General features: G+C 45.8%; 5 protein-coding genes across 10 annotated transcripts; all 5 read right to left on the bottom strand.

Annotated features, from left to right (window-relative positions):
- Window positions 1-46,280: 46,280 nt before the first annotated feature.
- Fgf8 (fibroblast growth factor 8) lies at window positions 46,281-51,740 on the bottom strand. The gene is made up of 6 exons (XM_051199835.1): window positions 51,709-51,740; window positions 51,380-51,608; window positions 50,953-51,039; window positions 50,545-50,692; window positions 47,400-47,506; window positions 46,281-46,571 (listed from the first exon to the last, which is right to left on the bottom strand). Exons 1-6 carry the CDS (start codon window positions 51,738-51,740, stop codon window positions 46,281-46,283), a joined length of 894 nt encoding a protein of 297 aa, XP_051055792.1.
- Window positions 51,741-56,644: 4,904 nt separating this feature from the next.
- Window positions 56,645-58,596, bottom strand: Npm3 (nucleophosmin/nucleoplasmin 3). Its single transcript, XM_051199660.1, has 6 exons — window positions 58,469-58,596; window positions 58,104-58,189; window positions 57,768-57,887; window positions 57,561-57,654; window positions 57,119-57,237; window positions 56,645-57,042 (listed from the first exon to the last, which is right to left on the bottom strand). Exons 1-5 carry the CDS (start codon window positions 58,587-58,589, stop codon window positions 57,128-57,130), a joined length of 531 nt encoding a protein of 176 aa, XP_051055617.1. The 5' UTR covers window positions 58,590-58,596; the 3' UTR covers window positions 56,645-57,042; window positions 57,119-57,127.
- Window positions 58,597-59,336: 740 nt separating this feature from the next.
- On the bottom strand, window positions 59,337-94,441 carry Oga (O-GlcNAcase). Of its 2 annotated transcripts, XM_051199942.1 has the most exons (17): window positions 94,339-94,441; window positions 93,577-93,849; window positions 89,013-89,064; window positions 88,460-88,557; window positions 86,691-86,821; window positions 85,077-85,248; window positions 83,218-83,316; window positions 81,513-81,797; window positions 79,646-79,804; window positions 76,929-77,542; window positions 75,507-75,681; window positions 72,200-72,285; window positions 71,129-71,233; window positions 68,592-68,677; window positions 67,970-68,162; window positions 64,784-64,943; window positions 59,337-61,281 (listed from the first exon to the last, which is right to left on the bottom strand). In XM_051199942.1, exons 1-17 carry the CDS (start codon window positions 94,412-94,414, stop codon window positions 61,145-61,147), a joined length of 2,901 nt encoding a protein of 966 aa, XP_051055899.1. In that variant the 5' UTR covers window positions 94,415-94,441; the 3' UTR covers window positions 59,337-61,144. The 2 variants fall into 2 exon arrangements, with proteins under 2 accessions (XP_051055899.1, XP_051055900.1); XM_051199943.1 differs by lacking the exon at window positions 94,339-94,441 and having other exon boundaries at window positions 93,577-94,081.
- A 10,321-nt stretch (window positions 94,442-104,762) lies between these two features.
- Window positions 104,763-125,783, bottom strand: Kcnip2 (potassium voltage-gated channel interacting protein 2). 5 transcript variants are annotated; one of them, XM_051199815.1, is made up of 10 exons: window positions 125,463-125,783; window positions 109,401-109,496; window positions 108,373-108,426; window positions 107,701-107,825; window positions 107,319-107,388; window positions 107,081-107,151; window positions 106,853-106,960; window positions 106,557-106,661; window positions 106,370-106,432; window positions 104,763-106,140 (listed from the first exon to the last, which is right to left on the bottom strand). In XM_051199815.1, the coding sequence occupies exons 1-10, from the start codon at window positions 125,533-125,535 to the stop codon at window positions 106,093-106,095; spliced, it is 813 nt and encodes a 270-aa protein (XP_051055772.1). In that variant the 5' UTR covers window positions 125,536-125,783; the 3' UTR covers window positions 104,763-106,092. The 5 variants fall into 5 exon arrangements, with proteins under 5 accessions (XP_051055772.1, XP_051055773.1, XP_051055777.1 ...); XM_051199816.1 differs by lacking the exon at window positions 108,373-108,426 and having other exon boundaries at window positions 107,701-107,821; window positions 109,397-109,496; XM_051199820.1 differs by lacking the exons at window positions 108,373-108,426; window positions 109,401-109,496 and having other exon boundaries at window positions 125,463-125,772.
- A 1,743-nt stretch (window positions 125,784-127,526) lies between these two features.
- Window positions 127,527-286,669, bottom strand: Armh3 (armadillo like helical domain containing 3). Its single transcript, XM_051199991.1, has 26 exons — window positions 286,520-286,669; window positions 269,265-269,377; window positions 265,332-265,388; window positions 265,080-265,226; window positions 262,439-262,546; window positions 257,623-257,715; window positions 256,864-256,938; window positions 256,656-256,742; window positions 251,418-251,474; window positions 248,950-248,993; window positions 247,652-247,712; window positions 245,461-245,507; window positions 244,645-244,720; window positions 240,968-241,061; window positions 236,334-236,435; window positions 231,264-231,322; window positions 228,264-228,329; window positions 225,332-225,401; window positions 224,231-224,291; window positions 215,884-215,972; window positions 195,366-195,448; window positions 194,476-194,602; window positions 190,559-190,634; window positions 151,190-151,268; window positions 130,197-130,313; window positions 127,527-128,998 (listed from the first exon to the last, which is right to left on the bottom strand). The coding sequence occupies exons 2-26, from the start codon at window positions 269,364-269,366 to the stop codon at window positions 128,906-128,908; spliced, it is 2,070 nt and encodes a 689-aa protein (XP_051055948.1). The 5' UTR covers window positions 269,367-269,377; window positions 286,520-286,669; the 3' UTR covers window positions 127,527-128,905.
- Window positions 286,670-288,358: the final 1,689 nt, after the last annotated feature.

Below are 288,358 nucleotides of genomic sequence, written 5' to 3'. Positions count from 1 at the left end.
ACAGCCAGCCCCCAAATATTGACACAGAGACTATTATTAATTATAAAGCTCAGGCTTAGGCTTGTTCCTAACCAAGTCTTATAACTTAAATTAACCCATTAATATTCATCTATGTTCTAGCTTGTGGCATTAACTCTCTGCCACCTTATGCTTCCTGTTTCCTGTCTGTGTCTCTGGCATCTCCCTTGAACCTAGCTAGATTCCTCCTCTTCCTTTGTCTTCCCGGAAAGCCTACCTATACCTCCTGCTTGGCTATTGGCCGTTCATCTTTTTATTAAGCCAATCACAACAAATACATCTTCACACAGTATACAAATATCCCACAGCTGAAAACACTGGATTCTTTAGGGTTAGGATTTCTCTAAGTGTCCCAGACTGGCTTCAAACTTAAAATTCTGCCTGAGTTACTGAAGTTCTGGGATCAAAGGCATGTGCCACCACACCTGCATGCTAATAACAACTTTTGGTGATATTTTTAAAAAAGCAAACAAATGGGTTAGGGGTGTCATTCAGGTGGTAGAATGCTTGCTTAGTATGCTCAAAGTTCTGGGTTCAGTCCCCAGTTGGTTTTAATCCTCAGCAACCCATGACAATGCATGCCTGTTATCCCAACACTGAAGAGGCAGAAGTAGATGTTCAAAGTCCTCCTTAGTTACATAAAGAGTTCGAGGCCAGCCTGAACTAACTACATGAGACAATGTCAAAAAAAAAAAAAAAAAAAAAAAAAAAAAATTTACACCTGTAATCCAGCACCCAGGAACTGAAACAGTTTGCCATGAGTTAAAGAGCTAGCCTGAGGTACAGAGAGTCTTTCAAAAAACAAAAGACACACATAAGATAATTAAAATGAAATTTAAAAAGCACCATGGCCTTTTTGAGTTGGGGCTCAATAGAGGAACAGAACTGATAGAATGAATCTATATGTAAGTAAATAGAAAGGGATTTATTAGACTGGTTTACAGGCTTCCTGGTCCAGCCAGTCCAGCAATGGCTGTCCACCAATGGAAAGTCTAAGAATCCAGTAGTTGTTCAGTCCCTGGGGCTGGCTGTCTCAGCTAATCTTCAGAATGCTCTGGAATCCCGAAGATGCAGGCTCCCCATCTCAGAAGATCTGGATTAAAGGTGGGTCTTCCCACTTCAAATGATGTAACTAAGAAAAATCCCTCAGAAGTGTGCCCAGCTGTTTGGGTTTTAGTTAATTCCCGCTGTAGTCACCTTGACAACCAAGAGCAGCCACCACAACCTTCAGTAAAGTCTTTGTCTATTTGCCTCTATGTATTTGTTTTAGTTGACAAGTATAATTTACGTATATTTATGGCATACACTAAAGTGTGTTAGCAAGCTTCTTAACATATGCATCACTTTACTGTTTTGTACTTTTTTGTGGTGAAAATTTTTGGAATTTACTCTCTTAGCAATTTTTCTGTATACAATAATAGTCACCACTGTGATTATACTCGCTCTATCTAACTGTAATTTCATGTCATTTGACCAGCATCACCTTAGTGCCCCGTCATAGCTGAGATTTCACATGTAACTGAGAGACCATGCAATATTTGGCTTTTTGCCACTGGTTTATTTCAGTCAGTATAATATCTTCTAGGTACATACACATCACAGACTATGGGGTTTCTAGTTTTTTCCCCTTTGGTGTTTTTTGAGACAGGGCTTCTCTGTTTAGCCCTGTCATGGAACTTGTTCTGTAGACCAGGCTGACCTTGAACTCAGAGATTTGCCTGCCTCTGCCTCCAGAGTGCTGGGATTAAAGGTGTGCACTACTACTGCCTGGCCCAATGTTTTCTTTTAATGGATGAATAATGTTTCAGTGTGTGTGTGTGTGTGTGTGTGTGTGTGTGTGTGTGTGTGTGTGTTAGTATATATGTACATATGCTTCATATTTTCTTTGTCTGGTTATCCTCTGATGGACATTTATGTTGACTCCACATCTGGGTTATTGGGAAGGAGAGATGAAATGGAGGCCAGATAGCTCCTAAACACACTGATTTCATATCTTTTGGAGACAGGCCCAGCAGTTGGCTTTCTAGATCATATGGCAGTTCTATTTTAAGTTTTTGCAAGTTTACAAGCCTACCAAGGGTACTTAAGGGTTCCCTTACCCAAATCTTGCTTGTTTTTTGATAATGGCCATTCTGATAGGTATGAGTTGGTGTCTCCTTGTAGTTTAGTTTCTATTGCTTTGGTCCTCAGTGTCTAGCATGCTGCTGGCTGATTTGACAAATGTGTACCCCATTTCTTCTGCCTCCATTTTAACCAAGCTATTTGTTTCCTCGCTGTTGGGAAATCTGAGTTCCTTACATATTTTGGAGATTAGCCCCTTGTTGAATGTATGGGTTTCAAATATTTTCTTCCACTTCGTAGGTCGCCTCACCTCTCTGTCAATAGTTTCTTTTGCTCTGTTAAGCATTTTACTTTTTTCGTTTGTTTAGTTTTTGCTTTGACTTTGTTTATTACCAAGTATTTTTACAGTTTTGTGTTGTTGGGTTTTTTGTTTGTTTTTGTCCTTGTTTTTTTACTCTTAGTTCTTTGGGGGCCCTACACTCAGCTCCCAAATAAATACACAGAGACGTATTCTTACTTATGAATGCCAAGCCTTATCTTGGCTTGTTTTTAGCCAGTTTTTCTTAAATTATGCTGCCAATCTTTTGCCTCTGGGCTTTTACCTTTCTTTATTCTATATTCTTTTTTCTCTCCTTCTTATTCTGTGCCTGGCTGGCTGGCTGGCTGGGTGGGTGGCTGGGTGGCTGGGTGGCTGGGTGAGTGGCTGGCTGGGTGGCGGGCTGAGTGGCTGGGTGGGTGGCTGGGTGGGTGGCTGGGTGGGTAGCTGGGTGGCTGGGTGACTGGGTGGGTGCCTGCCTGGCTGGGTGAGTGGCTGGATGGGTGGCTGTGTGGGTGGCTGTGTGGGTGGCTGGGTGGGTGGCTGGGTGGCTGTGTGAGTGGCTAGGTGGGTGGCTGGGTGGCTGGCTGGGTGGCTGGGTGTGTGGCTGGGTGGCTGGGTGAGTGGCTGGGTGGCTGGGTGGGTGGTTGGGTGGCTGGGTGAGTGGCTGGGTGGTTGGGTGGGTGGTTGGGTGGCTTGGTGGCTGGCTGGCTGGGTGGCAGGCTGGATGGCTGGCTGGCTGGCTGGGTGGCTGGGTGAGTGGCTGGCTGGCTGGGTGAGTGGCTGGGTGAGTGGTTGGGTGGTTGGGTGGGTGGTTGGGTGGCTGGGTGGGTGGTTGGGTGGCTGGGTGGCTGGCTGGCTGGCCCCTGGCGCCCTCCTAGCCTCCTCCTTTTCTCAATCCTCCCTTCTCTCTTCTATTTATTCTCCCTGCCTGCCAGCCCCACCCGTCCTCTCTCCTGCCTTGCTATTGGCCATTCAGCTCTTTATTAGACCAATCAGGTGTTTTAGACAAAGTAACTCAGCTTCACAGAGTTGAAACAATTGCAATCATCTTTATATCATTACACAAATATTCCACGGCATAAGTGGACACAACACATCTTCAACTATTATTCCACAACAGTTCTGTATTAGCTATAGTAATTACACATAAGAATGGATTTTAAAAATATTTTCAGGCATGTAGATAATGTACTCTGGTCATACTCACCCTGTTGACCTCTCTTTCCCTCCTCACACTCCCACGGTCTCCTTCCTGTTCTCAGCTACTTTCCCTTCCATTTTATGTCACGAGTGTGAGTGTGTGAGTGTGTGTGTCTTTGTGTGAGGGAATGTGTATATGAGTATGTGCGGGAGTATATATGTGTGTATGTGTGAATGTATGTATATGTGTGTGACATGATGAGTTTAATCATGGCCACTTTTTTGTTTATTTGATTGATTTTTTATTTGTTTGTTTGCTAATTGTAGTTACCTACAGGAACATTGTGAGGAACTATTTATAGGCTCAGGGACCACTTACAAGTGGCTACACCACTGAAGAAACCATCCTTTCCATGTTTTTCTTTTGTTTTTTAAGATGGTCCTAGTTAGGTACATACTCATTATATAGCTGAGGAGGTCCTCGAACTCCTGGTCCTCCTGCATCCATCTCCAAATTCTGCGATTACAGATTTACACCACCACTTTTTTTTTTTTTTTAAGTTTTTAGTTTTGTTTCTAGGGATTTTGGTTTCCGTTAGCTTACAAAGAAACGTGTTACTGTGAGGTTTTCATACACATGTACCATTTTACTTTGTTACTTTTCCACCTGCTCTCAGTTTTCCTCTTCCCCCCTGGCCGGTCCCTTTGCTTCCTGTAACCCCCCACCCCCATCCCCACCGCTTTCATGCTGTACCCTCCATACTCCGACAGAAAATTTAAAAATTTAAAAAGAAAATAAACCTGTTTCAGCTCCTCATGATCTTTATAGTCTGTGTAGTGTCATGTGATATTTAAGGCTTTGTAAAATACATCAGTACAAATTCTTCTAAACCAGGCCCCAAATCTCTTCTTTCTTTATGTCCTTCCTTCCTTCCTTCCTTTTTGCTTATGTATCTGTTTCTGAGTCAGGTGGCCGGACTGCAGCCCGGCATGGCTTTGAACTCGCTCTATATCACTGGCCTCAAGCTCCCAACTGTCTGTAACTCGAGCTCTAGGGAACCCAGCCCCTCTTCTGGCCTCCTTGGACACCTGCATACATGTGGTGCACATATTTTTTTTTTTTTTTTTCAGGACAGGTTTTTCTGTGTAGCCCTGGCTGTCCTGGAACTCTCTCTTCAGGCCAGGCTGGCCTCAAACTAACAGATCTGCCTGCCTCTGCCTCCCGAGCGCTGTGATTAAAGGTATGCACCACCACGTAGGCCAAAACACTTTTAAAATATTTTTAAAATTTTCTAAAATGGAACTCAGGAACCAGATCTGGAGCACACCTATCATCTCAGCGCTCGGAAAGGGAAGGCAGGAGGATTGTGAATTCAACACAAGCCTTGGATACGAGTGAGACTCTGTCTCAAAACACAAAGCAAATTAAAAATGGTCTGCTCTGGGGGCTGAGAATGTCACCGAGTAATAGAGCACTTGCCTAGCGTGCACAAGATCCTGGGTTCAGTCTCCAAAACAGCACAAACCAGGTGTGATGGAACAAAGGTGCACTCGGTAGGTAAGTGAAGGCAGGAGAATGGGAAGCTCAAAGTCATCCCCAGCTACAGGTTCAAGGCCAACCTGAGACACACAGGACCTTGTCTCATAGGTAAACAATATGGCTGAGAGGACGAAAGGGATGGTCCTGACATTACACTTAGGACCCGCCCCATCCCCCAAGAAGCTGCTGTCTAATCTGCCAAGAAACCCCAGCTCCTAATGTGGAGTAGTGTTTGTCTGTTAGTCCTCTAGCAATTTGTCTTTCACCATTGACAACCTGTGTCTTCCACAAAGCCTTAGACTTGAGAATTCAGGACAGACTGGAGTAGTTCTCCTTTCTCAGAGACTTTTAAGCTCCTGATCAGTCTAGACCCTTTGCCTCAAAATTTCAATGTCCCTTCACTCCATCCCTATTGCTCCACAGGAAAGCCACCATTCCATCCAAACTATATTCTCCTGTATCCTAAACAGGCAAGGCATTGTGGAAAGACCTCAGAACTTAGAGCTAGACAACGTACATTTGTGATCACTTTATTAGGTGTCCTTGGACAAGTGGTTAATCTTGCTGGGTGTGGGTTTTCTCTTCTGTAGAATAGGTCAAGCAAACCCTTTACAGAGAGAGAAAGGGAGGGAGAGGGAGGGAATGAGGGAGGGAGGGAGAAGGAAAGGGAGGAAATTTTTTTGAACTGCAGAGAAATATACACAGTATGTCATTTTTCCAGGTGAGAAATTTCTACAAAGTATTTGCTTGGGGCCCAGATAGAAATATTTGGTAGAATGTTATCACACACACACACACACACACACACACACACACACACACCAGACAGGGTTTCTCTGTGTAGTAGTCCTGATTGTCCTGGAACTCACTTTGTAGACCAGGCTGGCCTCGAATTCAGAGGTCTCCAGGGCTGGAAGTAAAGGTATGCGACACCAGCACACCACCTTCTTACCATTGGGTCCTTCTGTGTGTGTTACCTGTCGGGGAACCTCTGTCAAGGCTCAGAGACTCTCCCGGCAATGGCCCTCCAGTGCTTCTAACAAAGGACACAACTCTCATCATAGTTCAAAGGCATCTTGGAGTATATATAGAAAAGAACCAGGTCAAGGGTTGGGCACAGAATCTGCCCATGTTTCACAAACACGTTTTAACCCTGTTGTTCTTGTGTTAGAATGACAGTGGAACAGCAGGAATTTAACTCTGGGCCCAAAAGGAAGCTGATCTTAATTTGCATGATCTTCTGGTGGATGTGTAACCCACACAGAGTCGGCCTTGCTCGGCTCAGGGCTTCTAACTTAACCACCTGCTGGAACCCTTCCCTCCCTGATGCTAACTTCTGCACACACAGCATCTCAGAGTGTCTCTCCTCCAAAGACCTTAGCCTTGGGATTTCAGGGTTCCTCCATAGCTCCCTCTCTACCCCTCACTCTTCTTTAGCATAAAATCAACCCTGTCAAATGAAATAAACATTTACAGAGTGAGGCAGGAGACAGTGGGGGATGGGGTGGAGACAGTGGGGGATGGGGTGGAGACAGTGGGGGATGGGGTGGAGACAGACAGTGGGGATGGGGTGGAGACAGACAGTGGGGGATGGGGTGGAGACAGTGGGGGGATGGGGTGGAGACAGACAGTGGGGGATGGGGTGGAGACAGTGGGGGATGGGGTGGAGACAGTGGGGGATGGGGTGGAGACAGACAGTGGGGATGGGGTGGAGACAGACAGTGGGGGATGGGGTGGAGACAGTGGGGGATGGGGTGGAGACAGTGGGGGATGGGGTGGAGACAGACAGTGGGGATGGGGTGGAGACAGACAGTGGGGATGGGGTGGAGACAGACAGTGGGGGATGGGGTGGAGACAGACAGTGGGGGGATGGGGTGGAGACAGTGGGGGATGGGGTGGAGACAGACAGTGGGGGATGGGGTGGAGACAGTGGGGGATGGGGTGGAGACTGTGGGGGATGGGGTGGAGACAGACAGTGGGGGATGGGGTGGAGACAGTGGGGGATGGGGTGGAGACAGACAGTGGGGATGGGGTGGAGACAGTGGGGGATGGGGTGGAGACAGTGGGGGATGGGGTGGAGACTGTGGGGGATGGGGTGGAGACAGTGGGGGATGGGGTGGAGACAGACAGTGGGGATGGGGTGGAGACAGTGGGGATGGGGTGGAGACAGTGGGGGATGGGGTGAAGACAGACAGTGGGGGATGGGGTGGAGACAGTGGGGGATGGGGTGGAGACAGACAGTGGGGATGGGGTGGAGACAGACAGTGGGGATGGGGTGGAGACAGTGGGGATGGGGTGGAGACAGTGGGGGATGGGGTGGAGACAGACAGTGGGGGATGGGGTGGAGACTGTGGGGGATGGGGTGGAGACAGACAGTGGGGATGGGGTGGAGACAGTGGGGGATGGGGTGGAGACAGTTGTGACTACTGACCCATCCTGTCTTAGCTTTCAGTTTGACTAGAACAAGCTCATAATGGCAGCTAATAAAAGTTTTTTCTTTGTCTTATTCTTTCCTAAGACCAAAATGAGCACGTAAAATTTCTTTTTTTTTTTTTTTAAGTACCATTTGCAATAGCACCAAAAAAGAAAAGAAAAATACTTAGGTGTAAATCTAATAAAATACACATACAGCATTTTTTAAAACGCATAACAACTGTGAAAGAAAGAAAAAGAAATTGAAGCCCGGCGGTGGTGGCGCATGCCTTTAATCCCAGCACTCGGGAGGCAGAGGCAGGCGGATCTCCACTCTACAAGGTCAGTACTCCAGAGTCAGTGGCTTTCCTGTGCAGCAGTAATGAATAGGGACTTGAAATGAATGTGCCTGTAACCTCCACCCCGCACTCCGAGTCACACCCCAGCACTCTGCTTCAGCTTGCTGGTTAGCAATTTCAACTCAACGCTGTCCCTTAGCCAGAACCCCCACCCAAGCCATAGCTCAGATCTGAGCCACAACTTTGTGTCAAAGCCATGCTTAGTGTGACAGTCAAGATGGCTCAGCAGGTAACCCTGGCAACCTGAATTCATGCCTGGGCGCCAGGAGAGAACAGCTCCTACATGTAAGCCTCTGATCACCACATGTATGCCATGGTGTGTGCAGGCATGTGCACTGTGTGAGTGCGCCATGTATAAACAAATAATTGCAACAAAAATGAAGAGTGCTAGAAGCTCTTGTCCCTCACTTCTTCTTAGTCCTTTTTTCTCCTGGTGTCTTCCGTTTGCCAGGGGTGTCTCTCGCAGGGGTCTTTGGTGCCTTTTTTATTTTATTTTGGCTTGGTTTGGTTTTTCGAGACAGGGTAGCCCTGGCTGTCCTGAAATTCACAGAGATCATCCACCTGCCTCTGCCTCCTGAGCCTCTGTTGTCATTTTTAAATGAATCCCTTCTTTCACAAGGCTTTTGCTTCTCAATTCCAAAGCACCTCCATCTTCCAGCAACTTCTGAGGCCGCTGCTACCTGGCGGGGTCCGTTCGGCCTGTTGGCAGCTGGGGTCCGTTCGGCCTGTTGCCAGCTGCTCGGCTCTTTTGCCGTCTCCTTCACTCCTTGCTCCTCCCAGCTCACGGGCCGGCCTTCTAAGCTATACTTGCCACAGACCACTCGTGTTCAAAGCATTTTCCCGGAAGCAGATATTTGTGAGCTCCACATTTGCCATATGGCGTTCCCTCCATCCCAGCCAGAGGAACTCTCAAATTCATATGTATTCAGGGAAATGAAGTTTTCCCCAAAGGTCTCTCCAAAGCATGGGAGTGAGGTCAAGGTCACGCTTCCCTTCAGAGGCTCTGGTCAGAGGTTAGACCTCGTGTTTTCTTGTTCCCATCAGCAGTCATTTCACTGGTGCACCTGAGGAAGGGACCCAACCTGCCTCAGCTAAAAACACTCCGGAGGTGGAGGGAGATGTTGGGCCATAAACCAGCATCCCCGGAGAAGAGAGAGAAACCTGCCCCAGTGCTCAAATAATTCGAGCCAAAGCCCCTAAGAATGCTTCCAGAGGGAGAGAAAGAGGAGGGTTATTAGAGAAAAGGAGGAGGCAGGTGTGTCAAGACGTCTCCTTAGCCGCCCTGAGCTCTAGAAGGGGATGGGGCAGCCCCCCATCTCTACTGGGAACCATATTTCCCCTTTTAAATCAGGAAAGAAAAGGAAGAAGAAAAAAACCAAGAACACGGCCCCCAATAGAGAGTGTTTTCTTTTGTAACTGGAAGCAAACATCACTGATGACTTTAGCAGCTGCTTGCCAACATGGCCAGAGCAGGCAAGCACAACATTTTCTGAGATCAACACATGGACAGACACACAGCATATTAGGTCAGGTTATAAACCCAGGAATAAAAGAACAAATGAACAACTTTCAGTTTTTCTAGGCTTCTGCGTCCAACACCAGCTAAATTAGAGTCTGAAGCAAAGAAATGTGGATTCCAAGAAGGCAGGCCTCCTGGGAGTTCAAGTCAAAACCTCCCTCTGGTAGGAAAAGAAGGTGTCATTGTAGATTAACTGGCTGACGCTGACCAGGCCCAGGCTGCTGGGCCGTTTAGCTGAAGCTACCTGCATCTTGGCTGTGTAGACTCCGAGGATGGGTGGCAGGCTCAGGGAAGGTCTGCCATTGATCTTTGACCCCAGTAAATCATTTAATATGCCATGTGCTTTTGTCCATATGTTAAATTTGATGCCATGTGGATGAGGATTCCAGAAAGCCTAAATGTGCCACCCATTAGAGCTAAGCCCTTCGCTTTGGAGCCTCTAGGACGAGCTGGCGTGTGTGGGTGAACTGGAAGAAATTTCTGCAAACGGTAATAGCAGCCTTGCCCTGGACTGTGGCGCAGAAGGCTACAGATGCATTTATTTCCAGTTACCAAAATCCAGCAAGCTCTGGTGATAGTTTTGCCTTTGGGCTTCTTAAGAAGTTCTCTGTGGGAATAACCAACCTTTTGACATCATTGCCATTTATAAATTATGGGCTACACTCACGGCTATCCTGGGATGCATGTGGTCTGTAGCTCCTGTGGCAGACTGGGCACACTTGGTAGACAGAAGGCCAAGGCTTCCATAATTTGAATGGAATAGAAAATATCAGTGCTTACTCCAAAACTAGAGCAAGACCATACATGCATGCACATACATGTCTATGTATAGATTATGCTGACATAGCAGAGGCACAGAGTGATAGAGACAGAGAGCTGCAGGACTCCTTCCAGACCAAGGACAGCAAGTATGAGAAGATCCTGAGGAGAGAGGAGCCATGCCAGACCGCCCTCAAAGTTCACCCATGAGGACCAGTGACATGCCAGGGCAAACAGCTATCCGAATGTGATGTGTCTGCTTAAACATAAATATGCCTGAAAGACGATCCAGTGTCCGTCTAATGGTATGGTCACTAAATACCGACACTGTTCTAGGTTCTGGGGATACAAGCGTCAACAGGACAGGGCTGCTGTCTTCAAATCGTTCTCTTTCAGAGGAGAGGACAGAACGGCAATAACAACAAAACACCAATGCCAGGGTGCTAAGTGTTGTGGAAACCAAAAGGAAGCCTAGGAGAGGGAAAAGCAGGGGTACAGGTGCTGTAGACAGGACAGGAGTCGCCTGAAAGAGTGGCAGCCAGATCTAAATGAAATGCCTCCAGGCTCTGACAAGTGACGTCTGGTCCATCGCCTGCCTCGTAACACTCGGTTCTTGGGCTGGCAAGCTGACTCAGCCAGTGGAAGTCTGTTCATCCCAGAAGCAGACGCTGGGATGACAATGTGCAGCTTCAGGGACCGGGAGACCCACAGGGAAACATGCAGGAGAGAGGAAGCAGAGGTAGCCGTGGTGGCGTACACCTTTGATCCCAGTGCTCGGGAGGCAGAGGACCCATCCCCAAAACAAAGGCAAGCAGGGAGGGTGCGCAGATGTGGACAGGAAAAGCCTCAGACCATTTCACTGTGACTCCTGAGTCAGAATTTCTTTCTGTATTGGATACGGTGGATACAAGTCTGTAATTGCAGCACGTGGGAGGCAGCAGCTGGCCCAGGGCTGGCTTTGAGTTAGCAGGGGCATGAGTGGAGGTCAGAGGACAACAGCATACAAAAGTCAGTTCCCTCCCTCCACCACATGGACCCTGGGGGCTGAAGTCAGCTCATCCGCTTTGGTGGCCAGCACCTTTAACCACTGGACTATCTTGCCAGGCCCTTGTACATGACTTTGTTAAAGGTTAAGAAGCTCAGGCTATGGAGCTTGGCTTTAAACCCTAGCCCACTTGCTAACCTAGAGCAAAAGATGGCCAATCATACAAAATTTGGGATCTGCCATCCAGGAAGACTGGAGCCTCGGCCAATAGGCACCCAGCATGTCTTAAGCTGTGGCACTAAAGCAAGCACTCAACACTCCTAAACACAGTCCTAAATTTACATCAGGGCAGTGGGGGAGGGCATCAGTGAAGCTTCTGGCAGGGTTCCGGTCAAGTCCATCAATGTCACGTCATAGGAGAAACAGCATTTCATCGGGCACTGGCTATGCCAAGGCTACACAAAGCACTTTAGGTGTCTCATCCCATTCATTTAGTCCCAAGTATCTCCTAAAAACCCAAAATAGACCAGTCAGGACTAAGCTAAACACAACAGGAAGAAGGGGCTGATGAGACGGCTCCGTTGTTGAGTGCCTGTCATGCAAGCGTGAGGACCTGAGTTTGAATCCACAGCACCCAGGCAAAAAGCCAGGCAACACTTCAGATGGTGGAGGCAGTGGGGACTCTGGGGCCTAGTTCCAGGTTCGTAAGAGAGTCTCAAGGACTAAGATAGTCTGATGTCCTCCTACAGCCTCGCCTTGCACACCCTGTTCCATGCACATGCACATACCAACCACACACATACACAGTGAGAGGCAGAGAGTGTAAACAAAAGGACAGCCCGACATTGTCTGCACACTCAAGAAGTCTATAGTAGACTTTGGCCAAAGAATCAATACCTGATGGGACCTTAGGGAAACTGAGAGAGACTCCTGTGAGGAAATGGAGCTTCCCCTGAGACAGGAAAGGGTAGGAGTGAAAGATATAGAATGTCCCAGTCACCTCAGCCCCATGGGGTAGGAGCAGTGCCTAGGTGAGCAGAAAGACCCAGTCCTGAAACAACTCTGGGCGAGGGGCAGTTCTCTGTAAACAGTTTGATGGATAACACCTCACCTAGTAGACAAGGAGCTCAGGCCTCAGAAAGGCTAAGAAAGTTGACCTCCTTCCCAGGACCATCACTGTGCATCTCTCTATCCTCCAGACCTCTCAAATCAACCATCTCTTCTCCTGGCCTGACCAGTCTCAAGCATCTATTTCTATCTTTGGGTTCTTTACGTCATCATTTTTCTTTAGACAGAGACTTGGCAATAACCCCGCTGGCCTCCAGTGTACAATCCTCCTGCATCAGCCTCTTCAAACTGGGACCAAGGTGTCTACATCATACCCAATTACTTACCCTTCCTAAGCCTTAACCTTTCTTAACTTTAGTTTTTGTTTTTGAGACAGGGTTTCTCTGTGTCACAACAAGTCCTGTGTAGACCAGGCTAGCCTCTGTGTAGACCAGGCTGGCCTCAAACTCAGAAATCCACCTGCCTCTGCCTCCCAAATGCTGGGATTAAGGTGTGGGCCACCACTTTCTGGCTAACTTTTTCCCTCTTAGATTTGCTTTTATTTTTATTCATAAGTGTATGTGTGTGCATGAGAATGTGTGTCTTCAGAAACCAAGAGGATTTCAGATATCTTGGAGTGAATTACAGGCACTTGTAAGCCACGAGATGTGGGTGCTGGGAACTGAACTCCAGTCCTCCGGAAGAGCAGTAAGTGCTCTTAGCTACTAAGCCCTCTTTCCAGCCCCAAGCCTTGACTTGTTTATCTGTAAAATGGGAAAAATAATAGAACTGATACCTCACGGAGTCTTTGGGGTTAAACCAAGTGATAAAGCATGTCAACTTTGGACAGTATCTGATACCAAGACTTTTTTTTTTTTTCCTGAAAAACTGACTTTTCAGTGGGGAAAGTAAAGTCAATGTAAACCGTCACCCAGTCCAACAAGTAAAAAACTAGATAGTGCTTTTTCTCCTAGTGTAGAGATGGGCAGGCTCCAGTGACGGCTTTGTACCGTGGTAGCATCATCCCTTCTACTTTGAAGGCTGAGGTGGGAGGGTTAGCAACATCACCCTTGACCACAGCCAAGGTGGAAGGAAGGCATTGGCTAGTAAGAGGGCAACCCAAGGAAGCTCTCAGAACTGTCAGGCAACTTTCCCCTCTCTAAACCCACAGGCTCTGACCATGCGGTTTCTGCCCAGGCCATGGCAGCTGTCATCTTCCTGCTTCCTCCCCATCCCTCCCTCCCCATTTCAAACCCTGGGCGGGGGGGGGGGGGGGGGGGGAGATGAAGAGCAGCACACGGAGCAAGAAGGGTTTTCTCTTCATTGTGTTTCCCAGCTAGACCTGAACAGACGGCTGGCCCTCTCTCACCACCCCCCATCCCGAAGCCAACATGACTGTAGCAGGCCCTTGCAGGTCTGTCCTGGCCGCTGGCCCTGGGAAGGGCTGAGCAGCCTGGTTCCTTCTCTGCTTCTCTGAGAAACTCCTCAGCTTGACTGCCAGCATCCCAACACAGGCCGCTCTGGGACAAGTTGCACAGAAACATCATCCTCTGGCTTTTTCTGGCTAGGAAACGTCTGGAGTCCTCTTCATCCCCAGGCCAGGGGCTTTCTTTCCAAACCAGTCGGGCTGGAAGTCAGTGAGGGTAAAGGTATCTTCAAAGCAGCTGAGTGGGATTTTGGTTTTTTTCCACAAATTGGCAGAGCTTTGACAGCTACAAACTTCCATGTCCCTGGCGTTCACTGAAGAAAACTTTCCTGGTGAGGTCGGCGTGTGTGGGGATCTGAGGTTCACAAGTGAGATGTTTAACAAGCAGCTAAATTGAGCCATGAATCAGATATATCTAAACAAGTCCTCCCACATTGCATGCCTGGCAAGCTGGCCTCCTCCATTCCCACCCCAAACACAGATTCAAAAATAACTCGTATTTATCACGTGCCCAGTGAGTACCAGGAACTGGACTCCGCTTCCTGTTCATTCTCATAGGCTCATTTTTATCTTCTTAACTGTGCAAGGTAGAAATTGTTGGTTTTCTCTCTGAGGAAGGAAGGTGATCTTTCCAAAGTCACCCCGTTAAGACATGGCTGAACGCGACTTCTAGTGTTACCCTCAACACAGTAACACATATGAATATCAAAATTATTATGGAGAGCGAAAGGAACCAGACAGAGACAGAGAGAACCCACTGTACTCTATCCCGTGTATATAAAATTATAGGCAGTGCCAATTAGTCTCTTGGTGGTTGCTGAGGGAAGGAGTAGGGGGTAGGGAGGTTTACAAACAGATTTATAACTGATCAAAGTGAATACTTGAAATTGTGTACAAAGTAGTGCACTTCAAATACATATCAGTAAAGTTGAGAATAAAGAAAGTTAAAAGTCACCCCAGCATGGCTCATCAGGTCCAGGCATTTACCACTGAATCCTGAAGACCTGAGATGGTTCTAGAACCCATGCGGTAGAAACAGACCCAATCCCCTTTCAAGTTTTCCTCTGACCACATGAGCCGTGTAGCATAAGGGCACACACAGACACACATATGTGTAATTGAGAAACAAAACTCCAGCAGGTTGTGATGGAACACACCTTTAATCTCAGCAATTGGGTGGCAGAGGCAGGTGTCTCTCTGTGAGTTCAAGGGCAGCCTGGTCTGCAAAACAAGTTCTAGACCACCCATGGATGCATAAATAGACATTGCCTAAAATAGACAAACAAAAAGAAAACCCTTTGTTTAGGGCTGGCAAGATGGCTCATCACCTAAGGGCACTTGTTGCCAAATTTGATGACCTGGGTTTGATCCCCCAAACTCACACCGTAGAAGGAGGGACCCGATTCTCACAGTTGTCCTGGTGTACACTGTGATACCCATGTGTGCACAAACAAACACACAGCAAACAAATACATGTTTAAAGAAAGAAAGAGAGAGAGAAAGAAAGAGAGAGAGAGAGAGAGAGAGAGAACAAAACTTTTAAAGGAAGGCTGAAATTCCCACCCCTAATGATTTCCACGCAGGCAGTTCCTCTGCTCTGTTTGGTACCATGGGGCCATCAGGATTCAGCTTTTAGACTCTCGGACTGTTGCCTCTGGGTCCTGGGGAAGAGCTAGTGCTACTGGGTCTTCTCACTGGAAACTCCATTAGTCAGGCCTGGGGTTCTAGACATTCTTTTGTACCGCTCGGCTCGCAGGCTGCTGCAGTGTCAACGTGCTGTGAGTGATGACACAAAGCAGTAGTCCTCTGCAGGGCCTTGTGGGTGCTCGGGATTAAACCCAGGACCTCACAAATGCCAAACATGTGCTCTACCCCTGGGCTCTGTCCCGGCCCCAGGTCTCAGCTTTTAGGTCTCAAGGCCCCTTTCATACTTTGAAAGGTCTGTTTGGGTAATATCCATCGATATTCACAAAATTAGGAAGGAGAACTGAGACCTTTTACAGTTAATTTGTTTTCAAAACAGCAACCTGCTGTATGACATCAATAACCTGACTGATTTTTGTCGTTTGTTTTGAGCCAGGGTCCTACTGTGTCCCAGACTAACCTGGAATTTGCTGTGTAGCCCAGGCTGGCACTGGTTAAAATCTCCCTGCTTCAGCCTCCTGAATGTTGTGATTATAGGCATGGCTGGCATATCTGGCTACATAACATGAATTTTCCCCAAAAAAGTGAGAAGTGTACATTTTTTGCATCTGTGAAATTTATGACTTCTATACACGCTTCTCATATTCAATGCTTCGTTCCATCTGTTGCAAGATCACTTATTCCATAGTTTCTGGAAAATTGCACCATGTGCTTTTGAGAGGACAAGTGAGAGCAAACAAGGCAGGTGATGTCTTAGTTTTCTTTGGCAGGGGTTTGGCTTGGTTTGCTTTGAGACAGGGTCTTACCTCTTGCCTAGGCTGGTCTGAAATTCACTATATAGCCCAGGCTTGCTTGGTATTCTCAGCAACCCCTCTGCCTCTGCCTTCCAAGGTGTAGTACCATGTCACCTTATGTTAGTATCATGAAGATTTTTATTTTATGTATGTAGGTGTTTTGTCTGCATGTATGTCTAGGCGCCACATCGGTACCTGTAATCTGAAGAGGCCAGAGGAGGAGCAGGATCCCTTAGAACTGGAGTTACAGATATTTGTGTGCCACTGTATTGGTGGTGGGACTTGAACCTGGGTCCTTTGGAAGAGCAGCCGGTGCTCTAAACCCTAGAGCCATCTCTCCAGCTCACATTATGAAGATATTTTTGACTTTGCAGACTCTAGACTACAGGGATGCACAGGGGTCCATGGACCACACTTTAAAAGACCTGCTGATGCCGGAAAAACCAAACCAAAACAAACAAAAGAACAAAAAAAAAAAAAAAAAAAAACAAAACAAAACAAAAAAAAAAAAACAAAAACAAAAACCCCAAAGCCAAACTGTGTAGTGGTGGTGGTAGTGTTGGTGGTGCACAAAACTTTAGTCCCAGCACTCGGAAGGCAGAGGCAGGTGGATCTCTGTGAGTTTGAGGGCAGGCTGGTCTGCAGAGGGAGTTCCAGGACAGCCAGGACTGTTATACAGAGAAACCCTGCCTCAAAACAGCAACAACAACAGCAAAAACAGACAGAGTGCTGCTGTGGTCTCAGAACGGTAAACTGACTCCCGATCTTGTGCTGCCAACTCCGTCACTCCCGTCTACCCAAGACCTTGTGGGATCTTGAGATGAAAAGAAACTGATCAGAGAGAAACATCAGATGGAGTCTGTATAGTCATCTTGCCCTGTGCATGGGGTTATTTTTTATTTAAACAAAATCAAGATAGCCAGATGCTCAGCAGGACCTAGAAACAAGGACCCAGGGCAAAAGCACCTCAATCTAGATGGGAAACTATTAGCCGCCGACAGGGCATGAATTCATGAGTCAGTGCCAGTGTGAAAGAATGTGGCTTCGTGTGTGTGTGTGTGTGTGTGTGTGTATGAATGTGTGTGTGTGTATGAATATGTGTGTTTGTATGTGAGTGTATGTGTGAGTGTGTGTCTGGGTGTGTGTGTGTTTGTGTGTGTGAGTGTATGTGTGAGTGTGTGTCTGGGTGTGTGAGTGTGTGTGTGTTTGTGTGTGTGAGTGTATGTGTGAGTGTGTGTCTGGGTGTGTGTGTGAGTGTGTGAGTGTATGTGTGAGTGTGTCTGGGTGTGTGTGAGTGTGTGTGTGAGTGTATGTGTGAGTGTGTGTCTGGGTGTGTATGTGTGTGTGTGAGTGTATGTGTGAGTGTGTGTTTGTGTATGTGAGTGTATGTGTGTGTGAGTGTGTGTGTGTGAGTGTATGTGTGAGTGTGTGTCTGGGTGTGTGTGTGAGTGTATGTGTGAGTGTGTCTGGGTGTGTGTGTGTGAGTGTATGTGTGTGTAGTGTGTGTGTGAGTGTGTGTCTGGGTGTGAGTGTGTTGGGGAGGGGTGCTGGGGAATAAGGGCTGCACTTCACACCTATAGTCAAGCACTCAATCCCTGACCTACACCCAGCCCATCTACTTCTGTGATCTATGTCATCTTGTTTAACTACTGAACTTTTTTGAACTTCAGCTTCTTCATTCATAAAAGTGGACTCAAGATCCTGCAGAAAAGCTGGGCAGCATTGGCTCACACCTTTATCCCAGGGCTTGGGAAGCAGAGACAAGTGGATCTCTGTGAGTTTACAAACCAGGGCTGTTACAGAGAAACCCTGTCTTAAAACACTGAAATGGGGTGGGGGGTGGGGGATTAAATAAAAAACCAAACAAAACAAAACAAGAAAATAAAGGGAAAAAAAACAACAAAAGAAATAAAAAAAGAAAAGAGAAAGATGCAGCAAGGATTGGCGCACAAATCCAGCGAGATAAAGTGTGTCTGAGGAGCCCAGCAGCACACCTGACCCATAACAGTCTCGCTCTGGGCACATATTATATTTTTACAGAAAAGCTACAGGCAATGGAAACAGTAGCATCTTCGGCATCACACAGGAAGAACTTGAACTGAGCATCTCTGGCTTGGGCATATCCCATCGTCATCCTGTACAGTTATCGTGAGGACTGATTGAAATAATATCTCTCCACTGCCTGGCATCTAGCCTATGCCCTACTGATGGTCAGTCTCAGCACCAGTGGCTGTGGAGGCAGGCTTACTAATTCCCAGGGAAGCTCTTCTCTCCAGGGACACTCTCTTGATGGTCTGGCTCTTGGTATCCCTGGAGACAGGATTGTAATGGTCTTTTTCTGTCCCACCAGCCAGCTCCCAAATAATGTCATGGAGACTTATTCATTATGAAAGCTGGGCCTATAGCTTAGGCTTGTTTCTAACTAACTCTTAACCCATTTCTATCAGTCTACATTCTGTCATGTGGAGAAACTTCTACTTTGTACTTTCCTCTTCCTTGCTGTTGTCAACTCCATTCTTCTTCCCAGAGTCCTCTCCCCCAGAAGCCCCGCCTACACCTCCTGCCCAGCTATTAGCCATTCAGCTTTTTATTACACCAATCACCCAGCGTACAATTATCCCGTAACACAGGCTAGGGTAGCTAGCTCTGTTAGGCTCCTTCCTCTCTCCCACAGATCCACCAGGAGAGAAGGCGGCACAGAAGCTGGGAGGGACCGGAAAGTCGAAGATGGGGGGGGAATGGGGTGGGGTCTTCTGCCAAGGATATCTACATGTGAAAACCAGTCCTCGCAGTGAGGGGGCTGCACCCACCTCTGTAGTCACCAGAAGTCATATGTTCAAACCCTGACTCATAGCCAGACACACTAGCTCATGCCTATAAGTCCAGCAGCAGAAGGATCATCACAAGACAAGGCCAGCCTGGTCTGCATACCAGGTTCCAGGCCAGCCTGAGCTACCTGGTCTTTAAAAAAACCAAAATACCAAATCCTTGCACACCCAGCAACTGCAAGACTTGGGTCACACAGCTATTGCAGACTCACCAAGGACACTTGTCACAAGGAAAATGCCAACACTTTGACCTGTTCCTGCCTCTACTTCCTACCCCAGTGTACTGCCCGTATTTGGAGAGCTCACTGTCCTGCCTGAGCACAGAGGCACAGCGCGGCTTTTGAAGAGACAGGCTGTGCCTGCGTCTCTGTCTGTGTACTTGTTGGCTTCTTCAGGAAGGACACAGGGGAAACTTAGCAAGAAGCCCTGTGAGAGGGCTAAGAGCGTCAAAGTACTTGCTGTGCAAGCCTGACAACCTGAATCTAACCTCCAAATCCATGCTTGTTTATTTGTTTGTTTAAGATAGAACCAGGCTGGCAAGGTGGCTCAGTGGGTGAGGGCACTCGCTGCCAAACTTGAAGACTGAGCCCATACCGAGAACCTGGTAAACAAGGGACTGTGATAGAAGGCGGGAATTCTTCTAACCTCTCCACGCACACACCATGGCACTAGCACCGTGAGTGCGCACGTGTATGCGCGCGAGCGCGCGCACACACACACACACACACACACACACACACAAAGGAGGAAGGGGCAAGTACAGACAGATCTCTGTGAGTTCGAGGCCACACTAGTCACGAGGTTCCAGGTCAGCCAGGGCTTTTACACAGAGAAACCCCCGTCTTGGAAAACCACACCGGGAAGAAAAAAAAAAAAACTTTAAAAAAGAGACGGAGGTGAAGGGGCATAGTAGGAGGATAAGGAAGAAATAAAAAGCTGGGAGGAGAGTTTCTAACTGGAAATTTTTTAAAATTTACTTTTACATTCCAATGCAAGTTTCCCCTCCCTCCTCTCCTGCTGCCTCCCCAATTCTCCCCACCCCTTACCCCCGCCCCCCCACTCCCATCTGGTCCTTGGAAGTCTACTAAGTCTGTCCCATCATCTAGTCGAGGCAGGACCAAAGCACCTCCCCAACCCCACACCCCTGTGTCTAGGCTTGCCCAGGTATCTCTCCATATAGAAGGGGCTCCACTAAGTCAGTTTGAGCATTAGAGTTAGATCTTGGACCCACTGCCAGTGGCCTCATGTATTGTCCCAGTCACACCATTGTCACCTAGATTAAGGGAGTCTAGCTAGGTCTTAAGCAGGTTCCCCATTTGTCAGACCAGAATCAGTGATCTCTCACTAGCTTAGGTCAGCTGATTCTATGTGTGTTTGTGTGTTCAGGTACACCAGCACTTGTGTATACATGAATGTGGTAGTCTTGGTCAACATCAAGCATCTTTCAAAATTGGCCTTCATCTTATTTTCTGGGACAGGGTCTGTCAGGAATCTGGAGCTCACTGATTCAGCTTGGCTGGTCATTCAGGGAGCCCTAGAAAGCCTCCTGCCTCTACCTCCCCAGGGCTGGGATTACAAGCCAGTCACTCTAGAAGATCAAAGCCTGGTCTTCAAGAGTGCCTTTGCAAGCTCCTAACCAACGAGCCAGCTCCCCAGCCCTTGCAGCCCTGTCCCTGACAAGTGCCATCTTGAGAAAGACAGGGACAGTGTGGAATGTTCTCTGTGCCTCTGATGGAGGATCTGTTCTTAGGAAGCCTCCTCAGCCGTGGTTGTCTCCTGCGAGGTAGGGCTCCCTGGCTCCCTCATGCGCGTCCAGGGAAATATACCTCCCGACAGATGGGACAGGAGAGCAGTGGTGGTGGAAGGAGATGAGTGGAGGGAAGGGAACAAAGCCCAGGGACGGAAGAGTGACAACGGGGAGAAGGAAAAGGCAACACGGAGAAAGAGTGGGAGCGAGGAGGAAAAGGGTAAGCCAAACGGGGAGGGGCCTATTGGCAAGGCATGCCGGTGCGCCGACAAAGTCATGCCGGCATGAGCATAAATACAATGGAAATACACTGAAGTCATGTTGCAGCTGGGAATGTAGCTTAGCTGCAGAGCGCTTGCCTGCCTTCAATCCCCAGCATGACGAATAAAGAAGAAATTGTCCAATGGTAAATACTTGAGGGCCAAGCACCACATTATCTCTGTTGGGAGGGCTCTGTTGAGATATCAAATAAGCAGATATAGACAACACACAAACAGTGAGCACAACTTCATGGTGGGCACTGGAATTTGAAACACATGCGTGCACGCGTGCGCGCACACACACACACACACACTCACACTAAGGCCCTCTGTGGCAGGGCCTCATGCAGCCCAGACGACCCTCTAACTTATTATATATGTGAAGATGATCTTGGACATTCTGCTCGTCTGCCCGCCCGCCTCAGGCTTGTGCGTCCACACTTGTTTATGTAGTATTAGGGATCAAACCTAGGCCCTTGTGCATGTTATGTGAGCACTGTCCTGACGAGCTACATCCTCAGCCCGCATACATTCCTTTTTTACACCATGCAACATTCTTAATCATGTAAAATGGCCATGCCCTCCCTAGCTGTGGTCTGTACAAAAACCAAGTGGCAGGTAGAATTAGGCTGTCTGGCCACAGTTCGCCAAACTCCAAGGGAATTAAGTGGGGCTCTCTTAAGGCCCTTTCGAGGCCAGCACCATTGATGAGGAGGTCTCCCAACAGAAGCACAAAGTGCCTGGAAAATTCCTTCACCTTTGCAGACAGCGTGAGTTCATGTATCATTTGATCTAGAAGGGATCGGGTGCTCCTGCCTTCTCACATTACACTTGAGGAGACCGAGTCTCATCACAGAGCTTCCAAATAATGGAGTAATTACAAGACTATCAGGTAGCAGCTGGCGAAAAGGATGGCCATGAGGTTAGGCCGAGGAGGAGGCCCGCTCAGGGGCTCTGAATTCTAGCTCGCCCATCTATTATTTGCCCCTGACTCCTTTCTGAGGCAGGGTCTCATATGTACAGGATGGTCTCTTGCCTCCACCTCCCAATTGCCAGGCACACTTGGGAGGTGTGCTGCATAAGCCACAGCCAATTTGTTCAGTTCTGAAGATGGGGTCCAGCACTTCACCCATGCTGGACTCAGCAGGACCCAGAGCCTGAAGACCTTCTGTCTGAAGTTAAGAAACTCTGTCTTGCTCACATTAGATGGTGAGGAAACAGAGATGTAAACCGCAAAGCCACAGTCAGGTTGAGTTTGGGGAAATTACATTGGCAGCTTGCCAGGCAGAGGGAAGTGGGGAGGGAGCTCCCATAGGGAGAGAGTAGCTTACACAAGGCCCGAGGGTGTGAGGGCCAGTGACAGTGAGGGACTGGTGCGACTCAGACCTGGGGAGGAGCAGGAGGGAAGCCTGGGAGACCTCTGAGCTCTGCACTCTGTGCAGAAGGCACTGGGCCTTAGAGCCTAGGCTGAGGACTTTGGATCCAACACTTCGGACAGTGGTGGGAATAGAGGGGGCCTCTGATGAGTAAGAGCAGAGGGAGAGCACAGACCTCAGAGCTAGATCACCTGAGCTATTTAGTTCTTTCTTTCTTTCTTTCTTTCTTTCTTTATTGGTTGTTTTTTGTTTGTTTGTTTTAGTTTTTTGAGACAGGGTGTCTCTGTGTAGCCCCGGCTGTTCTGGAACTCTTGCTATACCAGGCTGGCCTTGAACTCACAGAGATCCACCTGCCTCTCTGCCTCCTGAGTGTTGGGATTAAGAGCATTTGTCACCACGGTCTGGTTTGCCTGGTTATAATTTAAGGCTCAGTGTCCTCAGAGACCCAGGGAGGGCACCAGCCATGAGGGCTGGAGGAAGTCAGATAGAAAAACAGCATAATTTGAGACACAGCACAACAAGCACTCAAAACGACAGCTTTGAAGCCCACACCGGGTGTCTGACAGATATCCAAAGGCTCTTAGGTCTCAGACCATCTTCAAAGGACAAGACTCTGGTCCGGGATATCCAGCCTCTAATTTGAACTCCGTGTTCTCTACACCCCCTTCAGCCTCAGTGTGTGTGTGTGCACACACGCGTGTGCACGTGCTCTGTGTGTGTGCAAGCACTCAGCTGTGTGTGTGTATGTGTGTAATCTGTAAGTGTGTGTGTGTGCAAGCACTCAGCTGTGTGTGTGTATGTGTGTGATCTGTAAGTGTGTGTGTGTGTGTCTGTATATTTGATTTTTATGAGACAAGGTCTGATATAGCATAGGCTGGCCTCAAACTCAATTTGATCAACAATGGCCTTGAATTCCTGATCCTCCTGTGTCTATCTCCTGAATGCTAGAATTACAGACATGTGCCATCACACTCAGTAATCTGTATTTTTTTTTCTTGTTAATGTTTTTTGTTTTGTTTTGCTTTGCTTTGTGTAACAGCCCTGGCTGGCCTGGACTCCCTTTGTAGACTAGGCTGTTCTTGAACTCACAGAGACCCTCTCCTGGAGTGCTGGGATTAAAGGTGTGGGCCATCATGCCCAGCAATTTCTTTGAATGTGGACAGAAGTTCTTGCTGTGTAGACCAGGTTAGCTTGAAACTTGCTGTATATTACAGGCTGGCCTCAAATGCCTCATCTTCCCACCAATGCCTCATAAGTTCTGGGCTCACATACCCACACCACCACATTGATCTCCTATATTTTAAGTTGAAAAGTGACTTTTAGGGGGCTGGAAAGTTGCCTCAGCACTCAAGAGTGAATACTGATTTTGTAGTTCAGTTCCAAACACCCACATTGGGTGTCATACAATTGCCCATAGCTCCCGCTCCTGGGTGTCTGATACCCATTTCTGGCTTCCACGGGTACCTGTTGTCTGTGCACATGCAGATGCATCCATGGAAACAGTTAAGTCTTTCTAGAAAGAAAAGTGGCTGTGAGGCCACAAACCCCTTCATTTGAAGGTGATCTCTGTGGAAGCTTCTACGGCATGCCCCAGGTGTCATGCACAATTTTCTCTACAGCTACATATAGAAGGCCAGCAGTTTAGGCTAGATGTTTTGGGACAGGACTATAATCTTAACACTTGGAAACTGAGTCACAAGCCAGAAGCTAGCCTGGGCTTCGAGGTGAAACACTTTCTCTAAACAAACACAGAAGCTAGAAGCTCAATTGGGTCAGGGGTGTTCCCCAGGACCTATGGCTCCGGAGGGCTCCCCCAATCCTGAGTTCTCATTTGCCACATATTCATCTTTTTAAAAATCCTCTGTATGTGCAGAAATTACAGAATGTGTGCCTGTATTTTATATGTAAGTTGCAGGAATATGACATGCTTGTGTTTGTAAGGCTAGCTTTTAAGATCTGATGACCAGCTTTCTCTGGGGTATGCAATGGTATGTGTAGGGACAGGTGTTGAGAGAAAACTTGTCCTGTGTCCTTCTGGTTTGTTTGTTTGTTTGACAAGGTCTCTCTGTGTAGTCCTGGATGTCTGAAACTGCTATGTAGACCAGACCAAGCTGGCCTGGAATTAGTAGAGATTCACCTACCTCTGCTTCCCAAGTGCTGAGACTAAAGGTATGTGCCACCACACCCGGATTTCTTTCTTTCTTTTGAAAAGCATTTTGAAGGTACTTTATTTTCAGTGTGCCATATTTTAATGAATGCATGATGCTTTTACTTGGCATGGCTTTGGAAGAATTCATTGACTATGATGCCAGTTGACATGACTGTCAGCGTCTGCTTTGCTCTGGGGTGGTTCTGCCATCAGGGCCCAGGTTCCATTCTACTGCAGTTTGTCTTGCTGTGTGTGTCCATACAGCGATACAGAAACTCTTCCACTTTCTAATACCTTATTTGTCCTGGAAATCGAGTGCTCATTTCTAGCGGCTCTGCCTTGTCATTGCTTACTGAATGTGTCTATCTTGGGGCTGGTTCCATGCATGTTGGCCAAGGGAAACATGGCGGAGCTGAGGATTGAGGGGCCACACGGCTTCTGCTGCTTTGTGCATATTTGCTCCAGCTGCTCTTGGGACGGACCTTGAAGAAAAGAGCCAACTGAGCTTTTCTCTTTGAGACAGGGATATGGAGCCCAGAATGGATTCAAATTCAAGATTCTACTGCCTCAGCCTTCTGGGTGCTGTATTTGCTGTCATTCGCCTCCATGTCATTTTAGGGTTTTTGTTTTGTTTTGTTTTTCTAGACAGTTTCTCTGTGGCTTTGGAAGCTGTCCTGGAGCCTCGAGACCAGGCTGGTCTCAAACTAACGGAGATCCACCTGTCTCTGCCTCCTGAGTGCTGGGATTAAAGGTGTGCGCCATCACTGCCCAGACACGCCTGACACTTTTGTGCTCTGTGTGAGTATGTGTGTTTCTACGTGTACTGGTGTGTGTATGTGTGTATCAAGGACAGAAGTCACTATCAAGTACCCCCCCCCAGTCACTCTTCACCTCTCGTTTTGAGACAGTCCCTTAGTGAACAGGAAGTGAGCAATCTGGCAGACCAGAAAGCCTGAGGGGTCCTCCTGGGCCTCCCTTCCCAGCACTGGGACTACAGAGCACACTATTGCTCTTAGTACTCACCTGGATACTTGAGGTCAATTTTGTTTTTTATATCTTTTCTTTTAACTATTTTTATTTCATGTGCATTGGTGTTTTATTTTTGCTTGCATGTATGTCTGAATGAGGATGTCCGATCCCCCGACACTACAGTTATAGACAGTTGTGGGCTGCCATGTAGGTACTGGGAATTCAATTTGGGTCCTCTGGAAGAGCAGCCAGTGCTCTTAACCACTGAGCCATCTCCCCAGCCCTCATATTTATTTTTTTATAGTGTGTGTGTGTGTGTGTGTGTGTGTGTGTGTGTGTGTGTGTGTGTTGCCCTTGGAGGCCAGAAGAGGGCATTAGAGACCCCTAGAACTGGAACTACAGACTGACATTAGCTGCCATGTTAGTGCTAGGAATCCATCTTGGGTCCTAGTCAGTGCTCTTAACTGCTGAGCCATCACTCCAGGCCCCTATGGGATAGGGTTTATTGCTCAGTGGCAGAGCACATACTTAGCATACATGGGGCCCTGTGGGTACCACTCCCAGAACAAAGGGAGTGTGTGTGTTGGGGGGACACCACATACTCTATCTATTAAGACAAGTGGATGGCACAGGCTTGATTGCTGTCAAGCCTGATGACCCAAGTTTGATCCCCGTGGCCCACATGGCAGAAGGGGAGAGATGGAGCTGGAGAGAAGGCTCAGCAATTAAGACCACTTATGCTTGCAGAGGATCCAGGTTCCATTCCTAGAACCCGCAAGGCAGCTCACAACTGTCCATAACTGCACCCTCCAGGGGGTCTGACGCCAGCCACACACATGGTGTATATACAGGCAAAACACTCATACATATAAAATAAATATGTAAAGAAAAAACTGGGCATGGTGGTGCATACCTTTAATCCCAGCACTCAGGAGGCAGAGGCAGGTGGATCTCTGTGAGTACCCAGCCAGTCTGGTCTACAGAGTGAGTCAGTTCCAGGACAGCCAGAGCTACATAAAGAGACCTTGTCCCAAAGAGTGACAGAGACAGGGAGAGGAGAGACTGCCCCACACTTGCATCACGACCCTCACAAGGTCATGCACGTTACACAAACAAAGAAGTGTAACAAAGTGAGTAAAATATGGGACGCTAAGAACTCTGAGAGCTTTCATATACTGCAGTAAGCCCGGGAGGTCATAGGAGTGGATTCTCCAACGCCGCTTTCCAGAATCTTGGTCTTTAGTTTCAAGGCCAGAGTAGTAAAGGACAAGGTGACAGTCTTGATTTCCACCCCCACTGCAGGGGTTAGGGCCCTTCTGTGGTCCAGGCCTCCCAGCTGGGGCAGGGGTGGGGGCAGTGGCCCTTGCCATGTCCCCCACAGGGGCAGCATTGAGAGCTGCCTGTCCATTGGTGAAGGATTTCAGAGTCTGAGGATGAAAGAGAATATATTAACACAAAATACCCCCACTTTCTAACCCTACATAGTTCTAGGGAAATGCAATACAAAGACAGCAGATCCACTTACAGTGGCAGCACTGAAGGTGAATGTCAATTAGTGACTAACGATTGTCATTTTCTTTGTAACCCTGCTTGATGGCTGAGGGCTGAAGGAATCTGGCTATATGAGCTTTCCTTCTTTGAACAGCAAAGTCTCCATCTGACTTGCCTGAAACAGAAAAAGAATCCACCCGTCTTGACGAAGGGACTCAGCTATGATCCGGGCCCGGAGTCACGTGGCCTAGCTGGACGACAGTGTTTGCCTTTCTGGGTCCAGTGACTGTGCCTGTTAGAGCAGCTAGGCTTCGCTCTGACCAGTCGTTCCCCTGGGGTGGGACCCACTGAAGGTGTTTTAAAACTCATGGCTGAGTGGCTGTCTGTCTGTCCTAAGGATGGTGCTTTCCAACCCACTTTAGGGGTAGGGAAAGAGAGGCACACAGGAGACCCCAAGTCAGGCAGGTGCCCCAGCTGAATCTTTGCTCTTGTGAACAGGATGCTGGAAGGAGGGGTGTACCTCAACTCCAGCTTTAAAGGGAGAGAAGCAGTTGTTAACACCACCCGAGTCAATAAAACCAGCAGACCATCAAACCACTGCCCTGTACCGGGCTTCAGCATCTCCATCCATTAAAAACAATGACTTGGGTGGGCATAGTGGCACCCACTTGCAAAATCTCAGCGCTTGGGAACCACAGACAGGAGGATTGCCACAAATTCCTTGACCACCAAGACCCTGTCTCAGAAGAAACAGGAGGGGAAGATGGGAGAAAACGAAGGAGGAGGAGGGTGAGCACTGCAGCTTGGGGAGCACAGTCTCCCAGATCCCTTCTTTCCCTCTCTGGTCTGCAGTTTGCCTTCTGTAAAGCCGGGCTTCCGAGGGGGCGCTGTGCAGCCGCGGGCTCTCCTGCCTGCACAGGCTGGAGGCTGGGTCTCTGCTGGTAACCAGGCCCCGCGCCTTTCCAGCATTGTTGCTATTTCCATTTGCTCCTTTTATTCTTCAGGTTTTCCTTGACTCTGATGTTTTTTCCCCCTGCTGCACAACAAGGCCTTCTGATCTCTGTGAAAGGCAAACCCGTGTCATTCTTCCAAATCATCATTGTATGACATGTTTTTATATGAGCCGGACAAAGGAGCTATTTGATCAGGGGGTATGGTGTGTGATTGTAAGAAATTCAGCTAGTCGGTGGTAACCATTGTTCCCCAAGCGGCTCCCTGACCCCATTCTGTTCCTGGAAAAACTCCCTGAGAGTGGCCTCTATTCATGGAGTAACCCCAGTCCCCAGCCGCTCCTGGAGCATGCTCAGTGTGGAGCGGTGTCACCGATAGCTGCCAGCGGCCACCCTTTAACTCCTTCATCAGCATTAGGTTTCCAACCCCACAGCTGTTATCACGGCCCGGAGCTCAGGGGGTTAGAGATAGAGGCCTGCTCTCTGCTCTCCCGCTTATCTTGGAGAAATTGAACCTTCCTTTGAAATGGTCATTTGGAAATTACCCCTCTGCGGCTTCCAGCCAGCCCATGCCCTGCCCTCCTGGCTTTTCCCTTGAGCACAGGCTCCCTGGTTCTGCCAACCCACCCGCACTGCTGCTGGCATGTGCTCTGGTGGCAGGCGATGCAAAACTGTTTCTGATTGCCTGGGTCGGAGTGATGACTCCAAAGCCCTGGGCAGATTGCTGTGCTGGTCCCTTGAAGAGGAAAGACTTCCATGCTAGGCTCCGTATTCCTTGCTCCCTTTGGGGGTGCACACTGTGTCCCACATATATAAGAATTGTGTTGGAATGTAGGAGAGACAGCACTTAACAAAAATGAAAAGAAAAAAAAAAAAAAAAAGAACATTTTCTTTAAAGGATCCTTGGGCCTGGGAACCCAGTCCCTTGGGAGAAATGAGGTAAGTGGTCATGGATCTCTAGAAACGGCCACACCATTCTTTCATCCTTGACCTCACGCCACTAACACATGTGACAGACGCCCAAACTGTTCTGGTCCAACTGCTTAGCACACTAACTACCCGGTTCACCAAGTGCTTAAACCACACACAGTTCTAAACCACTCTCTTTCACAAGGTCCAGCCTGCCCTAAATGGATCTTAGCATTAAGATTATTCAGTAGAACAATCTAAAGGATACTGGAAGACTCTTTGAAGTGCGTTAAAATCAAACAGCTTTGGGATTCCTCATTGTCCCCGTGCTTATTTTGTAGACACGGGAGAAACACTCAAGGCCACTCAAGGCCCTGCAGATCACAATTCCCCTGGCCCATTCCAGAATTAAGTACTCTGTTCCTAAGAAGCCAGCATTAGATTAGACTACTGACATTCGTCTGAAACTAGTAACCAGAAGCCAAGGCCTCAAAGCCAATAAAAGTGGCAACTAGAAAGCCCAGAATCACACACACAGAACCTTCTCTGCCTCAGTCCCCAGCCTACTTTTCCCCCCCTGAAGCGACAGTTAGAGCAGTCTGTTTGTGGTTCCTGCCTCTTACTGTGTCCTTGGCCCCATGAGAATGGCCCACAGCACAATAGATGAGATACAAAGTTAGATGGAGGGGACTGAAAACATTAGCATCCAAAGTACCGATTCCTGCTCAGCACAGGTGAACCTCAGAGACACCTACTAAAGACTAAGGAAGGAGAGCAAGGAAGTGACTGCTCATCGCTGGGGAGCTCTAAGGGGGATAACAAGCGTTAAAGGATTAGATAGCGGTGATGGTTTGGGGGGTCTGTCAGACTGTGGGGCTACTGCAGCCAGAGATGGTGAACTCTGTACTGTCTGCCTTTACATCTCAAGCAGCTTAAAATACCCCAGAAGCCCCCATAATAATGCCCAAGCCACTGATAGCCCTGGGGACCACATTTGGGAGTCCTGGTCCTTCAGCTCCTCTGCTCCTAAATACCCCCAAGCCATTTGGTTTTTTGTTTGTTTGTTTGTTTTGAGACAGGGTTTCTCCTTGTCTTTGGAGGATGTCCTGGAACTAGATCTTATACACCAGGCTGGTCTCGAACTCACAGAGATCCAAGTGTCTCTGCTGTGCTGGGAATTGCACCCAAGGCTTCATGCATGTTGGGCAAGAACTCTACCAACTACGCCACATCCCCAGACCTCACCATAGTTTTCCTTACCCATCCATTCTTTCGCTCATTTACCAGGAACTAGGTCTCTCCTGATGCTCAGCAGGCTAGGGAATAGCAGCTGGTGGCTGTACACAAACAGGTTAAGCTGGTGACATTTTCTTTCCTCCCATTTTCTCAAGGAGATAATTTTCAGCCAAGTCTGATGGTTCCCACCTATAATCCTAGACCCTGGAAGGCTATGAGTTCAAGGCCAACCTGAGCTACTTACTAAGTTCCAGAACTGCTCAAGATACAGTGTGAGACATCATCTCAAGTGAAGGAGAATAAGCTGATTTTTGACTAAGAAGTTTGCATTTAAGCATAAGGTAGTGAAACCATGCCTAATACAGAAGTATGCAGTGGGTCCAAGGAGGCCCAAGGAGGCCCAGGGGAAGGGGGCTCTTTTTTCTGAAGCTGAGAATTTCTGGATGCCCATGACTTCACACTCCAGGAGGAACTGGCACTAATCTACTTTTTTTCTCCCATACAGAAGAGAAGGATGATCTCTCTGCCTTTGGTGGCCTCTCCCAACCTCGTGCCCTGCAACTACACATGGCGATCCCAGAAAATGGTGGCTCAGGAGACTCATTGCTGTGGTGGCAGATTCTGAAGCTATGAATGCTACCTGAGGCTTCCCCTCTTCCTGACTCTGTGTTCTTGCCTATATCACTGGCCTCTTAGGGAAACCTGTAAGATTAACCCCTTGCAAGGTTACAGAGCTGATGGGTAACCAAAGATAGGCTGGGATCCTGGCTAGTTCCAGGATGGACAGGCTCCAAAGCAATACAGAGAATCCCTGTCTCAAAAAACAAAGACAAACAAGATTTACTTATTATATATAGTGTTCTGGTTACATGCATGTCTACATGCCAGAAGAGGGCACCAGATCCTATTATAGATGGTTGTGAGCCACTATGTGGTTGCTGGGAATTGAACTCAGGTCCTCGAGAAGAGCAACCAGCGCTCCTAACCTCTGAGCCATCTCTCCAGCCCCATGTCTTGTTTTTAAATTGCTCTTTAATTCTTAGCCTAGGCTATTCCAGGGCAGCAGAGGGAGCAATGAGATACATCTATCTCCTCCAGACAAGAGCTTGGTACACATGTCAGGTTGGAGCTCTGATCTCATTCAGCCTGTACACCACATAATTCCAAACCCTGAAGCCAGAGGTGTTGCTGAGCTGAGGCGATGTAGCTTGTTCTTTCATGGTGCAGATGGAAAAGGTCCTTACTTCGAGGAATCAGAGATCAGAGAGGTGGCTCAGCAGTTAGAGCACTCGACACTCCTTCAGAGGACCCAGGTTTAATTCCCAGCATCACATGGTGGCTCACAACTGCCTATGACTCCAGTTCCAGGAGATCTGACATCTTCATCTGGCGTCCTCTGGCACCAGGCGCCCACCTGGTGCACAGACATATGTAGGCAAAACACTTACACACACACACACACACACACACACACACAATTTTCCAGGTTTTTCCAGGGTTTCTCTATGTAACTACCCTGGCCAGCCTTGAACTCAACCTGCCCCTGGAGTGCTGGGACTAAAGGTGTGTGTGTGCACCACCACCACCACAGCCCAGCTCAAAAATAAATATTTTAGGAGCTTGGGTCTGACAAGCAAACAGATGTGGATTTAAATCCCGGCTAGTATGGCTTTGAAGAGAAGAAATCTGTTCGCTTTTCTGAACCTGCTTCCCAGCTGCAAACTGGAGTTAATGGCTTATTTGGGAGAGAATATCCATGCAGGGTAGTAACAGCTATAGTAGTATTGAAAGGCTGGATGTACAAGGGTTCAGCATAGTTCCCAGTAGTCAGTAAGCCCTTACAAATGGTGAACCGGGCCAGAGAGATGGCTCAGTGGGTGAAGGTGCTTGCTGCCAAACCCGACAATCTGAGTTCAATGCCTGACACCCTGTGATGCGAGGAGAGAATCGCCTCCTCCAAGCAGCCCTCTGTCTTTCTCTTGTGTGCTGTGACATGGGTGCATTCACACACACACATACATGTCTTACAATCTGTGTTTTGGGGGGGTCAAGACAGGGTTTCTCTGTGTAACAGTCTTAGGGGTCCTGGAACTCTCTCTGTAGACCAGGCTGGCCTCAAACTCATAGACATCCACCTACCTCTGTCTCCTGAGTGCTGGGATTAAAAGTGTGTGCTACCACAAAAAATTAAAGGACCCATGGACAGTTACTGGGGTTCAAGCTTCAGGCTGAAGATCAGAGAAGCAAGGCAGCCAAGCCAGGAGACCTTCCCTCTTCCCAGCTTAAATGGCAATCCTGTCCCCACAAATCCTCAGAGGCAAAAATCCTCTGAATTCCTGTCTCCTCCTCCTTATATTCCTTTCTCCAGCTAGCCATATCCTCCTGTCTCAGCTCCTTAGTGCTGGGATTGAAGGTGTGTGATTTCAAGACATGGGCTCTTTTACTCTTCATTCTTGTGTAGGCCAAGTTGGCCTTGAACTCAGAGAGATCCATCTTCCTGTCCAGCGAGTCTGGGGATTAAAGGTGAGTGCCACCACTGCCTGGCTAGCTAATGTGGCTGCTGGGATTAAAGGTGGGTGTCATCACTGCCTGACCTCTATAGCTTGTGGCTGTCTTGGCTTTCTGACTCCTCAGGCAAGCTTTAATAATCATAAATAATATATCACTGCCCAGTCTACAATTTGCATGTTAAAGAAGGAAATGGCAGCTCTTGTTGCCATCTTCTCTAAAACTACCTCTAAACACAAAACTGTAACGAAGTCTCTGCAGATCGAGTTTGCCGCCCTCTTCCAGGCCCCACCGCGCTGAGGCCAAGCACCGAGCCCCCCAGATGGGACTGAATTCATTCATGAAAATGTAGGAGCAGCTACCAAACTCCAAGGCTGTCTGAAGAATTGCGGTCTAGGTGAAGAATTACAAGTGGATGTTAAAAGGGAATGTTCCGGAGCACACAAGACTGCCTGGGAGACAACGAGGCCCTGGAAGACTGCACAGACAGGAATTCAAGGAGGCAGAGGCATGAGGAAAGGCAAACACATGGGAAAAGCATGGAGTGTTTGGAAGACGGGGAGAAATATTTGAAGTGCTAGAACCTTCCACAGAAATGAGAGGTCAGATCAGTGAAGTGGCTCAAAAGGTAAAGACCCCAACAAGCTGTGGTCAACCCTGGTAGGAAAGAAGCAACTCTGTAAGTTGGCCTGCATGTACACACACACACATAATAAAAGTTTCTAAAATATTCTTCTGATGTATCCGCATGTATGTGTGTGTCTGTGCGAGTGCCTGAGGTTAGGGCCATCCCCTGGAGCTGGAGTCACAGGCAGTTGTGAGCTGCCCGATGTGGGTGCTGGGAACTGAACCCGGGTCCTTTACATGAACAACACACATTCTTAACCAGTGGGCCATCTCTCCAGAACCCTTTCTTTTCTTCTTCAAGTAGAAGGGGGTCAGTCTGGAAGATTGTTAGAGTGCCCTGCCTGCTGAGGGATTTGACTTTTACCCTGGAGTCAGAGTGAGTCATGCAGAGCATTGAGCCACAGGAGGTTTCAAGGTGTTTGGTTTTGTTCCCAAGTTTTGGTTCCAGCTGTTTTGAGTAGGATGATTGCAGCATGAGCCTGACTTTTGGGACAGAGAACATTGTCCTGGCCACCGGAGACCACAGCCCAAGAAGAAATCAGTTTCCTTTCCTCTTTTTTCGAAAGCTTTAACTTTTTTGTTTACTTTTATTTCATATGCATGGGTACTTTGCCTGTATGTGTTGTCTAGTCTTCAAGCCTAGACTCTGAAGAGGCCAGGAGTGGGTGTCAGATCCAAGGAACTGGATCTATGTCCAATCTGTTGTTTGTGGGTGACATGCAGCCAGGAAGAGCTATGAATGACACCCAAAGCAAAATCCCAAATTTAACTTCAATATTATGAGTATGTGTGTATTATGTGTTTCTCAGACATAATCAGTGTAGATGACAATGTCATATTGGGACATTAAAAGTTGAATCCTGTAGAGCCAGTGTCCTCCATCCCCTGACAGCTGATACCTTCAACTGACCACAGAAGTCAAACATGGTCGGTAAACGTTTCTCCAGGTATGTCTTGAATATAGTATCGTGAGCTGTCTTTTCCTTTTTTGTTTTTTGTTTGTTTGTTTTTGTTTTTTTAGGTTTTTGTTGTTTTTTGTTTTGTTTTGTTTTTTGATATAGGGTTTCTCTGTGTAGCTCAGGCTTTCATAGAATAACTCTCTCTCTCTCTAGACCAGGCTGGCCTCAAACTCACAGAGATCCACTTGGCTCTGCCTCCTGAGTGCTGGGAATAATGACAGGTACCACCACCACCCCACATATCCTGAGCTCTTTAACCCAAGCCCCAAGTCACAGATGGCAGCAGCCACACTCCAGTCCTTAAGATATGGAGGAGATGGTACTGGGGGTGGTGGCACATGCCTTTAATTCCAGCACTCAGAACGCAAATGCAAATGCATCTCTGAGTGAAGGTCAGCCTGTGCCATAATGAGTTCGGGACCAGCTGTTAAGAAACTGTTCAAAGAAAAGGGGGAGGGGTTTGCTGGAGGAGATATTTGAGATATTGAGGAACCGAGCAAAGACCAACAATATTCTTTCTTCCCACTGAGTACAGGCAGGCTTCTGTCATCCCAGGCTTCCTGAGCTTGGATAGATGCTGGAGAGAGGCTAAAGAGCCCACAGCATCGGAAGTTCCTGGCCATGACTCCTTGTTAAGAGTCCATAGTTGCTGGGTGGTGGTGGCACATGCCTTTAGTCCTAGAACTAGAGCAGAGACCAACTCTTTGGGTTGGAGACCAGCCTGGTCTACAGAGTGAGTTCCAGGACAACCAGGGCTACAGAGAGAAACCCTATCTCAGAAAAATCAAACCAAACCAAGAAACAAAGAGTCCCAAGTTATCAGCCACTCTGCAGGAGCCTGAGTCTCTTTTATCCCATTCATACTTGGCTTAATTCTAAGGATCCTCCTAGAGGGACTGGGAAGCCCATTCAGCCTTCAGAGATACGCCAGCGCAACCTAATGCCCTGAGCACGTTATATGGCAAGAGTCAGTGGCTCAACCATGGGAAGTCTTGCTGCTGTCTGTGCAGGTGGCATGGAGGGGGCCGAGTCTCATCCACTCGGCCCACTGAAGGCCCCCCACGCCCCCCCACCCCCACCCCACCCCACCCCGGACCCTGGACTACTTAGGAAAAGGGCAAGAGGAATTCTTCACACCTCGCATAGGCATTTGCAGAGTATGGACTCTGTTGAGCCCTGTTCTACGCACCTCCTACCCGATATGTCCTTCTGGCACCCCACCTGCGGGTAGATACTATGGTGCACCCACTTTCCACATGGAAAGACTGAGTCCCATCAGGGGAAACAACTGGTTCAAGGCCATAGGGTCCCAGGAAGGGAGTGAGCACTTTGTCACCACAGTTGAAAAGGAAAGATGGCCCTTACTTTGCTGTTAATCAGCTCTAGGGCAGGAGGCAATACAACAGAGGAAATATTAGTCCTCTATGCTGAAAACCCCCGAACGAAGCTGCCAGCTCAGCCATTACCCAGCTAGCTCTATCACGTGAGGCCAACTGTCTCACTCCTCTGAGACTCAGTTTCCCCATCAGAAAACGAGGCGGGACTGTTGTAAGGACCACGGATGTGGGCCATGTGCCCGGTACTTGGTGGGCGCTTGGTAAACGAGGCTCTGGATACTTCCCTTTGCTCTCTTCCCTGCTATCCTACCTCAGGACCCTGAGTTCCCGGCAGGCTCTTCCCTGCTGACTACAGCAGCCCATTGTAGTAAGTGGAAGCAGCTGGGAAGGAGAGGGATGGGAGTCAGGGAGGGGAGGGACAGCTTGAGTGACTGCAGGCCAACCCTGAAGGCCTCCTGGGGGATATTGGCCATGGCCACAGGTGCACCAATTACTCTCCCCTAGAAGCCAGCTTTATTCCCCACCGTCTCAGGCCCAACCTTGCAGGAGGCAGGGCGCATGGCTGCCTGGTCGTTTTTCTTCGGGGTTTCATGGCCTCCCTGGGGCTTCGAGGGTTTTGCAAGATTTCTCTCCCTTTCCAGCCACTTCCCAGCTAAGGAGCCTCTTCTTGGCAGCTCGGGTTTCATTCCTGGGAGCTTTGTTCCAAGTGGAAGTTTCTGGTTGGGATAATACCTAGGTGTGAGTGGTCAGTGCATGGGGAGGCAGAGTCTGCTCTGGGACTGTGGGAGCATTTCCTCTACCCCAGGTGCTCTGAGGAAAGCTGGGGGCTTGGCTTCTCACCTTGGATTCACCTTCTCCTTTGGTGAATGCCCCTGGATGGCAAGCCCAGAGCCCACGCTCCTCCATGTTGCCGGTAGGGTCCGCACCAGCATTTTGAGAATGTTCAGGAGAACGCTGCAGGGGTCAGTCTTGTCTTCTTTTGCCACAGCTGTAACCAAGAATACACCATCAGGGTAGACATTCAAGACTAATTTACATGACCATTTAGGTTCACCTCAGGGAAAGAAGTTTCTATTGCTGGAAAACAAAAACAAAGGAAACCCACAACGGAACTCTAATATGTTCATGTGCACTTATTTATTTCATGTGTGCACAGGGACAAATGGCTCATGTGTAGAAGTCAGAGGACAACTTGCAGAAATTGGTTCTCCCTTCTGCCTCGTGGGGCCTGGAAGCGAACACTGGTCCCCAGGCTTGGTGACAAGCACCTTTACCTGCGGAGCCTTCTCACCGATCCCCTCTCTAATTCTGGCTTGTTGGCACAGGTGATCTCAGAGTCACTAGTTAGCCTAGGATAGCCTTGGAGTTAAATTCCTCCCGCCCTCTCCCAGTGCTAGGATTAATAGCTCTATGCCAGCCGGGTGGTGGCGGCACACGTTTTTGATGCCAGCATTTTGAGAGGCAGAGGCAGGTGGATCTCTGTGAACTTGAGGCCAACCTGGTCTACAGAACCAGTGCTAGGACAGGCTCCAAGAGAAACCCTGTCTCAAAAACAAACAAAAGCTGTGCGTCGCCATACTTTATTGTATGCAATGCTGGGAATCAGTCTCCTGGCTTCACATATGCTAGACCGCCAGCTCCTGACTGACGTGCAACCCTATCCAAACTGTTCTCTCTCTACACCCGAAAACTAAGGTGCAGAAAAGACGAAAGAGGTCAGGCCTGATGTACACCTGTCACTCCAGAGCCCAGGCTGCTGAGCCAGTAAGATCTCAAGCGGAATGAGTTCGAGGCCAGCCTGGTCTACAGACTGAGTTCCGAGACAGGCTCCAAAGCTTCAGAGAACCCCCCCCCCAAAAAAAAGATCTCAGATTGGCCATCTTGGGTTACACAGTGAGTTGCAGGCCACCCCAAGTGCCTACAAAATAAGACCCTGACTTGACAAAACAAAGGAAGAGGGAGTATGAAATGATGAGCGTCCCCGAGACTCTCACCGCTCTTCATTCCTAGCTCCCGCCTCCCCTGTGAGCCTTTGCTGATTCAGACAGGCAGGACACAGGTGGGGGGGGGGTGGAGGGAGGGAGGGGGGGTGGAGGGGGGTGGGGGGGTGGAGGGGGGGAAGAGCCTGGTGCTGATGCAGGGGCTGCCCACACCAAGCTACGTGACAGCCCAGTGTGGCAACAGGAAGGTAGAGACCTTGCCTCACCCCTCCCCTCCCTCACCCCTCCCCTCTTCCCTCCCTCACCCCCTTCCCCTCCCTCACCCCCTCCCCCCTTCCCTCCCTCACCCCCTTCCCCTCCCTCACCCCCCTCCCCCTCCCCCTTCCCCTCCCTCACCCCCTCCCCCCTTCCCTCCCTCCCCCCTTCCCTCCCTCACCCCTCCCCTCCCCCCTTCCCCCTCCCTCACCCCCTTCCCCTCCCTCACCCCCTTCCCCTCCCTCACCCCCTTCCCTCCCTTACCCCTTCCCTCCCTCACCCCCCCTTCCTCTTCCTCACCCCCTTCCCTCCCTCACCCCTCTTCCCCTCCCCCTCCCTCACCCCCTCCCCCTCCCTCACCCCTTCCCCTCCCTCACCCCCTTCCCCTCCCTCACCCCCTTCCCCTCCCTCGCCCCCCCTTCCCCTCCCTCGCCCCCCCTTCCCCTCCAGCAGTTTGATACCCAGTGAGATTTGAACTGAACCTGAGCTGAGCTGGGCACCTCCCTGGGCCCTGGGCCTCCCCCCCCCCACAGCATCATGATCGAAGCCATAAGATGGCCAACCGGCCTGGCCATGTACCGGATGGGTCTCTCCACCCTTTTCTCCAGGGCCTCCTGACCCTTCCCACTTCTGTGCCTTTGGTGTTCTCCTGTTTGTTCAAGGCACAGGGGAAAGGCGAAGGCGAGTGTTGGCCTTGAGGGAAGACCAGAATCTCTATCCTTGGTGTTTCCAGTCTTTCCAACCCATGCAACTCAGACTCGACCTCTCCCTCTGGCCTGGGCTTGAGAGTTTGGAGGGAGTGACTGCGAGGTTGGCTTAGACCGGGGTGTAAGGACTTCCACACTGGTCTCTAAGACAAACAGGTGGCGCTTCCCTCATGCAGATCACCACATCTGCCCCTCTCAGTCCCGCTGGGTCCTTAGGGTCCAGGCCTTAGGCGGCCACACACCTGCCTGAGTAAATGCGGTTGGGAGAGAGGCCAGGCATCGTGGGCCCATAGGAACTTGTCCTTGATCTTTGTCAACTTCTGGGTTCTGGATGATGTGATTGTGATGCATGCCTTTAAACCCAGCACTCAGGAAGTAAAGGCAGGTGGATCTCTCTGAGTTTGAAGCCAGTGTGGTATACATAGAGAATTCTAGGTCAGCTGCGGCTACAAATTGAGATTGAGACCCTTTCTTAAAAAAATAAATAAATAAATAAAAGGAATTGTAATAATTACACTAGAGACTGGGTCCATGACAGTGGAGGTATTTGGGGACCATGGGTACTCAGGGAGCTGCTCTGTCTTGGGTTCGGGTTCTAGCCACTTCCCTGAAGTGTACATGTGGGCAGAGGGACAGGTGTAATTTGGGGGTGACCCTGGCCACTCCTAACCTTGAAAGTCACTGGCCTGCTCTCTAAGCAGTGGCCCTGGGTCTCAGGACCAAGGTGTCAGGCTGCTGGCAGCCCGAGCCACCCAGGCTCCTTGTGGGCTGCCACTCTCGGGCTTCAGGCTGCATATTTCCCTCTGGGCTCCAGGGAGGGGCAGGCTGCCTCTCCAGGAGAGCTCCCTTCAGCTTCTTGTGCCCGCTATCAGAGCAGAACCCGGGCCTCTTCTTTTGAACATTCCTAGTCGGGTCCCTCACTTGACCTGTCTGATCTTTAAACACTGGGAGCCTGGCCATGATCCCCACAAGTTAGTGCAAAGGACATGTCCATCGGGAGAGGCCCTGACTGTCCTTCAACTGGGAGGGGAAACAAGTGTTTCCGGAATCGGCCCAGGCTCCCTCCTGCTTCTTGCCAGGGATGGACCCAGGCCCTGCTCAGTGTCTGCCACCCAGTGGGCAGGGACTCACAAGTGGTCGGCTCTGGGCCTGCCCAGATGGACAGCTACTTCTCAGGGTTCAGCAAGAGATCCAGATGGAAGGAAAATAACCAAAAGGACCTTCTTGGCACAACCTTCCAGAATAACATGGGACTCGGGGATCCCCCTGGAGTTCCCGCCAGCTCCCCATCTGTCTCAATCCCATCCACTCCTCCTCTCTTCTCTGCTCTCTCTGGCTTTTAATTCCCCATCCACCATCTTTATTGAAGCCCCTTGGTTGCTATGGAAACCCAAAGCAGCCAAGGAAGTAGAATTCGTAGAGGTTCTGAGATTTCCAGGCCAGCAGGTCTGGCTTTTGACCTCCATTTGTCCAGGTTTGGAGAACAATTATCATAACTTCAGAAAATGGGTTCGGGGTCTCCTTTAGTTAAACAGCATAGGTGTGAGATGGATGTGGTGGCTTGCACCTGTAAAACCAACACTGTAAATGGAGGTAGATAGTCAAGAGTTCGAGGCTAGCCTGGACTACATTGTGAATTACGGTTCAGCCCAAACTCTCTAACAGAAGTGACCTAGGCTTTAGGGCATCCTATGTCTGCTTGGATGCAAAGTCCTCTGTGCTCAGAAGTCTCAGAGGCTCTACCTGCCTTATCTAGGGATAGCAGAGCCAGCATTCACCATCAGCCGCGCTGTGCCTGCCATTGCCCTAGGCAATGAGCAGGTCATACCAAAGTTCTTTCTCTTTTGGAGGGTACAGCTAGACAGACCAGAATCTAATAAACAAATAGAAACCAGGAAAATACCAGACAGGGAGGTATAATATAGAAAGTGCCCAGACCTTGGTGGTGCCAGGCCTGTTCATCAACTTGACAGAAACTAGAGTCACCTGCGAAGAATGGCTGAGGGACTGCCCTTGCCTGCTTGTCTGGGGGACATTTCCTTGATTGATGTGGAGGGCCCAGCGCTCTGTGGACAGAGCTGCCCTCAGGCAGGTGGTCCTGGGTGGTATAAGAAGGCAGGTTGGGCAAGCCATTGTGAGCATGCCAGGAAGCAGCACTCTTCCACGGTCTCTGCTTCCCTTCCTGCCTCCAGGTTACTGGCTTGAGCCTTTGCCTTGACTTCCCCCATGATTGATTGTAACCTGGAAGCCGAGGAAACAGTCCCGCCTCACTGCTTGAGAGGTACAAGCAAAGAAGATTGCAAACTCAAGGCCTTTCTAGGCTACAGAGTGAGTTCAAGACCAGTGAGCCCTTTTGTCCCCAAATGAAAAATAAGGCTGGTGATATAACTTAGTTGTTAGAGTGTTTATTGAGCATGCTCAAAGCCCTGGGTTCAATCTCCAGTACCACATAAGCCAGGCATGGTGCCAAATGCATGCCATTGTAGCACTAGGGAGGTAGAAGCAGGAGGATCAGGAGTTCAAGACCAGCCTGGGTGATAGGAGACTGTCTCAAACGTAAAATAAAACAAGGGGCCAGTGAGATGGCTCAGTGGGTAAAGGCACTTGCCACCAAGCCTGATGGTCTGTGTTCAATCCCTAAAACCCACATAGTGGGAAGAGAAAATAGTTAGTTGTCCTCTGACCTCCACACTCCTGACATAGTATGTAAACTCCCCATCTCAAAAAAAAAAAAAAAAAAAAAAGGGTAAAAATAAAAGCAAAAGGAGGGGCTTTGCCAGCATATGTGTGACCCTATCTTCACCATCTTCACCACCGCACAAGAGAACAGACAGCAGAAAGCTCTCTACCACACAGCCATCCAGTCCATGGAGGAAAAGCACTCCTAAGCAGGGACGGCAGGGGCTAGAGGCCCTGAGGCACACTCAGCTTGTGTGAGAAGGCTGAAGATGCAGGGTGGGAACTCAGCAGGGGTAGAGAGGCCCGAGCGCCCGGGAGACCATGCAGGCGGGAGTCCCAGGGTAGGTAGGGTGGGAATAATACAATCAGATGTGGGTTTTGAAAATTCCAGTGCCTGAGTGCAGAGGAGATGGTAGGGAACTGGAGGGATGACGAGAGAGTCCAGAGAGCAGCTGTGTGCAAAGGCTGTCCCTAAGTAAGAACCGAGGATGGAGGCCAGGGGAGGGGGGCGTTCAGAGAGTAAAGTGATCGCTGTTCAGATCCCCAGCACCCAGGTAGAAGCCAGCTACAGCGATACACACCTACAACCCTGGCACCCAGCACTGGGGGGGGGGGTGGCAGGGACAAGTAGATCCAGGGAGCTCAGTGATCAGCTAGTCTATCTAAAACAGCAAGTTCCAGGTTCAGCCAGAGGCCCTGTCTCAAAATAAAACAATAAGGTGCCGGCCAGATATGGTGGCATTTGCCTTTAATCCCAGCACTTGGGAGGCAGAGACAGCGACAGGAGGGTCTCTGTGAGTTCAAGGCCAGCTTGGTCTATGTGGTAAGTCTCCTTACATGGTAAGACAAAAGAGGTAGAGGTGGCTTGGAACAGGGTAGCAGCCACTGATAAGTAGGGCATCGTTTGGACTGTCTGAGAAGATGTTCTGGAAGGACCCAAGTGAGGCAGAACTCTGTTGGACCAGACAAAGCAGTTCTGGTTTTGGGCCACTCTTGGCTCTGGGTTTGGTAGGGGTAGAGGAGACAGACAGACAATAGAACGCCTAACCTCACTAACAACTGCAGCCTCTAATGCTGCTCTTCTCCTGCTTCTCCTGGAGATGCAGTCTTCTGGGGTTCCTACCACCCTTGGGCCACACGCTTCCTCCATCTTTCTTTGTCCCTGTCCCCTCTCCCCTCCAAATGAGAAACCACTGAGGCCTGAGACTCCAGCATGGAGCGCCTCGCTGTCTCAGCCTCCACTCCCTCGGACTTTGCACATCCTATGCGTGTTCAGCACAAGGACGAGACCTCACCCAGGAATTCCAGACTCAAGCAGCTGCCCACTCACGCCTTCCTCTGGAACACTGAATCAGCTCAAACTTCCCGAGTCCAAACTCAGACTCCCAACCCTCCCTATAAACTCAAACTCCCAATCTTCCCTGTAAACCCAGACTCCCAATCTTCCCTGTAAACTGGCCCCAACTGGGATCTTTTCAGCAAATGGCACCTCCAACTCTTTCTGTTGCTCAAGCCTTCAGGCACGTTTAGCTACCTTGTCTTCCTACCCAAACCACATCCAAATCCACCTGCAGATCCTGCTGTCTCTACCTGCCCCTCCCCCCCCCGCAAAAATCCCACTAAATTCCAATGGCTTCTCGCCTCTCCCAATCCACTATTACCAATCACTTAGCTTCTCCCTGCCGCTTTGTAGCTCTGCCTCCCTTGCCCCCCACTGTCTATTCTTAGCACAGCAGCCAAAGCAATCTTGTTAAAACCCGCCTTCACATCGCGTCACTCTGCGGCTCTAACCTCACAACGGGGTACCACCTCACGGAGGCAGAGCTGAAACCCTTCCAATCAAGCCTTGCCTGATCCGCCTTCCGACGCGAGTTCTGGCCCCCTCCAGCAGCCCCTCACACACACGCCCCCTCCCTCCGTCTTCCCTAACCTGTGTTCTAGCCACCCTGCTCTCCTGGGGTCTCTTCCCTACTTTTTGAATTAGCTGCTCTTCTACCTGGGTGCCCCTCCCCCATCTGAGAGCCTCGCCCCAACAGGTATCTGTTCAAACCCGAGTCATCAGCGAGGTTCCCTTTGATCATGCTGTTTACGCCAGTCGCCACTCTTCACACTCTGAAATTGTGTCTGATACTCTGTCCTGTCCGTGGTGCTCCCTCCGGCCTCCCTCTAGACGGTGAGCACAATGCCATGGGAATTTTCCTTTTGGGTTTCCCCCCTGCTCTATCCCCTTTGCCCAGAAAAGAGTTGGGCATATAATAGGCACGCAGGATGAGATCTACCAGTCCTCAAGACCTGGAAATGTTCTAGCACCCTGTGTGGCCTGCTGAGCCATCTTGGAGACAGTGGAGAAGCCCTAAGGTGCTTTGCCTCAGCAGCGTTCTAGAATGTGTGGTGTTCATGTTGTTGTGGGAGCAGTGAGTGCTCCTTCCTTCCTTCCGGCCAAGACCTGGGATGGGTCTTCTTCGGTGACTTTGAATGAAAAGCAAGTTTCTGAGTGAGACTTGGCATGACTCTGGGTCCATCCCCACCTGCTGAGTAGAAGTCTGGCCACTAAGCTGCACTTCTCCATGTGGGGGCTGTCCCTGTGAGGGCGCCGTGGGAGCACACTAAAGATACAATGCTTGAGAGGCACATGGGTGAGCATCAGGAAGCTGCTCCATGAGGCTGATGCCAGCCCAGGTTACATGAAACCCCACTAAAAAAAAAAAAAAAAAAAAAAAAAAAGGACACGTGTAGAGAGAAGGGTCAAGGCAGCACCTGGAGCAGAGAGGCCACGCACAACCCTCAGGCTGGTTTAGGCTCCACACAGATCTCAGCCCTTCCTCAGACCCTTGTAGCTAACCCGGGGCAGAGTGATCTGCCTTTTGGCTGTGCGCAGCCCAGGATTTCTCCCTTTTCTAAGCCTTGCCACAGCGCCCTGCCTGTTTCCCCCCAAATAAATGGCTGAGCATATCGGGCCGGCAATAACCCCGAAATCAGTTGCTATCACAGTTAACAAGCAGTTTGGCTTCAGTTCAGGCCGTTAACTATCAAACCACTAAGTGTGGTAATGATTGATTCTTGGCCAGTTGCAGCTTGAGTGGGCTGTAAAACCCCATTAGTGAGGGCTCTGTGGAGGCAGCAACTCAAAGATAAACAAATCGGTGGGTGCCCCAGCCTGGCTTCGTCCTACTGCTCTGTGCTCAGCTCCCATGGGTCCGTGGCCTGGGGGAAAGCGGCAGGCAGCCTCAGCAGATTCCCACCCTGCTGCCCACCCCTGTGGCCTCTCCCCTGAGGACATCTCTTCCCTCTGTAGAAGGCAGGTCTGACCCTCTACGCGCTCGCCTCTTCCACCTAGAAGCAAACAGTTTCGGTTCCAGTGGTACCTCTCAAGACTCAGGTGCTCTGAGCCCAGAGGCTTAGCTTTGGCCTAACCACCGACCACCCTTGGCCCAGCCAGGCCTCACTTTGTAGCTGGGATCACAGGCGGAGAGCCTGACATTCCATCACCCTCTAGACTCCCTCCTACCCCGTGGTTTTCCCCAGGAATTGCTCTCAAACAAATGAAATGTGGGTAATTACTGGGCTGGGGGCTGGACAGGCGACCGTGCAGATGAAAGCGTTTCCTGGACGGTCTCTTCATTTGCATGGCATCAGAAGCTGCTCAGAAGGTGTGACTTTTCCCACAGTGAGACCCAGCTCCTCGCACAATAAAGCCAGGCTGCTCACCCAGAATTAATTAAAGGGGGAGGGGAGCAAAGGACAGGGCACCGGGAGCTGGGGGAGCTGGGAGAGAGCTAGCTGGAGCCCCTTCCCCACACCCCCAGTGTCTATGTGCACATTCTACCAGAGGCCCTCACTCCTTCCTGCAGGCCTTGGGGCGAGGCAGACAGGGACCGACCAGGATCCCAACCTGTTTCAGGCTTGCAATCCTGATCCACCTGGAATGGCTGAGCCTGGGACTTGGGCTACAACTCTGGAATGTCCCCATGGTTAGGAAGCCTTTGGTTGCCCCAACCCATACCAAGTGAGGTGCCAAAAAGAGACCCACAGGGAAGAAGTTTCCAGACTGTCCTAGTAGCTGGGCTATAGGAACAGCCAGGATGTAAGGCCTAAGTGTGAAGAGTGGGCCAGCTCTGGACACAGGAGTGGGCCAGCTCTGGGCACAGGCAGGGGTCCTGCTTCTGATGCGCCTTGGTGTGGCATGACGCACATCCCAGAGACTCCCTCCTACTCTTGCCCGTTCCAGGGTCTTCTTCCTGAAGACCCGAGTGCCCAGCTTGTCCTCTTCATGAACACCTGAGCCGGGCACTTTCTGTCCACAGCTCTGGCCAGGATCTCCCAAAGTTAACTTTGTTCCGTGCTACCATAGTCAACAGCAGCCCTAGCAGCCCCCAGCACACCTCAGACATAGGGTGTCCCCCAGCACACCTCAGACATAGGGTGTCCCCCAGCACACCTCAGACATTGGGTGTCCCCCAGCACACCTCAGACATAGGGTGTCCCCCAGCACACCTCAGACATAGGGTGTCCCCCAGCACACCTCGGACATTGGACAGCTGCTCTATTTCCGTTTTATAGTGTGATCTATAGACAGTCAAAGGGGCTTGCAACACCAACCACAGAGGGCTTCAGCCTGTTCTTTTGGACCCTAGGCTTGGAGAGTGTTAGCAGAGCAAGGTGGCTCCCATGTGAGAGTTCCAAGGCCCTCTGAGAATCTTTACATTTTCCTTCCCTGTTCTGTTCTCCTGAGAAAACCCCCTCCAGTGGAGTAAAGGGAAAAGCCGGTACACTGAAGGTCCTTAGGTGGAGGGTGGCCTTGGACCTGCCCTTGGGACAGCACTGTGAGAAGGGGCTATCCCTGGCAGAACTCGCTCTCCAACACACATTTCTAATATTCAAGTTAAAGAAACACTCAAGTCATTTAATAGTAACTAGTACACAACCACCCCCACGGGACTGACCTGGGCCCAATCTTTTGCTCCCTGACCCTGCCCAGGACACAGAGTGGCCCTGGCTGACCAGGTCAGGTATCCTGCTAGTGCTGAGATCTCAGGACATCATCTGCCAGACTGGAGAGCCCTCCACCCACCCTGGGGAGGTCCAAGGGAACCCTGCCTCCGGTCACCAAGGGGCTTTGCTGAGAGTTAAGAAGACAGACACCACAGAAAGTGGAATACAAAAATAGAACCTCTCTTTTGTTAAAAAACAAAAACAAAAACCCAACAGCAAACAATATCCACAACTAGAAGGCAGCTCCCCAGCTCCTCCCTTTCGCAGTGGCGCCCATTGATCTCTCCTCGCTGGAGTCCGCAGCCGGCGGGCGGCACAGGGAGGGGCCGGGAGGGCGCCTATCGGGGCTCCAGGGCCCAAGTCCTCTGGCTGCCCCGCAGGCTGCGCGTGAAGGGCGGGTAGTTGAGGAACTCGAAGCGCAGACTCTGCTCGGTGGTGTGGTGGCCCCGCGGCAGCCGCTTCATGAAGTGCACCTCGCGCTGGTGCTGGCGCGTCTTGGAGCCCTTGCGGGGCCGGCCCTTGCGGGTAAAGGCCATGTACCAGCCCTCGTACTTGGCGTTCTGCAGCGCCGTGTAGTTGTTCTCCAGCACGATCTCGGTGAACACGCAGTCCTTGCCTTTGCCGTTGCTCTGCAGGTAGTTTGGGGGGGGGGGGAGCACACGACACAGACGTGGTGTTATGGAGCCTCCCTCCATGTGAGACAGAGGGACAGCGGCCCCAGACAGCAGGTGGGCACCCCAGCAGATGGCGAGGGGAGCCCGAGCCCGGCCCCACCCCCTACCCGGGCACCCGCTCTCTAATCCCTCACAACCCGCAGCCCACCCGGCAACTTCCTGTCCTCCTGGGCAGCAGTGACACATGGCTGTCTACGGAGGGGTTGGGCCCGAGGCAGAGGGGCCCAAAGCCTGCCTGATCTGGCCTACTGCCCACCAGTCTGGCCTGGCCTGCCCGCAGTTTCTCCACCTGCCCCTCTCAGCATCTCGGGGCTGAGGATCAGCCCCCAGGACAGCCACCCTATGCGGGGGAGGGGAGGCCTGGGAGGGACTAGGAGGCCCAAGCCCTGATGCCTAGGAGCGCGGAGCTTGAGGCTGGAGAGGAGCCGTGACTAATGGGGCCATTTCAGAGCTAGGCCGAGGGGCTGGGCCTGCGGCTTACTGAACATTCCAAATGCTGGTACCATGTAATTGGACATAATAGCAAAGCAATTTGGCGATTTGTTAAAAAGATATATGGAATTTGCCATCACCACCCCCAACCCTTTTCCTGGCCTTCGTGTTCGTAGGTTTTCCTCTCTCTTGGCTTTTTACTTCTCTCTTACTCCTCCATCTAATCATTAGACAAACCCTAAGGTAACCAAGCTACCCTGCCTCTCACCCACCTTGTTGAGATTAAAGTGTACTACAGAGGTTCAGGCAGTTCATCCCTCCTCAAGCCTCACTTCCCTTCTGGAACCTCACCTTGGCAATTAGCTTCCCCTTCTTGTTCATACAGATGTAGAGACCTGTCTCTGCTCCACGGACTCGAACTCTGCTTCCAAAAGTATCCGTCTCCACAATGAGCTTTGCTGTCAGGGAGGTTATGGGATGGTGACTAAATCTGTAACCTGTATTCCACAGCTTTACCCCAGTTGGCTGGCCCAGAGCTGTGTCCCAACCCTAGAACAACTGCTCCAAGGGCTAGGAATAGAAAGCAGGCTCTGGCTCCAGCCCACTGATGCCCCCAGCAGCCCTAAGGAAGATCAACTCTCTTTTCAGGACCAGAGACTTCACCTCTGGACTTATGAAGGGGCTAGGACAGACCACAGTTTACAAGCCGAGTTTCATAGAACTGTTTGGATGTATCAAATTGAGAAGCCCGAATCTTCATACCTTTAGCTCTCTTTTCAAATTAGAAGCCATATTATTAGGTTGAGGTACCAAGTAAAATTTCACTTATGTAGATTCCATAGCTAACTCAAGAGCTCTCTGAATATCTTCCCAACTAAGACTATCATGAGCTCATGCCCCACAGATCATTAAGAACATCTGGGAACAGTGGTGACCTCCCACCATGAGGCTAAAGGTAAAAAAAAAACTATCCTTTCTGTTCCTGGCCCTTCAGTTCTAGCAACCCTGCTCTTCAAGATTTGGCAGACAAAGCGGCTGGAGAAATGGCTTCGCCTTTTGCTGTTGTTGAGGACAGGAGTTCACTTCTCAAGACCCACACAGCCTGCGACTCCAGGGGATCCACCATCCTCTTCTGACCTCTGCGTGTGCGCACGCGCGCACACACGCTCGCACGCACACATTCTTGAGAGTGTGCATGCCCGTGCGGTCTTAGAAGAGGTTCCTCCCAGCACCTCTGTTTTAGCAAACAGCTTTCTGGACCCAGACACCAGCCAGGAGGATCCTGCCCCTTTCCCTAAGCTTCCCAGCCATCAGAAGCCAGCCCCGCCCACACGTAGACACCAACAACTCTCATAGCCTCCACTACAGCCGGGCTTCTTAGGCAATGGCCAAACGCCTTCAGAGGTGATAGAATTCTGTGCCCTACTCTATTTCCCCTTCTTGGGCCGCCTGCTCTCCCTGCTAGACCCCAGCCCTTTTCCTCTTTGAGAAAGCAATTCTGTCTCCAACACCAGGGTGGGGACATAGGAGTCGTCAATGAAGTCCTCATACGGCCTAGCCTCTAATTCCCCCTCTCTTCACATTGGCACAAGATTGGGACCCAGGAGTCACCAATCTGGGAAATGCAACTGTTCACCTCTCCTCCTGCTCACCTCTCCTCAGACCCAGTCAATCTGTTCATTACTCACATGCCTGCTTGGTAGAGCAAGAAGCAGTTGCTTGGTGACCAGGGAAGGATGTGCTCGGGAAGGGGTGAGAGGACCCTGCTCTGAAGATTCCAGCCCAGCATCATATGACAGAGTGGGTACCTCTGTCCCTTTTTTTCTAGGGACCTCTCCATCGCTCCCCAGACTCTGTATACCTTATTCCTGTGTTTGGAGCCCTAGACTCAAACTTATACCCTGCAGGCAGAGACCAAGGAACCCTGGCATCCTCCTCTGGGTCTGAGGGAAGTGAGTGGGCATCAGCTCTCTTCTGATGCCTGAATACCAATTCCATCACTGCCAGCTAGGCCTCCCCTTCCCACCCCAAAACCCAAGGATGCTAGGCCATTTGCTCCAGTAGAGTGGACTCTGGAGGGGCCAGTCATTCTTTTTTTTCTTGTTGGGAAGCTGAGACAGGCAGCAAGCAGCCAATTTGGAGGGACAAAGGGCCTGAAGGCCGGCTCTGCCAGCCCAGCGGGAGAGCTCGGCCACCGGGCAGGCTGCCCCCCACCCCCACCCAAAGAGCCCCCACTCTCCTTGGACTGATCTGGGGAGTCTGGCCCTGCAATTTACAATGGCTTTCCCAACCAGGCTTTTGGAAAGCTGAACATTTTCAAACCTCTTCTTCCACCCCAGTGACAGATTTATCCCAGGAAAATTATGTCTCCTCCTCCAGCTTTGAAGGGAAGTCAGCTACGTCGATGCTGAAAAAATGCAGCGAGACATGCTCGATCCCCCAAACTGGCTGGAGAAGAGGAGAAAGTATTCAGGAAATGTTAAAAAAGGTGAAAGCAAGAAGAGTTTTAATCGCTCTGCCAGACGCAGGGGTCTCTCCTGAGATTCCCAGAGAACAATCTTTAGCCCCCCCCCTTTTTTTTTTAACATTTACAGACTTGCAAGTCCTTTTAAACTCTACATCTGAAGAAAAAAAATAAAAAAAAGCCTGGTTCTTTTTCTGCTTTATACCATTCTTCATTTTCTTCTTAAAATGCCTCACCTTTTTATTACACTTTAATAGAGTCTTCCTTTCTCCTTTCAAGCTTGTTTAAGTTGGTCATTATTTAAGGGGTTTTAAATTCACAATAATCACTCTCTAAAAACAACACCAGCTACCCAGAGGGTTTGCCTTCCTCGTGGTCCATCCGGGACTCTGGAAATTGGCCCCATCTCAAGACAGGAATATTGAATGTTCTGGAAGTCAGTCAGTCCTCAGCCCCCCCCCCCCTGCCCCAATAGCTCCCTGTACTCAGCAACCCTACGGGGAGCCGCCAGCCAACTCAGCCCCCTGGGGTATCCACAAGCGGAGCCGGGAGTCTGACTTCCAGGCCTAGCGTCGCCGTGCAATTGACCTCACTGATCAGTTTGCAGCATCCTGCTTTCCAAACGGGGCCAATGGGGCTTTCTGAGCCTTCTTTTTCCCACTCTCCTTTTGTGGGCTCTGGCGACATATCCTCTTTCAAGAACTTCCCTTAAATCTGGGCCCCCTCCCCTGACCCTCTGCCTCCACCTGCAGCTGGAAAGAGGTGTTTGAAGAGGGGAGGTTGTGAGGGAGACCCCTGGATTCGTTCATTTGCGGAGTAGGGAAGAGAGGGTACCTGTGGGCCACATCCTCCCCAGGGTCCCTTCCCTCCCATTCTCTCCAGCTGACCCTCAAGGGACCTTTTTGCCTTAAGTCCTTCCCTTCTCAGCTGGGGAGCTTGCAGGTCTCTCTCGCCACTGCAGCCGGGGCTGGAGGAGGAGCGACGAGGTCCACCACTACCTTCCCTCCCCAGGCTCCCGGGAACGCGCCTTACCGAAGGGGTCTCCGTCTTCTGCCATGGCGTTGATGCGCTTGTTGGCCAAGACCTGCACGTGCTTCCCGCTGGTGCGGCTGTAGAGCTGGTAGGTCCGGATGAGGCGGCGGCTGAGCTGATCCGTCACCAGGCTCTGCTCCCTCACATGCTGTGTAAAATTAGGTGAGGACTGAACAGTTACCTTTAGGAAATTGAAAAATACACAGCACGCCATTATAATGCTACTCCGCCCAGGGGTCCCGAGTGGTCCCCACTGCCCTCGCGCCCACCTCCCGCCGCGCCAGGCAGCCAGCAGGGACTGGGGGCATCCCCCCAACATGCTGGCTCAGGCCACCAACCCCCGCGGGGAAGTCGCACAGACCCAGCCCAGGATGGATGAACCCGGAATGAGGGAGAATCTGGACCCACCTGTTGGGAAACACCCTGGGGCTCCCGGCCAGCTCGGAGCAGGGAAGCGGGCTCCCTGCCCAGCGCAGGCCCCCCGCCCGGGCCTTCCTAGAGGAGCAGGGTGCTTTTAAGTAGCGAGGCAACGCTACCCGACCCGTGACATTTATAAAGACAAATTTACGGAGCAAATGTTGAGAGTGCAAAGGGCCTAGACTAACACGATCGTTGGCTGGAACCGGCCACAAGTCTCCCCTGGAAGCAGCGGAGAGGATCTTTGCTGCAACTGCTTCCCAGCTTCCCCTGACAAGGAACACCCGCTGGCTCCAGCTCCCGCCTTCCTAGGAGGCCAGGTGTGGCTACAGGTAAAGTTCCCATCCGCCCGACCTGGCTGGCACGCGCTTGAGACTCGCTGGGCTCAAGACCCTGGGGTTCTAGTCCCCCCACTCACTCGCTGTGTGACTTTAGGCAGGACACTGTCTCTCTGTTCCTTAGATCCCTCCTCGGGGTAGTTTGGGGCTGGATTTGTAAGGTTCTTTCCAGCCCTGCTGCGCTGGCCGAAGGGTCGGTCCTCGTGTCCCTGCCCGACAGTGTCAGCTGGGTCCCCCGCGCCCGGCCCCCGCCTCTGCGCAGCGCTCCTTACCTGGGCTTGGAGGCAGAGAACCAGCAAGTGCAACAGCCTGTGGGAGACAAAAGCGGGCAGGAGAGAGGCGCGGGGTGAGCGGAGAAGGCGCGGCGGGCGCCGGCCGACGGGGACGCGGGGTGGACCGCGGTACTCACAGGCAGCTCAGCGCGGAGCGGGGGCTGCCCATGGCGCGCGGCCCCGGGAGCACCAGAGCCCGGGCGGGGTCACGCCGTCCCACGGGAGGCCGCGGGGGGACGAGCCGAAGGGGCGGAGGCCGAGGAAGGTCGGGGCGCGGGAGCCCAGCGACGATGCCGACGCGGCCCGGCGGGTCCCGTGGAATGTCGTGCTCGCCGCGCGCGCTGGTCCGCTCTGCGCCGCTGGCGGAGCCGGTGGCCGCTGGCTGCTCAGGGGCCGGAGCAGGCGGGAGGGTAACGGGCCGGCGGGGGTGGGTGGGGAGGTGGGGAGGGAGGGGGGAGGGCAGGGGCGGGGGGCGCCGCACCGGCCGCGAGGGGGGAGTGCGGGGCGGGCGGCCGAAGCCCGCACCCCCGGCTGGGCGCTGGGGCCGGGTCGCCGCCCGGGGCGGGGGCGGGGCGGCCCGGGGCGGGGCGGCGGGCAGGGCTGGGATTGGGGGTCTGGCCCAGGGGAGGGGTCTGGGGACCCGCGGGAGGGGCGGGGGCGGCCGGTGTGGGCACCTCCCACTACCCTAGCCTGTCTCCTCCAGTGTTTCTGGGGCGGGGTGGCCCGGGGGTGGGGGGCACCTGGGACAGCGTGTTTGGTGGGGTCCGGTGCGCTGGAGTCCGGCAGGGCCGTCTCTCCACGTGGGGCCGGGTCTACTTCTGCATCTGGCCTCCTCGCCTACGCTTCGGCCGCACTTGTCCCCTTATGGAAGGCGCAGCTAACAGTGGAATAATAGCTGTGCTCTGGGCCCCAGTGCAAAGCGTCCCTTGTGCATCGCAAGAACCCGCTCCTCCACCTTTCTAAGAATCCAGCCTGCCGAGTTTGTGTCTCACAGTCTCCAAGGAGGCCCTGGGAGGGAGAAATGGCTCCCGACACCCTATTATCACCGTCAACCTTGCCCCCATCCATCCCCACCCCACCCCCCACTAGCATGAAGCGTGAAAAGAACCGTGAGGCATGTGGTAGGAGCTCAGAGGTCCCTGCAGGACCCACAGTCACTGCCCCCTTCTAAAACCGAGCAATTAGCGCGGGCAAAAATAACTACATTCAGCAACTCTACCTGAGGGCCAGGACTTGGACCCAAGCTCCCTAGCCTTTCCCCTCTGAGTTCCATGATGTTTTTCTTGAACAGGTATCTGGTGTCTTGTGTTGGATGGGGAGGGTGGTGCTGGTGAGGAGGTAAGCCGCTGGTAAGCCTTTCCCAGCCCCTCGCCTCATGCTTTCTTAGTGTTTCTGGAGACCCTGGGCCACTACTTTGTTTCTGTGGGCACAACCTGGGTAGGCAGAGAGGTCCTGGGCCAGGTGGAGTCATTGATGTCCACCCAGCTGCTGCCTTCATCACAGCCTACTCTCTACTGGGCCTCTGTGCTTCTGGGGTAGAGCTAGAGGTTCTGGTGGCCCTAGGAAGCCTTCAGCGGCCAGAGGGAGGCAAGCAGGTCCTTGTCAATCAACACACCCCAGTTCTGCCCGCCCCTCCCTTTTCTGACCCATCTTTGCCCACTCCCAGCTGCAAATGCAAGTGCTGAGCAATGTACAGAAGGGAGTCTGGCTCAGCCCTGCAAGCACTCGGTGATATGTAGGGCGGATGGCAGGGAGTCCCTCTTAGCCCTCCTCAGAGTAGACTTCCCGAGGTCATTTTTGTCATCGCCTTCAGGAATTCTGAGCCCCACAGACCTGAAGGCAAGGGACTTCCCAGCCCAGGACTTGTACCTCACGGTAGAGCCCGCAGAGTCGCTGTGCAGGCTGTGAGGGTTTGTTGGGTGGATGGACGGGGACCTTGTTGAGCATTTAGACTGCATTCCACCCATGGTGACTTTCCCAGGGGGACTTGGCTTCACTTGCCAACAGATGATAGCCAGGCGGACCAGTTATTGCACATTTGTGTCTGGCAATGATTTGGCAGGCAATAGCTGCTTTCAAATCACTGGGAAGTAAGTCCACGAAAGGGAAATCGGTCTGAGGGGCTCCAGTGTCCATAATGAAGGCCAGCCCCTTCCTTTAGCTGTGTGCTTTGCCAAGGGGCCTTCGGGATGACTTGTCTGCCCCCTTTTTGTGGTGCTCCAAACTGGCCCAGGTGATGCCTGTTTGCTCACTGACTTTACTTCATGTGCTTGGAATAAGTGGCCCTCGAGAGTGTTTATTTTTGAATGTGTTAATGAGTGAATGCCTAAACAAATGGAAGGCAAAGGATAGACTCCTCCTGAGAAGGAAGGCTCCTTTCCCCACTATGAATACAGCCCTCTGAAAATAAGCGTGACACCAGGCTGTCAGCAGAGCTTAGGTCCCAGGTCCCAGGGTGTGTGTACAGCATGGAGCATCTGACTGGCATTATGTTTGTGTGTCCTCCATCATCCACAATGTCACTTCCCTCTCCCTCAGCAGACACCAGCACCCGCCCCCACCCCCAGAGAAGGGTCCCAGGTCAGGGTTTTATTCCTACTTTCTATTTCTGCCTCCCACCTCTGAGAGACCAAATTCTTTTACATGTGAAAAGTCCTAGGAACTGGATGGAGCATCACCCAAATCTTCAGAATTCTCTTCTCCCCAAAATTCTGTCTTGGGGGGCAGGGACAGACGGGTCTCCCCGACAGTTGTCACCCAGAGCAGGCAGTGACTGACAGATGCAAATGTTTCACAGGGCTCCTGCAGACCACTCTCCCTCCCACCCTTGCTAGCCTGCCTCCCGGCCAGCTCCCTCCTTCCTTTATCTTATCAAAGCCCCGTAATTACAATTGCTATTTTGTTTCCTTGAATCTGCAATCAGAGCTCCCGCGCCTAGATGAGGGAGCTCCTGTCATCCTGATCTCTGAGTGACAGCCTGGCCACCTTTCCCGACCGCCCCCACACTCCGCAAACACAAACACACACATGCACACACTCCCTCCTGCAAACACAAACACACACTCTTTGCCAACACAAACGGCCCTCTATGCAAACATGCGCTCCCCAGGACCCAAACGCACCCCTGGCCTGGCCACAGGCCCCTCAAATCCACGCCCAGGCCACCACGCCTGAAGGTTAAAGCGACTCACGCCTCCAGTGCTCAGCGTTCAAAGTGCTGCAGAATCTGTGCGGCCGGTTCAAATGCAAATCCCGGCTAACTGCATTTGCACCAAGAGTCACCGTTCCTGGTGCCGCTCTCCCAATAAATACCGTGTGGCCCCTTTCAGCATTCTCCAGACACCATCCTATGCTTACATCCCACCAGCTGTCTGAGGCCAGAGAATTGGCAGCACTCCTGTTGTGTGCTCAGAGTGCAGAAAAGGGGTATCCTGAAAAGGTGTGATCTGGAAGGAGGGAAAAACAATTCCCAAGTCTGTCTGCACCGCGCCACAAGGGGCCCGGAGACTCCTGAACTAGAAGGCAAATGTGGATTGGGCTCCCACTGCGGGCAGGACCCTGCTCGTAGTTCACCCGCCGGGAGACCCACTGGGAAAACAGGCGAGAAATACAATGGGCGATCAGCGGAGTCACAGGGGGTAGACACTGATGGTGGGGGAGTATGAGCAAGAGGTAGCCGAGTGATGGCTTGTCTCTGCACTTAGGCACGTACCCAGGGGTTGGAGGAAGGAGCCGAAAGGAAGTAGAATGGGTTACCATCAACCAACTCTTCTAGCACTCTTCTAGAGTGTTTCGTGTGAATGAAAGAGTATACGCATTCGAAACTTTGTGACTTAGTCCCAACTTCAATTTAACGATAGTTAGCCCCTAGGGAGCGTTACCACAAGCAGTTTTAAGCACGGCCACCAGAGGGCGCTAGCTTCGCCATCCGCTCCAGTTTGAGACTCTCCATGAATGGCTCATAGCGGGGTCGTTGGTGGAACACCTGAAGCTGGAGACCCTGATCCCAAAAGGGCGTCTTTTGCCTTCCATTTACATCTAACTCATAACATAGACAAGGGGAACTTGTAGGACCAAGAGGTACCACTTCCCTCTCCTCCTAACTCCTACCCCTGGCCTCCAACTCCCAGTTTTCCTGTTTCAGTTTCCCAAGTTTTACATGCGCTACCTTTCTGTACCCTGGTGGACACTCGAAGTCGACCATCTGCCCCCAACCCAGCCTCTTTGTATTACTGAGAGGCCCCTACTTGTTGTGAACTGGCCTGATCCTCTCAGGCCCTGTTCTCTGTCCGTCTTCAGCCTGTCTTGGGGAAGTAATCTTTTTGTTTGTTTGTAGGACATTGATTCCCCCTCCCCCCCCCCAACACAGCTGAACCGCTGACCCCAGAGCTGGGTGCACATGGTCCACAAACAAGTGATCCCCCTTTCTCTGCCTGGCATAGCAGTAGCCAGTCCTCAAACACCCGGAGCAGACAGTGGAGTGGAGTGCTGGGAGGTAATAACCCCTCAGCCAGGCATCTGATTCCCATGAACTCCCTTCTGCCCCCATATGCCAGGCCACCCGGATTCTGGTTTCCCTGTCACCCAATCTGGCCAGTTCCCTCCATCTGGCCCTGGGAATCAGGTTTCTAAGGACCCTGCTCTACTCAACCTGCCTCAGAGACCAGAAGAGCCAAGACAGGTCCCCACCCCACCCCTCACAGGCCCTCTCTCTGGGCTGAGCCCCTCATGGGGCTAGGGATGCACATTCCTCAGGTTTCTTAAGCCCACTTATCTGTCCCTCTCTGCCCATCAGCCTGAGTGCTGACAGAGGCCCAGACCCCTTGTTTGGAAGCTGATAACCTCCTGCGATGGCCCTCCCCCACCTGCAGAACACCGAAGAGGCTGGAATGGGAGGTCCCTCTGGGGCAAGGCAGAAGGGACTTGGTCCGGCTTTTGGCCCCAAGGCCCTGGGGAATGGCAGGCCATTTTTTCACCAGCCCTAGAGCTAGGACCACTTTGTGCTGCCACAGTGCCACCTGGTGGTCCCTAGGGAAATCTCACGGTTGGAAAAAGACACAGAACTGCAAAAAAAAAAAACCACACACCTCTTTATTTAGATCTTTATCTAAAAATGTAAAAAGCGTTAAAAACATGTTGTTCTGAACTTTTTTTTTTTTTTTTTTTTTTTTTTTTGCAGTGTTGAGAACTGAACCTTTGGGTTCACAACTTTCTATCTGGGCAGGTTTGGAGGAGAGGTCAGGAGAGATGTTCAAAGGTCATCCCACCCCAATAGAAAAAGGAAGCTTCAGGCAACCTGTAGGAACAAACACAGGGCCCTATGGAGAATGCCAGCTCTGTGAGCACCAGTCCGAGCTAGTCCCACTTGCCCCCTCCCAACTCTCCTCTTCAACAGGAGAAAACATTCACAATTCTAGAAACGTGTCCAGGAGCATCCGGTGCACGACACCTGTAGCAAGCAGCAACCTAACCTGAGAAAAGCAAGTAAGAAGTCAGTGTCTGAGCCCTCACCTCCTCCCTTAACTTCCCATTTCCCCTCCTACTCACCACAGAGGGCTAGGGCCTGGCCCTGTGCTTTTTGGCCGGAAGGATGCCACACAGCTTAACTTCCCCGTCTTCACTCTCCTCATCCTCACTTTCTTCAGAGAGATCATTGTTTATACAAACTGGTGGAGACACAGTACAGACGTAAGGTTAGAGCCAACCATCCCTACACCACATGCCTTATTCAATTCCCTGTAGTGCCAGGCTCACAGGAACCCCTTCTTCCAGAGTTCATCAGTCTAGATCTGAAGGAGGTTAGATACTAAACCAAAGAAGAAAAAAAGAACCTGCCCACGTCATGGGGCTGTGGCACCTAGGACCGGTTACCAGGAGTTCACAGGCTTGAGAGGGGCAGTGAAAGGCACATAATACAGAAGCCACAATCTGGGATACAGGATGCACTAGTGGAGAAAAAGGGCGGGGCCCATGGGGGCAATCTTCTCACCAATCCGATGCCGACCAGTGATGCGCACAGGACCAGAACCGGACTTCAGGCGGAAGGTTACGGGTGGCTGGAGCTGGAAGTCATCCAGACTGAGCTGGAAGACAAGAATGAAGGCCTGGATCACTCTGGCCCACCCATCTTGAGATTGATACTGAAGTTCTCAATTATGTCCCACCGTACTTCAATGAATGGATGGCCACAACTCACCATGGGCTGGCAAGATAACCTGAGATTGGCCACAGGAACTGCAATCTCCTGGTTGTCGCGATCGCGGGCCACAACTTCCACCACATTGCACTCGTCCTTGGCCCCCTCGGTAAGGCAGAGCTGGGAGGGCACACAGAACCTCAGGGCGTCAAAAGGGGGCCGACAGCGCAGCGAAGACATCTTACCCTAACATCTCTCCGGACTCAGGGGGACGCGGCGAGGGGATCAGAGAAGCAGCCCGTTGAGGGTAGCCATAAGTGACTCCCAACCCAGGGGAGTGGGGGAGAGGGAGGACACGCTGATGTCCCCTAGCTTCCTGCATCTCCAGCCCCTTACCATGTTCAATGCCAGCATGTGTTCCGTATCCTCCTCTTCCTCAACCTTGAAAGTGAAGGAGCGGGTGTGGCCGGAAAGCTCACAACCTGCCAGAGTCAATGCGTTCGCGTGAGAGGTGCACGCGTGGAGGGGACAGCGTGTGTCCCCGCTGAACCCTCCCGCCCGGTCATGCGCCGCCGCGGGCTGACCCGCCATTTGTTCGCCAAACGTCCTTCCCTGAAACACCTGGGCGGGCGGAGGCCGCGGAGGGGCCGGCGGGGTGAAGGAAAGCGAGGGGCCTCGGCCCACACCCACGTCCCAGCCGCGATGCTCAGCCCAACGTCTCCCTCGCCCGGGCCACCCTCAGCCACCCGAGTCTTCAGTACCGAAGAAGAAACTGTCCATCGTGACGGGAGCCGGGACGCGCAGGCCTCCCACGCCGCCAGCCCGGGCTCGGCTCTCCTGATTCAAGAACGCTAAAGCAGCAGCAGCAGCGCCGGCGGCCATGCTGAAACGGCCGTGGGAAGCCCCGCCCCCCCACGCACCGAACGCGCACCTCGGCCAGTTCCGGCCCCGCCCATTAAAGGAGCCGCGCGCAGCGAGGCGAGAGCAGCCGTCGCCGCTTCGGCAAGGACAGTTAGGAGGAAATCTCCAGGGAGGCACAGGACGCGTCCTCTCGTCCCCACGGTCCCGAGGACTGGCTTTCCCTAGCTCATCCCATTCAGAGCCCCTTTCTTCCACCCGGAGGTGTTACGTAGCGACGTAAGTGTGATACACCTTTCGTACACGCTCTTTCAGAAAAGTTGTGGTTCAGAGCAGCCATCTTCACCTCCCTCAGGGATTCCCACCCACACCTTTGCCGTGATAGCCACCCCTCAGGTAAGCTTCCTGTTCGCGGTGGAGGCCGTTCCGATCAGAGCCGCCCTCAAGCCCCCATTTCCCATCAGCTGAGGCTCATCCTTCTCCTTAGCATTCTCACATAACTTAGGCTACCCCCACTCCCCCCCCACCCCCCGTTAAGGAGAACAACTCGGCACTCCCTCAGAGAAACTCATTAGTCCATCGACTTCACAGATTTTAACTGTAGTAAGAGGGCAACTTAAAGACAAAAGGACTTTTCTGAGAAAAACCTGAAGTTAGTTCTTTGCTGAAGAAGGCAGGAGGGAAGCGCTGTCTTCAGAATCCAGGCTACACTGCGTTAGTGAGGCATCAGGAGACAGAACGGAACAGAGCAAAGGCACACTACCACACCGATTCACTTCAAGTTTTATTTTGCCTCTTGCATGGTCTTCAGATAGTATTACAGTTCGTTTTCTACAGAAACTGAGCTGTGATTCAATCAATGCAATGTTATTCCAACCTTAATATTCATAACCATGGAAGTTGGCACAGCAGTTTATCCTAGAGCGATGATGGTATAAACCTGGACATGTTCCAGGTGTGTTCAGATCATTCAAAGTGATTATTGGAAGCCAACACGAAAACAAAAAGCAACTTGTTTAATATTCCTGATTCCATATGAAACTGGCTCTGAAACCCTCCAAATAAAAGGCTGTAATTCCCACTAAGGTATGGGCTGTGCTCAGAGAAAGGTGAAGAACATTAAATGGTCTTAGTATCTTGTTTTTGACCTTCACCTCAGCCTTCAAAACTAGACTTGATTTCAGTTTTCCAACACAGCCTATCACAGTTAGGTTTTTACCCTAAGAGGCTTCTAAGTAAGCACTCTCTCCTCCTGGGCCTCAGTTGGAAGTCACTAGGTACACTAGATATAGTGCTAAATTTAAGACTATTTCAAAAGCTCACACTGGAGTTCTATAAAAGTAAATGTTCAAGTTTCCTTTTCTTTCTTTCTCCCCTCAGCTCAGAGTTGAAAAGTTGATGAAAAACTAGAGGGAAGATAACAAAATACTGTTGAAATCTACAGAAGACACTAGCTAGCCATGATTTAAAAAAACAACCTGCAGAGACCATCTGCCAGCTTCATGCTCAAACCCTTAAATTCACCAAGTCTAAATTAAAATACATGAAGTTTTCAGAACCTCCGAGTAAAAGAAAAAGTATACTTATGGTTAACATATACTTATCCTTTCTTTTAAAAATAGATACAAACATGCAAGAATTAAAGACCAATTCAATTAAACCAGTAGTTAACAGGTCTTGAGATAAAATGACAAGTGTCTTCTAAGGGCAGAAGAGACCATGAGTTGGTCCCTTTACTTACCCTTGACAACAATGTCAGAACATTTCACATGCGGATCTGTTTTGAAGGTTAATCTCCAGAAGTAATGCACTTCCCAATAGATTTTAGTCCTATAAAGCTAGACACTCATGGCCTATCCCTATGTGGGAGGCACTTTAAAGACAAATGTAAAGGAGATCTACCATCCACTGGTTTACATTATTCAAAGTGCCATCCTACACCAACACCTTTCATTTTCAAAGGAAAAAAAATATAAAAACAGTAAACAAAAAGAACAGTCAGGTTACAGCTATAATCTATATACAAAGAAATTTACAAGTTTGTCAATTTAGGCCTTTGCCACAAACAAATGCACATTTGTCCCTACAAAGCACGCCTGCTTGAACCAACATTACAGGACATAGTAACTGCCAGAGCTTTACAAAAAGCAGAAAAATTGCCAAATTGGAACCCCAGTAATTCTTTGTCATTCCTGCCATGTCTCCAAAGAACAGAGACAGTTCATTCAGCACCAAGGAGAACAAAGAGTGATCTTCATTGCTCTTAGGTGAGAAATGCAACCACACTGGATGCAGAAAATAGTGCTGACTACATTTATTAAGACCCTCTTCCCTACAGAGCCCCATAAGAGTCCTGACACCTAACCCAAGACCCAAAGGAGGGGCCCACCATGTTTCCCACAGGATACGCAGCAGTACTATCTTCCAACCAGTGAGTGTGAACATGGATGGTGAGTTGTACAGTCGTCTTTGTTTCCAATTCAACTGGCCAATCTGTTGCCGCTCCAGAGACTGAACTGTGTGGAGACCCCAACCACCAACCACAAGGTGGGGTTAAGAGACTCTGGACACAACCAAGGTCACAGGCTCCGACCAAGTATAACCACATCCTTTGGAAATCCTTCCATCTTTGCAATTTCAAAACAGCCCAACTTGCTGTAAAATTCCAGAATCCTTTTATCATCTGGTCTTACTTCACAGAAAGCCCCCCGGGATCCTAGAAATAAAACAAAATGCTTTAAATGTAAGTAAATATATAACCATGAATCATATGTTTAATATAGATGAAAGTTTTATCTATTCCTAAATTTCTTACCACTACATTCATTCATTTATCTGCATAGCTATACTTATAGCTTGGACAGAGTTTTTCTCTGTATAGCTCTGGAGCTTGCTCTGTAGCAAGAGTTTACAGAGATCTAACGGCCTCTGCCTGAGTATTGGGGCTTAAGGTGTGTGCCACCACTTCATTGCTGAAATTCTTCTGTTTGTGTTTTTTTGAGATGGGGGGGGGGGTCTCTCTCTCTGTGGTCCTGGCTGGCCTAGAACATACCACGGCAGACTCACTCAGAACTCAGAGAGTTCCACCTGCCTCTGGGCTGGTATTAAATGAATGTCCCACCACACCTGCCTTTAATCATGCCAATGAATAAAACTCTTTCCAAAAAAAAAATTCTTTGAGAAATAGGCACTGAAAGTAAAGCGAAGTTCTGTTCCAAGCACCCAACACACTTTCAGGAATCCCCGAGGTAGAATGTACTCTAACCTGTCACAAGCCTGTATATCACAATACTGAACATTGTTTTTTGGGGTTTTTTAAACACTTTTTTTGTAGGTTCTGTTTAGGTTCTTCATTAATTTAAAATTTTGTTTCTTACACTGGAATATTATCAATTGGCTTTCATTTACTGAACATTGTTTTTAAAAATTACTTATCCTGTGTGTGTGTGTAGGGGCAGAAGTTACATGTGGGAGTCAGAGGACAATGGCTGCAGTGTCCCTTTTCTATACTATAAGTATTACTCTCATTGGCTAATAAAAAGCTGGACTGGCCAGTAGCTAGACAGGAAGTTAGGCAGGAAAGTCAACTGAGAATCATGTTAAGGAGGGTGGAGTGAGTAAATGCCAGCCAGTCGCCCAGGAAGCAAGATGTGCTAGAAGACAGGTAAAGCCATGAACCAAGTGGCAAAGCATAGATTAATAAAGATGGATTGATTTAAATGTAAGAGCTAGTTAGTAATAAGCTTGAGTTATCAGCAGAGCATTTATAATTCATATTCAGCCTCTGAGTCAATTATTTGGGAACTGGGAGGCAGGAGGGAAATGTCCATTTACATACAACTTGCATGAGTGGTCTCTCTCCATCATATGGGTCTCCGAGACTGAACTCAGGTCATTAGGTCTATCAACAATTGTCTTTACTCAGTAGCAAGCCCATGCATATTTTTCAAACATATTTAATATCTGTAACACTAAGTCCTAAGTACACACTGAGAATTATCCTCTTTTCAAGTTGAATTATTCTGCAAAGTGGAAGCAACTAATTCAAATAATATAAAATGTAGTAATAAACAAGCTGTGTTCTTGTTTATTTTTTCCCTTTCTACAGGGTCTCACAATGTAGGCTAGACTAGAACTCACCTATGTAAACTAGGATAGCCCCAAACTCAGAGACTCACCCGCTTCTGCCTCCTAAGTGTTGGGACTAACAGTATCTGCCTCCATGAGTGGTTTAAAGTTGGAAGGTTTTATTATCAGCAGCTATCTGGGAGGCTAAGGTGGGAAGATCACTGGTTCAAGGACTACCTAGGCTACCATATGAGTTTAGGCAGAGCTCAAGAACTAAGAGACACTGTCTCAAAATGAAAGGGGGGGGGTGGATTGAGGGAATCTAGAAAAGCTGGCTCAGTGGTTAAGAACACTTGCTCTTATAGAGAACCTGGGTTCAATTCCCATGACCTACATGGCGACTCACAACTGTCTATCATTCCAGTACAAGAGGACACTAGGCATTTACATGCATAGAAATAAACACATGTATAATAAACACATGTATAATAAACACTAACACACATAAAGCTTAAAAAAACCAAAAAGCTGGGGGTACAGCTCAGTGGCATCTACCTATTGATGGCATACAGCCAATCTCCTATGGTGCAAAATGCAAACATAACAATTTGGGGGTTGGGTGGGCAGTGCTAGGGGTAGAAGCAAGGGCCTCGTGCATACTATGTGTTTTACCACTGAGCCACATCACCAGACCTCTACAACTCTGAAAATGGCTTGATTAACTAGTCACCTTTCTACCAGCCAAGGGCTAACCTTTGTTGAGACAGGTTCTTACCATGTAGCCTGGGATAGCCCTGAACTTGTAATCCCCTTACCTCAGCTTCTCAAATTCTGGGATTGTGTACCCAACAACTGTTTAGCCTTAAAACTTCTTGCATTTTAAAAGGCTGCTTAAAAAAACACTCAAGACCTAGTATCTATGCTCCTAAGAGTCTAAAACATCATCTTGTTCTATACCAATGTTTTTTTCACAGCACTAATGGTGAAGCAAGGGATTTTTGAAGGCTCCATTTAGGTAATATATTCTAACAAAAATTGCACCAAGTTTTTTTTCAACCATTTATGGGCCTCTGAGCAAAATGAATGTAGTATCTCCTGTGTTCCTTTCTCATTGAGGGTCAAAATTAGTATTCATGCTATAAAAGAACAAAAGCATTTTTCAATAATCAATGCATACTCCTGAGCTCTTACACCAGTAATACTCAAAATAAGCAAGCCGGGCATTGATGGTACACTCCTTTAGTCCCAGCACTCGGAAGGCAGAGGTAGGTGGATCTGAGTTCAAGTCCAGCCTGGTCTACAGAGCTAGTTCCAGGACAGCCTCCAAAGCAATACAGAGAAACCCTGTCTCGAAAAACAAAAACAAACTAACAAACAAAACAAAATAAGCAGCAAGCCAGACACAGTACAGACCCAGCTACTTAAGAGGCAAGAGGCAGGAAGACACTTGAGTCCAAGGATTTGGGGGCAAGCTGGACAATATACTAGTAACCCCCAAAAAGCACACATGGGGGGATGGATATAACTGAAAAGAAATTACTGTGTGCACATGTGGCACGTGGATCCAGGGAGCAGCTTTGTGGAGCTGGTTCCTTCTACTTTTACAAGGATTCTGGAGACAGCTTAGGTCGCCATGGCGTGTGTGTGGAAGTCAGGGTGTCAGGCTGCTAACTTTGTCCGATGGGCCCTCCTCCTCTTTCCATCCTGTGTCACTGCCATCCTCTCTGGAGAGGGCTTCACTATGAAGCCCAGGCTGGCCTGGACCTTACAGCAATCCTTAGCTTCTTGAGTGCTAGGATTTAAGAGTGACCTTTATTATGAGCTTTCCTTTACTATGAGCAATCTCATCACTCAGGAAACTGAAATAGAAGACTGTGCACAGGGCTCTAGGACAGCTATGACAAAAAGGGTAAAACAAAATACTTTTTAAAAATACAGGACTTGGTGGGATGGCTCAGTGAGTAAAGGGACCAGCTACCAAGCCTGCCAACCTGAGTTTGATCCCTAGGACCCACATGTAAAAGGAGAGAATCAATTTCTACAAGTTTTCCTCTGGCTTCTGCTCATACACCCATACACATACATACCCACAAAATAAGTATTTTTAAAAACCCTCTGGGTCAAATAATCAACCCCACACCTGTACTCACCGTTAGCCTTCAGTGAAGACAGGAGACAAGCCATCATGCTTTTAGCAACACTTGGGTCTGTAACTTTTTTGTGAATATCCATTTTTATCAGAGAAGGGAAGTTGGCAAGGAAAGTTTCTGGCAAAACCTCCTGCTCTTCATGGAAACTCAACATTATTTTCTACAAAAATAAAATTAGAATCACTTTTATCTGTATCCCAGAACTCAGGGAAGGAAAGCAGTGTTGGCTTTACCAGCATAGAGAGACCCAATAGTTTACAATTATCAAATGTGTATCTATAGCCAAGGATGGTGATGCTCACCTTTACCTCACTACGTAGGTGACAGAGACAAGTAGATCTCTGTGAATTCAAAGCCAGCCTGGCCTACAGAGTGAGTTCCAAACTGCTTAGGTAAAACAGCAAGATCCCATTTCCAAAAATAAAACACACACCCACGACCAAGTGACCAACAGTCTGGAGGGCTGGACAGACTGGGAGTTAAGGCCACCCGCTGCAGGGATAGGGTCTGGAGGTCAGGATCCCAGCACCCATGTAAGATGCCAGGCATCAAGCACATGCCTATAACCCTGCTTTCAAGAAGCTAGAGATAAAGCTGTTGAATCTTGTTGGCTGCTCGACTATCTGAGAAAATGTGAACCTTAGGTTCAACTTGCCTCAAAGATACAAGCAACGAAAAGAGGACAAACACATTCAATGTTGAGTTCACACATACATATACTTCATACAAACACAAAAGTAAATCTTTAAAAACTAAACTAGTTTGTTCAGACCAGTTATAGTTGTTTGTTCCTATATCCCAGTCAGCCTGGTCTACAAGAGTAAGTGCCAGGAGGGCTGGCACTTGAGAGGGAGATTCTGTCTCAAGAGATGGAAAGAGTTACTCTAAGGCAACCTGGATATAAGACAGTGGACAAACACTTGCTTAGCATGTGTGAAGCTGGAGAGTCAATCCTCAACAACACAGACTTTAAAAATCTGCCAAGTGGTGGTGGCGCACGCCTTTAATCCCAGCACTTGGAAGGTAGAACCAGGAGTATCTCTGTGATTTCGAGGCCAGCTCAGCCTACAGAGCGAGTTCCAGGACAGCCAGGGCTACAGAGAAACCCTGTCTCAAAAAACCCAAAATAAACAAAAATTTAGGGCCTGACATGATAATACACACTTTTAATCCTAGCACTTGGGAGTTGGAGGCAGGTAGATCAAGGCCAGCCTAGTCTACATAAGACCCTATCTTTAAAACAAAACAACCCCCCAAAAACAAACAAACAAAAACAAAAACAGAATAAAAAACAAAAATCAAAAGAAATATAAGTCAGTTATCCATGACAGGAATTATCATGAGATCAAAAGGTCAAGGTTAGCCAGAGCAATATAGCATAATAAAATTCCATGTGGTAATCTGAATGAGACACTGGAACAAAGGAAAGATATTAGTAGGAAAATTGGTGAATAGGCTGGAATTTGGTTAATAATGATATGCCAGCAGAGATTTCTTAGGGTTGAGGAATGTCTAAAATGAACAAGAAACAGACTGGAACTCCTTATTAATGTAAAAAAAATTCTGGAAATCTACAATTACTTAAAATAATTTTAAAGTCTGTATACTATATACACAAAATTGGGAATATACTTACAAAAAACAAAAGACCCAAGATGAGCTAGGCTAAGAAAGAGGCGCTGCAGAGATCACTGAAGCTGCAGGACTGCCTGACCAAGGACATGCAGATCATACCTGCAGGAAATCAACCTCTTCTCCTAGCCCATCAAGGAAGCTGAGATTACTGCATTTTTCCTGGAAGCATCTCTTTAAGGATGAGGGTTTTCTGCTTGTTTCTGCCAGTGCAAACACAGATCCAAGCCAACCAGACCAGGTTTAGGGCTTTGTCACTAATGGGAACTCATTCCAGTCCTGTTAGTCCTAGATGTTGAGTAATCCAAGGAGGTAGCTATTGCTCTCCAAGGGGCCATTATCTTGGTCAAGCTTTCCACTGTCTGTGTGTGGAGAAGCTATAGGGGCTTTAAGACTAACAAGCCCCACACTGTCCCAGGCAAGATGACAAGGTTTTGTGGCCCCACAGGCATTGGCATCTGTCTCTGTTGCTAACAGCCAGTTCTGATTACTACTGCCCATCAACCATGGGCTGTGATGCTGCCCAGGGCCACTCTGCCAAGGCTTATTTACTGCTGTTTGATGTCCCCAACCAAGTCTCCCTATATCAAGAGTTCTCCTACCATCTTGTGAAACTCATACTAGAATATCCTCAAAAGACCCAGGCCTCAGTTGTGGCCACCATACAGGATTACTATGTAGAAAAAATGAGCTGAATTAAGACTGTTAAAAAAAAGACAACCAGCTGCCAAATGGTGGGTCTTACCTGTAACCTTAACATTTGGGAGATGGAGGAAGATCAGGAGTTCAAGGCCAGCCTTGAATTAGACTCAGTCTTGACTACATGTGACCCTGTCTCAAAAAAAAAAAAACCAAAAACCAAAACAAACACAAAAACAGAAATATGCCTGGGAAAGATACCTAAGCAGCTAAAGGCTCTTGCTGTGTTCCAGAGGATCCCAAGCATGTATATCATAGCACAAAGCCATGTCTAACTCCAGGTGTACAAACAAGCATGCAGACAGAACACCCCCACACAAACTTTAAAAAGTAAAGATACCGGACAGCTAGGGCTGTTATACAGAGAAACCCTATTCTCAAAAAACAAAACAAAAAACCAAAACCAAAAATAAAAATTAAAACAACCCAGGCAGTAGTGCCAAACAGCTTTAATCCCAGTACTTGGGAGGCAGAGGCAGGTGGATCTCTGTGTGTTTGAGGCCAGCCTGGTCTACACAGTGAGTTCCAGGACAGTAACTGAGTATATCACACTAAATAAAACATGATTAGTCTCAGTACACAGAAGGCATAGGCTGCCTGGTCTACATGAGTTTACCACCACCCCTCCCAAAAAAAGCAAAGAACATTTTTAACTGGTTTTTGTTGTTGTTTTTAAGAAATAATTTCTCTTGTCATTCTGGCTAGTCTGGAACTAGTTATGTAGACCAGGCTGGCCTCAAACTATCTGCCTCTTCATCCTGAATGCTGAGGGGAAAAAAAAGTGCACAACACATACTTGATGATTTTTAAATTTTAATTTCTTTAAATTATTGTACTATAAAATCACTGTATTACCTCAGCCTCTGAGAGCTCTTTGTCACCATTTGGCTTGGTGTACTTCTCCTGCATGAAGGGAATCCAGGAAATTTTACATTTTTTAATGAAGGGCGTCACATCTACAGTGCCTAAGGCATAACCACAAATGCCATCTTCATCTTCCAGGACAAAACAGTAATCCAGGCTGAGGGAAAGCAGCCCTCCTACTAACCTGCTCAGAAGGAAGGAAGCCAGAGTGAGCATGTAGGTTAACACAAAATTCACACTTTAGTGATACAAGGTTCAACATTATTATTGTTACTATTATTATTACTGAGACAGGGTTTCTCTGTGTAACCTTGGCTGTCCTGGAACTCACTATGTAAACCAGGCTGTCCTCAGGAACAATTGCCTCAATCTCCTGAGCGCTGGGATTAAAGGCGCTTATCACTACTGCCCAGCAGGCCCAGCACACTTAAGTCTATGAAAACTACCTTTTGGAGAAAAGCAGCTGAAAACAGACATACACATTCATTAAAATTCATTTCCAGATTTAACTAAGACTAAACTGGAACTTAAACAACCTCTCAGTCAACACCTCCCCTTAACCTGCTACATAAAATCAGTCATCCATTCCCCAAACCCAATAGGCATCACATACTTGTCTCCAATAAGGTCCGGCTGACTCTGAAAAGGCAAGCCCACTCCATCATCATACATTTCTCTGCAAATCTTGTACACAGAAGCCTGAAAATATAAACTAGTTAAGGAGCACACCAAAACAAATGTCAAAAATGAGTATCAATAACCATGTGTGGTGGTGAACGTAGGAAGCTGAGGCAGGAGGATTGCAGGTTAAAAGCCAGGTTGATTAATGGGCTACAAGTATGGATTACAAGCCAACTGTCTAAGAAAAAGAATTTACAAATCTGGGGGTAGGGAAATGTGTGGCCTATCAGAAACATCACCTGGGTGGTGGGAGGGAAATCACCTTTTTATTAATTTTGGGTTTTTTTTGAGGCAGGGTTTCTGGCCCTGGCTGTACTAGAACTCATTCCATACACCAGTCCAGACTCAAATTCAGAGATCCTCCTGCTTCTGCCCCCCAAGTGATGGGATTAAAGGCACAAACCACTCCCACCCAGCTAGAAAAAAAATCACCTTTGTTTTATCAGATGAGATGGGCATGTAGCTCAGTGGTATAACATTCATCCAGCTTATGCAAGGTACTACATTTGCTACCTAGCACTGAAATTTTATTTCTTAGGTCATACCTGTAAAACTACTCAGAGCAGCAGGGCATTAATAAAGACTGAAAACTTGTTAGAAACCTTTACTTTTTATTATTTTCAAAACTGTGTCCATGTGTGAGGTATGTGCACTTGAGGGCAGGTGCTCTGACATAGCTGTGGACTTTAGGAAGCAGATGACTATGCTCTTTGTTGTGTCCAAGTCTCAAAGACCCCCAGAGACTACCAAGGAGACAGACACCCCAGGTCTAGCAAGCTGACACAGCAGCCTCCAGAGGGAGCGAAGTCCCTTGACTATTGCCAAAATTTAAAGGGAAAAAAAAACCCCACAGAATTACATCAGTAGGTATGGGTCAGATTCTGACTGGTAGACACTTGGGGAACAATTAAGGGAATTTCCCAGAGTAAGGGCAATTGGTTTGTTAATATGTTTGATTGGGTTAACATTGGTGGTTTCTATGGCTCTGTCTGTTACCTGTAGGTAACCTGTTCTCATTGGTTGGTGCTAGGAGGGAGACTTCTGTGGTTTCTGTGGCTTTGTCTCTTGGAGGTGGTCGTTGTACATGGATACCAGGGACCAAGATCCTGGATTTTCTTTGTGATTAAACACAGTAAGTCTAAGAGGAAGGTTGTCCTGGAGTTTTTGTTCACAACGTAAATACTAAAGGCTGGGGGACTGGATTTGTTCTGAATGCTTTCTCTAACCTTTAGTAAGAGTTGAATGGAAAGTTAAGGCTTTGCTGCATTCATACAGTCTCCCCAGTGTGATGTATTAGAAGTGAAGCCTTAGAGTTTAGTTTACGCCTTTCACTCTTAACCACTGAGCCATCTCTCCAGCATAGAGATGGGCTTTCAAAATAAGCTGAGGATTCAAAAGCCAGTCAACTCTTTCTTTGTTTTCCAAGAGAGGGTTTCTTTGTACTGTTTGGAGGTTGTTCCAGAACTCCATCTCCTACTCTACCTCCAAAATCCTTAGATGAAAGGTACATGCCAACACACCCAGCCTTCTAAAAGGAAGAATTAAAGGACTTAGCTTGAGTTATTAAAGTTCTTAAAGGAGGGGCTGGAAAGATGGCTCAGAGGTTAAGAGCATTGGCTGCTCTTCCAAAGGTCTTGAGTTCAATTCCCAGCAACACATGGTGGCTCACAACCATCTGTAATGAGGTCTGGTGCCCTCTTCTGGCCTGCAGGCAGCAGGACATATGCTGCATACATAAAAATGAATAAATAAATCTTTAAAAAAAAAAAATGAAAAAAAATGAAGGAGATAAATGCCTTAAGCTCTTCCCTCACATTTTTACTGAATTTACCCCTCCAGGGTTCAATGTTTTAATTAACTTCCTCAATCTCAGGCTGATATTTAAGAGCTGGGGAGTTTAGTCACAATGCTGATCTGGATTTCCCCCTCCCAAGGGATGTATGTCTAAAGCTTATACTCAGCTGATAGGCCTCTGCAGGACAGTGGGAAGCCAGCAAGGTGAGGCCTGTTGGACAAAGCAGGGACTCTGAAAAGTACAATTTAAAAGACGACTCTACCTTTGGAATCATGGGGTAAGCAGCTTTATTTGCTCTCTTCTGCCACTGCACCATGACACAATGACATAAACTGAAACCATGAACCAAAACAAAATCATCCTTTTGTTTTTTGAGACAGGGTCTCACCATGTAGCATTGGATGGCCTTAAACACACTATGTGTAGATCAAGCGGGTCTCAAAATCAGAGATCTGCCTGCCTTTGCCTCCCAGGCCTGGCTTTCTTGGGTATTTTGAAGGCTAATTAACACAGGGCTGTGTCAGTGATGGCGGAGTCGGATCCCTAACCCCATAAGTACACTGATAAATAAGCAGTAGTTTAAGACACAGAAGCAATTCTTGTAACCATCTACTTCAAAGGAAGGCTGTAAATGAGCACTTATCCATACACCAAGTTGATAGGCAGAAAATTACCTCGTCTTTAGGAAAATAAGGTCTGATAGTATAAACTTTGGAGGTAGGAGTCAGTGGAGGTGGTTGAAAAAAGAGATCATTTGCCCCATCAATTGGCAACAAACGCTGTAGGAAGGGGAAAAAAGGGAGACATATTAGTGTTGAGAATACACCATTTCTTTCAATGAGTGTGCACTGCAGATTACCAACTTAACATTAACTGGCTACTGCAGGCAGACCTAAAGAAGAGGGTGCACTACACTTTACTAATATAATGCCTCTTTCCTGGGGGAAGGGGTGTATCAGAATAGAAATTACCCAAACTGACTTTCACAGCTTTAATGGCATAATAGAAATTTAATTTTATAATCAAAACAAAGAAAACAAAAAAAAAAAACCCTATTCCAATTATGACAAATATTTGTTTTAAAAACCAATCTTAATGAACCATCTTTCTACTACAAGATGGCAGAACAGACTGTGAGGAGGAGAGGTTTGGTCTGAAGAGGGTTATCTGTCCAGGAGACGCTTTATCCCCAAAGCAATGCGCTTCAGTTTGCTGTGCGCAGCAGAGCACCTGTTGGGGGGAGAAAAGTAGAGCACCTGAAAGTCCATGAACAAATCCCGACAGCAAGAACACTTCTATTTTGTTCAGACTGTCACTCGCAGGGTTTTATTTTTAAAGTATATTATATTTATTACATAACCAAGGAATATCCTTTAAGCCCTTTATTGTCCACTTGCATAATAAGCCATCTTTTTTGCTCATGGAGTTTCCACTGGCAGACAAGCATGCGCGCATTGTGCATTGCGGGCGCAGATTTAAATGCTGTGCGACCTGCAAAGAAACAATGTGAAGTGTATACCTAGAGCCGCTGCGCTTCGCAGGCGCGGGGGGATTGACAGCATCTCCTTCAGAAATTACTGTGAAAGAGGAGGAAAATTTGATTTAAAATCCAGCTATGTAACTAAATCGAATTTGGGACTAGAAAGCCTTCGGCAGACCAATCCTTCCAGCCATCTGATGCGCAACATAAGGTTTCTCATAAAACAAAGAAAAATGTCAATTCAGTTGTGAATTCATATTGATACCTGGAACTCTCCTGCTAGACCACCTCTAAAGGCCCAGGGTTCTTGGTCTCCAATTAAGAACTGTGCTGAAGAATGACTACGACACCCTGTTGAGATCAGATCCAAGCGGAGAACGTTACGAGAAAAGGGATTTCCTGGGGTCTCAAATGTCCAACAAACTAACACACACTGGAAATAGCTTCTCTAAAAGTACTAATCCAGGGTTTCAAGGCAAGGCTGTGATAATAATTATCTTTAAATTTATAATAGTATTTCAATACTTTTATTCCTCCCTTTGATTAATGAAAACCATTATTATCAGTTCTACACTTTAATTATTGGAAGGAATAATTAGGTTATCTAAGTAAAGTTTCTGTATTCCTCACACACAGGAATAAATCAAACAGCTGCTTATCTAGCATGAAATTCTATGACTATAAACTGAAAATGAATGAAATAGACATTTTATTATCACAGCCCATGAAGGAACTGAATTAAACCTGTCTGAAGTCACATTTTTTACATTTTGGGAAGGATACAGGAAAAGAAAAGGGAAGTTAATCTTGTCAGAAAACTTAAGGTCAGCAGAATACTGTAGACAAAAATGAAACATTTGGTCTTTATGGACAGGGACAATCTAGATTCAGACCTGGCCAGTTAGAATACCAGTCTGCCAAGATCTGAGAACAAGGATGAGCCAATTATTTTTCCTAATTTGTCCAAAGTAAAAACACACTTTAAGTGTGACAGTACATGGTTCTTCTAGTCATCTGCTGTGAGTTTTGCAGTGTGATGGACACATGCATCAAGTAGCAACAGGCTTTGAGGCCCAATTATCAATTTTAAGGTCATCACTAATCAACCTCACAAGTAATAAAGTCAACAACCAAGGGATAATTAACAGCAAAGGCTTGGAAACCAATTAGAAATGGCCTGCCTGGTTTTCTGACAAGACACAGCAGCGCAATATAGTTCTTTTCCATTGGAAGACAGCATCTACCTCCTGTTCAAGTTAACAGTCTCATCAGTATAAGATACAGTGTGCTAGTCAGACAGTCCCAAAGCAAACCAAATTTTTGTTGACAATTCAGTCCATTAAAAGATCATGTCTAGGTTTGTTAGGTTTTAAGGGTAGGGTTATGTATTTAAAAAAAAAAAAAAAAACAAAAACAAAACAAAACAAAAAACCACAACAAAAAACAAGGCAGAAAAAACAAGCAAAAATAAACACAAACCTATAAAATGTAGTATTTGTAAAATAAGCATGAAATGGGTCAAAATTTAGACTACAGGAGCTTGTCCCATTCCATAATTCAGTGATTAACACTGTAGAAGACCAAAAAACAAAACAAAACAAAAAACCAAAATACTACACTTCTCAAACTTTTAAGTTCAGCCAATTTCCCCTACCCTCCACTTTGAGACTCCAACATAACTAGCACTTCCAACTAGTACAGTAAAAAGCTGCATGTACGAAGAGCTGTGTAAATGAAAACATGGTTAATGCCTCAGACGCTGCGCAAACGTGACTTCAGTTCATGTCTACTGCCCTAGTTTATTCTACCTGAGCTACCTCAAAGACACAGCCTTTCAACTTAAACTAATTAATCATGACGCGCTGTGAACATCTGCCGCTGTCCATCCAATAGTAGTAGACACTTGTGCTGAGGGTTCTCCCATCTGTACACAATGGGGAAGAAGACAATAGAAGTCGTTAGTAATCAAAAGTACTGCAGAGCCACATTCTTTAAAGGACTGAATGCCAGCTGGACTGGAGAAAGGAAGAAAACAAGGGATTCTAATCAGAAGCCCCTGGAATTGGCCATGCAGATACTCTCCCTGTCATGGGCATTTGTACAAATTCACGAATGTGATGGTGGTTATTTAAAACTGTAGTGTTCTGGCCTCGAGACTGGACCAACTGGTGAAAATCACTCAGGCAAAGAAAGCTTGAGAAGAGAAAGAAACAAAACTGGATATAATAAAATTTAACTTTCAGTAATTCTTGGATGGGGGGAATGATACTGAGGATTAAACTCTCAAATGCATTATTTTAAGTGATAAATTCTCAAACTCAATAATCTTGATTTTAGGTTAAAAATTCCTAGGGACCTTGGAGACTTTAAATGCAAATACCTGTAAGGACTAAACAACTCCCTGGCTAAAACCCTGGAAGGCAAGTGCTTGTCTGTCATCCAAAGGTCAATACAATACAGAGGGGTTTTTGCCCAATGAGCCTAGAGATGTCTCCCACCTAGATAGTCTTCTATTAAGGCTGCTGTGATAATACATAGGAACACAAAGGGAGTTCTGAAATGTTCTAAATCGATAATCAAATTCTTCCTCTTTAATATTTAATAACATTAATATTTAATATTAGGTATATGGGTGGAGAATTAGAAATGACTTCTCAGGAGCTGACCATGTTTCAGGCCACCTATCACAACTATCATGAAATCCCCACCGAGTATTTGCAACTACTATGAAAACTGACATGTCAGTTAGCTTTGCTGCCTGCTGTGTGCTGTAAGTCCATTGCACCCTGGAAATGAAGTCAGGTCCCTGGAGAAACTTGGCCATGCTGGTGCTTTTTTTTTAATTAAAAAAAAAAAAAAAAAAAGTTTGGGAATTTCCAAAACAAAAAAGAAAAAAAACAAAACAAAACAAAACAAAAACAAAAACAAAAAAAAAAAAAAAAAAAAAAAAAAAACAGGCAAAAAAAGGAAGCATACAAAAGTCCACTGAACAAAGCAGAGTTGATAGGGGACTGTAATTTCCATTCCATACTAAAATCTATTACTTGGTAGGGGGATAAAGAAACAGCCACATGAATTAATACCAAGTAGCACCAGAATAGCCTTCCACTAAAGCTCGCATGCGCACAGGGCTGGGAGGGCAGGTTCCTCTTGCCAGGCCCCTAGGTAACTGCAGCAGTTATTGAACACAGCACTAACGTTATCAAGACACAGCAAGCAGCAGAAAGCTCACAGAGTCACCTCTCATAGAGTCTCATCTCCAAATCAGGTCAGTGTAGGACTCAGGGTTCCATCCAGGAAGCATTCAGTCAGAGTATGTTAAAGTCAGTACTTTCTAACATATTTTCAAGGTATTTATAGAATTAACCCAAGGGAGAAAAATTAACATGCTCAACAAAATTACTAAAACTTGCAAAATTTTTCAACTATATTCACCTTTAAGAAAAATGTAGGCAAAGAACTGAAAAAATGTGGACATTTGCCAATTCCCTAAATGGTTTTCTCCCTGTGGGATAATTTTTTAAGTACAATATATATGAATGAGGAGGTAAGATTATTGCTGCTGCACCTACCTAACCACTGTACAAAAGACTTCACCATAGACATTATACTCTTGATGTCCCAAACATAGGAGTACATATCATAAAGGATCGTCCTGTTGGCACAATTGGAGAGCCGAGTGAACATCCCCATCACTAGTGCACACATCTCTTCAAACTTGGCTGCTCGTGACCGCCATTCTTCAATCTACACAGCATTAAGGAAGAAACAATTTAAATTAAGTGTTCCTAACTGAGCTTTTTATCAGGCACATGCAATTTATCTTAAACATAAGTGAATCATTGGCTTAAAACTCTAGGTGAGCAATTAGTTTATCTCCCCAAACTGACAGAAAGTATACTCTCCTCAATTTCTAACTGGCAAGTCAAACTGGAAAAGTGAAGGCATCAGATGTAGAAAACTCCCCATTTACTTTAAAGAATACATTCTAAAACATGGCCAACTTTACACCAGGTGCCAGTATATCCAATTAAGAATCTCAAGGGTGGAGAGATGTCTCAACATTTTAGTGCACTTGTCACTCTTTCAGGAGACTGAAATTTGCTTCCCAGCACCGACATGGTGGCCTCACAAAAACCCATTACTCCAGTCCCAGATGATGTGATGCCCTTTTCTGGCCTCAAGCACAAATGTGGTGCACAGACATGTATTCAAGCAAAACATTCATACATAAGGAACAAAAATAACTTCCTCACAGTAATGTGGCTAAGGGGAGAAAAGGAAGAAATCACACTTGGTCATTTGGGGGAGGGGCACAGGTTATTGAGTTTTGAGGCAGGGTCTCCTATAACCCAAGTCAATCAAATTCATGATGCAGTGGAAACCACACAGAACTCCGGGATCCTCCAGCTTCCATCACTTAAGTGCTAGAACTACAGTGTCCAGGACCACCCTCACAAGACACACAGTGAGGACCACCCTCACCAGACACATGTGGAGGCTTCTGTTACAGGTGAGGGGCCTCTACAATCCTAACACTTGGGGAGCTAGTCAGGAGGACTACTGTGAGCTGGAAGGCAGCTGGCACTACATTGACAATCTGTTTCAAACCAAGCAACCTACATCAGGTGGCTCACAAATGCATCGAACTCTAGCTCCAAGGGATCAAATGCCTCCGGCCTCTGTGGAACCTGAATTTATGTTCCTACATGCAGACACACACACAGATACAAACTCAATTACAAATACAAATCAACCTTAAAGCCTGGCAGTGCTGGCACACCTTTAATCCCAGCACATGGGAGGCAGAGGCAGGTGGATCTCTGTGTTCCAGGCCTACAAGGAGAGAGTTCCAAGACAGCCAAGGCTACACAGAGAAACCGTCTTCAAAAACCAAAACCAAACACTTAAAATTTTTTAAGGATTATAAACAAATCTCTGCACATTACCAGTATTAACGTGAAGAGGCAGTAAGAAACAATGACCATACTCACTTTTTCAGAGTCTTTCCCTTTGCAATTGACACTGACAACACTACTGTTTGCTCGAAGCCACTGAAATTCCCGTAACATCTGTGCTCCTTTGGGTCCATGCTCATAAGGAAGATAGAAGAGATCAGCAAGTAACTGTAAGTCCTCCAGAGTCACTGGCTCTGCAGTGTACAAAGGCTTTTCGTTTGGGCCTGGCACAAACTGCTCCTTGTTTGTTTGTTCATCAGTCTGCATGGGAGCAATATCATTAATGCAATCTTCTTGCATAGACATCTCTGGCGATTTCGATTCAGCTATGCTCTCCTTATCTGTATCCATTGGTTTCAATTCCTCTGCCATTTTAGCTTCAACAAGCTCAGTTAGTATTTGACTGTCACTCTTGTGCTCTGACTCTTCTTGCTTTTCTACCACCATATCCATGGGTTCTTCATCTGGCTGTTTCTTTTCTTCCTCCTTGGTCAGAGCTGAAGGTTCACCACTCAAAGCTGCTCCCTGGCTCATAATGGGCTCCTGGTAAACTGTTGTAACTACAGTCGTGGCATTTAAAGAGGGTGCTGCAACTAAAGGAGTCCCGTCAACGACACTTGCCTTAGTGCCACTGTGTGCGACTTGCCTACCTACCAAGGAAGAGGGAGAAACAGAGGTAATCAAAAATCAGAACCAGAACAATTTAGATTAATAGACTTTAAGGAATGTTTTTTCTCCCCTGAGGCCTGGGAGGTAGCTCAGTAGTTAAGAAACTTGATAAAGCCCAATGATATGAGTTTGGTCCCTGGGACTGACATGGAAAGAACTGACTTCAAAGTTGTGGCATGGTATGTACATGCCTATATGTGCATACAATATATCAATGAATTTAATTAAAGATTACTTGAAAACTGGGCATAATGGCACACCCTTTTGAATCTGGCACTATATTGCCAGAATGAGATCTCATTCTGTAAATATGTTTCTCTTATTGGTTAATCAAAAGGCCCTGTTGGCCAATGGGAAAGCAAGATAGGCGGGACTGAGAGACAAGGAGGATTTGGGGAGAGGTAGGAACAGATTAGGGAAGAAGGTCCGGACCATCTCTCCAGTTAACATAAGACCACATGGAAATACTTAGATTGAGAGAAATGGGTTAATATTTAAGACAGAGCTAGCCAATAACACTAGTAACCTGGCCAACAGCTTTGTATCTAATATGGTGTCTTTGTGTGACATTTGGGGCTGACGCAGGTGTGGGACCAGGTTGGCGGGAAAACTGCTCATGACAGTAGACTGAAGTAGTGGGACACACCTTTAATCCTAGCACTCAGGAGGCAGAGGCAGGAGCTCCTTGAGTTCATGGCCAGCCTGGGCTATACAGTGAGTTACCAAGAAAACCAAGGATACCAAGTGAGACCCTGTCACAAAACAAAAACCAAAAGTGTATACTGCCCTTGCAGACAACCTGAGTTCAATTTCCAGCACTCACATCAGGCAGCCGACACTATATGTAACTGTAGCTCCAAGGGAATCCAATGCCTGTAGGGAACATGTATGTGTGCATGCCACATATATGCACCATGCCCTCAGAGGCCAGAGAGGACATCTAATCTCTTCAAACTGGAATTACAGATGACTGAGAGTTGACCTGTAGGGGCCTGAACTCGGGACCTCTGCAAGAGCAGGAAGAACTCTTAACTACTATGCCATCAAAATCAAAACCCTGTCTCAAAATAAGCAGGGGGACTGGACAGGCAGTTTAGCAGTTAAGAACACTGGTTCTCTTTTAGAAAACCCAGGTTTAATCCCCAACAAACACATGAAGGCTTACAACCATCTGCACCTCCAATTCCAGAACCTCTAACACTGCTTTCTGACGCCCTCTGGCACTGCATATACATGGTGCACAGACTTACATGCAAGCATAACACCTATACACAAAAACTTTTTAGGAAGCTGCGCATGGGCTGGGTGGTGGTGGCACACACCTTTAGTCTCAGCACTCGGGAGGCATAGGCAAGTGGATCTCTGTGAGTTCAAGGACAGCTCAGTCTACAGAGCAAGTTTCTGGACAGATTCCAAAGCAATACAGAAACCCTGACTCAAAAAAGGCAAAAAATAAAATAAAACAAAAGGTGGGCATAGCAGCATATGCCTAAAATCCCAACATCTGGGAGGAAAAATGGGAAAACAGGAGGGCCAGAAGAGTTCAATGACATCCCTGGCTAAACAGCAAATTCTAAGTCACCCTGGGTTACATGCCAGCTTCAAAACTCAATTACACTTTACTTAGTGGATCTAAGTTAAGGGGCATAACAATGCATTTTGTGACTCCACTATAATCCAATCTCCTTATGGAAGCTGGTTATGCCTGTGTGGCGGTGGCGGCACAAATCTATATTTCAAGAATTCAGGAAGTGGAGGCAGAAGGATCAGAAGTTCATCTTTGGATACATTGTCAAATTAGAGGCCCATATGGGCTACATGGAACCATATAAAAAAGAAAAGTCGCAAAGTAGATGGTCTGCATCTGTATGCACAGGGAAAGTGAACCCACACAATCATTCTTACACACCAACAAACATAAAACCCCCAAATAAAACATAAAATAAAAATTCAAATAAAACATGAAATAAAAACTGATGGGCTGCACAACATGGTTAAATGATAGACTGTTTGCCTAGCATGCAGGGGATTCGAACTTTAATTCCCAGCAGCACCATCACCCCACCCATCCCAACCCAACTCACTGCTGTACTGATGCGGTACGCCGAATTCCTGCAACCATTCCGTTAAAGCTAGCTTTAAAGCCATCTGTGGACTATAGAGTATATCAGTTTCAATGTCTTCATCACTGCCTTCATTTTCTAACTTTATCTGTATTGATACAGTACTGTCCTCACTGTCAGCTGAGGGGAAAAAAAACACAAAAATAGTTTTTGATTACAAAAGCCTCCTCCCAAGTGGAAAGGTATAAATTTTACTTGCAGTAGTATAAGCAAAGCAGTGAAAAACTAAAACAAACCAATTTAAAACACAATTAGAAGATCCTCTCTAATAACCATCTAGAAAGTTACCTACTTGTTCAAGGTTCTAACTGAAGTAAGCATGTTAGAATCATTGGAAAAGTTGGTCACAAATGTCCACCAAATACCAATAATGAGACGGCAATGTTAATTAAAAGCATTACACTATCCTTCCCAAAAAGAAAAACACACCTAAGTGAGTATTCAGGCACTCACAACTTCAATGAATTAAAGTATAAGAAGAGAAATGCAAGTCTTGCTTTTGAGCATATAGCCTTGCTTTCCTTATTTCTCTATACAGCTGAGTAGAGATCTACCCCTTAGTTAGAAAAGATGTAGAAGTTAAATGCCATTCGCATATGCAGAAGGGCTAGATATAATACTCCTAATTGGCTACTCCACTGGGGAGAAAGAGACAGCAATGACAAAGCCATAAAATGACTCATTAATTCAATAAAAAGTTGGAAGAGGGTTACAAAATAAGTAACAGACTACAACTACACACCAATTACCATGGCATAATGCACCACTAATCCAAATCTCATCTGTCATCCTATTTCAGACTAACTTCAAATTTCTTAATTTTTTTGCTGGTGGTGTACACCTTTTATCCCAGTACTTGGTAGGCAGAGGCAGCTGGATCTCTTGAGTTCGAGGCCAGTCTGGTCTACAGAGTCAGTTCTCGGACAAGCTCCAAAACTACACAAAGAAACCATGTCTCAAAAATTCAAAGCAAAAACAAAACCACAAAAAACAATCTTTTGTTTGTTTGGTTTTTAGAGACAGGGTTTCTCTGTGTAGCTTTGGAGCCTGTCTTGTAGACCAGGCCTGGCTCTGCCTTGGGTCCCAAGTGTTGGGATTAAACACATGTGCCACCACCACCCAGCAATAATATCATTATTATGAGTGCCCATGACATGCCTGTGAGCATACATCCTTGGCATAATATGGAGACCAGAGACAACTTGTAGCGTTAATTCTTTCCTTCCGTTATGTAGATAACAGATACCGAACTTCAGGTTGCTAGGCTTGCACAGCTAGCACCTTTAACCCACTAAGCCATCTTACATGTTCAACTTCAAAATTTTTATGACCAATATTTTCTCGAGCCCATGACCCTTTATGTGCAGCCAACTCTACTTCATCCAGCTCAAATACCGGTCAAACTGTTTATCAACACTTCAGGTTATCACTTTCCTCTGGTACCACACTCTGTAGATAAACATCACAATATTAGAAACACTAAATGCCTGCATATCTTCTCCAACCTAGACTGATTTTCAAAGGTAGGTACACTTTATTATTTCCACTCTTAATACTCAGGAAGATACACTTGCCATACAATATAATTAAATGCAAATCAATAAACAGGCAACATTTTCACCTGAAATTCTATTAGGCACTTTGCAAAAAAGTAACTTGTCCAAGGCCATTCATGCTTTTATTACATATCTATGATTCACTAAGAGAAATGACAACACATTTTAATAAAAGCTTTTGACTGTGGTAAGAAAGGAAGACATACTTACCAATGGCTCCAGTTGAATGTACCTCTCCCCCAAAAGTCCATCATCAAATACAGAATACTTACTCATCACAACATCCTTTCTAACTCCATTCATGTTTGATTTGTACCAAGTGGCAAGGGTGTGGATAGCAACATAGTTAGCTTCAAATTCACAATTTGGATTAGTCAGCACTCCCTTTAACCGTGGGATGAGCTCTGTGGATCTTCCTTTGTAGGGACCCAGAAACAGCCTTTTCTGATCATAATCATTAGCATGAATATTATCCCAGATCACTGGTGCTCTCTTGATGATTTTAGAAACCTCTTCAATAGACTCTACTGGAATTTCTTTTGAAACAACTTTTGGACCTAGAAATAATTTGTTAAAAAAAAAACTTCCTTATTTGTAGAACTTTCTATATGCATCTTTAAAACATACTTTAGCAAGGCTGGAGAGATGGCTCAGTGGTTAAGAGCATTTGTTGCTCTTGCCAAGGACCTGGGTTGGGTTTCCAGAACCCACATGGTGATTCACAACCATCCTTTACTCCAGTTCCAGAATGAGATGACCCCTTCATGGGCACCAGGCACTCACTAGGTGCACATACATATGCAGGCAAAATATACATAAAAAATAAGATAAATCTAAAAGGCAAGATCAACAACCAGAGTTCAATCCATAAGCTACCCTTAGAAGGAGAAAACCAAATCCTACAAGCTGTGTGTGCTCTGAGCTCTACATGCACATGCACATACACAATAAATCAATGTAATTTTAAAAGGCAAACTAAGGGCTGCAAAGGCCAGTGACATGGCTCAGTATATAAAAATGCATGCCGGCCAAGTCTGGTGACCTGAATTCAATGGGCATATACACATTCAGTGTCTCTCATAAATAAGTGTTATTGTAAATTAAAAAGGGGGTAGAGAGATGGCTCAGCAGTTAAGAGCACTGGCTGCTCTTCCAGAGGACATGAGTTCAATTCCCAGCACCCACATGAAAGCTCACAACTGTCTGTAATCCCAATTCCAGGGGATCTGACACCTCCACACCAATGCACATAAAATAAAGTATTAAATAAAACAAGGGTGGGGGGACCTCAGCTGATAAAAAGCACTTGCCACCAAGCTTGATGACCCTTGACCCACCTGGTGGAGGAGAGAAATGCTATCAGAAGCTGTTCTCTGATTTCATACATGTGCAATCACGCACATATAGCACATACACAAAACAATAAAAATGTGCAAAATTTCTCAAATACATAAACAGCTTTTCATGTCTGCCTTGTATATACACTATACTGTAAACTCCAGCTGCACAATCATTTTTAAATTTTGCTTTCTTGTCTTTATTTTTTGGAGACAAGAGTCTCTCTATGTAGTTCTGGAACTCACTATGTAGACCAGAATGGCCTGGAACTCAGAGATATACCTGCTTATGCCTCCCAAGTACTAAGATTAAAGGTGTATGCCACTACGCCCAGCTTCAATTTTCCTTTCTAAACTAGCACAGCAACATATCAGTGTACTCATTTATAAAACAGGCATCTCCTACAAGTCTAGTTTATAGTAACACTGGCAGAATCCTTAGCAGGGTGATCCTCAGCACCACATAAACTGGGTATTGGATATAGCTGTATTCCCAGCAAAACCTTTCAAGGTCATCCTTGCCTACACAGCATATCTCAGGCCTGGAATACAGGAGATCCTGTCTCAAACGACAAAAGTATTCACCTAACATAAGAAGCCCCAGTAACGCAAGTTTACTATACAATTCTTGAGGACTTACCTGTCCAAAGCACCTCAATTCCAGGCAAAAGCTTTTCACCCACGGTCCGTAAGTAAGGAGACTGAGCCACATTTGGGTAACAGAAAGTGCCACAATATTCTGCATGCAGAGGGGGAGAAGTCAAGATTGAAATGGTCGTGGAAAGGAACTGGGAAGATGCTTTAAAACGCTTATTTCTATTTAAACAGTAAAGGGCTCTTTATTATACATAAAAGGAATAAACTTAGGCAGATGTTAATTTAATATTAACAATACAATCAGATATTCACACTAGGTGGTGAGCCTGATCATTAACTCAATTCCAAAGCCCACAACAGAAGTTCCCAGAAGGCCACTATAGACTGGACATACAGATGTCACAGGCCAGCCTTCCTTTATTTTCTTGGAGCAGGATATTTCAATAGGCTAGCTAGCCTCAACCTGGCAGTGATTCTCCTTGCCTCTGTCTCCCTAGTACACAGATTACTGACATGCTTCTCCATGTTTATGTTTAAAAACACAACAAACAAAAACCCAGGTTCTCCGTATGTACCAGGCTGACTTGGCCCAAGAGTCTCTAGACCTCAAAAACAAAATCCTGAAATTTTCAGTAGTACTACCAAGCAATCTTTATAATCCCAGTCATTAGAAATGTGCTCATTTTATTGAAGATTGTACATAAATTGAAGTTTCTTAAACAGATAAACCTGCCATGCTGATGCATGCACATCTATAATCCCTGACTTGCTACAGGAGGCAAAACCAACACCCCATCAGAAAAGAAATCTGAGAAAGTTATTTTTACAGCTATCATACTATCATCTCTTCCTGAACAAGAAACAAAAGTGAACCAGGCAGTAGTGGTGTACCCATTTAATCCAGGCAGAGGCAGTGTGTCTCTGAGTTCAAGGCCAGCCTGGTCTACAGAGTGAGTTCTAGCACAACCAGGGCTACACAGAGAAACTTTGTCTCACACCTCCCCACCCTAAAAAAGAAACAAAAATACCAGTAAAGTTTATGGAGGTGAACCATGTGGTGAGTACGAAGACAACATTTTCAATGGGAGAACAGGGAGTTCCACTTTTTATGCTGACTATTAGAAGGATGGAAACGGGGTACACAGAGCCCACGGCAGAAAAAGGAAACGAGGAGGGAATGAGACATGATAAGTCAAAATCAAGTAAATTTGATTTATTTCTAGATGACACATTTATTTATTTATTTTTGGTTTTGTCGAGACAGGGTTTCTAAGTTAAAATCAAGTAAATTTGATTTTTTTTCCCTAGTTTTCATTTCTGTAATATTATTCTCCTCCTTTAACCTTGACAATGTAATGATCACACACATTTATTTATTTATTATTTGTTTGTTTTCTGAGACAGGGTTTCTCTGTAGCTTTGGAGCCTGTCCTGTAACTAGCTCTGTAGACCAGGCTGGCCTCAAACTCAGAGATCTGCCTGCCTCACGAGTGATGGGTTTAAAGGTATGCCCTACCAACACCTGGCTATATTTATACACTTCTAATACTAAAAACTAAGTAACATCTCCAGCCTACTTCTTTTGGTATTATAGGGTCTTCTAAGGTCTTCTAAAAGTGTATTCCTTTTATACATGATGGGAGGTATATAATAGGTACAGTACATGGATCCTTTTGTTTTGTTTTTGCTTTTCTTGTTTTTAAAACAGGGTTTCTCTGTATAACAGTGATGGCTGTCTTGGAATTCACTTTGTAGACCAGGCTGGCCTTGAACTCACAGAGATCCACTTGCTTCTGCTGCCCTAGTGCTGAGATTAAAGGTGTGCACTACCATGCCTGGCTTACACAAATCCTTTTCAAGTATTCCAAGAATAGTTAAATACTAAGTTTTTATATACGATACCAGTAGGACAGAAGAGGAACGTCTCTGGTTCTCCTAGGTACTGATAAATTTCATTTGTGATAGAAACTTGCGCATGTGCAAAAGAACTGAACACCTCTTTGTCTGCTGCACACATATTATGGTCAATATCATCAAAGAGCAAAGCAAATGACCTGCATCCAAACTGAGAGACCTTAGAAAAGAAATAGAACACACAATTATTTTCATCTCAGAGAAAAGAATATTTTAAATACATACAAATAATTATCTCATAAGGCAAACATTTTTCTTGCAGTATCAAAGCATACCTGATCTTTTTAATATAGCTAGTGTTTTGGGACCCAATTTCCACTTTAGACTGGAGTATATGCTCAAACAATGTTAATATAAGACAACCTCTCCCAGAAGATCCAAGAAATTCATAAAAACTACAAAAATATGAACAAGTATACTCAATGTATGAACTAGGCCTTGCTTTAGTACTAAAAAGCATGGCAACCCTAACTAACTCCTTTTAGAAATGCCTAAGTAGGCATCAAAATGAACACAATTTAATTAAGAGGGTATTAACCTCCTCTTACGAGTTCATTGATGAGTTATCTTTAAATTTTGGGGCAATGTGGTTATTGAAGCTAGAGCCTGATGTATGGTAAATACCCACTACAAAGAGCCACACTAAACCAAATCTTAAATTTTTTTTAATTACTGTGTGTGCGCATCATTGCACATGTGGCAGCCACACAAAAACCTTTCAAGAGCTGAATTCTCTTCTATCTCACTGAGGCAGGGTCTCTACTGTTGTCATCATGACGTGTACTACAAACTAGTTGTTCACTGAGCTTCTGAGTAATTCTACATCCACCTCCAATTTCTGGGTAAGGATGCTGAGATTATAGACTCAAGCCACTGGATCCAGGTTTATAAATATGGGCTTCAAGAAGAAGCAATCTCAAACTTCCAGGCTCCTGCAGCAGAGCTTTTACTTACTGAGCCATCTTGCACTGGTTCCTAATCTGCTTTTTGTCTTTTTAAAATCTATTTTATGTGTATGATTTTGCCTATATTGATGCCTGTGCACTAGATGCATACTGCGCCTATAGATACCAGCAGAGAGCATGAGATTCCCTGGAACTGGAGTTATGGATAATCATGACCTGCCATGTGGGTGCTGAGAACTGAACCAGGGTCCTCTGGAAGAGCAGCCAGTGCTCTTAACTTCTGAGCCATCTCTACAACCTCCTCTTTTTAAGAGAGAGTCTTACACTGTACGCCAGGTTGATCTCAAATTCTTAGCAATTCTCTTACTTCAGCCTCTCAAATGCTAGAATATTATGTGTCACCACACCAAGCTCCTACCTTAAAAGTTCCACTACCCATGCGATGCCACCAGTATTAATGTTTACTTAAATAAAACATGTGGCCTGAGGTGGTGGCCCACACCTTTAATCCCAGCACTCAGGAGACAGAGACAAGTGGATCTAATTGGTATTTTAGTTAAGTTTTTTGACTAACAAATAAATATTTCTCTACCCAGAATTATGAAGTAATAGCTATAGAAATAAAGTATTAATTTGACTTCCTTTTAACATCATATTTTTTAAAAATGCCATTAAATAGTGAGTCAGGAAAAATTACCTGGTCTAGTTTTCGTTTCAATGTTGATACTTCCTTAGGGTTAGAAAAGGTGATATCCAATCCTGGTGAAATAGCATAGATGAATTCTATCTCATATTCTCGTGCAGCAGAGATGAGAGTCATAAGTTGCTCTAAAGAACAGAGTCTTAGACTTAGAAAGCAACATGGAATGCTAAAATAAACGATATTTTCTAACTGAAGACATCATTTCTTTCAATTTACAGTAAAGGAAAGGATCTTTAATGTTAAGAATTAAAATTTAGAAAGTAGCATATTCATGTTGGGTATTTTGGTGCACCCATCATTCACAAATTGGGCAGTTGAAGCAGGAGACTCAGGAGTTCAAGACCAGACTCAGCTACATAGGCCAGTTTGGGCTATATAATAAAGCTATCCCAAAACAACAAAGAGAAAAACATCCTCATATTCAGTGTGATAGCAGGCCATGTAAATGGCACAAGCCTGAAATAACCTTCCTCACAAAGAGAAAAGAACAAGTTTCATATGCCCCTGTGGCGGTTCACACCTATAACCCCAGCACTCATGAGGCCGAGGAAAGAGGACAGGTGTGCATTTAAGTCCAGCCTGGGGTACATGCTGAAGTGAATTCTGGGCCAGTTTGGGTTATAAAGAAAGACCTGCATCAAACAAACAAAACATTCACTTTTATTTACACCAATATTTTTAAAAGACTTTTTTTTTCTCGTTTTCAAATAGTTTCCTAACCTTTTTTTGTTGTTTTTACGTTATTTGTGTGTGCACTAATTTCAGTGTGTACAGAGGACAGAGGATAACTGAAGGAGCCAATTCTCTCCTTCCACCATACATCCTGAGAATCAAACTCAAGTTGCCAGGTACCCTTACGCCTGTTGCCCCACAATAATGGTCATGTACTCTAACTCTCTAGAACTGTGAGCCTCTAATTAAACACTTCCTTTTGTGCCAGGAAATGGTGGTGCACGCCTTTAGTCCCAGCACTCAGGAGGCAGAGGCAGAAGATTTCTGTGAGTTCAAGACCAGCCTAGTCTACAAGAGCTAGTCCCAGGACAGCTTCAAAAGCTACACAGCAAAACCATCTCCAAAATCCAAAACAAAAAGAAATAAAACAAAAACACTTTTTTTGTAAGTTGTCTGAGTCATGTTTTGCTATAGTAATTGAAATTTAAACCCCCCAATTAATTACATAAAATATGATTTATCTTGGATAAATCTTAAGAGTCCCTCAAATTTGTACTTAAGGCAGGTGGCTTCATTTCTTTCTCCAAATCCTGTCTATTGGTTTGGTACTTTGCCTAGTGGTTTGTGTCTAAGGATCACCAGCAGAAATAAAGAATATCATCTCTGACTACACAGTGGAGTCAGACTAGCATATCTATGAACCACACTCACAGCCATGGCCTTGTTATGTCACTTTAGATCCTTTCCAGACCACACAGACTAACTACTAGACAAAAAGGGAACTACTCATTACAAAAACTACAATTGTTAGTAAAAGTATAACTACCTAAGAAGTGTCCTAAACTCAACTGATCAAAATAAAAACATTACCACAAGGCCTGCGAAATTGCTAAGGATAAAAGTACTTGCCACATAAATCTGTCAGACAGAAGAATTCAATCCCTGCAACCTTCAGCTCGAGAGAGAAAATAAACTCCATACTCAAGCACCTGTCTGTACATGTGTGCAAGTTAGGGGCATACACATGTATGTATATAGACACACACACACACACACACACACACACACACACACACACACACAAAGATTACCAGCTTCTTCCACTGAGTACATCTCTCGCCAAAACATCCTATGTTTGTAGTCATCTTTTGGAGCATACAAGTATGTATTTAATTCCCATTTCTGAAGCCTTAAGAGAAAGAAAATTACATAAACATAAGTAGGCAACATTAATTTGGCTATAAATATTCTACTGTTAAGCTTACAGTTACCAATGGAATTTTATTTATTTTATTTTATTTGCATTGGTGTAAGGGTGTCAGATCCCCTGGAACTGGAGTAAGGACAGGAGTGAGCTGTCACATGGGTGCTGGGAATATGGGAAATGAATGAAGGTGCTCTGGAAGAACAGCCAGTGCTCTCTCTTAAATTGTTGAGCCATTTCTCTAGTTCTTAACAAATGAAATATCACAAAGTACACCACAACTCTGAATAAAGTAGACAAAGCCCCAAACCCTGTTCAGCTTCCCCAGGAGTTTGAAAACCACCAGCCTAGGCAAAGACATAAAGGGTTAAAGGAGAACCCCAGCTATGATACCGGGCTTGTCCTGTGTTAGGCTCTCCTCTGTGTCACACAATACTTACCTTCTAAAGAGTTCTTTTCTCTGTTCCATTACCCAAGGTCTTCCATAAAATCCTGGAGTTAAAAGAAATTAAGATTAGGTTTGAAAATGAGGTACAGATTAATGAAAAGAAGGTTGCAAACCACAAAATCCTGTTTTCTAAGAAATGTAGAGGTGCTGACAGCTTAGCTTACTGGATAAACAACCTCACCTACCAAAGGTCCAAGAGTGCGGAGAGAGGAAGGAAAGGATGGGAAGGGAAAGAGAGAGAGGAGGGAGGGAGAGGAAGGGAAGGGAAGGGAAAGAGAGGAGAGGGAGGGAAGGAGAGAGGGAAGGAAGGAAGGAAAGGGGAAGAGAGGAGAGGGAGGCACACACAGAGACTGGGAGGGAATAGGACACACAGAATCTGAAAGCTATTCAATGACACGTTTGTGGTCACTTATTCTCACTGTTCATAAATTTTCATATTTCCTACTATGACATTTATTATGTAAGACAGGGTTTTGTTTTTAGTGAGATCTGTCTCACTATGTAGCCCTGATTGGTCCAGAACTTGTACAGGCTGTTCTCAAACTTGTAGCAATACCCTTGCTTCCACTTTTCCAGCACATGGATAACAGTGAGTACTGGTTTATTTAGTTTGCATGAGACTACACATTCCTAGTACCCACATAACAAAACACACTTTTTCTTTTCCAAATCCTGGAAATGACCACAGAATCTTGACTATGCCAGGCAAGCACTCTCCCATTGAGTGGAAGTTAAAGAGTAAATCTGTCTTACAACTGGGGACAGTAAAGAGTAAATCTGTCTTACAACCGGGGACAGACTAGAGCAAACCACAAGTTTTAACACTAGCAGGGGCGTGAACACTAGCAGGGAGACTGAGGTGGGTGTGGGGACTCTGCCAGTGGTCCCAGCACATAAGAGGCCAAGGAAGAATTAGCTAAATTTGAAGCCAGTCTAAGAGGGAAATTCAATTACTTCTAGAGGGATGATTTTAGAGCCACACAAGTTAGTAGATCAGAGAATTGGGAAAAGGTTGTGTGTGGGGACCCCACCGACACACACACACCACATTCTTTTTGCATTAGAGTTGCTCTTAAGCCTAGGCTGGTCTAGACTTGGAGCCATCTCCCTGTCTCAGACTTTTAAATGCTGCAATTCCAGGTGTGAATCGTCACTCTTGGCTATGATCACCATTTTTAAAAGTTCCTACAACAAAAAAGGGACTAAATAAATAAATGAATAGGCATATAATTATAAACCCAACAGAGGTACTGATGTGAATAATAAACTTTCAAGCACTCTTAATTCCAGAACCAAATTGTGAAATGAAAAATTAGGATGGGGTGTGGTGGTGACAGCACACTCCTTCAATCCCGGCACTCAGGAGGCAGAGGCAGGTGGAGGATATCTGTGAGTTCAAGTACAGCCTTGTCTACAAAGCGAGTTCAAGGACAGAGAGGGCTAAACAGAGAAACCCTGGCTCAAAAAACAAACAGCAACAATAATTAATTAATTAAAGGGGTGTAACTGACATCCTAGTTCCAGTCTCAAAACAAAGAAAACAACAACAAAACAAAACAAAAAACTGAAACACAACAAAAACTTAGGGGTGTAACTGACACCCTAGTGTCTACTGGAGGAAAACGTCAACGCTGTTTTTCTAGTTAAAGCTATTTTGCACGTAAGGAAGTAAGTATATGAAACCATGTCTAAATGACCGACAGCAAAGCTGGCATCTGAAGCTCTTCAGCACACTAGGAACCACTATAGACCTCACAGCCAATCTAACCTTTCCCTCAACCTAATCATCATCACGGCCTGGCTAGACCATTCTGCAGACACCTGCGGTGCCAACCCTGACATGACAGCCTCTGGGACCCACAAGGACTGCTGCAAACCCTGACCTCCACAGGCATGCTGTATTTCCTATGCTGCGCCTTGTTCATGGCCACCTCCCCTGCAAACTCTGCTGCAAACCCTGACCTCCACAGGCATGCTGTATTTCCTATGCTGCGCCTTGTTCATGGCCACCTCCCCTGCAAAACACGTTTTATAAGCACTTTGAACATGTGTCTATGCACATGTGGTGCCCTCAGAGGAAGAGGGGAGTGGGATTCCTGTAGTTACAGAATGTAACTGGCATTAGAGATGGTTGTGAGGAACCATGTGGATACTAGGAATCCAACCCAGGTCCTCTGGAAGAGTAACAAGTACTCTTGACCACTGACCCATCTCTCAAACCTCTAATTCTAACAATTTAATCTTCAGAAACTCTTTCAGAGCCAGGTTTATGGTTTAGATTAATTGGACCACAAAGAGGAAGTGTACTATTCTATTAACACAAGAATTAAAACCAACCAAGGTTTATAAGGCAAAAAAGAAAACCATCCTAAAAATAACTACAGTATTTCCTATCCTAGTAGGATGCCGCCGACAAGGAAATACAAATACACGGGCTGATTCAGTGCTGGTTTAAGATAAATATACACATGAGAACGAGAGCATGGGAAACACAACTGAAGACAGAGCTACATTTTAACACACTTTGAGAAAGACTCACCCCACCCCCACCCCTGTACACAGGGTTTCTCTGTAGCCCTGGCTGCCCTGGAATTCACAGACATCAATCAGCTCACCTCTGCCTCCTGAGTGCTGGGATTAAAGATGTGCCACCAGCTGGCCACATTTCTTAACATTCACTCCAAGATAACTCCAAGACTTCTTGTTGCTGAAACAAGGTCTTACTTCGTAACCCTGGCTGGCCTCAAAACCTCAAGCCCTTTCTCAGCCCACCAATGCTCGATTACCAACAGCACCAACTCGCCCCGCACGGCTAGCTCATGTTCTGCACCCCCAACCCTCACCATCCTCGGACCTTTGACAACACAGTAACACACAGGACAAAGTGGCTCAAGACTTCAACAGCCTGGGACACAAAGTGAATTCCAGATAGTGCTGGAATGGGGGGAGAGGGGAACCAAACAACAAAAAACCATAAAAACAAACAGCAAAACAATTACACCTAAACTGGGGTGGTGGCCTGTGATCCCCACCACTCCAGAAGTTCAAGGTCATTCTGTGCTTTAGCCAGCTTCTGGCCCTCCTAGGCTAAAGAACCTGTCTGCAAACACTTTACAGACAACCGCAGAGACTAACTCATCAGGAATTCACAAAGATATTACCACTTGTATAACTTGCTTCAGACCCACAGTTTTTGTCAGAAATAAAACTGCCATGCCTTCCTGTCATAAAAAAAAAATCCACCATAGTTTCTCTAAAATCTCTCTGCACTCTAGCAAACCCACGTTGGACAATACAAAAAGCATCCATGTTTTTATAAATACTAACAGTCTGCCCCCAAATTTTGCAAAGTAATTTTGCTGAGCTGTTTCATATCTTAGTTTAGCTGCCAAGAATGCTCTCTCCCTGCAATTCATCTTCATCTAAAATACCATAACGACTATCTTTTATCTTTCAAAATAGACTTACACGGTGAAAAACTGGAAAAGCTGATGCTCTCAACCAACAGGAGATTCCTACTTTCAGCCTTTTTGATTTGAAAATTAGTTTTTCTATTGTTCAGTAATGAGAATTAAAAAAAAAAGCAAAAAAGTTGGGTTTGCCAAAAATGTAAGAAAATTCAACTACGATGTAGTTGGGGAAGAACTAAGGTAAAGTGCTTCCCTGAGCTCAGGGAAGTGCCCATTCCTATTGAGAAATTGCTGTAAGATCTCCCCTCACTACCAAAAAAAAAGTCCCTCATTCCTTTCAACTTTAAATGAGAAGGAAAGCAATAATTATAAAAAGTAAACCTTTCAACCGGGCATAAGTGGCACACGCCTTTAGTTCCAGCACTGGGGAGGCAGAGGCAGGTGGATCTCTGTGAGTTCGAGGCCAACCTGGTCTACAGAGTGAGTTCCAGGACAGGCTCCAAAGCCACACAAAGAGAAACCCTCTCCAAAAAAAAAAAACTTTCACTCAGTGAATTTAAACTCATCACAAATGCTCTCAAAAGGTTATACAGAAATTTATCACACACACGCATGACACTTTCCTCGACTGCAAATGAGTCTTCAGGGGGAAAGGGAGCTTGCACCCCAGCAACAAAATATCCTAAGCCCTGAGTAATTTGTAGTATTATGGACCGACTGCGCTCCCCTTCACTCCTAAGCAAACCTGTGTGGGCTGAATTTTACACCCTACAAGAGTGGGGGCCGGAGCGCTGCACAAATTCCCTCATTTGAAAGCTGACGACCCTAGGGACTGAGATCCCAAGGTATAAAGACGTGGAACACAAGAGCCTGACAACTGGCTCCCAGCCACCGCCGCCTCCTCCACGGTCCGCCTGGCTCCAAGCCCAAGGAGGGTGGGGTCAGGATCCTGAACAGCCAGGGGAATCGGACGTTAAAAACCAGAGGGAAAGCAGTATGTCGGCCGTGTCCTCTCGCCTTCCTCACAGCCGTGCTAGCACGGACAAGCATAGGCCTGGATGGAGGGAGCCCCAGCAGATGCAGCAGCACACCCCTCCCGGGGGGGGGGGGCAGGTGCTGAGCGGCGGGGCGGGGCGGCAAACTCACCTTCCACCACGCCGCACAGGAACCTGCGGGTCCCTCCGGCCGCCCCGGCCCCGGCCGCCACCCCGGCTCCGGATGGGCTGTCTTCTCCCGGGGCCGGAGCTGCTGGCGGCTCCAGCGAAGCCCCCGAGGCGGCGGCAGGGTTGGCGTTGCGCTCGCTCTCCCGCTCCTCCAGCGCCGCCTGGCTCTCCTTCTGCACCATCTTCCTGCCGCCGGCCGCCGCCACCGCCGCCGCGCCTCTTCGGCCTCGGTCCGTTGGGCCACTGGCCCGGAGCCCTGCGAAGGGCCGCGGCTCCGAACGCGCGCCTCCCGGGCTCCTTCCCCTCCCCCTCCGCCCTTCCCCCTTCCTCTCGGCGGGGGCCCGAGTGCCCGGATGAGAAGGGCGGCGGCACCGGCTCCAGCCCTTTGTCAGCCGCTGCCTCCGCCTGGGCTGGGACAGGGAGCCTAAGCGGAGGGCGAGGCCGCACCGCGTCTTCACAGGAGGAGGACCGGGCGCCTCCTTTCGTCCTCCGCGCCCGTCGCCCTCCAAACGGCCTTAATCCTCCGACTATTTGCCCCCGCGGTCCCTAAGCTGCCCCGGCCGCTGCCTCTGCCGCCCGCTTCCTGTTTATCCGCACTGCGCCTGCGCCACAGACCGGCTCAGACCGGTCCCTAGCCCGGCTCCCCCTCCCTCTTTGGGACCAGCCCATTGCGCTTTATTTGCTAGGGGGAAACCGAAGAAAGGGCGCCGTGAAACCCGGGGAGGTACGCGGCAGTGGAACGTACCATTTGGCTTGCCCCCCTCCAGGATGAGTGCCACACTCTGGGACGGACCATTACTCCCCCCGGAGGAGGGGAGCATGGGAGAATGCGCCCGCTGGGGAGTTTGGGAGGAAGAGGGGGAGGGGAAAAGAGGCGTTTGCTCTCTCAGTACGCAGGCGCCCAGACGATGCCTCTGGTCTTAAAGTGGTAGGAAACACTGACCTACTTAGCAGATTCTTGTAATAGTTTGGCTCATCGCCTCTGCCTAACCCACGCTCGGTTCTGCGAAGACACCATGCCAAGGAGCTCAGCTCACCCCTCTGTTTTGAGTCATTTTCTTCTACTCCACCCTCGGAGCTAACCCGTTTTAAATTGTGCAGGCAACTATTTATTGACTTTGCCTCATCCTGGGCTGTGGGACCATTATGACCTCATAATATTGTTAAAGCAAACTAGTACACACAGTTTCTGCTTGATACACCACTTCATCTGTTTCGGGAAGTCAGAGGACATAACTCCTTGTTCCGGGAGGGGCCGTGGCGTGAAATTCGCCGGACTACGAATGGAGAAAGGAAAGGCTATATATCCCAAGCACATGGGTGGGGTGGGGAGAGGGATGGAAAGCGGGTTTGTTACCCGATTGGGGGGGGGGGGGTTCCAGAGTATGTAAGGGGCATGATCCTTTTAGCCTCAGCATCAACTTCCTGGGAAAGGCTGCCGCAATGGGCTTGGCTCCAGCTTTGTTCGTGTAGTCCTCTCAGAGTGTTCTTGCAGAGTGCATTTGGCATTTATATTCCTTAAGAGGTCTACCTCGCTGGTTGATGGTGGCCCAGGCCTTAAATCCCAGCACTGGGGAGGCACAGGCAGGCGAATGTCTGTAAGTTCGAGACCAGCCTGGTCTACAAGAGCTAGTTCCAAGACAGCCTCCAAAGCCACAGAGAAACCGTCTCAAAAAACCAAAAAAAAAAAAAAAAAAAAAAAAAAGGTCTGCCTCAGTTTGTAAACAAACCTCTCATTTTCAGTATTGAGATAGTAGTTTATTTTATACTTCAACGTGGTAGTTCAGCTTGTAGCTCGGACGTTGTTGGGGTGACACTGCAGGTGTAAACTATCCTGCCAGCTTTATGCAGTGCTGGGTATCCAACCCAGGGCTCTGTACATGGTAAACAAGCACTCCTGGGATGTTGTGTTTTTATTTATTTTGAGGACAACTTGTGAAAATGGGTTCTGTCCTTCCCTCTGCAGATCCGAGGGATCAAACTCCTTTACCCTGAGCCGTTGCCAGCCCCATCCAGGACTTTTCACTTACCATTTATTTCTAGTGTGTGTGTGGCGCATTTGTATAGGTGGGTGGGGGTGGGGCAGCAGAAGCAGCAACTGTGAACCACTGGACATGGGGGTTAGGAACTGAACTCGTGCTCCGGAACAGCAGTACCTTAATGGCTAAGCCTTCTCTCCAGCCCCCCATATGGGGGCTTTCAACAGTTCTCAGTCGTAGATTGTTGAGATGGGAGTCAACAGCCAAACATAAGTCATTTCTCCCGCCTTCCTCCTCCGCTCCCTGCCTCTCCCTTCATGGTGTCTGGGTGATAGGCATGTCCCACCTATGCCCAGCTTGCTGTCTCTTCGGTTTTCCATTGCCAGCTGAGGAGAATTTGTTTTTCCTTATGGGTGCTGATCAAGCCCAAGGGCTCAAACATGCTATGCAAGTGCTCCGCCCCCTAGCGACATCCGCAGGCCTGACTCTTAACCAACCACTCAGCTAGGACACAGTCTCCACTCAGCCAATGCTTACCCCTGCCCCTGCCCCATCGCCTACAAAAGGTACCAGCTGAGGCTGCAGAAGTGGCCCTGCAGCCCAGAGCATTGCTGCTCTTCCAAGGACCCGGGTTTGATTCCCAGCACCCACAAACTGGCTCACTATCTGTAACTCCGGTTTTGGGTGGAAACTTGATATGATGTGTGATACTGAAATAGGAAGGGAATACTTCTTACAGTGAATATTAAGTATCTGTCTAGTTAAATGCTAGTGGCGGGACTAGAGAAGATCAGTACTGGGGAAAGGTGGCACATGTGTGTAATCCCAACACCCAGGCTGGGGGAGAAAGACTGGGAATTCCCCTCCTCTATTTGAGTTCTTGCTCCCTGGCACCAAAGCTTATGCTGGAGCCTCTTCTGTGGCTCTGAGCGCCACCTCAAGCAGAGGCTCCTGAGTTGTGTTAGCAGAACTTCGCTCTTGAGCACCAGCATCTTTCTGGCAAGTAGCCTATTCCACACTTTATGAAGACCCAGGATGATCAAACTTAACATGTTGAAAGTGGAGTTTATGGGGCTAGAGAGGTGGCTCAGCAGTTAGAGCACCTGTCGCTCTTCAGAAGACCTGGGTTCAATTTCCAGCACCCACATGGCTAATAGCCTTCGTTAACTCTGATTCCAGGGACCCAATGCCATCTTCTGACTTCCACAGGCACCAGACATGCACATGGTGCAGTCATATATGTAGATCAAACACCCACACATATGTAAGAATAAATCATAGCTCAACCTTTTTTATATAAACATTGGAATCATGCATGCATGGCAAGCACTATCAAATAAGTGATCTCCCCAGTCCTATTTGTTTTTGTGAGACAAGGTCTCACTGTACCCCTGGCTGTCCTAGAATCACAGCTTGCGATTCCTCAGCCTGTGCCTCTGGAGCACCAGGGTTCTAAGCATGTGTCACTATACCTATACTGAGCCACACAAATCTTAACTTCAAGGCCACCCTAGACAGAGGCTTGGAACTGAGTCCAGTCTAGCATTGTCCCACAAACTTCCTAGAGAGAGCCTTGAGCTAGCCCACTTCCTCTGCTGAAAAGGAGAAAACTTCAGCCTGGCTATGATGGCTTACACCCCTAACCCCAGCAACTGGGGACCCTGAGCTCTAGGTTAGCCTGGGCTACATAACGAGACTGCTTCTGTTAGCCACTGAAGATGGACCTTCCCTCATATCAGCTTTGGGTCCCATCTCCTGTTTCCCTGGCAGCACTACACCTAGACGTGTTCCAGCTGCCTCTCCTAAAGAGTCAGAGCACCAGGGCAGGGGAGATGGCTCAGGGTGTAATGTGCTGTGTGTGGGCTCACGTGGTGAGTGAATGACTCCCTGCAAACTGTCCTCAGACCTTCACACGTGGTGTGTGTGTGCGTGTGTGTGCATGTGTGAGATGCATGTGCCATGTACTGAGACCCTTTTTAAGATATAAAATACCATATGAGAAAGTAGAGGCATCAGGACTCTGGTGATGCCCTTTTAGGGAAAGCTACTTTCTCCAGGTCAAAAGAAACGATTTCCTCTGGCCTTGGGTAGAACATTGCATTCCGCTCTGCCCCGAGGACTAGAACATTATATACTAATGTCTCCTCCCTTAGAATTAATCCAACTGGAAGCTGATCATAACTTCAAATACCAGCCCAGTCCCAAGCTTGCCCTGGCACCCTAGGCTTTGTCTTTCTCTGAAGCCTTCCTCCTTCCCTTTCATGCAGCTCCTTGCCAGCCTCCACCATGGAACCTGCCAGCTTTCTTGGCCTGCAACTCAAAAAGAGAAGACTCGATTTTCTTCATCTTTTATTTTCCTCCCAGTAGCTGCACAGATTTACACCTTGCCCACCCTGATTTCTAGTGGTGGTTGTTGTTTCAAACTAATAAAATAGTCCTTGAGCTTAAAATTAAGAGGGGGAGAAGGGGGAATCTAATTGGGCCTGGCAATCATCGGGCCAGGCCCACCTGTGAGGAAAACAGATTCACCTGTAGATATAATAAAATGGGAGGAATAATTATCCCCTTAAGTCAGTTCCTCGTGTTGTGGTGACCCCCAACCATAACTGTAATTTTGCTACTGCTATGAATCATAATGTAAATATCTGTGTTTTCTGATGGTCTTAGGTGACCCCTGTGAAAGGAACCCCCAAAGGGATGGAGACCCATAGGTTGAGAACCATTGTCTTATAGAGACAATGTGGCCGCAGGAGCCCCTTCCTTGGGGCAGCTGTGTACAGATCTTCAATACTAAGTCTGCAAGATTTTCTGAGTTTTAACTCAGAAATGGCATAGCTCAGCCACTTCTTCCTTACACCTCTCATCTGGATGCCCAAACTCTTAAGCATGGTTGCCTCCCTCGATGCCCGGGGGTTTCTGTTTTCTTGGAAGATTCCCTCCCCTTTTTTCTACAGTTGCAGACCACACCATTGCTGACTGTCTTAGGTTTGTTTGCTGTGAGGAGACACCATGACCATAGCAACTCTTACAAAGAAAACCTTTAATTGGAGAGGCTCGCTTACAGTTTCAGAGGTTTGGTCCATTATGATCATGAAGGGGAGCATGGTGGCCTGCAGGCACACATGGTGTTGGAGCAGAGAGGGCTACATCTTGCAGGCAACAAGAAGTTGACTGTCACATTGAGGGAAGCTTCAGAAAAGAAACCTCAAAGCCACCCCCACTTCCTCCAGCAAGGCCACCCCTCCTGACAGTGCACTCTCTTTGGGGGCCATTTTTTTTTTTCAGAGCGTGGCACTGACCCTAACTCAAAAGTTCTTCCTCTTCCCTTCCTCCAGGCAGCTGCCAAGATTTCAGCTTGTTTGTGAAGGGACCAGGGCCAGTTGCTTTTTTGTCCCCGGGAGCCAGTCTGCTCAGACCTCTGCCACGCATCACCTCACCATCCTATGCTGGCTCAACCAGATCCTCAGGAAATATGTCCAGTCTGGTAACCAATCAGGGTCCTACCCTGCCACAAGCAGGAACTCTTCTTTCTTTCAGTTAGACAGACTCCTGACACTACAACCATAACTACTGGCCAGATGTCATGAGCCAATCATAAAACGAGTCCTGTATCAGTAAGGGCCCATACCCAACCACTTGAAAGAACACTTAACCACAGCTGGAATTCCCTAACAGGCTTAAAAGGGGCGGCCTTACCCTCCCCCGAGGGTTGCAGCTGCCTTCTGCGATTGCATGTTGAGTGTTTTCTGGTCATTTGGAGGGATCTAAGGACCCTGCAGTTTGCCCTGTTATTTTTCTCCCAAATGCTAATAAAATGATCCTTCTGGGTCTAAGTTAATTTAAGAATGAGACTTGAAACACCAGGAAGGGGGGTTGGAGAGATAGCTCAGTATTTAACTCCAGTTCTGGGGGATCTGATACCCTCACACAGACATACATACATGCAGGCAAACACCAACACACATAAAATAAGAATAAATTATTTAAAAAAAATAGCCCTTGGTAACAGTACAATTCTAGAAATCACCAACAACAGCAATAACATTAGAAAAAAAAATCTAGGAATATACTCTATACTAGGTAATAGGTTCTTAGGATCTACATGAACTTCAGGGATCCAAAGTTTCTAAGAGTGGGCTGTGGGATGCAGCTCAATAGTACAATACTTGTACCATTCCTACCAGACTCTGGGGTTCATGCTCAGCAACCTCTCACAAACAAAACAGCAGGGGGAATGGAAGTTTAGCTCCCCACCACCCCCTGTTTGGAGCAGATCTTGAACTCAACCCCAAGCATCCTGCATGAGGAGCAGGCAGTCTCTCAGACGAGATACACAAGGATCACAGACAACGAACCAACTCTGCAGATGGAACCCAGGCCTGAAGCATGCTGAGCGCATGCTCGCTCGCTCTAGCCCTACAAGGAAGCTGTTGCTCTTTGAAACCAGCTCTTCCTGTCACCTTGTCAGTGTGCAGGAACAGGGAAGGCCTGGCTTCCTCCTTTGGATGAGTCAGCAGCACACAATGGGTTTCCAGAAAAAAGAAGAGAGGAACCTACCATTAGCCACACCCAGCCGGGCTACAGTGCAGACTACCAGCACTAAGGAACCCTGCTGTCCTTGCCTCAGGTGGCCTGAGGTCACACCATTTCATCCCATGATGACTTCCATGGTGGCAGCACCTTGGGTGGAAGGAAAAAATGCTTTTTCCTGAGACAGGGTTTCTCTCTGTGTGCATTCCCGGCTGTCTTGGAACTTAATCAGTAGTCCAGGCTAGCCTCCAACTCAGAGATCCCCCTGCCTCTACCTTCCAAGTGCTGGCTTTAACAGTGTGCACCATTACTGCCCAGCTCATTTCTTCTTTAATTTTATGCATGTATGTCTGTGTGAGGGTGTCAGATCCCTTGAAACTGGAATTACAGTTGTGAGCTGTCATGTGGGTGCTGGGAATTGAACCCTGGACCTCTGAAAGAGCAGCCAGTGCTCTTAACTGCTGAACCATCTCTCCAGTCCTGGAGAGAAGAATTTGTGACATGGTATGCATGTGGAGATTAGATTAGGGGGCAACTTGTGGGGCCCATAGGATCGAACTTGGTTCTTCTGGCTTAGAGGCATTTTACCTGCTGAGTCATCTCAAGCCCCAGGGAAGAAAATCTTGTGGACTATCCTTCCGGTGTACATATGCATCTTTTCCAAGCTGCATCATGCCGTTATATTTTTTCACGAAGACATTGTTGTGGAGTATTTGTTTACACTCTAAAGATGTGTCTTTGCCAAGACACCTGATTGGTTTAATAAAAAGCTGAATAGCTGGGCACAAAGGACTCTGAGAAAAAGAAAGGTAGAGATGCCAAGAGATGCAAAGCAAGCTGATGTTCAGAGAGGAGGTAACAGCAGGTCATAGATGAATATAAATGGGTTGTTATAAGAGGCATTAGAAACAAGCCTAAGCAATAGGCCAAGCTTTCATAATTAGTGAAAGTCTCTGTGGGAGCTGGTGGGATAGAGGAAGGCCGGATAGGACGCATAAACACCTTTGCACTGATACAGATGCAGAGCTTGGTTCACACAAAGGAACTTTCATTAGAAACTGAGGGAGCCGGGCGGTGGTGGTGCACACCTTTAAAACAGCACCTGGGAGGCAGAGGCATAGGGATCTCTGTGAGTTCGAGGCCAGCCTGGTCTACAGAGCGAGTTCCAGGACAGGCTCCAAAGCAATACAGAAACAAACAAAAAAGCAAACCAAAACCAAAAGAAAAAGAAGAGAAACTGGAGGGAACTCCAAGGTTCAAAGGTTCCTTGAGACCCACACTCAGGCTCTTGTGTTTATACTCCCCTCCTCTTTCTCTTAACGCCATGCTTAAGCCTGTGTCAAACTCTTCCCTAAGGAAAAATTGTTACTTGGGATGGTTGGGTATGTATGTGCCATGTGTATGGGCAGAGGGCAGAGGACAACTTGTGGGAGTTAGGTCTCCTCCCACCGTGTGGATCCCACGGAGGGAACTCAGGTCATCAGGCAGTTAGTACTTTGACCTGCTGGGCCAGCTCAGGGGCCTGAACCCTCTTTAATAATCCCAATTCATTTAAAGGGAGGGAGGGAGAGAGAGAGGGAGGAAAGGAGGGGGGAGGAAAGGAGAAAGGGGAGGAGGGAGGGAGGAATTTTCAAAAGAGCATTCTCAGAGTAACTAGATCTATGATCTGCTGGAGCAGACCCAAAGCACAAAGAGAAGTCCCAGTGAGGGCCCAGCATCGGTAGTGAAGCAGAAGCCAGACCAATGACTCCTTGCAGTGAACACTGGCAAGTAAAGAAGTACAAAAGGGTTTCCTGCGTGACTCACTGTGTCACACTACAGCTTCCATGATGAAATTTTTTCTTTTTTTTTCCTCTTAACTTTTATTTAAGTTTGGGGGGAGGTTGCAAGGGCAGATATGAAGGGACAGGGATGGAAATGCACGCTGTGAAAGACACAAAGAATAAATAAAAATAAAGTTTAAAAGTGGAGGGAAGGAAATACAAAAATAGTGTACAATTCCTCTCATATGCGGTGTCTAGAGTTTTACACACACACACACACACACACCAAAAGGAGACTATGGGGGGGAGGGGAGGCCAGCAAGGTGGGAGAGGGAAGGTAGTTGAGGTGGCGTGTATGAGCAAGGTACAATGATATGAACTCAGGAAAAGTAAGGCTGGGCGATGACTCAGTCGGTAAAGTGTGTGCCATGGACCTCCTGAGTTTGACCCCCAGCACCCACAAGAAAAGCACCCATACAGGAAGCAAGTGCTGTGATCCCAGCATTGGCAGGGAAGACAGGTGGGTACACGAGCTGCATTTTCAGTGAGACACCCTGCCTCAAAAAATAGGTTGGAAGAAGACAGACATTGACCTCTGTCCTGTGGAGGCACATGCAGACGCGCCCACACCCCCTCCTCCCAAACACACAAACAGACACACATGAAAAAGGAAGAAAATACCATAAAATCCTACTTTATATGCCAACTACAAATTATATAAGTATATATAAAGATTATGTATATATACATACATACATACATACATACATACATACACCCACTTTTTCAGATGAGAGAGAGGAGTTGCGGGATCCTCAGGTTTGGTTCTAAGAACACTATCTGTCCAGCTGTCAAGAGTCACTGCAAAAGCATAGGAAAGAGGCCTACCCTGTAAGCACTCTGTGCAGCCATTATCATTGTGAACAAAAAGCAACAAAAGAGAATGGCTCCCTGAGCTTGTGGGGAGTTGGGCGGAACCATTGAAATGCAAACAACACCCATCCTGAAACATCCAACATGTCAGTCTGTCAACAGAACCCAGCTCAGAAACAAAGACCAACCCAGAATCTACCCCAGGCTCACATCCTGTTTAGAATTAAAAGTCTTGGGCTGGAGAGGTGGCTCAACAGCTAAGAGCACTGGCTGCTCTTCCAGGAGACTCAGGTTTCATTCCCAGCACCACATGGTGGCTCACAATTCTAACTCCAGTTGCTGGGGATCCGATGTTTTCTTCTGGCCGCCTCAGGCACCAGGAAGTGGACGGTATGTACACATACGTGGAGACAAAACACCCGTACATGTTGTGCTGGCTAGTTTTATATGAACTTGACACAAGCCAGAGTTACCTGAAAGAAGGGAACCACAATTGAGAAGATGCCTCCATTAGACTGGGCTGTAAGGGAAGCCTGCTGAGAATTAGAGCAGTTTCCCCTTAATTTCTGGTTTTCCAAGACAGGGTTTCTCTGTGTGGCCCTGGCTGTCCTGAAACCTGCTCTGCAGACCAGGCTGGCCTCCAACTCAGAGATCTGCCTGCCTCTACCTCCCAAGTGCTGGCTAGAGCATTTTCTTAATTAGGGATTGATGGGGGAGGGAGCAACACACACACACACACACACACACACACACACACACACCAGAGCTAGAGCATTTTCTTAATTAGGGATTGATGGGGGAGGGAGCAACACACACACACCAGAGCTGGACAACACACACACACACACACACACACACACCAGAGCTGGAAAGTTTCCCCTGACAGTTTGGCCAAGTGCACCAGCGATCAAAACACACAATTAAGGAAGCAATCCAAACAATATTAACCAGCTAGTGAGCAACGCAAGCGGGAGCATGAAAATGTATCTGACGACCTGTACAGATCCGGCAAGGGAAGGGCAGGGCTGGGAGCAGGGGTGCTGACAGGAGGGACCTTGTGCTATGTGGCGGCACATGCCTGGAGTCTCAGCATTTGGGAGGTAGAAACAAGATAGGGGCTGAAGGTCATTCCTGGTTAGGGAACATTTTCTCAAAAGAAGAGTGACAAGAAAGTTCAAATGTCGATGAGACCGAAGTCTGGGAATATGGAAATGTATGCATGCATTATACACATACATTATATAAATAACACACAAAATATAGAACTCACTATTGTTTATATATAAACATACAACACACACATATTTATATGTATTTCCTTCTGTTTTCCAAATTCACATTCATGTTGGATTAGAATGGTAAATGGACGGATTCTCTTTCCATTTTCCAGAACTAGAATAAAGTACATTTTATGGCAAAAAAAGAAAAAAAAATGACTTGCTTGGCACAGAGAGTCTTCAGACAGCATCCAGTCTGTGTGTCCTCAAGAAGTCAGGAGGTTCATGCAGGAGCTAAGGTCGATGGATTTCCTACCTGAGTTTTGGATCTGTGCCAAGGCATGGCCACACTTGAAAAGACAAGCATTTTCTTGGTAGTTTAAAGGGCTGTGGGCATTGATGGGAGATGTCATTCTGTAAATATGTTTCTCATACTGGTTAATGAATAAAGCACTGTTGGCCAATAGGAAAGCAAGATAGGCAGGACTAGGAGACAAGGAGGATTCAAGGAAGGAGTGAGGAGTCAGCATGGAGAGACTGGAGAGAGCAGAACTGCCAGGCCCCGCTCTCTGGTAAGATAAGACCACGTGGAAACACTTAGATTAATAGAAATGGGTTAATACTTAAGACAGAGCTAGCCCATAAGAAACTAGTAACTGGCCAACAGCGTCATATCAAATACAGAGTCTCTGTGTGTTATTTGGGGCACGCATGGTGGTGGGAGCAGCGGCTGGGAAAAACTCCTAGCAACAGGGCGTGTCATCTGAATTGTGTGGCGGACGGGATAAAGAAGCAAAGACAGCAGGCTGTGCATAGCCGTTGTGTTTTATTGGATCTGGTGTCTTATTTTACAAAATATGTAGAAGAGCCCAAGATGCAAAGCAGTCAGCCATGTCTGAAGGGTTGGGAGCCCTCCCCTCTGACCCTAGCTGACTGGGAGGAGAGCTGAATGAGACAAGCGGGTATATTAAGAGGGGACAGCAGCGAGGCAGGGTGCTGACAAGGTTGGGCCTGGATCCTATGGTTCCTGCCCTCTGGGTGAGCTCAAGGGCATCTCTGGGTAGACTGAATGTAGGGAGAGGGGACCCTAGGACATCCTAGGGCACTGTGAGGGTCGGGCAAGGATTCCAAAGAATGCCCCCATTGGGTTCGATGTAGTGCCTGCCTTTGTCCTCCCATTCCCCTAAGGCAGCCACTAGGAGGAGTGGTAAGACCCAAGTTCAGGAAAATCCCTGACTCACCCCAGCCTCCAAATCTAGAGGCCATGGAGAATTGAAACTAAAGCCGTGGAAACAGGCGACAGGCAGGAGGGCAGGACGGGACTTTGACAGGCGTCATCCAGGACACCTCCCACTCATCTTCCCCTGGCTACCATTCCATTCCCACCATACAAGAAGGATGGAGAGAATCCCGGGATGAACCAGCGATCTGGAACTCAGGCTCTCCTAAGACACTGAGACGTGTATGGTGAATTTCTGGGACATTGCTAAGGATGTAAGGCCTTCTGGGAAGTCAGGGAACCCATACTCTGCTGGCCCCAGGCAGCAGACCCATAGAACCTGGCAGTGACAGCCTTGCCTGGGCTCTCTGAGTCTCTGCCCAGGCTTTCTGCTTTCCACTCCAACCAATTTCTGGGACCTATCTACTGGCTCAAGGCCAACACTTCTCTACTTTCTCGTCCCCTCCTACAGGGCCCTCAAAGGATAGGCTGAAAAGCCAGCCAGGGACATGGTCAGAGCATGTTCTCCGAGGAGGGGTCTCAGAGGGAAGTCTACGAGATCAGGGATGGGAAAGCACCATAGCAGGACACATTCTGCCTAATGTGATTTCTAGCGTAGGGTTGGGAGGTGAGGAACCACTCATTCCCTACACCAGGGGTGTCCTCAGCACTGGATGTCAGGCGAGAAGGAGATGAGAGCTGTTGGGAGTTGGGGACCCTCCCTCCCAGATAGACTTTGCCCACTCTTGACACTTAGCTCAGGGATCTGGACTACTGAAGCCCAAGGACCTGGATTCCTACAGCCCCCAGGGTACATGTAGGGTGAGGACAGACCCAGGGAGAGAAGGGTAAGGTTCACCTGAACTAGGACTAGAGCACGGTCACCCCCAGGATGCACTAACTCCTGTCCCTGGGGGGCTAGATGACATTATCAAAGAGTTGCATGGATCTCATGATGTTCTCGTCCTGTGATCATGGCACATGGCGTGAGGGAGGCAGATTAGAGGGAGAGAAAGAGAGAAAAAAGCTTGTCAGAGACACAGAGAAACACATTTAACTAGAGATGGGGACATTCAGAGGTAGAGAAGGATGCATAGGAGGGCCCGACGTGGGGAAGGGGTAAATTTCCCTTAGTCATAAAAGAACAGGATTGGGGTGGGGGATTGCTTCCAGGGAAATGTAGAGGGGGCCATACCTTTTGACAAGATTCAATGAATTCCTCAATGGTCACTACGCCATCCTTATTTCTGTCCATCTTCTGCAAGAAGGTGGTCAAGCAGAGAGAACAAGGGGGCAGTGGGAGAGACACTTGGGTAAGAACCTCACCGAGTCCTGGTCTCCTTCCCTCCACTCCAGGGCCCCAGCACCCCAGACCCCGGCACCTGGAAGAAACTCTCCACATGCTCTCTCGGGGCCTCCTCCCGGAGGGCTGGGTATGTGTACTTGCCCATCATGTCATAGATAGACTTCATGATGTCAAGCATTTCCTGTTGAGCCAAATGAGAAGATTTCTCCTAAGAGCCTCTGGCCTTCAGACTTAGAGGCCTAGGGAGGCAAGGACAGACCTGTCCCCATTACTGGTGACACAGATACACATTTTTTTAAAATCATGTACCTTTCCACCAACACCACCCAGGACCCCACACACCGCCCGTCCTGCCCTCCAGTGGCCCTGCACCTCCTTGGTGATACAGCCATCCTTGTTGAGGTCATATAAGTTGAAGGCCCAGCTCAGCCTATCATCTATGGTTCCCCGAAGAATCACCGACAAACCAGCCACAAAGTCCTGGGAAGGAGTGGGGGGTGGGGGTGGACTTCACTCTTTGGGTTTGGTGTGGAAATCTTTGACCCCCACCCAAGCCCAAGGAAACAGGTTTGTTCAACCCATCCACCTCTCCTAGCTCACCTCAAAACTGACAGAGCCATCGTGGTTGGTGTCAAAGGCGTTGAAGAGAAACGTAGCGTAGGTGCTCGAGTCTGTGGGTGAGTGTGGGATGTGAACTAGGCCATCAGGCAGGGGTACTTGCTTCCTTTCTGCAGCTTGCCCACCCCCATTACCTTAGCATCCCCAGCCCGCCACAACCCTTCTTCCCACCTCAGCCTAAGGATGGACAACCGCCACCCCCAGGCATCCGTGCCCTCACCTCCTTGGGGAAAGAACTGAGAGTATATCTGCTTGAAGTTCTCCTCATTGACAATTCCACTGGGGCATTCCTGGGTAGGGACAACCACACTGAGCAGAGACAAACCCCACTTCCTTTCCAGTCACCGCCCCAGGCCAGAGACTCCCAGACAGAGGAAATACCACTATGCCTCTGTGGAAAGACTTCCCCAGTAAACAAATAAACTAAATCACAAGCCCAGCCTGCCGCCACCAAGGGCCCTGAACCTCTGGCTAGAAGTTGGGCCTGTGGGCCCCACCCCCCTTTTCAAAGCACCCGGGCCTGGCCGTACTTTCTGGGGAACTGCTAGTCAGCGAGGCCTCTCCAATTCTGCCCTTGCCCAGTTGCCTAGGCCTCTACTCACGTTCTTGAAGCCTCGGTACAGGATCTGCAACTCTTTGCGTGTGAACTTGGTTTGTTCCTGCAGCTGCTCCAGACCCTCAGGCCGGTGACACACGGTGGACAGTTCAAACTCATCCTCCACGCTGTCTGTGGGGAGTGGTAGGAGCTTTGCCTCAGGTCAGGTCCCTGAGATGCCTGAGTAATCTTCAAAGTAATTAACACAACCCCCTCCTCCCTGTCCTCTCTTCCACACCCGAGGCCTGCCAGTCAGACTCAGCGGAGACAGTCAGAGGTGGCCTGGAGATCTGTTGGGGCTAAGGCCACGCCTGGCTCCCTGCCTGGCTCCTGAGTCAGAGGTCTAGACTCAGCACTGGCCCTGAGCCATGGTGGGGGACAGCCAGCCCCTTGCTGTGACTTCTCTGACAGTGGATAGAACGGGGCCCAGGGGGTCCTGAGGGTCAGAGCGAAGGGGCCTTTCTTGACCAACTTAAATTGGCCCAGCCCCAGCCTGGGAGAGCCCACATCCACCCCAACCCCAATCAAGCCTCGCCCATCCCAGCCATGCCCGAGCCATGCCCCACCCAGCTCCAGCCAGCCAATCTTTGTTCAGACCCCAATTTTGACTCCACCCTGAGTCCCACCCTCCGGTCCCCAGGCAAACCCCCATCCCTCCCCAACCAGGAGAGGAAGTCACCTGGGTCCAGCGGGCGGGGTCTGTGGGGGCGGAGGGAGGCTGGGGCAGCTAATGCTGAAGGGAGCGAATAGTCACGGAGAAGACCCAAACCCTGTAGACACTCCCCTGACCCCACTCTCGCAGGAAATCTCACAGACTTGAGTGTTTCAACACACGAATCCCAGGCCCACGACATAGGCACACACACAGTGAACAGACATCCATGATGACATGGACTTGTCACCAGCCTCCTTCTTGGAGTAACTCTGGGTCACATTATTGGAGTGAAGCAACATTAGATGCTCAAATAGCTACAGACTGGGCCTTTATATAGCCTGCAAACTTCAGTATGCTTTTTATAAAGTGGGCAAGGCTCAGCCCAGGAAACGGAACCTATAGACAAGAGGTTACTCAGTTGGTGGCCACTCAGTTGACCAGGCTGGGACAGAGAACCTCAGCACCCTGGCATCTGGGAAGGTGACTCCATCCTCTGTACCTGGCACCCTGTAAGAGCATATGTGACAGACACTCCAAGCTAAACAGTGGGAAAGCTACAGAGTTGCAGACTAACCTTGCTAGGTAAGCCACCCTGCCATACTTACATGGACTCGGGCTTCAGGCCTAACAAAAAGACCCTGATCCGTCATTCTGCAGACCCACAGCACTTATGATCTGACCATACATTCGTTTGTAGCCACAGCCCTCACATTCAGACCCAGCCACCAGTTCCTAACCCACGTCCTATCACACTTGTCTCTCTCTCTCTCTCACACCCTGACACACACACACCCCGAAACACACACACACACCCCGACACACACACACACACCCCGACACACACACCCCGACACACACACACACCCCGACACACACAACACCCCGACACACACACACACTGACATACACAACACCCCGACACACACACTGACACACACACACACTGACACACACACACACTGACACACACACACACCCCGACACACACACACCCCGACACACCCTGACACACACACACACACCGCCCCCAGAAGCACAGGAGAGGCACTTGCTTTCACTGACTGAGGGCAGGGCTTGGGGCCCGCAGCACGGCAGCAGCTTGAGGAAACGCTGCTTCAAGGCTTTTTTAGTGGGCCCTGGAGGGTGGCCTGGGAAGAGAGAAGACCCCAGGAAGACATGTTAACTCCCACTGTCCCCCGCTCCCATTTTCCTGTCCGCTCCCCCACCGGTCACAAATCAAGGCTGGCTGGGGTGGGGATAGGAAATGAGGGGGCAGTGGAGAAGGGCAGGGAAGCTGGGACCAGGTTGCCAACTGGGTCTCAGGCGTGGAAGGAATGTCAACCGGGGCCAGGCTTGGTCGCTTTGTATCATGAGAAAAGGCTGGCAAGAGTAAGGCAGCCTCAGTGTCTGTAACTGCTAACCCAACTCCTCACGGTAATGTCTACTCTACAGAATCTGAGTAAGAATCAGTTCCCCCTCCTCTCCCTCCCTCTCTCTCTCTCTTTCTCTCTCTCTCTCTCTCTCTCTCTCACACACACACACACACACACACAGAGGAATGTTGTAATTTAGAATGGGAACTGACTTTGATGACAGCAACACTTAGTGGCCTAAGCATGTTCCAAGCACATACACAAACATATACACAAATAGTCCAAACTGAAACACGATTACACATATGGAGACCCAGATAGACCATCTCATGCACAGCAAGATCTAATCACATAAAATGTATGAGGACTCTAAGACATCGTAACACTATGTATTAAGGCTTTCAAGACATATACCAATGTTATTATGGTATATCCATGACATTGTGGCCCAAATCTCTCTGAAGGTTAATAACCATTGTTAACTTGACTAGATTTACAATCACCTAGGGAGCCAGGCAGTGGTGGTGCATGCCTTTAATCCCAGCACTTAGGGGCAGAGGCAGGAGGATCTCTGAGTTTGAGGCCAGCCTGGTCTATAGAGTGAGTTTCAGGACAGCCAGGGCTACACAGAGAAACCTGTCTCTAAAACAAAACAAAACAAAAAACCAAAACCAAAACAACAACAACAAAACCCAGAAGAATCACCTAGGAGACATACCTCTGGACATTTAATTGAAGAAGGAAGACCCACCTTGAATGTGGTGGGTTCTACTACCCCGTGGGCTGGGGTTCTAGACTGAATAAAAAGGGGGGGGTGGCCTGAGTGCCAGTAATACTTTCTCTAGGCTTCCTGACTATGAGGCCTTATTATCACTCTCACTGACATGGTGGACAATTGCTACAAACTCTCTGCCAAATTAAACCCTTAAATTGCTTTTGCCAGTTATTTCATCATAGCAAGAAGTAAGTAACATCGCAAAATTAGTATCAGGAGTGGGGTTGTTACTGTCATCAATCTGACTGGGTAGCGCGTAGGACGTTAGAACTGGTTTACAAGAGGAGCAGAAGTTTGAAGCCATGCGATAGAGAAGGCCTAAGACACTATAAGGAGAACTTAGTGGGCCATTTTGATGAGAATAGAAATGCAGGCAGTAGGACTCAAGATATAGGTCAGTGCAAGAGCACCTGCCCTTGAGAGGATGTTACACACCTGTAAAAGTGAAGCCTCAGTTGTATTTGGACCCCTGGATGCTGAAGATGCCAGGCCTATGGGAAAGCTATCAAGGGAAGTGGCAGGCATTAAGTAGAGTAGGTTCATGAGGGATGCTATGTCTGCTACAAGTAACAATGAGAAAGGACTACAAAAGGCTTACTTGTCTTGATGATGCCACCAAGACCACCAATCCAAGCTCGGCACTGCAGAACTTAGAGTTCATTTTGTTGGGTTTGGGTCCAAGCTTTGCTTGCCCTCCCTCATTCTTCATTTAAAATGAGAATAATTGCCTGTACCATTGTATGTTGGAATCACCTAACTTCTTTTACTTTACTGGGGCCCTGAGTCTCAGACTTAGGGATTCTGAACAACTTTAGAACTATTAATATTCTGGGAAGTCATGGGTAAAGGCACTAGCCATTCAGGCCTGATGACCTGAGTCCAATCTCTGGGACCCAGGTAGAAAGTGACATACATTTGTAAGCCCAGTGCTCCTATGGTGAGATGGGAGGCAGAGACAGGATAATTACCCAGAGGCTGACGGGCCTCATAGTCTGGAACACAGACTAGCAGCAGCAATAGCAACCAGAGAAACCCTCACTCAGCGGAAAGTGAGAATGGACTCCTGAAGCGTGACCTCTGACCTCCACATCAAGGCAAGCGCACGCGTGTACACACACACACAAAACAATTGGGGGGGGATCGTACAGATAAAGTAAACATACTTGTTATGAAGTAACCATGAGCCTTTGAAAAGCAGAGATGGAATGTCATGGTTCAATGTGATATATCTGAGTGTTCCGTTGACAAAGTGTAGACTTGTGATGCCTGGGTTTAGAATCACCCAGGAGACATACCTCTGTGTCTCTCTGTGATGGTTTGAATGAGGATGGCCTCCAGAGGGACCTATGTTTGCATACCTGGATGTCAGTTAGTAGAATTGTTTGGAAAGGATTAGGAGGTGTGTGTGGTTTTTGTTGGAGATGTGTCACTGGGTGTGGGCTTGGAGGTTTCAAGAGCCCACAGTAGGTCTTTTGTTCCCCCCCATCTGCACCTGTGGGTCAGGATGTAAAGCCCCCCCATCTGCACCTGTGGGTCAGGATGTAAAGCCCCCCCATCTGCACCTGTGGGTCAGGATGTAAAGCCCCCCCATCTGCACCTGTGGGTCAGGATGTAAAGCCCCCCCATCTGCACCTGTGGGTCAGGATGTAAAGCCCCCCCATCTGCACCTGTGGGTCAGGATGTAAAGCCCCCCCCATCTGCACCTGTGGGTCAGGATGTAAAGCCCCCCCCCATCTGCACCTGTGGGTCAGGATGTAAAGCTCTCAGCTACTGCTCCAGGGCAGTGCCTGTCTGCTTCCTGTCATGAAGATCATGGACTAACCCTCTAAAACTGTAAGCAAGCCCCCAATTAAATGCTGTCTTGTATTGCATGGTGTCTCTTCACAGCAAAAGAACAGTAACTGTCTCTGAGGATGTTTCTAGATTTGTTTAACTCAGGAGGGAATTCCCACAATGAACGTGGGCAGTAACATCAGATGGGTTAGGAGTATATACTGAATAGAAGGGAAAAAAGGAGAAATTGAGTTGAGCATCAATCTCTCTCTCTTTCTCCTCCTTTCTTCCTTTATGTTTTGTTTATTGAGACAGGTTTCTCTGTGTAGTGTTCTTGCCTGTCCTGGAACTCACTTTGTAGATAGACTAGGCTGGCCTTGAACTCAAAGAGATCCTCCAGCCTCTGCCTAAAGGCGTGCACCACCACTGGCTTATTTCTGTTTTCTGACTGTGGACACAATGTGACCAGCAGATGCTGAACTTAGTGCAGACATCCGATTGGCATTCTGCACTACAGCCCAGAACTCCTGTCTCAGCCTCTCAAGTAGCTGGGACTACAGGCGTGCGCCACTGCACCCAGCTAGCAAAGTCAGTAGAGCATGAGACTTTAATCTCAGGTTCCTGGGTTTGTCACAGGAATGAGAAGGTACCCACTTTTCTCTCTTGAAGTCCCTCACTCCACAGCGCCCTCAATCTTCCTTTAGCAGAACACGGTTCCTTGTTCCCATCAGCTAGCTCACCTATGCTGGAAGCTGGCTCTTTGGAGCCCTTTGCTGCATGAGCAGCTCTCTGAAGGTGAAGGCCAGCAGGCTGATGCAGTAACATCACAGAAAACGGTGTGATGGTTCATGCCTATAATTCTAAGGTTTGGGAAGTGGACGAGGGAAGATTGGGGGCCCGAGGCTTTGATTGTGCTCCCTCATTTCTACTTAGGTCCTTATGCAACCGAACTCCAGGGGACACTCGGCACTATTACCCTTGTCTCTCAGCGACATCCACCTACAGATGACGGGGCTAGACCCCTGGATCTGGTACACGGATTAGGGAAGACTTCATTCCTAGTGGGGTCCAGCTTCCTTCTCTTGTGTTACTCTATCTTAATCCTCCCAAGCCAGGCTCCACCCACAGGGCCATTCTGCCCCCCCCAGGGGTGACTGTGTAAGGTTACAGCCATCTCCCCTCCAACCCATCCCATCTCCCCCTCCCCCCCCACCCAGAGCTACTGAAAGGTCAGTCAGGGATCGATGGTGGCCTGGCCCCTGGCCCAGGCCTCCATTAGCCTGGACTCTGGTTTCCCGAAGCCGGATCACACCCAGGACCTCTGAGTGCTGTCAGTCACCCAGGCAGTGGGTGGCTTTTCTGTCCCTCCCACCTTCCTGCTCTCCTGCCTGCATGGACCAAGGCAGAAGAGAGGCTGCTGCCATCTTCTGTAACGCTGGTTTTTCCAGATGGTCCCCTGCTCACCTCCACCGTCCAAAGGGGATGGAGAGTGAGAGGCAAGTGACCTCATCTGTGAAAGCAGCCCAGCCTCCTCCTAAGTTAACTCCTTGCTCCTACCTCAGGACCTGAAGAAGCTCTGCCTACAGCAGGCAGCTCTTAGACCTTCCCCTTGATCCCAGCTTCCCTGACAAGTTCCCAGTCCTCCCAGCCTCCTTACCCCCTTCCCCTGCCTGTCACGGTTCCTGCCTGTCTCTAATAGTGAGTGGTGGTGTCCTGCAGAGTCACAGGTTCTTGCTGGGAGGGAGGAGCAGAAGTACTTCCCCGTGTATCACTGACGCTATTCTCCTAATACGGGCCAGGACACACGGAGGTTGGAGATCCACTCCTGAGCCCCGGCCTGGACAGAGCCACAGCTGTCTTGGTTACAATGTCCCCCACTCCTATGCCCAAGAATACACTCCTACTTTAAGCCTCAGTCTGGTGCTGTATGTCTGCAGGGACACTGAGGACAGTCTGGCCACACGCTCTGCCAGCAGTTTGGTCTGGGAAGTCACATCCACTTACTCACAAATCCACAAGTCTTGTCACTGTGACTGACACATATGCACGCTTACACACTTGGCCTTTCTTACACATGAATGTGCCATACACTGAATTCACACACACCACAGAGAAACTCTACCTGTGAATACCCAGGTGTGGAGCCACACATTTTGAGTCATCGTGGGACCCTGGCTCCAAAAAGGACTTTTTCGGGCACTATCTCAGGCGACTTTCTTCATTCTAGACAGCACATGCCTATGTCCAGACTACTGCATGCCCCAGGTCTCTCCATACCCCTCCCCCATACTTTACCGCCCCCCCAGAGACTCATCTCCTCCCTCAGACCAACTCCTTGGAGACACCCTTATTTTCTCCCATAAATCCTCTTCCCAGGGTATACATGTCACTTCTCCTACAAGTCCCCCACTCACCTGCTCACCCTGCCCCAGGCTTGAAGATAGTGCAACCCGGTCCCCAAATAGCAGCTCAGACATGCCCAGGTACCTGGGTTACCTTCCAAGGAGACAGGCTCAAAGAGGCCAAACTGCTCCAGGACCTTGACAAAAAGAACCAGGACCACGAGTACAGCCACCATCTCCAGCCCTTCCAGGGTCATGGCTGTCCTGGGGCATGGCCCCCACCTACTGATGCTCAGACACAAGGCTGCCCCATACCACTCATACCAGTTCTCCCTCAGACCCCCCTGCCTGTGTGAGGCCGAGTAAGACCAGCCGCAGTCTCCAGCCCTGGGTCTCCTCCCTCCCCTCTTTCCCCGCCTCTGCCCCCACACCTCCCAGCCACAGCCTCCGCCTTCCAGCCTTCCTCTTCGGGCACTCAGCCTTCAGACCGGACGGGCACTTCCTCCTCAGGATCTTTTGGTGTGAGGGAGATGGGCTTACAGGAGGGAGGCAGAGACCTGCCCAGTTTCTGAGGAGAGCTTCCCCTGGACATTCTGTGGTCACTCTGACTCGGGGAGGGGCAGTGAGAGCAGCTTTAGTTAGAAGGCAGGTAACGGTAGGATGTATGTGAGAAGCCACCTGCTGAGTAATAGATGGGTGAGAATGCATCATGAGTTCTGTGTGATTTAGTGTGTGTATATTCCTGGGTTTGTGGGTATGGGGATATGGACGTCCTTTTTCATGTGTCTGTGTTTATGCGCACCTGTCGCAAAGGTGTGTTTGGGAGTTTGATTGGCTTCGGTGTCTATGGAATATATGTGGGGATTTCTGAGTGTATGGGACAAGTTGTGTTTTTAGAGGGTAAGCATGGATATGGGGATTGTATTAATGATTGCACTAATACATTGATAGAGGATTGTGCGAGAACATAAGGGGAGACAAATGACCTCTCCTGTCACCTATCAGCATCGAATCGATCGAGGTTGTCATGGAGACCATGAGGCAGGAAGCACTCTCTTCCCACAGGCCACAGGCAGTGAAACTCAGGCCCAAGTGAGGGAGGGTTAGGTAGGAAAAAGGCCACTGGCCCCTCCCTGACCCTCCAGGAAGGGGACTTACTGAGGCTGCCTTTGGGACTCAGAGGACTAAAGCTCCTAAGGGCAGGGGGGGGGGGCTGCATTTTCCTCTTCAGGCTGAAGCCTCATCTTGGATATGCCAAGGTCTGATCCCTTTTGGGGGAGAAGCCCAGGGTAGGAGGCAATTGTGAACTCCCCAAGGCACGCCCGCAAGCATTTCTGAACTTTCTCTCCTTTAGAGGGGCAGTGAGTGGGGGTGGGGAGGCCCTTCGGAGTCAAAGGCCCTCGGAGTCAACACTGTTACCACGGCACAGCACTCAGTGTTTACCTGATGAAGTATTACAGCTTACAGATGCTGTCAAACCCAGCTTTCCCTTAAATCTATGAAGGCATCTCCCTAAGACAGGTGGGGGAGCCAGAGCCAGAGGGTGCATACCTCCAACACCAGCGCCTCGGTTTCAACCCACTCCGGTCTCCTTCTTGGAAAGCAAAGGCTTTTGTCGGGAGGTGTAGCTCCAGGTGTCTCATTTGGGCGGGAACCCTTCAGTCTAGCTAAGGGTTTAACTGCAGTTCTACACAGCTACCACTAGGGGTCAGAGTCTACTTCATACCCTAAAATCAAATTTCCTGCCGCTCCGGAAGATGGGGAAAGGAGATAGTAATGCCTGCTGTGTCTCAGTTCTCCGTTGCCCACCTCCCCTGTGTTGGTGCCAAGAAGGGAGTCAATTCACAAGTTGGCAGCAGCCTCTCATACCTTAGAAATTATTGCTTCACAGATGAAAACAAACACCCCAGCACTACACTCCACCCCTGGCACCAAGTACCTCTTCACCATCCAATGCTCATTGTTCCAGCCAATTTGGCTGCCTCGCCGATACCTTCTTGTTCTATTTCCTTTTTCAATCGAGACAGAGTTTCTCTGTGTAGCCTTGGCTGTCCTGAAACTCACTCTCTAGACCAGGTTGGCCTAGAACTCACAAAGGTCTGCCTGCCTCTGCCTCCTGAGTGCTGGGATTAAAGGCGTGCCCCAGTTCTTAATATGTGTGTGTATTTTGGGTTTTCACCTTACAAAGTTTTTGGTGGGAATGAATGAAGTAAAGCATGAGATGCCGCTGGGCAGGTGCTTTGGTCACGGCTAAGTAGGCACCATGGTGAACGGCACAGCATTCTTCCACAGTCCCATAGCACTCTGCAGTTCGTTCATAAAGACTTTTCCCATTTGCTGCTATGATTATTTTTACTGTTTGTTTTCTGAGGGTCTTTCCCTCCCCCTCCTTTAGATTTACTTTCTCTGTATAGTGTTCTGCCTGCATCTATATATGTCAGCATGCATGTATATATGTGCGCTACATACATGCCTGGTGCCTGTACATATCTAAAGGAGTCAGATCCCTTGCAACTGGAGTCACAGATGGTTGTGAGCCATCATGGTGCTGGCAACCGAATCCAGGTCCTCTGCAAGAATAACAACTGCACTTGGCTGCGGAGCCATCTCTCCAGCCCCTAGCCAGGGTCTTAATGTATCCTATAGTCTGGACCCCAGCTCAAGTGGCTGAAAATGGCCTTGAATTCCAGATCTCCCTCTTTTTCTCCCCCCTCCATCCTTCTCTCTCTCTCTCTGGGATTACAGGTGTGCTCCACCAAACTGAACAACATCACTATTCTGATGGGTTCCCATGGCAACCCATGAAGCCTCCAGCAAACGGTGTTGTTCACCTTTCACTGAGGTAAACAAGGTCTGGAGAGAGAAAGGGACGTGCTCAAGGCGCTCAAATAAGGAGAGATCACTTGGAGAGTGGACTTGACCTCCCTGTGTCCTCAGCTCTATTCCTGGATGGTCAAGACATTGAAAAACAACAGCAACGGACGCTGGACTAAACAGGCATGGTGGCACACATCTGTGACCTAAGCTCTTGAGATAGCAAAAGGCAGGAGACCTCTCAAGTTCCAGGCAGCTGGGCCACTGAAGGAAATCCAGTAAAATTAAAAACAGAACTTACACAAACTAGCACAAGGCGGACACTGTGGAACAAGGTGAAGGAGAAAAACTCATTTAAAATTGTTCTCTTGTACAGCCACTATGTGACAAACTGTTCTAGGCACGCCTTTAAATAAGTTATATATAGCAAAAGCTTTCTAAGTGTCAGTCAGGGGAAATCTAATCTAAGCTGGTTTTGTGATACTGAGGATCAATCCTGGGGCCTTGTACATGCTAGATAATAGTTCTGGAGAGAAGACCCAGCGGTTAAGAGCACATACTGCTCTTCCAGAGGACGCAGGTTCAGTTCCCACCCCAGACAGCTCACCACCTCCTCTAACTCTAGCTCCAGGAATCTTTGGCGCCCTCTTCTGGTCTCTGGCAGCACTTGCACCAACACTACACATAAGCATAGACGTTTTAAAAATAGTTCTAGCATTGAGCAACATCCCTAACCTTTGGGGTGTGCGTTTGTTTTTAAAGCTGTTACCTGAGTCTAGGGGCTTACTATGTAGCCCAGGCTAGCTCAGGTTCTCCTGCTCTACCTTTTTCTTGCTGGAATTACATGTTCTATTGTGTCCGATTTTAAGCTGAGCGTAGAGGCAGTTGAGGCCAGCCTATACTGCATAGCAGATCCAGGCCATCCAGCCATGTCTATAGCAGATCCAGGCCATCCAGCCATGTCTATATAGTGAGAAACTTCTAAAAAAAAAAGAACGCTGGGCCAAACATCAACAGTCCACCTAACAAAAGGATGAGCGTTTGGTAAGCCCACTAGTTATGAATATGTATTACTTCATGCCACCTCCATGATAAACTGAGTTTCACCAAGTGGTTTTTCCCAAGAAGTAATTAATATTCTGGCAAAGAATGACTTAGGCTAAAGCCTGTCATGTGCCAGCTCTATCCGTCATCTCATCATTGGGCTTGGGGGTGTTAAGAAGACAATTTATGTTGGGAGAGCTAAGGGTGACAGAATTTGGAAGGGCTGGGTTCTATGAAAGATAAACAGACTTTCTGCATTGAAAGAGGCACCATCTTTTGTTTTGGTCTTTGTTTTTTGAGACAGGGTTTCTCTGTAACTTTGGAGGCTGTCCTGGAACTCACTCTGTACACCAGGCTGGCCTTGAATTTACAGAGATCCAACTATCTCTGCCTCCTGAGTGCTGGGATTAAAGGCATGCACCATGCACCACCATTGCCTGGCTAGGCACCATCTTTAATTAAAAGGAAAAAAATAAAAAGGCATCATAGCAGAGGCCCCTGCTTCCTACTTTTGGAGGCATGAGAGATGGACAGACCTACAATCTTGCATCCAACTGTGCTGTCCATGTGTCTCCCTTTTTCCTTCTAGCTCTCAGAGACCTTGACACAGTCTCCCAGTGACTCCTGGTTTTAAATTGACTAGGCTTCTGGAGGAAGGGTCTGTAGGAAGCAAGAGAACTTGCTCTTCCCCAGGGTCTCCCACCCCCCTATAAGAGCTTCTCAAGTCTTATTGCTGAAGGAGGCTGAGCTAGACCTGACTTTGCTATTCCATTGGTTTTCACTCATCATCCACTTTTGTGATGCAAGGGATCAGACTCCAGGTCTATCACCGCCAGGATGCATCCCTGTTCGTTGTCACAATGAAAGCTTTTCTTTTTTCTTTCTTCCTTTTTTCCCCCTTTTTTGAGACAGTCTTACTATGTAGCCTTGGCTGTCCTGGAACTGGCTTTGTAGACCAGGACTTAGAACTCACAGAGATCCTCCTGCCTCTGCCTCCTGAGTGCTGAGATTTTTTTAGAGGTGTGCACCACCATCTCCTGGCTCATCACTTTGTACTTCTTTTTTCTTCTTGGTTTTTTGAGACAGGGTTTCTCTTTGTAGCCCTAACTGTCCTGGAATTAGCTTTGTAGATCAGGCTGGCCTTGAACTCATAGAGATCCACCCTCCTCTGCCTCTGCCTCTCAGAGTGCTGGTACTAAAGGCCTGTGCCACCACCCCCCTTCCAGAGTGAAATCTTAATGGAATCACTTTAGGCAAAGTGAGAACTCAAGACTAAAGTGTTAGGGCACTGGGCTGGTCCTTCCCAGATGTCTCAAATCTCACCACAGAGGTACTGCTATCATTCAGTCATTTATTTTCCATAGCTCAAGTCTGGAAAAATACTGCCTTGTGGAGGAACCCACACCCTATGCCATCTGCTCTTCACTATCACTCGGTCATCGAAGACCCCCAAAGCCCTTCTCTCAGCCCTCCAGTCCACCCCATCCCCAGCTAATCAAAAAGATACTGCAGCCCCCAGTCCACCCCATCCCCAGCTAATCAAAAAGATACTGCAGCCCCCAGTCCACCCCATCCCCAGCTAATCAAAAAGATACTGCAGCCCCCAGTCCACCCCATCCCCAGCTAATCAAAAAGATACTGCAGCCCCCAGTCCACCCCATCCCCAGCTAATCAAAAAGATACTGCAGCCCCCAGTCCACCCCATCCCCAGCTAATCAAAAAGATACTGCAGCCCCCAGTCCACCCCATCCCCAGCTAATCAAAAAGATACTGCAGCCCCCAGTCCACCCCATCCCCAGCTAATCAAAAAGATACTGCAGCCCCCAGTCCACCCCATCCCCAGCTAATAAAAAAGATACTGCAGCCCCCAGTCCACCCCATCCCCAGCTAATCAAAAAGATACTGCAGCCCCCAGTCCACCCCATCCCCAGCTAATCAAAAAGATACTGGCCCCCAGTCCACCCCATCCCCAGATAATCAAAAAGATACTGCAGCCCCCAGCTCCATCCCATCCCCAGATAATCAAAAAGATACTGCAGCCCCCAGCTCCATCCCATCCCCAGATAATCAAAAAGATACTGCAGCCCCCAGCTCCATCCCATCCCCAGATAATCAAAAAGATACTGCAGCCCCCAGCTCCATCAGGTGATTAATGACCTCCCTAGGCAGTGGGGCTATTTTGGGTCCTGGAAGTCATGTCTGCAGTGATTGAGAGCTGGCCCTGCATGACTCTAGCCATCTGTCACTGGAGACAAGCCCAAGTAGGGGGCTTGAGGGGACACATGCACCCCAAGAGACTTGAAAGCATGGCTCTCACTCAGCCCCGATTCTCTTCCTGAAGATACTTGGCAAAAAAATGGCCTCAGGCTCTTACTATACTCCAGGGGCTCTAGGGGAACCTCATGTAAGGAGGCAGAACTACAGATCCCGAATGCCATGGGGCCAGGTTGTTTGTTTCCTTCAGGCCAGAGAAGGAGAGAATTCCAGGTTCTGTGGGCCCAGGCAGCCCTAAGGAAACCCAAGTGGAGGAGTGCATGAATCTTAACAGCACCAAAGGAAACCCACAATTCTCACATCATAAGCTCTGCAAACTTCATGAAAACCCTCATCACACATCATAAACCCCACAAACTTCATGAAAGCCTCTATCAGTTTACTGACTCAGGGTTCTCAAACCAAACTCCAGAGCATATAACCCTGGCAATCCCAGGGATGTTCAGTCCCAGGGTGCAGCCTTGGAGACATGCAATTTAGTATGTAATGCGCAGTCCTATTAGCACAGACTCCCAGAGACAAAGCAGTGACAATCTGCCACAGTTCCGTCCGTCTGGTCAGCCATGGACTCACTAGTGAGCTCAGCCTGTTCTAGTTTCATTTTTCCCCTTTATTTTTTGACACTGGTAAGACACCCCACAAAACCCAAGTAATGCAATCACAAGGCTGTGCCTTTCCCCAGCTCAGCGGCAAGCCTCCTCCCATCCCTGAGCCCTGCCCCTTCGAGCCTCTTCACCTTTCAGTGAGCAGCCCTATCCTCTCCAATGTTGTGAGCCATGGTGCTACTTCCTTTTATCTTATCTTACTGCTTCGTGGGTGATCCCTGATCTACTGTCAGATACCTTGCCCTTACCCCGGTTATGTGCGAGCCCGTTCCTTCGGTCCCTGTGAGGAGCCCTTCTCTCCACCTCTTTAAGGTTCCAATCCCGAGCCACTCATTTTTAGAGGGGGTCCTGCCCTTCCCTTCCCTTCCTCGTACCTGGCGACAGCGACCCAGTCACCAGCTGGTAGAGGGATCGAGCTGCCTGCCCCAAAGGGCTCCGGCACCTGCGGGGGCAGCGGTTCATGGCTGGGCTCAGATGCTTTGTCCAAGCTCCGCCCCCAAGGTCCCTGGCCGAGAGGCGGTTCCGCCCCCATTGGAGTGGGCGGTGCAAGAGGGCAAGGCTGGCAGACGGGGGCAGCAGGTTGCTGGCCTCACAAGAACACCTTGACCTGGTCATCAGAAGCACTCTGCACCCACCCCCAAAGCTCTCAGAGGCGGGGGGGGGGGGGGGGGCGTGGCGGAGCTTTCTCTCCAAACGTCTTCTGGATTTCTGGTAAGGAAAACAGGCACACACAAATTTTGAAAGAACTGCTGGATGACTTATTTTTTATTTTAGATCGGGTCTTGTTTGGCACTTGCTACGTGGTTCAGGCTGGCCTCAAACTCATGGCAATGCTCCTTCCTGTCTCATCTTCCCAAGTGCTGGGATTATAGACGTGAAGCACCAGACCAGGGAGAGCTTATTTATTTGTTACTGCTCCATTTTAACCCCTCTCTGGCTGCTTCTCCACCCCCACCTCCCATATTAGCACAGGGACGTTACAGGGGTGACAGGACATAGTTGTCATGGCAACTCTCCACACTTCCTGGGCCAATGGGAGAGAAGGCGGGGTGGGGGTGGGGGGGAGGAGGACAGTGTGTTAGTGTGGTGATGAGGCGGCGGGGCTGAGTGCCTAGTGACGCCTGCTGGCTCCACATTCCCTTCAGAACTATACCTGGTGTTCTTTCGAGTCTTCTGTCTAAAAACTCGACATCATATGCTGGCTCCCAGCCCTATGCAACAAGTAGAAGCCCCCTCCCTCATCCATGGGTCTCTGTCTAAACCTCTTTCTAGGACTTATAGCTTTCGTTAAAACCCCATGTAAATCCTTCCAGCATTAACACTTCAAACTCCTAAGGCCATAGAAGATGTGTGATCCAATTGTGCCCACTGTGTGTGGGAGCGGTAGGGGAGTGAGTTTACATTTAAGAGGAGACAATTATCCCCAAACCTCACACTTCGTCAACTTGATCCCGTTGGCAACAGTGCCCCTGAGCGTCATATGGAGGACTCTGTAGCCACAAGGGGGCGCTCCACACCCAGGAACGATACTTTATTGCCAACGGAGCAAGACTCCGGAGATCCTGGACCCAGGCCCCACTCAGGACCCAAGTCTCTGCTCAGTTTGTTCTGCCTTTCCTCTCTTCTTCAGGTGGTTTTGCTGCTGAGGGCTGATAGCAGCCTCCCCCGCCCCAGCACTATGAAACAGCCCCAATGGACAAGTAAGACACAAAGAACGGGAAAGGGGGGGGGCTCTCGGATCACACTCTACCCTACCCCGACTAAGAAACTGTCTTTCCCAATTGTTTTGAGCTTAGGGCAAAATTGGAACAGTCGGGGTGTAAAGATGCTCTGAGGCATAACTTTCAGGCTCCTTTGCTGCCAGCTAATCAACCAAGACGACAGAGACGCTCCCTCTTCTTCCAACCCAAATCCAATGGAGGAATCCTGGCTGCATTGGGAAGGGGAGGGCTGGAGCACGCTTCAGCACCGTGGACAACGGCTCCCCTTTGGGATCCAACCAGCAGGCTCCGGTCACAAGCTAAGACCCTCTTCCGCAATGAGGCCTTTTTTCTAGTCACGTGTGGCGATACCTACAGCGAGGGCGCTGATGACCAATCATGATTATAGGTGCTGGACCCTCTTATTTCCTATGGAAGCCTGTCAGCAGCCAGGAGGATGCACACAGCAGATGCCCTATTTTACAGGTAGGGGACATGAAGCCAAGACAATAGAAGTCATCTAATTGATATACTTCCTTTCCTGACTGATCTAATTGATATACTTCCATTCCTGACTGTGATGAAGCAGCGTACTTTCAAACAGGAGTGCCTCTCCAACCTCACCAAATCCTGCCCCACTTTGAATCGATAGGATAGCAGGGCATGATGGTACACACTGTGAGTCTGACTCCCTGGGAAACTGAGGCAGGAGAGCTTGAAGTTTGGGTCCAGCCTGAGCTACATAGTGAGTGAATTCAAAGCCAGGACTATGTAGCAAAACACCATTTAATTAACAATAAGTTAATTAAAAATAAGTCAATCACGTAGCCCAGCAAGATCGTGTCACTAAGGGGGAGTCGTCAGGGCGGGAAGGAAGCTGACTCGTAGCATGTGAACTAGAGCCCCTGGACCCTTACTGCTTTCAAGATCTTAAGTTGCCAGTGGGTAGAGAGTAGAACTGGATAGCAGGGCCCCCTGATTTCACATGGTGAACATTCTTCCTTCTGGGTGTCTTGACATTGCAGTGTGGTGCCTAAGTCAGTAGCAGAGATTCACCCTCAAAGCCCGGCATCCTGGCCCCTTCCCTGCTTCCCAGGTCTGATAATCCTGACTCCACTAAGGAAGGGCAAGGACTATGGTCATCCCCACTTGCTAGCTGTTTCGCTCTTAGAGAGACAGCCTCCCTCCTACTCTGGGTTGCAGTTCTTAGGGAGACTGTACAATGGAACACGCACAGCACATGCGTACACAAAGGTGACAAAGTCATTTCCATAAACACATGTCTACCAACAAATTCAGGGCTCTACAGGAACACAGATGTGCCCGGTCTCACAGACAGACCCTCCCACAGTGGTTTGTTCTGGAGGGCATGAGGGCAGCCATACTGAACTTCACAGACCCACGACTTCTACCTCTGGCTCTGAAGGAGAGCGAGAAGGTGACATCTGGACGAAGTTCTAAAGGAGTTGTTGGTGACTAAAGGAGCTTCACGTGTCGATGATGATCTCAGTAGTTATTCTCCTGGGTGAGAATTAACCCAGCACTAACCAAAGGCTCTCTGCAGGGCCCAGGTGCTGGAACCACAGGATGCTTCTGCAAGCCAGGCTGTTTGGGTGTTTGGTCCCTAAGATCCCTTGTGTGTCCTTGAGCTATTTGCAGAAAAATGGAGGGAGCTAGTGTGGGACACTAAAGATCCTCACCAACACCAGAAAGACAGAGAAGCAATGAAGGCAGAAATGGTGCACACTCACAGAGCCCCCACCACAGGAGCCATGCATGGGAGTACACAGCACCAAACGCTAAACAACCTAAAGCCCCACAGCCACAAACACGTTTAATGAGTGTTCATCCCAGAAGTCTTGTAAGTGACACCTTGGTGCACTCTGGTAATTACATGCCACTTCATACAGAATCATTCAAAGCTCACAGTTGAACAGACACACGGTCAGAACAACTTGACTAGTGCAGCCGGGGTCCTGCGCAACCACACTCAAACACCTGGAAGACCATGAAATCGCTGTGCCTCATGCAACCACACTCACCCTAGCTGTCACCAAAGCTCGGGCACATGGCAACTAGCTGTGGGAGGCGCACACATACATACACAGACACACAAAATGACAGGTGCTCACACACGTAACACCTCCCACTCCAGACACACTCCTAGCCCGGTGTCACACACGCCTACACCTGCTGCCTCTCCACACCTGCTTCACCTGCTCTTCCTCACCGCCCCCCACCCAAACCCGGAGCCTAAGCTTTGAATGCCAGGGTCTTGCTGCCCAGACCAGCCTGGAAGGTGCATGTGAACGGGGCAGAGTGTGGGTAGGGGCCGAGCCAGGGTCAGCGGGGCGGAAGGGTCTAGGGGGATGGAGTCCACCCACCCGCCCAGGACCCCTGAGCCACCGACTCACCCGTAAGCTGGTCGTAGGAGCCGTCCAGATCTCGGGATTCGGACAAACTCTCCTTCCGGCCTTGGCCCCGCATGGCCCCCGGCGCCCCGCTCCCGCCCGGGCCGTGGGAGGGGGCGCCGGGTGGCCGGGACAGGAGCTCACACGGCGCCCCCTGGCGGCGCAGCGACCTGCCGGGGCCGGGGGCCGGGACTAGGGGCCGACAGAGCTTTTGTCTGGGAACTCGCTGGGTTTTTAGGACCCACCGCGGGGTCCCGGGGCAGGAGCGGGAGGCTTGGACAGCAAGGTGGCGCGGAGCGGGAGGCAGAGTGGAGCAGAGAGCCGAGCTGGAGCCCAGCCGCCTCTCCTCCGCCCCCTCCCCGCGGCTGTCACCGCCGCCTCCCCCCTTAGGAGCTGCCGGGATTGGCTCCCCCTACCCCCGCCCCCCACCCTCTGCTTCTCGGAGGAGGCACCCGGTGAAAGGGTGAACTGGAAAGTGCCGGGAGACTAGCTCTCCAGCTCACCACCCACTAAACTGCGGGCGCCCAATCCAGGCACCCCTTCCCCCCAGTCAGTCAGTGCTGCCCAGTAGGGCCAGAGCCTAGGGTGCGTCTGAGAGAGACCCTGTTCCCTCCTGTCTTCATGCCAGCCTTATTTCCTCGTTGTTCCTCCTGTGTTCCCAACCAGCTGCCACCCTCCTCTTGCGCTGTGGGGATGCGAAGCCAACTCGGCCTCTGGACACAGCTCAGCCTCTGGACACAGGCTCACTGGTGGCATTAGGCATCTCTCTCAAGTTCCAGCAGGGGCCTCACTTTCATAATGCCCTCTGCCCTGCTCTGATGACCCCCACCTCCCACCCACCCCCAGTCAACCGGAAAGGTAAGGAAGGAAAAGGGAAGTAGTAAACCAGGTCAGTCTCAAGTCTTCATGGCTCCCGCCTTCCTTTGTCCTCTCAACTTTTCTGTCTCTTCCTCTCTGCCACCTGTGAATCTTTGTTTTCCAGCAGATTTAGAGAGCTTCTGAAAGGTCTGGGCATCCGGGTGAGGATCCAGAGGGGAAGAGATGTTCCCCTCATGATACTTCCTTTTCTAAAGGCTGGGCTATACTGCACAGGGCTCCCTCCAACTCCCGCGCCTCCCCCAGGCCTGTGAGACCGAAAGCCTCAGCTAAAGTTCCTCAATGCAGGTAGTCTACTTTCCAAACACCTGAGTCACTGAAATGTTCTTGTATGAAATTGAGACAGGCAGCTGCTGTAAAGGGACTTGCCCTTCGCAGGAACACTCTCAGAAACCTCTAGAACCCACAGAAGGATCAGCCATGCTGAGTTCTAGGAGAGGATGTGGCCTCCAGGTTGAAGGTCTTAGGTGTACACGAAGGAAGCAGCCAAGAAGCAGGGTTGTAAGATGGGGAGAGACAGCGCAGGCACAGACTACGTTCATAGGATTCCTAGTCCTTGTAAGGATTCAGGTATTATGCTGGCCTGCCTGTCACCTGGCAGAATGCACTCAGGCAGTACCCTGGTCAGCTCAGGTGCAAAAGACCCCTTGAAAAGAAAGACCTTCCACCCACTTAAGTCCTCTTTTCTCGCTCTCTGCCTGTTCCTCTCTTTCCTGCTCTCACACCCCCCCCCTTCCCCTGGGGCAGACAGGACTTTTCCTGTCTCTCTTCTGTCCTCTCTGTCTCTGTCTCTTTACTCCTTTTCTTTTTCCTCCCCCCCTCCCCTTTCTAATAAAACTTCTTAATCTCTCTGCCTGGCACGGTTGTCCCTCCACCTCAGTCACTGTAGCCTGCCATGGAATCCACCAATGTTCCTCTTGCGCTTTATCCTAACAGCCCTAGACTGGCCCTTGTACCTCTATAGGAAAGGCTGGAAGAAACTCAGAAGGCATCCAAAGGACCTGCCCATTACACTACCCTCTTCAACACCCAGAGGTGAAGGCAGCCACAGTTTCCTGAACTCAGCCGGCCTCCATCTGGTCTGGGAGACTCAGAGGAGGCAAGTCTTAAGGAAAGGTCCCCTTAGCACGCAGGACCAACCCCTGGATGACTTTCAAGAGATGAAGGGGGAAAAAGACGCTAAAGAGACTGTCCCACACAAGTCAATTTTTAATAGCTTTGATTTGCCACCAGCTCTAGATCCAGCTGCTCTGGGGTTTATCACCATGGGAAACACTAAAACCCTCGGGTCAAATTATCCATCTAGTGACCAGTGATCAGACAGCCCAGCCCACAATGGCTTAAGATTCTACATCTATGCACATCGATTTGTTGAGGAATTCTCTAGAACTAGTACACTTCTGCTCAATCAGAACTCTGGCTTCCAGGAAGGGCAAGTTTCCCAAAGAGATGGATACTACGTGGACGGGGCTCCGAAAGCCCCAGACCTCCTCAGCCCCCTCTGGTCCCCCTGTACCACCTGCTCCTGCCATCTGGCCACCTACATAGCTTTAGGTTGGGGACCTTAGAGGAACAGCTATTTCAGGGGCAGCTGTGGGGAAGGGGAAGCCATACAGGTTTCCATGGAGACTATAAAAAAGACGGACTGCACGGACCAACTCCATGAAGGTCAGATGTGCCCAAGCCCAGCGGGAATATGGCCAGACAAGATGGAGGCCCTAGGATGCCGCTCACCTAGCCCACTCCACAAACAGCACCCTAACCCCAGCAGGCCCCCCTCTCAGCAGCAGCCCACAGCAGGAACAGATTCCTCCCTGGGGAAATTCTTAGGCAGGCTGAATGTAAACAACAGCAGGGTGAGGGTGTTCAACAGCTCATCCAGGCTCCCATTGGAGGGGGGGGGGAGGGCTGCTGGAAAGGGAACCAGCAAAGTAGGCACCTTGAGGGCTCCAGAAAACCTGTCAATGTTTATTTCACACACACTCTCTTAAGACAGTTTAAAACAGACTGAAAATGAAAGGCTAAAGTTGTGGGCCTATTGTGCTGATGAGTCAATGGCTGGAAGGCCGGGGAGAGTGGACAGGTGCTCCTGGTGCCAGAACCAAACTCCAGAGAGTAGAGGCCAGCCAGCAGGGCACCAGGTGATTCCAATCTCCATTTCTCTGACCTACTCTAGTCTGGGCAGAAGTACCAAGGACTGCAGCAGGGGCAGGGGCCTCGCTCAGCTCCCGGATGTGGCATCGCAGCCAACAGCAGCCACTGACTGGCCTTCGGAGTGTTGGCTCAGCTGAGGCCTGCCCCACCAGCACCTCAAGAATCAGAAGCCAGAAGGATCATGAGGCAGTACCCAGCAAATGCAGCCCAGAGCCCCACATGCCTTTCCTGCTGCCCGCCCATTTCTCCCTAAATAACCCTGGGCTTGCCCCAGCTCGCTGAAGCATGGCCTTCACCAAGACTCTCGGTGTCTGTGCGTCTCTCCAACCTTGAAGGCAGTCCCCTGTCCCTGTGCTTGCCCTCCAGCCCAGGAGCCTCATGGTAAGGGCAGTCAGTGGCTCTCAGGAGGTGCAGCCTCAGGAGATGGTGGAGAATTCCTTCAGGAGGGCTTCCTGGCTGAGTGTGTGGAAGGCCAGGTTCCTCCGGACGTTGGTACTAATGGATCGAACCTGGGAAGGGTCAGGGAAGGCGGGAGGGCAGAGGCAAGAAAACAGACCATCACAAACGGCAGAGAGCAGCGTCTGAAGCGCGCACTGGGCTAAGTTCACTGTGCTGGCAGGAGAAAGACCTGTGGAGAGGGCTGGGAGATCAACTCCCAACTCTAGACAGCTTTATGAGGAATTTAGCAGCCTCTGCGAGGAGGCTTGTCCACGGAAACGTCTGTATTTTTGTGAGGAACAACCCAGCCAGGAGGGAGAGAATGTGCTGTCTGTCTCAGTCCTCAGAGGCCAGGGAGCTTTTCTTTCCTCTCTTCTTAGCTCTTAGAAACTAAGTGGAGTCATCAGGCAGGAAGTAGTCATCAGGGGAAGGGGCAGCAGGGCCAATGTCAGGCTCCTAAGTGGACCAGACTTTCCCTCCCCTGTGACAGGCTGTGCCAAAGAGCCTCGTGACAGCTCCTGCCTGTATGCCTAGCACTGGCAGACACCCATTCACCTTGTTAAACATACTGTACCCAGTGTCTCTCTTTACACAGCTAACTTGCCACAGAAGAGTCCAGAGGTCACGTCAGGGTCAGAGTTGGGCTATGATGACCTGACTCTAGCACCTTCACCACAGACTTGGTACGTTAAATAAAAGCTTTGCTGATGAAAGCCTGCTGCGAGGGTTTAGAGCCTTTGTGTCAACCGAGCACGCAGCACAGCTACAGGGAGGCAGAGCCTTTCCTGGACAGCTCTGAGTACAGAACAGGCAGGGGAAAACCAAAGGGAGAGGCCAGCTGGGAGCCATGCCTGGGAGGGGCTGGGGACATTGGGTGGTTGAGAAACAGGAGTGGAGACTGGGGAACTAGAGTAGGGGCTCTCGGGCCAAGAGCCGGTTGGAGAGTGAGGAAGGTGTGTCTGCAGAAGGGTCAGTTACTCTCGTGAGTTGTTCTGAGAAGAGGCACCGCATCACTGGCCGACATGCCAGACCTCAGGCCCGGCTGCAGCTGTGCAAGGCTGTCTCTGGCTGCAGACGAGGTGGGTAATGCTGGCTGGCTGGGGAGTATGTGCCTCTTGCTGCCTCATTTCAAAACACTTTAGTAGAGAAGTTGCATACCAAACCCCTGTTTTCTTTAGTTTCTGCACTTGTATCCTAGATAGACAGCAGACCCCAGGATCTGGAAATGAGCCCTCTAGACACACGCGGTGCTGGGGCTGGGACACTCACCAGCTCTTTGAAGAAGGCAGCTTCCTTGTGTTGCTCGGAGTAGCGCTCATACTGGTCCAGGCCATCTTGCAGTTTCAATGTGAGTGTGTCATAGTTGGCTCGCACCACCTCTAGTACCTGAGGAAAGTCAAGAGCCCAGCTGGGTCTCAGTCCCTGGCAAGAATGTTCATATAAAGCAAGGAGGCAGGATGGCGGGAGCAATTCTTCTGTTTATGAGGCCCCTCCCCACCAAACCCTTCTTCCTTTTTGATAGGGTCTCATGTAGCCGAGGCTGAGATTATAGGCATGCACCACCATGCCCACCTTCTGGGATCACTTCTGAATCTCCTGTATTCCCTGCCTTTTCTGATCAGCCCAGCCTGGACACCCAGGCTGTATACCGTGGCTATAATCACCGGGTCGCTGACAGGGCCAGTATCCTTAGCCCCCGAATGAGGCCTCCTCTAGCCAGGTTGTCCCAGGTGCTGGGCAGAGCTTTCTGCCAAAGTCTCCCTTTCTGGAAACCATATTTCTTCAGTCCTGGGATGTTCCCAGTACCATCTGCCGTTGTTTTCATCTCAGTGCCAACCCAGCCTTCATCTCCATCTCTTGGAGCAAACTTGTGGGCATTCAAGCAAGCATTGAAGTACAGTGAACACTTTCAAGAATGAGCCACCACTATTCTGATGGGGCATCTCAACAATGCTTCTATGATTTTTTAAAAAATGTATTTAACTTTATTTTATGTGCATAAACTGGAACTGGTGTTATAGTTATGAGCTGCCATGTGGGTGCTGGGAATTGAACCCGGGTCCTCTAGAAGAGCAGTCAGTGTTCTTAAAAGCTGAGCTGTCTCTCTAGCCCCCAACTTTTTTTTTTTTTTTTTTTTTTTTTTTTTTTTTGAGACAGGATCTTGTTATATAGTTTAGGCCAGCTATATAGCTCAGTTTGGTCTAACTCTTCATCTCCTTATGCTACTTTCTGAAGTGTCAGCCACCACACCTGACCTGACTCCTTATAGTTGAGGATTCAAAATTCAACTGACCTTGGGAATCTTGGATATTTGCAGTTAATAGTAAAAGCACTGCCAGTCAAGCTTGGTGTGACTTCAATGTCTAAGACCCTGACTCAAACAAAGGCAAGGTAGGGCAGTGGGGGGGGGGGGAGGCACTATACCAAGCTAGCTGAAGTGGACAGGGCAGGAAAGAAGGGTCAGGGGAGGGCAGTGGCTGCTCACTCTGCTAACCTCTGTGTGCAGGCATCTGATTCGCAGGAAGGCCGTGACAGCAAGGAAACCCTTGTTCATCAGTGAACCTGGAGGTAAGTGTGAGGGACTTGGTCCTGACAGAAGGCAGGAGGCAAAGGGAGCCAATCACACACACACACCGTGGGGCCGAGGCTGGGCTCCTGAGGGGCAGAAGGCTGCCTGTGGACTGTTTTCCTTTCCAGACCAAATGCATGTGGGGCAGACTTTACTAGGGAGCAAGTGCCCCTGCCTGCCCACGTCCCCGAGGTGACGGAAGAGCTGAGCGAGCTGAGCGGGGCTGCGCTCTGATGGGAAGGCTCTCCCAGCGTGGGTTTCAAGGGGACTGCTACCCAGCAAGGGCAGGCCACCCAGTCCTCTTGTGCTTGTGGGCAGCATTCATAGCCGGGACAGCTACAGCCAAGGTCTTGGTTCAAGACCAAAAAAAAAAAAAAAAAAAAAAAAGGGGGGGGCAAAATTCCTTCAAGATGGTGCCAGTCCCTAGGAGACAGGCAAAACAGTAATATATGTTTTTTGTTTTTTCTTTTCTCTCTATTTTTTTTTCTTTTTCTTCTTTTGGTTTTTTTGAGACAGGGTTTCTCTGTATTGCTTTGGAGGCTGTCCTAGAACTAGCTCTGTAGAGCAGGCTGGCCTCAAACTCACAGAGCTCCTCCTGCCTCTGCCTCCCGAGTGAAGGGTTTAAAGGCGTGTGCCCCCAACGCTCAATGTATGCTTTCTTAAGTCCTAACCCTGGGCAGTCCCAGCAGTGCCTAGAATGTAACATCTTGGGTTGAGTCTTCCCTGAGGGGAGTCAGGTACCAAATGACAAAATCACACTCAAGCCAGTTGCTAAAGAAAGCTGAGCACAGGAAGAGAAGGCTGTATCTCCAACTGCACCCGGAGCCTCAGTCTAGGAGCTTTCTGGGTCACTGTCTATTGTTGCCAGGTCAGAGCAGGGCACGAAGCCTGTCACTTCATGTAGGTTCTGCTGTCTCCTGCTCACTTCTAACGGAAGAAGACATTCTCAGGTCTGGGCCGAGCACACTCCCTTGCTGTATGCGAACACTTCTAGTGTACCTCTTATTTGAGCCTCACTCCTGGCCTGGGTCACAGCTAAGGTAGCACTTGGACAGACAGCAATCTCCCAATGCACATGCAACCTATGCATCTGGCTTCCTGCCAACCCCAGTGGCCTCTCCTAGGCCGAGACCCTTCTCTGTAGCTCATGTCTTGGCTTGCAATACCCTGCCTCAGACACCTGAGTAGCTGGGATTACAAGCCTGTGTCACCAGGCTGAGCTCAGACTCCCTTTCAAACTATTCCAGGTGAGTGTAAAGGCACACACTTTCAATTCTAGCACTGGGGAGGCAGAGACAGACACAGCTCTGTGAATTTGAGGTCACTGTGTTTGGGCAGTGAGTTCTGTGCCAGTTAGGGCTACAGAGTGAGACTCTGGCTCAAAACCACCACCACCACCACCACCACCACCACCACCAGCAGCAGCAGCATAGAAACAGCCTCTTCTCTAAACACAGACCCGCCCTGTTTTCATCTGCTGCCGAGGCTGTAGCTTCCTAGATCCATACCTACAAGTTAGTCCATGGTAGCCTCAGAGTAGGGAAACTACTGTTTTCTAAGGAACCCTCACAAACCACTATGACCCCACGTAGCCAGGACACTGGATCCTGGAAATGCTCTGAGTAAACCCCCCCTTCCCCCAGACAGGGTTTCTTGTAGATTTAGAGCCTGTCCTGGAACTCACTCTGTAGACCAGGCTGGCCTTGAACTCACAGAGATCCACCTGCCTCTGCCTCCTGAGTGCTGGGATTAAAGGTGTGCCTCACCAACACCTGGCTGAAAGGGTTAATAATAATTGTAGCACTCTTGTTACAGAAATACAGATAAACTTGACAACTATTGTGCATGTGTGAGTGTATGTGGTATGTACACAGGTGTGTGTAGGGGAGAATGCATGCTCGTGTGTGTGTGTGTGTGTGTGTGTGTGTGTGTGTGTAGAGGATGATGTCAGGCACTCCACTCTGTCACATTACCCTTTATTTCCTTGACTGGGATCTCTGAAACTGGAGCTGGGCTGGTGGCTAGTGTCACAGTGAGCCTCCTGTGTCTGCCCCTCACAGCACTGAGGTTACACGAGTACATATAGCCTTGCCCGGTTTTGTAAGTGTTTGTATAGAATTTAAACTCTTCCTTGTGCTTGCAGGGCAAGCCCGCTTTACCAACCCCTGACATCTGACATCTTTGAGCCTCAACCCCGTGTCTATGGAATGTAGCTTGCATCTTCCATCCTAAAATGACCCAGCAATGAAGGTTCTGAGCACCTTAAAGTTACTGCAGGTCATGGAAACTGTCATCTCAGATGGCAGCACAGCTACGGTGAGAGCCCTGGGTCTCAAGAGCAACTGCTTTCACAGGCCAGGAAGCACCTATTTTAAAGTTTCCCAAAGGCACTATAGGCCTAAGTGATTCTCTACCACAAAGGAAGGTTTAGATTCCAGGGGAAGCTGAGACAGACAAGTGGCCTCAGTTTCGGAGCCCTCATGGCTGACTTGCTTTAAAACAATGCCCCAAAAAGCCAAGAGAAAGCCAACTGGACAGGGAGGATCAAGGGGACCTAAACACCTGCTACTCAGGTGTCTGGAGACAATGGCATGAGGAAACAGCAAAGTTATTAATGACATGGACTTCAAGGTCACCGGTCTGAATTTTGGTTCCACATTAAGTACTGATTAACTATATAAAGTTATTATGGGTTTCTGGTCTCTTAGCCTTGGTTTTCATATCTGTGAAGGGGCATAACGCTATCTGCCTCATCAGGCTGATGTGGAGATGGCACACAGTAAAAGGCTACCTGAAGAAGAAGTTTTGGGACGTTTTTTGCTGTCCCTAGGTAACTAAGCTAGGAATAAGGCCTCCCTCATCCTCACTCAGCTGAAGGCGGTTCTGCTGCTGAGGACATGGTAAACGCAGCCTCCTTGAGTAGAGCTGACAGGACACCAGCCAGACGTCAGAATGCCTAGAACCCTCTGCCAACATTGTTATGTGAAAGAAAAATTGAGCAGATAGGCCCACAAAAGCCTGGCTTTGCACAGGGTAGGTTGTGTTTTTTGTGTTTTCACTTTGTTTTTTAAGACAGGTTTTGATTTGTAGCCCTGGCTGTCCTGTGTTTTCACTTTTTAAAGCAGGCCCTTTGAAACAGGAAATTATTCTAGCCTGAAGATCACAAAAGACATGAATCACTGAGTTAACGGAAGTTTCTTTGATGCATGATGCCCTTTCAGTCTATTTTTAAAAATTTTTTTTTTTCCAAGACAGCTTTGGCTGTCCTAGAACAAGCTCTATAGACCAGGCTGGCCTCGAATTTAGAGATCCACCTGCCTCTGCCTCCCGAGTGCTGGGATTACAGGTGTGCACCACCACTGCCTGGCAAGTCTTTTTTTTTTTTTTTTTTTTTTTTTTTTTTTTGTATTTGATTATATTGGCTTTTTGCCCGTATGCTTGTCTGTGTGAGGGTGTCAGATCTGGAACTGCAGTTACAGATAGTTGTGAGCTGCCATGTGGGTGCTGGGAATTGAAACCAGGACTTCTAGAAGAGCGGCCAGTGCTCTTAACTGCTGAGCCATCTCTCCAGCCCCTGCCTTTGAGTCTTAATGTTATCAGGCTCCTCTGATCTTTGGGGCTTGTTGGTTTCTACCTGTAGCAAGTACAGATCCTCAAGCCTAGCCAGATGGTGGTGGTGCACACCTTTCATTCCAGCACTTGGGAGGCAGAGCAGGTGGAACTCATTGAATTCAAGGCGCAGGGTGCTCAGAAACAGAGAAGTTGATAGGGAACTAGAGAGCGTGTGTGTGTGTGTGTGTGTGTGTCTTTTAGAGGATAACCTGTCTCTTTCCCACCAGTGTCAGATGTAGTCCATGCCGGGGCTGGAGTACAAATGTATATTCCTCCAGTCGTTCACTCACTAGTTAAGACTTTCCCACATTTTTATCACAAAGGAGGCTGAAAAATCAGGCTCTGAAAACTGCCGCAGAAGCATCGCCAGGCATCTGCATGAGCAGGTGCTGTGTGTTATTTATGCTGATGATGGGGAAATATAAAGTCTGATTGGAAAATCATGTTCCCTCACAATGGCTCAAGATCTGGGACACAGCTACCTAGTGCCACAGACTTGCTTGGCCATTCAGGTTATTGCATGTTGCCCTGGAAAGGCCAGCTGCTCTGGTTTCTTGGTCCTAGCATACAGTAGGCCTTCAGTGACGATCAGTGGCAAATGGACTACTGGAGAGGAGGAAAGCCCAAGTGGGTCCAGGCAGATTTTATGGTCAGTGCAGCCTGAGCTCTTCCCTTCCTCTGGTGAAAGTAGCACCAGCTAAACTCACACAGCAAGGAGGAAGCCTTTTTCCTTCTGGCATAATCTCTCCTAGAACCAGGAGAACTACCTGCCTAATGGTTTCTTAGCTCCTTCCTCTGAATCTGTTACAGGATTGAAATGCTTGCCAACTCTGTCTAAAGAGAAACACAGTCTCATCTCCATCCCTGCCCCTTAGAAGCGCCTCATGGTTATGTCTCCCAGTGAGGAAGATTCCTTTCTCCAGATGCTGCACACGCTCACACTTGCCATTTCATAAACTTAAGAATGGACCCTCAGCGTCGTTCTCACAGTTAAGTGGTAGCCAGGGGTTGGGCAGTTTGTCAGGCAGATTGTGATAAGAGAAAGCAAATGTCAATTCTTTCCCCAGAATTCACATTTACAGTTCCAAATTCAGGGCAGGTTGAGGTTGTGAACCCTGAAAAGATGTGTGTGAGTGAGACTCTGCTGCTGGCTCTTGCTGCTCATGAGTAGCACTGAAAACAAGTTTCAATCAACAGCGAGTGTCTGAGAAGGTTGAGCTGCCTTTGAGAACATGACGTAAAGGGCCACAGAGGCGGCTCAGTGGGTAAAGGTGTCTGCCACCAAGCCTGAAGAGAGGAGCTCAAGCCCACCACTCCTGAACGCTGTCCTCTGACCACCACACGTGCACTGTGGCACACCCATGCCAGCTTGCTTGTTCCCTTTGTTGTTTTCGAGACATTCCTGGCTTGGAGCTTACTATGTAGACCATGAGGGCCTGAGACTCACAGAATCTGCTTGGCTGCTGGAGTCAAAGGCATACACGACCATACTGGTCCAGGTTTCTTATCAAGTGGGGTAACAATGCTTTTATCAGCACTGTATTGACACACCAGTGCTCAATGACCAGAGATGTTCCTACTAGCACTTCCTTTTACCCGCTTGACCCTATGGCTGTTTTTCAGGACCTGAAGTTCCTTTCCACCCACTTCATACAGACACCCCCACCCCCCCACCCCACCCCCCTCACCCCCCCACCCCACCCCCCTCACCCCCCACCCCACCCCAGCCTCTGGAAGACACCTGGTATTTCACAGGTTTCCCAAGGAGAGATTTTCTGGCAGGCTCTCTCTTGGGACAACAAACACATGACCGCTACCATTAATTTCCTCACTGGAAATTGCCATTAGTGGATGGGATGCTTCACACTCACACAGTGTGGATTCCTTACACTGCCTAATAGAGTCCAAGGAACAGTAAACACTCAACAAGCTTGCAGAATTAATTTAGTAACACAGACTTAACTAAAAAGGAAAGGAATCTCTCATTAGGGTCACATGATAAGATTAGAACTGGCTCTGACAACCTAACACTCAGCACTGTTCTAGTACTGATAGGTGTCTAAAGCCCTCAGAGCCAAGTCCGATCACACGAAGACACAAGGAAAGTGGGAAATCAAACACTTGTGCAGCTAAGCAGGGTCAGCTGTGGGACAACTCATGGCCGTGGGGGTGGGATGCTGCTGCACCATTACTTGAGATGGTTTTGAGTAGCTTCGAACTCCCTATGAGGCTGTCTTTAACCAAGGGCTGAAATTACAGGCATGTAAGGCTATGCCTGGCCGCACACCTTTGAAGGCAGGAGAAATGGCGTGTAGAGGTCAGAAGGTAACTTGTATGAGTCCCTTCTCCTCCACCATGTGAACCCTAGGGACCAAACTCGGGTCGTTAGCCTCGGCGGCAACTGTCTTTACCTGCTGACACAGAGAGTCAAGTTCTCTTTTTGGTCACCATCTCTTCTACTTTATAGTGGTTGATAGTTAATTCAGGGTGCAACACCCTAGCATGGTGGGGAGGCCATTCACCTGGACAAGTGTGACCTGAAGTGACAGCTGAAGCTCCCTCCCATCAGGGACAATCTGAAGGGCAGATTTTCATATGCAGAGAATGAGAAAAAGATGGAAAGAATAGGCGAGACTGTCCCTTTATCCCACATAGACACAAACTATATATTACATTTCTCATAAGTCAGGCTGAGCCCATTCTGCAGTGTCCTACTGAGGTGTATGCTAGTTAGTGACAGTTTTCACAGCATAAATTCCACTCTTGTGTGGTGTACTCATTAGATATAACTTTGCCAACAAGCCAAGCAGACATGGTGATCTTTGAGCAGCCAGGTTCAAATACTTGCGGAGCTATTTTTAGCATTTGTTTACATAGAACTACTAAAGATTTGCACCTCAAGAACAAGAACAAACAAGGAGATTCATGGATTCCAGGTCTAACTAGAACGCAGAGGAGACTCTTAACCAGGTCTCTCTAGCCCCATCTTCTGAAGTGTGTATGTTTTAAGAGACACTTTCAGTGCTACGATTAAAGGCATGTGCAACCACACTTGGCTCCCAGCTCTAAACTTTGTGCTTTTCTTTAATTACTTTATTATTTTGTGTGTATGAGTGTTTGGCCTAAATGTATGTAGTGTGTGTGTTTAGTATTTCTGGAGACCAGAAGAAGGCACTGAATCTCTTAGGATTAGAATTACTGACAGCTGAGAGCCACCAAGTAGGTAATGGGAACAGAACTTGGTTCTCTGCAAGAGCAGCCAGTGCTCTTAACCACTGAGCCACCTCTCCAGCCCCTATGTTTTTATTTTAACTTATTTACTTTTACCTTATGTGCACTGGTGTCTTGCCATGGGTGTTAGGTCCCCTGGAACTGGAGTTACAGACAGTAATGAGCTGCCATGTGGGTGCTGGAATTGAACTTGGTCCTCTGGGAAAGAAGTCAGTGCTCTTAACAACTGAGCCACTGCTCCAGCCCTGCCTCTTTTAATTACATTGTGTGTGTGTGTGTGTGTGTGTGTGTGTGTGTGTGTCCCCGTCCGTCCGTCTCTGTCTGGACATGAATGTGGAAAGACAGAACTGGCTCCTGCAAGTTTTCTCTGACCTCCATACACAACATCCCTCCCCACTTACCATAAAAGAACATATGTAATTTTTAAAAAAGCATAGAAGAAAATGAAAATTGAAAACTTTTACAACTAGGAATAGGTAAACATTTATACAGGATGCCCTTCTGCTTGTTACATAGATCTGCCTGACTCTGCCCCCCAAATGTTGGGTTTAAAGGCATGCGCCACCAACACCTGGTTGTTTTTGTTTAACTTTTGGAGATCCTTTTGCCACAGCCTCCTAAGAGCTGCAATTACAGATAGAGTCACTATGCTTAGAAGAAATGTTCTGTACCTTGATTGCCATGGCTGGTTACCCATTTCCTTGTATGCTAATTATATTTCAATAAAGTTGAATAAAAATAAAGCTCAGCAAACCACCATGACTAGTATTAAAAAGTATGGTGGAAGCTTGTCTTCTGTGGTGTCATCATTCCACTGCAGGTTGGGACAAGAATGCTTGGGATTGGCACATTGTACAAGTTCTCGAAGTTTCAGCAGTGAGAGGACCCCTCTCCTTATGCTCATCCTCTATCCCTGCACCACCCACCATCTTCCCTGATGAATCGGGACTCTAGTCAGATAAAGGATCACTTTATCTGGATAAAGGAGCACTTGCCTGGACCTGACACACACAATCACTGCTCAAGTTCAGTAACAAATGCTCCTGCCTTTTAATATTGTCAGTGTCTTTTCCATAAAACTGAAGCGCTGGTGGAAGGTACCGGATGACCATGGCTCTTCAAGAGAAAACCTACTCTGAGTAGTTTTCAGTCAATCATAAGAAAAGGGAGGTTTATTCACCCTTCTTAGGCTTATACAGGGTCAGGAGGAGCTGAAGTCATGATCCCAAACACAGCTACTAAAAGGTCTATAGCACTACATACCCTGAGGCAAAGGTCTAACACCAATGTAGTGGTCTGAAGCCAGGCACACCAACCTCCGGGCAGGAAGGTCAGGAGTTCAAAGCCAGCTTTGACTATATAGCAAACTCCAGGGCCATGAGACACTGCCTCAAAGGAAGGGAGGGAGGGTGCAGAAGGACCACAAGCCAGTGCTGCCTACCTATTGAAGTCTCCTCTCAAGAGAACCCCACAGCGGGACTGCATACACACGGACGCAGCTGTGGAGTCTTTGTAGCGCCTAGATTGGTACAGCAAGTACTCCTGTATTGTTTGCACAGAAGCAACCGGGAAGAGTCAGCCTAGGCAGGCATACACTTCCTGTCTTGTGCCAAAGAGGCTCTTAAGCAGGGCATTCTCAGGTCCTGGCAGTTTTTCAGAGTACCTTAGCTTAAAATGTCTGAATAAAAAGAAAGGAATAGGGGGGCATAACCCCTTCCACACAAAAAACCAAACTCATAGCCAAGAGCCAAACAAATGGCAACCACAGGTACTTGCTGAGTATCTGTCCCTCCCCTGGATACTGAAAGGGACTCTATCTAAGATAACTTGATTTTCTCCTAGGGAACTATCACTTAACGTGACTTGTTTGGAAAAAGTGATCCAAAGGGTGGTTTGGCCGTGTGGTTTTCAGAGAAATGGTCTGTTTAAAAGGTAGCCACTTTCTGCCTGCGGCCCCCGCCCCATGCAATACGCACAAGCTGGCGTTGTGCTTCCCTCTTACCCGCTATTCTCATCTCCTACACCAGCAGCAGAGCCAATTTTAAAACCAATTTACGCTGCCCAGCTCTCACAGTTGGTCCTGCCTCTCAAGGCTTCTTCCGAAGGGCTTTCTACCGCCTAGAGACTTATTGATTTGGCGGCTGCGCTGCCCTTCAGCAGGTAGACCAGATAATGACCTCCCAGTGGGTGATCAGCAAGAGGCCATCACTTGGTGAGAGCACTGGCGGCAGTGGCCTTCCTTGATTTCCCCGGGCAGCCACCCCGCTGCCCTGAGTCACAGACAGCACTGTGATGCACAGGTCCCACACACAGCCCTCACCCTGTACACGCAAGGCCTCCATCTAATCACGGTCAGAGGTGCTGAGGTAATGGGAAACAGGTCACACAGTATTTCATCAGGCCTGCTTACACTCTGTCCTGATACAGCCGAAAGGAAGGCGAGTCTGCCCTCCCCACCTGAAGGCTCTTTCCCTGGCATCTCAGAGAGTTAAACCCTGAGCTGAAGAAATCACCGTCTCCTGACAGATACAGCGGTGCACACCCATAATCCCAGCTCTTGGGAGGCAGAAGCAAGAGGACTAAGAAGGAGTTCAAAGCCAGTTTTCTCGGGTCCTAACTCACTAGCCTCTGCCTCCTTCCAGGGCCTGGAGACTTCCTACCCTACACTCAAGAATCCCATCTGTGAGCTATAACCAGTTTCCCCTTTAGCTGAGTGGGGTATTTTCCAGATTGCAATTATCAAGTGATTATGTCTGTTATAAAAAAAAAATCAAAATACTATTATGGGTCCTAAAACTATTTCAAGGTGGAGAGACAGCTCAGCATTTAGAGAACTTGGTTATTCTTGCAGAGGACCTAGGTTTAGTTCCCAGCACCCGAATGGTGGCTCAAATCACCATAACTCCAGCTCCAAGGGATCTGTCATTCCCTTCGGGCCTCCTTGGGCACTATGTGTAAACGTGGTGCACAGACACACTCACACACATAAAATAATGACAAAAATATTTCAAGTCAAACTTATCAATGACACAACTTTGCATAAGGATGTGTCCAGCCTCTGCTACTACCACAGCAGCAAACCAAGCTCTTCACACACCTTGGGAAAGTTCTAAAGAACTTCCTAGAAGAGGCGCTAGTGGACAGAAAAGAGGGAAGTGCCCCTGCACACCCCTGCCTGGTAACTGGGGCAACTGAAGGGGAGGACCTTTCTCAGTCCAAAGGAGGGACGCAGGGTTGCTCCGCCCTGTCTGCCTGTCACCCTTCAAGCACTGCCCCTTCCTCGCACTGACTGACATGTGGCTTCACAGTGCCAAGCCTGAAAAGACCAGACATTCATGTGGCGGCCATTTCAAAAGTCTACCTCAATGAAGAAACCTCTGACAGTGGCAGACAACAATAATCTGTGCTCTTCTCCACAGTGAGTGACCTCTGCTTTTCGCCCAGTTTGGCTATATGACACAACTAAAGACTTTTGAATAAAAAAGCTGTTAAGCTGGGTGGTGGTGGTATTTGCCTTTAATCCCAGCACTCGGGAGGCAAAGGCAGGTGAATCTCTGAGTTCAAGGACAGCCTGCTCTATAGGCAGGGATACACAGAGAAACCCTATCTCAAAAAAAGAAAAAAAAGAAAAAGAAAAAAGAAAAAAAAAGCAGTTAAGAGGCTGGATGGAGATACAGTTTAGCTGGTAGAATGCTTGCCTGGATTAGGTCCCTGGTACCACACACATGGGTATGGTAGGTAGCACATGCTTTGTAATCAGAGCACTCAACAAGGTAGAAACAGAAAGATCAGGTCAAGGTCATCCTTAGGCACAAAGTGAATTCAAGGGAGGATTACACACACACACACACACACACACACACACACACATGCACATGTTTTGATATATTATCTACTATTTAAATAAAAACTTTCACATCCCTTTGGTATGTAGAAAAAGCCTTCCTGAGATACCTGGTTGGAATAAAGGGGCTTATTTCACGTATGAAGTCTACACATTTATTTCTGGCAAGCAAACCCTCCTTGCATTCTCGACTAAATACCTTCCCTCTCTAAGACTTTTGGCTACCTCCCATGAACAGGCTGTTACCGTTACTCTCCCTGCTTCTTGCTCATTCTCCATAGCCCAGGCTCACCAGTCCCTCAACTCTAACAGACTCAAGTTGTCATACGTCCCCTAGCCTGACAAAATAGAGAGGCTTAGACTGTGGAGTCAGGCTGACCTGGGTGCAATTATAGCTCTGAACAAATCAGTTTCTCTAGTGTTCTCACCTATAAAATAATAACTATGCCTATCCCAAATATATGAAGAAGGATTTAAGTAAATAACCCATACAAAAGTGCCCCCCTCAATAATTATAGTGTCTTCCTGTCCTTTTGTACATTTGTATCTGTTTTAAATCCAAGATACTTTCTCCCCTAAGCAGGGTCTCTCCCTGGTCCAACTAAGAGCCTCGCACCGGCAGCTCACGGCCGGGCAGCTGACTCTCCTGTACGGAGCATGCGGGAGCTGCCCTTCCTCTGACTTGGTGTCTTTCCTGCTTTAGGGAACAAATCCAGTGAGCAAACAGCCCCGCTGAAGTGTTTTTGTGCTCAAGAGGTCACTGAAATGCCAGCACACAGATACAGGAACCGGAAGGTAGGGCCAAACAGCTAAGGCTTTGTCACATGTCCCCTCAATCAGAGTTCCCACAGCAACCATCACTTGGCTACAGAGAGGATGGCAGCGCAGGGCTACAGGCTACCAGCTGTGGTAGAAAGGCGCAAAGTCAAGTACAGGACGCTGAGTTACGGCCATTGCGGGAGTCTAAATCTCAACTCTTGAACTTGTGTCCTTCTGCCGAGGCTGCCTTGTATAATGGTTAGGCCCCAGTCCTAGGAAGAGAAAACAGTACAGGGGCCTCAATCACCCTGCTTAAAATTCAGAAGTGTCCCAAGACATTCCTTTGTTTGTTTGTTTGTTTTCTTTTCATTTTTGAGGGGAGGAGGGTGGGCTGATGACGTCTCTCTGTGTGTAGCCCTGGCTGCCCTGGGTCTCCCTGCGTAGACCAGGTTGGTCCTGAACGCATCCTTCTACCTTTACCTCCCAGCACTGAGATCAAAGGCATGCTCAACCATGCCCGGCTAGGGAGAGTTTTTACAGGGGTGGTTCCTGTGAGGAAAGAAAACCATATGAACTTCCGGCTCAGAAACTCCTGAAAGCATCACAGCCCTTTCCCTCAACAGTGTGCTGAGGCTGGTGTCACAGGCCTGGTCTGAGGAAGCTGGACTATAGCAACAGCTGGCTCCATACTGTACTGCAAACACCACACATCAGGCTTCTCCACTACTCACACCCTCAAGGCTCTCACACTCACATGCTGGGGGCAGCAACTCTGAAGACGAGTCTCAGGCTTCGCTTTCCTCAGAGGTCTTAGAGTTTTCTGAGAAAGTTTTCTCAAGCAAATGATTCTACCAGAGATGCTAAAGACACCGAGCCCTCAAAGTGGGGCTCCCTCTTATTAGTGTCTCATTTTCACTAGAAATAAACTAAGCTGGGCCTGGTGAATCAAACCTCCAATTCTAACATCTGGAGGCTGAGGCAGAAGTATGGTCTGGGGGCCAGAATGGGCTACTTTGTGAGTTCCAGGTTTACCTGAGCAAGATATCTCAAAAAATAAAAACAAAAACAAAAGGAAGGAAGGAAGGAAGGAAGGAAGGAAGGAAGGAAGGAAGGAATAAAAGGCTAGGTATCATTTGGATTTCTAAATACCTACTAGTCCTTTCTACTTTTTAAGATTTATTTTTATTTATATGTGTGTCTGTATCTACAGGTATGTAATATGTGTATATCATGTGCTTGCTGGTGTCTGTGGAGGCAAGAAAGGGTGTGGCTACCTGAAGCCTGAGTTACAGGTGGCTGTGAGCTGCCCAATATGAGCTCTGAGAACCAAACCCTGGTCTTGCACAAGAGAAGCAAGTGCCCCTCACTGCTGAGCCGGCCCTCACCCTGCCACGCTCACTATGATGGCTCTTAGGCACAGGAGAAAGCAAATGGGTTTAGAAAGTTTTCTGAAGTAATACTTAGCAGCTTTCAACAATATCCTTTCTGTAATAATAACTACTTCAAAAAAGAAAAATGTCTATGGGCTGTCAAGTTGGTTCAGCATCTGCCACCAAGCCTGAATCTCATCCCCAAGGCCCACATAGTGCAAGAAAAAACTAATACATAACACACACAGAGTACATGTAAAAAGTGTTCTATACAACTTTATACAGGCTTTCTCTGGATCCAAAATCCAAAGCTCTAGAGAGAGCAGAAACTAAAAAAGAAATGATAGGAATTAAAACCACTATGGTGGTAGTGGCATACACATTTAACACCAGCACTCGGGAAGCAGAGGCAGGTGGATCTCTGTGAGTTTGAGGCCAGCCTGGTCTACAGAGTGACTTACAGGACAGGCTCCAAAGCTACAGAGAAACCGTATCTTGAAAAAAAAAAAAAGTGGTTAAGAGTGTTAGCAGCTCTTCCAGAGGAGCTGGGGTCAATTCCCAGCACCCACAGGGCAGCTCACCCCTGTCTGTAACTCCAGTTCCAGGGCATGTGACACCCTCACACAGACACACATGCAAGGAAAACATCAATGCACATAAAAATAAATCGTAAAGAAAACCTCAGCAAAGACTGCTAACACAGCTGGCTCATGCCTCTAATCCCAGAATCTGGGAAGCAGAGACAGGAATATCACAAACTCTAGGTTATTTTAAGTTACGAGATAGTTAGTTCGGGGCTAACCTGGACTGTATAAAACCTTGACTCAAAAAAGCATGGCAGGAATGTTGTGCACAGGCATATATGCAGGCAAAACACTAAGACTAAAAGAAATCTAAAAAGACAAACTGATTGTGATTATACCATAATAACAAAAACAGTAACGATTACTAATGTGGAAAAGTAAACGATCTGACTGCATCATCTATGTTCCTGTGACACTGCGGGTCCCAGCAGAATGCCTTTCTCCATAAACATTCTTTCTGGAGGTGTACTCGGAAATTAAACCAGGAGACTCTGGTATGCTAGGTAAAGAGCTAGAATACTGGATTCAGAGCTAGATACCAACCCTTAAGGTTGTCTCAGAAAAATCCATGACTTCATACCAGAGAAATTTTTAGCAAGCTCCTAGGCCACTGGGGTGAAAGTAAGGCTTGAAGATAGGTTTGTCTGCCCTTAGAAACGGAAGGCAGAATGCTGGTTGCCAAGGCAGCAGGAAAGGGACAGGGAGCTGTTGAGAGGACAGGGCTTCAGCTCTGCAGGATGGAAACGCCTTAGAGATCTGTGGCACAGCAATGTGCATACTGCTAAGCAAACTGTTTCATACAGCAAGGAATGGTTAGGGTGGCAAATCAGTTAAACTACAATTTCAAAAAGTGAAGGTTGCCTGTTAGGCCTTACGACAGGCTTGGCAATGAGTGAGAAGTACGGAGGTGCACAGCTGTAATCCAGCATTCGGGAGGCAGAGGCAGTGGATTCCTGAAAAGTAAGCTAGCCAGGTTACATGGAGAAACTGCTTTTTAAAAAAAGCGAGGAGGGGCAGAGAGGAGGCAAGTAACTAAAGGCTGATTTACATTCTAAGTCATGTAACTTCAGATGGATTTTTTTTTTGTTTGTTTGTTTTTGTTTTTTTGGGATAGGGTCTCACTACATAGCTCTGACTGTCCTAGAACTCTATGTAGACCAGGCTGGCCTCAAACTCACAGAGATCTGCCTGCCTCTGCCTTCTGAGTACTGAGATTAGAGGTGTGTGCCACTGCATTTCCTCAACCTTCAGACATGGCTTTAAGAACTCTGGAATTCTCCATTCCTCCTGACTTGTACAGGTTCTAGTTGTGAGTATATTTTACAATTTATGCCTCTGATTTTATCTAACTCCTATCTTTCCTCCCTATCTATTCTGACCACTATGACTGCAGAGACCCTGGCTTTAATAGGACTTCTCATGTTTAAACCATCAATTGCAGTCTCTTTAAAATTATCTTGTTGTGTGTATGGATATTTGTCTGTATATGTGCCTGTGTACCACATGCATGCCTGGTACCCACACAGGTCACAAAGGGGCACTAGGTCCCCTAGAACTGGAATTATAGGTGGTTGTGAGCTACCATGTGGGTACTGAACCTGGATCCCCGGGGAAGAGCAGCCAGTACTGGTTAACTGCTGAGCCATCTCTCCAGCCCTTAAGGATTTCTCTTAAACATCAAGTAATATCTGTTGACACGGGCCTGTATTCCCAGGCATGCAGGAGGCTGCAGCTTGCCTGGGTAAGAGGGTAAGTTAAAGAACAGTATAAGCAGCTGGGGCAGTGATGGCATACACCTTTAATCCCAGCACTTGGGAGGCAGAGGCAGGCAGATTTCTGTGAGTTCTTCAGGCCAGCTTAGTCTACAGAGTGAGTTCTAGGACAGCCAGGGCAGTTAAACAGAGAAACCCTGCCTCAAAAAACTACACCAAAACAAAACCAAGTCCCCCCCAAAACAGTAAAACAAAAACAAAAACAAACAAAACCTCCCAAACCTAACCAACCAAAGTAGCAAGGGGTCTGGGGAATGTAGCTCAGTAGCAGGGTACTTGCTTGATCAAGTGTGTGAAGCCTGGGTACAGGAGGAGGAGCTTCTATTGTATGTCTTCAGCCCACATTAATTTAGTACAGATAAAATGTTCACTAAGATTTTTTCAATAAATCATAGGTTATATGACAACTGTCCTATGGAAATGAAGAACAGGGTCAGGGCACTGGTGAAGGAGGGGCTGGAGACTAAAACTCAGGATGACTTAGAAGGATGACTTTTCTGTGGTCCTTTTATAAGGACAGAGTTCTAGCAATGAACACCAAGGAAAGGAGCTGTGAGTCAGGAGCCCTCATGCTGACATGCACGCTGCCAGACTCTGTAGTCTAGGCCGGCCTCAAACAACCATCCATCCTCCTGCAGGCCAGCTGTAGACATGAGCAACAGTGACAGCGGCTTAGATTTATCTTCCTTGATGCTGAAGTGTCCTGGATTATCATATGGCTCTCCTAGCAGGAATGGATGCTTACTTCCAGGCTATACTGAAGAGACACCTGAGCTCAATCTTAGCTGAGGGTGGTTGATGGGCTTGAAGGGTAATTTTTTCAAGATGTTCTAGAAATTAGCCATATCTCATAATTTCATTATTGATAGTACCCCCTCCTTTGTTGTTTTGTTTGAGATACGGTCTTATTGTGTAGCTCTGGCTGTCCTAGAACTCACTATGTAGATCAAGCTGGCTTTGAACTCATAGAAACCAGCCTACCTGTGGGATTAAAGGAGTAACTACGCCATTTCATCTAGTTTAAAAAGTATTTTTTTTAATGTGGAAAGTTTATGGGGGGGAAATTTATGGAGTAAGGGAAGAGAGAAAGAGACAGAAAGAGACAGAGAGGGCTGCCTCCTCAGAAATGGCAGAAATAATTTAATTATTGTGAGATAAAATCCAGTAGCTAAGGCTGGTCTTGAACTCTTGACTCTCTAACCTCCACCTTCTGAGTGGAGGGGCTACAACAATGGCCCATAATGCCACATATATACAAAACATTTAAATTTAATAAAATAAATAAATCCTCAAAAAACTTCACAAAGCTCGGTGGTCATAGTGGCTCCTGTCTCTAACACACGGCACCAGAGGCTGAAGCAAGATGACTCTATAAGCTGAAGGCCAGCCTGGGCTACATAGTGAGTCCCAGGTTAGCCTAAGCTGTACAGAGTATAACCCTGTCTTTAAACAAAACAAAACAAGGATTCACAAATCTTTGTAGGAATAAAATGAGAAGCTGGGCAGGCAGAGTAGCAAAGAGCCTGCTCTATCTGCCTAACTTACTAAATGCTGTAAATCCTAGCTAACATCCACTAACAGACTTGAGGTTATATTTTAGAATCTACCAGGGATTTTAATCCGTGTGTGTGTGTGTGTGTGTGTGTGTGTGTGTGTGTGTGTGTGTGTGCGCGCGCGCGCGGTGTGTTCCCTTTTCCGTCCCTACTAAGACAGCTGCTAACAGCTGTGGGGCCTTATTGCCCCTAAAGCCAGCTCTTTGGGAAGCTGCAAATACTCTTGACATTGTGACATTAGTATTAATGTTCCTAAGTGAAGGGAGAGAAGTACTCCACACTTGGGAGATAGACAGGCAGTCAGATGCCTCTAATCTGATAAAAACAAGTGCACTATAATGCTATCAGTTAGCAGCCTTCAGAGGCAGTTGGGGGAGAGAAATGACTATTTTGAGAGCGGAGTCCTAGGATAACAGTACCCTGTTAGCAGTGACGAGCATATGAGCACACAACGACTCTATGACTGCACCAGTGACCCTGCCTGCCCTTTTGTAATCACAGGCTACACGTAACTACAGCGTGAACAGATCACCGAGGGCCCCTCCCACTTGGGTGGTGCTGGGAATGAAATCAGGACCCAATACATACTAGACAAACACTCTACCCCAGCACTGAGTTCCCTTCCGAGCAACTGCCTCACTTCTGGCTTGTGGACTCAGAAAACCCTGACTTCACTTTTAACCTTGAAAGAAGACGAAAGAGGGTGAGGATATAGCTTGTTAATCTTTCCTTTTCCGACTTCCTCGTGCACAGCAATGGTGGCTGCTACTTGGAGAGAAATGGCTTTCAGGCTATGCAGAGCTTACAGTGGTCAGAGCATCCCCTTCCCTTAACACACAGAGCACAATACACAGAATGTTCCACATAAAAATACAGCAGTAGAATTGAGATGAACTGGTCCAACAGGAAAAGGGAGTGTCAATAAATACCTGACACACAGCTCCAGTATCAAAAGAACAGGAATCTGCTCTGCTCCATAGGCAGAGGAAAAAGAAATGAAAGCCATTTGTAAAGGCAGCTCTAAGTATTAGGGTGGGGTCACACAGCTGGCTTCACAAAAGAGAACAAGTATTCAAAGGAACAAAGGAACAACTGTCAGACGCATAGAAAGTGCCACTGGGGGGAGTACTGAGAAGGTTCTGTTAGGAAACGCTTGCCTGCTGCCTCACTGGGTGAACTGAACAGCTCTCAAGAACACAGGAACACACGGTCACCATACAATTGCTGGCTGGTCCTGCCAGCAAAACTCAGAAGGAGAGCAGAACATACATGGTTTCACTAGTTTGGAATGTATTCCTTGGCTTTTCCAACAGAACAATGAGAAGCAGCAAAGGCGAATTGGGCATCCATGTGTTTACTTACTGTGGGTGTGTGCAAGTGAGTGCATGTGAAACACAGAGGTTCACAGACAACTGCTTCTACTGTGGTGTGTGTGTGTGTGTGTGTGTGTGTGTGTGTGTGTGTGTGTGTGTGTGTGGTGTTGGGAGGGGCTGTCACTGAACTTAGAGCTCACCTATTCAACTAGACTTGTTGGCCAGCAAGCTCCAGGGATCCCCCTAACTCTGCCTTCCTAGCGATGTGCTTGCAGGTGTGTCTAGAGCTCTTTGTGTGTATCCTGGGGGCTTGAGCTCAGGTTCCCATGCTTGAGCAGTGAGCACATCACCCAGTTGAGCCATCTCCTCATCAGTTTTTTGATACAAGACTCAGAATCCTCAGAATGGGACAGCAAGGCGGGGCGAAGCTGCATTGGGAGGAGAAGGCAGGGCCGAAGGCTACACAGTGAATTTAGCTATACGAGCTGCAGTCACATGGCCAACACAGGCTACAAGACCCTGGCTTCACACCTTTTTTCCTTTGTAAACAGTAGTTTTATATACAGTTATACACTTATCAATTACTACTCTAATAAAGACCCTTATTTAAGTCAGGCAGTGGTGGCACAGGATATTTCTGTGAATTTGAGGCCAGCCTGATTTACAGAGCTAGTTCTGTAAATCAGACTATGCAAAGAAACCCTGTCGTGGGAAAAAAAACAAATAAACAAAACTGCCCCCACAAAACAACAACAAAACCCACCTTTATTTAAAAAGAAAAAGAGCCTCAGAAGGAAACATGAGGCTCAATTCCATGCCATAGGAAACATCAGGTTCAATTCCATGCCATAGGAAACATCAGGCTCAATTCCATGCCATAGGAAACATCAGGCTCAATTCCATGCCATAGGAAACATCAGGCTCAATTCCATGCCATACTGAAGCCCCATCTGTATTTTACATAATGCAGAGCTGAGTACAGGCAATGAGGGAGAATGGGGATCAGGCCAGATTCAAGGGCAACAAAGGTACAAGGCTATCTGCATGTTTGATTCAGACACTACCATAGAAAAACCTGCCCAGACATAACTGTTCAAGGGAGAGAGAACTCCATCACTAACGAAAATCTATCTCAATGTGGCTGTAATGAGCCACATACCTTCAGATTAAGCTGAACTCAAAGTTTTCCTGTGGCTGGAATTTATGTTCATTTCTAAGTTCCCATGCCTTACTTTTTTTTGGTTTTAGTGGCATGAAGCCCCAGGCTGCCCCTGAAATCACTATGTAGCCTAGGATGACTTTGAACTCCTGTTTCCCCTTTCCAAGTGCTAGGATTACAGGTGTTCATCATCATGTTGACATTTCTGACTTTCAGAAATCAAAATTACTGTGACTGAGAGCTTAAAAAGTAGTATTTTTATCACCTGCTGTAAGACAGTAACTCATCAAGTTTCCCCTCATACTCTCTATATAATTACACAAATCCTTCAGATGGCACAAACGAAGAAGGTATTACTCTATTTAAAGAACTGGCAAACGATCTTGAACTAACTCTTTCAGCAGTCTGGCTCCACTACAGAGTCCCATTACCAGAAGGAGACAGTTACTTGATCTTTACCACCATCGAGATCATCCCTGGGAGAGGAGTGACTTACCTGCTCTTCTGAGAGTTGAGATATGTGATTCACAGCAGCGTACGACTCAATTTTGGGATTAAAGTGATTGATGATGGCTCTGAAATAAAGAATTAACATTAACATGGTCCCAGATGAAAGATAATGATAATCTAGCTAATAAGGAGTGAGTTGCCTTGGGTTAGTTTTTGTCAACTCGACACAAATTACAGTTATCTGAGAAGAAGAAACTCAACTGAGAAAATGCCTCCATCCGATTGGCCTGTAGGTAAGTCTGCAGGGTATTCTCTTGACTAAAATTGATGTGGGAGGGCCCATGACACTGACAGGCAGTGCCACCATGGAGAGGTGACCTTCAATAGTGCAAGAAAACATGATGGGGACTGGAGAGATAGCTCAATGGTCAAGAGTGCTTGCAGTTCTTACAGAGGACCTAGGTTCCGATCCTAGCAACCACACTGGGTAGCACACACCTGATTCTAACTCCAATTCCAGAGGATCTGATTCCCTCAGGCCTCTGAGGACACTGAATGCACCTGGCATGCACACATAGAATAGGCAAACATACACATACAGAAATAAAAATTAAAGTTGGAAGGAAAGAAAAGCATGCCCGATAGTAAGAGATGAGCAAGCCAGTAAGCGGAACACCACGGCCTGTTTCAGTTCCTGCCTCAAAATTCCTGCCTTGAGTTCCTGCCCTGACTTTGCTTTGATGAAATAAACCCTTTCCTCCTCAAATTGCCTTTGGTCTTGGTGTTTATCACAGCATTACAACAAGGGTAACCATCCTCTTCCTAAACATGCGCTTACAAGTGGGAATGAACTGGAAACTGAAATGGGAAGGATTTAATAAGTTATTGAAGGCGGGTGCTGTGGCTCATGCCTTTAATACCAGCACTTGGAAGGCAGAGGCAGGTGAATCTCTGTGAGTTCGAGGGTCCGCCTGGTCTACAGAGTGAGTTCCAGGACAGCCAGGCTACACAGAGAAACCCTGTCTTAAGCCCCCCCCACCCAATTATTGGTGAATACACTCAAATGCCTCTGATGTGGAAACAAGCTACAGAGAAAAGCACCTAGGTGAAAAACCAAGTCATGCTGAGATTCCTTGATGAAAAAGTACCCAGGGCTGCCCGATTGGGGCCTGGGGCTCCAGTTAGAATGAGGAGTACAGCGTGGGTGCTCAGTGAAGCTGGACCAGCATGTAGACTGCATATGGCCACTGAAGAAGTTCAGTTTTACAGACCTGCTTGCTAGTGTGCAGTTTCAAAACAAAATTTAAATTCCAGGACTGAGACCAAAATCAGAGTATCACTTTCAAACGTTTCCTGTCTATCGATTGTTCACATCCAAACTCACCACAGCTTGTTAAATTTACATCTCACAAAGTCTCTGAGGAGCTGGGGGGAAAGGGCTTGTTAAACAGGTGTGAGAACCTGAGTTCAGAGCTCCAGCACCAGAATAAAAGCTGAGCACACTTATGTGACCCTGAAACCCCAATACTAGGGGGAGGAGATGCAGAGATGGGGTTGGCCACCAGCCAGCAAAGTGAAAAATAATAAGCTGCAGGTTCAGGGAGAGAGCCTACTTTAAAATTAGGTTCCACAGGTACAACAGTGGCATGAATGTTATAGGGATAACCAACTACTTTCTGTTTGGATATAAAGACCTGCTCACAAAAGGAAACACATGCCCAGTACTATAAACCTGATCAAGAACCCAAGGTTGGAGAGCTCTCAAGTCCCAGGATGAACCCACCACTATAGGACTTAATGCCAAAGTACCCTACAAATTTGTATCTCTACCCCCAGATTAGTATAGTTCTCAGACCTCCTCAGAGAAGTTTCTCTGGTGGAGGGTATACCATCTATGCGGAAACTCACAATCGGTCAAGCCCAGACAATCAGCGCCAACCGTGTGCTCAGCCGCAAGTGGACATCTACAGCGCCCCTCTGTGAAGATCAAGGGCCTCAGAAGAGAGGTGGGAAGACCAGGGAGAATGAGAGCCAACAGCTTCTTCTCAGCCACACCTTCTGACCTCACAGCAGCCACTCAATACTCCAGCACGGAATGGAAGGGGCTCTTGAGTCCCAACTCCTAACTGAGGAGCTGTGGACACATGATGGTTTCTGGGGGAAGGAGAGTGAATTTTCTTTAAGGGTGTGGCTCTAAGTCCCCACTGGGCACTGTGGTACAACATGATTCCAGCATTCAGGAGGCTGAGGAGTAGGCTAGAGGATGTAAGCCCAGTCTGAGTTAATGAGACTGTCTCAAAAATACAGGGCATGTGTAAGACCCTGTTAGATCACCTAGTTCTGGAAAGAAACAAAAAACCAAAACCAACCAACCAATCAACCAACAAAACCTCAATTCTTCCATTTACTTCTGTAAGAAAACAATCCCTTTTAAGTACCAGCTTTTTCATTTGGTTGGATTTCCTCTCTAAAATTTCTTTCAAGTTTTCTTGTATACCACCTAACTATTTTGCCTTGTAGGTGGGTGGGTGGGTAGGTAGTGGTGTGTGTGTGTGTGTGTGTGTGTGTGTGTGTGTGTGTGTGTGTGTTTTGCTAGGAATTACCATTAAGCTAAATCTTTATCTGGTTTTCTTTGTTTAAGCAATTTCTGCTTTCCTAGACCACCCTGTGACACACTATACGACACACTACAGAGCATACTCCTAGGTATCTGGTGATTATAAATGGGAACCATTCTGTGCTTTTAAACATTCTTAATAGAAACCTTAAACACAATGGCCCCTGAGAAGGGAGAAGGCATCACTGAGTAGTACGTGTCAGTGGACACATAGTCTGTCTGAGGTTTAGTTATTTAACTTCACACTAACTTCTCTCCTTACCTTCACAACTGTCACGCACACTCCCGTTTCATGCAGTAATAAGCTTACCTCCTGGAGCCAATGAATCTTCAGCCCATACAATTCAACCACAAAAGCAACAACAACAAGAAGCAATTTCCCCTGGTGCCTGTTAACAGCATGCATTACAAGCCTCAGAGATTCTGCTGATTAACACCTAACAAAATAAAACCACAAATAAGAATTCCTCCCAACCTTTTCACTTTGGAACTATCTAATGAAAAACTTCATCAACTGACCGGTTGGGGCATTCCTCTAAGTTATTCCTAGGTCTCACCATCCACATCTCTTCTTTATACTACTGTCCCTGTGGCTGTTCTTTTCAAGACCAAACAACTGCATGCATTTTAAAAAACAAAATGAAAAAAGGGAACTTCAGTGTGGAAGGCATTTTGATAAATAAGAGAATGAAGACAAAGAACATGAAAACAAAAAATGAACTACCAAGGATGTGGGAACGGGATGTAGGATAAGAACATAGTAAAAGGGGGAGGGGATGTAGCTCCATTGGTACAGGGCTTGGCTAGCATGAAAGAAGGCCCAGAACCACATAAACTAGGTGTTTGTGATCCCAGCACTTGGGAGGTAGAGGCAAGAGGGTTAAGAGTTCTGGGATAAATATAAAAATTATCAAAGTAACATCATATTGCATGCACATATGAAAAGGTCATAATGAGGTTCCTAATTATGTGTGATTAACATGTGCAAAAGGAGGTGAGTAGGCATTTGGACAGCTGACAGGAAGAATAAGGCACTAGCTGGACATCAAATTGCTTGCTTGCTTTACTTATTGATCCAAGTCTGTCAAGTGGTCTAACTATTAAAGAATCTGACTAGTTTATGTGATAAACTTGCTGGCTCAAAGGAGTGAACTGGAAATGTGCCACTGACTGCATCCTAGCAATGTGGGGAATGACTTGAGCCAGAGTTTTTTCTTGAAAAACACGTGTCACACCGGGGAAGTTATTTACCTACCGCCTCCATTTTCATGCAGCTATGTATCAAATGAAGGTTCACAACTCCTTAAACTGGAAACAGCAGAGGATTAACAAGTATGAAATGTGCAGGCACATGGCCTCCGGGTAGCTGCCTCTCCGGGTAGCTTTGGGGAGTTCAGGCTTTCTACCTTGATGCATGGCTACATCTGATCTAGGTTTCCACCTCATCACCTGATGGAAATTAGGCAATAGGTTATAGCTACTTTCCTTGAAAAATGAGTTCATTTATTCTCATTCATTCCCTGTGTCTGCTAGAAAACAAGCTGAGGTCTAGTTCTTGTGTCCCCAAATCACAGATTTCAGTCAAGTAAGACAGTGCAGGCTTTCTGTGCAGCTAAAGCATCTCTTGCACCTCCATGTGAGGAGGAATGACATTTCTTTCTGCTTTAGCAACTAGCCTAACATTTTTTCCCAGTTTCCACAATCACAATGAATTTAAAGAATAATTAACCAAAGGAGCTGAAAGAACCACATCTTTCTATAAAGGACGTCAGGGATGCATCCCTCTTAGACACACCTAGAGATAAAATGCTCACACGATGAACCCACCTGCCCAGGTCCCATAACTCTCTACTTCAGGTTCCCTTTCTTTTTCTTTTTGTTGTTTTCTTCGAAACAGGGTTTTACTGGGTAGCTCTGGCTGTCCTGGAACTCAGGCTGTCTCTACAGACCAGGCTGGCCTGGAACTCAGAGATCCTCCTGCCTCTGTTTCCTGAGTGCTGGGATTAAAGCTATCGCTGCCTGGCTTCTTTGCTTTTTTTAAATTACTACTTTTTAATTTTTATTTTAATTTTATGTGCATTGGTGTTTACCTGCATGTCTGTGTGAGGGTGTGAATCCCTTGGAACTGGAGTTATAGACATGTGGGTGCTGGGAATTGAACCCCATCCTTGAGAAAAGCATCAGATGCTCTTAACTGCTGAGTCATCTCTCCAGACCCCAGGTTCCCTTTCTCTGTCTCTATTGGCAAGTCAGGAATTGTGGAGTAGAAATGCTCCTGGGGCTAGAAAAGGAACCCTTTGGAGCCTGGTTCTAGGTTTCCCATCTCTGGAAGCAAGATCTTGTTTTACTCTCAGAAACAGCTCCTAACCGTAAAGGAACAAAATAGGCCATTTGAAGTTATATATTAAATTCTTCTACTTTTCTTGAGAAAACAAAAATCTTCAGGGATGCCTAGGAGAAATTCTAAAGAGTGGCAATCACCTTAAAATCCCAAGAAGTAACCTAATTTTAATTAATGGCAAACATTCTAATCTTTTGAGTATGACTTGAACATGTTCCAAAACTGGCATGAGACAAAAGCCTAAAATACTTTAATTGCATCTTATTCTCATTAGTCCAACTAATCAATTATCATAAGACAAATTTTAAGCATGAAAAGGGAAGGAGGCAGAAAAGTAAGCAACTCATTTAGGCTTACTTAGACAGGGTTTCTCTGTGTACCAGCTCTGGCTTCCCTGGAACTTGCTCTGCAGACCAGGCTGGCCTTGAACTCACAGAGATCTGCCTGCTTCTGCCTCCCCAGTGCTGTTGGGATTAAAGGCATGCTTGACCACTGTCCAGCTTCATTTAGGCATCTTATCACTTCAAAAATGGAGGCAACATTTTTAGCAGTTTACAAGCTGAGGATGGAGAGAATACTCTGTGGGTCCTATTTACCCATTTGAAAAAAAGAGGCATTTGGAACCCACAGTAATCAGAAGAGCCAAACATATCCTCAGTGGTAGAAGACGCGGAGTAAGCATCTCATGTGAACCTAGGAAGAAGGCTGCCAAGAGTTCTGAGTGTTTGATGCCTGTCATCCAGTTCATGTCCTATAGGGAGGGCCCGATGTTCGCATGTAGGAGAATCAGGATGGTGGATCTTATGCATGGATCACATACTGGTTTTCAAGGACTCCAAGAAAAGAATGAAATTAAAAGACATGGAAAGAGGTTTATTTTCTATCCCAGGGGAACCTTTTAGAACTCCTCAGGAAAGGCAATCAGTGAGACTGCCAAAGTAATTAAGCAAGTGAACACTTACCATAAAGCCCACATGAGTCAAGTGAGCAGAGATGAGTCTTAGCGCAGTGCAGTGCCAGCTCTGAGGCTGCAGGTGCTAACCACCGAGACGCGGCTCTGCTCTGCCCTGGATGCTCCCCACTCGGTGACAACACTTCACCCTTCCTGTCAGCTCTGAAGACGGCTGTTCACCTGCTTTGGCAGTGACTTGTGCTCCCTTTAGAACCCGGACACAGGTTTCCAGTAAGAAGTCCGATGTCATGTCTATGAGTAGGTGGGGGTTGGCTACGGAAAAGCCTTCAAGGTGAAGAAGACGGTGAAAGAGAAAGCTAGTAAGGAATGGGAGGTCCACTAAACTAAGAGTTACCAGAGAGCAAACACTGCCTTTCAGTACAACTGCCTCAAAAGAGAAGAAAGTTAAAGTTCAAGCTACCCTTTGCCAGCTACCTTCTTGGACAAACAGATGATACCAACGGCACCTTTTCCAACACTAAGGGGGTGTCAGCATCAGCTTTACTAATGGATGGAATCAAAGACTCAGATTTTCAACAGCCTATTCAGTATCATTATTTAATAAAACGACTGCCAGAGGGACTAAACGACAGCTTATTGTTAGAGTCTCTGCACCAGGGAACAGTAGAAAAGGAGCTGTGGAGACAAATTCAAACATCAAACTCATAAAAAGAAATGATCAAAGACCATATATCTATTACTCCAAGGAGAAAGTAAGAATAGACAGGTAGGTAAGACTGCAGTCTAGAAACCAATAAACCTCTACCTGACTATAGAGGACCTCTACAGACTGCTGGGTAACAGACATGACTAGCCCACTGAAGAAATGTCACAGACTGGGCATCAGCCTGAAACTGATGCTGGAGAGCTAACTGCATAAGCGTGCATACCAACTTCTCTCTTACCAAGTGCACACAAAGAGCTGGGGAGTGATCTCTCTCCACAGCGCTTTGTCTGCTGCAGGACCTGCATCAGCACAGGGCGATAGGAAAGCAGGGAAGCTGGATAAGCAGTGCTCGCTGCCCAGGAGAGGTCTCTGAAGGAGGATAAATTTGGGGCCTTGTTCTTTGACAGCACCGTCAGTAATGGCGAGTAAACCAGGGGTGAGAGCCAGCTCTAAACATTCATCATCATAGTGCAAGCTGAAGGCCATAGGGGAGCATCTTTGGAATTCCAGAGTAAGAAACTGAAGCTTGGTGGAGGGGGGAGGCGCTGGCTCTGGCACTGTCTCCACAGGAGGCTGATGTAATTGCTTTATGCTCACAAATAGGCTATTAACTGTTTTCTTTCCAATATTCCAGGGAGCGTGGGCTTCCCACCTCTCACAAAGGTGAAAGAAGTAAGCAGTGATTTGAGAACTTGGAAGAAGTAACTTTTGCATTTTCTTTTTCACTGCAGGGATGGCTTTCTCCTACAGTCAAGGAACACTGTCCCCAGGAGAAAGTCCTATGCTGTCTGAAAGGAGGGCTGGTGGCAGCATCAGAGCCTCTCGTGCATTCAGACTGTTTTGACAGGTACATGAATACCTGCCATGTGCAGGTACCATGCCAGGAAGCAGGAAAGGAAGGGAGGACGAGTCCAGATAATCAGGAACATGCAGATTCCCAAGAGACAGAGCACAGACACTATTTCTGTGGTAGAGATGTGGTAAACACAGAGACAGAGAATATACACGGTCCCACAGAGGCAGAGAGGAAGGCACTTGGTTCCTCTTCAGGGAGGGCAAATGGAAGGATGGAGTCTAGTAGTCTAAAACACAACTGTTTTAATCAGGCATGGAAGGACCCTTTCTTACAGGGATGGAGACCAATATCCACCTTTACTAGTTACACAAGAGCAGTTAGATGCATAATCCAATAAGCACTCAAAATTGTTCACTAAACTAAACAAAAAATGTGTACTTCTTACCTAAGGTCTCACTTTACACTGTCCAGCCATGAGATCTTTGTCGGGGTTCTGTTTGATCAGTGCTAACATCATTGGAGACATGCCTATAACTGCAGCTCCAGAAGATCCAACACATCTGGTCTCCACAGGCGCCTGTACTCATGTGTATATATCACAATATGATCAAAGCAACACTTGTAGGGCTAGAGAGACGGCTCAGTGATTAAAACTGCATACTGCTCTTGCAGAAGCCCGAGTTCAAATCCCAGACCCCCACATTGGACAGCTCTTGAGTCTCTGTGAATTCAGCACCTTCTGCACATCTTATGCACATCCTCCATTCATACACACATAATTTAAAATAAAAATAAATAGAGCCTTTTCTTTCTGTTTTTGCTTTGTTTTTGGTTTTCTGAGACAGAGTTTCTTTGTGTAGCCCTGGCTGTCCTGGAACTTACTCTGTAGAGCAGGCTGGCCTCGAACTCAGACCCACAATTGCCAGGTTTAAAGGCCTGAGCACCATACCCAGCCATATGTTTTAAGTTTCTTTGATTCCCTGTGAGCTTATAAGAGTGTATGTTTGGGAGGCAGCAGGATGACTCAGCAGGGGTGATAGTTAATAGTTTTGAGTTTGTTTTTTTTTACCTTTATTTGTTTATTGTGTATGTATCAGGGTGTGTATGTGAGAGTCAAAGGGTAACTTGAGAGAATCCATTCTTTCCTACCAGCATGTAGGTCCCGGGGATCAAACTCAAGACCTTTTACCCACTGAGTCACAGTCCAGAATCATCTGGAAAAATTCTCAGGGACAGACTATCTAAATTGAGTTGGCATGCCTGTTAGGAATATTCTTATTTAAGGTGGAAAGACCCAACCTAAAGGTGAACAGCACCATTCCCTGGGGTAGGTTGGAGACCATGCAGAGAGAAGGCTGAACACAAGCATGCATGCAGTCACTTTCCAGTTGGTGCTCTCTTGGGGGAGGGCAGGACTTGTAGCCCTGGCTGGCTGAAAACTCACTACGTAGACCAAGCTGGCCTCCAACTTACAGGGATCCACCTATCTCTGTCTCCAAGATTAAAGCCATGTACACTCCAGAATATTAAAGCCATGTACACTCCAGAAGATTAAAGCCATGTACACTCCAGGTCTCTCTTTGCTCTGGACTGTGGACATGACTAGCTGCTTTGACTTCCTTCCTTGGCTTCCATGGAATGGTGGACTAGAATCTGGAATCAGAGCAAATAAATCTTTACTTCCTTAAAGTTGATTTTGCTGCATTTTCACAGTAGCTAAAAGAAAACTAACACAGCAGATAAGGTTGCTCAGCCTCAAGCCTTATGACCTGAGTTGATCCCTAGGATCCACATGATAGAAGTTTCCCCTCAATAAATTTAATTTTAAAAACTTAAAGCAATGTATGCCTGGGAAAGTCCTCAATGAATGACAAAAGAAAACCACGAACTCTGAGAAGAGCCTCGTACTGTTCTTGACTGTAAGACATCTTGACGCCTAAGCCAAAGGTCCCTGAAAACAGCACAGAGCACAGACTCCTTCTGCAGGGCCTCTAGTATTTACATACAGAAACTTAGCATTTAGGCAATGAAGGTTTTTTAAAGGCACCCTTTTGTTTATAATTCAGTAAATTTGCAAAGATTAAAAACAGCATTAATTGCCTTGAGTTGTTACTTAAAAAAGGATGGAAAACAATAAACAATGCTATCGATAATTCACTTCAAAGTGGCTTTAGCTGTCTCAAAGCCCCCATTTGGATAATTAAAACCTTCTGGCTATCCTCTTGTTATTCTGGAGGGAATTAGAAGGCAGTAATTTCTACTGTACTGGGATAAACATTTCAATTTATCACCAAGAAAGGAAACTCTGGTGACAATTCCAAATCACGCATTCACACATTACATTTTGGCTATACTGGGTTAATTTAATACAGGGATTTTCCACACTACACTTCTTACTGTCTACTAGAACCTAAGCAGACTTTCTCTTTTTCTTTTTCTTTTTCTTTTTTTTTTTTGCAATAATATTTCTCTGTGTAGCTTTGGCTCATAGACCAGGCTGGCCTCCAGCTCAGCGGTCCGGCTGTCTCTGCCTCGCAAGGCCCACCTACTAAGCAGACTTTTATGATAAAGCCCACATACATTTGTGGACAATCACAGGGAAGTGTTACTTAAACTTTTGCCTTCTTGGTGCCAGAGGAGGCCATAAGAGGGTGTCAGCCCCCTTGGAACTGGAATTATAGGAGCTGCTATGACCAAGGCAATTTATGGGTGGGGGAAGAGTTTATTTGGGATTTAAAGTTTGAGAGAGTTAGAATCATGATCGTGGCCAGAGAGATCGTGGCGGCAGGTAAGTGGGCACAGTACTGGGACAGTAGCTGAGCATTCACATCTTGAGACACAGCACAAGACAGAGATCACTAACTAGTAGTAGCACGAGTCTTCTGAAACCTCAAAGCCCAGCCCAGTGATACACCTCCTCTAACCAGGCCACACCTAATTCCTTCAGCCAGTTCCACCAGCTGGAGAGCAAGTATTCAGATATATGAGCCTATGGGCCATTCTCATTGAAACAAGAGTCTTGGGAATTTAAAGTCCCAGGAAAATGAAACTATTCTTTCCAGCTGTTCTATTCAAGGGACAGAGGCTACTGAAGTAAACAAACAATAATAACAAAAATCAGGGACCCTATCCTTAGGAGCTGGCCACCTATAACCTACGGACATGTGAACAGCCACAACAATGTGACAAATGTTACTGAAAAATGTAAAAAGTCCTACAGCAATTCAGGAGTGAACCATTTGCCACATCCAGGATGTTCTTAAGAGAAAGTGCCAGCAGTAGTGGTGCACGCTTTTAATCCCAGCACCAGGAGACAGAGGCCAGGTGAATCTCTGTGAGTTCAAAGCCAGCCTGGTCTACAGAGCGAGTTTCAGGACAGGTAGGGCTACACAGAAAAACTCTGTCTCAACCCCCGCCCCCTGAAAAAAAAAGACTAGTGACAGCTAAGAGTGGTGATACTTTGTTTTTGTGTGTTGTAACAAATAAAGCTTGCCTGAAGATCAGAGTGTGGAGCTAGCCACTAGTTAACCATAGAGGTCAGGCAGTGGCAGGCACACACCATTAGTGCCAGCACTCGGGAGGCAGAGGCAGGCGGATCTCTGTGAGTTCAGGTGAGTTCAGATGGATCCCGTTTAAAGAGATTCGGAGCCAGGCGGTAGTGACACACACTTTTTTAATCCCAGCACTAGGGAGGTGGAGACAGGGGTGACATGGCTGGGTGGAGAGAGGAATTAAGGCAGGAGGAGACGAGCTCATGGCATTCAGTCTGAGGATTCATGGAGACAGGACCTCGCCCAATTCTGTCTGAGGGTTTGGTAGAAAAGGTCTCTCTAGTGCTGGCTTCTCTTATCTTTCAGCATTTAGAATTTGCACTACAGCTAAGCTAAACTTTGAAACAAATAGAATTTTGTTTAGTAAAAAATGGGACCAACATTTATGTTCACCAGAAGTGGCAAGAACCTAAATTTCTCCAGCCTTTGTAACTGAATAGACTGAATGTGGCTATTACAAAGGGACATAGTCTGAAGACAAGAATACCCTGAAAACTTTTGCTCTATGTGGAAGGTTACAAGGCCTTACACACACACACACACACAGAGAGAGAGAGACGGAGAGAGAGAGACAGAGAGAGAGAGAGAGAGAGAGAGAGAGAGAGAGAAATAGTGGCTGTAGGAATGGAGAGTAAACTCAAAGAATCTACTGATTGGAGAGGGCAGAGAAAGAAAACCCTCAAGTCACTTTTGAGAATTCTACAACACTGTTAACGGAGACAACAAGGAACAAGAAAAGACCCTTACACTGTGAGGTCATGCCTATTCTTTGTAAGGTCAATCTGAAGCACTGTGAGTCAAGATAGCTAGCATATGAAGTCCAAGAGGCAAGAATATGTCAGTAGTAAAATCTGTGAAGCTTGTTCACCTGGGAAGCTACAAAAAAAAAAAAAAAAAAAAAAAAAAAAATCAAATGTAGACTCAGAACTGCTAAGGACAAAATAAAAAGGGCAGCACTCTACTATCTACTAGTTAATATTAGTCTAATATTAGTCTCTCCATTCCAGGGAGGAGGGAGCCAGCTGCACACTCCATGATACCAGGTACTCTCTCTCTCTTTGAACTATTTCTATACGTCACTTTCTGCCTGTCTAGACTTCAGATAGAACAGGAAGGGATGAAAGGAGACAGGTTTATGTCCTAGCCCTTTGAGCTACCAAGTTGTGCTTCAAATATCTACCAAAGAGGGAGAAGATGTGTCATCCTACTTGACAAAGGAGACAAGGCTGCTTCCTCTGAGTGTAGACTGCTTACAGATACATTCAACTATTCCTGTCCTTTTTAATGAGTTTGAACCCTTGCTTTTCTATAGAAAGTTACCCCCCCCCACCAAAGTAAGTGTCTTCTGAACTGTGGTCCTGATTGGTTTTTGTTTGCAGTAGGCTCTGTATTAGTTACTGCTTGCATTCACTGTCATGAAATACCTGACAAAAAAGCAAAGAATGTGGGGTTTGTCGGGTGTTGGTTGGCGCACCCCTTTAATCCCAGAACTTGGGAGGCAGAGGCAGGAGGATCTCTGTGAGTCCAAGACCAACCTGGTCTACAGGGCAAGTGCCAGCACAGGCTCTAAAGCCTGTGAGGGGTTTTTATTTGGCTCAAGGTGCATGAGGCGATGCATCACAGAGCAGAGTCATGGGAGTAAGAGCTTCAGGCAGCCAGTCACACTGCTTGACAGTCGAGAAGCAGAGTGGGCGACACTCATTTTCTCCTCTTTATTCAGTCTAGGACACCATCTTTGGAATAGCGTCCCTGACATTCAGCAAAGGTCTTCTTCAGTTAATACTCTCTGGAAAAGCTCTCACATGTCTCCTAGGTGATACTAAATCTTGAGAAGTTGGCGTTTGAGATAATATGAATGACAAATGTCTCCCACGGTCTTTGAATATTTGGTCTCTGGAGCATGTTCTTGCTTGGCAGGGCACAGAGGAAACCGACTATCCTAACCAAAGTCAAAGGCCGCAGGACTCGGGGCATGTTTGGGGTACAGGCAGTGAGCCTTGCTGGGGGAAGCCTGACGTGGGAGCAGGCTTGAGAGTACTAGCCTCACCATGACAAAGTCACTACTTACAAAGAAAAGCGTTTAATTGGGGCTGGCTTACAGTTCAGAGATTTAGACCACTGTCGTCACGGCAGGAAGTATGGCAGTGTGCAGGCAGAAATGGTGTTGGAGAGTAGCTGAGAGTCCTACATTTGGATCCACAGATAGCAGGAAGAGACTGTGAGCCACACTAGACCTGGCTTGAGCTTATGAGACCTCAGAGGCACACTACTTCCCACAAAGCCACACCTACTCCAGTAAGACCACTCCCTGTGAGCTTATGGAAGCCCTTTTCTTATAACCCAGCACACCTCCTCTACTGGAAGCTCACTATCTGCTTTGCGATTGCGGTTCCCATGTGAGCATGAGCATGTTATTTCCTGCTCCCACTACTCAACCTGCAACCTGTTGATGCCACCCTGCAATACACACTCGAACTCTTAAGCCAAAATACAATTTCTTCTACAAAAACTGATGAATCACCTTGGTCATGATGTTTTATTACAACAGAAAAGTAACTAACACAGCATTCAAGATAAACTCTTACATTACAGGTCTCACTATGTTGCAAAGACAGGACCTGATTCCTAGGCTCAGGAAATCCTTCTGCCTCAGCCTCCTGAGTAGGTAGCTGGGTCTTCAGATGTGAGTTAGTATACCCAGCTATACTAACTACTTCGTTCTCTTCCAACTTTTATTATCAAAGTGTGAACAGAAACCCAAGAACTGGGATACTAGTTCATACAGTGTCCTATAGTGTCATGTCTGTGTTGTGATGGTTTGAATAAGAACAGCCCCTATAGGCTCACAGACTTGAATGCTTGGTTACTAGGGATGGCACTATTCAGAGGTATAGCTGTGTTGGAGGAAGTGTATCACTGGGGATGGGCTTTTAAGCTCAAAAGCACAAGCTAAGCCCAGTGTTTCTCTTCCCACTATGTGCTGATATGAATACAGACCTCCCAGCTACCTCTCCAGCACCATGTCTGCTTGTGTGCTGCCATGTTTCCTGCCATGATAACAATGGACTAAAACTCTAAACCTGTAAGCCAGCCCCAATTAAATGTTTCTTTATAAGGGTTACCATGGTTAGCCATGAGGTGGTGGCACAGACCTTTAATCCCAGCACCCGGAAGACAGAGACAGGCAGATCTCTGAGTTTGAGGCTAGCCTGGTCTACAGAGTGAGTTCTAGGACAGCCAAGGACTATACAGAGAAACTCAGCTAGAAAACAAAACCCAAAGTGAATGTGTGTGTGTGTGTGTGTGTGTGTGTGTGTGTGTGTGTGTATGGGGGGCGTTTGCTATGGTCACAGTATCTCTTCACAGCAATACTGATAAACACACCTGTATATAGAATAGGTAAAAACCTATTATGCCACCAATGGCAAGCCTGTTCTTTAGCCATAACTGACCTTGGAAAATGCTTGATAAAAACCAGGGATATAGATAGGGCTAGAGAGCTAGTTCAGTGGGTAAAGGCAATTGCCATCAACTTGGTATCTTGGGTTCAATTCCCAGAACCTACATTATAGAAGGAAAGAACCTGCATTTGTGTGCTCTGGCATGTGCACCTCCATCACGTGCACTAAACAAGTATAATCTTAACAATGAGAAATACAAGATATTTCCATAATACCCACATGATCTCTGGAAGGAGACCCACGACAGAAGAGGGGAAAGTTATTATTGCACTAGGAGTTTGTTGTTGTTTGACAGGACAGACAGAGGAAAACAGACTATTTGAACCAAAGACAACAATCCCAGTGGGCAAATGTCTTCAGCAGTCAGTCCTATTTGGTTTGGTGCTGCTCAAAGTGGTCTTCTTTCTAAAGCGGCTGTGACAGCACAGAAGGAAGCGGTCACTGCAGAAACTTTAGAAGCAAATGACATGTGGTATGTAGTAGAGTGCCATCTCCTAGAGCTTTTCCTCGTTAGTTACCATAGGACTGTAGCCTGGCCTTCATCTCTCCCCTCAGTCTTAACTGCAATGGCATGCCTATACAATCTTGTCATGAGTATACTTTCCATGCAGATCAGAAGATAGATGCAAATACTATATACATATACATGTACATACATACACACATATATCATAAATAATGGCATAAATACTTACCCAAGATGAATCTTCATTTCCCAGATACATGGAATACTATGATATTTTCTATGAATAGCCAGGAAACTACACTTTTAATTCCTCACTGGGAACCAAAGGGACATATATTGGGTTTAGATGTGATACATTGTTGACATAAGCCTTCATCTCTTGGTGTTTTACTATCACCTATAATCTAGTTAAAATAACCAAACATGTGGCTGATACTTAATATTGGTTGTCAACTTGAGAGGATATAAAATCTGCAGAAGATAACCCTCTGGGCATGGCTGTGAGGGAGCCTGGGTCCAACAATTAAGTTGGAAGAACTATCCTGACCATGGGCAACACCATTCCATGGGCTGCTGTGGTGTTTGAATGAGAATGAATGCCCCCATAGTTTCATATGTTTGAATGCTTGTTCTCAGTTGGTGGGACTGTTTGGGAGGGGTTAGGTGTGGCCTTTTGAAGGCGACCGTGTCATTGGAGGTAGGCTTTGAGATTTCAGAAGCCCATGCTTTCCCAGTTAGCTTGCTCTCTCTGCCTGTGGATCAGGATGTAAGTTCCCAGCTACTGCTCTAGTATCACCCTTGCCTGTCTACACATGACAATAATGAACTCTCAGGGACTGTAGGCAAGACCCCAGTGAAATGTTTCCTTTCATAAGTTGCCTTGGTCATGGCGTTTCCTCACAGCAATAGGACAGTAAATGAACAGCTGTAGTCCCACTGAGTAACGGGAGAAAAAGCAGGCCGGGCACTGTCGAGCATCACTCTGTGCTTCCTGTTGTAGATGAAATGTCGCCAGCCTCTTCCCACTCTACCTCCACTTCTCTCCTGCCATCACCCAAACAACTCTTTCTCCCTTAAGTTGCATTTTTTTCTTTAACACTTACGTGCCTGACATAGTGTAAATCTGCCTTCAAATCCATAATGTAACAAAGCTTTCTGTTCTAGACCAAGTATATATAGAGAGAGTTCTCAGTAAGGTTAGTTCTGAGACAGAAACATCTATTTGATAGGGGAGGTCCTTCTGTATGCTGTGAATATATGCTTGTCTTATTGGCTTATGAGTAGATACTGATTAGCCAGTAGCCAGGACGGAAGTACAGGCAGGGCTACCAGATGAGGACAATTCTTCAGGGAGGACACAGAGAGTGAGTCATGAGGGAGATGCCATGTAGCCACTGAAGGAGTAATATGAGCATTATGGGTAAGCCACAGCCTCATGGCAATACATGATTTAATAGAAATGGAGTAAAAATTAGGAGAGAGCTAGCTAATAAGAAGCCTGAGTCATTGGCCAAACAGTTTATAATCAATATAAGCCTCTATATATTTATTTGGGACTAAATGGCTGTGGGAACAGGAGCAACAGGAATCTCCATCTTCATCTGTTGGCATTATTACAGGTCATATAATAAACAAGAACAGGGGGAGGTCCTAGATACTAATCAACAAAGCTTTTTCATATGCTTTGAGACAGGCCTCATATAGCTTAGGGTGGACTCCAACTTGCTTCATAGCTAAGGCTAGCCATGCGATGGAGGATATTCTTCTGTATATATGTTTCTCTTATAGGTTAACGAATAAAACACTGTCTGGCCAATGAGGCAGGAAGATAGGTGGGACTAGGAGACAAGGAGAATTCTGGGAAAGGCAGGCAGAGAGAGCCCACCACAGAGTCGCTATACTGCAGAAGGAGTAACAACTTGCTGGGGCATTACTTGGTAAGCCACAGCCTCATGGCAATACATAGATTGATAGAAATTGTTTAATAATTACGACACAGCTAGCCAATAAGAAGCCCAAGCCATTGACCAACAGCTTAATAATTAATATAAGTGTCTGTGTGTTTATTTGGGGCTGAAGCAGGGCAGTGGGACCTATGGGGTCAGAAACCTTCCAGCAACAGCCATGAACTCCTGCTCTGCCTAATTCTACCTTTCACATGCCGGGATTTCAAGTATGTATATGCCATGGTGTTTGGTCTTAATAAATGAAGCTTTGAAACAGAAAGTAAACTTGGCATGGGGACACATACCAGCATTCAGGAGGTAGAGGCAAGAGTATATCACTAGCTTGAGGCCAGTCTGATATGTATAACCAGTTCTAGGCCAGCCAGGGCTACACACCAACAGCCTGTCTCAGAAACAAACAAAGCCTAAATGTATAGACCCTGAATAATTGGATCTAAACCATGAACTAGGAAAGTGGTCCTCTCATCTATATCTGGCAGCTATCAGCAAGATACAACAGCTCTTTAAGTGAGCACCCCTCTGAAAACAACCCTCGTACTGATGTACAGAATGACATCCAAAGGAACCCTGTCCTCCCATTTCTGCTCCCACTCAAAAATATACAAGACCTTAATCTCTGAAAAAAATGTGAAGAAAACTTAAGTACTCCTATCACTTAAACTATTTTCAAAAGATTCCCCCATGTAAAATGTGGATGTGACTGTCAAAATTTCAACCTCCCAGGCTTGACATGGTATGTCACACCTGAAACCTACGCACTTGGGAAGTAGGTAGTTCTAGTCTTTCAAAGTTATTATTACAGCCTATTTAGGATAATAAAAAATGCAGGTTAGTAATTAGTAGCCTACAACAATCAAACTTGTAGTCATGTTATGTATATTTTCAAGTTCAATCAGAGATATATTTTTAAATAGATGGTCTCCAAATGCTCAGAGACCTATAGAATACGGCAGTCTAATGTTTTAAAAACATAGGGCTTTTCACAACAGTGAGACATATCTGCTCCTGGCAGCACCAATCTATGTCATAAAAGGATGATGGGCCAAATGGAGGTTTGGTTTCTTGGTGGCAAAAGCTAGCTGTTTGGGCAAGAAGCTCCCTTGTCTTGCCTGCTGACAATATGCTGTCCAAATTGGACAACCAGGACACAAAAAATCAGCTGCTGAACTTTGCTATGACAAGGTAGGACAGTTCTTCAAAAAATTCCTGCTTCACAGAAAAATCTGCCAGATAGTTAGGCCTGTAGGTTGAGGATAGATGCCGGTGTTACGGAGGAACCACGGTGACTGTCCACGCAGCCAGCTCTTTGCGTCATTTCTGTAGTTTTGGAAGCTGCTTACCCTACACTGCCTGTTTACTCAGGTAATATTATATCCTTCTGGGATCTCTGATGGAACCGAAGACTAGATAGCTATAGTTACAGTTTTCCTTAATATTGATAGAAAGTAAATTAGGTAGACTCATCAAGATAAGATAGGTTATTGTGAATGTAATTTTTACCTGATAATTGTTCTTATTATATACAGTTTGACTGTGTTAGAGCTAAAACCTTTCCTTTTATTTAGACAAAAAGGGGGAGATGTTGCGGAATAATCTTTTTGTACACTGTGAAGATGTGTCACTCTGATTGGTTTAATAAAAAGTGGAATGGCCAATAGCTAGGCAGGATTTCCAGGCACAGAGGATGCTGGGAAGAAGAGATGCCAGGGACCCAGAACAAGCCGCATGGGTATTACAAAGTAAAAGTAGCTGAGCCACAGAAAAGAATTTAATATTAGCCAGGTAGTAGTGGTGCATGCCTTTAATTACAGCACAGGCAGGTGGCTCTCAATGGGTTGGAGGCCAGCCTGGTCTACAAAATGAATTTCAAGACAGCTAGGACTATTAGACAGAGAAACCCTGTCCCCCCAAAACAAAAAACAAACAAACAAAAAAATTAAAAATATGGATTAATTGTTAATTTAAGTTGTAAGAATTAGTTATAAACAAGCCTAAGCTATCACTGAGCTTCCATAATTAATAGTAAGTCTTTGTGTCACTATCCAGAAGCTGGTGGTCCCGATGAAAAAGTCCAACTACATAGCAGAGCTTTTTTGTTTGTTTGTTTTGGGTTTTTTAGGAAATAGTGAGGCCATTTTCTGTGAAGCTTCTCTTCTTCATCTATTCATATCAATGCTCTGCCATTCTGGGTGTAGGAAACATCTCTGAGTCTGTATCACTTTCAGATTCCATTAACACTTTGCTTACTTCAGTCCCAGATCATTATTAGAAATGCTGAACACGCCTGGCTGTCTCATCAGTACCCTGCAGCACTCCAGGAAACAACATTCCTCCTAACGACACACTCTCAGCTTTACACACATTTCACAGCTCATTTTTCTATAGCTTCTCCTGTTTTGTCTCACACAGCCTATACTGGCCTTATCCTATTACATATCCAAGGGTGATTTTGAACTTTTGATCTTACTGAACCTCAGATCACAGGTGTGAGCTACCATGTCCACTTAGTTTGATAACCACAGAAAAAGCAAGGCAAGTTTTTTCCAACTCACTGGCAGTTAGTATAATTTTCATAATCATGAATATACACTAAGGCTAACCTGGAGAATATTCAGAAAATTCAAAGTGCTATTCCCTAACACCAGCTTAAAAGCAATTGTGGGCTTTGCTGCCCCTAAAACAGACAGTACCCAGTTCTTTAAAAAGTATCCTAAAGAAATGCTATATTAATTAAACTAGAAGAAAGGGAAAAAGTCAGCATAATTAACATACAAAGCCACACTACGGCCCAATTAATCACTATGAAGAGCAATCGAATAAAACACTATGCATTTTTATGGTGCAATTTAATCTGGCAAGTAATTAATCACAGAAACACTGAGCAAAACAAATGGATTTCCCTTTAAGGAAGTCACATTTATCATCTCTAATGTATCCCAAACCCTAATTTGTTATCCTAACTCCAAAGTGTCTGGGAGACAATGAATTGTCAGGGTTAGCAGAAAACGGGTTTCTAATTAAAACAAAACAAAACAAAACCTTAGCTTTTCAAATGAAGTCACAGTTCTTGGGTGCCCAAAATACCAAACCATCATGGACAGAGGTCTATGACAATGGGCATGGAGGTCTCAATTTCATGAGTTCTAAGTTTAGATCAGGTCAATGAAATCCACAGTTGCTAAATGAATCAAAGAGAAAACACTTAGCATTAACAGTAAACATTATGAGACACAAATATTACCAAAACTCCAAAGGGAGGCCCTGATGGGAGATGTCATTCTGTAAATATGTTTCTCATACTAGTTAATGAATAAAGCAGTTGGCCAATAAGAAAGCTAGATAGGCGGGACTAGGAGACAAGGAGGAGAGAGGAAATAGTAGGGAGGAGTCAGGATGGAGAGTCTGGAGAGAACAGAACTGCCAGCTGCTTCTCCCCGGTAAGATAAGACCACATGGAAATACATAGAAATGGGTTAATAATTAAGACAGAGCTAGCTGATAAGAAACTAGTACCTGGCCAACAGCATTATATCAAATACAGAGTCTCGGTGTGTTATTTGGGGCTGGCGCGGCGGTGGGACAAGACCAGCGATGAGAGGAAAAACCTTACTCCTTACAAGGCCCTTCAGTAGAAGACAAGTAAACTTCCTTCTTCATAGTAAAGCAAAAGGGCTTTGGGGTGGGGACAGGTGAATGTGGAGAAATTTAACTCAAAGAAATCCCTCTTTCTTCCAATCCTGTTTTAAACAACAACCCATTTTTAAAAAATATTTATTTATTATGTATACAGTGTTCTGTCTACATGCTTTCCCTGCAGGCCAGAAGAGGGCACTAGATCTCATTACAGATGGCTGTGAGCCACCATGTGGTTGCTGGGAATTGAACTCAGGACCTTTGGAAGAGCAGGCAGTGCTCTTAACCACTGAGCCATCTCTCTAGCCCCTACAACCCATTTCTTTAAGTTCAAATAGCCTTACCAGTTTTCTCAACAGGCTGACCTCCTTTTTTTTTTTTTTTTTTTTTTTTTTTTTTTAAGATATGGTCTCACTATGTATAGCCTTGCTTCACCTGGAATTTACTATATAAATCAGGTTGATCTTGAATTTAGAGATCCTACTGGCTCTGCCTCCAGAGTGCTGGGATCAAAGGTGTGTACCACCACACCCCTGTAATGAATTTAACACTCTAAGACACAGCAATAAACATAAGCTAAGAATATATAAGAGATATCGTCACAGCTCCTCCTAGCTCCTTCTGTAGAATATATGAGACTATACAATCTGCCCTTTGTTTGCCAAGAAAGCTTATGGCATTTCTAAGCTTTTCATTTAACATTCTCACCTCCATGTCTTTCCTATTTCTATGAACTCAAAGGGCCTGGCTTCTCTTTTTAGTACACTCTTACAGACTGAGGGCACTGTGAACTCAGTCTTGGTGGGCTGTAACTACAGGGTTGTCTTTATTGGCAGGTCCCACCTCCAATGCTGGATCCTGTGGTTTCTTAAACTGTTGTGCTTTTCACAATCCTACTTGAGAAAGTCTTTCGTCAGTGTCCTATCTGTCCTAGGTCACTGTGCTCTGATTTAACTCTTACACCTTCCTCTTTGTGCTTGCTTGATTTCTGTTCAGACTTTCTCTGAGCTGTTGTCTCTGAACTGCTTGCTGCTTCCCTTAATCTCGGGTAACTCCCTGCCCATCCCACATCAAGCACAGGTAGGATCTGGGATCTCTAGTTGTAAGAAACAGAAATTCTGTTTGCTGATCTATACTCAACAAACAATTACCAAACACAGGCATAGATGCCACCTGCCTGCAACAGACTTCTAAAAAGTCAACAGAAAAATAGCTACTCTGTAATATGGACAGCTTGTTTTAAAAGACAAGCTGAGGCTGAATATGTACTCTCAAGAGATGAGATGACAAGTTGGCTAAGGACATTCCAGAAAAGGATGAGACCTAAAAATAGTTTTCCCTAGAACTACATCTCTCTCTGGCTTACCCGCAAAAGCTAACATATCTATATCTACCTGTCCCAGACTATTAAAATTGGAAGCTGGCCATGGCAGTGAATGCCTCTAATCTTTCCAGCCCCTCTTTATAACTAAACAAATAGATATTTTATTTTTAAGAAATTAGTTCAGCCACTCATAGTGATTCATGTCTGCACTCTTAGCTTTTGGAAAGTTAAGCAGGAGGACTGCGGGAGTTTCAGCCCAGCCTGGGCTACACAGTGAGGCGAAAGGAAAGAAAGAAAAGAAAGAGAAAGAAAGGGGGAGGAGTGGGCCAAGAGAAGGACAGGGAAGGGGAGGGGAGGGCAGGGAAGAGAGAGAGAGAGAGAGCCAGGGGCTATAGAGATGACTCAGTCATTAAGAGCACTGGCTGCTCTTCCAGAGGAGCCTGGTTCAAGTCCCAGAACTCACATGCATAGGCTCACAACCATCTGTAACTACAGTCCTAGATGATCTGACACCCTCTTCTGGTCTCCTAGGGTACCAGACACGCACATGGTGCATAGACATACATGCAGGCAAATACACATACACATAAAATAAACAAATCTAAAGCACCAAAACCTATCAAGATACCAAGTGCAGCGGCATAGACCTGCAACTCCAGCACTTAGAAGGCAGGGCAATGGTCAGGTGTTCAAGGCCACCCCTGTATGGAAAAGAAAGAAGTGCAAACTTTAATCTATCCCATGTGTGAGTCCCACTATGATGACTAATACTGGCGCTGCCAACCTAACAGGATCTAGTATCACCAAACAGACAAGCTCCTAGGCATATATGTGATCAAGATTACATTAATCGAGGTGGGTGTTGGTGGTGGCACCTGCCTTTAGTCCCAGCACTTAGGAGGCAAAGGCAGGAGGATCTCTGTGAGTTTGAGGCCAGTCTGGTCTACAGAGTGAGTTCCAGGTCAGCCTCCAAAGCCACAGAAAAACCCTGTCTTTAAAAACCAAAAAAAAAAAAATTACATTATCAATGGGTGGGGGGGGGTCGGTGGGGATGGCACAAGCCTTTATTCCCAACACTCAGGGGAAGCAGAGGCAGGCAGATCTCTGTGAGTTTGAGGACAGCCTGGTCTACAGAGAGCTCTCCAGGGAAAGGCTCCAAAGCTATACAGAGAACCCTTCTCTCAAACAAAATCAGAAATCTTGGATGCTCCAAAAGCACAACTAAGTACGGTCAACACAGCTGTTCGTACTGTGTTCTCAGGTGCACCAGGGTAGGAGCCAAGCATGAGGACCAATTATCTGGTGAGCTTTGCTTAAGACCAAGCCTTCCCATTACACCTAAGTGAGAGCAGAATGTTCCTTGGTGTGAGGGTCGTGGAAACAAATCAACACATCTCTTGTTTGACATCCTGTTCACATAACTGTTTTTAAAAGAAACGATAAAGAAACTAATTACAACAACAACAACAAAATCTCATTAAACCTGTTAATACAGGAGCTCACTTTTCTAGAGCATGCAAAATATCTAAGCTCCAGGGAGAAGTGTACAATTGAGGTAAGATTAATCAAAACCTACATAAAAAGAACAGCAAGAGACAGTGTAAGAAGAAAATCTTTTCCTCAGAAATTCCTGATGTCTCATCACTGAGTGCATACTCTGTTTATTATTATCCTTTACAGTGTAGCACTATGCTTATAATTAGGCTGATAGTAAAATGACAGTAACACGTAGACACAATTCATTTAACAATTAATCTACCAGAGCTAAAAATTCTTACCATGTCATTAATTGCCTGCTTATTAAACCACTCTATCAGATTCAGTTGCAGGCTATCACACCCTTGTTACAATCCCAGGGAAAATGCAAGCACACCTCATGGGATGACTAACAAGTAATAGGACCCCAACTGCAGTGGGAACAGTGAAGCCATCCTCTTCCATAGAGCTCCCCACCGCCTCCACCCTGAGTGGTCTTCCCACTGCCTTCTACCTGTACCTGTATCCTCCCTTGTCAAAGTAAGAACTAATGCCTGCTACAACCTTGGGCACTTTAGTTCTTAACTGGTGAACCCTGCTGGGGTTTTGAGAATGCAGGAGACAAGAATGAGGTCTGAAGGACTCCATGAAGTCATCAGCCTGATGTTTTTTTTACACAAGGACACTGTTTCTATAGTCTGGCCCTGGTTGATGACTCTCCATCTACAATTTTTCTTCCCAAGTTCACTCTTCACAAAGAGCTTTGCAGTTGACTCTTCGGGGATGTTTTCAGGCTTCAAGGCCATTTTCTATAACAGTAGCAAACCAGAACCCAGAATGGAGAGAGATTAGCCCCAAACCACCCACCAAAGCAGAAGCAGAGTCAGGAATAGATCAAAGCATCTGGACAGAGATTTTTGAAGACACATTTACCAAATGTGCTGACGATACAAAGCTGCAGAAGATCCCAATGCACAGCATGACACAAACAGGGTCTGAAACATACCCTGATAAGCAAAAATGATGGGTTGAAAACAATAAGAGATTAAGCAGGGAGATGTGCTGAAACCAGGCTAGATACAAAAGGAAAAAGTGAGCTGCAGACAGTGAGGAGGAGAGGCATAGCAGCAGCTGCCCTGAAGGGCAACGCTTTTATGGTTTGTGTCACTTTCACTCTTTTCTTTGAACTTTTTCCTAAGCGTTTATAATAAGCAGCAGTAGTAGTAGAATAAAATTAAGTACTACTTCACTAACAAAATGCTACTACCAATTTAACAAGTATTGGATGAAAGAGCTGATGAAGAAGGAAAGTCACGAGAAGCAGATTTGAAGATCTTCCTGGCTCCACATTTGCTATGAACCAGCAACACAATTAGCTTCCAAGCAATGCACTGCAGGTCAGGATGTACTGCATTGGTAGAGAGCTAGCCTAGCATGCACAAAGCTCTGTAGAAACTGAGTGTGGCGGTATACACTTCCCAATGCTTTGGAGGTAAATGGATTTAAGTTTAAGGTTGAGGCAAGGATGGCTTAGTGGGTAAAGATACTTGCCAAGCAAGCCTGATGAACTGAGTTCAATTCCTTAAGCTAAATGTGGGAAGAAAGACCAGCTCCTGAAAGTTGTTCTCTGACCACCACATATGCGCTAAGCTAAACACATAAACAGAAAGACAAATATAACAAACTAAGTTAAAAAAAGAAAGTTGTTCAAGCTGGGAAGTGGTGGTGCTCAGGAGGCAGAGGCAGGCAGATCTCCGTGAGTTCAAGGCCAGCCTGGTCTACAGGGCAACACAAAGAAACCCTGTCTCGAAAACAAACAAAAAAAAGAAGTTCAAGGTAATCCTCAGATATATTGAAAACTGGAGGCCAAGATAGACTATGTGAAACCTTGTCTTAAATACACAGGGCATACACAGGGCTGGAGAGATGGCTCAGCAGTTAAGAGCACTGGCTGCTCTTCCCAAGGACCTGGGTTCAATTCCTTTACCCATGTGACAGCTCACAATGACTTGCAACTCCATTTCCAAAGGATCTGACACTTTCTAACTTCTATGGACACAAGGTACCCACATGGTACACAGACATACATGCAGGCAAATACTCATATACATAAACTAAAAAAGACAAATCTCTAAAAAAAAAAAAAAAAAAAAAAAAAAAAATAGAACAATCCAATTAAAGAAACCCAGTAAAATGTCTTTGGTTCCAAGTCTCCATTATAATCTGTGCCACATATCTGGACCCTGTCTAAGGATCTGTGCTGGATAGTTTTATGTCAATGTGACACAATCTAAAAGTCATCTGAGAGGAGGGAACCTCAATTAAGAAAATGCCTCCATAACCTCAAGCTGTTGGGCATTTTCTTAATTCGAGATGACTGTTGCAGAACCCAGGACCACCAGCCCATTGTGGTGGGCTGGGTTTTGTAAGCAAGCAGCCTGAGCAAGGAATGGGAAGCAAGAGTAATCAGCTCCCATCCATGGCCTCTGCATCAGCTCCTGCCTCCAGGATCCTGCAGGCTTTGAGTTCCTGTCCTGATTTCCTGCAATGATGAACTATGATGTGGCAGCATAAGCTAAATAAACCCTTTCCTCCCCAACTTGCTTTTTGGTCATAGAGCTTCATCACAGTAATAGAAACCTAAATTAAGACAAGATCTTTCACTGTATTAACATTTCCTTAAATACTTCTCCAGTGAAAGTCATACCTTCATACCATATAGTAGGGATTAAATTAAGAAATGAAAATATGGGACCCCAGCATGGTGGTATATACCTTTAATCCTAGAATTCAGAAAGCAGAGGTGAATCTCTGTACAACTAGGGCTAGCCTGGTCTATACTGAGTTCCAGGCCAGCCAGGACTACATAGTGAGACTGTATCTTGGAAGAACTGAAAGAAGGAAGGAAGGAAGGAAGGAAAGAAGGAAGGAAAGAAGGCAGGCAGGCAGGCAGGCACCTTCTAAAATAACTCATCTATAAGAAAGAAAAGGGAGGAATTAGGGTCTTAAACTATACCTATTGATAATTAGAAGCCAGTATTTTCATCAGCTAAACCATTTTTAAATGTCAACATTCCCTAGAAAAATTCCTCTGAGGAAAAAAATTGACTGTTTTTTTTTCAGTAAAAAACAATAATTATCTTAATTATGAAGCATCACATTACTGAAGGACCAGCATAGTTGTGCTGGCAAAAGTAGCCCACATCTGGAGAGCCAGAGGCTAGAGAGACTGGCTGCGAAGGAGCAAAGGCCCAGGAAAGATTAGATGAAGTCCAATATCTAGTCTAGCCTATGCCTACTTGTGATGGCTTGAAATAGAATGTCCCCCAAAGCCTCTGGCATTCAGATACTTGGTCCCCAGTTGGTGGTCCTTTTTTGGGAGGCTTAAGAGGCATGGCCTTGTTAAAGAGCATGGCTCTAGGGGGTGGGCTGAGTTAAATGACCGGCACCATTGAGCTTGCGCTGCTTCCTGCCAGGCTGCTGCTTGCTGTCACACTTCCCTGCCATGAAGGACTCTTATCTTCTCGAACTGTACAGCAAGCAAACCCTTTCTTCTATGAGATGCCTTGATTATGGTGTTTTATTGCAGCAATAGAAAGGTTAACTAACACACTACCCCTGTAGCCTTATCATATAATGAACCAAATGGAAACACTTTTTTCCCTTACAAAACAGAAGTTCTAGGACACCATGAATGACCCTTTGAAATAGTTTCAAAGATAAGGAGACAACAGCAGAAGCAGGAAAATAAAGAAAGGCATCTCAAACTACAGACTTCTGGAAAGGCATCCCAAATCTACCAAACAAAAGCTCATTACACTGTGTTTTGTTCATTCTCTCTTTCCACTTCTGATGCTTACCTCAAGAAATTAGCATATGATGGCAATTCACCTGAGTAAAAGTTAGAATAAAGAATACACATGGCATGGTTCTTCTCAGCCACAGAGTTTAAAGACCACAGTTGAAATTATGAATAAGAGAACTCACTAAGTGCACACAGGTTGCCTGTGTTGTCCTAAAAAGACAGAAGAGCACCTGGATTGTAGGCCATAGCAGCATATGCATTAAATACACATAAGACCCTGGGTTTGACCCCCACACTAAAAAGGGCTGGGGTCGAAAGGGCTGGGGCTGAGGTCAGGACTTTGCTTTCTGTCACATGGAATTAATTTACACTTCTCTCAGGATGGAGAACATTCTGCATCATCCTGAGAATCATCCACTTCTCCAGTGATCTCTGCAATTTCAGCTGCAACAACACTCAGAGCAGCATACTTCTAATTGACCACAAGGCCCAGGATGCTCAGTTAGTTACCTTAAGTGACCAGGAAGTAACTACCCTATTATCACCAGCTCAGTCACAAAGGTATTTCCTATCAATTTTTGACAAAAAAATAGCAAATATTTGTGATAAGTCATGAAGCAAGAGAAAATGTCAGTGAAATTAAAAAGCATACAGATTGTTTGCCAAAACAACAAAGTAAGCTTTCCATGTTTAAATACATATACAAGATTTCTTTGAACTAAATCATAATGACAATAAAACGCTTTTATAAGGTTCCTTAGGTTGGAGCTAGCAAAATGGTTCCATGTCTAAAAGTGCTTTGTTGTGCAAACCTGATCACCTAGACTCAGCTCCCAGAACTAATAGTGGAGAGAGAGAAGTGACTCCCAAAAGCAGCCCTCTGATGGCCAAATGTGCTCTCAGAAACACACACATGCCCATGCTCACATACTCATTTCTCTGCATCTCCCTGCATCTCCCTCTCTCCCTCCGCCCCCCTCTCCCACACACACACACACACACACACACACACACACACACACACACAGGAAAGGGTCCCTCAGGTTGGCTAATTATACTTTTTTTTTGAGGCAAGGTTTCTCTGAGGTTTTGGAGCCTGTCCTGGAACTAACTAGCTTTTGTAGACCAGGATGATCTTGACCTCACAGAGATCTGCCTGCCTCTGCCTCCCAAGTGCTGGGATTAAAGGTGTGTGCCACCACCATCTGGCCTAATTATACTTATTTAAAACCCTGGGGAGATGGCACATGATGAGAGATCCCTAGAACCCATATGAAAGCCTGACATGGCAGTGTGCACCCATAACCCAGTGCTCAGGGGCAAAAGACCTCTGGACTTGCTGACAAGCCCCAGGTTCAGATGAGAGGTCCTGTCTCAGACATCTAATATTCAGGTGCACACAGGCAAACATGCACAGGAATGCCACCCCTGAACCAAATAAACCTGTACGAGGGAGGACCTGGAGGGGGGCTCAGAGCATGCATGTGGACCCTGCGAGGAGGAGAGCCTTCTATTTCAGTCTAGTAGCTTGATTCAGGCTCAGCTCAAGATTGACTCCTTTTCTCCTAGGAGCAATATTCCAGAAATAGCCCCTTACCCGAACCAATAAAAACAGGCTGCAATCAGTAGCCTTAGTGGAAGATAATGAGAGGCAGAAGGCAGTGCACACAGAAATATCTTCTATAAACCAATGCTGACTGCAGACATTCAAAAAGCACTTAATAACTCCTTCTAGTCATTCTACACCCAAGCACTATGTCTTTTCAAACTCATACAGTCCCCAAACAAGTGTTCCATTAGTCCTGTTACTTTAGTACCATTCTTTTCTTTGTTATAAGCGCAACATGCAGGCATCAAAAGCCAATGAACTCTGACTGCTCACATCCTGAATACAGGGAAGAAATAGCGATGGGCCATTAGCTCACCAGGGAATACTGGGTTTAACACCTACACATGATAACATCTCCCACAAAGGAAATGCATGGAGGGAAAACCCAAATACAGACTTTGCCCACTGTCATACAGTTCCAAATACAGTAAAGGGAACAAGACTTCCTGTTTTGTGCTTTCTTTCTTTAAAGCCAATTAAGATTACTGAAATGGATGTAGTATGTATATGTTACTTAGAGCTGCACAGAAGTTTCGGTATTTCACTGTAATTAAATTAGTATAACTCTTGGTTGGGAAAACAAAAAGCGTTTTAAGGCCTGCTGGTGGTGGTGCACACCTTTAATTCCGGCACCCAGGAGGCAGAGGCAGGTGGATCTCTATGAGTTTGTGGCCAGCCTTGTCTACAGAATGAGTTTCAGGACAGCCAGGACTGTTATACAGAGTTTTCCTTGTCTCATGGGGAAAAAAAAATCTTGGCTGGCATAGAGGCATTTATCTGTAAGATACTGGGAAAGCTGAGACAGGAAGATAATTTTTGCCCAAAAGTTCCACGTCAGCTTGGGCTACACTGGGGAAATACATATCCTGTGCACTCATACACAAACATAAACAGAAAAGGTTAAAAAAAAGAATTGGTAAAGAAATGAAAATATCTACTGGATAAATATCTATTGGTAAAGAAAGAAAAGATAAGCAGCAACCAGAGGCACCCAAGGGACACACACAAAATGCAGTGTAACAGCAGCCTAGGCCAGGCAGTGCAATGCTCAGGAGCTGAGTCAGGAGGACTGAAGTTCAAGGCCTGCCTGGACCAGAATAAGTTCCAAGCAGCCTGAGTACTTGGTGAGCCCTGGTCTCAAAACACAAAGTAAACAAGTCCAAGGTTAAGAGCACGCAATGCTCTCCCAGAGGATCCGGGCAGTTCCCAGCACTCATATCTAGTTCACAGGAGCTGATGCTGCCTGGCCTCTTTGGGCATCTTCATTAACATGGAACATGTAAATCATGCAGGTATATAAACACATATACATAAATGAATAAAAATAAATGAATCTTAAAAAAAAAAAAAGGTTCACCTATTTATTACATATACAGTGTTCTGCCTGCACTCCAGAAGAGGGCACCAGATCTCACTATAGATGGTTGTGAGCCACCAGATGGTTGCTGGGAATTGAACTCAGGACCTCTGGAAGAGTAGCCAGTTCTCTTAACTTCTGAGTCATCTCTCCAGGCCAAAATAAGTCTTTCTTAAAGAGTAAAAAGGAGGCTGGAGGTAGAAATTAGCACATGTGAGGCTCTTGTTTCAATCACTAACACAGCAAATCATCTACAACAAAGAAAAAAGAATTAGAGGAGGCACAGCAGGCGATAGTAAGCATCCACACCAGAAGGCAGACACTGTCGAACTACTCAAAGAATGCGACAATGCACACGCCTCTAACCCCAGTCCTCAGGAGGCAGATTCTGTATGAGTTCAAGACCAACCTGATCTACACAGAGAATTCTGGGACAAGCAAGGCTAACCAATGAGACTCTGCAAGAAAAGAAAGGAAGAATCCAGATCCAGCTATCACAAATATTTTAGAAAGGTAAAAATAAACAAAACATAAAAGAATAGAAATAAAAATGCCACGCAACAGTGGCACAACCTTTAATCCAGCACTGGGGAGGCAGAGGCAGGAGCATCTCTGTGAGTCTGAGGCCAGCCTGGTCTACAGCGTGAGTTCCAGGACAGCCAGGGAGGTTACACAGAGAAACTCTGTCTTGAAAAAAAATTACAAAACAAAAACAAAAAATAGAATGGAAAAAGATACACACGACTGGCAAAGAAACAAGATTTAACATTGTAAAACATCTACAGATGCTTAACACCTCACTGAACAACCATGGGGTGTAGCACAAAGTGCATTGTTCGTGAGACGAGCAACCCAAGTTCCGTTTTAAAACACTTTAATTTATTTAATTTTTGAGATAGCGCTTCTTGTATCTTAGGCTGTCCTTGAACTCAGTATGTAACTGAAAATAACCTTGAACTCCCACTGCCCTGCCTCCATTTCCAAGTACTAGGATTACTAGCAAGTGTCACCATGCCAGGTTTATTTAGAGCAGGGGCTGAATCCTGCCGGAGCTTTATGCTAAGCAAGTACTCTACCAACTGAGCTGCATGCCCAGTTCCCTCAAACTTCAATAAAAGTTTTAAATAATATTTGTTTACTTTTAATTGTACATGTATATGCATGTGTGTGCAGAGGCCTTGGATTCTCCAGAGCTGGAGATACTCATGTTCACACATCCATACACAGAAACACACACACAGAGAGATAAAAATAGTAACACTAATGCAAGAAGAAAACCAATCTGAAGAGATCTATAACAAATAAAGGGATTAAAACACTTATCAAAAATACTACTTATGGGGGTTGGAAAGATGGTGCAATGGTGAAGAGAGCCAACTTAACTGGATGGGAGGCTCCTCTTTTGTTTTTTGGAGACAGGGTTTCTCTGTGTAACAGTTCTGGCTGTCAGGGAACTTGCTTTATAGACCAGGCTGGCCTGGAACTCACCTAGACCCACCTGCCTCTGCCTCCCAAGTGCTAGAATTAAAAGCCTGTGCCACCACCGCCTGGCCCGGATGGCTCTTCTGAAGGGCCTAGGTTTCATTCCTAGCGTTTACATGGCAGCTCATGATTATCTGTAACTCCCGTTCCAGGGGAGCTGATGAGTCCTTCTGGCCCACATGAACACCAATCACATATATGGTGCACATATATTTCAGGCAAAACACGCTTATATGTAATAATATGTAAAATAATATAAGTAACATAAAATAGCAAAAAGAACTGCCTGGGGAAAGAGCATTAGGTTCTAATAAATTTTACCAAACATTTAAAAAATTAGTATTAATCCTTTACAAACTCTTCCAAAAACAAAAGGTGAAGAACACATAAATTCCACAGTCTCACTATAACCCTGATGTTAAAACAAAAACATCAAATGAAAACTATAGACCAATACCTTTTTAAAAATTAATCTATTTTATACACATTGGCGTTTCCCATACATGTGTGGTCTGTGTGAGGGTGTTAGATCTGGGAGTTACAGACAGCTGTGAGCTGCCATATGGATCCTGGGAACTGAGCCTGGGTCCTCTGGATGCGCAACCAGTGCTCTTAATCACTGAACCATCTCTCCAGCCCCAGACCAATAGTTATAAGAAGAAAATTCAAGGTCACTTAGAGTCACTCTGAGCAGAGAGGAGGACACAATGGTAAATATCTTCTCTGTTGTATGTATAATCATTTGGGGACATTCTCTTTATACTAATAGAGACCTCTCAACCCAAACTAGGTCGAAAACCTCTTCAGAGGTGTAGTGATGGAAAACACAAATGCTGCCCCAAATTATTTTCCCATCACTGATGCACAGGCTGACAACCTAAGTTCCTGCATGCCTATACTGTCACTTGCAAATAACATTATTTTATATCTTTGGTCCCACCAGATCCACACAAATGGGGACAGAGACTGAATACAATTGGCTATGAAAGGGACTTAATTTTGTAACTGACTTCTCTCTGAGACCCATCACACACAACTGAGACTGTAATATCTGTACACTTGTTTTGTTTTTGAGACAAGGTTTTTGTCTAACTCTTGACTATCCTGCAACTAGCTGTGTAGAACACTCTGGCCTTGAACTCACAGAGATCCACCTACCTTTGGGTCCCGAGTGCTGGAATTAAAGGTGTGCGCTAACAACATCCAGCTCAGAACAAAATTTTATAATAAATTAGTGAATGTTTGTGGGTATGTCATTTAATAATCTCATTAATGACTCAGGCTCATTATCATCCTCACTTTATGGCTAAGAAAACTCAAGCAGGTGGTGGCTGAAACACTTTCTGAAAGGAAAAATAGAGCTAGGAGTCAAAATTCAGACAATCTCCACTCTTAACCATTTATTATAGTCTCATAGACCACACTGGGATGATCACGCCTGAAAAGCAAAACCCAGGAGACATGTAGGAAAAACTATAGAGAAAATACATTTGTTTCCCTGATTCAGCCTGACTAAAGATGAGAAATTAGAGCTGCTTGGGAATGTGTGGGTCAACTGTAGAGGACTTAGCTAGCATGCCTGAGGCTTTGAATGCCATTCCTAGAAACCCCTCCAAAAATGTCCAGGACCAAAGCTGATATTAGCTCAGAAAAAAAAAAGAAAAAAGAAAAAGGCAAAGAAGGTGCTGGTGAAACTGTCCCTGCACAACTGCCCCTGCACAGCTGCCCCTACGCAGCTGTCCCTGCGCAGCTGTCCCTACGCAGCTGTCCCTGCGCAGCTGTCCCTGCACAGCTGCCCCTACGCAGCTGTCCCTGCGCAGCTGTCCCTGCGCAACTGTCCCTGCGCATCTGTCCCTGCGCAGCTGTCCCTGCACAGCTGTCCCTGCACAGCTGTCCCTGCACAACTGTCCCTGCACATCTGTCCCTGCGCATCTGTCCCTGCGCAACTGTCCCTGCGCAACTGTCCCTGCACAACTGTCCCTGCACACCTGTCCCTGCACATCTGTCCCTGCACAACTGTCCCTGCACATCTGTCCCTGCGCAACTGTCCCTGCGCAACTGTCCCTTCGCAACTGTCCCTGCGCAACTGTCCCTGCACAACTGTCCTTGCACATACAAGAAAGGAAAGCCGGGCCTGCATTTGATTGGCACATATGAACCAGGCTCAGCACACACTAAGTCCTGGGTTTGCTTCCCAGCACCACATGACCCTACTGTGATGGTGTTCAAGTACAGGTGGGGGGCGGGGTAGGGGTGGGGAGGCTGGGAGGACAGAGTGAGGCAGGGGGATTAGATGCTCAAGGACAGCCTCTAATACACAGTGAGTCTAAAACTAGTCTCAGCTGCATAAGAATTCTCCCCAAAGGGGCTGAGTAGACACAGTGGTACAGGCCTGCCATACTCCAGAGGCTGAGACACAATGACCACCAGAGCTTGGGAATTCAACCAGTCTTGAGCAATATAGCTTAGGACAGAGCACATACACAGACCAAACAAACACTACGGAGCGTCAAAGGACACTATAAAAAATCAAAGGCAACCGACTTTAATCCCAGCACTTGGGAGGTAGAAGCAGGAGGATCTCTATGAGTTTGATGTCAGCTTGTTCTATATAGTAAGTTCTAGGATAGGTAAAGTTACATACTGAGACCCTATCTTGAAAAAAACAAAAAACCCACTCAATTAATACACTGGGAAGGGAGAACGCAGGCTGCAGCCTAGCGGTAGAGCATGTCCGTTAGCACACAGGTAGAGCATGTCCACGAGCACACAGATGCCATGAGTGTGACCCTTAGTACTACAGAGGGCACAGGTGTGGGGCACGTGGCTGGACACGGTGGCACATGCCTGTAGTCCAGGAACCCTCTGGCCTGCCTGGGTTACATATACACAGCTCGTCACTGTCAACCCTCTCCAAAGAAGGAAGGAAGGAAGAAGGGGAAAGGGAAGAGGAAGGGGAAGGAGAGGGAGGGAAGGATGGAAGGGGGAGGAGGGGAGGAAGGGGTGGGTGCAGAAATTGAATAGATATTTTTCCAAGGAAGAGATATAAATGTCTAGGAAAAAAATTGAAAAAATGTTCAACATTATTATTAGTCATTAGAGAAATGTAAATTAAAACTATAATGAGATACATCTTCACACCCATTAAGATGGCTAGTACAAAAAAAGAGAAAAGTATTAGCAAGAATGTGTAAAAATTATAATGCAAAATAGCACAGCCACTTTGAGAAGTGGCTGGCAAGTTCTCCAAATGTTACACATAAATTATCATATGTTGTAGTAATTCCACTTCTGAATCAAGATATTGAAGAGTTTATGTACAGTCCTATTCATATAAGCATCATTCACAGCATCCAAAGGTAAAAAAGCATCCAACATGATAGCAGAGCAAAGACCATGATGATACAAGGGAACAGCGTTCAGCTCAGAGGAAATGCTGACACACACTACACATGCTGAAGCCTGAAGATGGCACATCACCTGAACTAAGCCAGTCACAAAGGGCAAATATGATTCTGATATGAAGCTCAGGGTAGTCAAACTATAAAATCAGAAAACAGAATGCTGGTTGCCAGGTGCTAGAGGTTAGGGTTGGGGGGAAGGTGGAATTTACTGAGTACCTAGTTTCGGTTAGGAGTCCAGCAAACTGGAAAGGTCCATGTCTAATGTGTGTGTGTACAAGGCTCTACCTTGAATCCTCAGCATCACTCATGAACACAAAGTTCTGGATATAGATGGTGGTAATGGCTGCACAACAATGTAAATAAACTTAATGTCAAGGAATTATATGGTTAAAAGTAATTAAAATCTCAGTTGAAGACATGTCTCACCAGTTAGGACCACTGGCTGCTCTCCCAGAGGATTTGGGTTTAATTCCCAGCACCTACACGGTAGCTCACAACTATCAATCTGATGCCCTCTTCTGACCTCCTAGGGCATGGGACACACATGATGCACAGACATACATGCAGACAAAACACCCATACACATGAGGATGGTGATGGTAAGGGTGACAATGATTGATGACGACGCAAAGGAAACAAAGTAAGTTGGATTTAAGAGGGGTATGCTAAAATCACCCTCACCTACAAATCTTTAAAGACCCAGATAAAAAACTTAATATTTTGTTACAAATACCCAAATTTCCTAAACCAAGATTCTTAACTGCACTACAGTTCACCAACCATTGCTATGACCTTATGCAAACCTCACTTTGCAGTGTAAACCAAATTGACCATATGGGATTCAGTGCTTGGTTTGTTTCTAGCTATAGTCTTAGGAGACTGGGAGATATCAAATAAATAACATGAAATAAATAACGCTTCCAGTCACCAAGTGAACAATATTACTGTGGCTTCACTTTAGGCTTTATTGTAATACGTATAACGCTTCTCATTCTAATGGTAGACCATGCTCTGACTAACAAAAGTAGGGCTATTATTTTTGGTTGTGAGCCTAGACTTTAATGGCTGAGCTATCTCTCTTGCCCAAGTAGAATTATTATTGATCAATTTTAACTCATGTGATAATAATCTAAGCCCAAGGCAGACAACCAGAAGTTAGGGTCTCCTATTTATGTCATCAGTTCAGTGCCCTGCTTATATCTTTTTCTTTAGTCTGTATTTTAGTTTATACTTTAGTCTAAATTCATTTCGCAGTCAACTACGTTGCATCCTTTTGCTGAAGTACCTGAACATCAAACTGCAACTCCTCCCATTCATCAGTGTCCACTTACTAAAAGAATCTCCAAACAGGTTCATGAACAAAGAGCTGGGAGACTTGGGAAGACCATGACCTCACATTTCCTTCCCAGTTCTCACTCTGCCTCCATTAACAGAGGGATTCCTAGGCCAGGGGTGGTGATGTGCACCTGCAAATTCAGTACCAGAGAGAAATGGAAGCAGGAAAAATCATATGTTTCAGACCAGCCTGGACTACTCAGTAAGTTCAAAATCAGCCTCAGCTACTAGCACTTGGCAGGTAGCAGCATGAAGATCAGCAATTCAAAACCAGTCTTGAGTACAAAACAAGTTCAAGGCCAGCCTGGGATACTGAGATCTGTCTCATATGAACAAACCAGTACCACAGAATGTATAGGGAAATGGAGGCAAGCCCTCTAAATCAACCTCATAGGCACCACAATGTATCTTACTTTTCTTACAAAAGGACACAACAGTTCCCAGGGGAGGAATGAACATGGGCTCTGTTCATTGGTGACATCAGGTGTTCCAATTAAAATAGCTGCAGCTGTGTTTTCAAAACGTGCTAGGGATCAAACAGGAAGAAAGGGTTGTTTAAACACAAATAACTTTGATCACGGAAGCAGCAGCCTGACTAAGCCACAAAAGCCAGTGGAAAGCAGAGACTGACAGGACACTTGAAGCTCCAAAGAACGAAAGGTCGGCTGCTCTCCATCTGCTGCAGAGGCTCTGAGGGTGGTCATTAGATTTACCACAGGCCCGGAGATCCAAAGACACAGCTTTACCCTCTCATCTGCTGGTTAGACACCTTCCAACTGGAACACTGGAAAGCTTACCTCCAACTTATCTCATCCCAGGATATCACAGAGCACAGGACAGGTGACAAGGGACTGTTCATGATGCCTTAGAAACCCTTCTTATATGCACATCAGCACAAACAACCTTTAGAAATAGCTGAAATTGTGCACACCACCACAATTGTCCTGCTAAGCCTTTGCCCCACAGCATCCCTCAGAATTCTCTGACACACACTTCTGTTTTCTCACCCACCCAAGGCCACAGATACACAACACAAGCTTAAGAGAAAGCCAAAGAGGCAGAAGGAAGCCTGGCTCAGCCATGCTGCTTTCTCTGTCAGGTAAGAGAATCCTGAATGAATCAACTGCCTTGATCATGCTCATCCAAAGCCATCAAGGTCCATCCTCAAGGAAAACCAAAACATTCTAACATTCAAGGACAGAGAAATAGCTAGGCGGTGGTGATACACACCTTTAATCACAGTATTCTGGAAGCAGAGACGGGCTGATCTCTGTGAGTTCAAGTCTAGCCTGGTCTACAGAGCGAGTTCCAGGACAGGCTCCAAAGCCACAGAGAAATCCTGTCTCGAAAAACAAACAAACATAAAAAAGAACAAAAGCAAAAAAAGAAGCAGATAGCATATGCCAGCGTTTAAAGGTTAAAAGATGAGAGACGATGGCACACAGAAGAGCACCCCAAGCCTGGCATTTAGTAAGTGAAAAGAGATGTCCGAAAGGAGCAATGGTAAACTGCTCTTAGTCTCATCAGTATGTGTCCCTGGTCTGGATTTAGTGTGACAAGATTCAAACACCTCTTCCCAGTAACCTCTTGAGGAAGTTGAATGGGTCCTTGCTCCTTCAGTCAAATACTCAATTAGCACAGTGAAAGTGATGTGCTTACTCTCTGCAGGAAGCCCAGTTTGAGAACTGAAAAGGAAAAAAGCTCTGGCAGTCACGCAGAGACAAGGAAGTGGCCATGGTGACTGGCATCTTTTCAAGGCTCAGCCCAGCTCTTTCAGTTGTTCGGGGAAGGCAGAAAAATTTAAATCATCTGCCTGGTGGCCCTTGGGAAGAGTAAGGGTAGCTGCCAAGGCAGAAACCATTGATAGCAAAACCAACAAAACAGAGGACAAAGTAAATAGACCCCAGATGAAAAGGAGAGCCTGGAGAGCCTGTGTAAATGTGCGATCCATAAACATATCACACATTTTCTTATCTACTTCAGGCTCTAGCCCCAAACCTGATGGTTCGTTCAGACATCCATGTCTGTCATACTGCCCTTGGGCCACAAGGGCATCTTGGGAAAAGAGTCTATAACGCCAACACCAAATTCCTTTAGAAACTTACACTTATCGGAAGGACCCACGAGTGTCTTGATTGCTTGCTAGGTGCAGATATGCATTTATAAAGTGTGTTTGCTGCAAAATGTCTCTGGAGGCAGTACGCGGTCCGAGCTTCACTGCAGTCTTGTAGCACATCTCACCCCATGCTCCCTCGTGCCAACCCACCTAACACACAGTTCACAGCTTCCCTTTTATTCCCAGATGTGACACACACTGTAGTAAATCATTTCAGAGACAACAGTTTAGTTTAAAAGAAAGAAAGCTTGGAATAAACATCACACCGCTGCTCTCTCACGCATCAGAATCTATACGAAGTTGTAAATATGCATCACTATTACTGGAGTATCTGGCAAGCCTTACATCTGGAGCTAAATCAAGTTCCCATCTGCTGGCTTTGCCTCTTTTATTCAATGTTAACTTCTTAATTGTTTGCAAAAACAATTTAATAACTGGTGAGAAAAAGGAAAATCATAGGCACAAAGGGAGAAAACAAGGGAGAAAGACAAACAGAGCTCTCACCCTGAAGCCCTTCCCTCCTGTGAGTACTGCTTCCTCCTGACCCCGCGACCCCCCACCCCACCCCCATCTGACACAGTTTACCCACTATACACAGCATCGTTTTTTGCTATTTCATAAGGAACTAGAAATGACTTGGTCCCAGGGCTTTTGTTTGCCTGTGTTTACCATAAATAGAAATATCTATTTACAATAAAATGCAAAGGTTCTAGATCCCCACGATAAACCATGGTAAAGAGCAGAGGAACCCTTCAGGGGAAGGAGGCTGAGAGAGCTCATGCATAAAGAACACTTTGGCAGCTAAGGTGCCTGCAAAGGGCATGCAACTATCTCTTGGGCAGAAAACTCACAGGAAAGCCAGCACTTTGAGCTATTTCAATATGACAAAATGAAAGCCTCATGTACTCCTGCTTTTCTTGATCAAGTATGACAATTTCTTCCACTCCTACAGACATCAGGGCTTAAAATAGTAGTGGTGTTCACAGCATTCTCCTTGGGAAGGTGCAATAAACCTCAGGAGGAGCAAGAACTCTGGAAGAAATCATCGTTCCTTACCTGATATTAACCAATGCATGTGTCACCTTGCTAGCTGCTTCCTTCCACTGGCCTGCGTTGGTAGAAAGCCTAAGGACTGTGGAGGGAAAGAATAGATCTGTCAAGCGCTTGACACAAAACACAGAGCCAGTGCCGCTCTTCTGTTTTAAAACAATCAACAAATAAGGGCTTATAGAAGAGTTCAACTACTTCCTCCAGGATTGTTTCTTTCTCTAACTGCTCACTTTCCATCAACTTTTTCTATGCCTTCACTTTTGCTAGGCCTCCCCTGATAATGGGCCTCAAAACTTAGTTTCTATATTCATTTAATACACGAAGGTGAAGCAACAGCTCATCTGGCCACAAACCCGAGTTAAGACCCCAAGCCCATGTGATGTGATGTGATCCCCAAGCCCATGTGATGTGATGTGATGTGGTGGCACACACTTGTAATCCCAGCACCCAGTAATCCCAGTGAGTAAAAGACAGGTGGACCCCTGGGGCTTGCTGCTGGCTAGCCAGCTTAGCCTTGTTGGCAAACCCCAGGTCAACGAGAGGACCTGTCTAAAACGATGAGGTGCACAGCTGCTGAGGAATGACCTGGCATTGACCTCTGGGTCACAGGGATTGAATTTAGTTATCAGGCTTAGAGACAGGCACCTTTACCTGCTGGGCCATCTAGCTGGACCCTCCACCTGTTTTTTTGACATAGGGTTTCTAACTAAGCCTGGAAGGCACTGATTGACTAGACTAGTGGCAAGACAAGCTTCTGGATCCTCCCATCTCCATCTCCCCCACATGAGATTACAGCACATGCAGTCACACCTGGCTTTTTAATGTGGGTACAGTTGACTCGGGTCTTCATGCTTATGTAATAAGCACTTTACCTATTGAACCAACTTCCCAGACCCTAAGTATGTTCTTAAATAATGTTCGGTCACAGACATCAAAATGTGGAGTGTTTACAAAATGTCAGGCACTGGACAAAGCTTATATGTAGTATAGCATACAGATAGGTGTTATGTAACAGTTTCCTCCAAGATTCAAGCATTCCATCATTCAGGAAGCTCCTCAAGCAGGAAGGGAGACAACTCAAAAGGGCTTCAGGAAGTCCCTGAAACGGACCAGACTCACTAGACCCCTCCCTGAAAGAGCAAACAAGCCAAGCTCCTGAGAGTCACTTAGACAAAAGGCAACTACAAAAAGGTCTCTTAGATGGGCCAAGCTATGGAAAACACCAGAGACCAGACCAGCTGCCAGAAACAAAACCAGCTGTACTGCCTGAAAGTAGTTTAGAGACCAGGCTAATCTTGAACTCACAGAAATCTGCCTGCCTCTGCCTTCTAAATGCTGGGATTAAAGGTGTGTGCCGCTGCTGGGCTAAAAAAAGTTTATTTTTTAAGGGTGTGTGTGTGTGTGTGTGTGTGTGTGTGTGTGTGTGTGAGAAGAGGACACTGGACCAATGCTGAGCAGCTGATGTGTCCTGACACATCTGGATCTTTGCAATGCTAGCAACTACTGACTGGTCCAATGCTTTAACTCCCTCCTGGTTTAGGTGTAAACATGATTTTACAGCACAGATGCTGGATTTTGTTGTGCTGTGTATTTATTAATATGACATTGAGCACTGTCCTGGAAAGTATGCTATATGAGATCAGTAGCCTCTTCCAAGGCTTGAGGGAAGAAAGGCCAGTAATTTCTCAGAGCAGCTGCTATGCAATCTTGAAGACCAGAGTTGACCTCCCAGCACACACATAACAAGCCAGGGATGTGATAATATATTATTTATGACTTATTAAAGCATACCTGAGGTTTCAGAAAGCAAAGTCAGCCACAAATTTTAGGGGTCAGGAGGTGATAGCATGCACCTTTAATCCCAGGATTTAGGAAATAAAGGCAGATGGATCTCTCTGAGTTCAAGGCCACCCAGGGAAACATTAGAGTGAATCAGTCTAAAGAGAATTAGAGCTCACTCACACCTTTAATCCCAGGACTCATAAGAGGTATAAAGACAGGAACAAAGTGAGTATCAGGCATTCATTCTCCAGCCACATTGAGGATAAGAAGACACTGAAGTCTCAGGATTCTCCAGCCATGCTGAGGAGAGGCAGCAGTCTGAGGCTTGGTGAAGAGCTCATAGATCAGCCCTTTCAGTCTGAGGTAGATGAGAGAGAGCTAGTGCCAGGCGGCTTTGCTTTTCTGGTATTCATTTGAACCCCAGTATCTGTCTCCGGGTCATTTTATTTTTCATGCTATATGTGGTATCCAACCTGGGACACAAACCCATGACTCTGAGATTAAGAGTTTCATGCTCTACCACTGTGGTGATATATTATTTGTAATTTATTAAAAGTTTGTCTGAGGATCCAGAAAGCACAGTCAGCCACAAGTCATAGAAGCCAGGTACATGCTTTCAATCCCAGCAGCCAGAAGCAAGGAGGTGGTGGTACACACCTTTAATCCTAGGACTCAGGATTAAGAGATAGACGGATCTCTGTGAATCCAAGGCCAAGGCCACCCAGATCTACACAAGAGTGACCCAGTCCTAAAGAGAAACAGCTCACACAAAGATGACCTCAGCAGCTGGGATCAGACGCCTTTAATCCCAGCACTAGGGAGGTATGTAAGACAGGAGCAGGGTCTCAGTATCAGGCATTCATTCTCCAGTCACAGGTTCATCATTATCCTAATCACTGGGACAGTTTCACACACTGTGTCAACATTACCCAAATCTACCATCTTAAACCTCAATCAACTTAGTAAGCTGAGATTTTAAAAAGTAAAATGCCTTTTCTGAGTGGCTTTTATTTCTGTGCAACATAGGAAGATCTTTCTGTGTCTTTCAAACTGTAGATAGGATTCACTAGGTTTTTTTTCTCCAAATTTTCAGGAATGCACCACCTCCTCTAGTAATAAGTTAAACTTATGTGGAATAAATTTTTAGTGAGTCAATCATCAAAGTAATTTTATCTAACCAAAGTGATTTTATCTAATCAAAGTGATTTTATCTAATTCCTACTTCTTTATGTAAGTTTACTGAAAATACCCAGGTACACTGGACTTCTGAAACTCCTGTACCTCTGGGACACATGCTCTTCTATTTGCTACTAATCCCTACTTGGCTCTTTCCTGTGTGTGCAATGTTCATGGGTGTGGAGGTCAATGTGGGTGTGTGTGGGAAAATGTTCATGTCAGAGAGCACAATCTAGCATGTCATTCCTTAAGGGTCCTCCCACCTTTGTTTTGGGGTTTTGTTTTTGGGTTGGTGTGTATGTGTCTGTGTTTTGGTTTTTCACGACAGGGTTTCTCTGTATAATTCTGGCTGTTTAGGAACTGGCCTTGAACTCAGAGATCCACCTACCTCTGCCTCCCGAGTGCTGAGATTAAAAGTGTGTGCACCACCACTGGGCTCCCACCTCTTTTCTTGAGAGAGGGTCTTTCACTGGCCTGAAACTCACCCATCAGGCTAGGCTAGATGGCCAGGAAAGCCCAGAGCTCTGCCAGCTTCTACTTCCCATAGCGTTTGTCACTAGGCCCAGCTAGTACATGTGTTCTGGGGATCAAACTCAGGTTCACATCAACAAAGGCAGCTAGCTATACAGCTTTCCAATGACATGAAATCCAAGTTCCTAAAGGCAGAAGGCTCACATACACATAGCTCTTCCTGTTGCCTGAGGAGAGGAGAGGAGTTTGTTTATTGTTTTTGGGACAAGGCATTTCTATGTAGCTTTGGCTGTCCAAAAGCTCACTTTTCAGACCAGGCTAGGCTCAAATTTACAGAGATAATGAGCGAGGGGTTAAATAAAGTCATGTGCCACCAATCTTGGCTATGATCTGTTTACTTCTATACATCCAACTAGACAGTCTTCTAGCATTTTCCTGTTACTTATGAAACAGACAAGGCACAGAGGAAGAAGAAAAAGAAAGAAAGCCCTTACCCATGGAGTAGAGATTGTCAAAGCTCTGGTGCATTCGGATAATTTCATAGTAAAGCTCATCGTAGCTGCTGGGGGTCGGCAGGAATGTGTCACCATATGTGATAAACATATTAAATAGGTTCACAATCTGGAAAAGAAACAATAGCCCATATACAAGCATCAGGCTGTGAAGATCAGAAAAGCATGGGATGCTACAGTCATCTCCTACTGGTTTGTAAAACTACAACATTTGGGGACTTTATAACTGGCTTAAAATAATCATCATTAAAAATCCATTTATATAAACTGACAAACTATATTAAATAAATATAACATCCAAAGCTTTGTGTTCCTTACTTATTATTCTCTACCTTACTCTTATCTATGTTCTGAAAACTAATTTACACATGTGTGGAGTGACTATCTTATACTAGGAGGCTTCCACACATCCCAAGCTGGCATGACTCTGTTGTCATGCTGAGAGCTGAAAATTGTCATGGTCCTACAGTTAGCAGATACTTTTTTATCCCCACCAAACACTCCACATTTACAAGCTGGGTAGACGATTAAATGGTTCGGTGGCCTCTTTCTCCACTGAATTACCAGCCAGATAAGCACTTCTATGTCCCCTTCAGAAACCAGTGCAGCAACAGCACAACTGCTCATGTGGCTGGGAAGCCCAGGGAGACTGCAGCAGCACAGTATAGTTTCTCAATGGGACCACGCTCAGTATGCATTCAGAGATGGGACCTGAATGAATGAATGCCTCCCAGGCCAAATACATGCAGAAGAGTGAGGGTCATCAGGGTTAGGACCGATCCACAAGGGAAATAGCCAGACCTACTACAAACAGTCCATTTCTGCCTTACTATAATGGCTTCAAAAGAACAAATATTTTTATTACTACTCACCATAAGGGCCAATGTAAAAATGTTGTGTTTGGCCAAAAGTACAGTTTCATTTGACATAAGGAACTTCAGCAAGTTTATCAAGGCTTTAAAGAAGAAAAAAAATTATTCAAGTAATAATCAATATAATAAAAAAGTCAATATAATCAATAAAAGTAAGGGCCAGCAAGGTAGCAGTGGCATTTGCTACCAAGTATGATGACCATTGTGATTCCAGCATTCACACAGTAGGAGAGAACTGATTTCTACATGCTGTCATCTAACCCCCACACATGTCCACATACATATAGACACACACACAAGTAAATAAATGTAATAAAAATTAAGTAAATAAAAACAGACTCGCTCTATAGAAATCCACAGGCCTAAAGTGAGTCTCAGGCAACCAAGGCCTTCCTTTCTGTGTTGCTTTGGAGGATGTCCTGGCACTCGCTCGGCAGACCACTGCCCAACAGCTCCCCACCCTCCCCCAATTACCTGTGTCTAATGATCACTGCTCTACATCAAGACCAACATTTTTTAAACTCCCACGTCAGAGAGAGTATGGCATTTGTCTCTCTCTGTCTGACTTACACCACTTGGCATACACCCTCCAATTCCATCCCACTTTCTATCTGGCTACAAATGACAGGGTTTGATTCTTCTTGGGCTAAGTAATTTCCCATTACTATGTTTGGAACTTTTCTCTCTCTCTCTCTCTCTCTCTCTCTCTCTCTCTCTCTCTCTCTCTCTCTCTCTCTCTCTCTCTCTCTCTCTTTGGGGGGTGGGAAGGGGGAAACTTCTGCGGTTTGAATGAAAACGCCCCCCCCACACACACATGCAGGCTATGTGTTGGAATATTTGGTCCCCAGTTGGTGGAACTGCTTGGTAAAGATTAGGAGGTGGTCTTGTGTCACTAGCAGTCGGTTTTTAAGGATTCCAAATACTTGCACTATGCCCAGTGTGTGTCTCTCTGCTTCCTGCTTTTGGATCAAGATGGGAGCTCTCGGCTGTTCTTTCCATCATGGACTCTTAGGCTGGCTGCTTTTATGCCAACTTGATACACACTAGAGTCATCTGAGACAAGAGAAGTTCAACTGAGAAAACGCCTCCAGAAGACTGGGCTACAGGCAAGTTTATAGGACATTTTCTTAATTAGTGACTGATGTAGGAGGGCCCAGCCCATTGTGGGTGGTGCCACCTCTGGACTGTTGATCCTGGGTTCTACACGAGAGCAGATTGAGCAATCTAACAAGCAGCACCCTCCATGCCCTCTGCCTCAGCTCCTGCCTCCAGGTTCCTGCCCTGTTTGTGTTCCTGTCCTGATTTCCTTTCAAGATGAACAGTGAGTGATGGGAAAGTATAAGCCAAATAAACCCCCTCATCCCCAAGATGCTTTGGTCATGGTGTTTCATCACAGCAATAGTAACCCTAAGACAACTCTAAACTCTGAAACCAAAAGGCCAATTAAATGTCTTCTTTTATAAGTTGCCTTAGTCCTGGTGTTTTGTCACAGCAATAGAAAAGTAAGACAGGAACATAAGACAGTTTGGCCTCAAATTCAGAATCCTCTGTCCCCGAGTGCTGGGATTATAGACACATACCACTACACCATGTAAATGTATGTGTGTGTACATACAAACACATACATGGGGGGAGGATAGGCTGGGCTCCAACTCTCTATATAGATGAGAATGAAACTTGTTTTGAATGATCTCAGGGCCATGTTAATCCTAAATATGTGTTCTACCACTGAGCTACACCTCCAGACCCTGCCCATTTTCAATTATACTTCCAGCCCCTTCCCCCATCCATTTGTGGAAAGAGAAATTTCTTGTAGCTCAGACCAGCCTCAAACTGAGACTGGTATTGAACCCCTGACCCTCCTGCCTCCAAAATGTGAGGATTACCACACCTGACCCTCTTGCTCACTTTTAAATTGTATTGTTTTCTTAAGCTTATGAGTTTCACACAAATTCTGGGAATCAATCTTTTGTTGGGGTTTAGAGAGTTGTAATAGTTAAGAACCTATACTGCCCTTGCAGAGGACCCAAGTTTGTCCCCCACAACTTCTTGTAATTACAGCTCCAACGGAAACCAGAATCCAATCCTCTGGCTCCTGCCAGCTGCCACCATCTGCATGCATGTACACAGACCTCCACACATACACATAATTTTTTAACAAAAATAAATCTTTTTTTTTTTTTTTTTTTAAGACAGAATGTCATTATGTAGCTGTGACTAGCCTGGAAGTCACTATACCACCTAGGCTGGCCTTGAACTAATAAAGATCCTCCTGCCTCTACTTCCCCAATGCTGAAATTAAAGGCCTCTACCACCACACCCAGCTCAAAAAAATAAATCTTTAAAACAAGTCTTTAATCTTTTCTCAGATGAACAGTTTGACAATTTCTCTCCCATTTTGTAGGTTGTCCATGTTGCTTTTATTCTTGCTATATAAAATCTAATATACTCCTATTTGCCCTTTTTTTGCTTTTAGTGTTTACTCTTGGGTATTTTGTCCAAGGTCTTTTATTTATTTCCAATAGTGGAGTTATACTTATGGCTTTGTACCTGCTAGATAAGTCTCTACTACCCAACTGAGCTACTCTGTGTGTGTGTGTGTGTGTGTGTGTGTTATGTATATATGATGTATTTCAGGTTAGTTCATGCCATGGTATGCGCTTAGAGATGAGAAGACAATCTTGGGTGTCTGCTTCTTGACAGTGTGTCACTGTGTAAAGCCTCTGAGGACTCTACTGTCTCTAGCATCTCATCTTGCAGCAGGAATGTTGGGACTGTAGACATGTGTGGAACTTTCATCTGGGTTCTAGTGGTCCTGACTTAGATCCTCACACTTTCAGCAAGCCCTTTAGGCACTGAAACACATCCCCAGATCTTCGTTTTCACTTAGACACAGGGCCTCCTATGTTGCCCAAGCTGTCCTTAAACTTACTCTGTAGGATGCTTTGATTGGGCTTTTTGAATAGACAGAATAACAGGCCTGTGCCACAAGGCCAAGGTCTTTTAAAAGTCAACTAAAGTCTGTGTAATGCAGCTCAATGCTAGACAGTTTGCCTAGCACAGATAAGGCCTGGGTCAATCTCTAGCACAGACAAACTGATATGTTTAAGAAAAGTGAGCCGGTACGGTACCACACACCTGCAATCTTAGCACTTTGGTGGTAATGACAGGAGTTCAAGGCCAGCTTTAGCTACACAGTGAGCTCAAGGCCAGCCTAGGCTAAATGAAACCATGTCTTTTTAAAAAAGAAGAAAGCAAAGCACTACTCTTCCAGGTGCTTGTCTGCTTCTCTGCCCATGTAAGGCTTTAAAAACCTCCTTCTCTTTATTTCTTACAAGCAATTAAGCTCAGAAATTTGACTACTCAACTGTCATCTTAGTGTTTCAAATTTCCTCCCACCTGATGATTTCCCCTTCAAACTTTATCAATTTACAAGTAAAAATAAGGGCCCCTTCTACCTCAGACTGCTAGCATCTGCTGTCAACAGGTTTCAGACTCATGTCTATTTCAAACATCGCTGCTGGAAGGGCCATGTATATATTCTAAATGGTCCCCACATGCGGTAGCTACACTGCAGAACTCACAGCTGTGCACCTACGCCATGGAAAGACAGACAGGGGAAAGTTCTGCCAGCTGTGGTGGCACACGTGTGATCCCAGCTACTTGAGAGGAGGGCAGAAGTGGGCTGATGCAAAGTCTAGGCCTACGGAGGCACAGGCAGGAAGGCTGCTATGAGCTATAGGCCACCTGGGCTATCATGAGGTACAGGCCAGCATAGCTTATTGAATGAGACCTTTTCTCAAAGGAAAAAAAAAAAAATCACACCACCCCCCGAGCATTTCCTAGCAATATAGCTCAACTGTAGGGCACTTACCTAGTGTGCATGTACCTGTGTTCAACCCCTAGTACAATGACAAGAAAAAAAGTCTTTTTAAAAAGATTTTTTTCATTGTATATACGTGCACATGAGCCCCCATGCCCTGAGATCCCCTGTAACTAGTAGAGTCAGGGGCAATTGTGCTGGGAACCAAATTTCAGTCTTCTCCAAGAGCAGGCAGCATTCCTAACCAATCAGCAACATTCAGCCCCAGGGGAAAAAATCTTAAGTGTTCTAGTTGCTCAAACTAAAGTATAGCTTGCTTTGTTCGCTCTGACAGTAACACATTTATGAGAAAGATTGTCATGTTCCAGACAGTCAGGGAAGAGATTGCCTAACTGAAGCAGTCCTGATGAACAAGACGTCCTGTCAAGTCCCTGGATAACTTCACAGCTCCAAAGACCTCTGTGCAAAGGGAGTTTTCAGTTGCCTTGTACTCGTTCACCTAGGTCAGTAGTGTCACCCTTCCTCACTCTGCCACGACCCCCAACCATTCAGTTCTTCATAACTGTAATTCTGCTACTATCATGAATCATAATGTAAGTATCTGTGTTTCCCAAATAGTTAGATGACCCCTGTGAAAAGGTCCCTTGACCACCAAAGGGGTTCCACCTACAGGTTGACCTAGAACATGTGTCTATGGATCAAATTCGACTTCTGTGTCTATCTGCCTTGCCCTGCACCTACTACTATCCTTAGTAGGAAAGAAGGAAATCACTAGTCTGCAGTCCTCTCTTGCCCTAACCCTCCTCGTCTCCACCCCTGAACCTGACACTCCAGGTTTCCTGGCTAGGCTGCAAACATCAGGGACAGGTTTGCTCTGCCCACTGCCCCCCCCCCCACCCTCAGGGCTGGAGTTATAGTCACACATGTGACTGTCAGTGGGTGCTAGGCTTTGAACTCCTCGTAATTGTACAGCAAGGCCTCTCAACTGCTAAGCCATCTCTCTGCATCCTACTCTAATTTTTTGAGACAAGATCTCAAGGTAGCCCAGGCAGACCTGGAATTCACAATCTTCCTGTCTCTACCTCCCTATCAAGTCCTGAGAATTTGGAAACTCGCCTACCTTGCTCAGCTCCTTGGAGCTGCCTTTGACAGAGCGCCTTGGTATGAGGTTACAGCTGGCCCTGCTCAGCATCCCAGAAAGGAACATCTGTTGGGAAAATCCGACTCCCAAGACAGTTTGTCTTGCCTTGAACAAACACTTTCAGAGAGGAGAGACTGCGGACCCACATAGCCCCCAGGGCTCTAACAGTCCCCTGGCAGGTCCCTCCGTTTCCACAGGAGAGAGGCTGATCCTCACCATCTCCTCTCTCAGAGGTCAGACTCTGCCTTCTCTCTTTACACTGCCTCAGAAATCTAACACCCTTCTCTCCCTTGATTTGGCACTCACAGGAGTACTGTGAATGAACAAACACCTAAGAGACTTCACAAACTCACAGGAGACAAGAGGAAGAGAGGGCAGAACATAAGTGATAGAGAGAGACGTGGCTTTTGTGCACATCTAATCCACAATGGCAAAAATGCAGCTTCAGCTGGGGCTGTGTAGTAATTAAAGGGCAGGAAATCTGGAGGGTGGGAAGTGAGAACAATTTTGTCCCTGCACTGGATTACTACCGATTCAGAGTTAGGAATGACAAGTGATAAAACAGGGAAAGACGAGCATAATTCTAGGACACGCCAACAAGCTACTTGTCCAAGTCACTGCAGATACAGACAGAGTTGGATGGGGGTGGGGGGGTCCGCCACTGGGACACTGCAGTGTACACTAGATGCTGTGTGTGTTTCGTGCTACAGAGACCTGTTTACCCGGACAATTCAGGCCACATATCCTTCTCCTGTCCCCCAAAGGCCACCACAAAGTGAAATAAACTCCTGGAGCTATGGTTCTCAATCTGTGGGCTGAGACCCCTTTGGAATGGAGTGGCCCTTTCACAGGGGTGGCCTAAGACCATCAGATATTTACATTAAGATCCATAACAGTAGCTAAATTACTTATGAAGTAGCAATTAAGATAATTTTATGGTTGGGGTCACCAAACATGAGGAACTGCATTAGGAAGGTTGAGAACTACTGCCCTAGAGGGTATTTCTTTTTGTCTGTTGCAATGCAGGGGACCCAACCCAGGACTACTCAATACGAGGCAAGTGACTGAGCTACTGAGCCTTGTCTAGAGGGATTTTTCACAGGCAGCTAAAATGAAAAAAAAAAAAAAAAAACAACCTTAAACTCGGCTCCAAAAAGCCTATGACATTAATCATAATCCCTCCTCAAGAGAGAATGCCCCAACAGCCTATAAATGCTGCTTTCTCCTTTTACATTTCACCGACTTCATATACATACATCAGTTATGCAGACACCGTTGAACACATGCTCCCCTCCCCCTTCTGTCTTAGTGTGAGGGAATTATATATATGAAAGGCTCTGACCTACCTGAGAGTAAATCTCCAGAACTAAGATTCTCAGAGTTCATTTAATCCAGTGTCTCATGTTTTAAAAAAGAAAAAGAAAAAAAACCCACCCACCCCAATCTCACCCACTGGTGTTAATCAAATTGGCAATGAGTCAATTTGACTGCATTTAGAATCACCATGGAAACACATCTCTTGGTATGTCTTACAAGGTGTTTCCAGAAAGGTGTAACTGAAGAGGGGAGACACCAACCGAATGTGGATGGCAGCTGTAGGAGTAAGGCATGGCATCTCCCATCAGGCAGCATTAGGGGTGGGGCAGACACATGGACACTGCATCCCTAAAGGAAGCCTTCCTCTCTGAAGATGCAGCTCCTCAGGTGCTTGGTCACAGTAAAATAAGTAACAGCACACTAAACTGGGTGTTGATAAAACTGGGACTAGAGGCTGGTCTCCAACTCAGTGTTCTCTGTTATCACCAAAACAATGGATAAGACTGAGAGTAAAGAAGCAAAAAAACCCTCACCAAGAATGCTGTGTCCAACTTGCTCATTACACTGCTACCACACTTCTCTAGATTCTTATTGGTAACGTTCTTTACAAGATGCTCCTGAGGGTTTTCTGGCTTTTTTGTGTACTTGGCCCTTGAGCTGAATAGTTTTATGTCAACTTGACACAAGCTGAAGTTATCTAAGAGGAGGAAACCTCAATAAAGAAAATGTGTCCATAAGACGGAGCTACAGGATTGATGGGGAAGGTGTCAGCCCACTGTGGGTGGGGCCACCTGTGGGCTGATTTTTGAGACAGGGTCTCATGTAGCCCAGGCTGATCTCAAATTCACTATGAAGAGAAAACTAGCCTTGAACCCCTGATCTTCCTCTCCTCTTCCCAAGTGCTGGAATTGCAGGCTGTGTCACTACACTTGGTACAATGTCTGTTTGTGCCTCTCTCCCTGACTTCCTCCTTCTTCCCCCTCCCTCTTGTATGTGTGTGTAGGTACAATGCACAGGTACAACGCACACATACACTCACTTCTACGTGGAGGCTCATGTGGACATCTACTCCTCAGGAGCTGTCCACCTGAGTCTTTTGAGACAAGGTCTTTCACTGGGATCAGAGCGTGTTGGTTAGGCTGGTCAGTGAGCTCTGGGATCCTCCTGAGAGTCTCTGCCACTGCAGTGCTGGGATTATAAACTGGCACCATAATTTCCAGCTTTGGACATGGATGACTCACATATGTACTGATGTGCTTGTCTCTTATGCACATAATCAAGTAAAGCTGCTTCCAACCCTGATCACAGCTAGCTTGGAAGACTATGTCTTATACACAGAATATGACTGCACAAGAAGCCATAGTAACCTTCACACAAAATCAGAACCACAACAAATAAAAGCTGGGCATAAACAATTAATAACCAATTTTATTCCTCAGCAATTAAGGCACAGACCTTTGCCCAGAGCTTAAATATCGGGCCAAAGACAAAGCATAGGGCAGGGGCAGTTTCAAGGACAATAGAGAATGGGCAATCAGGCTCTCAATGACAAGCATCCCAGAGACTGTGCTGGCTGCTCCTGGCTCACCCTCTTCATATGCACTCAGTTTTAGAAAACTGCCCTTGATCTACTTGTTCACTGAACACCAACTGGGCACATGACCAACCAAACTGTTCCTAGGATAGCCACAAAAGTAGAAGGAAAAATTAAGATAACTACAAAAGACAAGAGAGTGATTATATAAAATTAGAATTGTTAATTAGTCATATGTCTGTAAGTGATGGGAGATGCGATTCTGTAAATATGTTTCTCATACTGGTTAATGAATAAAGCACTGTTGGCCAATAGGAAAGGAAGATAGGTGGGACTAGGAGACGAGGAGAGAGGAAGTAGGAAGGAGGAGTCAGGATGGAGAATCTGGAGAAAGCAGAATGCCGGCTGGCTCCCAGGGAAGAGAAGACCACATGAAAATACATAGATCAGCAGAAATGGGTTAATACTTAAGACAGAGCTAGCCGATAAGAAACTAGTACCGGGCCAATAGCATTATATCAAATACAGAGTCTCAGTGTGTTAACTGGGGCTGGCGCGGTGGCGGGACAAGACCAGTGGCGGGAGGAAAAACCTAACTCCTTACATGTAAGCATTTGCAATCAAGTACAGTACATGTTGTAGCCATTAAGAAGATACAAGGAGCAGAATGTGCTTTTTATTCCTCTTTAGTTTAACCCTTTAATTTATCATGTTTCTTTCTATTAGATAATATTTTAAGGAAGCAGGGATGGGGAGGAGTACAAACACAAGCCTCTTCCTTACCAACGGCCCAGCACTTCCGATAACTGCTCTGAAAGTTTCCCAAGAACATACCTTATCCTACAGGGACGCAAATGGGTTAAAAGGTTGGTCCAAGCCATGGGTGGCACCACATGCCCTTAATCTCACCACTAGTGAGGCAGAAACAGGCAGATCTCTGTGAGTTTGAGGCCAGGCTGGTCTACAGAGTGAGTTCCAGGACAACTATGACTGTTACACAGCAAAAATCTGTCTTGAAAAACCAACCAACCAATCAATGAATAAATAAATACATAAATAAATAGACAAATAAATACCAGCTTTCTGTTCGAGAGAGGTGTGACCTGTGCAACGTTCCCTACTCTCTTGATCCAGAAAATCATGAAAGAAATCAAGAGGTTCAGATCTTCATGGATTTCACTTTAAGAACATTATGAAGCTGCCATCAAGCATGTTCATCTGAAAAGCCACCATACATCACTTTAAAGAAGCAATGTACATCATTCCGGTTGTACAATGGTTGGGAGGTAGTGTCTAGGTCCACCAGTGGAGCTGTACTTAGGTTGGTACTCACCCCCCAAGCAGGTTTTTGCAGCATATGTTTAGCAATACACAGAGTAACATAAGTATCTGAATGCGGACTCTCTAGTTATTGAATACATCCAGTGAACAAAGCCCCCCAGATAAGCAACCCAACCTTCAGATGTCATGCCCACACGCCTGAGCTCACCTGCCACACTGATGCTCCTCACTGAGAAGGAACAAGAAGACAAAAATGTCCCCAGAAGAAAGCAAAGAAACAAAAGTGTATGGTATAGAACACAGCATAAAACAAAGGCAAAGAAAAAAGCACAATGTTTAAGTTCAGTCAGAATTCCTTTAATCATCCCCTCACAAATTAAAGTTGCCGAAGAAAAAAAATCCTGTTAGTTGAGGACTTAGGTCAAGGTGGTGGTGCAAATCTCAACACTTGGAAGACAGGATGGTCAGAGCTACAGAGCTACAGAGCTACTGAGTGAGACCCTGTCTCAAAAAAAAAAAGAAAGAAAAAAAAGAAAAGAAAAGAAAAAGAGAGAGACAGACAGAGAGAGAAGAGAAGGAGGGAGGGAGAGAGAAAGAGAGAGAGGGAGGGAGGGAGGGAGGGTGGAAGGAAAAATAAACAAACTCAGACATCATTCACAAAGGCCAAATGACAGATGAAGATAAACAATGGGTTATTTACATACAACAGGCTATCATTCTGCCTTAAAATGGAAGAAGGGCTGGAGAGGGCCCAGCTTTTAAGAGTGTGTGTTGCTCTTGAAGACAATAAAGGTCAGTGCCCAGTATCCATGTCAAGCATCTCATAACTGTCTAAAACTCCACCTCCAGGGGACCCAACACCCTCTTCAAGTCTCTAGTATCCCTGATCACAAATGCACATACAAACACAGAAAGATGAACACAAGTACACATAAATAAAGTAATTGTATTTATTTATTTACTTACTTTTTTTTTTTGTTTTTGGAGGCAGGGTTTCTCTGTGTAGCCCAGGCTATCCTGGAACTTACTGTGTAGACCAGGCTGGCCTCAAACTCAGAGATCCACCTGCCTCTGCCTCACAAGTGCTGAGATCAAAGGCATGCACCACCACTGCCCAGTTAAAGATAAAGTAATTTTTAAATGAAGAAAAGATGTTAGTGAAATAAGCTAGTCATAAAGATCAAAAGGACAAGAACCAAGTTATGGTTGTATTCCAAGTGACAAAGTAGAACAGTACCTGCTTACTCACAGTGGCGGTACTGGCCTGTCCTCAGCACGCAGGAAGTGGAGGCAGAAGTATCAGAAGCTCAAGGATGCCTCAGATACAGTATATTCAAAGCCAGCGTGGGCCACAAGAAATCAGTTTCAAGGAAAGGAAAAAACACCTCCAAGGTAAGAATCAAAGCTAACCATGCTCTCCAAATGCCAGCAATCCCCTATGCACTCTTGAGGGATCCTGAGTGTGACGTCTAATCTAACATTATTATTATGCAAGGTGCTAGATACTGGCCCCAAACACTGTACCCCTGACGGAATGAAGAAAGTGTTTGCAATCAAGTATTTGTACCCATTAAGAATATTTATATTCTTTGGAAGCTCTGCTTCAGTCCCCTCCTCCCTCTCCAAACCCTGTTCCTCAGAAAGCTGTTCAAGCAGCAGCTCTTTACCTGGAGCTCAACTCTGTGCTTACAGGGTATTTAAGCTCTGGTCACTGGACCTGCCATGTGATGTCTCTCTTGCTTCCCCTGAGATCATCTGAGAGTGCTTTGCTCAGATTAAAGCTGGTCCTTTACTTTTAATTCGGCTTGATTTGGCTTATAGCGCCAGCAGAGAATCCCACTACTGGGGATTCCTGGCTACTTATTAGTTTATATTGGGCTGAGGAGAAGGCTCTCTTGCTAAAGTGCTTTCTGTTCAAGCACAAGGATCAGAGTGCAGATCCCTGCTCACATAAAAGCCAGGTACGGCAGCATCCATCCAGAGCCTGGGAGGCAGAGATCAGGCGGTCCCTGGGGCTTGCAGGCAGCACTCTAGCTAAATTGGTATGCCAAATGTTTATTGATAAACCCTGCCCCAAAAAAATAAAGTGGACAATGTCGACCTTCAGCCTCCATACACACGTGCACACATGAACACAAGCACATACACATAAATATGCTTAAACTTAAAGGAAATGAGTGCTTCCACCACACTCATTCGTTCATCAGAAAGTTGTTTTCTGCAAGAACCCTTGGAATTTTGGTTTCTGAGCTTTTGTCCAGAAACAGCACCCATTGTTGCCTCTTCAGACACTGCAGGAGGCAACTCTTCTTGTGAGTTCTGTGCATTGTATTTGGTGTACAGTGCAATAGCACTGTACAGAACATACAGTGGCTCAGGCTCTAGAGTACTGAGCAGACTACGTATTGTGGTAATTCCTTCAGTCTAGTCAATTCCCAGAGGCAGTAGCAGCCACTCTAATTTCTGAAGAGGAGGTTCAGTACCACCCACTTGAAAGTCTTCGCACCTTTCACGGCTCCCATGGCAGAACAGAGAACAAGGCTCTCCATTTGCTGAGGGCTCTTGGCATCCATGTGCCTACACAATGAGGACTTTCCCAGATTTGTTTCTATCCTGCTTTGGATTCAGGGGAGGGAAAGAAGATAGCAGCAAATTGTGTTGTCATGTAGGAGTAGAATGAATAATGGATATAGGAACTTGTTCAAGACTAAAACCTGTGTCCCACATGGGAGAGTAAACCAGGTGCAAACTCAGCCAAAGGAAGATACAATTGGATGGTAGCTCAGCCACCTGCCTTAGAGAAGCAGAGGGAAGAAAGGCTTAATTGTAAAAACCAAGTGAATAACATTTAAATAAAATTAAAAACAGGAAAGAGACAGATTCCAGCCAAGCACAAATATGTGTCTCTAAAGAAACTGGCCAGATAGCCAGGTGGTGATGGTACATGCCTTTAATACCAGTATGTGGGAGGCAAAAGCAGGCAGATATCCGAGAGTTCGAGGCCAACTCTTGTCTAAAGAGTGAGTTCCAGGACACCTAGGGCTACATAAAGAAACTCAGTCTCGAAAAAAAAAAAGGAAAGTAAGAAAGAAAGAAACTGGTCAGAGAGAGCTGTCTGTTTGAGTAGCTTTTGCATACAATGGAGAGAAAAGCTAAAATGGTAAGACAAGACTTAGACCCTATTTTGTGGCACTGTATGGAACTAAGACTAGTGCCACTGAACCCAAATCACAGCCTGTTCATTAGGCAGATGCATAATTTCACAGGGACCAATAGACAGGAAGTATTAGCTTCTCACTTGCTTGAGAAAAGCTAGAAAAAACAGTTCTGTAAACAAGCTAAAGCCACCAAATCCTTGGAGGCCCCATAAACTCCAGCCAATCCCAGCATCCCTGGAGAAAATCACCAATCACCCAGCAACACTGGCAGTGATCAGCAGGCTCACATCAAACAACAGAGTGTTTCTGAAGGAGGAGAAAGGCAAGCAATACCAGCCAACAGAATGGTGTAAAATACACCAGACGCCCTCTCCAAACACAAGTATCCAATCTGGGGTTATGACACATGCTCTATCATCCCAGCACGTGGCAGTAAGGGAAGGCATCAAGAGTTCAAGATCTTTTTCAGCTACACAGTGCGTTGAAGCCTGTGCTGAGTGAGAGAGACCCTGTCTCAGAAAATACTTATTTAATTAAACAAAATAAAAAAAAAAAAAAAAACCTCAGCCATTTCTCTGTAAACCTAAGCACCCACTTGGTGATATCCTGTTTATACTCCAACAAGTAAAACTTGCCTAAAGTTAGAGGGTAGAGCTAGCTACTAGTTAACCATAGAGGCCTGGAGGTCTGTACAGACAGACAGGAAGTGAGATGGGAGGCTGTGCAGGGAGAGGAATAAAAAGCGGGTGGAGACAGGAGGTCGCTCTCTTTTCAGCTGGGAAGTTGGCGAGGTAAAGTATGGCTGTAGGCTCCTTTGTCTCTCTGATCGCTCAGCATTTATCCCTAAACTGACTCTGGGTTTTTACTATTAAGACCAATTAGAAGTCATCAACGCCCACCAACACAGCAGCAGCAGAACAGGAAATGAAATGGCTCGGTGGCTTTGGTTGTGCTCCGTGCCCCAGAGAACAGAAACACAAGTCAGTAGCCTATGCTGCCTAAGATTCCACAACCCTCTAGCTGAACAAAAGGGAGAGCAAATCTTCCTTTCAATGGAAGTCACTTTTCCCCAGCTATGAATGTGCATCTTCTGAAAGGGAAAACTCTGCTCTCCACCATTTCCCATCCCCCATTTACTTGGGAAAGATGCAATCTTCCAATTACCACCCATCCCTTCTTCATCATGAAAATGAACCTTTTAAAGTTCCCTGACTCAGCCTAGATGTACATCTATAATTCTATTACTAGGGAAGCTGAGGCAAGAATGCTGCTTACTGCTGGGGGATAGTATGGGCTACATATTGATTTCAGGCAGGCCTGGACTGCCTAGCAAAACCCATCTGGAAAATAAGTGGGGCTAGAGATAGTACAGTCGTTAAGAGCACAGACTGCTCTTTCCAGAGGAGTTGGGTTGCATTCTCAGTCCCCACATGGCAGCTACCGACCTTCAGTAACTCCTGTCCCAGAGGTCTGATGCCCCCTTCTGATTCCAACAACACACAAAGTGTGCAGACTTACATGCAGGCAAAACTCACATACACATAAAAAAAAAATTAAAGAAAAAAATTTAAGTCCTTTAAAAAAGAAAAAAGGAGAGGAAGAGAAAGAGGGGAGGAGCAAAGAGAAAGAGAGAGTGTACCTAGAGCCTAGAGTTGGGAAATGTAGGACCCTTCTGCAGCTACCCATAGCTACGCAGGCTCAGGAACTACCACATTCAGTCCCTGCTATTTTTCCTCAACACCCTGAGTGATACCCAAACTCACTCTGTGAGAATCAGCAGTCAATAAAACAGACCATTTCCATATTAACCACCTGCTAAGGAACCAAGCACTTCACTCTCTCCCACACTACAGGAAGGCCAATATCAGCTCTGTCTTGCCCAGGTGTGGGAAGGTGACATCAAGCTGAACTCGGTCTCACTTTAGAACTGATAAACTAGCATCGGCACAGCCACAGAACCAGCTGCTCCTTTGCCCACTCCATGAACCTGACAAGATGCCGATTGGCCTGTGGAAGTCGGGTTTCCCTGCACAAAGAAAGGAACAAAGAGTAATTCCTGGCTCTTTTGGAGCTTTTATGTGCGAATCTTTTTTCCTTGATTTTCTTTTCCTTTCTTCCTTTTCTTTCTTTCTCTCTTTCTTTCTTTCTTTCTTTTTTTTAAGAAAGGGTTTCTCTGGATAGCTCTGGCTGTCCTGGAAGTCACTCTATAGACCAGGCTGGCCTCGAATTCAGAGATCCATCTGCCTCTGACTCCCAAGTGCTGGGATGCCTGGCTTCTTGATTCCTCTGAACACTGATCCCCTTGAATTCTGTCCTTTCCATCTCCTCTGCCTGACTGCTGGGATTAGATAATGTTGACAAGCATGCTGTATTCTTTCCCAACTGTATAACCTCTTCAAAATTAAAAGAGGCAATAGCATATAAGATGTCCCCTTTAGAGGAAGCTGGGTGAAAGGTATACTTCGACTACTTCTGCAACTTCCTATAAGTCTATAATTACATCAAATTACAGTTTAAAAAATAAACTAAACCAAAAGAAGCAGACAATTAAATGTTCGAAGGTAAGTTTTTACACACCAGGAGAGGCTGCCAAACTGCCAAAGCTATGCCTACGTCAGAATTGCCAGATGATGCTATGCCTCAAATCAGTTTTTCTCTTGAAAAAAATTCAGTCCTGTGTAACACCCACAACATAGCTTCCAACAGGCTCTCAATTCTCACCCTCAAATTGTTCCTAACCATGAAGGCACAGGTTCTGCCAGTGACGAGAAAGCCAGCTGGATCTGGAAAACTGTGACGCTCTCTGGGTGTTCCATGTTTCCCAGTAGGTATCTAAAAGGTCAGGCCATGTACAATTTCCTTTCACAGAGCTGAAAATGCTCTGGATGCTCTTTAGCACAGTGAAGCTGAACAGATTGTTTTGGGGGCTTTGGGACCTTTCTTCCTGCAGGGAGGCAAATGTTGCCTAGTGATCTACATCTGAGCATAGAAGTCGGGAACTCTAAGTTCCAACCATGACTGTTTGGTGTCTGGCTCCATAGTCCTTAGTAGGTTACTTAATGCTATGCAATCCACTCCCTTCCACAATCAATAGGGATACAAGTAATGAATGGCTTACCATCCTGAGGCATGGCATAGTGAAAGGGAAAGGACATTGATCTACAAACACTGAATAAAAAGTGCCAGCATAAATCTGCCTTTAAACCGTGTTTTCAGACTGTGGAAGCCACACATTTAGATGCAAGCTGCTTTCCCAATGCCCCTTCTGCCTACAGTGGAAGTAAAATAAGCTGTCTCCAGGAGGCCCTGTTCAAGTGGTTCCCTTTCCAACAACTGCAGGCCTCTCTTTAAAATTCTGCTTATTCTTTGGTTAATGGCTTCGGAGAGTCAGAGTTTCCATTTTAACTTGGTTAAAAGTCATCTGTTCATGTGTGGATAAGGAAGAAGCACAAAAGTAAAGAGAGTATTCAGCATTCCCTTTGCACCTCAACGATTCAAATGCATTTAGGTCAGAGGTTTGACCCTGCCCAAAGATAACGAGGGGCATCACATCAGAAGCACAGCAACCACTCTCAGGGGCTACTGCCAGGACTACTGCCATCGCTGCTGCATTAAGGTAGAAACAGCATTGTGCTGAAGTCTACACTGCCAGTTGTGAATTTATTTATTCATTCATTCATTCACATTCTAAGTCTCTATGCAGTGTGAGCTAGAGAGCTGGCCCAGTGGTTAAGAGTGCGTGTTGTTCTTCCAGAAGACCTGGGTTCAGGTCCCTGAACACAAACAATGGACTACAGGAGACTCCAAATAAATAAGTAAAAACACATGGCCCAAAGTGCCACAGGGACAAACAGAAAGTCAGACACAGTGAAGAGTAAAATTTGTAGTCTCAGTAAGTTCAGAGAGAATCTGGGTGTTGTGTGTATGCTTCTAATCCCAGAACTCAGGAGGAGGCAGAGGCAAACTTCTGTGAGTTTGAGGCCAGCCTGGTCTACACTTTGAATTCCAGGCCAGCTAGCACTACAAAGTGAGGCCCTTTTAAAAAAAAAAAGTTTAGAAAGAAGATGGTGCTAAAAGTCCCCATAGGAGGCAGCACGGTGTGTGTGCGTGCGTGTGTGTGCGTGCGTGCGTGCACGCTTAGGATTATCCTGTGAAAAAAAGAATTCCTTGGGAAGTTAGAGAAAGTAAAGTCAAAGTCAGGGCAGTGGGTTTTTGTTTTGTTTTGTTTTTTTTGTTTGTTTGTTTGTTTTTTGTTTTTTTTCTCCTTTCTTTTCCATATGAGATCATGTCTGAGCCTCACAGGATTCAGGAACTCCTTGAAACTGTATGTGGCATATGCACATACAAACAGATGATTTCTGGGTATGCAGAGCCCTGCTTTCATTCCACTTTCAAAGATAAAGAACTGTCTTGTTTGGATATGATCTCCAAGCCTCAATTTCTGTCTTTATCAGAGAGGAGTTTCGGGTAAGCTTTTGTTCAGAGACTGGTATTTACAGGTCAGAAGAGTTTCCAAACTTTCTACATCTTGTGGGGGTGGGGTGGGGGATGATGGTTGCTAAAAAGAAAGGGCAAAGCAGACACACAGGACTTCCTTCTTCCACATCCCAAATGAAATGAGCTCAGACATCCTCCTACTCAGATACCATGGCAACAGCCATTGTACAATCGGTTGGCAGCAGGGTGTGGGTCAGGCCTTGCAGATGTAAAACAGGAAAAGGCATCAAGTGAGACTGAGTTCCTAGCTAATAGAGTGGGCCTTTCCTCTCCAGCATCTACTTTTCTTCGGAATTCATTTCAGGGATTTTGGAGAATTCAGGCAATTTCCCCCAAAACAGACAGCAACCCCAGAAATAAAAATCAGCACTCAGGAAGTACAATGACACTGAAGGCCCGCACTGTAAGCACAAAGGACCCTGTCTGAGTGCCTTCTATAAGCTCAAGGGTTTCCGGCTGTTCAGTCTAACCTTACATGCCCTACACTCTTGTATAAATAAATTTCATTTATAATTCACAACACATATATGGGCAAACATTTTCTACATTGGTATATTTGCCATGATGAGTTTCACACCTCCCTCAAATCCATAAATCTACAAGGCAAAGAGAGAAAGAAGACATGGGCATTCCGACATATGAGGAGCAGTGCCAGCCAAGGAGTGGGTGGATCCAACATAGCCACGCTCGTATTCACTGAGTGCAATATTATATATACATTATGATGGGCTCTAACTGCACTGGATGTAGGGTTGTATTTTGCAGCTTTCCTTAACACCTGCTACTGTTCATCTCACTGTATACTCCATGTATGAACACACAGAGTTGCAGTTACAGGAGGGCTCAGAGGGTAAAGAGGCTTGCCACCAAGCCTGACAACTTCAATGCTATCCCTGGGTCACCAACAGTGGAAGGTGACAACTGATTCTAGTAAGTTGTCCCTTTATCTTCACAAGAATAGGTAATATGCAGCAATAAAAAATAAGTAATAAATGCGACTTTTACAAAAGAGAGAAAGGAAGCTAGCCTCACATAGCAGAAGCCTCTGACACAAACATCCACACTGTAGGAACAATAGGCATCTGGGTCTCACTAATGACTTCTCCCACACCTCCCCTCAATACAAAGAGGACTGCAGAGTATGAACTAAGACAGCAAGCGGCCACAGAGCTGATGACAAAAGCTCTCAGAGGCATGAGGCCAACCAAGCAACACAGACTAAAGAATCGCCTTTTCTTCACAAGTTACTAACTAAACTGGCAAAATGCTAAGCGTCTGCCAGGTATAGTTGTATACTTGGGCAATGACAGGCAGGCAAAGATGAACCAACCTGACTCCATCTTAAGATTAGAAGCCATCTTTTTACAAAGTCAAAATAAGTGCATTCCTGCTTTCTGCAGAACTTAAATCTGACCAGCTCTTGACCCATTTTCTGGAATTTGACATGTTTCACAGCTTATACCCTGGTAAAATAAATGTCCTGCCAAGTGAGTTTGAGATGTTCAGCCAACTTCTTACATAACCAAAAATTCACCCAGCCCTTGGAAATCCCCTACCCTTGTAGGTTGGGGAGGGGTGGTTCTATAAATCCCACCTCCTATGTTTGCTGCTCTCTTTCAATCCCTCTTACAGGAGACAGCCCTGTCTGACAGAAAATAAACCTTGCTTAATTCCTCTACAAGAATGTGAGTGATGGTCTTTACCCTATCTGGCAGGATTAACAACAGATCTCTGAGTTCAAGACCAGCCTCATCTACAGAGCAAGTTTCAGGATAGCCCGGACTACACAGAGAAACCCTGTCTAAAAAACAATTAAATAAATAAAAAGATGACAGGAAATATGAAATGGAAGTAGGAGAAAACAGAACAGGGCAGCATAGGGAGCAGTGTGCAGCATACAACGGGACAGGACGATGAGTAAGAGCGAGCCAGCCAGGCACGGAGGGGGAGAGGGAGAAGACTACAGTCCACGAGGCCAGGGAGTGGGAGGACACTTAGCCAGAGGCAGAGGGCTGCTGCCACAGACTCATTAAATGCTCCTGCAGCTTCGTGTCAGCGGCAGACCCTGCCCACTGGCATTTGTTCTACAGCTGCAAACACACATGTGCACTGCTTTGCATTTTCTTTTACATGCTAGGCTTTTGGGGTTCTATAATTGTACTATCTATATGAAATAATGACTACTTTCTGCTATTAAAAAAATTTAGTCAGTTAACTTGACAGGTATGGGTGGCACATGTCTATAACTCTAGCATTTGGGAGGCTGAGGCAGAAAGACTGCCTCAAGTTCAAGGACAGCCTGAGCTACATAGCTAAGACCCAGTCTCAAACAAAATTTACTCGCACGCCCGCACGCCCGCAGTCAGTTCGCTCTCTTTCAGTCTCTTCTGACGTGCCCTCCATTCCAAACTCTCATAATTACACTCTTCTCTCCTAAAACTCAACTGAAATTGCCACTGTTGCCCCATTAGAGTGACTCTCTTACCCTCTCTTTCACCATCACACACAGTAACTGCTGACAAACTTGCTAATCCATTAATTAAAGATCTCTACTCCCATTATGGAGGACTAAATTTAGAAAGCTTATTAAGCCGGGAGGAAGCCATGCGTCACAACAAGGGAGATGGGTTCCATGAAGGGGGCTGGGCTCCTGGCCTGTTTCTTACAAAGCCCCTGACACTAACACTCTCTTCTGTCCCCAACACAGAGGAACACCCATGGGAGGCGCAGCCACTCATCTGTAATCATCTGGGGGAAACTATTACAGCCTCGGGTCACAAAGCCACAGGACCTATCAGCAAACAACTGCCTCGGAGAACAATCTTTGCTTTCCCAAACCTCCAATTTAGTCGCACAAAAGGAAGGGTGGCAAGCTCACATTAATTGTACCCTTGGAGAAGACACACTTCCAGCATGCAGGGTGCCAGTGACTTCACTGGGTTACCAAATGCATATAAAGATAAAAGTAAACATCGTAATTTTCTGTTTTGTCTCTGGCACAGGGGGAGTGGTACCATCTACACAGTCTGTAAACAGCAATAATGCCAGATGTCACAAAAGAACAGGGTTCCCCCATCTCTCCGCCCCCACCCCACCCCCACCCTCCTGCCATTCCTCCTGAGATTACTCATCTTGAGGAAACACACAGCCGCTTCCCTATAGTCCATATGCCGCTACCAAATGGAAGAGGATGAGAATCCAAGTTTACACTGATTCCTCCTCGCTGCTACACAAAGCCAGAATCTTTGAGATTTAAGGCATTTTGTTTGGTTGGTTTTGTTATTTAAGACTGGAAGGCCTGGAATTCACTATGTATCCCAGGCTGCTCTTAAACCCACAGAGATCTACTTGCTTCTCCTTCCAATGCTGGGATTACAGGTTTGTACCATTATACCTGGCTAACAAATTATATCCTCTTCTGGGATAGTTTTCCTTTTTTCTCGGTGCTAGGGATCAAATCCAGGGCCTTATGCTTGCTAGGCAATTACTACCAAGCTATCACCTTTAGCCCTAGAACTCAAGAAACCATCATTTGTTTCTAAAGGCTAACAAAAAAAAAAAAAAAAAAAGTATAGAGAAAAGAGTGGACCACATAGCACACTCAAGTCTAGATTCTAACAAGACTGAAGTGTTAAAAATAAATAATGCAAGTGAAAACAGAATCACTGTAGCCAACTGCAAGGGTGAAAGACTAGTAACAATTTGGGCACAAGCCTAGGAGCTCATCAAAGCGCAGAGGAAGAGAACAGTCCAAAGAGCAGGGTTACCTGACCAGAGCTCCCGCCAGGTATAGTGCAGGCGGACTCTACACTTCTTCTGGTAACACAGCAGTTTGTGCACAACCTGGACACACCGCCTGCAGTAAAAAAGAAAACTCGGTGAGCCTTGGGGTTCAGACAGCTCACCAGTGCCCTCCCTTAGGGAGACAGCTTTGCTCGGGTCACTAAAACTGAGGGCAAACACATACAACACACACACACACACACACACACACACACACAGCCCCCAAAGAAAAGGATAATCCAAATTTTCTATGTCTGTCTCTCACCACCCTCCCCCCCCACACACACAATTTGTGTTATTCATGGGGCTACAACCACTCGGAGGTCTAGAATGAGGCACCATTGTTGCCTAACCCTTGAGTATCCTTCCTTCCAGGGAGGAAAGATGCATCACAACGATTCCAATGACAGCAACAGTAGCATGTGGCTGGGCATGGTGCTGTAATCCCGGCACTCAAGGGGCTGAGACAATGTGGGCTATATAGCGATACCTGGCCTCAAAAAAGGAAAGGGTGGGGTTGGGTAGGGGCAATGCAATGGCTCATTTATCAGTAAAGATGCTTGTTGTCAAGTCTGACAAGGGAGTTTGATCCCTGGGTCCAAATCTACTACATAATGGCTTGTCTTGAAATGCTTTTCTACAACAAAACAAAAGATCTGATCTCACCTGAGCTGAGGTTCCTAAAAGATCAGGGGAATTTCTCAGGCTGCCTCAGGTGACATCTCATCTTTATCTGTTGGCTGAGGTTTGCTCTATAGCCCTGGCTGACCTCCATCCTCCCTAGAGCCGGGATTAAAGTACAGGGGCTACACCCAGCTCAGGCCTATCTTTGTATTCGTTCATTCGTTAGAAACTGTTCCAAGATGGAAGAATAAAGACGAAAACAGAAAAACCAAATAAGCAAGGTAAAATGACATTGCAGGAGGTGGCACTTTATAGACGTTTTCTAAGATAGTCAAGTATGCATCAGCTGAATGGCAGCTTCAAGTAGAGGGTATTTCCTAAGCAGAGTTGAAACTCTCAGATTCTGCAACTTTAATCTAAGGCATCGAGCGAAGCCTGGAATGCTACTTGCACCTGTGTATGGGTACCAATCTGGTCACTAAATAAGCTAAATTATGGGTAGCTATCCTCCTAGCAAAGGAGGAAAGAACACTACTACCCTTCTTCTGAGAGGTTAAGAGCCAAAGAAACCAGCTACAGGAATTAAAATGCCTATCAGCACTCACAAGCAAACAGTAAAGTGTGCTTACGCAATATGTAAACTGATGTGCTAAATTTAAGCCAGCTGTGGTGGCATACGCTGGCAACCCCAGCCTGAAGCAGGGACTGACAAGACAACAAGGCCAGCCTGGACGACATAGAACATAATAGGTGTGCGGCTGGAGAAGTGTTTCAACAGTTAAGAGTACTTGTTATCCTTCCAAAAGATTCGGGTTCAATTCCCAGCACCCACATCTAGTTCCAAGAGGTTCAATGCCCTCTTCTTCCCTTCTTGGGCAGTACATGCACATATGCAGGCGAAACACATAAACACATACAATAAAAATAAATGCTTTAAAAAGAAAGAATTAGGCCATTGAAAGTTACATTGCAAGTCTTCTGTCTCTAAACAACAACTATCAGGCCATGGAGATGGCTTAGCAGTAAAAACATTTTCCAACAGGCCTGGTAACCACATTCCATCCCTAAATTCATGAAAAGAAGCATGAACACAATGCCACACATCTGTAATCTCAACACGCTGACACCAAGTTGCTACGAGATGAAGACAGAATTACCCAGAAGCCAGTAAGCCTGAAGTCTACAGGATGGTGGAAACAAGGGAGATTCTGCCTCAACAAGATAAGAGAAGTAACTCACTAAAATTGTCAGATTTTCATATTTCACCACATGCCCACATAAAATATTTAGCAATCACAAAAAATATAAAGTAACACATACATCAACAAATTTTAAATAATTTTCTTTCACCCAAAAAAGAAAAACCTAACCTATACTGAGACTGCCTACCAAGTAATACAATTCCAAATAAACCATTCTAACAGTTTCCAAATCATTTCCTTCTTTTGGTTTGGTTTGGGCTTTCTGTGTTTTGTTTTTCAAGACAGGGTTTCTCTGTGTAACATCCCTGGTTGTCCTGGAACTAGATTTGTAGACCAGGCTGGCCTCGAACTCAGAGATCCACCTGCCTCTGCTTCTGGAGCGCTGGGATGAAAGGTGTGCGCCTCCACTGCCTGGCTTCATTTCCTTATTTTTTAGAAATGGTGACATCATCTCATTTGATGTCATCTGCGACTGTTTCCCCTTCACAGCGGCTACTCTTTAAACTGCTAGCAACCCTGCCACTCAGGCCGTCCAGGGGGGAATTCTGCCCCCTCCCCACCAGACAATGACTCTGCTGCCGCCGCCACTAAAGATAGTTTTAACTGAATCTCTACTGTTCTAATAAAGGACTAGGGTGAAAACCTGAAAGCTCAGAGAAAGTAGCAACTGGCTAAACTCTTTACTGGAGTCCAGGAAGCCCCTCTCCTTCCACACATCCCTAACTACAAAAAACCATCAAGCTCCTCCCTGCTAAGGTAGTGGGATATTCACTTTGTCTCCTTCTGTGGCACTGACCACGCCCATTGGGGGTGGAGCCAGGGGCGGAAGTGACAGGGGAACTAGGTCTGAGGAAGAGGGGTGGGGTGGGGGGGACCGCTCTCTTGCAAGCCACACAGGACAGGAGGACTTCCAGAGGCATTCTTGGAAGCAGGAACCTGCTGGTGTTCACCTGTCTATGTTGTGAGTTATTTCTCCCTGAATAAACATCTGTTCGGCCTAATTGTTTATCCTGATCCTTATTAAACCTCGATATCAGGTTAATTTTATTTAATTAATGTAAATGCAACATACATCTTTACATAGTTAAATAAAAGCAGCATAAATAAATGTAACACATCCTTGCCTAGTTAAACAAATATTGCACAACAATCTCCTAAATGATAGTCTCAATTGAGCCATGATTTGCTTTAGCCAATCTATAAAAGCTTCTAACAGTATCTCCATAAAATTGACAGTGATAAAGTTCCAGCTGCTAAAGTTGCTGCAACCAACAAGGATAGCTGGATGCTGCTGTATGTGACCACTGACATGCACTACGGTCATGACTGTATACCAGCGCCTCTCGGGCTGAACCTGAACAAGCAAACACCTTAGCTGCTGTGGACACTCCAGAGCGGCTGAGATGCTTCCGACACCCCTGGTGCCCCCTACTTAAAGGCCAAATACAATACTCCAAAAAGGCCTCTTGCTGTCTCACATCCACCTAAGAGGTGCCCGATAGGTGCTCTCACAATGCCTCAGACTATTTACCAAGCATGGTGCCAAGGAGGAGCGTAAAACACTTATAATCCCAGCACTCAGGATGCTGAGGCAGGAAGCTTGGCAGTTTGAGGCCAACCTGGGTTCCATTGCAAGACTGTCTAGAAAGGAAAAAAACAAAAACAAATTTAACAACTGTTACACCCTTAAAAATACATACTAGCAGATTCCAAGTTTACTGCTTCTTGGGGTGTCCCCCATGCACACAGTGGTCTCCCAGCCTAAGAAAAGATAGCCCTGCCTCCTCCCAACTTCCCCTTTCTCCTGCATCTTCTGTATAACCTGTCTCAAAAAAGAACGGGGTAGGCTTAACTTTTCCACTTAAGAGGGAGTTAAGATTTATTTCCCTGAATTCATTTCTCCTCTGTCTCAAACCCTGTGGTAACAACAGGGATAGCAGCAAGAGTGCAGCTTGCGCTGGGGCTCTTCTAGTGCTCACAGCTCCCGGCAAGACTGCTTTCCCCTGTAGAAGCCACCCGTCCTGTCACCGCCGTTCCTACCACACTCAGACACAGAGAAGAGACGTGTCTCACTTCTGACCCAGATTCTGCTCTGGGTGCTAAGTATTTCTGTACTCCATATTTCTTCATACTTCACCGGCAAGATTATAAACTTATCTGAAATGGTAGGAATTCATTTTGCTTCAATTCCTCTTTGTGCCCCATGCTGCTGAGAGGCTGTACATAATGAGAAGTCAGAGCAGCAACCTGGCCTGCTGCCCAGCTGGGAGCAGATAAGTTCACCTAAAAAGGACTTGGTGCGCCAAATACCAAAACTGAAAACGGAAATGGAAGTGGGGGAAGGAAAATCTGGAACATATCTATGGATAGCAGCATGGAGAAAGTGAATTCAATCTGAAGGTGGAACCTTCTGCCTGGCCTTCTCATCTTCACCACCTTCCATAACCTCAGCAGAGTCAACCAGGAAGCAGATGGAGACAAAAGCAGAAAATGTCCCAGATAAAGCTGGGATCTACAGGTGAGGGATGGGGGTGCAGAGCATCCACTGCAAACAGGTAAAGGGTTGGGTGGACAGGTGCATACTTGTAACTCTACAGTTGTAAACATACAATCCTATCAAGACATTCCTGCCTTCAACTCTTCTGCCATCTACGTTCTCCTGTAATCTTTCTCTGTGCTTACCCTTCCTCTATATATTCACTAACTATCTGAAACATGGCTTCTAGAATCCTCCTGGAACTCACATTCTTTGTCTCAGATGAAATAATTTACAAGGAGATTTGTTCCTTGGAAAGTCCAATATCAAGGTGCTAGCATCTAGGAAGGAGAGCCTTCTAGGCATTATTCATAGTGGAAGCCAGAAGAAACAAGGACAATGGCTTACACACACTGTGCACACAAACATACACAGAAGGCTGAAGGCAGGGAGGAAGAGAAGGTGCAAATTGACAATGATCTGCACAGGAGGGAGGTGCCCTCATGATCTAGACACCTCACGCCCATACTGCTGCACTGAAGTTTCCAAAATATGACTTGGAAGAGAAACAATCAAACAATAGCACTCTTGCATAATTCCTCCCACATGATATCCATGTGCCCGAAAGAAATGCAGAATACTTGGTAGTCAATCATGACAGATGCTACATCTTCCACATTGAGCTCTACATTCCTTTCTCTGTTGGATTACTTGCTTGAAGAAAGCTAACTGCCATATTCAACAACCTAAAAAGAAACTGGGGTGAAGAACTGAGGTTTGTGCCAGCAAGATGGCTCAGCAGGAAAGATGCCTGCCACCAAGCCCAAGAGACGGAGTTTGATCCCCCAGGATCTACTTGGTAAAAGAACCGAATGCTGCAAATTGTCCTCTGACCTACACACACACACACACACACACACACACACAAACACACACACACAAATATGCAATGCTTGTCAATAACTATTAAGTAAGCTCTCCAATTCCAGAAGAAGTTCACCGACTTTCAGCCCCAACTAACACTTTTTTCTCATAGCCTTCTGAGTCCAATACTCCTGAGACAAACTGACACTCACAGGATATACATCAAGCTCCAGGCCAGGACAGGGGATGTAGTTCAGTTGGTAAAGTGCTTGCTTACATGCACAAAGACCTGGATTCATGCCTAGCACCACATAAAACCAAGCTTGGCAGCATATGCTTGTAATCTTAGCATTCAGTAAATAGAAGCTAAGGGATCAGAAGCTCAAGGCCATCCTTAGCTGTACAGCAAATGCCAGCCTGGGATACATGACTATCAGTTTAAAATAAATAAATTATAGACCCATGAGAGGTCTTATGCTAAAATTACCCAACTGAACTTTTCACAGATTGCTAAACTGCAGAAACTGTGAAATTATGAATATTCAGCCAGGTGTTAGTGGTGCACACCTTTAATCCCAGCACTTAGGAGGCAAAGGCAGGAGGATCTCTGTGAGTCAAGGCCAGCCTGGCCTACAGAGTGAGTTCCAGGACAGGCTCCAAAGCCATACAGAAAAACCCTGTGGGGGGGGGGTGAGGGGATGGATGGGGGGGGGACGGACAAGAAAAATGTTTTGGTCTAGTAGTACACTTATAACTGCAATCTTTGGGAGATAGCAGCAGAAGGGTAAGAAGTTAAAGTCGTTCTTACTGGCATAGGGCTTCAAGGCCATTCTGGTCTACATGAGACCCATCTCAAAAACAAACAAAATGGAGGGAAAACCAAAAAACTGGATTCACAAGTATAAAAGATAGCCTGAGAATAACCCTGAGAAAAGCACCTAATCAACTAAGCCTCAGTTCCCTTAGTTATAAAACTACAGCGATTTATAATACAAAGTAAATAGTACATTTATATAATACACACACTACGGTGATTTACAGTACAAAGAAAATGGCATATTTATATAACACACCCACAAAGACAAGTTTTGTCTTTTTGTTTTGTTTTGTTTTAAGACAGGGACTCTCTGTGTTATCTCTGGCTTGTCCTGAAACTCACTCTGCAGACCAGGCTGGCCTCAAACTACAGAGATCTGCTTGCCTTTGTCTCTCAAGTGTTGGGGTATAAGGTGTACATCACCACAGCCCGGCTAAATAGAATATTTTAAAGTAGGACATACCTAGGAATAGTGATACACACCTGTTATCCCTGTTACCTTGCAGAAGAATCATGAGTTTGAGGCCAGCCTGGTTTGCATAGCAAGTCCCAGGTTAGCCTTAACTAAACAGGAAGACCCTGTCTCAAAACAACAACCCTCATTAATAATATGGCAGGGGCTGGAAAGATGCTCAGAGGGTAAAGGCACTTGTCACCAAGCCTGACAACTGAGCTTGATCCCAGGACCTACATGGTGGAAGGAACCAACCAACTCCCCCGATCTGTCCTCTGTCCTGACATAGCACAGGTATGTATGTACACACACACACACACACACACACACACACACAAGATCATGCACATAAAGAATAATAATAAACAGAACTGTGCATGGTAGTCCATTCCTAAAATCCCAGCACTCAGGAGGCAGAGGCGGATGGATCTCTGTGAGTCTGAAGCCAGCCTGATCTACATGGTGCGTTCCAGGACAGTAAGAGCTATGTAGTAAAATTCTGCCTCATGAAAACAAAAACAATAATAATATTAAATACACTTCAAAAACAAATGAAGGAGGAAAGAACAGAAGGAAACAAGTCAGGAAGTTTATAGCAAAACCATATCTAATCCCTAAGGTACTGGTATTCATAGACTATCTAAAATAAACAGAAATTCATCTAGTTTCATTGGTCTTTGAATTAAAATCAAGCATCAGACTTCTAAAAATCCAAAAAGTGTGGCAAACTATAACTTACTGATCCAAAGGTAAAATTTATATTATTACACTAGACCCAGGAAACCAAGGCATACACAGTCCGTAAGCAATCTGAAAAGCTGGAGGTCTGGTGTGTGAAGTCCTGTACATATCTACACCCTGACACTGGGATAAAGTGTGCCCAGTGAGCATACCAATGGCACTTTCAGAAGGAAAAGTGAAGGTGCTAATTCTCTTGTCGTGAGAGAGAGAGAGAGAGAGAGAGAGAGAGAGAGAGAGAGAGCGTGTGTGTACAAGGTCTCAAATAACTCAGCTTCACCAATTCCTCAAGTGCAAGGATTACAGGCCTGCACCAATATGCCCATTGTTGTGGTATTTTGTTTGTGTTTGTGTTCTGACAAATAAAGCTTGCCTGGAGATCAAAGAGCAGAGCTAGCCACTAGTTAACCAAAGATGTCTGGAGGTCTGTACAGAGAGGAGACAGACGGGAAGTGATAAGGCTGGGCGCAGACAGGATGTCACCCTTTCAGTCTGAGATTTCAGTACAGTAAGAGCTCTAGTGGCTGCTTCTCTGCTCTAACTCCAGGTTCTTACTGATAAGACCAATTAGGATTACACACAGAGGCAGGCAGATCTCTGTGAATTCAAGTCTAGCCTGGTCTGCAAGAGCAAGTTCCAGGAAAGCCAGGGCTACATAGAGAAATCCTGTCTCAAAACAAACAAACAAACATAAATAAATAAATAAATAAATAAATAAATAAATAAAGTGATAGTGAAGAGATATGCAAAACCCAAATTGTAGTTTGTACTTTTCCCCTCCTAAAAAGATTAATACGATGGTTCTTGATATTTCTTCACACACAAATACTTCCTTTTTCCCCCTTTGTTAAAGACTCTTGATTTTCTTAAAGATTTGTTTTATTTTCAATCACATGTACGTGTGTGGGTATATACCTATGAGTATGGGTTCCCACAGAGGCTAGAAGTGTCAGACAGCTCAGAAGTAGAATGATAGGTTGTTATGAACTGCACTAGATGGCTGGGAACTGAGTTCTCTAAAGGCAATATTCAGTCTTAACCACTGAGCCATCTCTCAGGCAAATGTGTTTTTCTTGAAGTAAAACAGACTATAAATTTTCTATCACTTTATTCTTTACAATAAATGTGCATATATAAAATGAACCATGGTACTTACACATAGAGATCCATAGGGAACTCCTTCATCATGTGTGTTACAATGAACTCCACCATCAGGTCTAAAAGGGAAATGGAGAAAAATGACATCAGTCACAGCGAAATTGACTCCTACATTTGAGTTGGGGAGAAAAGCTTCTCAAAGCTGTGTGTGCATTGTACTCACAATGATTGGTGTCCCCCACCTTCACACTGAGTGACATCCCCTGCCAACATCTATCTGCATGAATCCAATTTATTTTCTATGCCACTTTTGTAACACTTGCCATTTGAAAATTAACAAGTAAAATGCTTCATGCACTAGGTTTCAGCAAAGTAGCAGCTCACTCTCCTGTAAGTTAACAAGCTGAACACTCCTACTTCTAAAGGACCTGACAATAAATTTAGATACAAGGGAAATTTCATTGAACACAAATATAAGCTGATGGAGGGAAATCTGAGACTAGAGCATGAGGCAAGCAAAGATAAAAGTCTGGAACCCATTCCACAGGCAGACTCAACCCTAAAGCTACATCAGTGTGTCCAGCTCACCATCATGCTGCTTGACGGGAATGGTATGTGGGGCTCTTGGCCAATAGAATTTATTGTATGGTCTTCATTACTGTTCCTAAGTCAGATAGATTCAGGAACTGAGGTTGAACATCCAAGTGAAAAGGAAATGAAGAGTTACACTAATTCCTCTAAAGGAAATGCATATTTTTGGACAGACAAAATGACCCAAGATACAGCCCCTATCTATCAGCTCTGCCAGCCCTGTCTCAACCACATTTATTCAGCGGAAGTTTTCCATCTCTGGGTCTCTGATTTTAAACCTCTGACCTTTTGACACATCAATGCAGACCATGAAAGAGAAGTAAAGAATTTGAAATCTTGGTGACAAGTATGTCATACTCATTTCTGTCCCAGCAAAGTTTTGGGTTTTTGTTTGTTTTGTTTTGCTTTGTTTTTTGAGCAGGGCATCCTTTCATGGTTATTGGGGTTGGTTTACAGAGTACACAAAACTTCTTCTGTATCTATGCTGAGGAAAAGCACAGCACCCAAAACCTTCCTCATGAAAAGCATCAATGCCTCAGAAACCTGCCATGTGATGACACTCACTCACCCAGGACTGCACACACCAGGGGACGGCAAGGAAGGTTCTTGTCAGCCGCCTTCTTCCTGTGTCTCATAGGCTTCAAAAACACACAGAGAAGAAAGGGAGTTAGCAGACACTTGAACTGAAATCCAGTAGTGTATCGTGTTTCTCATGCAAATGCAATCTCTACTACAGAGATTTACTCTACCGAGTCTGTCTTGTCTTATTGTGTCTAGTGTGTGTGTTGGGGGGGGGGGGGGTGCTGGAAGGACAGGGAAGTGCTTCTGAGTTATCGATGAAGGCCTGTGACAAAAATACAATTTACAGGAGCTGGAGAGATGATTCAGCACTTAAGAGCACTGGCTGCTCTTCCAGAAGACCCAGGTTCAATTCCCAGCAACCACATGGCAGTTCACAACTGTCTGTAACTCCAGTTCCAGAGGATCTGACACCCTCACACAGATACAATGTAGGCAAAACACCAATGCACATAAAATAATAATTAGAAAAAAAAAGCCAGTTGCGGTGGCATACGACATTGATCCCAGCAGTCAGGAGGAAGAGGCAGAAGCAAGTGAATCTCTGTGAGTTCAAGGCCAGCCTGGTCTACAGTGTGAGTTACAGGCTAGCCAGAGCTACACAGAGAAACTCTGTTTCATAAAACCAATAAGTAAATAAATACAACTAACAGCAAGACAATAAATAGTCTGTCCTAAAGAGCCCTGATATACTCTACAACAGGACAAATGTCACCTGAACTTTATCTAAACTGTGCAGATAGCATTATTCACAAAGAAGGTACACTGATACTCTTCTACAGTAATGAAAAAAAAAAAAAACCCAATTAATAAAAATAAGTAGAGCTGGGAAGATGCTGGTAAAAAGAAAGCACAAGGTCAACCCCCAGAAGCCACATAAAGTCAGGAACAGTGGCATTCATGTGAAACCCAGGAATGGGTTGTCAGAGCCAGGCAGAGTTCTCAGATTCCCTAGCTAGCCAGCCTGGCCTATTTGGCAAGCTCCAAACCAATAAGAGATCCTGTCTTAAATAGAGGTGGACAATACCTAAGGAACACCACCAAAGGTTCTCCTGACTACCAGATGTACACAATGCACCTGCACGCATGCACGTACACACGTGTACACACACACACATGTACACACACACACACACACACACACACACACGAAAGTAGAGCCTTGAGACATGGCTCAGCAGTTAGGAGCACTGGCTGCTCTCCCAGAGGACCTGGGTTTAGTTATAAGAACCCACATGGCAGCTCACAACTATCAGTAACTCCAGTTCCTCTTCTGACTTCCTCAGGTACCAGGCACATAAGTGGTACACAAAAATACATGTAAGCAAAACACCTATACATATAAGATAAAAAGTAAGTTAAAAAAGTAAAAACTAAATAAATAGAAGAGAGGATAATGGTAGCTATACAGTCAGCAACTGGGGGGTGGACACTAAGTTTCAAATTTAAGCCATGCTGTGGTACTTTTTTTACATACCTCTAGCCTGATCTTCATCTTCCATATTCCATTTTCTCCACCTCTCAGGTGAATAAATTAAAGCAGATCATTGTGATGGGAGATGTCATTCTGTAAATATGTTTCTCTTATTGCTTAATGAATAAAGCCCCGTTGGCCAATAGATAGGCAAGATAGGGCGAATTAAGAGACAAGGATGATTCTGGGAGATGAAGTAAGGAGATTTAAGATGTAGATACTTGTGAGAAAAGAGGTCTGGACTGTCTCTCTGGTAAGATAAGACCACATGAAAACACTTAGATTAATAGAAATGGGTTAATATTTAAGACAGAGCTAGCCAATAAGAAAACGCTAGTAACAGGCCAACAGCTTTATATCTAATACAGTGTCTCTGTGTGTTATTTGGGGGCTGATACGGCTGTGGATACAAGCTGGCAGGGAAACTGGTAGTCAATTGTCTTATCTGATAAAAAGCATGCTATATAGCTGGGCATGGTGGTGGACATCTGTAATTCTAGCATGAAGGGGCTGGAAGCAAGAGAATGAGGTGTTCAAGGCCAGCTCAGGCTACATAGTGTGGTTGAGGCTGGTCTGAGCTACAAAAGACTCAGTGTCAAAGGGGGGCATGGCTTTAAAACTAGCTCAGCAGTTTTTGCCACCATCTGACAACCTAAGGTCAAGTTCTGGGATCCAAGTGATAGAGGGGGAGAAGACACTCCACTCCTGCAGCCGTCCTCTGACGCCCACTCCCACACTTACATGCAGAGGAGAGATGGGCATCCGCACATATATGCACATACATGCACACGCACACAGAGGGAGGGAACACACTCCACTCCTGCAGCCATCCTCTGACGCCCACTCCCACACTTACACTGTGCACACACACACATGCAGAGGAGAGATGGGCATCCGCACATACATGCACACGCACACATGCTTGAACATACACACACAATGTAACTTTTAAAATAACGAAAAAATAAATACTATCTTTTGAAAATAAGAGACGTAGACTTGAATTATTTTTTAAATCTATGTTATATTCTCAAATATTACTATAGCAGCTATTTGGTTATAGATCTTTTTTCTTTTCTTTTTGTTTTTTGAGATGGGGTTTCTCTGTGTAGCATGAGCTGTACTGGAACTCGCTCTGTAGACCAGGCTGGCCTCAAACACAGAGATCCACCTGCCTCTACATACCGAGTGTTAGGATTAAATGTGTGCACCACCACTGCTCAGCTGGTTGTGGATCTTTCTATCTTCAGCTGAGCAAAAGATAGTTCTATGACAAACAAAAAACCCCAAGACAGACATGGATCTGAGGACAAGCAATCACGCCCTGAACCCTCTAGGCACAATTATCCAGCTACATTTGTTCTTTAAGAGTCAATTTCATCCCAATTCAGACAACACACAAACACTTGTCTATTAAAAACAAGAAGTAGAAGGAAGTCACACCTACCATTCTATGTAAGTTTACTCGAAAATTCATGTTGTCATCATGTAAAAATGCATTGGCATACTGATCCTAATAAAAATAGAAGAGGTAAGATGTGAGAACTGTGTATAAGACTCAACTGGGCATGGCGGCACATGCCTATAATACTCAGCATTTGGGAGATGGAGACAGGAAGAGGAGAAATTTAAGGTCACCCTGAACTACACAGCCAATTTAATCCCAATCTAAGATGCATGAGACCCTGTGGAAAGACGGAAATACAATAAAGCTAGAAAGAGCAAGAAAGACAGAGGGACAGGAGCTGGTGAGATGCTCAGTGGCTAACGACATTTACCACCAAGCCGCATGACTAACTGGGCTTGATCCTTGCAACCCACATAGCTGTCCTCTGAGCTCCATATGCAAGCCAAGACACACAAGTACACACATATGCACGAATGCACACACACAAATAAATACACATTTTTAAAAGACAGAAGGGAAATGGGATGGGAGGTGGGGCGGAAGGGAGAAACAAAGAACGGTGGGAATAAAGAAAGGCAAGCAAGCAGGCAGACATGAATGCATGCATTTGAAATATATCATATAAAATCCTCCCTCTTTCCTCCCCACAAGCCCAAAACAAGGTCTCTAGCCTAGGCTGGCCTAAATCCCTCTGAAGCTAAGAATAGCCCTGAACTTCTGCTCCTGCTGCCTTCACCTCCGCCTCTGAGTGCTGAGATTATAGGCATATGAGTTTATACAGAGGAGGAGATTGAACCCCAGATTTTGTCATGCTAAGCAAGTGCTTAGCCAATTGAATTACATTCTCAGTCCAAATCCTTGGACCTTTATAAATTACTTCCAGGATCAGTTGGAGAGCTAATGTGATAAGCCTACAGCCTTTACATTAATCCCTTACTTAAAGCCATGAAATTGAGTATAATTTCCCAGTATGTCTTTAATGGGTCAAAGATCTCTGAGAAAATTAAATACAATAAAAATTAAAATCCAGAGACTTGAGACAAATGATGAGAGGAATCTGTTTTCCTATTCTCTCTTCCTTTCCATCTGCCCAAGGAGTCAGCTGTGTTTGTGACAGCTGGAGGCTCTTAGAAGGGCAGGAGGGTGCATGTGCTGGCGCCCCATGAGGCTCTAGGAATGAGGGGGCCTGTGCGCGCTCTGCCGGGAGTGACTTCAGCACAGCGGGAAGGAACTGCTATCCTGGCATCACTGAAGCAGACAAGACCCGTCCCTCCCTGTCTTAAAGACTGATGGAAAAGCAAACCCTTCTCACAGCACATTGGAAATAAACATCCCTTGGCTCTTTCCCAACACCTTTCTGAGATTTGACATGCCAACAGACTCCAATTACAAGGAACTGTTACAATTTGTGAGAAACAACTCCTTTAAAGATTTTCTTTGAAATATTGTTGAAAGGCAATTATACTAGGCCCACTGTTAATAAGTAGCTCTTCTGGAACCAACATCCCCCTGAGCCTTGTGAAAAGAGCTCAACTTCCCACAGAGAACACAGAAAGGGAACATGTGAGAGACGGCTACACCCCTGTGGACTACCTTGGCTATTTTCTTAAAACACAAAGACCAGGGAAGGGAGTTCTGCCAGCAGAGGCAGAAGCTATACAGTTAGCTCTAAACTAACTCAAGTCCCACCATGCCTGGATGTCAATACTAGTCAACCTAGCCAAAAGAGCCTACTCATGAAGAAGCATCTTTCCAAAGATAATTGTCACAGACAGCCTGACAAGCGTGTCTTCCAAGAGATCACACTAAGGGATTGAAGACTCATCCTAGATGTACTGCCCTATGGGCACTTGGGAGGCAGAGACAGGTGGATCTCTGAGAGCTCAAGGCCAGCCTGATCTATAGAGTGAGTGCCAGGACAGCCAGGGCTGTTATACAGAGAAACCCTTCTCAGGGGGAAAAAAAAGTCAGTCAACTTTCTCCTTCCATCATGAAGACCCCAGGGATCAAACTCATGGACAGGCTTGGCAGCAGGTGCCTTTACCGGCTGAGCAACCTCACCCACATGAAAATTGCTACTTATCTAGAATGTGATCACAGAAATGAGAAAAGTGGCTCATACACATCTCTTCTTCCGCCAGCTCTTGGTCACCACCGAAGCGCAGCCACTCTCCTGTCCCTCTTCTAACCCTCTGCCCCCTTTTTGAGTTTACTAAATGCAAAAGACACAACCTGGGCAGCTCCAAAGGAAAAGGATTGGTTTTCTAGGAAGTATGAAATCTTTTGGTTAGAACTGTTCAGGGCCAGAATAGAGATGGGGATGTAGCTCACGTGGCATAGTCTTGCCCAGCACACATCAAGGCCGTGTTCAATCCCAGCACCACATAAACCAAGTGTGGTGGGACACTGTGTGCTTGTACTTCATCACTCAGAGGGTAGAAACAAAACAGTCACAAGTTCAAGGTTATCCACAACTACATAAGAAGTTCAAGGGCAGCCTGAACTATAACAGACCCTTGTCTTTAAAAAAGGGGATGTTTGGAGAACCAAGCCAGAACCATCTATCCTATTCTCAACTACCATAGTTACTATATATCAGTTTTGTTTTGTCATGTTTGAAATAGGGCCTCGTGTATTCCCCAGCTGGCCTCAAACTCACTACTAGAGCCAAGGAAAGACTTGAAGTTCGAATCCTCCTGTCTCTGCTTCCAGAGTGCTGTGCCTGGTCAGGTTTTATATGTGGTGTTGGTAATCAAAGCCAGGGCCTCATAAATGCTAGGCAAGCACACTACCAAGAGTGACATCTCCCAGCACCTCAAAAGTCATCATTAATTCATCTAATACTGCTGAGTCTCTATTGTGCGCCAGATAATGAGAACTCAGAGGTGATGAGAGCAAGGGCCCTGATACCTACGCTCACATTCTAGAGGAAGGAGATGGACCACACAAAAGGACCTCGAGTCATGAAACAAGGGTAGAAAACAGGGGTGGGCAGAAAAGAGAACTCTGGAAGAAACCAAAGTTCACCATAAGACCTACCTCTGCAATACATGTAAGGATAATCAGACAGAGTTTGCCACTGTGAAGCCTGTGTTCATCTGCAAAGAAAAAAGTAAAGTCTCCTCTATACACAATCCAAATCACATATCGGTAGAGAACACAAATGCACATCATGAAGAGGGGCTTCCACGGGAGGCGAGAGTGAAGGGCTGCGGGGCAGTTCAGTCAGTCAAGTACTTGCTGGGCAAGCATGAGGGCCTCACTTTTATAAAGGCCTGGGGTACACTTGTAATCAGGGAAACGGGATCTCTGGAGCTCGCTGGCCAGTCAGCTTCACCTACTTGGTGAGTTCTAAGCCAGTAAGAAACCTGTCTCAAAAAATAAAAAAAAAAAGGTGGACAGTGTCCAAGGAATGACACCCAAAGCTGCTACACATGCACACACATGCGCACATGCACACAACACACACACACACACACACACACACACATTGCATCTGTATACAGATAAAAACACACTCATGAACCAAAATCAGGGTGGTACTAAATTAAGTCCTGCTTCCCTCTTAGGCAAAGGAATTCTCCCAGAATTTTTTTTTTTTTTCTTTATCCTGGTAAAATATCCAACCAAGATGTAACCCTTCTAATCATATTATCATGCCCATGCCTTTTCTTCCAGTTGAACCCAGAGTCTTAGATGTGGTAAACAAGAGCTCTACTACTAAACAATACTCCCCAACCCTAGTGCCTATTTTAAAGAGAAACCAGATTTCTCTTTAAGGTAACACCACCAAAGACACAAAGTACCAAGTATTTTTAAAAGATTTTAAAAGTAGAACCAAAACAAGGAGATGAAAACATAAAATTTCAAAAACTGCATAGGAAGGACCTAATAACATCTGTTTTTTAAAAATCGTGTAGTGTAGTATGTTCACACTCACTTTATTATCATACTATTTACTTTATTATACTTCATAACATACAAAGTAATACAGGATGATGCAAAGTGCTCAGTGGTTAAAGAATGTTCTTCCAGAGGACAGAGTTCAGTTTCTAACATATATACATAAGGTAGTTCAAGACTGTAATTCTACCTCCAAAGGATCTAACACCCTCTTCTGGCACACCCATGCAACTCACACATAACACGCACGCACGCACACGCATGCACATATTGTGTGTATGTATGCATACAGGAATAATAATAATATTAACAATGATAATGAGATCCTGTAGCCAGGGCATGGTACAGCAAGTCTTGGGATAAAACAAGAGAAGAGACAGACATATGAACCACACAACAGCCATTTTTTGAAGTTAACTATTCAGCATACTTAACCTTGTCCTTGCCTGTTGGCAAAGATATACTGCAGTCTATAGACACTATGAACACCCATACTGGCTATTAATTAATCCATAATTTGGGCTTGTATTTATGAATTTGAAGTGACCAGAACAGATGCTTATGTAACTGTTAGAGCTAAATATGCATTCCAAGAGCTTCAATTCACTGTGTTATATTAAGAAAAGCTAAAAGTTCATTTTTTTCTGGGTCACATTCATGCAATTTCTTTCTGCTGTGGTTGTTGCAATATCTGTAGAGAAAGAAACAGTTTACCCATTTCCATAAGGAAGAAATAGCCTCAGGAAACTCAGACACACAAGAGTCTTGTTATCTTCGCCTACCAGATCTCACTCGTCAAGTCTCAAAAAATCAGCCACCTCAGCAGTTCTCAATGGACTGTCCTATGTTAAGAGTTGGTGACAGGGAGTATGTGCATGGAGTTCATCTCTTGATATTCCATATTCTTGAAAGAGAAATCAGATAAAAGCCCAAGCTTTCAAGGCAGCAATCTCCAATAGAGCATGCAATGTCTGAACACAGCACAGCTTAGACTCACACACCAGGCTCCCTTTAGCTCTGGAAACTCTTCACTTCCCATAGTCATCTTTCATCTTTCCGATCACTGTCTACGGTGCTTTCTCCTCACTCTGGAGCCCCTGAACCTGGTCTTTCCTTCCTTTCTAGAGCTCTTGAAAACCCTCATAACAGAAAGCTGCTCAACTGAAAAACAAAAGCCCTCTGAAGTACAAACCATGCTGAAAGGGGCCTCAGACCACCTCAGAGCAGCACACTCTCCTCACAGAAGACAAAGCAGCAAAAACAATGGATTCTAGCAGGTTTTGGTTCTACAATAAAATTGGCTTTTATGATATACGGGAATCTGAAGTTATTCATGTCATAAGTTAATAACTCAAGTGGGTATGGTAGTATACATATGTAATTCCAGCACTTGTAAATAGACAGAAAGATTAAGAGTTCAAAGCTAGCCTCTACAAAAGAACAAGTATGAGGCCAACCTAGGATTCTTGAGACAAAGAAAGAAATCAAGAGAGAGAAGTCTTTATCAGAGAAGCCTCTTACTAGAACAGCCCATGGTGTAGTGTTCTGAATAAAAACAGCCCCCACAGGCCCATTGGGAGTGTCACTATTAGGAGGTGTGGCCTTGTTGGAGAAAATATGTCACTGGGGATGGACTTCGAGGTTGCAAAGGCTCAAGACAATCTCAGTGTCTCTCACTCTCTTCCTGCTGCCTGTGGATCCAGATGTAGAGCTCTCAGCTACCTCTCCAACGCCATGTCTGCCTGCATGCTGCCATGCTTCCAACCATGACAATAATAGACTAGACCTCTGAACTGTAAGCAGCCCCACTGAAATGTTTTCCTTTATAAGAGTTGCTATAGACATACAAGAAAAACCCTAAGACACCATGGCTAGTGCAGAAACCAGTAATTGCCAAAGTGTCAAAACTAAGTAATGTTGAACACTTGACTTTCAATGGGACAGCTTTACCACCTGCTCCAGGGCTCAGAAAACATCAGGAAGAGGGAACAAAAGGAATGTGAGAGCCAGACACCTGACAAAGCAAATATACACAAGAATGGGCATTAGGCCGGGTGGTGACAAACGCCTTTGATCCCAATACTCAGCAGGCAGAGGCAGGCAGATCTCTGTGAGTTCGAGACCAGCCTGGTCTACAAAGTTACACAGAGAAACCCTGTCTCAAAAAAAAAGATTGGGCATGGACATTTCATCATGGACATAGAGGGACCTGTGAGGACCCATCCTTCTTTCTGGGACTACTGGCAATTAACAGCTACTGGGGGAGGAATGTCATTCCTCAGTGGTGTGGCTATGGTTAAATTACCCTTGCTCCAGAAAATAACCTCCAACCCACACTTAGCAAGAACCCTGTAATTAAACTGGTGGGGGCGGGTGTTACAGATGGTCTCAATAATCGTTGCTCTTTCAGAAGACATGACCTTGGCTCAGTTCCCAGCACTGACAAGACAGCTCATAACTGTCTGTAACTCCAATTCCAGGAGATCTCACACCCTCTTCCAACCTCCATAGGCTCCTGCCCAACGCATGTGGTACACAAACATGCTCTTAGGCACACATACTCATGCACATAAATTCAAACAGCACTGAAACTCAGTAAGCCACACACAAAAGGCGACATAAAGGTAGCAAGGGGCACATACATAGAGATGTGGAGAGATGGCTCGGCAGGTAAGAGCACTGGCTGCTCTTTCAGAGGTCCTGAGTTCAATCCGCAGCTTACAACTGTCTGTAACTATAGCCCCATGATATGATGCTCTTTTCTGGTGTGCATACATGAAAACAAAACATTCCTATGCATAAATAAATAAATCTTAAAAAAAGAAACAAAGAAAGAAACAAAGAAAGAAATCAGGATGGGGACTTGACGGGAAGAGGCTTTTAAGTGGGAGAAGGAAGGAAGAAGAGCAGAGATCAAGACAAGCCACGTGGTGCAGACTTTAATCCTAGAACTATGGAGGCAGGGGCAGGCAGATGTCTGTGAGTTCAAGGACAGCCTGGTCTACATAGTGAGTGCCAGGCCACACAGAGATACACAATGAGTCCCTGTGTCAAAATAAAGATGAAGAAAATTTAAATCTAACTTAAAAGCTACTAATTAATATAAATGTATGGGACTTCCAGTTTTATAAAAAGGAGAAGAGAAAGGTTTGAGGGTAACAGGAGAAACTTCAATGTGAACTGGTTTTTCACACAATTAGAGAGATGCTGTTGGATTCTTTAGACATAATAATGACATTTTAGATATCTAGGAAAACATTTCTAATTTCTGGAGATGAGGCCAAAGTACTTAAACGTGAAGTAGAGTGGTATCTCCAATGTCCTTTAAAGGGATACAGTCCAAACAAAAGGAGTTTAAGGCCAACCCGGCACAGTGAGTGTCAGTGGGAGACAGGTGATCACTGTACAGTTCTTTTAACACAGATAGAAAGATAGACAGGCAGACAGACAGACAGATCTCAATTTATCACAAAACAACAAATTGCCAGGCAATGGTGGCACACACCTTTAATCCTAGCACTTGGGAGGCAGAGGCAGGCAGATCTCTGTGAGTTCAAGACCATCCTTGTCTATAGGAGCTAGTTCCAGGACAGGCAAATATACACAGAGAAACCCTGTCCCAAAAACAACAACAAAAAGAAAACTACAAACAACAAAATCAAAACCAAAAAGAAAAAGAAAGCTGCTGCAAAATGAAGACCAGGAGCCAGGAGCATGGCGCCAGCCGCCATGACGCTGTTATGCTGGTGAGCCGTGCCCAGGGCCCCAACGGCCCTTACCTCACAGCAAAACAATCCCAACCCTCAGTTCTCTCCCTCTTCCACGCTGTATCTAGAATCAGTGACATTTCTATTTTAAGTGATAAGAAATACAGCCCTCTGAATCTCCTCTAATTCTTACCACAAGCTAATGCTTTCAGGAATTCCCTGAAGCAAGCTAATGCCCCCCCACCCAACTTCCCACACAGAAGACCGTGCATCCACTCACCAAGACCTGCTAAAAACTCTTACTAATTTTTCCTTTTCTATAATTATATATTCCTCCAACTCCAGGCTTTCCCAACACCACCTAATTGTCACCCACAGTGAGAAATCACTGTTTGTCAGAGACCAGGTCATCACCTACACAGGAGGCCCCAAGGGTTCATAGGTCAAAGCCTCAAAATTAAGCCACTGCTAGCCACACCTCCAAAGCAGCATGTCTTACCTTTAGTGTCCTGCATGACAATGGAGCTATACTTTAAGAAGGTTATCAGTAGATTACTGGTCTGTACATCTGCATCCAGTGAGAGTTCCACAGAACTTATAACTGGAATAGAACAAATAGAACACTTAGCCCATAGCACATTCCACCTAACACTTCTACCCACATAGCCAATTTGCCAGCAGGCAAGAAAATGACTAAATAAATTTTTCCCACAACAGAGAGAGGACCAAATATTTTCCATAAAATTTCTATCTAGTCTTACTAGGCCTCTAGAGTCCCTATGCTCTCCCTAAACCTGTCAACCTTCTTTTTCACCTAGGGTCAATCCAGTGACATTGTTTCACCTAACATCCTAGAAAAGGATGTTAATTCCATTCCAGCCCCAAGTAATCAACAGCTGGAGGTCCTTCCTAGAGGCACTGTCATTCTAACTAAAGGAAAAAGTTGTAGTGAATACGAATGAGCCTTGCTTTGATGAGTCTCTTGCTTAAAATAAACGAAAAGTTCTTCCTAATAAGGGAAATTTGCTCACTATGCAGAACAAGCCCTTACACTAAAAGTACCCAAGATGAAAGCAGCAAAAGTTAAGGCAGAATTGTTCAAATTCTACCCTTTAATCTCTGCTGTGAAAAGGAACCTGAAATATAGCATCAGACTGGAAACTGGTGGACACTGCTGACTAGCACCCTTGAATTGGAACAGTACACGCCTCTCCTATTTCCAGAAGATCCTTCCTCTGCTGTCCTGGCCCCAATGAACAATGGGAATCAGACCAGAACTGACCTGACCACAGTAGCTTTAACTTAAGAGTCCCCAAGATTCAAAGACTTTAAATTAGAATTAGTCAACTTATTAAGTACTTTAGCAGTGTCTAAAATATAATACATACACAAAAAGAACCTCAAGATGGCCCAGGGACATTTGAAAATCTATTACATTCTGCTACATTTCAAACTATGAACATACTGCTAGGTTTGGGATATTAGTCATAATATGTATTCATGACCATAATGGATCCCCCTGGAGTTATTATAATGCATGCAGAGGACATTTATTAACCATGGGAAACACTGTATTCTACTGTTCCACAACACACAGCAAAAGCCTTATGAGAAAAAAATTAGCCTGCCCAACCCTTGGCTGTTTCCCCATAATCTGGCACCTAAGAACGAATAAAAGATAAACTGATTTTTATATCGAAGCACTAAAAGAGTTCCTGGACAGACTGGGAGATAAAGAGAGAGCCTGGCTCAAAAAAAAACAACAAACCTCAAAGGTACAATAGGCCTTTCACTTCAAACCACAGCCATTTTGAACTCAGAATCCATAATCATCCCTTTCTTATCTAACTAGTAACTGGAAGTTTTACCCCACTCACACACAGCGATAACTAGAAAACTATCTTACATAATATGTAGAAATATAGAACTATATATATTTTTAGTTTACCAGAAAGTCCTCTCATGCCAAGGCGGAGTTGTCAAATGTCAAGTCTGAGCTGCGAACAAATGTTACTGCTAACTGCTGGCTTTTAAAAATAATAGTACCAGTGACATACCTTTAAATATAACTGGGCTACAGAACAGCACTATAATTAAAAACCAAAAATTGAAAATAAGGCTATAAAACTTAGGACCCCTACAGAAAGGAAATGAGTTAGGAGAGAAGAAAAGCAGAATAAAATAAAGACAGAATCAAATCCCTCACAAATTAAAATCTCCTCCCAAAGCAAGTATCATTCCTTAACCATTGCCTTTGTAATCTTCCCAGGAGCTTTTGTCAAGAGAGACCTGTCATCTGAAAGTGGGCTGACAAGCTTCCCACTAGAAGACTAAAAGCTCAGTGATTGTAGGTAAGCACAAACCCTGCCATTGCATAATCAAGTGTGTGGGTGAAGTGTTCACAATCAACAGCTGAGAGGCAATTCCCTGAACTGAAGCATCCAAACCTCAGCATTGCACAGAACTGAGATACACACACACTCACAAACACACATGTACGGCTTTCATATCCATGGTAACTAGGCAAGCCATCCTTAAAGAGAAAGTGCAGTGTCTTCACTGGTTTATGTAGTGGCCTGAAGAACCAGACAAGCAGACAACTCTCACTAAGCTTCTTCTCATTCAGAAATGCTGGAATTTGGCTTTCAGTTCTAAACAGATCCAATTTGTTGCCATAGATCTAAATATCAATGACAGCTCCTTATCATACTTCTCTGATGCCTATACTGCCTTAAAATTCAAATGCAAAGAGCCATATTAAAATGTGGTGGTACTGGGCTGGAGAGATGGCTCAGCCGTTAAAGGCTAGGCTCACAACCAAAAACATAAAATGTGGTGGTACACAACTTAATCCCAGCACTTGGGAGGCAGAGGCAGGCAGATCTCTGAGTTCAAGGCCAGCCTGGTCTACAGAGCAAGTTCCAGGACAGACAGGTCTACACAGAGAAACCCTGTCTGGAGAAGGAGGGAAGGAAGGGGAGAAGGAAAGAGAGAGCGAGAGAGGGAGGAGAGGGTAGATGTGTGCATAGGGGCTGACCCTAACATCCACCTCATCTGTGACCTGAAGGGACTGGTCCTGTGGACCCATAGCCACAGGATCTCCATGACTCATAAAACAGCAGAATATCCTGGGGGAATTTCAGTGAGGATCCAGTATTGATGGTGCAGCTAGCATAAGCCAGAGGCCTTGAACCAGGCCAACAACTCAATGCAATGAACATTTGCAACTAAAGCACTCAGGAGGCAGAGGCAGGTGGATCTCAGTGAGTTTGAGCCAGCCTGGTCTACAAAACTAGTTACAGGACAGTCAGAGCTCTTACCCAGAGAAACCCTGTATCAAAACAAAACAAACAAAAAACTATTATTATTGTTGTTGTTGTTGTTGTTGTTACTGTGGGAAGCTCATGTTGCCATACATGCATAGGAAGATCAGAGGACATCTCTCCTTTCCCCTTACGTGGATAACTAAGGGATCCAATTCAGGTCGTCAGGCTTGTACAGCAAGCACTTTTTTACTCACTGAACCATCTTGATAGTCCCAAAGCTGGGTATTTCTTAAACCCATTTACACAAAATGAGCTCAACATCTGAAACATAACACCAAGTATTAATGTAGATTTTTTTCAATTCTTTCAGACAGAGTCTCATAAAGGCCAGGTTGGTCTCAAACTCACTCTGTAGCTAAGGATGCCCTTGAACTTTTCTGATTCTCCTGTTTCCTTCTCTATCACAGACATGTTCTGAAATGCCAAATTTTTGTAAGGCCCTGGCAAGCAAATCCAGGGCTTTGTGCATGTCCCTCAAGCATCCCACGAGTACTTTCAGGGGTATACTGTTTCTTAGTTGTGTATTTGTGGGGTTTATTTGTTTGTTTGCTTGTTTTTCAAGATAGGGTTTCTCTATGTCGCCCTGGCTGTCCTGAAACTCACTTTGTAGACCAGACTGGCCTTGAACTCAGAGAAATCTACCTGCCTCTGCCTCCCAAGAGCTGGAATTATGGGTATACTACTACCATAACCCTGGCTAGCAATTTTTTTGAGACGTTTCATGCAGCCAAACTGCAGCTGGGGTTACACTACCACACATGGTTTTAAATAAACTACTTTTTTATAATTTTTAATTATGTGGATGTGTGTGCCTGTGCCTGGAGGGCGAGAGTTGTCGGTTCTCTGTCAAGTACACGCAGTGGAGAGCTGCCTGATGTGGGTGCTGGGAACTGAGTGCTGGGAACTCTGCAGCAGAGGTGTGCTCTCCATCACTAAGCTGCTCTCCAGCTCCACGTGCCGTTTCTCACACAAGGAAACACTCCACTCACTTATCTTTCCAGACTTATCTCTGGGACTTGAGACAGTCTAAAGGACAGCATCATATACTTTCTTTTCTTTTCCTGCACAATAGTCTACTGTGTCACCCGGGCTAGTCTCAAATCCCTGTGCTCATGTGGCTCTTGAGCATCTCAGACCCCAGATGCTGTGAATATTGGGCATGTGACACAGTCCCCAGCTGACAAATCTTTCCCTTTCTGTTTTCCTTTTCTTTCTCTCCTTCTTCTTCCTCTGTCTGGTGATTACACCTAACGCTCACCAATGCTAGGCAAGGGCTCCACCACTAAATTCTATCCCCTTCCTGTCTTAAATTTTGAGATAGGGCCTCAATAAGTCCACTAGGTTGACCTTGAACTCATTATGCAGACCAAGCAGGCCTGGAATTTGTCATCCTTCTAGCTCAATCGCCAAGTAGCTGGGATTACAGATGTATACCAACACTAATTACCCACTTAAACAAATTAAAAGGATTATTACTTTAAAAAAATTAAGAAACGTATTCTATGCTCAATACAGCTATGCTTAACACTGAGCCAGCCAGGCAATGGTGGTGCACGCCTTTAATCCCAGCACTTGGGAAGTAGAGGCAGATCTCTGAGTTTGAGGACAGCCTGATCTACAGACCAGGACAGCCAGGGCTATACAGAAAAACTGTGATTCTAAAAAGAAGAGAAAGGAGGGAGACAAAGAAAGAAGGAAGGAAGGAAGGAAGGAAGGAAGGAAGGAAGGAAGGAAGGAAGGGGAAAGGGGGGGAGAGAAAGATCTAAAATCATATTGGTCATGAACACTGTAGAAGTGGTGGCCTTACCATCAGAAGAGGGTGGAGTGGTTCCAAGTGGTGTGACTGGGGTTGTTGGAGTAGGACTGACAGGGGTTGTCACCAACCCCATTTCTGGATGGCTCTGAAAGAGGAACAGATGGGTAAGAAAACAGAAGATCATGTTTACTGGAGCAAACTGAGACGAACAGCTCACTGAGGACCTGCATTCAGCGCCCCTGAGTGCTTGATAACCACTGACGCCTGCTGAGCTCCAGCAGGAAGCACCATGGAATTTCATTATGAATTTCATTATGAAATTTGGGTTCTATTACACAAGTTTTTCTGTAGAGCCATATTAAAAAAACAGTAAATAAATTATTCAAATGTATATACTATTTTCATGGCCACAGAACTGACAGACAGATGTAGGTAAACTAAGGGGGCGCTAGGAATCATGAAAAGAGCTATGCTGATGGCAGCACTACTGTTAAAAAGGAAAAGAGCATGCAGGCTAGCAAGATGGCTTAGAGGGTAAGGTACTTGCTGCCAAGCTGATGACCTGATTTTGGTCCTAGGACCCATATGGTAGAAGGACAGAACTAACTCCCAAAAGTCATCCTCTGACCTCTACATTAACACATACACACACACACACACACACACACACACACAATGTAAGGGAAAACAACATGCAAGAATATGAAGAATGTGAAGGCAGAGGCAAATCTGGAGTGGACAACACAGGTGACCCATGTTCTCGGCTTTCCTTAGCCACCGCCACATCTACTGGAGGAAGGAGGCTCAGGGATAGATCTTTTTAGGATCCCATTCCTTTTTCTTTCCTTTTTAAAAAAATTATTACTTTATGTGCATTGGTGTTTTGCCTGTATGTATGTCTGTGTGAGGGTGTCAGATCTTAGAGTTGAGACAGTTGTGAGCTGTCATGTGGGTGCTGGGAATCAAACCCGGGTCCTTTGGAGGAGCAGCCAGTGCTTTTAACCACTTTGCCATTCCTCCATCTCCAATCCTTTCCCTGTTCAGCAGCTTTGCCAGTCTTTACCTTTCTCACCTCCTCAGCCTGTTATGGAATTTGATGGACAGACAAGAGACTTGGTGAGAATAGTAGATAAACTTTCTTCATTATCTTATGAAAACTAGTAAGAGTCTAACACACACCCCAAAGTAGCATATTGTTTTCAAAACACAGCCATACTTTTTAGTTAAAATTCTACTAGTGGATTCCTTTAGAAGAAACAAAAGAAATACACACACAGGCATGGTGGCATATGCTGTCAATCCCAGAACTCAGGAAGCAGAGACAGGTGGACCTCTGGGTTCAAGGACAGCCTGTCAGGCCTACACAGTGAGATCCTGTCTCACTTTAAAAAGGGGCAGGGAGGGGGAGTGTAAGGGTACTTTTTTCCTACCGCTGCCTTGGTATTGTCCTGCCGCCACGCCGCCAGCCCCAAATAATGTACAGAGACTCTGTATTAGATATAATCCTGTTGGCCAGTTACTAGTTGCTTATCGGCTAGCTCTATCTTAATTATTAACCCATTTCTATGTAATTTCCACATGGTCTTACCGAGAGCAGAGGAATGGCAGTTCTGTTCTCTCCAGACTCTCCATGCTGACTCCTCCTTCCTACTTCCTATTTCCTCCTTGTCTCCTAGTCCCTCCTATCTTCCTTTCCTATTGGCCAACAGTGCTTTATTCATTAACCAGTATGAGAAACATATACAGAATGACATCTCCCATCAGGGGAAGTATTAAAAAAAAAAACTTACAAGCATATTTTAAACAGTGTGCCATTAAGATAAAAACACTTCACTTTTTAAAGAAAGATAGTTTTCATAGGCTTCTGTCCTAGCTTGTTTTAGTCCCTTCCTGTGCTAACTACCCCTTAGGCATAGGAGCAAGTACCTTATATCTTCTTGGCCTCAATTGTCTACTAACTAACACATCCTGCTTAGAATGATTGTTTTTACTTTTGTTCTCTGGTAAGATAATAGTGTAAGTGACCTGGCCTATTCTATCTCCAGTTGTAATTCCCATAAAGGTTTAGAAAGAAGGCAGCCTAACAGAAAACCCCAATAACTCCATAGAGCAACTAATACCAGCAGATTCTATTAGGTAATATGTAGGGAGTAAGGTTTTTCCCCTGCCGGCTGGACCCACTGTGGCGCCAGCCCCAAATGATACACACTGAGACACTGTTTTACGTATAATGCTGTTGGCCAGGTACTAGTTTCTTATCGGCTAGCTCTGCCTTAAGTATCAACCCATTTTTATTAATTTAAGTATTTCCACGTGGTCTCATCTTACCGGAGAGTGAGGCAGGACCTCTGTTCTCCCCGGTCTCCCCATGTTGACTTCTCCTTACTACTTCCTAGAATACTCCTTGTCTCCTAGTCCCGCTTATCTTGCTTTTCTATTGGCCAACAGTGCTTTATTCATTAACCGGTATGAGAAATATATTTATAGAATGACATCTCCCATCAGTGATATGTAGTAATCTCAACTTTTTTTTTAATTTTTCATAGTTTCTTTATTATTTATTGATTTAGAATGTTATGTTCATGAATGTTTTATCTGTTTTGTATGTCTGTGAAGGGGTCAGATTCCCTGAACTGTAGTTACAGACAGTTGTGGGTCACCATATGGTACTGGAAAATGAACTCGGGTCCTGGAAGAGCAGCCAGTGCTCCTAACTCCCGAGCCATCTCTCCAGCCACATCTCAGCTCTTTCCAACGTTAAGAGAATCAGTAAACTAGTCCAGCCATTAATGTTGCATGCCATTAGACCTACCTGAGTACTAGTTAAACACATTCATTTGAGCGCAACACAAACCATAGGCAACTTATGCAACATTTTGTTACAAAACTGAGTTTAAACAGGCACAGCCAAATGAACTTTTTTTTTAAGACAGGGTTTCTCTTTTTAATGTTCTTAGTTGTCCCGGATCTAGCTCTGTAGACCAGACTGTGATGGGAGATGTCATTCTGTAAATACGTTTCTCATATTGGTTAATGAATAAAGCACTGTTGGCCAATAGGAAAGCAAGATAGGTGGGACTAGGAAACTAGGAGAAGAGAGGAAATAGTAGGAAGGAGATTGAAGATGGAGGACGGAGAGAGAAGAGCTCCAGCCCCTCTCTCCGGTAAGATGAGACCACGTGGAAGTACTTAGATTAATAGAAATGGGTTAATATTTAAGACAAAGCCAGCAGATAAGAAACTAGTAACTGGCCAACAGCATTTAATATCCAATACAGCCTCTGCGTCTTATTTGGGGCCTGTGCGGTGGTGGGACCAGACCGGTGGGGGGAAAAAAACCTACTCCTAGCAAGACTGGCCTTGAACTCACAGAGATCCACCTGCCTCTGCCTCCCAGTGTTGGGATCAAAGACATGTGCCACCACTGCCAGCTCAAATGGACTTTCTAATGGAATAAATCTGTATGAAATTTAAGGCGAGGTCTGAGAATACAGCTCAGAGAAGCATTTGCCTAATATGTATGGGGTCCTGGATTTGATTCCACAACATTATAAAAATTAAACATAAATAAATAAAATTTGAGGGAGAAAGGAATTGGGAAGGAACTCAATATATAGCCCAGGCTGTTCTTGAACTCATAGAGATTCACCTACTTCTCTCCCCAGTGCTAGTATTAATGGTGTAGACTACCATACCCAGCCAGGATTGGGACTTTTAAGATAACCAACCTGAGCTAACACTGTGATGAAGTTTCTATTTAAATGGACAGCTTCATAAAGTGCCAGAAGAATGGCCTCATTGGTCCTAAAGAAAAGGAGAACAAATAAGATTCATTCTTAAAGAGTAGAGAATGTGAGACATTATAACCATCAAGAGCTCCTCATCACCAACCCCTCTATTTTCACCTTTTGGACATATGCACAAGAACACAGGTTAAGAACCTGAAGCCCTAGGACCAGTTCTTCCCACTCCTACCCACCTAACGCTGTAAGAGGCTACACCCAGCCCTCATTCATTTCATTCCAGAGACAAAACTAATAATAGTGACCTTACACTCAGGAGACAGAGGTAATAGAACTGCTACAAGTTCGAGGCCAGCCAAGATCTATACAGGGAGTTCCAGGGCAGCCAGGACTATACATAGCAAGATCATGTCTCAAAAACTTTACTTCTGTTTTCTTTAACACAGGATCTCATGTTGTCTAGATGGTAAATTTCTGATCCTCCCATCTCCACCTCAGGAGCGCTGGAATAACAGGCATGTGCCAATCACAACCAGTTTATTTAACGTTGATGATCAAGCCAAGGACTTCAGGCATGCTAAGTAAGCATCCTATCAACCCCAGCCTCTAAAACAGAGCTCTCCAAGAATCCACTGTTGCTTAAAACACATGAAACACTTCAGAAAACATCAAAAAAAAAAAAAAAAGTCCTAATCCCTCCAAAAGATGTTCTAAATCTGTAAATGGTCGATAGGAGGTTACATTTTCTGCTCTCTGCTCTCACACTCAGCAAGAGAGCCTACACAAAGTCCAAGTACTTACTGTACCGAGATTTTCTCAGGGGCGTCTGCTATGAACATGCTGCCCACCTGTGGAAGGAAAGAGGAATCACACATTTTACACAAGAGGCCAGGAGAGCAGCTCTGTGCCTAAGGATTTAATCAATGAAAAACTAATGTAGTAGCAAAGAACAAGGAACTATGGGCCATCAGTGACACAAAATCCAGACCACTATGAAAACTGTGAAAGACTTACAAATAATAAATAAAATAATAAGATTCCTACTAAGTCTTCAATGTGTAAGTATCAAGGTAGATGTCAACCTAAATACTGTAACCACAGCACGTCTCCAGGCAGCCACTTACTTGCAGTCAGAAACTGACTTACCAAGAACTTCAAGCTTGTCCTGATACCTCACAGCTATAATCTAAAACTCACAAGTTCAAGTTAGTCTGGGATACACAGGTAGTGAGGACCAACATGAACTAGAGTGTCAGAACCTGTCTCAAAAGGAATAGATGTTTAAACTTCAGAGAAAGCAGGCTGCTATCAACCAGCTAGAGCTGTCTATGGAAAACCCGTTCTCCTTTCAGATCACACCCTGTCAAGGAAGGCAATGAGTAATTGGCACAAGCTGCCTTTAATGCACATAGTATCAGAAGTCAGACGTGGTGGTCCACACCTGCAAACTAAGTGCTTGAGAAGTAGAGGGAGGGTCAGAGAGTTCCAGGTCATCCTCAGCTATATAGAACAAATTCAATGCCATCCTGGGTTTCATGAGACCCTACCTTTAAAAAAATTGAAGATGTCTGAGAACAATATACTCTAATTCATATAAACAAGTATAAATATAAAATTCACATTCTATATATAGCCTCTGAGACATTTCTGTGAGTTATGTCTCAGAGTTAAAACCTTTATAAGATTCTTCTGAAATCAGGGTCTAAGAAGAAAAGGGTTAAGAATGCTTAGGCACCAGGAGAAAAACTGCCCAGGGTGGTAGAACAATTGTTTTGCTGAATAAACAAACTATCTCAGCTCTAGGGCACTTGAACAAAATGCCCCCCACAAATGGGTTCCAAATTTGCCTCCGTTTGAGGACCCACTTATACCTATCTATCTCCCTTTCTTTTTTTCCATTTTATACTTATTTCATCTTTTTAAAGATTCCTTTTCTTGCCAGGAGGTATGGTGTACACAGTTAGTTCCAGCCTGTGGTTTCAATGTTTGCCTGGCATGCTCAAAGCGCAGGCTCAATCCTCAGCACCATGTAAACAGAGCATGGTAGTGAGATGTCTGATACAGCCACTAGGGATCATGTGGCCACAGAAGACCATGAAACAACACTCATATCTACCCCCTTCTACTCTGTTCTACAGTCAACTTCTAAACAGAGCCAACTCATTCTTGAAATGGAATCTTAACTATGTTGCTCAAGTTGGTCTTGAATATGTAGGCTCAAATTATCTTCCTCGTTTTACCAAGTAGCTAGGACTGCAAGGCCAATTCTTGGTGGAGACAGAGCCTCTCTACATAGCTCTGCCTGGCCTAGAATTCACTGTATCTACCAAACTGGCCTCATATTCATAGAGATCTGCCTTTCCCAGAAAAAGTCTACATTAAGGCAGACCTTTTCTATCTTTCTTTGTAGACCTGGCTGGTATGGAACTCAGAGATCTCCCTGCCTCTGTTCCCAAGTGTTAGGATTAAAGTCATGGACCACCATGCCAGTTTCCTCCTTTGTTTTGGAAACCAGATTTCTTTATGTAACCCAGGCTAGCCTCAAATTCTTAATTTTCCTGCCTCAGCCTTCCCAATTATGGGATTAATCTGCTACTAAGCCCAGTTATACTTTTTATTTACTAATTAACCAGGAAAAAAAATCAGTCCCAGAAAAATCAAAGCTCCCCTCTTCCCTATTTAACTTGGTTTTAGGATTGGATAAAACTGCTATGGTTCCAACCAGGGTCTGGTGGCCCAAAATATAACCAAAATTGGGAAGGGTAGGGCAGAAGGGCTGTCATGAGTGAGTACCAAGCCAGCCTATACTAAAAACTGAGGGTCTGTCTCCAAAGAGTAAGTAAATGGAGAAAATACAGTTCTAAATAAAATCGAATCTGCTCTGAATACCCACACTCTCCTCACACCACTACCTCAAAGATATCTGAACTGAGCCCAAATATGCCCACCCCTGGAGGCTTCCTGTACTTCTCAACAGGAAGGAAAAACTTACCATATTTGTTAAGGCAGAGAAAAAACCACTCTGGTGTTCTTCTTCCTTGTCTTTATACTGCCTAAAAAGATAACTAAATTAAACTTCAAGGTTTTTTAACAAGTATATATTCAACCCTGACATTCTAGGTAATCAGGGCAGAGTACTCTCAGAATGTCTGACTCCAGAACTAAAGCAGGATGACGCTCTAGCCACCGCAGGCCCCCGCAAGCTGAGAAGCTCCCATCTGCTCTTGAAGGAGTGTGTACCAAAAAGCCTGGCTACTTTGGGAGAGACTTAGAAAGCAAGCTGCAAAAGTGTGAAATTCCTCCAGCATATGGCTGATCTAGTTATTTCCCAAACAGATGATTACTTGAAAAGTGTGGCAGTGAAAATTCTTTCAGGCTGTGACAGTGAAAACCTTGTTTGTTTGAAGGAGGAAGAAAGTTGAAGCGCTAAAACATCTGTGGAGATGGGACAAACCGGCTGGCCCTTAGTGGGATTACTGATACTTCTGGGGCCAATTCATGGAATGCCAAATCCTTCCCTACCCATGGGATGAAGAAAAGCAAGCGCTGACTTAAGAGAGCCTGAGACTAAACAAGGACTCTGGGAAGTTGAAATCATTAATGAAAAAGAAACATCTGGCTCATGAGTGTAATTCAGTAACAGAGGTTGTTCTCAGCTTGCAAAAGGCCCTGGGTTCAATTCTCAGGGGAAGGAAGCAACATATGCACATCTGTCAAATGAGACCTAACTCAGTACGCTTTCTCTCTGTTCTTTTAAAGGACTTTACCTTTAACCCCAGCACTCTGGAGGCAGAGGCAGGTGGGCCTCAAGGTTCAAGGCCAGCCTATTCTACAGAGCTAGTTCCAAGACGGGACAGTCAAGGCTACACAGAGAAACCCTGTCTGGGGGGGGGGGGGAAGAAGAATAAAAAGAAGAATTTTAAAGTGGTGCTTCAGAAGCTTTCTTACATGGAAAATGGTATTTCCATGACACACTGGATAGGAAAAGCATGCTTTGTAGCTATGACCATAGTGAAATGCTCTACAACAAAATACCGAAGGCTGAAAAAGAATGTGCCTAAATGTCTGAACTAGAGGTGGACACTAACACGATGGCTGCTCTCCCCTGGTGATAGAAAACAAACCCTCGGGTACCATCAAGCTGAGCACTTACATCCCATCCAGCCAGACCTCTTACCTATGCTTTTGGGACTGGTTAGGAATTTTCATCTAAGAATTCTAACAAACCTTTCCCTATTCACCCAGTTCAAGAGGAAATCAGCCCTCTCCCCTGTGGAGAAGTAGACTCACCTGTTGTACTCAGATAAAGCTTGAGTGATCACAAGCCCCATTCCCTGGAAGAGAAAACACAGCACACCTGAAATAAGCAAGGGACTTTCAGGTGCTTTTGGCATCACAGCCGGGGAGAACAATAAACCCTAAAGTCTACACCCAAGAAGGTCTGCCAGAAAGCTGGAGTCAAGGACAGACATTCTAAGTAGAATTTCTGTTTGTTTGTTTGTTTAGTCAAAGTAGCGAAAATCCTAAACCAAGGAGGAAGAAAAGCAACCCTCTTTGGAAAGATTGTTACTAATTAATTATTTTGCTTAATGTTCCCACAGGTCACTTAATATTGAGTAACAAGAGGCAAAAAGCAGAGAAGTTCCCTGGGATCATTTTCACTTCTGAAGGGACTAAACAAAAGATTCATACAAAAAGATTCACATAATCCCAACAGTCACAACAAAAGTGACATTGAGTCTCAGATTAAATGAAGATGAGTATAATAGGCAAGCCACTCTCAGGCTGCAAGAAAACAGGAAAGGGCTTGGTGAGACTGCTCAGCAGGTAGAGGCTATTGCTGGCAAGCCTGAGGGCCTGAGTTCAATCCCCAGGACCCACAGAGTGAAAGAGAGAAGTGACTCTGCAAGTTACACACACACACACACACACACACACACACACACACACACACACAATAAATGTAACAAATTTTTGGTGGTGGGGTTTTTTTGGTTTTGTTTTGAAATAAGGCCTCACTACAAAACTAGCCCTAGATGTCCTGGAATTCATTATGTAAACCAGACTGGCCTTAAACTCACAGAGATTCACCTGCCTTTGCCTTCCAAGTGCTGAAATTAAAGTCGTGTGGCTAGCATAATTAAAAAGAAAGAAAGAAAGAAGGAAAGGAAGGAAGGAAGGAAGGAAGAAAACAGGAAAGGAAAGGAAAGGAAAGGAAAGGAAAGCAAAGAAGCATAGAATAAATATTAAAATAACTTTGGTAGTTTGAATGTAATGGCCTCCATAAGCCTATAGGGAGTGGCACTATTAGGAGGTGTGGCTTTGGAGTAGGCATGGCCTCACTGGTGGAAGTATGTCACTGTGGGCTTTGAGGTCTCCTTTGCTCAAGCTTCACTCAGTGTGACACTCAGACCACTTCCTGTTGTAGAAAGATCAGCTACCTCTCCAGCACCATGTCTGCCTGAATGCCACCATGTCCCACCATGAAGATAAAGGACTTAACCTCTGCACTGTAAGTGAGCCACTCCAATTAAACGTTTCCTTTATAAGAGTTACCATAGACATGGTGTCTCTTCACAGCAATAGAAAGCCTAACTAAGACAATGACCAACCCACTTTTCTCCAGAATCTGTAAGGCATATTATAAAGACCTACTAAGGTCACAAGGTAAAGACATGAACATTCTTTTTCATGAGGGAAATTAAAAGAAATAAAGAAATGCAGTGATGGTGAATGCCTTTAATCCCAGCACTTGCAGAGGCAGGCAGATCTCCATGAGTCCAAGGCTAGCCTGGTCTATAAAGTGAGCTATAAGACAGCTAGAGTTGTTACACAGAAACCCTGTCTGAAAAAACAACAACAACAACAAAAGGATTGAAGAGTAAGGAAATAAAGTCAAATACCTGGTCATCTTTTTCGCCCTATATCCAGAAAGCAGATGTCATTTTACAGATGCATATAGCAGACATATATCATCCTTCATGTTTCAGCTTCCTAAAGTCAGGCTATAAATAGTATCAATACAATACAGATTGTATTTCTGTAAGCAGAAATTCCAGGGCTGGAGAGACAGCATGGCAGTAAAGAGCACTTGCCACTCAGGTTAATTCCCAGCACCCACATGGATGCTCACAACCATTGTAACTCCAGTTCCAGGGATCCGATGCTCTTTTCAGGCACCAGGAAACACATATGGTTCCAGCAATGAAGAGGCAGACCAGAGTTTAAGCCCAGATGTGGCTACACAGTAAGACTGCCTCAAAAAACAACCAAACTTATTATAAAGCGCACTGCTTCCTGGGTTTTTGGTTTAGTTAGTTAGTCAGTTAGTTAGTTAGTTAGTTAGTTAGTTAGTTAGTTAGTTAGTTAGTTAGTTAGTTAGTTAGTTAACCTGTCCTGGAACTAGCTCTATAGACCAGGCTGGCCTCTAATTCACAGATATTCACCTGCCTCTGCCTCCCCAGTGCTGGGACTAAAGGTGTGCACCACCACACCTGGCTCTTTCTGGGTTTTTTGTTTGTTTGTTTTAGCTTTGTTTTTTGTTGTTGTTTGTTTGTTTTTTGAGACAGGGTTTCTCTGTGTAGCCCTGGCTGGCCTTGAACTCACAGAGATCCACCTGACTCTGCCTCCCGAGTGCTGGGGTTAAAGGCATGGACCACCACTGTCCAGCAGCTTCTTATCTTTTTAATGCTCACTGAAAATAAGGCCACTGCAAGCAAGCAAGACAATACCAAAAAGTCCAGAATCTAGATACTCACATTGAGCGTAGCCTCGTCATCCACAATAGACAGCTTCACAATATAAGGATTCACAGACTATTGAACAAGAGAAGAGTGAAGGTAAGTATGACCCGTTAGGAAAGCCTGGTAGCTAATTAAAGTAGTAACGAAAGTGCATCTGTAAGCTATCTTCCCACAGTCATGCTCCCAGTACCCAAACCCAAAGCATCTTGCCTGCTAACAGTAAATCTCTCACCTCACACAGGCATCTATCTGTCAAGTGTACATGTGGGCACATACACACAAAATCAGTTCTGTTCTACCTACATTCTCCTCTGGCCTGAATTAGCTCGTGTCTATGTTCATCTACCTCTCCTTTTTTCCTTGTTATAAAAAGTGAATACTCTGAAATTCAAACTCAATTTCTCCTGTCCTGTGAGTCCATAGGGACAACTGTCTTTTGAGAGAAATAAAACCTTCTTTCCCTTAAGACACATATTTGTATGTTGCTAACTTACACTCTCGTCCCAAAGGCTCCCTAACCATTTCAAAATTACATGCAAGGACTGATTCACCCACCCGTAAAACAAAGCCACCTCAGGGGTGGGAAGTGGCAGCTGCTTAACAGCCAGAGAGGCCATTTATGGAGATCTGATACCCAAATAACACAGCGGGGGGATTACAGAAAAGGGTGTTATTACCCAACCAACAATCTGGTCAGGACACTGGGATTTGGTGATTGTCCCATCACTTACAGCACAGGAAGATTATTTGAGTTTTTCCAGACCCCGTCTCAGCTGGGCACACATTTAAACTCATTAAAGATAGGACTACTTCTTAGAAGAGGGATGAGAGCCAATGACCTGCTCACCTTAAAAACATCCCACTCACAGGACATGAGGAAAGTTCCCCTGAGCACCAAGGACTAATTCCAACCCAAGGAGGGCAGTGACAGAAGAGTTCAGGCTGGCAAGTTTTATAGCTACCAAGAAAACTCACTAAGAAACCTGAAACCAAACCTGGAAGGCTAATCCCCACACAGACCTCATTTAACCAAGTTTCAAAGCGCATCCGCATCCGTCACATCAATGGGGGGCAGAAAAATAAAGTTATTGTTCTCATAACAGCCCAAATGTTTATTACGTTTTACATTATTATGATACAGGCTGTCAAGATCCGGTGCAGGTGGATTCTCAGAAAGAAAAATCAGCAGTTGGCTGACCTAGAGATGTCACCCTTAGAAAAAGCAAAGCACTTTTCTTTTTTTCTTTTTTTAAGACAGGGCCTCACTATGTATCCCTGGCTGTCATCCTACAACTTGCCCTGTAGACCATTAGAAATCCACCTGCCTCCGCCTGCTGAGTGCTAGGATTAAAGGTGTGCCCTACCACTGCCTGGATCTTTACTTATTTCTTATATCCAACTAGTCTCTTGATACCTTTACCCCTTTCTAGAAAGATTTACAACATGTCTTACTGGTCATGGGATTAACACTGTAGTAGTTAAAATATTCTCCCCAGCATACTTTCTCCTACTGGTTCACATAAAATTTTACTGGCGTTTAATTTAGCTATGTTCATTTGGAATTCCTCATGCTCTTGTCAAAAACCTTCCTGTTCCACTGTAATCAGGCTTCTTTAATGGCATCTAGTGAGTGGCTTATATACAAAGTTGTAAATTCCTGAGAAAGCATGACCACCAGCTTGCCCTTCTGGGGTTTCTGACACAACAAAGATGCACGCTTCACTCTAGAAATACAATTTTCTCTAGCTCCTGGCTGTGTCCCATTTTTCAGGCTGACACTTCAGAGCCCTACTGGGCTGATCCAGGGTTCACTTTGCACTTAGAGAAGCCAAGCCACTGCCTCAGAACGGCTATATCCACCAGAAGGTTGTAAAATACTCATTAGTGACAATAGCACATTCCTGTCACACAGAACTCAACTTCTTCAGCTTCCCTCAGCATTTTTCCTCAGCTATTTTTCTTGCTGTTGTAATAAGGCCCCAGAGGCTTTTACACATGACAGAGATCACAATGTCTACAACAGCACCTGCAGATTGCCAGTAAAAACAGGTACTGGTGATAAATTACATGTTTATTTGTAGTTCTACACTCCAGGACAATAAACATGCCCAGCTCTTGGGATTTCTAGCACATTAACGTTGCTCCACGCATGCCAGACTCTCCTAAGTGTTCTCTTCTCGAGGCCTCTCCTCATGACAATAACACCCATCTCTTTCGGTGTTTCTGAATGAAGTTACTCAGTGATGCAGGCATGACAGCACATGCCTGTACTCACAGGACCTGGGAGGCTGAGACAGGAGAGTCCTGAAAGCTAGAGGCCAGCTTAGGCCACACAGCAAGTACAAGGGCAGCCAAGCAAGCCTGTGGCCTAAATAAGTCCTGCCTCAAAAAAAAAAAAAAAAAAAAGAAAGAAAGAAAGAAAAGGGAGGGAGGGAGGAAAAAAGGAAGGGAGGGAAAGACGGGGGGGGGGGGGGGGAAGGAAGAAAGGATGGAAGGAAAAGTTAAAAGAACCCAAAGAGCCAAAAATTCAGAAAAATATTTTTAAAAGTCCTGTCAGCAGCCGGCACACTTTTCAGCAGACATAGTCCAGTAAACTAAGAAGCGACCATAACTCTCAGAGCCCTTGGTTATTGGTGAAGAAGGTTACCCTAGCACAGTACCTGACTGCAGAGAGTTGTTCTCCATGTCTACCAGCTGCCTCCTACTCTTCAGGGCCATCCCTCAGGGAGATCCTGGCTTCCCTCAGCAACCCCTCGGTCTCTATGCACTCAGAGGAATAAGACACATACACTATTCTCTGAGTTCTGGATTTCATTTCAAAAACGGAAACCAAGAGGCTCACTGGGTATGGTGCTACACACTTACAACCCAATATTGGGAGACTGAGGCATGGCTCACCATGAATTTGGGGCCAGCCTGAGCTATAGAACGAAACTCTGTATAGAAAGGAGGGAAGGAAGGAGGGAGAGAGATGTGTGCTGGGGGGTGGGGCACAGAGATTCACTAGGAAGAGGAAAGCAGGAAGACTACTTCAAATCCAGCCCAGGCTGTATGAAGTCCTGTCTTCACACTAAAATCACAGGTGAGTGGACTCAAAGCAGGATTGCCAACACTCTGAGCAGCAAGGGGGTGGGTAAGTAACCTCCAGTATTGCTAAAGATAAAGTAGTACTTTCAACTAAAATCTTCATTAAAGCCAGGCATGCCTTTAGAGGCACAGACAGGTGGATCTCTGTGACTTCAAGGCCAGCCTGGTCTACAGAGTGAGTTCCAGGACTGGCTCCAAAGCTATAGAGAAACCCTGTCTTTAAAAACCAAAAAAAGAAATTAAAACAAAATCTTCATTAAAATCAGAGAATCCAGCCCAGTGATGGTGGTCTACGCCTTTAATTACAGCACTCAGGAGGCAGAAGCAGGGGAATCTCTGTGAGTCTAAGGCTAGCCTGGTCTACAAAGCAAGTTTCAGGACAGCCAAAGCTCCATAGAGAAACCCTGTCTCCAAAAAAACAGCTAGCTCTTAGATCAGCAGTACTACATAGACCACTTAAGGAATAAGACATATAAAGCTAGCCTTGCCAGAAAGTCACATAGGCCTGCACATCATACAACTGAACTGAGTTAGGGATGGGAAGATTCACAGAGGATCAGCCTGCTCTACATACTGAACTCTAGGCTAGTCAGGGCTACATAGCAGGACCCTATTTAAAAAAACAAAAACTGGAATTAGAGAAATGGCTTCGTGACAAAAAGCACTTGCTGTTCTTGCAGAAGACCCTGGTTAAGTTCTCAACACCCATGTCATGCCAGACAACACAACCACAACTACAGGTAACTCCAATTCCAGGGGAATCCAATGCCCTCTTCTGGCCTCTAAGTATAACTGCATGCATGTAATATACATATATGCACTCAGTCACACACACATACAAGTAATCTTCCAAAGCAGATGCAGTAGGCCTGTGATTTTTTTCTTTTGTTTTTATTAAAGTTTTTTTCTCTCTCTTTTTTAAGATTTATTTGTTTATTATGTATACAGTTTTCTGCCTGCATAAATGCCTACACTCCAGAACCAGTACCAGATCTCATTACAGATGGTTGTGAGCCACCATGTGGTTGCTGGGAATTGAACTCAGGATCTCTGGAAAAACAGCCTGTGCTCTTAACCTTTAAGCCATCTCTCCAGCCCCTAGCCTATGATTACTAACACTGGTTTATTTCCTACATGGAAATTCATTCTGTTTTGCTGGGGGTTTGTTTGTTTGTTTTAGCCCAGAATTCACCATGTTGCACCAGCTACCCTTGAATTGGTGGCAAGCCTCTTGTCTCAGCCTGCAAGGTGCTGAGATTGCAGGCATGAGCACCCTTACCTAACTTCAGGTGGGGATCTTTTAAAAAATAAACGACCAGTCCTGACAAACGACCCTGACAAATTCTGATTCAGTGTAATACAACCAGAGTTAACACAAACCCTTCTTTTATTTTACAAAGTTCCTGCTGGGTGTTGGTGATGCACACTTTTAATCCCAGTGCGGGGAGGGGTTGGCAGAGGCAGGTGGATCTCTGTGAGTTCAAGGCCAGCCTAGTCTACAGATCAGGGCTAACAGAAAAAAACCTGTCTGTGGAAGAAAAAAGTTCCTAGAGGGCTGAGTACAGTGGCCATTTCTTTAATCTTAGCACTCAGGAGAGACAAGCAGGACTATGTGTGTTCCAGGCTGGCCAAAGACATGAAGTAAGACTGTCTCAAAACAAAGTTAACAAAACAAAACTTCCTAGGTAAAGTCAGGCATGGCAGTAAATGACCATAATGCCACAATCAGGAAGTAAAAGCAAATGGATGAGAAGTCAAGGTTATACTCAGCTACAAAGTGAATGAGGCCAGCCTAAGCTACTTGAAACCCTATCTGGGGAAAAAAGGGGGGCCTTGGCAGTGGCTCAGCAGTTAAGAACTCTGGTTGCTCTTTGGATGGTGTGGGTTCAATTCCAGCACCACCATGGCGGCTCACAATCGTCTGTAACTCCAGTTCAAGGGGCTCTGGATGCCCTCTTCATCAGTACTAGGAACATGGATGGTGCACAGACACACATGCAGACAAAATAGCCATTCTCATAAAATAAAAATAAAACTTTGTTTAAGGGAAGAAAAAAAAGAATACCGTTTACCAAGAGCATGTCTTCTGCATAAACAATTTAAGATGGCTGCTGTGCCCAGCAAGATGATCATGGAAAAACAATTGTATACTAGGGACCCACCTACCTCATATTTTCTGTAGTTCACCAGCAAAGCCAAGAGGACAACAGCATCATAGCCATGCTCTCTACGACTTGGAGGATGGGACAGTATCTGTAACAAGACACAGAATGTATAACTCCTAAGGATTAAGTCCTGGTTCTAGGGAAGTCAAACTAAAAATCTCAAGAGATTGTCTATCTACAAGGGAAAGGTCATTAGGAAGTTGACCTACCTGTAAAATTGCTTCAAATATACTGTTGATCATTACATATTCCAGGATAGTATTCTGACTGATGTTGTCTGTAACCTAAATGCAATGAAAAGCTTTTAAAAGTCTGGACCAATATACCTGACATCTCACATGTATCTCTTACCCTAGCATCTTCTTGAAACAAAAATGTTAAAGCAAACAGCAAGAAAAAATTATCCCAAGAATTAGAATCCCAAGAGCCATTTTTAAGTGATAGCCAATGAAAAGGAAAAATAAGATAATCCCAAACTTCTCCTAGAATAGTCCTTCTAACATGACATGTATCACCTGGGGAGATGGCTCAACAGGTTAAGGCCCTTGCCACCAAGCCTGATGACCTGAGTTCCAGCCTGGGACCCACATGGTGAAAGGAGAGAGCCAACTCCTGAAAGTTCTTTTGACCAATATGACTTTATGTATGGGGAAGGGGACAGACAGACAGACAGACAGACACACACACACACACACACACACACACACACACAATTTTTAAAATTTTTAAGCAAAATAAAAAATCAAGTGGTAAATATCATATAGTCTATAGACTAAAAATGCCAGCAACTGCTCAAAGGTTAATTTCCAAAAACCACAATTCTATACAACTAACTCCTATATGTTGAGACAAAGGGGAATGATGTAATACCCTAGTAGAGAATTTCTTTCACCTTTGGGAGGAAGTATTCAACTAGTTGTGGCTCTGATGTAATGAATCCCGTGGCAAGCACACAGGTGGTCACTTACAGTCACTAAGCAAAGAAGAAGTTTCAGACACAAACTCTTCAGGCTCTCAGAACCTTCTGCACACAGTAAGGAATCCAAACTCTCCATCAAGTTCTGGGAAAGAGAACCATAACATTAAAAGCACTCCAAGCAAGCAACACTTAACACCCCATCTTTACCCAGTGTTGTGTTGTGTTACTCACAGTAAAGTAAATAACTGTATCATTTCCCTAGTCCAGGCCATGCAAGATCAAAGAAATGACTTCAAAGTCTAGCTACTTGGGGGGAAATATTTTAGAACAACTGCAGTGAATAATAGGGTATTCACTCCTATACTACATGGATGTTCAGAGCTTTATACATATATAAACCTTAACATTAGAACACTGAAGTAGTTTGGAAAAGGGAAACCTAATGGTTTAGTAGTTATACATGATTTCATTACTTGTTAAAGGAATTGCATCATGCAGGTGCAGTAAACCAGTGACAGACACAGTACCAATTCACTACTGGCCATCTAATGGCCATATGAGCAATCTAACAAAGCTGGCTGGGTTCATCTACAACTGACAGTATGGTTAGAATTTGGTGATTGCACTAAAAAAAGAAATAAATAGCTTTTGGACATAAACTAATAAAAGGTAAAATCTTCAAACTGTGATACAGGAAGAAAGAAAAAATATTCTACATTAAATAAAGGGGAAAAAATTCAAGGCTAGAGAAATGGCTCAGTGGTTAAGAACACTTGTTCTTACAGAAAATCTGGTTTTTTGGTTCCTAGAAACCACGCAGTAGTTCAAAGCCAGCTATAACTCCAGTTGCAGGGGATGCAACACCCTCTTCTGGGCTCTGAGGGCACCAGCTGTGTATATGATGCACATACATGCATGAAGACAAAAAACAACAAAATGAACTAAACAACTCACACACATAAACAAATAAACCTCTAAGAAAACAGTAGAATTTAGGATTCAGCATGTTGGATTTTCAAAATACAATGTTTCAGCTGGATGTGGTGACAAACACCTTTAATTCCAGCACTGGGAGGCAGGAGCAGGAGGATCTCTGTGAGTTTGAGGCCAGTCTAATACACATATTGAGTCAGTGAGTTCTAGGACAGCTAGGACTACAAAATAGAAAAACCCTGCCTCAAAAATAAAATAGTGTGTTTCAGTTAAATTAAACATGTGAACATCTATCTACCCTACATTTTCAAAGTAAGACCTTGAAACTTGCATGTGTTTTTAGTTTAAAGAGAAAGACAAAAGAAAGTAATATCAAGTCTTCTGACCTCCACACATAAGCCATGGATGGCATGCACGTGCGCACACATGAATAAAATGTTATAAAGCTTTTTTAATAATAAATTAATAACAAGACTCCTGACATCAACCCCTGACCTACACACACACACACACACACAAATATATATATATATATAGCTTAGCACAGTGGTTCATGCCTGTAATCCCAGCACTAAAAAGGAAAAGACAGGAAGATTTTGGGGCCTGTGGACCAGGTAGCTAGTCTACAGCTCCAAGGCTCAGTGAAAAATCTTGTCTCAAAAAAATAAGGTGGAAGCTGGGCGTTGGTGGTACATGCCTTTGAGCCCAGCACTGAGGAGGCAGAGGCAGGTGGATCTCTGGCCAGCCTGGTCTACAGAGCAGGTTTCAGGATAGGCTCCAAAACAATACAGAGAAACCCTGTCTCCAAAAATAAAAAAAAAAAAAATGTGGAACTTGACAGAAGCCACTCAATGTTGACCTTTGGCCTCCATATGTACCGTCATATAAACACATACACAGCTTGCTCTCGATCTCTCTCTCTCTCTCTCTCTCTCACACACACACACACACACACACACACACACACACACACACACACTTTTTTTTTTCCAAAGAGGAAAGGGACACCAGCTAGAGAAGGGGCTGGGAGTGTGGCCTGCTGACAGAGTGCTTGCCTAGCTTTCATGAGGCTGTTCGTTCAATCCCAAATGGACACCAGACATATGTCTGATTTCAGCACTCAGAGGATCATATTTTTTCTTTTGAGAGACAATTAAAACTGGTTTTTAAATTAAAAGTGGTGATGCTTGTTCAACTTAAGGGCCAACTATACAATATGTGAGTCATGAAAGTGCCATCATAAGGACAGTGTCTTAGTGTTAAAGCCCTGTCTAAAACGAGTCATGCACAAACCCTCGTTTTGACTCATACACCAGGGGCGGGGTGTAGAGGAGGGGGGACACAGCAAGAGGAAAAAGAGGAGCAGAAGGAAAAAACTAGTTTCAAACGATGGGTATAAAAATTCAAAGGACATGGGGCTGGAGAGATGATGGTTCTGCAGTTAAATGCTCTGGCTGCTCTTGCACAGGACCCAGGCTGGACTCCAGGCACCTACATGACAGTTCACAGCCATCCAGAACTCCGGATCTAGGAAATCTGACACCCTCCTCTGTCTTCCAAGGGCATCAAGCATACATACACACAGGTAAAACACTTGCACATAACACAACATGAATAAATCTAATTTTTAAAAAGTTCAAAGGGCAGCTGTGGACAAAAGCACTTGACTAACAACCTAAGTTTGATCCCCAGGACCCACATAGTGGAAGGGGAATCAACTCCTGAAAGTTGTCCTCTGATGTCCCCATACCCACTATTCCACACACATACAAGTGTGTAAATAAAAATGTAAGCATAATCTTTCATTTAATTCAAGCCAAGCATGGTGGTATGTGCCAGTAGTCCCAGCCTACTCAAGAGGCTGAAGCAGGAAGAATTACTTGAACTGTAGGTTCAAAACCAGCCTAGACAAGATAACTAGACCTACCCCACCCCCACCCTGACAAAAACAATGGTGTGGGCATGGTGGTGTACACCTGTAATCCCAATAGCTGGAAGATGGAAAGCAAGAAAATCAAGAGAAGAAAGGGCACAGGTCTGAAACACGGCACATGACCCATGGCAACAATGGACTGCTAACACCAAGACAAGCTCCTGGGTCTCACCAGGCTCAGCCTGAGTGAACCAATTTATGTGAGCGTGAGCAATGAGCAAGCACTCCAGTGCAGGCTACACACTTATGGCCAACATTTAAATGCTACTGTGGAGATGTAGAAGAAACTCGGACTACCGCAGAGATTGACGAAAAGACATATGAAGAATTATATAAATCCTTTGCCCAGAGAGACAGTGTCATGTCCCTCCTTGACAGTTGGCGGATACAGAGAACTTAGCCAGTGTAGAAATTGGGGACTTTGTGTAATTAATTGCCCCTTCAAATGTACAAGACATACAAAGAAAGACATAGGCATACATTTTGTTTTGTTGCTTTTTTTGTGTATGCATTTTTTGTTGTTTTTTGTTTTACCCTGGCTGTCCTGGAACTTGCTTTGTAGACCAGGCTGGTCTTGAACTCACAGAGATCTGCCTGCTTCTGCCTCCCAAATGCTGGGGTTAAAGGCGTGCGCCACCACCCCACCATCCTGCACACATTTTGATACTGAGGAGGGCTAGCAAGATGGCTCAGCAGGCAAAGATGCCCGCCTGCCATTTCACCCTGATGACCCACACCTGCTCCCATGGCATGTGGGTGCTCACACACACTATATACACACACGCACACGTTTCTTCAATGGCCAGGGTTAGGGTTACCCGCTCTTAATTCATTTGTAAGTAGCTCACACAATTTCTTAAGTCAGCGGCATTTCTCTTCTCAGCACCATCACCAAGCGGCTCTCTCTCAGGAGCTGGCGGCTCTCTCTCAGGAGCTGGCGGCTCTCTCTCAGGAGCTGGCTTTCCCACTGTTTGGGCTGTCATCTCTAATTGTTTTTCCTTTTCTTTAAATTAAACTTAATGCTTCTTTTTTTTCACCTGAGATGACTCAGTGCTTAAAAACACTCATTGCTCTTACAGAGGACTTATAATGGTTTCCCAGCACCCACATCAGGCTGGCAACTATTTACAACTCCAATTCCAGAGGATCCAATGCCCTCTGCTGACTTCTCAGTCACCAAGCACTGTGAAGTACGGACATAGATACAAGCAAAACACTCATACACATAAAATAAATAAACCTAAAAGAAAAATCACAAAGAGTTTTTTAAAAAGTTCTATGCAGGGGCTGGAGAGTTGGCTCCAAGGCTCCGATCACTGGCTGTTCTTCCAGATGACCCAGGTTCAATTCTCAGCACCCACATGGCAGCTAATAACTGTCTAACTCCAGTTCCAAGGGATTCCTCTCACAGACACACAGACAAGAGAGACACCAACGCACATAAAGTAAAAATAAATCTTAAATAAATGATAAAAAAAAAAAAAAAAGTTCTATCCACCAGGGCAACACAGAGAAACCCTGTCTTGAAAAACGACAAAAGTCCTATGCTGTGTAATTTAAGTCTGCAGCCAGCCTCAGCTACGCAAGACCCTGCATCAAAGCCAAAAGCAAGCAAGGGTTCTGGGCAGCAGAGTGCTTACCTTCCATGTACAACAGCATGGTTTCATCCCTAGCATCACAAAAGTTTGAACCTGTAACTTCTCATATCTTATCTAAGTCCATCCATGGCATAGAAAGCTGGGTGGTGGTGGCTCATGCCTTTAAATCCAGCACTCAGGAGGCAGAAGCAGGTGGATCTCTATGAGTTCGAGGCAAGCCTGATCTATAAAGTGAATTCCAGGACACCCAAGGCTGGCTGATACAGAGAGAATTCCTGTCTGGAAAAACCAAAAAAATACCCAAAAGAAGAGTCTCTGAACCCAAATCTGCCAGTGTCTGTGGGCAGCAGCAGCATCTCAAACAGCGGCCAGGGAGAGCCCTTCAGGGCCACGTGCCTCACCTTCATGCACAGCTCCGCTTTGTCAAACCCCATCAGCATGTTGATAATGTCAAATCCAGATGTAGATTTATTCTTCTGGTGGACTCCTCGAATTAGTGCACACAAGGTCTGCAAAGATGAGAAAAAGCATTCTTTCTAGAGAGGAAGTCTCCAAACTTCCTAAATCTGTAGCTTCCTCCTTCAACTTCAGAACTACATCTTGACAAGGCTAACATTCAATTTGCTACTCTTGAGTTTGAAAAGAGCTTAAATGTTAACATGGACAATCCAGAAATTAAGAAGCAGAAGCACACCTACAATCCCAGCACTAGGGGGTTGGAGGCAGAAAATCAGAAGGTCCGGGTCTGGGCCAAAGAGCTAGCTCAGGTAAAGGTGCCTGACACAAGAACCAGCTCCTGCTAGTCATTCTAACTCCACAGTGCTCACACACACACACACACACACACACACACACACACACACACACACACACACGAGGACTGAGCTTTAGGCACAGCGACCCTGTCTCTAGAGAATAAGGATAACAGTAGTAAAAATAGACATACCACTTCCTCCTATGGAGGAAAAAAGTGAGGAGCTAGAAAGATAGCTCGGATGGTAAAGTGCTTGCTCTGTAAGATAATGAGCCAAGTTTGACCCCCGGAACCACACAGAAGTGGAAGCAAATAAGCAAGTACACACGGTTGTCCTCTAGTCTCTAGGAGCACTGTGGCATATACACTCCCACACACACATCATACACAGTACATACATCTTTTTGTTTGCTTTTGTTTGTTTTGAGACAGGATCTTACCACATAGCCTTGACTGGCCTGGAACTCCCTCTATAAATCAGGCTGAACTTCAGAACTCACAGAAATCCACCTACCTCTACTTCCCAAGTGCTAGGATTAAAGGTGTACACCACCACACCTGGCCCCATAATAAAAACGTTTTAGACATTTATTTTTTAGTTTATGTGTGTGCATGTATGACTATAAAACCACTATGTAAGGAAGCCAGAAAAGGGCACTGAACCCACTGGAACTGGAGTTACAAACAGCTGTCAGCTATCAAGTGAGTGCTAGGAACTAAACCTAAATCCTCTGCAAAAGCAACAAGTGTTATCAACTGTTAAGCCTTCTCTAGAGCTCCCCAAAAGTATTTCCTTAGTTAAGAAGTACGGGCTGCAGAGATGGCTCTGCGGTTAGGAGCATTGGCTGTCCTTCCAAGGAAGCCACAGGGCAGCTCACAACTGTCTGTAACTCCAGTTCCAGGGGATCCGACACCTCACACCAAAGCACATAAAATAAATTCAAATTATTAAATAAATAAATAAAACACCTTTAATTCCAGAGTCAGAGGCAGGCGGCTCTCTGTGAGTCTAAAGCCAGCCTGGACTACAGAAAGAGTTCCAGCACAGTCAAAACTATACAAGAAACCCTGTCTCAAAATAGATAAATAAATAGATAGATAGATAGATAAAATAAATAAAAATAGCAAGGTACAAAGTAATTGGGGAAGACACCCAGTTTTCACCTCTGGCCTCCACACACACACAAATAAATACATATTTAAAGCATATAAACAAACAAACAAACAAACAGAAAAACACTTAAATTAGACTGCAGAGATAGCTTAGTGGTTAAGAATACTTGCCGCTCTTCCAGAGGACCCTGGCTTGATTCCCTGCACCCATGCTCAGTGACTCACAACCACAGTAATTCCAGGACCAGAGGAGTCTATACCCTTTTCTGGTTTCCACAGATAACTTGTTCATGCAACACGGAGACATATAACTAAAAATAATAGTAATAAAGGTTTTAATTATTTTTTAATTTGTTTTTTATGTGTGCAGGTTTTTCACCTGCATGAATGTCTGTGCACCACATACATGCCACACATCCATGGAGAGCAGGGAAGAGCACGGATTGCATCCCCTAGGACTGGACTTATAGATGGTTCTGAACGGCCAAACGAGTGCTGGGAACCCAGGTCCTCTGAAAGGGCAGCCAGAGTTTTTATTATATATATAATTTATTTATTTTTACTTCATGTGCATTGCTGTTTTGCCTGAGTGTATGTCTATGTGAGGGTGTCAGATCTACTAAAACTGGAGTTACAGACAGTGGTGAGTTGCCATGTGGGTGCTGGGAATTGAACCTGAGTCCTCTGAAGAGCAGCTAGTGTTCTTCACTGCTGAGCCATCTCTCTAGCCCATAATAAATGTATTTTAAAACTATAAATAAAACAGGAGGCTGGAGAGATGACTCAGGAGTTAGGAGCATTAGCTGTTCTTCCAGAGGTCCCTAAGTTCAATTCCCAGCAACCACATGGTGGCTCAGACCCATCTGAATGATATTAATGAGATCTGGCGCCCTCTTCTGGCCTGCAGGCAGAACACTTTACAAATAATAAATTAAAAAAAAAAGATGTTACATTTTTAAAAAATAAGTAAATTTTTAAAAAATAAATAAGTAAATAAAACAGGAAGATAGCTAAATAACACAGATGTTTTATCTTAAAAAAATTAAAAATAAAAAGGAAAGAAAACCAAACCAAACATGACAGCTAAAGGCAATTCTAGGTTCCTCAGCATCTATGCGATAAGCTTCAATTCCATTCTCCTGATAAACAAAACTTCCCGGTCTCCCAGCCTATACCTGCAATGCATTGACAACTCTGATTGGATGCTCCTCTCCTAGAGCCTGGATACAGTGTTGAAATAAACAGTTTACATTGTCCTTGATCTTCATTAACTCCTCACCATCCAGAGACTCCAGCTTGCCTTCTAGATACTCTAAATTCACCTGCCAAAAGAACAGTAAGAGCCTGAGCAGATTTTCAGCATAGCACTTAGCATACAGAATACAATGTTACTCACCCAACAACTCCAACATGCCACCCAGTCTCACCTTCATGAGGAAGAGCTCCTCCCAAAACCGAGGACTACACTTACTGGGGTCCTCCGTCTGAAATCATAACAGAAGCATGTTCAAGTTCACTGCCAACTCAAAAAGCATCAAAAATATTGTCAACTTTATCTGTCAAGTTTAACTTTGAAAATGTTTATATATATATATATATATATATATATATATATGGATACATATTTTCCACACCAAAAGTAAAACAATGGCTCAAAAAATTTCCTTTAAAGATTTTCCATTTAAAAAAGGAGGGGGAAAAAAAAAAACAAAGGTTAGGCGCATGGTAGCAAGTGCCTTTCAGCCAGCACTTGAGAGGCAAAGACAGGGTGTGTCTCTTGTGAGTTCTAGGCCAACCTAGTCTACATAGCAAATTCCAGAGCAGCAAGGAATTCATAGAAAGACCCTGCTTCTGCCGGGCATTGGTGGCGCACACCTTTGATCCCAGCACTCAAGGGGCAGAGGTGGGCAGATCTCTGTGAGTTTGAGGCCAGCCTGGTCTACAGAGCAAGTTCCAGGACAGGCTCCAAAGCCACAGAGAAACCCTGTCTCAAAAAAACAGAAAGAAAAAAAAAAAAAGAAAAGAAAGGAAGACCCTGCCCCAATAAATAAATAAATGAAAAAATAAAATAAAATGGGTGCTGGAAAGAACATGGGCTCTGCTTTCAGAGGACCTGGATTCAATTCCCAGCACCCACACCTGTGAACGAAATCCAAACGCCCTCTTCTGACCTCCTCAGACATGGCATACACATGGTAAACATCACACATGTAGACAAAATATTCACACACATAAAACAAAAGCTCCAATGTATCTGATTTCCTCCTCTGACCTTTGTGAACACATGAACACACACACACACACACACACCCCTACCTTTGCAAGCACAACTTTTTAAAAGAAGGATAAAGCTGGCTCAGCCAGTAAAAGTATCTCCCAAACCTGGTGAGCTGTGTTCTATCCCAGGGACACACTTAAAGGTGGAAACACAGAGCCAAAGCTCTACAGTCATCCTCTGACCTCTACTCATACTCTACGGAAAATTAAATACATAAATAAATAAAGTCTTTCTTAAAGATATTTGGGGGCTGGATCGATGTCTCAGAGGTTAACAGCAATTGTTCCCCACAGGCAGCTCACAGCCATCCGGAACTCTGGTTACAGGGGATCTGATGCCACTCTGACCTCCGTGAACACCAGGCACACATGCTAAACATACACATACATGTCGGCAAAACTCTCACACACAAAATACAATTTAAAAAATAAAAAATACATTGTTGTGGAATATTACTTCAACTAGGCAAAGATGTATTACATTTGTTTTTTGGGGGGAGTGTTGTTTTGGTTTTGGTTTTTCAAGACAGGGTTTCTCTCTGTGGCTTTGGAGCCTGTCCTGGCACTAGCTCTGTAAACCAGGCTGGTCTCAAAAGGCGTGTGCTGCCGCCACCACCTGGCGTGTTACTGTTGTTTAAGCTGCATTTGTTTAACAATGTAAAGATGTGTTGCTCTGCCTACCTAAGGTGCCTGATTGGTATAATAAAAAGCTGAATGGTTAATAGCTAGGCAGAGAAGGGACAGGCAGGGCTGGCAGGCAGAGGGAATAAGTAGGAAGAGAAATCTAGGCCAAGAAAAGAGAACAAGGGAGAAGAGAACTAGGGAATAAGGAGAGGGAGGTGCCTGGGCCAGACAGACAGACAGACAGACATGGAGGAAGCAGTGAAAGTAGGCACACAGATTAAAAAATAGTAAAAGGCCCTGAGGCAAAGTGTACATGAAGAGAAACAAGTTAATTTAGTTATAAAAGCTAGTGAGACAAGCATAAAATTAGACGACAGGTGATGATGATTGGTTGATAGATAGATAAGCAGCTTCCTTCCTCCATTTAATTGTTTTTACATAGATCCTGGCAACAACAACTAAGTTCTCAGCATCTGAAAGGTGGAAGCAGAAGGAACAGAAGCTCAAGGCCATCCTTGGCTACATAAAGAATTTGAGGTCATCTCAAAACATAATGAGTCGGGCAGTGTAGTGCACACCTTTGGTTCAAGCACTTGGGAGGCAGAGGCTGGCAGAGCTCTGAGTGCGAGGCCAGACTGGTCTACAGAGTGAGTTCCAGGACAGCCCAGGCTACACAGAGAAACCCTGTCTCAAAAATAATAATAATAACCTATAATAATCAATACATGACCATAGGTCTCTACCATGAGAGCTCGCAATTAGTCCTTGAGCTCTGGACTTGGACTCACTACAAAGCAAAGGATAATACTGAACTCTGATCCTTCTACCTCCGCCTCCCAAGTGGGATTACAGGACTGCACCACCATGACTACTTTTATGTGATACTAGGCAACAAACCCAGCTGAGCACACCTCAGCCCTTACTTGACCATCTCTGTTGTTGTTATTGCTTACATTTTGAGCAGGGTCCTACACTACAGCCTATAATGACCTATTAACTTATGATACAGCCCAGGTAATGACTTTCTTGCCTTAGCCTTTTTTAAAATTTTTATTTATTTTATATGTATGAATGCTTTATTTGCATGTATAAGTGTGTGTCTGATGCTCTTGGAGGCCAGAAAGTGTCAGATTGCCTAGGATTGGAGTTCCAGATGATGGTGAGGTACCATATGGGTTCAAGGAATCACACCTGGGTCCTCTGGAAGAACAACCAATATTCATAACCACTCGGTTCATGCTCTCGAAGGCTGGGCTTACATGCCTAGTGGAAGTGGCAAATGGAAAGGCTTGGGGGCATTGTTCCCTTTGTTGTTTTGGAAGTGATGTATCTGTATGTGTATGGTGTGCATAGGTATAAGCATATCCACATGCACAGGTAAATACCAGGGTTCTGGTGTGTATGTGTGACTGTACCTATGGAGGTCAAAGGCCACGAAAGCGGTCTTCTTCAATCACTTTCTATTTACCTACTGAGGCAGGGTCTTCAGTTAAGCCCAGAGAACTCTAATTTGCTAGTTCAGTTAGCTATCTTGCACGGGAGATGCCATCTCTGCCTCTGAGCACAGGGATTACAAGTGGGCTGCTGTAACCATCCAGATTTTTAAATGGATGCTGGGGATCCAAATTCCGATCCTCATGAGTGCACAGGAGGCAGCTAAGATTATTTCTGACTAATATTATTTGGACTGGGCCTGGAGAGATGGCTCTATGGTTTAAGAGCACGAACTGCTCTTCCAGAGGACCTGGGTTCAATTCCCAGCACCCACATGGCAGCTTACACCTGTCCGTAACTCCAAGATCTGATACCCTCACACAGACATACATGCAGGCAAAACAGCAATACACATAAAATAAATAAATTTATTTTAAAAAGATCATTTGAGGGGCTGAAGAGATGGCTTAGGGGTTAAAAGCACTGGCTATTTCTTCCAGAGGACCTGAGTTCAATTCCCAGCAACCACATGGCGGCTCACACCCATCTGTAATGAGATCTGGTACCCTCTTCTGGACTGCAAGCACACATGCAGGCAGAACACTGTATATGTAAATAATATTTTTTTAAAAGATGATTAAAAAAAAACAAAACAAAACCCTGAAGAATCAAGGTAGTTCATGCCTATAATTGCAGCATTCAAGAGGATGTGACAGGATTGTCACTTCGAGTTTAAGGACAACTTGATCTACACAGTCATTTCTAAGCCTGACAGAACTATATAACAAGACTGTTTAAAAACAAAGAGAGCCAGAAGACTCAGGGACTAAAGGCACTGTTGCCCCCAAGCCTGATGGTCCGGCCCAACCCTCAGATCCCACGTGGAAATACGCACACCATGGTTTGTGTTCTCTTGAGCTCTTGCTGAAACACACATATATACAGAGAGAAATAAACTGACAAACACAACTTTAACATTCTCTACAGAAACAGTCAATCTAGCTGTGCAGTGTAACGGGCCTCACCATAAAAATCTCATCATACATCAGCACCACTTTTTCCTTTAGCGGTTTTCTTGACGCTGAGGATTTCCGGAGCAAGCCGCCTCGTTTCTCTACTTGTGCCATGGCTAGAGAACCTGTGGGGTAAGGTGAGACACCTCTTAGGACAGTGAAAGTGTGATACCATAATAGAAGAAATAAGTCAAGATGCATTTGTTCAAACCACAGAACACCCAGCAACAACGTTCCTAATGCAAACACAGTGTGACTTGACAGAAGTCGAGCCGGGCAGTGGTGGCGCACCCCTTTAGTCCCAGCTCTCAGGAGGCAGAGGCAGGCTCATATCTGTGAGTCCAAGGCCAATCAGTCCCAGGACAGCTAGGACGGCTACACAGAGAGACAGAAAAACAAAGCAAAACAAAAAAAAAAGAAAGAAAGGAAAGAAGAAGAAAAGAAAGGAAGAAAGACGGACAAAGTCGGAGCATTGGTGACACCTACCTGTAATCTGGGAGCTAGGGAGGCAAGAGGATTAAAAATTCAAGGTCATCCTTAGCTACAGAGTTCAAGGCTAGCCAGAGCTACAAGGAACCCTGTCTTAATAAACCAGAAAGAAGAAAAACAAGGGAGGGAGGGAGAGAGGAAGGGAGGGAGAGAGAGAGGGAGAGAGGGAGGAGGGAGGGAAGGATGCAGACAGGCAGGGTCAGTGCCAGAGCACTCTAGGATACTACAGAATCTACTGAAATATTTTAGGAGGAATAAATGATAACTGTGTTATAGATCTTATACATTAGTTCAATATCCCTTCCCCAGGCTAGGTAATGTCAAGACTTAAAATATTACTTGGCCTACAGCACAATACGATTTAAATCCTTAAACTATGCCAGTGGATACAGCTTAAAGCAGATCTAAAAGGAAACGGGAACGTGTAAGTAGCTCCATCTATAATAAGTCTGGCCACATATTTGAGGGGGACAGCAGGAAGGGCACAGAGCACACAGTGCCCACAGAATGATGGTGCAGTTAAATTTCAAATATTGATCGGGCTTGGGACCATTAGGGCAGGAAGTGTGCTACAGGCTGGTGTGCTCCATTGATTTCCCCCACACAAGCTGTCCTCATCACTGCGAAGCACTTGGCCTTCACTGCGAACCCATAAATCACGCTGCACTTGACGGTCTGCAGAAATTCCTCTGCAAAGAGACTACATAAGCAGAACACAGAAGTCAAAAATAAATCTTATTTCAAAATGATAATATACTACTTATCTAACCTAACTGTATGTATTTATAATACTATTGTACATCAAACTCCAACCTATTTATCGGTTCTATATAAAAGCAGTTTTAGCATCATGCCCAAATCTTCACATCTTCCTTCAAGGAAATCTTAATATTTTCAACTGAGGCTTGAAATCCCACAGGTCTCCAGTGCAGATTTACACACACTGAGTCTTCACCTCCCTGATTTATTTTTATTATTAACCAAGTTCCCTTGCTCTTAAATCCTGAGCTCTGTGTATGAAATCTAAGCCCACACAATGACAAGTAGCAGGATACTATAGAAAAGTCTCATTTCCCTTCCAGATAAATCCAAAACAACTGAACTAATTTTGTAATTTTGAAAATATACATTAACTCTCAAATCAAAACCAAAATTTTACTTAAAGAAAAGATGTACCCAAAAGTACAAAAGATTTTATCTTAGATATCATCTTGCCCTAATGCATACAACCAAAAAGGAAGATTACCACCTCTAAGCATGTAGCAGCATGTACCAAACACAGATAACTTCTCCAAGCAGGTATTAAATACATTTAGCATAAGGACTACATCACATACTTCTTCTCTTAGAAACACCTGGTTCGTGCCTATGAGTTCGAGGTCAGCCTGGTCTACAAGAGCTAGTTCTAGGACAGCTTCCAAAGCCACAGAGAAACCCTGTCTCAAAAAACCAAAAAAAAAAAAAAAAAAAAAAAAAGAAAGAAAAAGAAAGGAAGAAAGGAAGGAAGGAAGGAAAGAAAAAGAAATACCTGGTTCATGGGAAATGCTCAGCAGAGGTTGCTTACCAATTCTGAGATAAAAAGGAAAACTTCTCAAAAGTCATAGGTCTGGTCAGATGTGGTATATGTTTGCAATCCAGTTCAGCCAGGGTTATATCAAGTTCCAGGCTAGCCTCAACTACACTCGGAAATTCTGTCTCAAAACCCTGGCCAGACAGGCAGGTGACAGACTCAACAGGCAAAGGCACTTGGAATCAAGCCTGACAGCCTCACTTTCATCTCAGGGATCCACATGGTAGAAGGAGAGAAACAACTCCCAAGGTGCCCTCTGACCTCCACACATACACCATATACACATGCACCCACACAAATTAGTAAATGTAATAAAAATATTTAAACTTTGGTCAGGTGTGATGGCTTGCACCTGTAAGCAAAACACATAGGAGGACTGATAAGAGTTCAAGGCCAGAGCTGGAGAGATGGCTCATCAGTTAAAAGGACCTGAGTTCAATTCCCAGCGTGCACATGGCAGCTCACAAGAATCTGTAACTCTGGGTCCAGATCTGATGGCATCCTCTGACTTCCACAAGCACATAGCTGGTGCACAGAAATATATTCAGGTGATGCACCCATATACATAAAATAAAAATAAAGCTTGAAAAGAAAATTCAAAGCTAGCTTGGACTACAGAGTGAGACTCTGTCTCAACAAACAAATAAAACCCAGAACCCCAGGCATGGTGATACACATTCAAATTCCAACACTAGGAAGACAACAATAGAAAAATCAAGAATTCATGATCATTCTCAGTTACAAAGTAGGTTAAAGACCAGCGTAGCACAAACAGGCTCTGAGTTAGGTAGTACCAACAACAATAAAAAGTCCTAAATCAGACCTAAAATTTTAGATAAGACCTCTCTATTATTTCACTAAGCTTTCAAGCTTATTATAATCTAGAGAAAACAGGGAAAAATAAAGACAAAAGAGTCAGACAGTTTCCACTCTACTGATCACGGCTTTGTCTTCAAGCATGAGATACAGCCTGCTCAAAACAGTCCTGTGTGGCTTATAGAGGCTGTCAAGAGGAGGGTGTCCTCATCTAGGGAAACTAAATGGGAAATCAAGAGAATGCTATTTAAATAAATCACAAGCAATGCAATCCCACTCCAAGTGGATATAGATCTCATATGTGCTCAGCTTCAAATGGGTTGATTAGCAGTAACATCAAGGTGTAAAAAGCACGTGTTTACAAACATCTCCCTATGAGGATCAATAATTGGATTACAGCTAATCAATGTCCACCCCAAATCTAATAAACTCTCTCTATTTCAGAATCAATACTTTCTAATAAGCAAAGGGGAATAAAAGAGGAGGGAAAAAATAATTCCAATCCAATCTACCAAATTTCCAAAGACATTAAATTATCTTCATGATTTTCCTTCCACTTGAGGCAAGAAGAAATAGAGCCAAGGGTCTCAACTCAGCAGTCACTGTCATCATCACAGGCCGCTGGAATTTGCCACCCAAACTGCCCCATAGCAACTTGAACTGAGAACACAAACCCTGCTCCTCCAGCACTGCTCCCACAGGGTTAGTGTTTGTGCTGAGGAAGGCTATATGAAGTGTAAATTTTCGCCGGACGTTGGTGGTGCACACCTTTGATCCCAGCACTCAGGAGCCAGAGGCAGGTGGATTACTGTGCATTTGAGGACAGCCTGGTCTACAGAGCAAGTTCCAGGACAGCCAGGGCTACACAAGGAAACCCTATCTCAAAGGGTTTTCTTTAGGTTTCAGAAATTAAAATTAAACTTGTAATACCATATCTTGGGGCTGGAAAGATGGCTCAGCAGTTACAACACTGGCTGCTCTTCCATAGGACCCAGATTCAATTCCCAGCACCCACATGGCTGCTCACAACTGTCTGTAATTCCATCTCAGAGGAGCCTGACTCTGCTAGACTCCTCAGGCACCAGGCACACACACATGGTGCACAGACATACATGCAAAAATTAAGTAAACCATGCATGGTGGACCATTCCTTTAATCCCTGGACTTGGGAAGCGGAGACAGGGGCCAGCCTGGTCTACAAAGCAAGTTAAAGGACAGTCAGGGCTGTTACACAGAGAAATCCTGTCTTGAAAATACAAATAAATAAATAAAACTTTATAACTTAAAAAAGGAAAGTACCTTGGGGTGAGAGATAATGTGACTCAGTAGAAGGCTTCAGATTACTAGTGAAGTGACCTTGAGGCCAACCCTGACTACCTGAAACGGCCATGGTTCAACCCCAACCCTACCACCACCACCCGGAAAAAAAAAAAAAAAAAAAAATCAACCTGGCAGGGGGAGACCGCCTATAACCAGATATGAAGGAAAATTATCTTAAAACACTGTGATCATGTAACAAAAAAGTAAAGAAAATCTTTTAAAGTGACAGAATAAACCAGGCAGTGGTGGTACACACCTTTAACCGCAGCACTCAGGAGGCAGAGGCAGGCAGATCTCAGTGAGTTTGAGGCCAGCCTGGTCTACAGAGTGAGTTCCAGGACTGTTACACAGTGAAAACTTGTCTCGAAAAAACAAAAATAAATCAAGAGAGACTAGAACTATAGCTTAGGGCAGAGTACTGGCCCTGCCTGGAATGTATGTGGCCCTGAGTTCAATTTCTAGCACAACAAAAAAATAAATATATAAATAGGAAAGAAGGAGAAGCAATAAAAGTAAATTAATGTACCAATGGTTTAGGAACCAAAATGTATGCACAGAGAAGTCAGTTATTTATTCATTCAACAAATATCATACATCGAGCATCCTTTAAATGTCAGGCACTGGGGATGCTGCATAGAATACAATAAGAGAGATGCCTGGGCTGGGTGGTGGTAGCACGTGTCAAATGCCTTTAACCCCAGCACTTGGGAGGCAGAGGTAGGTGGATCTCAGTAAGTTCCAGACCAACCTGGTAGTGAATTCCAGGACAGCCAGAGCTTCACAGAGAAAACCTATCTCAAAAAACTTAAAAATTAAAAAAAAAAAAAAAAAAATGCACGGGGATAGAATTTTCACCCTGAAAATGGGGGGTGGGGGGGGGCAAGTTGAGAGAACTGTAAGTAAACTACTTTAGGAGATTAAAGTAGGTCTCAATGAGAAAGTGATACTAGGCTTAAATAATAAAAAGAAACCAGCCTCCTGAACTGAACCTCTTGGGAAAAGTGTTAGAGAGGGAGGAAAAGTCAGGAGCAAACACCCCAAGATCTGAACACATTAACAAGTTCGGACAGAGCTGGGTGGTGGTGGCACCTTTGATCCCAGCACTCAGGAGGCAGAGGCAAGTGGATCTCAGTGAGCTTGAAGCCAGCCTGGTCTACAGAGTGAGTTCCAGGACAGCCAGGGATACACAGAGAAACAAAACAAACAAACATGTTCACAGAGAAATGCCAGATCCCTAGATTAGGGTGTACCCTTTTTGAAAAGTTTCTGTTCTGTACTGAAAAGGTTATTCTGTGTTTCTAAGTTTTGGTTGTTGTGGTTTGTTTTGTTTTATGTAGTTAGGAACTGAGCCCAGGGCCTTGCATATTAGAGACAAGTGCTCTACCACTGAGCTATATTCCCAGCCCCTGTTTTGCAAATATATAAAGAGAATTCAAGGGCTGGCAAGGTGGCTCAGTAGGAAAAGGTGCTTGCCACCAACTCTGACAACCTGAGTTTGGGTCCCACATGGTGAAGGAGAGAACCGATTCCTGCAAGCTGCCCTCCCCATGTGCACCAGGCATGCATAAGCACACACACAAGGTAATTAGTTAATTAAATGTAACAACTTAAAAAAAAATGTTTTAGGGAGTGGAGTAACTGCCCAGTCATTAGGAGAGCTTGCTGCTCTTGTAAACTTTGGTTCCCATTACCCAGACAGGAGGCTCACGACAGCCTAGGACTCCAGTTTCAGGGATCTGATGCTATCTTTTGGCTTCCACACCCTCTTCTGGTCTCAGCAAGTAACTATTCATGTGTGTACATACATACTCATAAACACACATATTTACACTACATAATAAATCTTTAACATTCTTTAAAAAGAGTATTGAAATGCAGCAGAGAGGCTTAAGAGATGGCTCAGTGGTTAAGAACTTGTCCTGGTCTTGCAGATGTGGTACAGTTTATGTACCAGCACCCAAAATACATGGTTCGCAAAACATGTAACTATGACTCCTGAGGATCCAACAATCCCTTCCGGCCTCTGAGAGCACGTCACTCACAAGGGCAAACCACACTCAGACATACAAGCATACATACAATTAAAACTAAAAAATACACCTTTTTTGTTTTTTTGTTTCTCTGTGTAGCCCTTACTGTCCTGGAACTCGATCTGTAGACCAGGCTGGCCTTGAACTCACAGAGATCCGCCTGCCTCTGCCTCCCTCTCATGTTAATGTTCTTGTTACACCATTTTGGTTTTGAAGCAGCAGCACAACCCTGACAGAGACACAGTCTAATCTTACTCTTCCTATGTGTCCATGTATTGATGAGGATCCTACTTTCTTAATATAGTTAGGACAGCTGACTTCCAATCAGCTAGATCTAGTATTAATCTAGAGGTAAGGAGAGTGCTGGAATTAAAGGTATACACTACCTCACCCACCATAAAAAAAAGATAAATAAATCTTAAAAGTATATCAGCAAGATGATACGATAGTATATATAAATGACCCCAAAAATTCTACCAGAGAACACCTACATCTAATAAAACACATACAGTAATGTGGCAGGATTCAAAATTAAATCAGTAGGCTTCCTATATACAGATGATAAACAGACTAAAAAAAGAAATCAGGGAAACATTACCCTTCACAATAGCCAGAAATAACAAAATATCCTGGGGTAATGCTAACCAAAAAAGTAAAAGACATTTAAATCTTTGAAGAAAGAAACTGAAGACACCAGAAAATGGAAAGATTTCCCAAGCTCCTGTTGTGTGATATATTTTGCTATGCTAAGGTTAAAACCTTTCTTTTTATTTTAGACAGAAAAGAGGAGATGATGGGAGATGTCATTCTGTAAATATATTTCTCTTATTGGTTAATGAATAAAGCACTGTTGGCCAATAGGAAAGCAAGATAGGCGGGACTAGGAGACAAGGAGAGAGGGAGGAGTAGGGAGGAAAGTCAAGATGGAGGACAGAGAGAAGAACACCAGCCCTTTCTCCAGTAAGATGACACCACGTGGAAATACTTAGATTAATAGAAAAGGGTTAATCAGTAAGACAGAGCCAGCCAATAAGAAACATTAGAAACAGGCCACCAGCTTTATATCTAATAGAGTGTCTCTGTGTGTTATTTGGGGCTGGCGCAGCGATGGGCCCAGACCAGCAGGGAAAACCTGCTCCTAACAGTATCCCAGACCCAGAAAGACATATACAATATATACTCACTCACAAGTGGATATTAGACATAAAGCAAAGGACATGACCCCAGGGAACATAGGTAACAAAGAGGAGTCTAAGAGAGACATACATGAATCCATCTAGGAAGGGGAAAAAGACAAGGCCTCCTGAGTAAATGAGTGTGGAAGGGGAGAGGAGAGGAGAAAAAGGGGAGTGGAGAAAAAAATGTTTAGTTCAATAAAAACAAGTCTATCAGCAAAATGGAAAAAGTATAATACAATCATAATAGAATACATCAGAAATTTAAAAGAAGACACTAATGATACTTGAGACATGGGGGCTAGAGAGATGGCTCAGAGGCTAAGAGCACTGGCTGCTCTTCCAGAGTCCCTGAGTTCAGTTCCCAGAACCATATGGCAGCTCCCAACTGTCTGCAACTCCAGTTCCAGTGACTCTGACACCCTCGTACAAACATGCATGCACTTGGGAGACATAAGCAGGGGGATCTCTGTGAGTTCAAGGCCATCCTGGTCTACAAAGTAAGTTCCAGGACAGACGGATTGTTATACAGAGAAACCCTGTCTCAAAAAAAAAAAAAAAAAAAAAAAACACTAAGTATAATTAAGAAATGCAGGTTAGTATATATAGCAATCAAACTTGTAGTCATGTTAGGTATGTTTTGAAGGTCAAGCAGGTAGTTTTAGATAAATAGGTGGTCTTTAAATACTTCAGCGATCTACAGAATATGGCATTTAAGATGTTTTAATAGCGTAAGGCTTTTCATGACAGTGAGATACTTCCACCCCTAGCAATACCAATCTACTTCAGAGAAAATGATGGGCATCGAAGAACCTCCATATGGAGTTTGTTTTTGTTTGTGGTAAAGTTAGCCATTGGGCAAGAAACTGCTGTTGCCTCAACTGATGACAGTTATGCTGTCCAAATTGGACAAACAGGACACAAAAGAAGGCTACTGTCAAACTTTGCCAAGACAAGGTAGAACAGCCCTCTAAAATTCCTGCTTCACATAAAGTATGTCAGATATTCTGGGCCTGATGGTTGAAGATGGATGTCCCAGGGCTGCAGAGGAACCTGGGTGACCGTCCAGGCAGCCAGCTGCCTGTGATCTCTGTAGTTTTGGAAGTTGCTTGCTTTGTACTCCATGTTTACTTAGGTAATAATTTATCCTTCTTGGGTCTCTGATAAGGTTGAAGACTAGATAGTTATACCATTTTGTTACCAAATTCAGAAAAGAAACTTTAAAAAGAGACATAAAGTTTATAAGGTTGAAAGACACAAAAGCTCAAGTTGTTTACCTAAGAAAATGTTTTTATGTCTAAAAAAAATTTTAAGATGGTAAAACAAGTTATAATAGAAAATAGTTTAGGTATAAAAGTTTGGACTCATGAAGAGAGGATAGATATACAATAGAGTAATTTCTCCAAATTTGGTGGGACTTCCAAGCAGAGACAGGACACAGAGGAGTGAATTTAGGCATACAGGAGACCCCAGCAAGACATGAAGGATGTCAGACAAAGAGAATGAAGAAGCAAAAAGCCAAATGGCAGAACATAGATTAACAGAAACAGGTTAATTTAAGTTATAAGAGCAGTTGGGGGCAGGACGATAGAAATCACAGACAGCTGGCTGCCTGGACAGTCATCCAGGATTCCTCTGAAATGTTGGGGAATCCATCTTCAGCCATCAGGCCCAGAATATCTGACACACCTTTAATCCCAGCACTAGGAAGGCAGAGGCAGGAGGATTTCTGTGAGTTCAAGGCCAGCCTGGTCTACAGAGCAAGTTCCAGGACAGGCTCAAAGCTACACAAAGAAACCCTGTCTCAGGGGTTGAGGAGGAGCTAGTTGGGAACAAGCCTAAGCTAAAGGCCAAGCTTTCATAATTAATAAGTCTCCCTGTCATTATTTGGGGGCAAGCAAACCAAAGAAAATCCAACTACAGTCTACATTTTTTGTTTGTTGAAAAAGTGCCTCTCTATTTGGTCCTGGCTATCCTGAAATCCACTACATATACCAGGCTGGCCTAGAATTCACAGAGGTTCACCTGACTCTGCCTCCCAAGTTCTGGGACTAAATGCATGCAATACCACACCTAGCTGGGGGAGGAAGCCCTAGAAGTTTTTAACAATCACTCCAGTGGTTTCTAACTGCCCCCACAGGACACTTGTCTAAAGACATTTTTGGTTGTTCCAAACAGGAGAAATACCAATGGAATCCACCAGGGAAAGGCCAGGGGCATTGTTAAGCATCCTACAATGCACAGGAAACATTCTCCAACAAGGAAGTACTCACCCCACTATGCTAACAATGACAAAGTTAACAAAGCCTACTCCAGTAATTCCAAAGCTTGCAAACCACTCATCTAAACTGGCCACTGTGGCACATGCTTGTAATCCCAGCATTAATGAGGTGGGACAAGAAAATCAAAGAGTTCAAGGTCATCCTCACCTACATACTGAGTTTGAGCATCTGTATCCAACATTGGGAAATGAACATTCAGCCAGAGTAGCTAGCTCATCACTGAATTTCACATTCAGTGAGAGACCTGTATCAAAGGATATCAACATCAATGTCTAGCACCCATACCTGCACACATGGGCATATACACACAAAACACCAGGTGTTATATCATCAGTCTATAACTGCAACATTCAAGGTTGAACAGGAGGGTCACTGCCAGATCAAGACCGTCTCAAAATACAAACAAAAGTTTAGCAAAGTCAACTTGTCATGGCCATTTTTTACAATCGCTCCCTGTTGTTTGATGTTTTACTCTTTTAGCTTTTTGAGGGGCCCACCACCCAGCACCCAAATAAATACACGGAGGCTTATTCTTAGTTATGAGTGTAGCCAGCTTTTCTTATCTTAGCCTGTCTACCTTTTCCCCAGGGCTTTACCTCTCTGCTATAAGTCGTACTTTCCCTCTGACTCTGTGGCTGACTGGGTGGCTGCCCCTGACGTCCTCCTCTCCTTGTTCTTTAGGTCCTCTTTTCTCCTGGCTTCTCCTTCTATTTAATTCTGTCTGCCAGCCCCACCTATCCATGCTCCTGCCTCGCTACTGGCTGTTCAGCTCTATATTAGACCATCAGGTGTTTCAGAAAGGCAAAGAATCACTGCTTCATGGAGTTAAACAAATACAGCATAAACAAAAGTCTCAGATCAGTGGATCTCATAGGAGACAATTTTGCCCTGAGCCATTCCCCCAATACCTAAAAGAGACAATACATTTATAACAAGCCAAAAACTGACTCCTAACCTGGCTCTCCTAAAAGTTTCCTGGTTACTACAAACAAAAGGTTTAAAAATGTATGTGTGGGGATGAGCTGTGGTGTCATACACCTTTGATCCCAGCACTCAGGAGGCAGAGACAGGCAGATCTCTGTGAGTTTGAGGCCAGCCTGGTCTACAGAGTGAGTTCCTGGGCAGGCGCCAAAGCTACAGAGAAACCATCTCAAAAAAAAAAAAAAAAAAAAAAAAGGAAAAAAGTGTGTGTGTGTGTGTGTGTGTGTGTGTGTGTTTAGGCAGAGCCAGGGGTGTAGACATTCCAGAGAGGCCCTGGGTTCTATCCCTAACTAACACTGAAGAAAAAAGTTACCTGCATCCTTCACCCTTCTGTATGACCTACCACACATGCTGGCCTACAAATGTAAGGACTTGGCTCGCTTTCACATGATTCCTTGGCACAGTTCTCTTATTGGCATGGGCAACAAGTTCCCCCACCTCCAGCCCAAGGTCTGGGAAACAAGCATGGAACCCCTTCTGTCTTACTCCATCATTACTGCTATTTGCACTGTACTGTAACCAACTGAGCTAACCAACCAGATTTCTATTGCTACTTACTCCAAGTCTTCCTCTAAAATGAAAGAGGAGTAGCCTGAATTCTCAAATCCATCTCCCTGAACCCTTTCACTGAGACCAGGACAGAATACCCTCTTCATTCTATCACTATTCTTTCAATTCCTGGATGTGGAATTCTTCAGTCATTCCTTCTCTTCAAAGCACTGCTTCCGTTCTGTGGGAGGTGATATGCCCTAACTCAACAGCATTACTGAGAACTTATGCACTTGGCACCATTCTCCAAGCTGTAAATACTCCGCATTTATTCTTTACAATCATCAGATAAAATAGATACAACTGTCACAACTTTATATGGATTTACTTTGCCCAAAATAACACAGCTGGCAAATGGTAAAGACACTAAATGTTCTACCGATCAGCTCTATTAGAATGTCTTATGAGTGGCTAGATAGCTCAGCGAGTAAAGGCACCTGCAATAAAGCCTGACACCCTGAGTTTGAGCCCCGGCATCCACATGGTGGAAGGAGTCCTGACTCCCACATGTTGTCTTCTGACCTCCACACAGCCTAAAGCATGAGTGCACCCAGAGACACATACAAACATAGTAAGTAAATAAAATATACATAAGAATCTTGTGCACCAGGTGGTGCCACCCATCTTTAATCCCAGCACTTAGGAGGAGGCAGAAGCAAGTGGATCTCTGTGAGTTTGAGGTCAGCCTGGTTTACAAAGTGAGTTCCAGGACAGCCAGGACTGTTACACAGAGAAACCCTGTCTTAAAGAACAAAAAACAAAACAACCAAAAAAAAAAAAAAAAAAAGAATGCCTTGTACACACAGAAAATCAGACACTGGGAACTAGCAAATTATTAAAAACCAGATGAGTTACAACCTTAGGGGATGGGCATACCTTAAAACTGAACACAAGCTGGGCAGTGGTGGTACACACCTTTAAATTCAAGCATTTGGAAGCAGAGACAGGTGGATCTCCATGAGTTTGAGGTCAGCCTGTACCTTCAAAAGAAGGAAAAAAACTCCAACTTGACAATATTTCAGGGAATTCTGATTGAAAGCTCTGCTTCCCTGCCTTCTCAGATAACAAAAGTCATCATGAGATGCTCTTCTTAAGCAGACACCTCTTGTAAATTCAAACTGCGTGTCTCCTGCTCAAACTCTGAACTTCCTCAAACAGTACAATGTTACTCTTCTCATTTCCTTTATTTCCTTTCTGATGAACAGTATAAGCTCATGAATAGCAGCCACCTAGAGAGAAAATGGAAACTACAGGGCTGAGGATGCAGCTGCCTGGAAATGTGCTTGCCTAGCCTGCAGGAGCCCCTGGGTTCCATCTCTCATGCTGGGAAATGGGGGTGGGAGGGTGTATGAAAGAAAATGAACAGTATAAGGAAACTAACATAATCATAAAGGAAGTCCAAGTTAACTGCAGTTTACAAAGACAGCTGAGTTCTTGCAAGTCTTGTTTTTCGTTTTGTTTTGCTTTTGTTTAAGACAGGATTTCTCTGTGTAACAGCTCTGGAACTCACTCTGTAGACCAAACTGGCCTCAAACTCACAGAGATCCTCTTGCCTCTGCCTCTGGGGTGCTGGGATTAAAGGTGTGTGCCACCACCACCCAGCTGAGTTCTTGAAAGTTTAATAAGTAATACTCATTTACAGCCTATAAAGGCCTAGGCATGGTGGCAAAAGCCTTTAATTCCATACTCAGAAGGCAAAGACAGGCAGCTCTCTGTGAGGTCAAGGCCAGCTTAGTGTACATAGCAAGTTCCAGGACAGCCAGTGCTACATAGAGAAACCCTATCTCAAAAAATAAAGATCTTTTATAAAGGCGGGCATGATGATACACTATAGAGGCAAAGACATTAGAATCTTAGAATTGAAGTTCAAGCTCGAGGGCTAGAAAAATGGCTCAGTGGTTAAGAACACACATACTGTTCTTGCTAGAGGACCTGAGTTCAATTCCCAGCACCCACATAAGGCAGCTAGCTCACAACTGCCTGGAGCTCCTGCTTCCGGGAGTCAACACCTCTCACCTCCTTGAGCACATACACAGGCACACATAAACAACATAAATAAAAAATAAAAATAATTTTAAAGTTCAAGGTCTATATCCTAGATTGCTAGCAATCTAGAATACAAGAGACTCTGCTACAACAAACAAACAACATTTTAAAAAGTGGAGGTCCCTGGAGAGATGGTTTAATGAGCATAGGAATCCGAGTTCAAATCCCCAGCACTCCCATAAAAATCTGGGTGAGACCACACACATAACTATTGTTATGATAAAGCCAGAGGAGAACCTTGGCAGATTCCATGGCAGGGGAGGGTGACTGAAGCTGGGGACAAACATGTCAGACAGACAGAGAGCTTAGTGAGAAGTTTTAGTAGAAAGGGAAAGGGGGCAGAGACACAGAGACAGAGAGAGGACAGAAAAGGAGACAGGAAAAGTCCTGTCTGCCCCAGGGGAACAGCAGGAAAAACAGAGGGAAAGAGAGAGTAAGTGGGCAGGGGTCTGTCTTTTAAAGGGGTCCTTTGCACCTGAGTACAGACTACCAAACCATGGAACCCTGGGCTGACCAGGGTACTGCCTGAGTACATTCTGCCAGGTGACAGGGGCAGGCCAGCATAATGCTTGAATCCTTACATCTAAAACCCCAGAAATATGAAGGACAAAGTCAGAAGGGTCACCAAGACTTGCTGGCTGCCACCCTGCTCCAGATTCAGTGAAAGACACAGTCTCAAGGGAATAGGGAATGAAACACCCTCTTCTGGCCTCCATAATGCATACATAAAGCACATATACAATAATAAATAAACTTAAAGAGGAGAGTCTGAGAGGGTAGGTACAATAGCAAAGTGTTTACCTTGCAAGAATGAGGCCCCAAGTTTAATGACCACAACCTTACATCAGAAACAACAATCTGGGCTTGGTGACATGCAGTTATAATCCCTACACTGAGGAAGGCAGTGTGAATCCCAAGGCTCGTTAGGCTAGTTCTAGACCACTGAGAGACCCAGCCTTACTTAAAAAATAAATAAATCAATCAAAAGACTTTATACTAATACAAGTACAGTACAGGACAAAAGATACCAAAACATCATGAAGTTATTATCTCTCCCATTAGGTAGAAAAAGATACATATTGGGCTGGGCACTCTTTAATAAAATCTGGCACTTACAAGGTAGAGGCAGCCCTATCGCTATGTGTTCGATAGTAGCCTGGTCTACACAGTGAGAACCTACCTCAAGAATAAAACCAAATAAACAAAAGCTACACATTCCTAATTGCACCTGTCATGATTTTTCCCAGATATGCCTTCTTCACTCACAGCTATTGCCAAGCTGTTTAGCTTCTTAGTTGCAGCTCCCGACTAACACCTACCCCTCTATATCCCACAAGCAACTTGACCTCAATGCACCAGGCCCAACTAAATTCTTCCCATTGACACCCAACTTTTAAAAGTCTGCTCTGTTAGGAGTATAACATAGTGCTAAAGCATTTGCCCATAATGAACAAGGCCCTGGGTTTGAAAGCCTGAACCAGGAAAATAAGATGTTTTCTATATCCTAAAATACAGACTCCCACTTGAATGGCTATCCGGGTAAATGAAATCTCATCCACGAATCCCTACAGTCAGAAAACCTTAGTCCACACCCTGCACATGGCATCTGCCTCAGAACTGTTTCTAGAATCCATTCTGCTCCTCTCCTTACCACAGCCAAGTTCTTCTAACTCTTACTCAAGTGTAACAACTCATCTTGTCTTTCATTATCTATCTTCTTAATCTGCACTTCCAAGTGTTACAGGGCTGGAGAGACACCTCAGCTGTTAAGAATACTGAGTCATCCTCCAGAGGACCAAGGCTCAATTCCCAGTACTGACATGGCAGCTCACAGCCATCCTTAGCCTCAGTTACAGGGGATCTGATGCCCTCTTCTGGCCTATGAAGGCACCAGGCACACATGTGGTGTACACACACGTAGGCATACATACATGAATAGGTCAATTTTTTCAATTTCAGTCATTCCCCACCTCTTTTCATTCTGACCTCCAGACAATTCCCCAACACACACCCTGTCTGACGAATCTCTGACGCCCACAGGAACACCATCTTCCCTTCAGATCTTCCACCATCTCTGCAAAGGCTGTTCTCTCCAACTCAAAAGGCTGATTGTGCAAGCTCCTACTTAACCTTCAGCACACAGTTCAAGTATATCTTCCCTACTAGATCTCCTGACTTTCTGAGGCAATCACAGCTACCCATCACGCCATACAGATGCCTTCACACAGATCTGTCACATACACCCTGGAGAACTTTGTCCAAATATGTCTGATTGTTCTCCAAAAATTACTCAGGGGGTGGTGGTGGTGTATACCTTAAATCCCAGCACTGGGGAGGCAGAGGCAGGTGGGATATCTGAGTTTGAGGGCAGCCTGGTCTATAAAGCAAGTTCAGGACAGCCAAGACTACACAGAGAAACCCTGTCTTGAAAAACCAAAAACAACAACAAAAACCATTCCAAGCTGCCAGCTTAAGCTGATGCTCATAATTGTGCTAAATCAACAGCTCACCTTCACATACCTAGAATCAATTTATTTGGTCATAGTTTCCAAATTCTATGAATCTGAGTTTTTGTTTTTTGTTTTGTTTTGTTTTTTTATTTTTTGATATGTGCATTTGTATCTGTGTATGGGTATGTGTTCAAGAGTGCAAGCTCCTTCAAAAGCCAAAGATCAGATCCTGGGGTCCTGGAGTTACAAATGGCTGTGAGTTGCCTGGTGTGAGAGCTGGGAAGCAATGTGGGTACAAGAACTGAACTGGAGTCTTCTGAAAGAGCAGCAGACACTCAACCTCTGAACCATACCTCATCCCAAACCCTTGGTTTTGAGGTTTGTTCTCATTTGGAACGAAGCTGCTCAGGCTGGCCTTGAACTCAATTTGTATCTCAGACTGGCCTCAAATCCTCAGCCATCCTCCTAAGTGCTGAGATCAATATTAAACATGACAAGGCACAATGACTGTCATAATAAAAACACATTAAAGGCTTGCTCATCCACTTAGAAAAGAATGGGAACCCCCTTTACACTCCTAACACGAGTTGAAAGCTTTCGTGTGAAAATGACTATGCATCCATATCCAATCGAACTCCTACCAAAGATAATTCCAAGCAACCCTGTGCTACATCACGGACAGGAAAGCAGCCAGGCACGGTGAGGTACCCTGAAATCACAGCATTTGGAAGGGAAAGACAGGATTCCCACAAGTTGGAGGTTAGCCTGGTCTACATAGCTAGTTCCAAACCGGCCAGGGATCCAGGGCTACATATGGCAAACCATGTTTAAGTACCATGCTTGCCCTGTTTTACAAGGAAAATTCTCTTAAGTTTAAAGCACTTTCTGGGGAAAGAAAAAAAAAAAAAAGAGCCGGGGAGGTCCCGATAGTCCAGGAACATTTATTAGGACACGGCTCAAGTATCCATCCACTGTCCCATTCGCCAGGGACAGCACTGGCAACTTCCCCGGCGACTGTTCTCTTTCTTCGCCACACCCACCAGGGAAGAGGTGGGTTTAGCGGCTGGCGCCCACTCATCCCATGAGAGCAAAGTGGGCTTATTAACTCTGCGCGAAGTGGGTGCTGAAGACTGTCGGGCGGGGACTGGAGAGCGCGGGATCCGGCCCTTCCGGGGCATCTGAACACTTCGCGGGGCCGGCCTCCCCAGGAGCAGCAGCTCTCTCCTAGGAGCTGACCCATTAGGGTCAGCCCCGCGCTGGGGTCAAAGGTGAGCGCCTCGCCCGCAGGGAGGCCTCGAGCGACGTCCGAGGGGCAGGGCCAGGCCGGTAGCGGGCGCTCGAAAGCAGCGGGGAGCGGAGCCGCTCCACTCGGCGGCCCCAGGCCGGCCCCGGCCGCCGCGAGCCGCCCGGGCAGCTGCAGCCCTCCCCCTGCCCCGTCACCCTCGCCCCGCGGCAGGCGCAGGCCCCGCCCCCAGGGCCGCCTCCGGGTCCGGGCCTGCTAGGGCGGACCCGCGGGGGTTGGCCAGGTTCCAGGACCCGGCTGGGCCCGCGCCGCTTACCGAGCCCCCCGCTCCTCCTCCAGCACCCCAGCCGCTCGCAGGCCTGCTCGCTCCCGACTCCGGCAACGCCGCCACTGCTCCGGAATCGCGGGCGCGCTCCCGACCTCCCCGACCCTTAGCCCTAGTCCGCCGAGCCCCGCCGGGTCCTAAAACCCTCCGTTCCTCAGGCTCGTCCACGCCCGCTTCCTGAAGCGCTCTCAGACCACGATTCCCAGCAAGCACCGCAAGGACTACAACTCCCAAAAGACATCGCGAGCGATCTAGCCCTCCCTTATTAAGGCTTTTTTAAATCCGCTGTAGCCGGGTTTTTTTGTTGTTGTTCTTGTTTTTGTTCGTTTTAAATAAGGAAGACTCGGAACTCAGCAGTTCTTCTAGAAATAAATGTATCCTCTAAAAACACTGGCAAAGGTTGGAAAGATATATGTTGCGAAATGTTTGCTTCAGTTTTTGTTTTTGTTTTTTTGTTTTTGTCTTTTTTGAAACAGAGTTTCACTATGTAACCTTGGCTAGCCTGGAACTGGCCATTTAAACCAGGCTGTCCTCAAACTCACATGGAGATTCGCCTGCCTTTGCCTTCTGAGTGTGAAATTAAAGGCCTGGACCACCACCACAACATGTTGCAACGGTTTAAGTGAAATATTGGAAACAAACTCGTGCATTAAATAGAGTGTGATTGATTGGTGGTGGCACATGCCTTTTATCCCAGCATTTGGAAGGCAGAGGCAGGTGGATTTCAATGAATTCGAGGCCAGCGTGGTCTACAAAGTGAGTTACAGGATAGCAGGACTCTCACACTGAGAAGCCCTGTCTCCAAAAAAAAAAAAAAAAAAAAAAAAAAAAAGTCCTCTCCTGGCAGTCCTGGCACTTACTCTGAGATTAAAGGCATGTCCCATCAGCACCCATAGCCCAGTTTTTTTTTTTGTTTGTTTGTTTGTTTGTTTATTTTTCGAGACAGGGCTTCTCTGTGTAACTTTGGAGGCTGTCCTGGAACTTGCTCTGTAGACCAGGTTGGCCTTGAACTCACAGAAGGAAGAAATCTGCATGCCTCTGAGATTAAAGGCATGGAACACCACCGCCTGGCTACAGTCCAATCTTACAGAGGCATTTTCTTCACTGGGATTCCCTTGCCTCAGATGACTCTGCCTGTTGACATAAAATTTTATGTCAAGTTGACATAAAATTAGCCAACACAGGTAGGAAAGTGAGGCGGTACTCTAATAGAATATAAAGCAAGTAGCCAGGCATGATGTTTCATACCTGTTAATCCCAGCCTTGAGAACTAGAGATAGGAAGATCAGAAGTTCACAGTTAACTTCATCTTTACAGAGAATTCAAGGCCAGCCTGTGCTACAAGACGCCCTAATTTTTAAAAATGAAAATAAGGAATGTGACTGGAGAGATGACTCAGCGATTAAGAGCACTGACTGCTGTTCCAGAGGGGTTTGGTTTGATTTCAGCACCCATATGGCAGCTCAAAAGCCACCTGTAACTCCCATCCCAGCACCACCTTCTGACCTCTGTGGGAACCAGGCACACATGAGGTACAAACACATAAAGGCAAAATACCCATACACACTTAAAAAGCAAATAAGGACGAAGGGAAAGAGAGGGAAATGGGAGTGAGGAAGAGAAGTAGGAAGGAAGGAGAAATTAAGCAAAGGAAGGAACCATGCCTTGGGTAGTTAGGATAAATGTGACACGTGACTTGAATTTAGCAAGTAGGTTCAGTCTCAAAAGGCTTTAATTCTTAGTCAAGGACAGCAAAGGTAGCCCAGTGGTGGTGGCACACACCTTTGGTCCCAGCACTTGGGAGGCAGGGATATGCCAGTCTCTGAGTTC

Source organism: Phodopus roborovskii, unplaced genomic scaffold (assembly GCF_943737965.1).
Source record: "Phodopus roborovskii unplaced genomic scaffold, PHOROB, whole genome shotgun sequence".
In the NCBI taxonomy this organism is placed as follows: domain Eukaryota; kingdom Metazoa; phylum Chordata; class Mammalia; order Rodentia; family Cricetidae; genus Phodopus; species Phodopus roborovskii.
Note: the sequence above shows the minus strand (reverse complement) of the source record. Positions and strands in the feature narration are given on the sequence as shown.

What these genes read in the sequence shown, in the direction of transcription:
- Fgf8 (XM_051199835.1), bottom strand. Translation starts at nt 51,740, where the DNA reads ATGGGCAGCCCCCGCTCCGCGCTGAGCTGCCT. An exon ending in TGCCTAAAGTCACACAGCGA is followed by an intron (nt 51,040 to 51,379) that starts GTGAGTGGGGGG and finishes CTGCTCCTCTAG; the next exon opens with GAAGGCCCGGGCGGGGGGCC. An exon ending in CCCAGGGTGTTTCCCAACAG is followed by an intron (nt 50,693 to 50,952) that starts GTGGGTCCAGAT and finishes AATTTTACACAG; the next exon opens with CATGTGAGGGAGCAGAGCCT.
- Npm3 (XM_051199660.1), bottom strand. Translation starts at nt 58,589, where the DNA reads ATGGCCGCCGGCGCTGCTGCTGCTGCTTTAGCGTTCTTGAATCAGGAG. An exon ending in GATGGACAGTTTCTTCTTCG is followed by an intron (nt 58,190 to 58,468) that starts GTACTGAAGACT and finishes TGACTCTGGCAG; the next exon opens with GTTGTGAGCTTTCCGGCCAC. An exon ending in CACTGGTCGGCATCGGATTG is followed by an intron (nt 57,238 to 57,560) that starts GTGAGAAGATTG and finishes TGTCTCCACCAG; the next exon opens with TTTGTATAAACAATGATCTC.
- Oga (XM_051199942.1), bottom strand. Translation starts at nt 94,414, where the DNA reads ATGCTCCCCTCCTCCGGGGGGAGTAATGGTCCGTCCCAGAGTGTGGCA. An exon ending in CGTACCGCATCAGTACAGCA is followed by an intron (nt 77,543 to 79,645) that starts GTGAGTTGGGTT and finishes CTTCCTTGGTAG; the next exon opens with GTAGGCAAGTCGCACACAGT. An exon ending in AAGAGCTCTCAGAGGCTGAG is followed by an intron (nt 64,944 to 67,969) that starts GTAATACAGTGA and finishes TTATTTTTGTAG; the next exon opens with AAAATAATGTTGAGTTTCCA.
- Kcnip2 (XM_051199815.1), bottom strand. Translation starts at nt 125,535, where the DNA reads ATGCGGGGCCAAGGCCGGAAGGAGAGTTTGTCCGAATCCCGAGATCTG. An exon ending in CTCCTACGACCAGCTTACGG is followed by an intron (nt 109,497 to 125,462) that starts GTGAGTCGGTGG and finishes CTCTCTTCCCAG; the next exon opens with GCCACCCTCCAGGGCCCACT. An exon ending in ATGTGGAGAGTTTCTTCCAG is followed by an intron (nt 106,433 to 106,556) that starts GTGCCGGGGTCT and finishes ACCTTCTTGCAG; the next exon opens with AAGATGGACAGAAATAAGGA.
- Armh3 (XM_051199991.1), bottom strand. Translation starts at nt 269,366, where the DNA reads ATGGCACAAGTAGAGAAACGAGGCGGCTTGCTCCGGAAATCCTCAGCG. An exon ending in AAGCGGAGCTGTGCATGAAG is followed by an intron (nt 257,716 to 262,438) that starts GTGAGGCACGTG and finishes TCTCTTTCCCAG; the next exon opens with AACTTGATGGAGAGTTTGGA. An exon ending in TCTCTGCCTTAACAAATATG is followed by an intron (nt 245,508 to 247,651) that starts GTAAGTTTTTCC and finishes TTCCTTCCACAG; the next exon opens with GTGGGCAGCATGTTCATAGC.